Below are 288,358 nucleotides of genomic sequence, written 5' to 3'. Positions count from 1 at the left end.
CTCAAAACACTTTCCACCACTGGCCTTGGCATCCGTTCACTGTTTTGTGAGTTTGTCTTTATTCAATAAAAATATTGCTTACGACAATATGTTGTGCTTCAGCTTCCAGGCAGTGAATAAGCATGCAAGTCCTCTTAAAGGGCAGCAAGTATGTAATCCTCAAACATATTTATCCATGTACTGAACGACATTGCGTGCTCACCAGGAAGTGGAAGAAAAGGTGCAGTCCGATGTAGAGAGAGAATAGATATCCTTCTCACCAATCTTGTGTTCTGTAATCTGAGAAGAAGAGTGGTTATAGAGTACTTTAATAACAAGTTCAAGCATTCATAAAACACATACAACCATCATAACAGGAACATAAACTGAAAGAAACTAACTTGTCAGAGTATAGAAAGTATTACGATTTGAACAATTGTAAATAGTGACATCTACAGGCCAGAGGTATAAATACCTCAAGTATAATCAACGAGATGCAAATACTATAATCAGCACATCACAATGTTTTCAAAGGTTTGTAGCTCTATAATTATATATGTATGCAGGGTCTGAATAATTGGTGTCTTACATATGTAGTCCTTCCTAGTCAGTAGCAGAACTTATTGGAATCAGTCAGTTGGGCTTTACTAGAGGTTTGAAGTGTCACAGAATAAATAAAATCCCTTCTGCTAAAGCCCAACTCTCCCCAAAACTTTCCTATTTGTTTGCAATAGCAAGTATGGAATTGGTAAAACCACTATTGGGTGTTTACTGCAGTCTGTGTTCCTATTGGGTAGATATCCCCTCAGTTTCTTTTGCAGTGACCAGGCTGAGTGACAGGTGAAGATGGCAACAAAATCAAATTTTTTAGTACTGTGTGGAAAGGTCAAAACCCTGGCCAGGTCTTTGTTGCTGTGTGTGCCAGCAACTAGGCAAATGCAGAGCAGAAAAATTTGTTTAGTTTCGTATAGATTCGTTGTTAAAAATTTTGTTTTGTTGATTCGTTTCAGAGTTTGTTCTGTTTTGTTTCATTTTGTTTTGTTTATTCATTTTTGAATGAATTCCAAATTTTCAGAACAATTCCAATCGGTCAAAAAATTATTGACCAAATAAAAATCCTGTGTGAATAATATCCAGCCGCTGCGTTCTTAACCAATTCAGCCCCGGAAGGATTTACCCCCTTCCTGACCAGAACACTTTTTGCGATATGGCACTGCATCGATTTAACTGACAATCCCACGGTCGTGTGACATTGTATCCAAACAAAATTGATGTCCTTTTTTCCCCACGAATACAGCTTTCTTTTGCTGGTATTTGATCACATCCGTGGTTTTTATTTTTTGCGCTATAAACAAAAAAACAGCAACGATTTTAAAAAAAAAAGCAATATTTTTCCTATAATAAATATTCCCCAAAAATATATAAAAAAATAATTTTTTCTTAGTTTAGGCCGATATGTATTCTTCTACATATTTTTGGTAAAAAAAACGCAATAAGCGTATGTTGATTGGTTTGCGCAAAAGTTATAACATCTACAAAATAGGGGATATATTTATAGCATTTTTATTATTATTATTTTTTTATTAGTAATGGCAGTGATCTGACTGCGACATTATAGCAGACACATTGGACACTTTTGACACCATTTTGGGACCATTTTCATTTATACAGCGATCACTGCTATAAAAAATGCACTGATTACTGTGTAAATGACAATGGCAGGGAAGGGGTTAAACACTAGGGGGCGATCAAGGGGTTAAGTGTGTCCTAGGGAGGTGTTCTAACTGTGGGGGGGATGGGCTTCCACTGACATGACAGCGATCACTGCTCCTGATGACAGGGAGCAGTAGATCCCTGTCATGTCACTAGGCAGAACAGGGAAATGCCTTGTTTACATAGGCATCTTAGTGTTCTACCTCTCCACACCACAATCACATGCTGCCGGATGAACATAAACTTCCCGGGATCCGCGGGCATGCTCCCGCAGAATGCGGTGGGTGCATGCCCGATAGGCGGCAAATTTAAAGGGACGTACAGGTACGCCTATTTGCCTGCTTGTTCCATTCTGCCGACGTACATCTGTGTCGGCAAGTGGTTAACAACTGCTGGCTCATTAGCTGTAAAGCCCCATACACACTATCAGTTTTTTCTGCTGAGTTCTTCCTTCAGATTTACCAAAACCATGTAGTGCAAGGGCCTTGTGTCTAATTGCATACAAATTGAAACTCCTAAGGTTTGACCTCATATTATATGGTTTTGGTAAATCTGAAGGAAAAACTCACCAGAAAACCGATAATGTGTATGGGGCTTTAGCTGGCTTTCTCGTTGACAGCTGAAATTGAAACAAAAGAATGGCGACAATGAAAAATGCAGAGAAAAAAACAGTGTTGCCCCCCCCCCCCCCCCAAAATCCATACCAGGTCCTTCCGGTCTGGTATGGATTCTGGTATGGATTATAAGGGAAACCCCACACTCATTTTTTTTTTAAATAGCGTCGGGTCCCCCCAAAATCTGACCCTTATTCGAGCATGCAGCCCAGCAGGCCAGAAAAGGGGAGGTGTTAGCTCACTTTAACAAGGGTGCCCCCGGATCCCAGCCTCCCCCATGTGAATGACTATGAGGTACATTGTACCTCTACTCATTCAACAAAAAAGTAGCACAGAGATAGTTTTTGACAAGTCCTTTATTAAAAAATAAAAATAAATGTGCACTAAGTAGATTCAATGTCAATCATGATGCCCGCTGCTACACCAACCAGAAAAAGAAAAAAGTTTTTTCGCCTGGCGAAGGCTCTGACAGCTCTACCGTCTGACAGTTCTTTGATAGCTAAGGGCATGCTGGGTCATTGATGTCACAGGGGGCAGGGCCTCCTGTGATGCCGCTGGTTGGCCCTTCCCCCTGTGACATCAACGACCCAGCATGCCCCAGTTGATGATCCCAAAAGGGGGGGCAGGGTCACCTGATGGCTGACCCGACTTTGAATTAGAAAACAAATATACAAACTGAAACTAAATTAATTTCATTGTTGAATTTCAATGCATCAGAATCTCAGAATAAGCAAAAACTGTGAATTGCACATGTACCAGCAACCCCATTCAGTGTTATGGAGGTGCATAGTGCTATAGTGATATATTCTAAAAAAACAAAAAATCAAGCTGGATTTCGGCTCTAAAGTAAATCAGTCTCTTATTAGTCCACCTACTAATATATTGATATCTTCCCTGTTGTCACCCACCATCCATGTGTACGCTGGCTGATAGTCTGTGCCGGAGCTTATATAAGCACAATACCTCCTCTCCCTCACATGACAGGGTTTGGGTCCAGTGACTGACCCCTCAGGCCCAAGTACTGCATCCTGAGTGGAAGGAAAAAGGGTTACAGTATCTCACAAAAAAAAAGTGAGTACACATCTCACATGTTTGTAAAAATTGTATTATATCTTTTCACGTGACAACACTTGAGAAATGACCTTTGCTACAATGTAAAGTAATGAGCGTACAGCTTGTATAACAGTGTAAATTTGCTGTCCCCTCAAAATAACTCAACACACAGCCATTAATGTCTAAACCGCTGGCAACAAAAGTGAGTACACCCCTAAGTGAAAATGTCCAATTTGGGCCCAATTAGCCATTTTCTCTCCCAAGTGTCACGTGACTCGTTAGTGTTACAAGGTCTCAGGTGTGAATGGGGAGCAGGTGTGTTAAATTTGGTGTTATCGCTCTCAGTCTCATACTGGCCACTGGAAATTCAACATAGCACCTCATGACAAAGAACTCTCTGAGGATCTGAAAAAAAAAAAGAATTGTTGCTCTACATAAAGATGGCCTAGGCTATAAGAAGTTTGTTGTCTGAGAGATTTCATAGCAATCAATCAAATTCAAACCTACATTGGAGAATAACAAGTAGTGAATCTGTGTTTAGAACTGCCCTGACTTCTCCGAGTTGCTGGAAACAGTTCTTCACCTACATGTTTTTATATAGAAGGCCCTCTTGTTGTCAGCAATTATATGCCACATAAGGGTTATCAGTTACATTTGGAAGCACTCCTCTTTGGAATACTAAACAAGAACTAACTTGGCTGTGTTTTAAGCTACATCAGTCTCCATCATCCCAGTTTTTTTGGGAGTTTTTTTGTATTTACAATACACGATGGTCAATTCCTTTATATGAACCAAGATATACCCTATATTAACTGTCCCTTTAACAAGTTACACCTGTAGCTAGTTGCAATATTCAGTAAGAAATTTAAACACGCAAAGTCCAAAAGACATTGTAACAATGAACCAAAAAAAAAAAAAAGCTGCACCAAGATCCGTCTTCCCCCAAGCCATGGCGTAGCTGGCTGAAGCCAATCAGAAGCTAGAGTGTGGCGTCCACAGACGGGTTGTTCATTTGCAGTGCTGGGCGTGATTTATCTGTGGGATATAGGCAGAGGAGAGAGGATGATGAGGGCCATTAAAATGTAGGGCGATGCTTTTTATGATTGAAGTCTGTATTACAGCGGCCATAAAGCAAGGCAGCGAGCGGCCATTAACATTTCCATCATCAGATCTCGCAGCCTGTCACAAGCGCATAACTCATCTTTACTGCGCCGCTCTATACGCCGGCCTGATACTATGTCTGAAGAGATACGCAGCATTCATGGAAAGGTGGGGGAAGAGCTTTGCTTGGGATGTAATGTCCTTCACGGAATTATTCCCCTATTCTAACCAAACCCTCTTTCCCGCCCCCCCTCCCCTTCTCAGCCACACAATCCTTCACAATCCAGACACATGGGGATGTTCTCTCAGGCAGTGACAGTGCGGTCCTCCATCTAATGCTCCCCTGCTGATCCACATCACCCTGAAAGACAGAGGAGAGGGGACAGCGCCTATCGCAGCAAACACCGCTCACTCGGCTAACAGGGCTATTCTAGAAAAGCTCTAGGTAATATCTATAGCAATTTAGGGTCTTGCTTTCCTTTTTTAAACTTGCTCTAATAAAATGACACTTGCAAGTTGACAGGCTGCTATATGCAACATCTCCACTTTTCCTTCCCTCTTCCATAAAGACACCAAACATATGCGGCTTTACTTAAAAGAGGGACAAGGATTTGGATTCAACAACGGTTCTGTGCTACGTGATTTACTAAACTGACTTACAAATGTTTTATGCCAAGAGGTAAACACTTAATGCCATTTATCTTCTTTGGCATTGAGGCTCAAGTTCTTTCTTTATTTTCTTTCTCTTTTGTTCCTTCTCTCCTGCTTTTTATGTGTCCATCTTCCATTCTCTCTCTCCTTCGTTTGTTCTTTTTTTCTCTCTCTCTTTCACTCTCTTTTTTTCCATCTCTTTCTTTCTTTCTTTCTTTTATATGTCTTTCATTCTTTCTCTCTTTCTTTTTGTCTTTCATTCTTTCTTTATATGGTAAATGTTTTCAATCAAATTCTGAAAGTTTTTGACTAGGGAAAGGCAAAATATCCCCCATAACTCTGATTAAAGTAGACGATTCCACTCAAAGGTGTTTTAAAAAAATCAATATCTTTTGCGAGGCAGCAATATCATCATACAGTCCTTTCAAATTCTAACTCTAGATAGCATTAATCTTAAGAAAACATCCAGTGCCATTCCAAATCCTGTCACTGCAAGAGCGGCAAGGATGTGGAATTTCCTTCCACAGGCGGTGGTCTCAGCGGGGGGCATCAATAGTTTCAAGAAACTATTAGATAAGCACCTGAACGACCACAACATACAGGGATATACAATTTAATACTGACATATAATATCACACACATAGGTTGGACTTGATGAACTTGTGTCTTTTTTCAACCTCACCTACTATGTAACTATGTAACTGCAGAAGTAAACCCTCCTATGCTTTATAGCAAGGGAAGCTGCCATCTTAGCCTCTGTTTGATCTCCAAATGCCATGGTGCTGCACATTTAATTAGCCATGACACCAGCCATTTGATGGCTTGACAGTTCAGTTGAGAGATAAAATAAACACATTAGTAACTGTAACAATTATCAAGGAATTTCAAGGCATTATTAAAATGGTCGAAGGAGCCAAGCCAAACAGTGACTGCATCCGTTCTGATGCAATCACTGTTTAGGTATTTAGGTAGCCCCTTGTGCTGTGCCTGTCAGAATACAATAGCAGGGGAGATTCCTCAAACCACACTGTCTACTTGGATGGTGGAAACAACTGATTTCTACCAATTAGCCCATGGGGCTTAATGAGAGAATTTTAAACAAATATGGTTAGCTTAAATAAGGAGGACTACCAAAGCTTGTCCATTCTGGACTCCTGTGACTTGTTTTCAGCAGACAGAGGGCTGAAGTCTGCTGTCGGCTGACATCACAGAGCTGGTCCAGACTGGGGAAAGTTCTCGACCATATGGTTGGAATCCACCCAGATTTCTGGATTGGCACCCAGCATAGCATGAGCCAGCTGCTCCTGCCTCCTCCACAGCCCGGCGCTCCAGTGAGCATGAGCACAATAAGAGCAGAGCAGAGAGCCAGTGACTGACAGACACTAGCTCTCTGCTCATGGAGCTTTAAGAACTGATGATGCATCCACTTAGGCAAGTATGACTTATAAAAAAAAACAAAAAAAAAAAACGTATCTTTTAAGGCTTCTTAACCCCTTCCTGACGCCGCCTCCCAGGCCTTTAAGAGGTTCTAAATGCTGGGAGGCAGAGGTGGCATTTTGATCATGTGGCTGCTGTGATTTGCGGTTACATGATCGGAAAGATACCAATCACAAATATACATCTGGAGCTTTCTGGAACCTGCCAGTTACCGTGCTGCGAGAGCGCAGGGAGGGCACTCTCGGCAAGGTAATGTGTTATATTTGTGGCTGCTTGGCGTTAAAGCCCATCCGCTGAGTGGCTGAATATATATGTATGGCCAGCGGGAAGTGGATAAAGACAGTGGATCAGACTATGAGATCTTAGGTATGAAACATCATTCCTTAAAGTAGTTCTAAAGCCTAAACATTTTTTACCTTAATGCAAGGAAAATGTTTAGGTATCAGCATACCCCCTCACCCCCCTTTTACTTAACTGAGCCCTCATTCGATCCAGCGCCATGCCCGTCTGCAGCCATTGGCAGCCAGTGCTGTCAATAAAAGCCGGTGACAAGGGAGTGGGGGCAGGGCTGAGTCTGGCCGTCTGTGTCAATAGATGCAGCACCTGGGCTCAGGAGCGAACACACACAAGGGCCCCCATGGGAAGCATTTTCCCAAGGGGGCACTGGTTAGAGAGGAGGGGCCAGGAGTGCCAGTGGGGGACCCGAAAAGAGGTAGCTGCGTACAGAGCAGGTAAGTATAGACATGTTTGTTATTTTTTTTTCACCTTTACAATCACTTTAATCAGTAACAATTTAATTTAGCAAATAATAATAATAATATTGGAAAAACATATGTTATGCTAGCCAATAATATCAAAATCATGCTTCCAATTACAGGAAATGAGCATGGGTATTGTGCACTAGCAATTCTTTTAGCATGGAAAACAGATATGTGAAAAGATTGTCAATGAAAAACATCTAAAACGTTTCCCTTGATTTTTCCAATAACAAACCCTATGAAGTAATTTATTAAGGTAAACTTTAAACTGAAAACTGCATGTTTCTCACAGCAGAACTGGATGCAGTTTGCAGGTCTCTTCTAAACAAAAACAAAAGAGAAAACCTCCTTTCCCTTTTAACTAAAAATTTGTTATTTTTTTTTACTAATACGGTCTGCAGAACATGCACAATTTCAAGTACACTCTAAATGGTAAGATGATGCAGCCCCATCTTGCATGCATGAGAATTGCATCACCACTGGCCAATGGCTGAAGCACAAAGACATCAACAATGGAGGATGCTTTAATGAAGGGGAAAAGTAGCAGCAAAGGGAAACATGGAGCTGTTATTGTCAGAAAAAAAATTATTAAAGTTGCCATCCCTCCTGTATTGATTTGTATTGTAAGTGTACTGTCTGCCCTCATGTTGTAAAGCGCTGCGCAAACTGTTGGCGCTATATAAATCCTGTATAATAATAATATGCAAATATAATATGCAAGTCCTCCAGCAGAACCACTTCCAATCAGTTCCACTTTTAGATTGTTATTGTATGCCTCTGCCTATCATTAACCACATAAAGAAATACTTTCTACGCTGATAGAAAAACCCTCTTGTCATTTGTACCGTCCTTGGGACTATAAATTGATCTGTCCGATATACACGTTGAACTTTGATGTATTATTACATATTAACTGGATTGCCTCTAAATTGCCTTTTTTCCAACCCATCCAATCATTAATACAGATACCTACCAACTCTATTCTTGTTTAGTCTTTTCTTGTCTAGTGTTGTCTCTCTCTTTTCTTTCTTTTCTTCTCATTGATGGTCTAGATTAGAAGTTGACGTGGCCTACCTAAGCATAAGATGATCTAGTTAGGAAGTACAAAGGAAATATCAGTAACAGGCATTCAGAAAATACTTATTACATGCTGGGTAACTTCCGCAGTTAATCCGTGTATTACTAGGGATGGGAACAATAGTTATAATGCCTGTCTGCCATATCGGATGTCACCTGCATCACAGAGAAAAAGTTGTAGCGGGTCCATGATCGAGTCTGGCACCGCTCATCAATTTTATTGAGAGATCTGCCATCTATGGATACCACGTTTCTCTATCTGTGTCAGTTATTTTTCTGCATTCTTTCTCAGTACAATCTGTCTATAGAGTGGTATCCAATAGCTTCTGACATTATACTGCTTATTAAAGGTGTGAAAGGCAGGAAGCCTTTTCACAATGTAAATTTCTCTCTCTATTTATGCGTGTCTCCGTTCTCTTGTTACATATGCACGAACTAGTCAATTTGTTTGAGGCAAAGTGCAGTGTCAGTGCTGGTTAGGAGGAAAGAATTACTGTCCCTGTGAGACCGAGCGTCTCCTGGGTAGCATTAGTAGCTAGAAATGGCATTCCAAGTCCAATTCCTTATTCAATTTCTGTGATATGGTAATATTTATTATATATTTATTAAGGGGATTCTAAGGTGTAAGGCTGCTTCATTACTTTGAAATATTGGCTTAAGCGCTCTTTGAAGAATATCCTTAACGAATACAATGTGATTTGCCCCATAAAAGCCACTCAAGTGTGAACACACAGACCCCCAGACACACAATGTGAAGACACAATGTGCAGCTTGGTAACTTGCACACAACAATTCCCAGTCATTCCTTCACACACACAGATGTGCTTTATGTCTTTGGTCTCACACTTCTATTGCGTGTGTAGAGAGGAGTGGGAATTTCTTGGAGTATAACTGAAGCTACTAGGGGTTTAAGTTTCACTCTATTATGGTGGAGCCTGCTGCAGCTGTACAATAGTCTCTTTTACAGCCACAAGGAAGCTAAACATGGCCACCTGCCAGTACAGTGTGAGTGGTAAGGCAGACACCACCTTATGTCATTTTAGAGAGCGGACTGAAATATTAACAAAAGGCATTTTTTTTAGCACGTCACATCAAAACTGTATTGTCTTCAAAAATGCATCTATACCATATGTATACCTCCCAGCTTTTGAACTTGACAAGGAACGACACCTTTTAAAGGGGCAGAATGTGGCATGCACAGTGCATCGTGGCAAAAAAGTTATTGTGGCCAGTGAAAAGTGAGCGTGGCCATATCAGTGTGGTTTCAGGCTATACCTGCAGCAGCTTCAATAATAACGCACCTGACACTTACAGATTTATAACAGAAGAAACACATTCAAAAAGTTTTGTTCATTAACACACACTGTTTAATTTACATTGCCCCTTCTATCTCTGAATGTGGATGATGGCACTGTAATCAACTGTTGCTGATTTCGAGGGACTGTGCCTGATTTGGAACAAAGTCCCTCTGTCCCTCTTTCCTCCTCATTTGTCTCTCATTTTAGTCTGATCTATATAGCTGTATATAAAATGCACTATTTATCTTTCAAAAGGTGTTTCCCAGTGCTAAACCTTTCATCCAATTTCTAAATGGTTGAATTTGTAAATTTCAATAGCCAATATAAAGGAATAAAATATATAAATATAAATATATAAAGTGGTAAAAAAAGTACTTGTGGGATTCATTTTTTTTAGGGGATGTCCTATGCCTACATACTTTTGCTAATAGGTGTCCATCATTCTCATTTCAAAACGTTGGGAGGTATGCTGTAATTATTTTAATTAAAAAAAAGTACCTTTTTTCTAATCGATATACAGCTGTCACATGGCCCAGATCTTTCCCAGCCTGTCTGTAGGGGAACAGACAGCTTCTAGTCCTCTGCTGCTGGTCACATGTTCAAAAAAACAAGAACAAAAAAACAGCTTTTGCATTACAGAGTACTAATAAATAATTAATATCAATAAACTGTGTTTAAAAAAAAAAAACTGTTTTAAATTGTCATACAAATACATACAGTATCTCACAAAAGTGAGTACACCCCTCACATTTTTGTAAATATTTTATTATATCTTTTCATGTGACAATACAGAAAAAATTAAACTTTGCCACAATGTAAAGTAGTGAGTGTACAGCTTGTATAACAGTGTAAATTTGCTGTCTCCTCAAAATAACTCAACACACAGCCATTAATATCTAAACCGCCATCAACAAAAGCGAGTACACCCCCAAGTCAAAATGTCCAAATTGGGCCCAAAGTGTCAATATTTTGTGTGGCCACCATTATTTGCCAGCGCTGTCTTAACCCTCCTGGGCATGGAGTTCACCAGAGCTTCACAGGTTGCCCCTGGAGTCCTCTTCCACTCCTCCATGACGACATCACAGAGCTGGTGGATGTTAGAGACCTTGCACTCCTCCACCTTCCGTTTGAGGATGCCCCACAGGTGCTCACAGATGCTCAATAGGGTTTAGGTCTGGAGACATTCTTGCCCCCCCCCCTCCATGCTGTTTCTCTCTCCACCTGCTCTGAGACATACAATAAATAGCAGCTAGACTCAAAATCCATTTACTGAATCAGATCAGGCAGCGATTGCAATTGATTGCCAGAGGTTACAGTTTATCATTACTGCTCACTGTCTGGTTGCTAGAGGTTACAGTACACATTGCAGCTCACAGATTAGTTGCTAGAGGTTACAGCACATGGTTTGTGCTTGTTGATTGGTTCCTAGAGATTACTGTACATCAATACTGATGAAAGGATTCTACACCAAGAACCAATGTAATGAGAAGATTTACACTGACAACCAAAGTAACTGAGAGATTTAGCCCGCATTCACATTTGTGTGTGTCAGGAATGCATGCAAAATGAGTTTCCTGACACCACAGAAATGTGCTCCCCTTTAGCAGATACACAGCAGTGCCATTAATTGTTAATGACACCCTCACGTATCTGCTGATGTGTGCCCAGGGCCGGACTGGGAATAAAAACCAGCCCTGGAAAAAATGTCATACCAGCCCCACAGCATTATTATACCAGCCCAACAGCGTCCACAGTCCACACAAGTCTGACTTCTCCCATGACCTCCATCCCAGCGGCGCTCCCACTCTTGATGGTGGTGAAGAGCACTGGGGGGCAGAAAAACAAGGGTGGAGAGCACGGGGGCTGGAGAGTATTGGGGGGTACAAAGAGTAAGGGGGGGAGAGCAATGGGGAGGGAGCTTGAGAGCACCAGTGGGGGCCAGAAAGAACAGGTGTGGAGCACGGGGACTGGAGAGCGCTATGGGGGGTGGAGAGCACTGGCAGGGTTGGAGAGCACATGGGTGGGGGCAAAATGCAGGGGGGAGTGGAGAGTACAGGGGTGGGGAGTAGAGAGTGCTGGGGGAGCCTAAAAGAACAGGGGCGGGGAGCACAGGTGGGGGGCGAGTAGAGAGCAATGGGTGGAGCTTGAGAGCACCAGGGGGCCAAAAATAACAGGGGTGAGGAGAATGGGGGGCTGGAGAGCACTGGGGAGGGGGTTGGAGAGTGATGGGGAGAGCTGGAGAGCACTGGGAGGGGCAAGAAAAGGGGGGAGAGCACTGGGGGGAGTGGAAAGCACTGGGGGAGAGCACTGGGGGGGGGGGAAATAACGGGGGAGAGAGATCTGGAGGGAGTGAAGAGCACTGGGGGGGAGAACAGGGGAGAGAGCACTGGGGGGAGTGGAGAGCACTGGGGGGGAAAGAACAGGGGGGGAGAGCACTGGGGGGAGTGGAGAGCACTGGGGGGAGGGAGAATGGGGAGAGCAATGGGGGGAAAGAACAGGGGGGCGAGCACTGGGGGAGCGGAGAGCACTGGGGGGAAGAATAGGGGTGGAGAGCACTGGGGGGGAAGAACAGGGGGGAGCACTGGGGGGAGTGGAGAGCACTGGGGGGAAAGAATGGGGGGGAGCACTGGGAGGAGTGGAGAGCACTGGGGGGAGAACGGGGGGGAGAACACTGGGGGAGTGTAGAGCACTGGGGGAAGTGGAGAGCACTGGGGGGGGATGGGGGGGAGAGCACTGGGTGAGTGGAGAGCAGTGGGAGGAGTGGAGAGCATGGGGGGGAGAACAGGGTGGAGAGCACTGGGGGGGGGGAGAATGGGGGCAAGAGCATTGGGGGAGTGGAGAGCACTGGGGGGAGTGGAGAGCCCTGGGGGGGAATAACAGGGGGAGAGTACTGGGGGAAAAGAACAGGGGGGGGGAAAGCACTGGGGGAGTGGAGAGCACTGGGAGGGATGGTGGCTAGGGAAGGATGGGGAGAGCTGGAGAGCAGGGGGGGGGGCAGAAAGAACAGGGGAGGAGAGAACATTGGGGGGGTAGGAGAGTGTGGTGGGGGGAGCACTGGGGAACAAGGTGAACTGGGGGGGCAGTAAAATAAGTTGGATAGTAGGATCGGCAGGGGGCTGCATATAGAGGAAATTATCTTTCTATGTTCCTCCATGCAGCCGCTGAATACTTGATTCTCCTCCTCTCAATCCTGCAACCACTCAGCGGCTGCATAGAGGAATATAGAAGGCTAATTTCCTCTATATGCAGCCCCCCCATCGATCCTCCTATCCAGGCTCTGTGGCACACATGGTGGCATCTCCTCCTATAGATCCCAGAGCTGGCTGTGGCTGGCTCTGTGTTCGGCGGCCCCTCTGTAACACAGTCCCGCCCCCCCCATCCGGCTCATGTGATAGACGTAACGTTGATTCTCTCTACTATCACACAAGCCGGTCTGGGGGGGCGGGACTGTGTTACAGAGCGCCGTCGAACACAGAGCCAGCCACAGCCAGCTCCGTGATCTGCAGAAGAGAGTGGAGCAATATATGCAGCCGCAACTAAAAGTGGCCCCAGGGCGGTAGGCCAGTCAAGCCCTGCGTGTGCCTTGGCACCGTTGATTTTGAAAAAGGGTTTGGGACATTCTTCCACATTTGTAGCGCTACCCTACACGTGATCTCCATCTTTATCCACCCTGTCAGTACACCTTTGTATCCTAAAACCCATGCTAACCTCTGCACCCCAACCCCCCCATCCTCTCCACTCCAATCCCCCTCCCCTTTAACTATACCTGCCTCCTCTGCTCATCTTGGTACCCACCTTCCTTACCTCCATACATCCCCTCCTTGCTCACCTGTGCACCCCAAACTGTAATTCCTTCTCTGCCTACCTGTGCACACTACCCCCCTTCCCCCCACCCACACTAATTTGTGCTTGGCCAGTCCATCATCTTTACCCTCAGCTTCTTTAGCAAGGCACTGATTGTCTTGGAGGTGTGTTTGGGGTTGTTATCATGTGGGAATACTGCCCTACGGCCCAGTCTCTGAAGGGAGGGGATCATGCTCTACTTCAGTATGTCACAGTACATGTTGGAATTCATGGTTCCCTCAATGAACTATAGTGGACACGCTTGACGCTGTCTGGACCAAATAAGTTTATCTTTGTCTCATCAGACCACAGGGCATGATTCCAGTAATCCATGCCCTTAGTCTGCTTGTCTTCAGCAAACTGTTTGCGGGCTTTCTTGTGCATCATCTTTAGAATAGGCTTCCTTCTGGGACAACAGCCATGCAGACCAATTTGATGCAGCGAGCGGCGTATGGTCTGAGCACTGGCAGACTGACCCACACCCCTTAAACCTCTGCAGCAATGCTGGCAGCACTCATACATCTATTTCCCAGAGACAACCTCTGGATATGATGCTGAGCATGTGCACTCAACTTCATTGGTCGACCGTGGTGAGGCCTGTTCTGAGAGGAACATGGCCTGTTAAACTGCTGTATGGTCTTGGCCACCATGCTGCAGCTCAGTTTCACGGTCTTGGCAATCTTCTTATAGTCTAGGCCATCTTTATGTAGAGCAAAAATTCTTTTTTTCAGATCCTCAGAGAGTTCTTTGCCATGAGGTGCCATGTTGAACTTCCAGTGACCAATATGAGAGAGCGAGAGTGATAACACCAAATTTAACACACCTGCTCCCTATTCACACCAGAGACCTTGTAACACTAACGAATCACATGACATTGGGGAGGGAAAATGGTTAATTGGACCCAATTTGGACATTTTCACTTAGGAGTGTACTCACTTCTGTTGCCAGCAGTTTAAACATTAATGGCGGTGTGTTGAGTTATTTTGAGGGGACAGCAAATTTACACTGTTATACAAGCTTTACACTCATTACTTTACATTGTAGCAAAGTGTAATTCCTTCAGTGTTGTCACATGAAAAGATATAAAATATTTACAAAAATGTGAGGGGTGTACTGTATACTTTCCTGTTTTATACAGTTCAAATACCTTTTCCTGCAGATCCTTTGACAATTCTTTTGCTTTCCTCATGACTTAGAATCCAGAAACATCAGTGCAGCACTGGATGAAAGATGAAACTGTCTGTCAGGAGTCCAGAAACACATTGACCTTTTATACACACACACGCATTGCATCGTTCGGCATCGTTCTGGGAGTGATCCGTGCTGAGTGGGAGGCCACTGATTCATGGCCACCTCCCTTGTGATCGCTCCCGGCGAATGAGAATCTTCCTCTGCTGATGTAAACATCGGCAGAGGAAGTGATGTCATCTCTCCTCCTGGAGCCTTTTCGTTTCGGCTCCCGAAGAGAGAAGACATCAATGTGAGTTGCACCAACACTACACTAACAGTAGAACACGCAGGCACACTTTTCACCCCCCCCCCCCCAATCACCCCCCTGCACCCCCTGTCACAGTGACACCAACAGCAGTTTTTTTACTGATTACTGCATTGGTGCATTGTGACTGTTATAAGTGGTAGGGCAGTTAGGGTTAGCCCCCTTTAGGTCTAGGGAACTCCACCGATAAAGGTTTAACCCCATGATCACCCCCATCGCCAGTGTCACTAAGCGATCATTTTTCTGATTGCTGTATTAGTGTCACAGGTGAAGCTAATTAGGTAGGTAAGTATTTAGGTTCATTGTCAGCTTTTTATAGCCTCAGGGACCCCCATATACTACCTAATAAAGGTTTTAACCCCCTGATTGCCCCCTAGTTAACCCTTTCACCAGTGATCACCGTATAGCTGTTACGGGTAACGCTGGTTAGTTCGTTAGTTTTTTATAGCGTCAGGGCACCCACCGTTTACTACCTAATAGGTTTAACCCCTTGATCACCCAGCGGGTAATATAAGTTAGGTTTTAGGGTCAGATAGGGTCTGTGTCGCCCCAGGCAGCGTCAGGTTAGTGCCAGTACTGCTAACACCCATGCATGCAGCATACACCTCCCTTAGTGGTATAGTATCTGAACGGATCAATATCTGATCTGATCAGATCTATACTAGCGTCCCCAGCAGTTTAGGGTTAAAAAAAAACCGCAGTGTTAGTGGGATCAGCCCAGATAACTGCTAGCACCTGCGCTTTGCCCCTCCGCCCAGCCCAGCCCAGCCCACCCAAGTGCAGTATCGATCGATCACTGTCACTTACAAAACACTAAACACAAATAACTGCAGTGTTTGCAGAGTCAGACCTGATCCCTGCGATTGCTAACAGTTTTTTGGCAGCGTTTTGATACAGTCGCTAATAGCCGGGAGCTTTTTTACCTGTGAGTCTCACTAGTATGCCAATAAATTTAGAGCCCAAAATGGCAAATCGAAGGTACACTAGTGAAGAGGCCTACACGTTTCTGAGCATGACAGATAGTGAAGAGGAAGTCACTCATCTGTCAGATTCAGGCTCAGAATACGATCCTGTAGAGGACAGTGGCTCCATGATAGATAGCTCTGACGACGGAATTGTGGTCCCTGCCAAGGTCAGGCATACCAGACTCTGATCTGCTTTTTCTGTTGTTGAGGTGCAAGAAACGCAGGTCCCTCATATGGAGCAGAGCAGTACTAGTGCCGCTCATCTTTCTGGTGAACTGGCAAGCACCAGCGGCCTAGTACACCCTGGTCGTAGTCAAACCAGCACTGCAGTATCACATGGTGACGTGGCGAGTCCCATAAGTGCAGTTCAAGCTGGTGAGGTGGCAAGCACAAGTAGTGTCCCGCTGCCACCAAGAAGAAATGAACACAGGCCCGTCGTGCCCATAGTGCCCTTCCTGCTGCATTCGCCAATCCTAATTGGGAACCCAACACTTCTGCAACACCTGTATTTCCCCCATTCACTGGCCAACCTGGCATTTAGGTGGAAACAGTTGATTTTACATCATTTGATTTTTATTTGCTGTTTTTCACTGAAGATCTCTATAGACCTATTGTGGACCAAAGCAATTTGTACGCTGGTCAACACATCGCCACTATTCCCCAGTCCTCCCTTGCCAATTACAGTTTCCGAATTTAAGCTCTTTCTGGGCCTTTCCCTCAACATGGGTATAACCAAAAAGAGTGAGTTGCGGTCATATTGGTCCACTGACCCAATTCACCATATGCCCTTGTTCTCTGCTTCCATGACCAGGACACAATACGAGCAGATCTTGCGGTTCATGCATTTCAATGACAATTAACTTTGTCGTCCTCGTGGAGACCTTGGATACGATTGGCTCTACAAAATTTGGCCCCTCGTAAACCACTTCAACCAACGTTTTGCAGACTTGTTTACTCCCCATCAAGTTGTCTGCGTTGATGAGTCCCTGATTACGTTTTCTGGCCACTTGTCATTCAAACAGTACCTACCCTGCAAGCGTGCCAGATACAGGGTCAAGATGTATAACCTCTGTGACAGGGCCACAGGCTATACATGTAGTTTTATGGTTTACAAGGGCAAAGATAGTCACGTAGAGCCGACAAACTGCCCTGACTACATAGGGAGTGCTGGCAAGATTGTGTGGGACTTGGTGTCATCCTTATTCGGAAAGGGGTACCACTTGTACGTGGACAATTATTACACGAGCATGGCATTTTTTAGTCACTTGTTTGATCAGCAAATTGGAGCATGTGGCACCGTGTGACCTAATCGCCGGGGCTTTCCCCAGCGGCTTGTAGATTTCCGTCTTAGGCTGGGGGAGAGAGCCTGTTTCAAGTGTAATAACTTGCTCGCTATGAAGTGAAGTGAAGTGGAGAAACCCCTCTGTGTCCACGAATATAACCAAAATATGGGAGGGGTGGAACTCAACGACCAGTTGTTGGCGCCCCCATGCTTCAGCTTATATAAATGGTGCATGCATACCCATCATTAGAAGTGGGTGGATGAAGGGAGGTATACCCACCAATCAATCCCTTTTTTTCGTTCAGCCCACAAGCTGCATCAAAAAAAAAAGATTACAATATATGCCCAACAAGGACCAGCAATGTACTGGTATGTTTCTGGACTTTGAGTGGTTATACCAGAATGATGCCTGCAGTTTTAGGTATTATCTTGGTATCATTCTAAATGTTGTGCATAAAATGCCAGGACAGTTTCATGGCATGTTTGAGCAATATATCATTTAGTGACAACTTTGTGCAAAAAAATAAATACATTTGTCTTTTTGCTGCAACTTTGGGGGAAATGACCCCATTTTGGAAAGTAGACACCCCAAGCTATTTGCTGAGAGGCATGTCGAGCCCATGGAATATTTTATATTCTGACAAAAGTTGCAGGAAAAAGACAATTTTTATTTTTGTTTGCTTGTCACTAATGATATATACTAATTTGTTTGTTTGTCACTAAATGATATATTGCTCAAACATGCCATGGGCATATGTGAAATTACACCCAAAAATACATTCTGTTGCTTCTCCTGAGTACACATGTATGAGACTTTTTAGGAGCCTAGCCGTGTACGGGACCCTGAAACCAAGCACTGCCTTAAGGCTTTCTAAGGGTGTAAATTTTGGTTTCACTCTTCACTGCCGATCACAGTTTCGGAGGGCATGAAATGCCCAGATGGCACAACCCCCCCCCCCTCCCAAATGACACCTTTTTGGAAAGTAGAAACCCCAAGCTATTCGCTGAGAGGTATGGTGAGTATTTTGCAGACCTCACGTTTTGTCAAAAAGTTTTGAAAATTGAAAAAAGAAAAAAAAATGTTTTTCTTGTCTTTCTTCATTTTCAAAAACAAATGGGAGCTGCAAAATACTCACCTCTCAGCAAATAGCTTGGGGTGTCTACTTTCCAAAATGGGGTCATTTGGGGGGGGGGGGGGTCTGTGCTATCGTAGCATTTTATGGCCTTCAAAACTGTGATATGTAGCGAGGAGTGAAATCAAAAATTTACGCCCTTAGAAATCCTGGTGATTGGTTTTCGCGGCCCCGTACGCAGCTAGGCTCCCAAAAAAGTCCCACACATGTGATATCCCCGTACTCGGGAAAAGCAGCAGAATGTATTTTGGGGTATAATTCCACATATGCCCATGGCATGTTTGAGCAATATATCATTTAGTGTCAACTTTGTGCAAAAAAAATTAAAATAAAAAAAGTTTGTAATTTTCCCGCAACTTGTGGCAAAATATTCCATGGACTCAACATGCCTCTCAGCAAATAGCTTGGGTGTCTGCTTTCCATTTGGTTTTTTTTGCCATCTGAGCATTTTATGGCCTTCAAAACTGTGATAGGTAGATGTGCAATTCCACATATGCCCATGGCATGTGTGAGCAATATATCATTTAGTGACAACTTTGTGCAAAAAAATAAATACATTTGTCTTTTTGCCGCAACTTTGGGGGAAATGACCCCATTTTGGAAAGTAGACACCCCAAGCTATTTGCTGAGAGGCATGTCGAGCCCATGGAATATTTTATATTGTGACACAAGTTGCGGGAAAAAGACAATTTTTTTCTTTTTTGCCCAAAGTTGTCACTAAATGATATATTGCTCAAACATGCCTTGGGCATATGTGAAATTACACCCAAAAATACATTCTGTTGCTTCTCCTGAGTACACATGTATGAGACTTTTTGGGAGCCTAGCCATGTACGGGACCCTGAAACCAAGCACTGCCTTCAGGCTTTCTAAGGGTGTAAATTTTGGTTTCACTCTTCACTGCCTATCACAGTTTCGGAGGGCATGGAATGCCCAGATGGCACAACCGCCCCCCCCCCCCCCCCAAATTACACCTTTTTGGAAAGTAGAAACCCCAAGCTATTTGCTGAGAGGTATGGTGAGTATTTTGCAGACCTCACGTTTTGTCAAAAAGTTTTGAAAATTGAAAAAAGAAAAAAAAATTTTTTTCTTGTCTTTCTTCATTTTCAAAAACAAATGAGAGCTGCAAAATACTCACCTCTCAGCAAATAGCTTGGGGTGTCTACTTTCCAAAATGGGGTCATTTGGGGGGGGGGGTCTGTGCTATCGTAGCATTTTATGGCCTTCAAAACTGTGATAGGTAGCGAGGAGTGAAATCAAAAATTTACGCCCTTAGAAATCCTGAAGGCGGTGATTGGTTTTCGGGGCCCCGTACGCAGCTAGGCTCCCAAAAAAGTCCCACACATGTGATATTCCCGTACTCAGGAAAAGCAGCAGAATGTATTTTGGGGTATAATTCCACATATGCCCATGGCATGTTTGAGCAATATATCATTTAGTGTCAACTTTGTGCAAAAACATTAAAAATAAAAAAAGTTTGTAATTTTCCTGCAACTTGTGGCAAAATATTCCATGGACTCAACATGCCTCTCAGCAAATAGCTTGGGGTGTCTGCTTTCCATTTGGGGGGTTTTGTGCCATCTGAGCATTTTATGGCCTTCAAAACTGTGATAGGTAGATGTGCAATTCCACATATGCCCATGGCAAGTGTGAGCAATATATCATTTAGTGACAACTTTGTGCAAAAAAAAAAAGTTTGTAATTTTCCCACAACTTGTGGCAAAATATAAAATATTCCATGGACTCAACATGCCTCTCAGCAAATAGCTTGGGGTGTCTAATTTCCAAAATGGGGTATTTTATGGCCCTCAAAACTGTGATAGGTAGTGAGGAGTGAAATCAAAAATTTACACCCTTAGAAATCCTGAAGGCATTGCTTGGTTTTCGGGGCAATATATCATTTAGTGACAACTTTGTGAAAAAAAAAAGTTAGTAATATTCCCGCAACTTGTGGAAAAATATAAAATATTCCATGGACTCAACATGCCTCTCAGCACATAGCTTGGGGTGTCTACTTTCCAAAATGGGGTCATTTGGGGGGATTTTGTGCCAATGTAGCATTTTATGGCCTTCAAAACTGTGACAGGTAGTGAGGAGTGAAATCAAAAATTTACGCCCTTAGAAATCCTGAAGGTGGTGCTTGGTTTTCGGGGCCCCGTAGGCTCCAAAAAAGTCCCAAACATGTGGTATCCTCGTACTCAGGAGAAGCAGCAAAATGTATTTTGGGGTGCAGTTCCACATATAACCATGGCATGTGAGCAATATATCATTTAGTGACAACTTTTTGTCATTATTCAATCACTTGGGAAAAAAAAATGTAATATTCAATGGTCTCAACATGCCTCTCAGCAATTTCCTTAGGGTGTCTACTTTCCAAAATGGGTTCATTTGGGGGGGGGGGGGGGTACTGCCCTGCCGTTTTAGCACCTTAATAAATAAAAAAAAAGCTGTGTAAATTCCAGAAATTGCACCCTAGTTTGTAGACGCTATAATTTTTGCGTAAACCAATAAATATACACCTATTGCCATTTTTTTTTTTTTACCAAAGACATGTGGCTGAATACATTTGGCCTAAATGTATGACAAAAAATTCGTTTATTGGATTTTTTTATAACAAAAAGTAGAAAATATCATTTTTTTTCCAAATTTTTGGTATTTTTGCATTTATATCGCAAAAAATAAAAATCGCAGAGGCAATCAAATACCATCAAAAGAAAGCTCTATTTGTGGGAAAAAAGGACACAAATTTTGTTTGCGTACAGCATTGCATGACCGTGCAATTAGCAGCTAAAGCAACGCAGTGCCAAATTGTAAAAAGTGCTCTTGTCAGGAAGGGGGTAAAACCTTCTGGGGCTGAAGTGGTTAATAGCCATTCAAACCCCTTTGTGTCAACTTGTGTGCATGTTATCAAGCCAAAATTACCAGGGTATGTAAACTTCTGATCAGAGTCATTTGGGTAGTTTCTGTTGCCATTATGATTTAAACACAGTTGACTGATAATAAATGGCTTCAGCCAAACACTAACCATGAGTGAAAGAAATGTATTTGTGTTATCATTCATATTCTCTAAAAAATGGGCAAGAAATCATAATTTCAGCCAGGGTATATAGACTTATGAGCACAACGGTATATGATTATAGTTTTTCAATAGTCATAATAACAATTATCTGTATTGTTATTTGTTCCTTGCTAAGGTAGGCCTCTTTTGTCTTTGGTGATCACAGTCACCAGAACTAAAAGTGAGAGAAAATCCAAAATGTTTAGTAGTCATCAGAAGAAGAATAGAGGGGAACTCTGTAAATAAGTACACTCGTTCACGTGACAACCGTCTAGGAGAGGATTTAATTTACTTTGGAGAGATTTCCCCTCTCTTCTTGTTGTTTCTTTGAGGTAGCAAGAAATAATCTCCTCACAAATAGCAAAAAAAAAAAAAATACACGTCAGGGGTTTTAAATATTCCCTACTATATCCACAATTGAAAAAATATTTGACATTTATATATATTTTAGCCAGTTTTAAGTAGAAGAGTGAGTTTGATAATAAAGTTGTCAGTACCTTCACCCGAGACAGGGCCTCTTTAAATAGAGGGGATGCCCTTCCTGGGAAATTAATCAGTAATACAAACAAAGTACTGTATTTATCGGCGTATAACCCGCGCCGGTGTATAACACGCACCCCAAGTTTAGGAGGGAATGTTAAAGAAAAAAACTTTTAGGAGGGAAGTTTAAGGAAAAAAACTTACATTTAAATGCCCATCAATGCAGCCTTGTCAGTTTCATTTGCAGCCTTGTCAGTCATGTGCAGCCTTCCATTGTAGCCTTGTCAATCATTTGCAGCCTTGTCAGTGTCTTTGCCAGCTTGCTGTTTAAAAATGGCGCCGCCGAGATACAGAGCGGATGTCCTGTGTATCTCGGCGGCGCTCTGTAGCTCTCGGCCGTTCTCAGTGGCTTTCGGCGAGAACGGCCGAGGGTGGCCGAAAATAGCCAAGAATGCCCGAAAATAGCCGAAAGCCGCCGAGAATTGCAGAGAAGCTGAGAAACGGTGGGGGATCGGCGTATAACATGCACTCACGATTTTCCCGATTTTAAGGGGAAAAAAGTGCATGTTATATGCCAATAAATACAGTAACTGGGAGCAGAGGACCTAATACAACCTGCATACCACATTTACCATACATAAATAGATGCACACCAGTATGGAAATAAGATAAACTTTATGTAAGAAGAGATTAATAACAGTACATATATACGATGTACAAACAGGTATTATCAGAAAAGGACTGTACCTGTGTTTACATAGTTATTAATAGTCTCCCCTTAGATGGATGTTACAGCAAAGTCCAGTTGCAAGGGTCCCTGGGTACTATGCAGCATCCATCTTGGTGTCAGAGACCTGATGACAAGATCAGCAATGATGGGGAGAGTCTCCCACTGTTGTCCAACCAGCCTGGAACACAGTTATCTCCAGCAGAAACTATAATGTGGCACTGGAACTTAGCCTATATACTCTCTATCTTAGTCACTAGTAGTTTTTTGCTTGGCTTATGTTTTGTTTTGTCATTTAAGGTAACTTTGAGGTAAACCAAGGAAGAATAAAAACCTCTGTAGTGTATATTAATTTGCTTTACTATACAAAAATGCTGTTAGGAAAAACAATTAACGATATACAAAGCATCACAAAATATACAAGCTATTTATAGTTCCTAGCAAATAAGAATGTATGATGTATTTATAGGCACACACTAAACAGTTACTTAACTTGGTTCTTTCTGCTGATGTCTTCTTTCTCTTAACTAGGATCTCTCCAGACTGTTCCTTCTCCAAAGTCCTCCAGAACTACCAGCTCTTTTGTTCTTCAGCTCATGGTTCAAGTCCTCTGTTCCCTTCCCCTACTTCCTATAGCATAATTTTCTGTCCTAAGCTTCACGAACCAGTCCTACTGGTTCATTAGCACAGCATTAGGGGAATCTTAGTTTCTAAACAATACATGCTCTTAAAATGTTATTCCATATTGATCCTATAAAAATCACTAAAATAGACATAGCAACACACCTTGTAAACTTTGACATTATAAAACAAGGATTTTGCTTTGGCCATGCGTTGGGACAGTGTTGACCAATGTAGGCAAACACATGTGATGTGTACAAAGCCTTAACTGTCTGTTCTTAGTGTTGCTTATTAAAAACATATATACCATGTATCAAATTTAGAACATATTACAACCTGGTCTCAAAACATTGCTGGACCTGAGTTAGGACTGAGGACCAGTGTGTGCCTACATGGACTGGTAAAGTTGTTACAGTATTTCCCACAATGACCACTTAGTAAATACCCTCATTATTTGTTAATTAGCTAAAAATCGATTGACTGCAGAAACCTTTATCTCTCACATGGTGAATTAAAATGACCCAATGTGCTGTTATATTCAGGGTGGCTCATTTATCACGCCGCTGGCAGTGAAATAGGACACGAGCAGCTCAGATCAGTGTTGAGCCTCCCAGGGGTAAGAGACTTAATAGAGACACCTTCAGTCAAAGCAGAAAAACTCTAGAGATTGTCTGGGTAGTTAGGTGCCGTAGCTGCTGGAGCAGTGACAACTTTGACAAATGTTCTTTACAAACATTACTCATTGGCAACATTATGTGAGTATTCTGCAACCTCTGAGAATAATTCAGCTTTGGTTGTTGTCCTGTTGATGTCTCATTATTGACCAATCATATTAGTCACTTTTTTCTCCAGAGAATCACCTGTTTCTGTTTTTCTTATGCTCCTTTTCTATTTTTATTTCTTTTATTTGCTTATATAGCAACTGTGTATTTAACAGATGTGTAGGATTGTTCACACCAGCCCTTGCTGCACTGGAGCCTCTTAGGATTATTGTGTAAGAACTCAAAATGGCAATACTTTCATTTATTAAAGCAGACCTCTAGATAAACTCTCCAAATGCACATGTGAACTTTTTTTACTTATCAAAATATTTGTCCTGCTCTGTTTAGCTGTTGAGTCATAATCCTTGTTGCAGCACATATGCAGAAGGGTGACACTATAGTTCCCATCTGTTCCTCATTTGGAGTAAATGTCCCTCTTTTAAAGTGGTTGTAAGTGATCACCTTGCAAACCAACCCATTCAGTTTGAAATAGAAATAAAAGGCAAATATAAAAAACATTTAAAAAAAACATTATCAATACTTTTTTCCTTTTTTTAGAAGTGATCACATTCCCTCTGTTCCCTCTAATATCTGCTGGATAAGAGCTGGGGGGAGGAGAAGCAGTGGCACACTTCCATTCCCAGTAAATGGCTGTGCAGCGGGGGCGTGTCAGGAGTCAGGACAGGTCTGTTCATAGGAGGAGAACAGGCTAAGTTCCCAGCACAGCTAGGGAACTGACCATGCTGTGCTCCCCTGCTTAGCATGGTCAGTATTAATAGGAAAGCAGAAGGACTAGCAGGAACACCAGGGATTTCACACAAAGGAAGCAATATAAAGAGAACAGGATACTTTTTCATACAAGTACATGGTACAGCAAGCACACATCAGGAATATGAAATGTTGGGGTAACAAACAATTTAAAGTCGAATCCCACTCTTTTTTAGTTATCAGTTATACCTCTTTTTGCTGATGTACACTGCCTTGAAAAAATATTTATACCCCTTGAAATTTTACACATTTTACAACCAAAAACTTAAATGTATTTTATTCAGATTTGTTGTGATAGACCAACACAAAGTGGCACATAAAATTGTGAAGTGGAAGGAAAATGATAAATGTTTTGCAATTCTTTTTACAAATAAGTATGTGAAAAGCATGGCGTAGATTTGTATTCAGCCCCCTTTACTCTGATACCCCTAACTAAAATCTAGTGGAGCAAATTGCCTTTATAAGTCACCTAATTAGTAAATAGAGTCCACCTGTGTGTAATTTAATCTTAGTATAATTACAGCTGTTCTGTGAAGCCCTTAGAGGTTTGTTAGAGAACCTTAGTGAGCAAACAGCATCATGAAGGCCAAGGAACACACCAGACAGGTCAGGGATGAAGTTGTGGAGAAGCTTAAAGCAGGGTTAGGTTATAAAAAATATCCCAAGCTTTGAACATCTCACAGAGCACTGTCCAATCCATCATCTGAAAATGGAATGCGTATGGCACAACTGCAAACCTACCAAGACATGGCTGTCCACCTAAACTGATATGCCGCGCAAGGAGAGCATTAATCAGAGAAGCAGCCAAGAGGCCCATGGAGCTCTGGAGACAGAGATCCACACATCAGGTGGGAGAATCTGTCCACGGGACAACTATTAGCCGTGAACTCCACAAATCTGGCCTTTATGGAAGAGTGGCAAGAAGAAAGCCATTGCTGAAAGAAAGTCATAAGAAGTCCCATTTGCAGTTTGCAAGAAGCCATGTGGGGGACGCAACAAACATGTGGAAGAAGGTGCTCTGGTCAGATGAGACCACAATTGAACTAAAAGCAAAACGCTATGTGTGGGAGAAAACAAACACTGCACATCACCCTGAACACACCATCTCCACTGTGAAACATGGTGATGGAAACATCATGGTGTAGGGATGCTTTTCTTCAGCAGGGAAAGGGAATTTGGTTAGAGTTGATGGGAAAATGGATTAAGCCAAATACAGGGCAATCTTAGAAGATTGTTAGAGTCTGCAAAAGACTTGAGACTGGGGCAAAGATTCGTCTTCCAGCAGGACAACAACCCTAAACATACAGCCAGAGCTACAATGGAATGTTCGGTCCCCGGCATTAACCAGGGGCCCGCATGGGACAGGGCAGAGGGCTCTTTGCCTGTGCATTTTCTCTCCTTTCTCTCAGCAGGGCTATTGGTGCAATATCCCTTAGCAACAAGCCGTCATTGGAGGAATTTGGCGGGCTGTTTCTTCGCGCCTATGACTGCTTATATAAGCCGGACGCTACCTCAGCTTCACAGCCACCTGAAGAGGACCAGTTTGCGCTCAGGTGTACAGTTAGAATGGAGTCTCTCCTTCGTCAGCTTCTGGAAAAAGCAGAAAGCTCGGGCGGTGAGGAGTGGCTAAGGCACTGCTTAGCTGAAGACCCTCCTGCTTTTTCTTCTCTCCCTGCCTGTCTGACGCCCATGCCGAACATTATGGAGGAACACAGGAATTCTCCTTCAGCTGGCAACTCCCGCACACCTGTAGGAAAAGGAAAGAAGCAGAAAAAGTCGGCAGCCCCTGCTGTTCCTTATTCTAAGGAAGATTCTTTCACTTCTACTTCTCGTTCCAGGTATCTTAAAGATGCTGCAACTTTATCCTCCTCATCCTCCATTCCAGAAACCAGCGCTGCAGCTCCTTTGGGACAGAATGCTGTGTCAGATATTCCGCCTGGTGAGAATCCTGTTTCTTCTTTACCTGACTTAATTGTTATCCTTAATTCATTAGCAAATGCTTTTACTAGCCTGTCAGAAGGGGAACAAGGATCTCCCTCTCCCTCTCTCATTGCCAGGGCTCTGTTTGCAAGCGCTGGCAGTTCTTTTCAGAATAGACAGCAATTAAACAATGTTTCAGTTCAAACAACTATCCCTGTACAGGAGGCACTGCCTTCTGGTACCTTACAAGGGGCACATTTATTTGGTGCAGCTCAGGAGACACAGCCTGCTGGTGCTCCTATTAATACTATGTCAGGTGTACAGTCTTCTGGTACTTTTTCCTATAATTTGCAGCCAGGTGCACAGTATTCTGGTGCAGTGTCAGGTGCTCAGTATTCTGGAGCGATATTACAAAATCCTGTTAATCATTTGAATATTGGTACTGCTCCCCCTATTGGTGTAAGGGAAGATGTGCAGCCTTTGCTTGCTTCAGGTGCACAAAATATTGGTGCTTATCAAGATGGTACTGGGTTGCAGCAGTCAGTCACTGCGGATGCTTTAAAGGTTGGCCCTGTCTGGAACGCTATGCGTTCGCAGGGTAATGTTACTATTCCTATGGAGAAACAGTTTAACCCTTTAAGAACTCAGAGCATTTTAGTGAATACTGGTGGTCTTTTACAGCCTAGTTCTTGTAATAATACACCTTGTCAAGTAGCAGAAGCTTGTATGAAAGAGGCGCTTCCGTGCGAAATCTCCCCGTTAGGTTTCCACTTGTCTTCCTCAGTTAAGGAAAAAATTTGGAGAGGAGAATTTGTTGATTTATTATCCCTCCTGCCTTCTTCTAAAGAATTTCTTTCTAAATTAGATAAGAAATCAGAGGAGCGTTCAGAAGAAGATAGAAGGAGAGCAGTACCTAGAACATTCCAGAATTGGCTTCAAGCATTCTGTATTTTCGCTTCAGTTATGGGTGAAAAATTTCCAGAAAAATGTTCTGGGCTATTTCAACATCTAGACATTGTTGCTGAGGCCTTTAGGCATTTCGGGGGTATTTCATGGTTTCATTATGATGAGAATTTCAGGCAGAAGCTGGCGGTACACCCTTCTCTACGTTGGGGTGTGAAAGACGTTGGCCTTTGGTTAAATCTGATGTTGCCTCCAAAACCGCAGGTGCAATTCAAAGCACCCAACGCTACTAATAATTCATTTCGCAAAGGTTTCTGCTTTGCATTCAATGAAGGACAATGCAGATTTCTGGCCAACTGTAGATACAAACACGAGTGCTCATATTGTACAGGGTCACACCCGGCTTGTAGATGTTATCGAAAGGCCTCTGCCATGTCAGGTCAGCCTCAATCCAGGGATGGGTTTTCAAAAGGCACAGACAACGGTGAAATTGTCAAACATGCTTCCTTGGCTAGAAATGTATCCAAACACCAGGATGGCGGAGCTGCTTTATAACGGCTTCAAGCATGGTTTTTTAGTCCCTGGTTTTTCTGGGTCTGGTTGTAAGTTAGTGGACAATTTGCGTTCGGTCTTTTCACACCCAGAGGTTGTTAGGGTTAAAATTGAGAATGAACTAACAGAGGGCAGGATTGCGGGTCCGTTCTTCTCACCCCCTTTCTCCAACTTCAGAATTTCTCCATTAGGCGTAGTTCCCAAAAAAGAGCCAGGCTCTTTTCGCCTAATACATCATTTATCATACCCTGCTGGCGAGTCTCTTAATGATGAGGTTGCTGATTTCGATGCTTCAGTTACGTATGCTTCTTTCGATGAGGCCTTGGTTCTCCTTGAGCATTTTGGAAGGAATTCATTAATGGCCAAGGCGGATATTAAGTCTGCATTTCATTTACTCCCAGTACACCCGCAAGGCTTTAGTTCTCTAGGCTTTAATTTTAACGGATATTTTTATTTTGATAAATGTATGCCAATGGGCTTCTCCTTATCTTGTTTTTACTTTGAGGCTTTTTCTTCTTTTCTTCAATGGGTAGTGTCTGTGGTGCTTCCCGGTGCTGGTTATATTCATTATCTAGATGATTTTCTTTTCATAGGTCCACCTGAATGTTCTGTTTGCTCTGATTCTTTGTCAGCCTTCTTTGATATTTGTGAAAATTTTGGCATTCCCCTTGCCCAGGAGAAGACAGTGTTTCCATCTACTAGTCTGGAATTTTTGGGCATTGTCATAGATTCAAATGCCATGGAATTCAGATTGCCTCCATCAAAGCTTTTCAAGATTAGGTCGCTGATATCCTCTTTTTTATCTAGATGGAGAGTTCTGCTTAAAGATGTCCAATCTCTATTAGGCTTGTTTGCTTTCGCTGCAAGAGTAATTCCGGTAGCTAGGATTTTTTCTCGCCGTTTTGCTAGGGCTACAAAGGATTTAAAAAATCCTTTTTCTCATGTTACCATGTCAAAAGCCATTAAAGATGATTTAAAGGTATGGGATGAGTTCTTGTTAGGTTTTAATGGATCAACGGTATGGCAGAAAGAATTTATAGACGATTTTGAACTAGGCCTTTTTACCGACGCTTCAGGTTCTATAGGCTTTGGTGCCTTCCTGGCAGGTCATTGGTGTGCTTCAAAGTGGCACACATCTTGGAGGATTCCTGACATTGCGCGTAACCTAGTCTTGTTAGAATTATTCCCAGTAGTGGTGGCGGTAGTTATTTGGTGTGATTTGTTTAAAAATCGGAGAGTTTTAATTCACACGGATAATAAAGGTGTCCTATTCGCGATTAATTGTTTATCTTCTAAGTCTGATTTTGTAATCAAATTGCTTCGTTTCTTAGTTCTCCATTGTATGAAATATAATATTTGGCTTAAGGCTAAACATTTACCAGGTGTAAGCAATAGCATTGCAGACTCGTTATCTCGTCTTCAGTTTTCCAGGTTCCACGAATTGGCTCCGGAGGCAGACCCAATTGGCTCCCAATGCCCGGAATTCCTCTGGGGCTTGATTTGGGATTAATCTCCGCCAATTTAAAGAACTCTGTTTCACTGAGAACATGGGAGGACTATCTGCGAGCATGGTCGAGATGGGATAGTTTCTGCTCTACATACAATTTAAGTATTGCCAGTTGTAATGCTTACACAGCTCTGTCTTTTGTTACTTTTTTAATCCATTCTAACCTTAGTGCAGCTTCTATACATAAAATTTTGGCCGGTGTTTCCTTCTTTCTAAAATTTTTTGACCTTCCGGCCTTGTCTTCTTTCTATACAGTACGTCAGGTATTGAAAGGTTTTAGGCGTTCCCATTTGGTTAGAGATGGTAGGAGACCCATTTCTATTGATCTTTTGGTTAAATTAACTCAGACTTTGCCTTCAGTATGCTATTCCCCTTATGAAATTTTATTATTTAACGCAGCTTTTTCTTTGGCATTTTTTGTCGCTTTACGGCTGGGTGAGTTTTCCGCCTCAAATAAGTCTTCATGCGCTATCCTGTTAGATAGTGATGTGTTTGTTTCTTCAGATTCTATCACTATATGCATCAGAAGATCAAAAACCGATCAGGTTGGGAAGGGACGCATGATTATGTTGGGTCGGGCAGGGTATATTCCTATCTGCCCGGTCCAAAATAATTTAAATTTTATCGCCTTTAGACCTTTCTTTCACGGGTCATTCTTTATTCACAATGACCTGTCTCCTCTTACTCGTTATCAATTTTCTTCTGTCCTTTCTTCTTGTCTAAAAACCCTTGGTTTGTCAGGCTTTTATTTCTCATCTCACTCCTTCAGAATAGGGGCTGCCACTGCTGCTAACTCTATGGGTTTTTCTTCTGAGGAGGTTCAGAGGTTGGGTCGTTGGGACAGTGTTAGATATAAGTCTTACATTCGACCTGAATTAGTTACTAATTAAGTTTCTTTTCAGATTTTCCTAGGTTCAAGGTCTGGATTATAGGCCATTCATTTATTCATTGGGCCTACAAAAGAGCCGAAGCACGGAATTTCGAAAAGACTTTGGGTTTTAAGGTTCATGCTTTGCAAATCTTTTGGCATGGTGTTAGGGGGTTACGTTGGAAAGATGTAAGAAATGAATTAATTTATTTAAATAATGTTTGGCCCAGCCCGGATCTATTAATAATCCACGCTGGGGCAAATGATATTGGTAAAGTTAAAACTTGGAATCTTTTATGTGAGATGAAACAGGATCTCTTTTCGTTTAAGGTCCTTTTTCTATCCGCAATTATTGCTTTTTCTGAGATGATTCCTAGGTTACTTTGGTCCCCCTCTAGCAATTTGTTTTATCTAGACAAGATTCGTAGACGCTTAAATAGGACCATTCATAATTTTTTGGTTTCTTCCAATGACTTATTCTATCGCCACGTTGAGTTGGAAGGTTTTATCTCAGGTCTCTATAGATCAGACTTGGTACATTTGTCGGACATAGGTCTGGACATTTTCAATGTAGGTTTGCAGAATATGATAGAGAAAGCCACGGTGTTGGGGGGGCCTCAGCGTTTTGTTTCACAATTGGCTTCGGCCGGTGGGGTTCGTCTTCCAGTATAAGTCTGGAAGGACATGGTGATTGAGATCTGGTATTGGTTCATTTTGTTAATTTTGAAATTTAATTCTATGCTGAAAGCTGATTTTTTAGTTAATGTGAATGTAGCTAATTTGGGTTACCCCTTGAATAAACACCGTGGCCATTTATGACCAAATATACTGTGTGTCAGTTTCATTTATTTATTATTAGCTACTCTGTGCTGTCCCATGTTCGGTCCCCGGCATTAACCGGGGGCCCGCATGGGACAGGGCAGAGGGCTCTTTGCCTGTGCATTTTCTCTCCTTTCTCTCAGCAGGGCTATTGGTGCAATATCCCTTAGCAACAAGCCGTCATTGGAGGAATTTGGCGGGCTGTTTCTTCGTGCCTATGACTGCTTATATAAGCCGGACGCTACCTCAGCTTCACAGCCACCTGAAGAGGACCAGTTTGCGCTCCCACCCCCCCTCCCTGTTTTATGATTGTTTAGTCACGGTGCTATTCAGTGGGGGTTCGTCTTCCAGTATAAGTCTGGAAGGACATGGTGATTGAGATCTGGTATTGGATCATTTTGTTAATTTTGAAATTTAATTCTATGCTGAAAGCTGATTTTTTAGTTAATGTGAATGTAGCTAATTTGGGTTACCCCTTGAATAAACACCGTGGCCATTTATGACCAAATATACTGTGTGTCAGTTTCATTTATTTATTATTAGCTACTCTGTACTGTCCCATGGTTTAGATCAAAGCATATTCATGTGTTAGAATGGCTCAGTCAAAGTCCAGACCTAAATCCATATGTGAATCTGTAGCAAGATTTGAAAATTGCTGTTCACAGACACTCTCCATCCAATCTGACAGAGCTTGAACTATTTTGCAAAGAAGAATGGGCAAAAATGTCACTCTCTAGATGTGCAAAGCTATTAGAGACATCCCCAAAAAGACTTGCAGCTGTAATTGCAGCGAAAAGGGGGTTCTACAAAGTATTGACTCTGGGGGGCTGAATACAAATGCACGTCACACTTTGCAGATATTTATTTATAAAGAACTTTGAAAACCATGTATCATTTTCCTTCCACTTCACAATTATGTGTAACTTTGTATTGGTCTATCACATAAAAATATGAGTTTTTTGTCATACTTACCTGCAAAAACCTTTTCTTTGAGTACATCACGGGACACAGAGTTAGGCTAATATTCATTACCTACTGGGTTATACGCCATCTCTAGGTGAATGGACACTGGTAGACAAAGTTTTAGACAGGAAGTGATCCCCTATATAACCCCTCCCATACAGGAAGCACTTCACTTTTGTAGCAAGCACCAAATCCTCAAAAAGAGGAGAAGGACCTCTATGTCCCGTGATGTACTCAAAGAAAAAGATTTTACAGGTAAGTATCATGAAAAAATCCTATTTTCTTTATCATTCATCACAGAACACAGAGGCTAATATTCATTACCTACTGGGACGTCCCAGAGCAATAGCTTTAAGGGGAGGGAGACACCATGCCAAACAATAGCCATCATACCTTATACGGCAGCCCGCAGTACACAGCTGCTCGAACATCCACTTGATAACATTTTGTGAAAGTACGCACTGAAGACCAGGTAGCAGCCTTACAAATATAAGCCACAGATACCCAATGGCAAAAAGCTCAGGAGGTTCCTACACCCCTGGTAGAATGAGCTCTCACCCTAAAAGAAAGAGACTTATGTTTCAGACCATAAGCCTGAATGACCAACTGACAGACCCAACTGGCAATGGAAGCTACCTGCCCCTTCTGGGATCCATCTGGTAAAACAAAAAAGGAGTCTGATCCTTGGATCTCTGCAGATCTAGACAAATAAACTCTCCCTGCCCGGACAATGTCCAAAGAATGCAGTCACCTCTCTTCCGCCAAACGAGGCTGAGAGAAAAAAGAAGGCAAAACAATGTCCTGATTTAAATGAAAGTCGACACCACTTTAGGCAAGAAGGATGGAATAGGACACAACACCACCTTATTGTGGTGAAGAATTATGCATGGTTTCCTACATGAAAGGGCCAATAACGACATCCTTCTAGCCGAGGTGATGGCTATCAGGAAGGCTAGCTTGCGTGACAGCAAGACTAATGGAATTTCCTTGATAGGCTGAAATGGTTGTTTCTGTAACACAGACAGCACCAAATTTAAGTCCCAATGACACATAGGTGACTTAATGGGGGGAAGCAAACAGGTTGCCCCCTGCATAAAGGTTCGGACCAATAAATGGGAGGCTAAAGGCCTTTGGAAGAATACTGACGGGGCCGAAATCTGACCTCTGATCGTACTCAAAGACACTCTGATTTCCACAGCCGACTGTAGAAAAGAGAGAATTCTCCCAACCACGTATTTCCAAGGATGCCATTTTCTGGCTTCACACCAAGCAAATGATAGATCTTTCTAGTGACTGCTTTCCTAGTATTCACTAGGGTAGACACCACTGGTCCCGAGATGCCACAATTCTTCAGCACCCTGGCTTTAACAGCCATGCCATCAAATTTAGAGATTGTAAATTTGGGTGGAATACAGCACCTTGAGACAGTAGATTGGGGTGGCACAGAAGCGTACATGGCACATCTATTGCCAATCTCCCAATCTCTGGGAATCAGGGCCTTCTGGGCCAGGCTGGTGCCAACAGAATGACTGGAACCCCCTCTCTTCGAAATACTGCACAAAAAATGTGAAAGGAGAGAGATCTGGGGGGGGGGGGGAGCATAAACCAGGGAGTACTGACTCCATGGAACTACCAGAGCATCTGCTTTGAATTTCCGAATTGCCAGGGGATCCCTTGTTTTGGACACAAACTGATATAGCTTATTGTTGAACCTGGATGCCAATAGATGACAATCTGGCCATCCCCAATGCTGGCAAATTTCCTGGAACACCCTTGGGTGTAGGGACCATCCCCCGGGCAGATTTGCTGGCAGCTGAGATAATCTGCCTTCCAGTTCTCTACTCCCAGGACATGGAGTGCTGATAAAACCAGGACATGTCCCTCTGCCCAGGCTAGTATGTTGTTCACCTCCTTCAGAGATGAACGACTCCTGGTAACGCCCTGGTGGTTTATATAGGTCACTGCAGTGGCATTGACAGTCTGAACCGTGATAGGGCAGTCCTGAAGCTCCACCATCCAGGACCGTAGGGCCAGATGTACTGCCCGCAACTCCAGGATGTTGGGGGGCAGGTTCTGTTCTGCCCTTGACCATCTCCCCTGAGCTGTGAGCCCCTCTAGGGTGGCAGGCCCAAAAGGCAGAGCCACAAACTGAAAATTACGTTCCTCTACTGCAAATCGCAGGAACCTCTGATGAGATTGAAAGATAGTTACGTGTAAATACACGTCCTTGATATTGATGGAGGCTAGAAAGTCTCCCATCTGGAGCGCAGCTACTACTTAGTGGACAGACTCCATCCGAAAGGACTGGATTAATAGATATTGGTTCAGGGATCTTAGATCCAAAATGGGCCTTGTGTTGAACCGTAATCAGGTTAGAATAAAACCCTGTGCCCCTTTCAGATACAGGAACCCATACAATCACTCGAGGGACGCCTGGTCTTTCTCTTCACAGAAAGTAGAGAACTCTTCCCTCCGGAAATCTTTTAGATATATTTGTCTAGATCATCACCAAACAAATGTTCCCCATAAAAGGGGAACCCTGGCAATAACTTCTTACAAGGAAGCTCGGCTGACCAGTTCTTAAGCCACAAAAGTCTGCACATGTGTACAGACAGGAGAACCAAACGAGAAACCTGCTGTACTGAATCCTTTAAGGCATCAACAGCAAAACACAGCACTTGAAGTATACAAGTATCTGCTTTTCTTTCAGCAGGATCATCCTCTTGGTTAGGCCTGTCAGGCCATCTGACCTGATCCTTTAAGGACTGGCAGACTCCAATTACTGTGACCGCTGGCTGAATTGCTGAACTGGCCAAAGAAAAGGAAGCCTTTAATAATGACTGCAGTTTCTTGTCAACAGGGTCTGTCAAGCCCTGTGCATTATCCACCAGACAAGTCAAGTTCTTGTTTAAGGAAGAGACTGCTGCATCTGCGGCTGGCATGCTCCACTTCTTAACAAACTTTTCCTACATGGGATGTAAAAGGGAAAACTTCTTAGGAGGAACGAAAATCCTGTCAGGATGTTCCCAATCAGCATACACTGCTTGTTCCAACAGTGGGTACAAGGGGAACGCCTGTGCATCCTGAGGAGGCCTCAGGGATCCCAAAGAGGACCAGGGGGGCTCAGAAACCTCTGTAGGAGGAAACTTAAAGGCAAAGTGAACCATCTCTCGGTAAGAGTCTGGATCAAAAGATTCTGCAACTGAGAGGCAGACACCAACTGCACATCTTCTGGCCCAGATTGCTCAGAAGCAGACTCATCTGCCAGGCTCTCCACAGAATCCTTTTCATTTAGCTCTTCCCCATCCTCAGCACATTCCTGCTCCAAACTAGGAGTCTCAGGGGAGGGGGATCTGTCACGCTTCTTGCCACCCTACGGGATGTAGGCAATCATGCCAGCAATCCTGTGCTCTAACCGGCTAGGGCTGAGGACAGTTCACCCTTGGTGATAAAAGGTGAAGCAGTAGCGTTGACTGTAGGCACAATACCAGAGAGACGCAGCACCTCAATTGCCCAGAAGCCTCTGGTCTCTCAGGGAATACAACACTAGGGATACGACCAGGCTCCTCAGGAGCTACTGACGACATAAGTGTGCCTTTCCCTGTAGTGTTAGCCCTGTTCCTCTTTTTTGAAGACATTGCAATCCACAAAAAGGGAGTACCTGGGTTTAGTATTTACATATCCCCGACGTGAGACCCCTTAATAGGGCTCACCAAGCCAGCAAGCCCATAAGTATCGCCTATCAGTGCCCATCAGTGCCACCTATGAGTGCCAATCAGTGCATCCTATCAATGCTCATCGGTGCATCCTATCAATGCTCACCAGTGCCGCATATCAATGCCACCTATCAGTGCCCATCAGTGCTGCCTATCAGTGCCCATCGGTGCCACCTGATTGGGGTCATCTCATTGGTGACACCTTATCAGTGCCCATCAGTGCAGCTTATTAGTGCCCATCAGTAAAGGAGAAAACTTACTTATTTACAAAATTTCAGAACAAAAACAAAGATTTTTTAAATTTTTATTTTTATTTTTGGTCTTTTTTTATTCGTTTAGCAAAAAATAAATCCAGCTCTCTACAAACTGTTTGACCTGTGAGTGTTCCCAGCTGGGCTGTCTTCCCACCTGGTTATTTGTGAACTGTCTCCATTATTTCATTCGTTCTTTTATTGCACTGGGAGTGAGTGTGTTATTGCCGCTGCACCCCACCTACAATCCACCCTATTATAAACAGGGTGCATAAGACTGCACTATGTACTATAAAAAAAATTAGCAAATATGCTCCAATGTGTCAGTGGTCCATAGCAGACAGATTCCTCTTTTCTATTCCCATCCTGAACTGTGGTTCTTAAAAAAGCGGAGTTCCACCCAAAAGTGTAATTTCTGCTCATCTGATTCCTCCTCCCCTCCAGTGCCACAATTGTCACCTTTCGGGGAGGAGGGGGAACTTCCAGGAATCAAGGATGCATGACATCACCGCAGGGCTTCCTCCTCCTCCCTCCTCCTCTCCCTGTTACCAGGCCAGTGTGAGAGAGGAGTGGGGCCTCACGCAATGGGCAGTAGGGCTCCCGGCGTGAAGCCATAAGGCTACACTGCCAGGTACCCTTACCCGCAATGATGGTGGCAGCACCCAACAGCTGATGGAAACAGCCTTCGGGCTTTCACACTGGAGTGACAGGAGAGGCGCTTTGCAGGCGCTATTTTTAGCGATATAGTGCCTGTAAAGCACCTCAGTGTGAAAGTGGCCTAACAATTAAACTTGATATCTGCCCCAATGCCTGCACTGCTAAACTCTGCTACACAGAATAGATAATATTTCTGAAAGATCTTCAGCACCTGGCACAACTCTGGGTATGTTGAATGCCTGGTCCCCCCCACTGTGTCCTATGGCATCTTCCACTGTCCCCTGAGCTCTGTAGTGGCATAGGGGCCAGCAGAGGAAACCACAGCGTTCAGCAGGGGACCCTGGCACCCAGCATTCCCAGAAGTGTTGAACGCAGTTGAATGAGAATCTACACATGCTTTTGGCACAATAACCTAGAAGTTTGGGCAGCAGCTTCTAGACAGATAGATTAAAACTATTGTTAAATATTAATGGATGAGACTCATTTATGTATAGCTGTGTCTGTGTGAGTGCATTGCTTTATAACACTTATTCTTAACAACATAAAATGGGCTCATAATGTCACAGCATGTTTAATGCTTGGAGAACAGCATGAGACAATGACTGATTTTAATGTTTTCGCAACAGGAATATGTAATTGTTCTGTGCATACTTGGCAAAACAATATCCAAAAGCAGAAGATGTGCGGTATTAATCCTTGTCCCATTATTCTCGCGATTTCACATGTTACAAGGGGTTTGCCTTCTTTTTAGGAAAGCCTTGTCTTTTTTTTCTATAGATCACTTTCAGGACAGGGTAACCCAAACTGTAGTTATTAAACTAACAAATAAAAAAAATATTTGAAAGCTAAACTCCAGGCAGGCACCATTTAATATTGTTCTGTATTTATTAAAACATATATGTAAAAGTACATTCAGCTAGCTGAAAAATGTAAATCTGTCATGATAGCAGCCCTCTGTAATCCCCTCCACAGCAGTTCTCAGACTGGAAGAAGGGGAAACAGGACTATAAACCAGTCATGTTCTAATGCAGGGGTCTCCAAAATGGCTAAACAAAGGGTCAGTTTACTCTCCTTCAGAATTAAAGGAGACCAGACTGTGGCCTGTTGAATAGAAAAGGTCCTGACATCAGTGGGAATAAACAATGCTCCATCTTTGGTGTCAGTGGGACGAATAGCATCCCATCATTGGTGTCAGTGGAAGGAATTGTGCCCCATCATTGGTGTCAGTGGGAGGAATTGTGCCCCATCATTGGTGTCAGTGGGAGGAATTGTGCCCCATCATTGGTGTCAGTGGGAGGAATTGTGCCCCATTATTGGTGTCATTGGGAGGAATTAGGCCCCATCATTTGTGTTAATGAGCCTCATGTTGGTGTCATTGGGAGGTATTGTGCCCAATCGTTAGTGACATTGGGAGGTATTCTGCTGTCAGTGAAGAAATTCTGTACCATTTTTGGTATCAGTGGAGAAAAATCGTGCCAAAAGGGCCCGATAAAAGCAAGCACAGGGAGACAGTTTGGAGACCACTGTTCTAAGGCATTGCACAGTACTGTCAGTCCAACACTAGGAGATTGTTGACAGGAGTAGAGAGCTACATGACAACCTCACTCGTGTATGCTGTCCATTAATTATCCAAAGACTGGAGTGGATTCAGGATCAAGCTGTATTGGTTATATTGCTTAAAGGGTTAGTTCACATTTTTTATTGAAAATGAAAAAGTATACTCACAACTAGGGTTGCACCAATACCGATACTAGTATCGGTATCGATACCGAGCATTTGCATAAATACTTGTACTCGCACAAATGCTCCCGATACCTAATGCGATACCTGGCAATGAAGAGGTGGTGTTGCTCTCAACCAGAAGTCAGTGGGCAGAGATTGCGGAGTGGAGAGTGAGTCCTCCACAGGTTGGCAGCAGCGGAAGGTAAGCTGGCCAGGGCAGGGCACAGCCCCATGTTCCATCAGAATCGGGGCCATCACATTCTGTAGCGGAAGTGACGTTCCTTGTCTCCATCAGAGGTTGAACATCCCGACGCCCATCTTGGTACGCCCTGCGCTCTATAGTTCAGGCTGGGTGTAACAAGATGTCCGATGCTGCTTACTGCAGTATTTTAAAAAAGTACTCTTAAAAAAGTGGTATCAGGACAACCCTACTCACAACACTCTCCCCATGCCTGTGGTCCCCGTTATGTAATCTCCATTTTCTGCCACCCTCTCCAGCTGTTATAATAGTCCAGCATTTTAAAACATCAGTACACAGTGCCAGAGTCTGTGTAACACAGGGGCTGATCCAGAGTCTAGTCTCGGGAGGGGTACTGCCAGAAAATAATTTTTTTTGCGGGCAATTTATCGGGGAAATCGCTGGTGTTGGCGCTTCAATCATCCTGGCAACATGGTTGTTATGGTGTCCGAATGTTTGAAGCGCATTATTTATATTATTACATTGTAATATAAAATGAAATGGTTCAATCAGTGGGAGCCTAAGTGTGTCACTTGCCACGTCACCTGCCACCAGTTGTGGATTGTCACTTGCCACGTCACCTGGCACATGTTGCGGATTTTCACTTGCCTACCACCAGATGCAGATTGTCACTTGCCACATCACCTGCCACATGCTGCAGATTGTCACTTGCCACACGTTGCAGATTGTCACTTGCCACATCGCCTGCCACACCTTGCAGATTGTCACTTGCCTACTAAGGTGGTATTTTGCTTGTCTCTTGCTTTGTTCCACCCAGAGTCAGACAGCAGAGAGATGATGTAATCTCCTGCACAGTGAGGGCGGAAGGGATATAAGCAGGAGTGGGGCTCTCCCGCCTACCGACTTGCTGATTGGCCAGCTGCCCACTCACACACCGAGCTCAACTGACCGCCCGCTCTCTCAACCGCCACCAAGCCGGCCACCCGTTCACACACCGAGCCACTCAGCAGCCCGGCCACCTGATCTCTCACCCACATGCCAGCTCACACACGAGCCACCTGGCCCACCCGTGGAGCCGCCCACTCTCTCACCCAACCAAGCCACCTGCCCGCAACGGATCCACCCCTGGTGTAACAGCATAATACAAGCAACGGTGGGCACCCAATGGTGAGTACTGACCATTTGATGGCACTGACCAACGAGAACCCTTTTGAGGCTCCTTTCATCCAGGAATGTGTCACAAAGAAAAAAAATAGGAAATTCTCATTGCACGTGGCCAGTGCTGACAAATGAATGCTTGCCGTTGCAATCAATATGCTTCTATGCATTGTCCAGTATTGTATACTAGCTGAAGAAGACAGTGGAAGATGGGTATCTCATAAGGTACATGCAGTGGGGACCAAGGAGTGGGGAGGTGTTTTGAGTTATGCCATGTACACACGTCCGTTTTTTCCATCAGAATAAACTCTGACGGTTTTTCAGACGGAGTTCCGCTGAAACTCTCTTGCATACACACGATCACACCAAAGTCCGATCGTCTAGAAAGCAGTGATGTACAACACGTATGACGGGACTAGAAAAAGGAAGTTCAATAGCCAGTAGCCAATAGCTGCCCAATGCGTCATTTTTGGTCCGTCTGAACAGCATACAGACGAACAGTTTTCCCGGTTTTAAAACATTCTACGTTCTAACGTTCTATTTCTAGGTCCGTCAGAATTTTCGGAAAAATTTCAGAATATCTGATGAAAATATTCAGTCAGACTTTTTCTGCCGGAAAGTCCAACCGTGTGTACACGGCATTAGTTTACCTTAATAGTTTTTGTGAAAAACAGTGTTCATTTTTATGTCAAATTTCAATTTAGTTTTGGGCATGGTCTTTTGACTAAAATATCATTTTAGTTTTAGTCATATTTTAGTAATCTGAATTGTTTTAGTTTTAGTCGTATTTTAGTCAACTAAAATTTCCAGTACATTTAAGTTGACTAAAATCTCCAGTATCATAAACAAACAAAAAAAAATGCTTTTTGACATATAGAAGTGCAGTTTTAAAATATAAAAATCCATACAACTGTGAACTCTATTGGCTGTAATGCCATATTACCTGAATATAAAAAAAAAACTGTTAATAATGAAAACAAGTAACATAATTACTTAGTATACTTAAGTATAAGTAAAACCAAGTTTCTTACAACAAACAAGAATTTAGCTTTTTGGCCACTGTTAATTTTTAAATGTCAAATTTCGCTTTGATTTTAGTCATAATCTTTTAACTAAAATGCAATTTAAGTTTTAGTTGTATTTTTGTCATCTGAATTGAAACTTAACTGAAGTTTAGTTTTCTTCACTGAAAACATACAGCTGAAGTAAACTATGCCGAAAATGTTTTCGCCCTTGAAATGAACACTGGCGAAAAGGTGAACTTACCCTTTAACTATGGTGTAGTCTGCAGAGCAGTGCAGTTGGTGAGTAAAGAGAAGTCACTTCTCTGCATCAGCTGGAAAGGAACACTCCTGTCCTGTAATACCCAAGAACTGAGGCAGGTGGCCAACCAGGAGAACTTCTGGGAAGTGGGGACCAATCACATCCTTAGCATTTGCTTTACTCTGTTCATGAAACTGCAGGTGCTGAAAGTGATTGGTCCAGGGTGACTTGGTCAGGAGCAGATTGGTGAAGTGAAGTAGGATTTTATTGCACAGTCACCAAGTTAAGCAAAACTTGGCTCATGTGACACTAACTACACTTGTGAGCTGGGGGACTCAGACATTAGAAAGCCAGGTATGGTAGCTCAGAACTGCTTGCAGCCTCATTTATCTGTATTGCCCATGTGGCTGACTGTCTAATTTGTTGTCTGTGTTACTAAAAAGCACTTTTAAGTATAGTGGAACCTCGGATTGCGAGTAACGCTGTTAACGAGTAGTGATGGACGAACTTCCAATGGGATGTTTCGCGAACGCGGCCGATAGTTCGCGAACCGGAAAGTTTGCGGCGGGCCCCATTGACTTCAATGGGAGGCGAACTTCGCAAACCTACAGGTCAAATTTGCAGCCACAAAATAATTAATAGTTGTGCAAACATAGTCCCACCACATGGCCAATGACATAACACATGTATGAAGTGAATCTGGGATCGACAACTACAAGCATTCTTTTTTTATATGGGAAATTGTTGTGACAATTCAGGACTGTGGAACGCATGAAGGCAATGGAGGAGAGGGAAGGTCAGGGACCAGGGTAGGCAAAGAAGAGGGTGCAGGAGATGATCACCAGCAGCGTGACATACAGCAATGACACCTGCACCATGGTAGAGTCATCTGACAGCAGCACCGTGATAGAGAGCACTGACATCAGCAGCGTGACATACAGCAATGACACCTGCACCGTGATAGAGTGATCTGACAACAGCACCGTGATAGAGAGCACTGACATCAGCAGCGTGACATAAAGCACTCACACCAGCACCGTGATATACAGCACTGACAGCAGCACCGTGATAGAGAGCACTGACATCAGCAGCGTGACATACAGCAATGACACCTGCACCGTGATTGAGTGATCTGACAACAGCACTGTGATAGAGAGCACTGACAGCAGCGTGACATAAAGCACTAACACCAGCACCGTGATAGAGAGCACTGACATCAGCAGCGTGATAGAGAGCACTGACATCAGCAGCGTGACATAAAGCACTAACACCAGCACCATGATATACAGCACTGACAGCAGCACCGTGATAGAGAGCACTGACATCAGCAGCGTGACATACAGCAATGACACCTGCACCGTGATACAGTGATCTGACAGCAGCACCGTGATAGAGAGCACTGACATCAGCAGCGTGACATAAAGCACTCACACCAGCACCGTGATATACAGCCCTGACAGCAGCACCGTGACAAAGAGCACTGACATCAGCACCGTGATATACAGCACTGACACCTGCACCGTAAGCAGCCCCAGGAGGAAGTCAGCATAGCACAGGGATGATGGGAGCCCCTCATAATAAGCAGCCCCAGGAGGATGTCAGCATAGCACAGGGATGGTGGGAGCCCCTCATAATAAGCAGCCCCAGGAGGATGTCAGCATAGCACAGGGATGGTGGGAGCCCCTCATAATAGGCAGCTCTAGGAGTAAGTCAGCACAGCACAGGGATGATGGGAGCCCCTCATAATGAGCATAGCACAGGGATGGTGGGAGCACCTCAAAATATGCACAGCAGAGGTACAGCCCCAGGAGGAAGTCAGCACAGCACAGGGATGTTGGGAGCCGCTCATAATATGCACAGCAGAAGTACAGCCCCAGGAGGATGTCAGCACAGCACAGGGATGGTGGGAGCCCCTCATAATATGCACAGCAGAGGTACAGCCCCAGGAGAAAGTCAGCACAGCACAGGGATGGTGGGAGCCCCTCATAATATGCACAGCAGAGGTACAGCCCCAGGAGGATGTCAGCACAGCACAGGGATGGTGGGAGCCCCTCATAATAAGCAGCCCCAGTAGAAATATGACACCGCTCAACCTCTTCAAAGAGGAGGGTACGGGCATATAGTACGGTGTGCTTTTTTTGGACAAGGAAGTGAGCCAAATGAAGAAAGAAGGTCTCTGTGCTCGATTAAAAAAATTGTTTATAGACATATACATGGTGTACTGGTCACATGTGTTGAATTCCTCCGAGATCCATGCCTCATTCATTTTTAGAAATGTGAGGTAGTTAACACTGTCGTGAGCTAGGCGAGTACGCTTATCGGTCACGATCCCCCCCTGCTGCGCTGAACGTCCTTTCGGACAGGACACTGGATGAGGGGCAAGCCAACAGTTCGATTGCAAATTGGGCAAGCTCTGGCCAGAGGTCAAGCCTGCCCACCCAGTAGTCCAGGGGTTCATCACTCCTCAGAGCGTCCACATCGGCCGTTAACCCGATGTAGTCGGACACCTGACGGTCTAGGCGTTCCCTGATGCTGAATCCGGATGACACCTGTCGATGGGTCGGCTGAAAGAATGACCTCATATCCGAAGTCACCAACACATCTTCAAACCGGCCTCTTCTTGCAGGTGCTGTTGGATTGGTACCCGCAACTCCTTCTCTGGGAGTGGGAATTGCTCCTCTGCCAGCGCACGCAAAAGCAGAATGCAGCATTTCTCGAAGCAAGGCCTGGAAGTGCTGCATTCTGACAGCCCTCTGTGACGGCGGTAACATTTCCGCCATTTTGTGTTTGTACCGGGGGTCTAAGTACGTTGCCACCCAGTACTGGTCCTTGACCCTTATGCTTTTTATACGGGGGTCCCTATTAAAACACTGGAGCATGAAGGCCCCCATTTGCACTAAAGTGGAAGCGGTGTGGTGGCCTGGCTCCTGCTCATCATCCAGGATAATGTCGTCCTCTTCATTCTCCTCTCCCCATCCACGCACAACAGGGATCCCAGAAAGGTTTAAAGCATGCTCTTCTTGCTCCTCCTCATCCGCCCCGGCACCATCCTCCTCTGACTCCTCTTCAGACTCCTGTTGTTCACTTGTCTCAGATAGAGTAGCCCCCCCTGGGAATTCATCCAGCATTGCGACTTCCTCATCTTCCCGCTCCTGCTCCTCCACAGCTTGATCAATGACACGACGCAATGCACGCTCCATAAAGAAGGCATAAGGTACCATGTGACTGATGGCGCCATGGCTGCGACTGACCAGTTTGGTGATCTCCTCAAATGGGCGCAGAAGTCTGCATGCGTCGCGCATGAGCAGCCAATGGCGCAGTGAAAAAAAACCCAGCTCCCCAGAACCGGTTCTGCCGCAGAGTTCATACAGGTAGACGTTAACTGCTCGTTTCTGCTGGAGCAGCCTATCAAGCATATAGAAGGTTGAGTTCCATCGCGTCGGGCAATCGCAAATAAGACGTCTGACGGGCAGATTGTGTCGCCGCTGAATGTCAGCAAGGCGAGCCATGGCCGTGTAAGATCTTCTGAAATGGGCCGAGATTTTCCTTGCCTGCCGCAAGATGTCCTGGACCCCAGGGTATTTGACAAGGAATCGCTGCACGACCAAGTTTAAGACGTGTGCCATGCATGGCACGTGCGTGATTTTGCCCTGTTTCAATGCGCTAAGCAGATTGGCACTGTTGTCACACACCACTTTACCAACTGTCGAATTGAGCAGTGTTAGCCACTGATCTGCCTGTGAACGTAAAGCTGAAAGGAGTGCCGGGCCAGTGTGGCTCTTGGCTTCCAGGCACAACAGACGCAGCACGGCATGGCAACGTCTCACCTGGCATGTCGAATAGGTTCTGGGGAGCTTGGGTGGCGCAGTGGAAGAGACGCTAGCAGCAGAAAAGGAGGAGTCAGCCGAGGAAGAGAGGGAGGAGGATGGAGTAGAAGGAGGAGGAGAAGAAGAGTCAGGCCTGCATGCAATCCGTGGCGGTAAAACCAAATCTACACGGGTGCCACGGGTTACATGCTTGACGGCCGTCAGAAGGTTCACCCAGTGGGCAGCAAAAGTAATATACCTTCCCTGCCCGTGTTTGCTAGACCACGTGTCTGTGGTCAGATGTATCTTGGCACCGACACTGTGTGCCAGAGATACATTCACTTGCCACTGAACATGGCCATATAGCTCTGGGATGCCCTTCTCTGAGAAATACTTGCTTCCTGGGACCTTCCATTGTGGTGTTCCAATGGCCAGAAATTTGCGAAAGGCCTCCGAGTCCACCAGTTTATATGGCAGTAGTTGGCGGGCTATGAGTTCTGACAAGCCAGCCGTCAACCGGTGGGCAAGAGGGTTATCCGGCGTCATCATTTTTTTACGCTCGAACATTAGGCCCGCGAAAGCCTGCCTTTTTGCAGAAAAATGTGAGCTTGGCGTGATGGAAGGTGGAGTGGAGGACAATTGTGAGGAGAGAGGAGAAGGAGAAGTAGAAGATGAGGCTGGACGGTGAGAGCCTGCAGTGTGGCTTTGTGTGTTCCATTGCTCCCACTGGGCTCGGTGATGGCTGCTCATGTGCCTTCTTAAGGCGGTCATCCCTAGGTGAGTGTTGGGCTTACCACGACTAATGCGTTGACTGCAAAGATTGCAGATGGCAATGCTATTGTCAGCAGTGGACACGTTAAAAAAAGCCCACACTGCGGAGCCATGTGCCGGTGTCCTGGGAGCGCCAGATGTTACCGTACATGGTCGATGACTTGCTCCTGATACATTTGCAGTCTGCTTTGTCCCTCCTGTGCAATGTAAGTTATTCCTGCTTCTCCTCCCTATCTGCTGGTCCATATCTCCCTCTGAACTCCCCTCCTCTTCCTCTCTTGTGGGCACCCACGTGACATCACTAGACACGTCATCATCAACGTCACCTTCCCCACCGCTATAAGTAGAGATCTCGGAGTAGGCAGCAACACCGGGACCAACCTCCTCCTTGGGCTGATCTGGGTACTGTCGTCAGACTGCTGAGTAGCGGTTGTTGCTGCCTCCTCTTCCTGATCCAATACCAAGAGTGGCTGCGCATCAGAAATGTCTTTAAAATGGATCGGAAAATAATTCCTGTGACTCAAGCGGAAGGTATGTGGTGGTGTTGGTGGTAGTGTCTTTGGGGGTGCACATAGCAGAGAGTGAAGAAGAGGGTGCAGATCAAGAGGATGAGGAGAGTGCAGAAGAGTAAGGCTGAGCGAGCCACTCAACCAAGTCTGGTGCGTCCTTTAAAGTAATTGAACGCACCTTCTGCAACTTCCCACTTTGTCTCAAGCCTGTTGCTCCTGCCCTACCCCTACCACCCCTGTGGAAGGGCCTGCCTCTTCCTCTGCCTGTCATTTTTTAAATGACCCTGTGACAAAACTCTCAGTCCCTATACCGATGAAGGACATTTGTGCACATAACTAATTGTGCACATAACTAATTCTTACTGGATTCATCAGGAGTCGTGGTCTCGGTGGAGGCTGTATACGCTTACCCCCGAATGGGGAGGTCATATAAATATATTGACCATCCTTAACAGCATAACCGGGTTCCTGGCAAGATTGTCTTTGTATCATAGTCTATGATGTGTGGTGTCCCCTTATATTGTGATTAAAGGTCCATCAGCACCTACCCAGTGTCCTGAGGAAGCTACTAAATTTCGAAACGCATTGACAAGCAAGCATGGAGGAATTGTTGGATCATAATTCCCTATACAGATATAACTACTTATATCCATATATCTCCATATATCCATCGATAATCCATCCATATATCAAATTTTCTACTTGTATATGAAAGGATCCAACCTTCATGTTTGCTGTAGGGTGTTATTTAAATGTTTATGTTTTTTAATCCATTTTCGTAATAAAGAGAATTTTTGAATATTCACTGCCTCATGAAGTGCCCACAAAGTCTGCTTTTTCTTTGAGATTTGTTCTCAATCCTTACATACAGTAAATTATATGAATGGCACAAATATATTTTTAAAGGAAGCAAGGTATGCACTTGAATCTGACTTGGTATCAGCCCCTTGCAGCCCCCTGTAAAGCTGACCTCAGACTGGGGAAGGAAGAAACAATCCTAGGATCCAATCAGTTCTGCTGCGGTGTAAAGGGCACGCTAACAGAAGCAGAGAGCAGGGGGACAGAGAGATGAGCTTATCTTATCAGTCTGCTACTTCTCCTTCCACTGTCCAGTCACAGAGGGATGGATACAACCTGTTTGTGTTACTTACCTGCGGCAGAAAAAAAAAATCTGATCTCCTGCCCTGCCAGACAGGGTTAGGCTATTGTTGCAGCTCTGTGTAAACCTCTGTGTAAAAATGGATAGATTGAACTAGAAATTCTTTGGCAGGTAAACAGATCGCATATAAGTATTTCCTCTGTGTATTTAGCGGTTTGCCTGGAGTTTAGCTTTAATTGCCCAGAAACTGCTTGGATGACTTTTCTTATGTGAGCACAGTCATGGCTACATGCGTATGGCCCATTTTGAAAACAATGAGAATAAATAATACTACGGAATATATAATTATACTCTCTATCATAAAAACTACAGAGCTGTGCATTTTTTCCCAAGTACGAACAAGCTGGAATTAACCTAAACCTTTAATTGATGTAAAGAAAAAAAAACTGCACACTATTTGCTCATCATGCTTGCACATGCACTTTTTCTTTTTTTTGCTGCCAGCATATGAAGATGTACAGCTCAGCATGCAGTAGCACCGAAATAAACAATCACAGACATGTGGCAGAGGTTTGTAGAAGAGCCTGTAATGCCTGGTTTGTATTCAAGCACTATGAATCTTTCAGATGATTAATACGCAGTTTGTGGCCATGCCACCGGAGAAATTTACCTCCCCTCTCTTTCATTAGTCTCCCCCTGATCTCATTATTCTGCTGTGTTACACACAGGCAGGGTGCTGCAGGTAATGGCTGGCATTGTCCTGCATATTAGTCCAGTAGGGGTCCCCAGCACCTCAGGAATCTGGTCTACTGTGCAGCTGCTGACTTGTCTACCTCCCCCTTCCTTCCATTTCATGGCTGAGACTCTCAATGTTCTTTTTCCTTTGTCTTCCAAATGCTTTATATATTTGGCATGTGCCATTCAGGTTTTGGTAACCCGGTTTATCTTCACCTGTATAATCATCCTTCTGGCCTACTTCATCAGATTGCTGTCCTGAACGGACTTGCTCAGATGTAACTGACTAGATAACGGTAATGCCCTGTACACACGATAGGATTTTCCAACAACAAAATCCATGGGATTTTTTCCGACGGATGTTGGCTCAAACGTCTTGCATACACACGGTCACACAAAGTTGGTCGGAAATTCTGAACTTCAAGAACGCAGTGATGTACAAAACGTACGACGAGCCGAGAAGAATTAAGTTCAATAGCCAGTGCAGCCCTTCTGCTTGATTCCGAGCATGCGTGGCACTTGGAATTGGAATTGTGTACACACGATTGGAATTTCCGACAACAGATTTAGTTGCTGTAAAATTTGAGAACCAGATCTCGAATTTTGTGTGACGGAAATTCCTATGGAAAATGTGTGATGGAGCCTACTACACGGTTGAAATTTCCGACAACAAGGTCCTATCACACATTTTCCATCGGAAAATCCTATTGTGTGTACGGGGCATAAGAGTATACAAGTTTCCATTGTCAACATATCTCGCCTTTGTCAACATATTGTCAACATATCTCGCCTCTCGCCATTTTTGTAATATAACAGCCAGGACCAGATACTTTTTTTTTCATGTTCTTGCAAATCAATCCTGTTCCTTACTTCTCTAAACATGCTTATCTTTTTTCAATACCATTGATACTTAAGGGTTGTTACAATTATGGTTTATTCTGTAATTTCATCATAGTGCTGACATACTACACAGCAAAAAAAAAAAAAAAACAGTGTAAACACATTAATTTGAATTAACCACGTGCCTACTAGGAACTTTAACCTCCTTCCTGCCCAGGCTAATTTTCAGCTTTCAGTGCTGTCATTCTTTGAATGACAATTGCACGGTCATGCTACACTGTACCCATATGAAACTTTTATCATTATTTTCCTACAAATAGAGATTTATTTTGGTGATATTTAATCACCACTGGGGGTTTTTTTTTATATGAAAAATGACAGAAAATTTTAAATAATAAAAACAAAATGTTTTTCATAGTTTGTTATAACATTTTGCAAACAGGTAATTTTTCTCCTTCCATGATGTGTTCTGATGAGGTGGCACTGATGGGCACTAATACTAATAGGCTGCACTGATGGGCACTGATGAGGCGGTATTGATGAGTACTGATAGGTGGCACTAAAGAGCACTGATAGGCGGCACTGCTGGGTACTGGTAGGCGGCACTGATAGGTTACGCTGATGAGAAGGCACTGATGGGCACTGATTGGCAGCAGTGATGGGCACTGATTGGCAGCACTGATGGGCACTGTTGGGACTGCACTGATAATCAGTGCCCTGATTATCAGTATAGATGTCCTTTTCAGGCAAGCCAGTTATTGGCTGTCCTCTCTTCATGCTGTCAATGTGAGGAAAGAAATTCCAATAGCCAGCTTGTGTTTACATCATGATCAGCTGTGATTGGACACAGCTGATCACATGGTAAAGAGCCACTGATTGGCTCTTCACTCCATTCTGTGATCAGCTGTGTCCTCTGATCACAGCGGGCGCTATCACAGGAGGATATCATATGACACCCTCCCAGAACTGGCCAGTTATGCAGCAGCCATCATTCGGCTATAGTGCAGTCGGCAAGTAGTTAACCACTTCACCCCGGACCATTTGACTGGCAAAAGACTAGAGCATTTTTTGCGATTCGGCACTTCGTCACTTTAGCTGACAATTGCGTGGTTGTGCGACGTGGCTCCCAAACAAAATCTACTTCAGTTTTTTCCCACAAATAGAGCTTTCTTTTGGTGGTATTTGATCACCTCTGCGGTTTTTATTTTTTGCGATATAAACAAAAAAATAGCATAAATTTTGAAAAAAATGCATTATTTTTTACTTTTTGCTATAATAAATATCCCCAAAAATTATATAAAAAAAACTTTTTTTTTTCCTCAGTTTAGGCCGATATGTATTATTCTACATATTTTTGGTAAAAGAAATAACAATAAGCGTTTATTGATTGGTTTGCACAAAAATTATAGCATCTACAATATAGGGGATAGTTTTATGGCATTTTTATTAATAATCTTTTTTTTTACTAGTAATGATGGCAATCAGCGATTTTTATGATGACTGTGACATTATGGCGGACAGATCGGACACTGTTGGTGCTATTTGGGACCATTCACATTTATACAGCGATCAGTGCGATTAAAAATGCATTCATTACTGTGTAAATGTGACTGGCAGTGAAGGGAATAACCACTAGGTGGTGCTGTGGGGGTTAAGTGTGTCCTAGTGAGTGATTCTAACTGTGTGGGGGAGGGGCTGTGTGTGACACGACACTGATCCCCGCTCCCAATTACAGGGAGCGGTGATCAGTGCCACTAGGCAGAATGGAGAAATGCTTGTTTACATCAGAATTTCCCCATTCTTCCTCTCCGTGAGACAATCGCGGGTATCCCCACAGACTTCACGTCCGCGGGACCCACGATCACACTCACGGAGCTCGCAGCAGGCTCACGCATGCAAACTGCTTCTTAAAGGACAATGTACAGGTATGTTAATATACCTGTATGTGCCCTTCTGCCGATGTAAATCGGTGTAGGCCGGTCGGCAAGCTTTTAAAGCTGTTTGCCCAATTCTGCTAAAGTGTTGCATTTTATTATTATTATACAGGATTTTTATAGCACCAACAGTTTGCACAGTACTTTACAACATGAGGGCAGACAGTACAGTTATAACACAATTCAATACTGGAGGAATCAGAGGGTCCTGTTCATTAGAGCCTACAATCTAAAACAGAGGGCCAGGCAATACAAAAGGTAATAGCTGTGGGGGGGATGAGCTGATGGAGAAAGTAAAAGTTCAGTTGTTAGGTGGAGGCAGGATAGGTTTCTCTAATAAGAAGGGTTTTCAGGGATCAGAAAAAGTAGACAGGGTAGGAGATAGTCAGACAGATTGGGGTAAGGAGTTCCAAAGTTTAGGAGAGGCTTGGGAGAAGTCTCGGAGGTGAGCATGAGCCAAGGAATCTAGAGAACAGAAGGTTTTGGGAGATACAAAGAGAAAGCAAAACTCTGCAACCTCCACGCCTTATTATGTTTAACAAAAGGTATAAACATCAGTACAAAAAAGTACCTAAATCAGCAGTACAAATAGTAACACATAGTGCAGCAAAAATAAAACATTTGCCTCATCAACTATGCATGACATAAGGGTCTTCACTTAAAGGAGAGTAGAGATCAGTGAAGTGCCGCCCTCCGCCATATCGTAGTTTAAAGGATACAAAATATGAGCACCCCAACAGGAAAAAACTAACCCCACTCAAACTAATTCCTAGGTTGGCTTAAAAAAATGATTCTAAATGATTGCCTAATTCCATAGTCATGTGACACACTGGGTCCAGAGCCTTCTATCTTTGTCTGTGCAGTAGAAGAGGGTCCTTCTTCAGGTGTCCAGGTCACCGTCAAAGTGACATGGACAATTCCTAAAGGCTGACAAGTAGCGGGGTCCTCTGAAGTCTGCAGCTGCTAAAGAAGTCAGGAACAAGGGCCTGGACAACAGGGGTACTAGGATTACCAGGTATGGCACCTTCAAGCAACAAGTGACATGGATGGCATACTTAGATTTGCACACACAAGACCTCACAAGGTGTTTTTTTTAACTAACATGGTTGATAATTACACAGAAAGGCATGTATCTTTCAAGTGCATCTATTCTACACTATGTTTATTGTGACTATCTGCATTTACGTTTACAACATGGCTGGCAGTATGGGGTTGTCACCTATTCTGTGGAAGTCTGGTTTATTATAGCCACTGTCTGATTATTGATTGATATATAGAATATTCCGTTTGGACATAGCAAACCAGACATCTTCCTACCATCGCACCCGCTCTGATCAGGGTAATTGTGTGATGGGGCTCAACCCATGTGTAATTGAAGTCTTCAAACCATGTTACCTTCATACATTATTACCATTTTACAGTTATTAAAATAAATTTTTTTAGTGTTTATATTCATACCAAAATCTTTTCCTTTGATCTGCACATAATATCAGTCTCAGCAAACCTAAAAAATAAGTAGTCCCTATCTAAACCCTAATTAACTCCTTCCTTCTCTTTTTCCCTAGGTAATTTTTTTGCTGATTTTATTTATTTTATATTTTTACTACTCATAGGTAAACTTTTTTTGTTTTTGTTCTCTTTGTTCTTTCTTGTAATGTCACTTTAACAACTTTAGGACTTCCTATTGCACTTATACTGAGGCAGGGCGGACCTGCTGTGTCGGATGATGCACATGTACATGATTCTGCATTACCTGGTAGAGGGCGCTCTAACGTGCACCTGTCACCCTGGCTGTGCTGCCATTTGTTACACTACAAGCCGATCAGCAGGTCCCAGACAATGATTTATGCCCAGAACCTGCCAATCGGCTGAGCGAATGACAGAAGAGAGCCCTGTGTAGGTAAACAACACAGGGCTCGCTATTGTCAGCAGCAGTGTTCCGATTTCTTTCTACCCTCTTGATCGCCCTAGATGTTAACCCCTTCCTATCCAGTGACAGTGTATATTATTAGCGCTGTTCACTGTATTAGTGTCACTGGTGATGTCAGTGGCAGTTAGTTGTCCCCCCAGCATCAGTTAGTGTCAGATTACCGGCCTCACAATCACAGTCCCATTATAAGTAGCTGTACACTGCCATTAGTATTAAAAAACAAAAATAAAAATTCCTATATATATATATATATATATATATATATATATATACCCTAGTTTGTAGGCAATATAACACAAACCATTCAATATACACTTATTGGGATTTTTTTTACCAAAGACATGTAACAGAATACATCTTGGCTGAAACTTATGAAGAAATTAGATTTTTTTTTTTTTTTATTGGACATGTGTTATAGCAGGAACTAATATATATGTATATATATATATATATATATATATTTTACATTTTGGTCTTTTTTTTGTTTATATTGCAAAAAATAAAGATCAAATACCACCTAAAGAAATCTCAAATTAGGTGGAAAAATGTATAGAAATTTGTTTGGGTACAGTGCTAAATAGCAAAAAATGTCCTGGTCACGAAGGGGGTAAAATCTTTCAGAGCTGAAGTGGTTAAACAAACACAACATTTTAAAAATATCCTTTATTGCATTTGTAAAACACTTCAGCATGCTTTGTACCAGAAACATAATTCTGTGTTGCTTTAAGCGAGACAAATTGCAGAATAAAATTTCTTTGCAAGAGGAGAAGTATCCCAGATAGTTCCCAGATTTAAGGAAAAAGGACTCCATTTTACCAAGCTCATTATGAATATACCACATTGGTTTAACCACACCCACTAGGCCATGCCCACTTAAAGTCACATCTAATTTTTGCCATACCACCACAACTATTGGTTAGTTTTCCATGAAACAAAAGGTGACTACCCCACATCAGAAAGAAAAATATTATGTAAGTTAGATTGTCTTCTTGAACACCACTAAAGCTTTGAGTTCCAGGGAAAACTAGTATGCAATTACCAACACCTTCTGAAAATGCTGATAGCAGTTTCCACCTCATTCTGCTTTCTCTACATTCCTAATGGCCCACAACTATGCTACCTTTGGATAGCAGCATCGTTAGTTGGGGGAAGGGGGGTAGAATTACTATCAGATCTAAATTCACTAACAAATTGAAACTGAACTCCAGCTAATACTTTATAAATAATTACAACAAAACTGTTTGTTTTTCTCTTTTTTACATATATAAAAGCTGATAATTTTAGGCACCCCTGCCAATGTTAACTTGTCTTTCTCATCCCTGTAACTACAAGAAAGTTTTACTGTTGAAAAATCTGGATTATTAGATTAAAATAGAAGAAAGAAGTCAGTCATCACACTGAAGAATTGGTAAACTACAATAAAATAAATGTTTGCTTTTGGGTTTAATACCACTTTAATATATACATCAATGAATGCAGTGAGGGAAAATCATTCCAAAGGAGGCACAGACAAAAATCAAGGGACTTTTTCTTTTTTTTAAAGTAAAGTGGGTATGGGTTGGAACCTTTGTTAGGGTTCTATTGTTAACTGTAGAGTTTATGAGATTTCCACTCTTTCCCTCTGGTCAATGAGTAGGTGTGAAAGTGGTAAATCTTCCCAATATAGATGCAGATTGCAATATTTCTAACCCTTTTCTACTCTATGTTTAAATAAAAAATGTTGGCTGCTTCAACTTTAAGACACAATTCTGTGTTCTATAAATGCGTGAGAAAATGCATATCATATCAATGAAGTACAAAGGTGTAAAAGGGCCCTAACATACTGTACATACAGTGAGCAATTCATATCAGTCACTGCTCCAGAGTAGCTTAAAGCCCAACTCAAGGCTTAGCCCCCCCTCAGGGATCGGGCCTACGACACCCTGCATTTGCAGTATGTTCTCAATTTTCTGGGTTGAATGATGATGGGCATCGTTCAACCCGGAAGATTGAAGACATCTGGTGGTGAGAAGAAATACTATGGGAAACATTTGTGGATAGGGGGTAATTATTTCTACTAGAGCTGCGTTTAATTTCACTAATTGGGGGCCCATTTTAGTTTAACAAAAATTGGCTAGAGCAGGATTCTCCAAACTGAATCTAGACAAAGGGCCAGATTACTGTCCTTCAGACTTTAGGGGGCCCGGACTGTGACCAGTGGGAGTAGAAAATTCCCTGGCATCAGTGGGATTAAATAATGCCTCAGGCTTGGTTGTCAGTGGTAGTAAGAAAATGAAATATCACCTGTGGTCAGTAGGTGGTGAAGTAGTGCCTCATAATTTATATTGGTGAGAAGAAAAGTGCCCCATACCTGGTGTCAGTGGAAGGAATAGTGCCCAACCATTGGTGACAGTGGGAGGAATAGTGCCCCATTGCTGGTTTCAGCGGGAAAAATAGTGCCCCTTTGTAGGTGTCAGTGAGAGGAATTTAATTTATTCATAAATGATATACGGTAGAGGTTGGTATAAATACAGCAAGATATAGAAACCTTACAAGAAGACCTCAATAAAATCAAGGTGTGGGCAACTACATGGCAAATTAAGTTTAATGCTGATAAATGTAAAGTAATGCTCTTGGGAGCCAAAAATATGAATGCAAATTACTCACTAGGAGGAGAACCATAGGGGGAATCCAGGATGGAAAAAGATCTGGTGGTCGTAGCCCCTGTACACACGGTCGGAGATTTCGACAACCAAATCTGTCGGATTTTGCCCGTCTGATTTTGTCCGTCGGATCTTGTCCGAAACTGTTGCATACACACGGTTGGACAAAGTTGTCGAAAAATCCGATCTTTCAGAACGTGATGACGTAATTTCGTTACGATGGGACTACATTCAGACTAGTAGCCAATAGCTTTGATGTAGGAATTTGATCTGAGCATGCGTGGCACTTGGTCCGATCAAAATTCTCTACACATGATCAGAGTATGTCCGATCGGCCCAGTTGGTCGGGAAATATTTCCAACAAGTTGGAAAATTGGGTCCGACGGATATTCCGATGGAATCAGTCCGATGCATACCACACACAGTCGGATTATCCGACAACACGGTTCCGATAGGACACATTCCGACAGATTCTCCGACCGTGTGTACAAGGGCTTAGTAGATCACAGGCTCAGCAACAGCACGCAATGCCAAGCTGCAGCCAGCAAAGCCAGCAGAATATTAGCATGCATAAAAAAGGGGATTTACTCAAGATAAAACTATAATTCTGCCACTTTACAAATCTCAGGTTCAGCTACATCTTGAGTATACACCATCTAGTTCTGGTCACCAATTCTTAGGTAGGATGTTCTGGAACTGGAGAAAGTCCAGAGAAGGGCAACAAAGCTAATAAGGGGACTAAAGGGCCTTACATGGAACGACTACAATTATTAAACTTAAGCCTCATAACACACTACTAATTTTACTGGGTTAAACAAAAAAAACTGACAGCTCAGGTCGGTGCCACTGTACTAACAATCCGTTGTTAGTACAGCGATATCCCCTGCTGTGCTATTCTGTTCTGACAGCCCCCCCAGCCAGAACACTCCAGTCAGTGCTCTCAGCCATTGCCTGAGAGCGCTGATCAGGAACTGGTCAGCAGACCTTTTTCGGTCATGACTTGAACAGAAGACAGCTCCTGTCGGACCGGCTGCTGTACATATGGGCCGAATGTCGGGCGGTTTCTATTGAACCAGCCCTTGCCGCCCGACATTTGGCCTGTGTGTACTAGGCTTTAGTCTCCCTGAAGAAGAGATGCTTGAGAGGAGATATGATAGCAATATACAATATACAAGTACCTCAACGGTGATCCCAGCATACGAAGAAAACTATTCAGCTTCAGGGAGCCTAAGAAGACATGTGGCCACTTCATGAATTTAGAGGAGAAGCAGTTTAACCTTGAACTGCATAGGGGGTAGAGCAGTAAGGATGTGGAACTCCCTTCCACAATTGGTGGTGTCAGCAAAAAGTATCAATAGTTAAAAAAAAACCTCTTAGATGGGCATCTTAGCGAGTGCAATATATGGGGATATGGAAAATTATATTGACTTAAACACACATCCACACAAGTTGAAGTGGATTGACTGGTGTCTTTGTTCAATGTTACCAACTATAAAAAAAAAGTCCCCATTGCTGGTGTCAGTGGAAAAATAGTGCCCCAATGTTGGGGCCAGTGGAATGAATAGTGCCCCATCACTAGTGTCAGTCAAGGGAGTGGTGCCTCATCATTGGTGTCTGTAGTAAGAATAGTGTCTTGTATTATAGGAGGAATGTTATCTCAAGGGCCAGATAAAGGCAAGCAAATGGCTGCATATGGCCCTCAAGCTATAGTTTGGAGACCACTGGCATAGAGCATGGGCTTTCAACCCTTATGTTTCATATTTAATACCGATACATGTGCACATAGATATCATATAACCATTTTTTTTTGGTATGAAAAGATACCACAAGCAATGGCTGGACTGGAACAACTGGCAACCACCTTCCTAAACCTTAAAATTCTTGTGGTTTTTACATTTTTGACTCATGTGTGCGAATTTGCTGAATAATTTCTCACGATTATATTGCTTTGGATGTCAATCTGCTTTCCTGCTTTTTTTTTTTTTTTTAAATCAACCCAATGCATGATGTTGCTCCCTGCAAGGAGATGATTGTTGCTTAACCTTCATTGGTGGAGATGAGTGTAGGTGCTGGCTATAAAGGTGGAGATGAGTGGAGGTGCTGGCTATAAAGGTAGAGATGAGTGGAGGTGCTGGCTATAAAAGGTGGAGATGAGTGAAGGTGCTGGCTATAAAGGTGGAGATGAGTGGAGGTGCTGGCTATAAAGGTGGAGATGAGTGTAGGCGCTGGCTATAAAGGTGAAGATGAGTGTAGGTTCTGGCTATAAAGGTGGAAATGAGTGTAGGTGCTGGCTATAAAGGTGGAGATGAGTGTAGGTGCTGGCTATAAAGGTGGAGATGAGTGGAGGTGCTGGCTATAAAGGTGGAGATGAGAGGAGGTGCTGGCTATAAAGGTGGAGATGAGTGGAGGTGCTGGCAACAGCAGCTAATCTATTTCCAGCTCTCTTTTTTTTCACGTGCAAGGTATTAAAATACTCAATTAAAAAATATTGACTGATTTATTAAACCACATGCTAAGAATCTCACTGGCTCTCGACCAATCATCTTTAAACTGAAACATGATGTCTTATTGATTTATATGAGTAACAGTTCCAGTTTTCATAAAGCATACCCTCTGTTTTTCCCTAGCATGTAGGTGGCGGCATGATATCAGTACATTCTGCAGGTAGGAGTACCCATCTGTCTAATGGGTTATGTGTTGTGAAAAGGCTGTTTTATACACTTGCTCATTTCTTTACACATTGGTACCAGTTCATATGACCACAATGCCTCTCTGATTTATTGCCTAGTTTCTAAGCCCCCCCCCCCCCCCCCCCCAGAAGCGAGTGTTAATGCGGGAAGCTGTAAAGCGGCAGAGGGATTCCATTAATTAAATCGGTGTTATAATTAACTTTCATTAAAGGGAATCAATAACAGAAAGGCTCAGGTGATGGGAACAAGCCAGATTTATGGCTAGAGGTTGAAGAGGTGTTTAGGCACCTGGGTCGGTTAACCATTTCATTGCACTAAAGATTATTATTCTTTACTGAAAATGGAAAGGCTTTGGACAATGTCTTAACCCTTGCATTGCATGGGGGAAGTAAGTGTGTGATTCCTCCAATTTGAAGTTTCTGTCTCTCTTTGGCTCATTAACTTGATCTGTCTTTAGCATCTTGGGTGGCGGAGACTGCTGCCAAGCATAGCCCAGATAACAGCTTGACATCAAGAAGAAAGTCGTATAGAATTCTGTGTAAACATAATCGATGTGGAATTGAGGCTCTGCAGACTGGATTGTACATGTGATGCAGAACATCACTTCGACACCCTGGAAGGAAAAGCTAATTTATAAACCATCAACTTCTGTCCAGAAAAAGCTGCAGTGTTGCATGTTTAACACTTTAGCTAAAACAGTCACAATGCTCTGTGTAATTTATTCACTTCTAACTTGAGGGCTTTGCAGTCCTTGGAGATGGCAGCCGAGGCTGTAAAACACAGATCCCCTTTGGAGTAATGACATTTGGCAGATTGCAGCTCTTTTCCTCTGGATACAGATCCAGCTTATGAGCTTTAGGGATCCTATTTTTCCTTATCTGGTCTAGAGCTATGCATGCCAGTGGCACCCCTGTAATTCTTTGCATCTTTGTATAAGAGGTGACAGATTAGAAAAAAAAATATTTAATTGATTTGTCTATAAATGGATTGTATAGCTGACGCAAGGTCCCAGGCTGGAAATATGAAGCTGGACGCAAATAAAGTAAATTTATACGGCAGTATAATGGCACCAGCAAACCGTGAATCACAGCAAGGCACAGGCTGCGGGGGGAGACAGGGTGAAGAGAAGGGAAACCTTACACTGAGACAAAATAATCTAATATTCACAGTGGGTCTGTGCTTTGTATGGTTGAGATCTAGTGTCATATTGAACTGTGGATTTGCTTCTTAGCTCTACAAATGGAATGTCTTATATTACTATCAATTCACCTTGATTTCAATTCCCATTTATTTCCACTATATAAAGACAAACTGCTTGGTTAATCGGTTTCCACCTGAACTGATCCTAATGTACGTGTCTAAAAGACTGTGCAATGGTGGAAAAATGTAGGCTTTTCTGGAGATAGAGACTGCTGTGAATGGAATATGTTGGTGCAAGAGATAGATAGATAGATAGATAGATAGATAGATAGATAGATAGATAGATAGATAGATAGATAGATAGATAGATAGATAGATAGATAGTATCCCATCTATCCTAATTACACTTCCCGCCTCCTTTTTTCCTATTTCTCTCCACTTTACTGATGATGAACGAGACAGCGACAGTGGTCAGTCTCTCCCTCCTTTAACTATTAGTCTCTCTTAAGAGCACAGTCTGATGAATAGAAGTCATCTCTGTGCTTTGTGCTCCTTGTGAAGTTAACAGATTACAGCCTAGGGAATATAACGCCCTTCGCTTCATGGCTGACTCTGGAATATGTATTGTTTTAAATGCAGATTACACACCGAATGGGTGGTAGAGAAGCCGTTATATAATGTCAAATGAAATTCTGTGACATTTTTACTACTCAGAGGTGCATGTCATGTTCAAGAATTATTTTTTGTGGACCATTTTATGACATAAAATTCATTCTATAGAATGGTATCTGATAACAGACCTTACAATAGACTTTACCTAGAAAGTACAAACACCTGTTCTTAAACTTCATTTTCTAAACTGCTAGCAGACCTACGACTGCAAAAGTCCGAATTAACCCACACTTGATAATTCAATTTAGGAGCATCAAGTATACTGTATGTACAAATCTAATAATAATCAAAATGGACAACATACATTGATTTGTGATGGTTGCAACCCTTTATTGGGGTTAAATTAAGAAAAGATTTGAATAAGTAAACCACATTGGCTTTACCAAACTATATAGATTTAAAAGCAGAATAGGGATTTTCAGCCACAAGACTCAAGCACCAACAGCTTTAAAAAATGTATAAGAGCCCAGGCATCACCATATTTTCCCACCTTGTAGGTTACATTACCATGAATAAAAAGAAAGGGCCAGCAATAATAACTAGGTAAGGAAGGGCAGGAAGCTCTGATTCCTCCTGGATTGAATTGTATTGTAACTGTACTATCTGCTGTCTGTACTGTCTATGTTGTAAAGTGCTGCACAAACTGTTATGGCTATATAAATCCTATATAATAATAATACTTTAAGACATTTTATGAATGACTGTTCAACAGCAGAAATCTCCTCTAGGCCTGGATTGGAAATTTCGCAGCTCTGGCATATTACAGAAGATATATTGCCTATATAAAGGTTTGTAAAGTTTTTTTGAGCTAATGAGTTGAATGAAATTATGAAGTGCATTGCAACCTGTGCGTAATCTGAATTGCTCATTATTAGATTGTTTGGTATAGAAAATTTTGGTTAAACAAAAGAGGTATGGTTTACCCTAAATTGTTAGGCATCACTAGTTGTACATGGCATATCACCTGGGGTTCTATTTAGAGTTCATATTGCACTAGTACATATTAATGGCAATGATGTTTCTTATAGGCACCACTTCTTTTGTTACCATCCATAAAAAGCGCATGTATGGGCAAAAAAAGAAAAAAAGATTTTTTGTGCTCACTGTAACATCCATTTGGGTATACTTTCTACTACCAGGGAATTTGGACACTGGCAAAAAACAAAACAAAAAAACTAACAAACAGTGACCAGCCTGGTATAACCCCTTCCACTCCTAGCATGGCTCAGATTTATAACAAAACAGTGCAGAGGGCAAAACCATAAACAAAGAGGGGAGGGAACTGAATGTTTCAATGAACTCCAAGAAAAGGAACCTAAAGAATCTAAAGTAGTGTTCCACAGAAAAAAAAAAATCATTAAAATTCCTAAAAATATATAAAAAAAAAACAACTGGATTATTTTTTTTTAACTCACCTCTAAATGCCTGTCACTAGGGGGTCCCTCGTAGTCTGCCTCCTTCAGTGCCTGGGCTGGTGACATCACTTCCCCTCAGCGCAGGAAGGGCTCAGCTCTGCCCCCTCCCTCCTGTTAGTCATCTGGGACAAGTGACCGGGCCCAGATGACTGCGTGGCCAATCATGGGGCTTCGTTCCCCCGCATCGCTGGACCCTGGGACAGGTAAGTGTCCGATTATTAAAAGTCAGCAGCTGCAGTATTTGTAGCTGCTGACTTTAAATTATTATTTTTTTTAAGGGGAACTCCTCTTTAAGATATCCAAAAGCAGAAGAACCGAGATGTTGGCAATACAGCTCTGTGAGTAAGAGAAAGGATAACATCCGATAGGTAGTTTTTGAAATGCCAGAAGAACCAAGTCAGGTCCCACTTACTGGGGAACCACATGAGGGACACCCTGTATAAAAATCTGTGGCCCCAGCAGCCCAGTGTTTCCATTAACTCCCACATTCTTCACTGAGACCCCAGCACCCCAGTACTACAAGAGACTCTCTAGTGTGTGTTCCTGTGATCCCAGCCCTCTAGTGCTCCCAGTGACTCTCACGTGTGTTCCTCTTATTCTGGCACATCAGTGCTGCAAGAGTCTTATTCATACTCCTGTGATGCTAACACCCCACTGCTCCTAGAGACACTTACTCCTGTGTTCTGTGGTTACAACACCCAGGTGCTCCCAAAGACTCTTCTGAGTACTCATGCTTTCGGTACAGTAACTGTCTGTTCAGAACCGGTTGCGTCGGACGTCTTCAAACTTGTAGCTCTTCTCTAGCAAAGCCCACTCTTTCTTGCGGGGTGCTTTGGCGAAGACCAGGTGGCTACTTAGCTCTGCACCTCAAACCTTCTTAGGGTTCTCACCTTCACTGCACCTGCAGGCACTAGTCCTAATTCCTCCGAGTCCTTGGAGTATTCTGTGTCTTCCGTGTCCAGTGTCACGAAGTTCTTCCACAAGACTCAATGCAGCCAGTTCTGCCACCCTGTTCCTGGTCAGTCTGTTCATAGTGGATAGTTTCCTGTCTGTGGCACAGATCTAATCTTAAAAAGGTCAGACTATGCCCACAGAATATTTTTGGGATGAAAGTTTCCTTTCTTGCACCAAGTAAAATAAGTGTCCCATGTGTGATAGCAGACTTCCCGAGAAGTGGACTTCCTCAAGATTGGGCTTTAACAGTTATGTTATTTTGTTCATTTATGCTGTGCAATGGTCTTCCATATGCGCCTTACTTCAAAAGCTAGCTATAATTGGGGTGGTTGCCATTCTTTCTTAGTACTTGCTCGCTTGATTTGGTGTGGGGACACATTGGACACCTTCAGCTGCCATTGTGCTCGTTCTGGGATTCAAATGCCCCTGTGCCTTTAAGGAGGAATAGGCTCCCCCCAGGGATACCTGCCCTTAATTTGCCTATTGCTATATCTGCTGTAATGTGGAGACCCAAATAAAGAGATAGGGCTGCAACATAGGAGTCTTGGGGAGGCAGTGCAGTTCATCTGGGTATCCCACAATCAGCATGCCCGGGGAGTGTAACAAGGCAAGCATGGGGGCTTGGACCATGTAAAAATGCAGGGTGTAGAAGATAGGCCTGAATGGTAGAGAAATAGTGGAGCAATAATGTCCCAAAGTTGTCTTGTGACACAGGAAGGTTGGAATACATGCAGCTGGGAGGACCCTTAGAGTGGAATTATAGTTTTAAGCTCTTGGAAACAACCTCCCTTACTCGGACATCTGATAGACTGTCTTTCCAGATGTCCACAAAGCTAACAGATAACCTCTACTTAGAAAGTGGGCCATTTCTTCATGTTGCAGGTTTGGGAGATTTAGAGGGCCAGGGCTTGTGGTTGATCTTGAGTCTTGGTCTTAGCGGTTGAAACCTGAAAGGAACTCCTCTTGGCCTCAGAAGTGAGTCTTCCAAACTTGAGACCTAGGCTTCTTTTGCTAGGATATAGGAATACCCTTACCCCATGTGAGGGCATTTCAATCAAAGAGTTCTCTCCATTAACACTGATAAGAAGCTAATTTGGGCAGTAAGACAGAAGACATTCACAAACTTATTTGCGCACCAATCTAGGGCAGGCAGCATGAACTCTAAACACACTACAAATAGAGGATTAGTATGAATGGAATCTAGATCCTTTTTTACAAGTTTAATCTGTTTCTCTACTGTTTGACTGACTAACATCGCAGTCATGACAGGTTGCATTGCAAGACCTGTCAGAAAATACAAGGTTTTCAATACAATTGCTGGAGGGGCAGAGCAGAGAGCCGGTGACTGGCAGTCACCACTTTCTGCTCAGAGTGGAGGGTAGAACTGAGCAATCAGCGGTGTTTGATCGCTCAGTTCTCAGTGCAGAGCCAGCAGGTGACAGATCAATGCTGCATCCAGTTAGGTGAGTATACTTCTTTTTTTTTTAAACCACATACTTTTCTTTAAATGTACTGTGGGTCTACTAAAACAGATATTGGGGTGAAAAACATTTGGTGTGAATAGTTTACCAAGTTTCCCAGTCTCTGTACAGGACATTTTTAAGTATGGTGTGCACCAGAAAAGTTTTTGAAGTCCTAGAGCCTCCAAGGGATCCCAGACTAGAAACAGCACTAGTAAAAGTTACAAGCTGTTCATCCATTTTTCAGGTGGCACACATCAATAGGAGACAAAATGCCTCTCTCTTAGCCTGAGATACATGATAGACGCCTGCAACTCCTTTGGGGCAATATTATGCGGAAAGGGTTTTTGAGGCTCTCCGTCAAAAGCTCAGAGGCCACTAAGGCGGCATATGAGATAATGATTCCGGAAAGAAGACGTTAAGGTATGCGTATAGCCTTTGTGGTTAAAGTTGCTCTTTGGCCCATGAAATCCCATATAACTGAACTGAAATCTTCTCAAGAAGATTCCACTGCAGTTATGTAAGAGAGGAGGGGGTTTCACCCAACACAGCTAGGAAGACGCAAAGGAATGTAGAGGCAGGGGACAACATTCTGGGCTGTCAGTGTCATGTTCTTGAGAGTGAGAACTTGTGTATGGGGTCTGACATATTGTACTGCTTGACAGGGACAACTTTGCTGAGGGTATCAGGCAAAATCGTGGGTACCCATGAACCAGCTGCAAAGAGTAGAAGAACAAACAGCCAAAAGTGACCAGGAGAAGAGATGTGGTAGAAAGGTGCTACTTCATTCTGAATGGGGGGAACAGGTTATGGAGTGTGTGCACTACATTCCACCTAGCATTCAATTTTAACCTTTTTTGTGGAATCCAGTGGGAAAAAAAGGGATGTCAACATAATGGCAGACTGGTTCTAATATAAGAAGTAGCTCTCGATGCCCAGCTCACAAGGTCTACTTTTAAATGAGTACTTCAGTGTCACATTCCAGAGAGTCCTTGCAATTGTTCAGTCCATTTGGGGTCTGGGTAAGGCATCTAAAGCTACTGCTGGGGAGTTGCTGATTTGGATAGCTGTATAAAGAGACTAGTTTAAGTAGCATGTAAATAAGTATTAATGAAATAAATAAATAGTAAAAAACCGAGCCATGATGGAAGGTTTTTTTTTTTTTTATGACAGGGTCCAAATCCTCCTGTAGGTGACAGTGTAATCAAAATGTCTTATTACGTGCACATTTTCCCATGATTGTTTTCTTCAAAAAGGCTGCATATACAAAAAATACTTGCTGTTCCTACCAAATATTTTGAGAGCTTGTAAATTCCTGTGCACTTTGCTTATGCTGCAGTAATATTCTAAGTAGGCTTATCAACCCTGCACAGTATAGTGTGTACTTTTCTATACTTTTAAGCAACCTCTCCTACAAGATACTGTACATGATGTATGTACTCATATGTCTATAGGTGGAAAAACAATGGGAAGAAATTGCAAATCTTGTTTAGTACTGCCCCCTCTAGGTCCAAGCTCATTGGTGCCTTATTGTAAATATTGATATGCGTACAACTGTATAACTCTGCTCAGAGAAAAGTTCATGTTCTCTCCTGTCCTGCCTGGGTGGCTGATGTGTTAGTATTATACATATTTGCACAGGAACCAATAATATTGTAAAGTTAATATTTGCATGAGCCAAAAAAACAGCAGATGACCGCATTTTTTCTGTCCTTTTCAAATAGCTATTCTGAAAATTTTCAACACATCTGCTTGCAACCTGGTTCCTGTAATGCATTTCACATGCAAGAACATCAGGGCAAAGGGGTTAATTTCCTTGAAGACTTTAAAGAGTTATGAAAGCCCACTGGTGATAAAAATAGATTTTACGGTTCTGTGGCCAGCATGGTAGAGATATAGAGTAGGCGCTTATACAAAGCCTTCATCAGAAAACAAAGCCTGTCTACTTGACTGCTATACCCCAGTGACACTGTGTGCATGCAGTTGGCCTCTCTACTCCATCACAGCTGCTCTGAGAATGGGACGTCCAGTAAACCGTTTTTAAATTTCACTTTACTTCTACTTGAAGGAAAGAGTTTGCGACTCTGGCATGTGCCCTGTGCACAACAAAATATACACAGAAAATTATGCAACAAACCAAGCTAACATCATATGGAATCATTATGTCAGGGATAATACTGGCCATGTAGTGGTCATTTTTGGACAATACAACTACATTTGAAGTGCAATGCACCCAATTTTGCTTAACAGTGAATTAAACTCATCACCCAATGATCAGGGTCGGATTTACATTTCAGGAGCCCATAGGCAGAGAATTCTTGATAAAATTCTTTCATATAAATATTTTTATATATGTAAAGGGTAAAACTGTGGACCCTGATATAAAGGGGAACTCTGATGTAAGGGGGTCTCTGGTCACCAAAGCCCCCCCTTACATTACAGTCAGAAGCATACCCCTTTACATGAGGGTCTGCAGTGTTCCCTCTTGCATCAGAGTCCTTTCTTCTCAAACAACCTTTTTGCTGCATTATCACTTCCATGGGTGTTTAATCTCACACAAACTGGATTCTGCTTGCCCCGTCACAGTGACAGGGTGACCACACGGCCCCCTGGAGCATGGGCGGGGTGGAAATTGCGACCCTTGATGCTACGCCTATGTAGGGAGCAGTAGCATAACTAAACTGCCTGCAACTGCTTGTGCCCCCGAAACCATGGAGAGAAAGAGAGGTGCAGAATTCTATGAAGGGCCTCTGTAGGCACATGCCTACATTGCCTAATAGGAAACCTGACCCTAGAGTAAGTAAGACAGAACACAGAAGTCAGGAGTTTGTAGGGGTCAGGACTAAGTAATGCAGAGTCAGTAGTAACACAGAAATACAGTTGTATCAAAGAGATTATACATGATGATATATAGCTAACATAACACCTGTGGACTATCATCTCATATAGCAAACAATACTATTACAATGTAAAAGGTAACTTTCAAATATTGCCTTGTAATTGTACAATATTCAGTTCTTCTGAATTACTGGTCATACAGAGAGAGGTTCAAAGCCACACTTAATTTGTGGATCAGATTGTTGAAGGGTTCGGTGGAGTTTTGCAGAGTCCCAGAAGAGCTCAGTTCGGCCTTTATCTAACCTTTCGGACGCGTTTTTTTTTTTTTTTTTTAAAAGCCAGCAGCTACAAATACTGCAGCTGCTGACTTTTAAAATCGTGACACTTACCTGTCCAGCGCGCCCGCGATGTCGGCACCCGAAGCCGATCTCTAGGTCGCCTGTCGGGTCCTGCCGCCGCCATCTTGGGTATGGGAATCGGGAAATGGAGCCTTTCGGCTTCATTTCCCGGTTCCCTACTGCGCATGCGCGAATCGCGCTGCGCAATAAGGACGCTCCCCGCTGCCTCTGGGATCTGTGTGTTTCCCAGCAGGCAGCGGGGCACTTGCGGGAAGGGGCGGGCACTTGCGGAAAGGGGCGTAAGTTACGCCCCTTTCCGCAGAGAGCTATCCCGGAAGTGGGTGCAGTTACCTGGATTATCCAGGTAACTGCACCCCCCTCCCCCCTGAAAGGTGCCGATTGTGGCACCGGAGGGGGGGAGGGTTCCGATGAGTGGAAGGTCCACTTTAGGGTGGACCTCCGCTTTAACTCAGTTAATGTGGTCCCAAGACTGATGCAGAGAGGCAGGGGAGGGGCAACCAAGGACTGGAAATAATGTCCAGTGTTCAATAACTAAGATACTTAAAAGTGTAATCAAATCACATGGGTGAATCCCAGATTACTTAATGGGCATCAACATATTAAAGTGCATATATTATATAAAAACAATACATGACACGATTCAAAATAAATAATCCAAATGGACATGTGCAAAAAAACAATTATTGTGCAAAAAAACAAATAATTGTGACAAAAATCAGATATTAAGTATACATATTTGGACAAGTTTTTAAAGATTGGGGCGGTACAGTGGTGTAGTGGTTAGCACTCTCACCTAGCAGTAAGAAGGGTTACTGATTCAAATCCCAACCACGACACTACCTGCCTGGAGTTTGCATGTTCTCCCTGTGCCTGCGTGGGTTTTCTCTGGGTACTCAGGTTTCCTCCCACAATCAAAAGACATGCAGGTAGGTTAATTGGCTTCTGTCCAAAATTGTCCCTAGTATATGAATGGGGACCTTGGATTGTGGGCTCCTTGAGGGTAGGGACCGATGTGAGTGTGCAATGTACAGGGATAGGGACAATTGTAGACACTCACTCAGGTTGAACTGGAAGGACTGGTGTCTTTATTCAACCTTACTAACTATGCAACTATATATCTGGATCATTTCAGTTCCACAATACAGTGCAGTGTGGTGTTGCCAAACAAAATATACATCATGTCTGGAAGGCCACCAAGGAGAGGCAGACGCTCATAGGCCACTAAAAGAGGTCAAGCAGGCTCTGTGTCTACATTGCTTGTCGCAGGGCTGTTTTTAAGGCAGGGCAAAAAGGGCAGCTGCCCTGGGCCCCATCATTATTGTGGGGCCCAAAGCAGCTGTCTCATACTTGCCAACTATCCCAGTTTAAATTCCCTTGTCCCTCAAAGTTTTAGTCCTGTGCTGTGTCTCGATGTTTCTGTGTGAAGCTCTGTTACTAAAGTCATGTACAGATGGCTCACCTGCAGACCCTGTGTTTACATGTAAATAAACATGCATTGATATGTAAATAGTGGTGTCATTAATATGTAAATAGCGGCGGACTGGCGGCATTGATATGTAAATAGAGGCGGCATCCATATGTATATCATGCCCCCCCCCCCAGGTCATATCCACCATCACTTTTACTGAATGCTGCCCAATGGGGAAGTAAAGAGGCATGCTTGAAAGTCCTGCCTACAACTGTGGTCATTAAGCCTAACATCAGCCTGTTCTGCAAAGGTAAGCAAATTGGAGGTGTAACCCTTTTTCAAAATAACATGGTGCCACAGCACCCTGAATTTTGGTGCATGTGAATATGCTCATTCTAGCAGATGTATGAGGGTGTCATTAACAATGAATGACGTTGATCCCTATGAGATTTCTGTCTATTGATAGGTCCCCTCACCTCCCCAGTCCATGGTGTGCAAGCAGTGAGGGGATGATGTGCTGCAACCTTTAGCAACCAATCAGTGAGCAGTAATGATGTGCACTAACCTCTTGCAACCAATCATTGAGTGGCAAGGGTATGCAGCAACCTCTAGAAAACAATTGAGCAGTAATAACGTGCAGTAACTTTTAGCAACCAATTAATGAGTGGTAAGGATGTCCAGTAATCTCTAGCAACCAATCAGTGAGCAGTATTGATATACAGTAATTTCTAGCAACCAATCAGCAAGTAGAAGTTATGTGCTGTAACCTCCAGCAAATATTCAGCGAGCCATAATGTGTGCTGTAACCTCTAGCAGCCAGTCAGTGAGCGGTAATGATACACTGTAAACTCTGGTAACCAATTGCATTAGCTGGCTGATCTGATTTAGTAAACAGATTTTGAGTCTAGCTGCTATTTATTGTATGTCTCAGAGCAGGTGAAAAGCAAAATTGCACAGGGTACAATCAATATTAAAGACGGCCCTGGCTGGTTGTGGACATGGTGCATCCTCTGCAGGTGGCCGTGGGTCACACTTGTCCTTTTTTTTATGCTGCTGGCCCTGTTATTGAGCCAGAACATGCAGAAGAGTTGGTGGAGTGGATAACAAAGCCATCCTCATCCTCCTCTGTTACCCAGGCTCAGAGTCGTTTTCCTTCCAATGCAGCTGCGAAAGTGTCTCATTCCACTGACTCCTTGGCCACAGTCACTCCTTCCGTAGCCCCATCATCATGCACGGAGGAGTCCCCCGAACTATTCGACCACAGTGTCGGGTATATGCTGATGGAGGATGCGCAGCAATTAGAAGGCTCCGATGTTGGTTCCCAGGTTGAGGAAGGGAGTAACATGAGCCTAGAGAGAGGGGGTGCCCAAGAAGGACAAGAAACTGGCAGTCATGTTCCCCCAGCCACAGCATACTGCCACGTTTTCTCCAGTGATGAGGGAGGGGATGATGAGGTCACTGACTCTACTTGGGTGCCTGATAGAAGAGAGGAGGAAGAGTAGGAGAAGGCACAACTCCAACGATGCATGATGTCCTCTAGGGAGCAGCTTAAGGGAAGCCACCCTACTGCATCACACCACAGAGCTTCACAGGTGCAGGGCGCTGCTGACTCCCTGCTGATTTTGAAAAGTTCCTTGGTGTGGGCCTTTTTTGACATGTGTGCAGCAGATCGTACCGTTGCTGTTTGCAACCTATGTCTGAAGCAGATCAAGAGTGGCCAGAACAGCAGCCATTGGGCAACACAGTAATGAAGGTATAGCAATGGGTGTCCTAAGTACTTGCAGCCAATCTGCTATCAGTACACCTTCATCTGATTTTAGCAGGCAAATTTCCCTACCCCAGTTGCTAAACCGTAAAAAGAAATTCGGTCCCAGCCATCCACATGCATCTGAATGCTAGCTTGGCCAAATTGATAGCACTGCAACTGCTGCCTTTTCAGCTGGTAGACTCTGCCCCCTTTCGTGAATTTGTGGAATGTGCTGTACCTCAGTGGCAGGTTCCAAAATGCCATTTCTTTTCACGGAAGGCCATTCTGGCTCTTTACCGGCATGTGGAAGGCAATGTTTTGGCTTTGTTGGACAGGGTGGTCAGCAGTAAGGTGAATATTTCCACTGACTCATGGTCTAGCAGGCATGGGCAGGGACGTTACCTTTCTTTCATGGCGCACTGGGTAACTCTGTTGGCAGCTGGGAAGGATGCAGGACAGGGTTCAGTATTGTTGGAGCTTTTTCCGCCACCAAGCCTCCAAAATGCTAGTGGTCATTCTGCCACAGCTCTCTCCTAAACCTCCTCCTCTTATTCTTTCTCTATGGCCTCTTCTTCAGATTTCTCCTCTGAACCAGCGGTGCTCTGTAAGCAGCCAAAGGCAAGCACTCAGGCAAAAAGATGCCATGCGGTGCTTGGGTTGGTCTGCTTAGGGGACAGGAGCCACACTGGGGCAGAGATTCTGTCAGCTCTGCAGGAGCAGGCTGAGAGGTGGTTGAAGCCACGCCAGCTTCAGCCAGGAATGCTTGTATGCGACAATGGCACCAGCATTCTCTCCGCCCTCTGACAGGGATACTTGATCCATGTCCCATGTTTGGCACATGTTCTGAATTTGGTGGTGCAGCGGTTCTTGAGCAGGTACCCAGGTTTACAGGATCTCCTGAGGCAGGCCAGAAAAGTCTGTGGTCAATTCCGCTGGTCATACAATGCCAGTGCTTGGCTGGTTGACATTAAAAGGGAATGCAACCTGCCCAACAACCGCCTCATTTGTGACATGCCCACCTGGTGGAACTCAACGTTGGAAATGCTGCAGCGGCTGCACTCGCAGTAGAGAGCCATTAATGAGTACCTGTGTGAGTATGGCACCAGGACAGGGTCAGGGGAGCTTGGCTTTTTTTACGCTACGCCAGTAGATACTGATCAAGGATGCATGCACTGTCCTGTCACCATTTGAGGAGGCCACGAGGATGGCGAGCAGTGACAATACATGCATCAGTGATACTGTCCCTCTTGTCTTCCTGTTGAAGCACACGCTTTGTGGAATAATGGACAGGGCACTTGAGGCAGAACAGCGGGAGGAAGAGGGATGACTTCCTTACCTCTCAAGGCCCCCTTTATCCAGACAGAATTCCTGTGTGCCCACCAAACACACAGGAAGAAGAGGAGGAGGAGGATTGTGTCAGCAAAGATGTAGAGGATAACATTCAGCAGCAGTCTTCAAGGGATGGTTTTCAGTCCCCTGAAACCCAAGGAGTTGTACGTGGTTGGTAAGAGGTAGTTCCTGACAACGTCATCCTCAGTGACCCAGAGGACTCACAATCGAATGCGTCTGCAAACTTACGCTGCATGGCCTCCCTGATTTTGCAAAGCCTGTGAAAGGACCTTAGGATTCGTGGTATCAAGGAGAGGGATCATTACTGGCTGGCAACCATTCTTGATCCACGTTGCAAGGGTAACTCATCCTGCCTTCACAGAGGGAGCGGAGGAGGAAACATCTTCAGGAGGCCATGAAGAAAGGTTTGTGCAATGCGTCTCTAGACCCTGGGAGGTTACAATTTCCTGGTGCTGGACAATGTGTTGCTGAGGCTTCATTCAGAGGAAGAGCGGTGTAGAAGGTGGCCGGCTGACCGATGCCTTTAGACAATTTTTCAGTCCTCAGCGCCAAGGTCTGATCGGTTCAAGCAACCATTGCCAGCATCTGCATTACATGGTGTTGGAAAATCTTGGGGCAAGAGCAGACTTGGAGACCTTTCCAACAGACCCTTCGCTGGGTTACTGGGTCTTGAGGATGGACCACTGGCCAGAACTTGCTCAATATGCAATTGAGCTACTGGCCTGTCCTGCATCCAGCATTCTTTCTGAACGTACATTCAGTGCTGCTGGAGGGTTTCTAATGGATCATAGAGTGTGCCTGTCCACAGACTCCGTTGATAGACTCACATTCATAAAAATGAATCAGTCTTGGATCAGCAGCAGCTATCAAGCACCTGATGCTGATGTAATTGATTACTTTTTCTATGGATGTGGGATCCCTTGAAGACTGAGTATGCTGAATGACTATCCTATTCCTCCTCAATCTTGATGATGATAGCTTCCAACAATATTTTTGGTTTAGGGCACTACCACCACTGCATAAGGCCCATTTTTTCTGCCCCTGTTTAACAAGGGCATGTAATTACAATTTTTGATCAAATATTTCACAGCAGGGCCCATTCCTGCGCCCAACAAGAGTGTCTGTGTGGGGTTACAATGTTGTGACACCACCACTGCCTAAGGCCCAATTTTTCTGCCCCTGTTTAACAGGGGCATGTGATTACAATTTTTGATCAAATATTTCACAGCAGAAATATTTGATCAAAATTTGATGGGCCAGAAGCTCCATATCTGCCTCTCATTCATCCCTGCCAGAAAAGAGTGATTATGTTCATCATAACAGGCTCAGGTTTGCCACTTATGGTTAACTAACATTGACATTTTACAATGGGTGCCCTGACTGAAAAATGGTTGCGAAACATTGGTCTAGATTATAAATCTAGGATATGAACTTGAATTTTGGAAGGCACAGTTGGTAGTAGATGCATGATAGAATAATTATATAATTTCTTTCCACAAGGACCACAACTCTTTACTGTATGAAAATAACTCCCCATACTTTGTATTTTGGATTTTAATGTTGTAGAAGTTGGGTTATAAATAAAATTTGAAACATTGTAACCGTTATATTTCTCTACCTGAATCTAGCATGATTTTCACATTGGAAAACCTCATTGACCGTATTACAGCTATCCTCATCTGTAAGGATAAATACAATGTATTATACCAATTATACCCGGACATGCTTTTTTTTTATATCACTTTAAGGTAACTGATTTTACCTGCTGACAGTGACAATATTATGTTTTCATGATCATATTTTAAATATATATTAGTAATCTCCTTTTCTCTCTGAACATTTTTTGCGATACGGCACTGCGTTGCTTTAACTGAAAATTACAGGGTTGTGCACCTCTGTACCCAAACAAAATTGATGTCCTTTTTTTCCCACAAATAGAGCTTTCTTTTGGTGGTATTTGATCATCTCTGTGGTTTTTATTTTTTGCGCTATAAACAAAAAAAGAGCGACAATTTTGAAGAAAACACAATATTTTTTACTTTTTGCTGTAATAAATAGCCCCGATTTTTTTTTTAAAAAAAAGCAATTTTTTTCCTCAGTATTCTTCTACATATTTTTGGTAGAAAATGGCCAGGGTTGACGGGAAGAGGCCCTTGTCCTCATCAACAATCCATACCAGACCTAAGGGCTTGGTGTACAGCACCCTGTAGCCAGAGCTCAAGTCCTGCGGGAACGGAGTTCCTGTACTTTTTCCACAACAGGAACTCAGTTCCCCTTAGTGCCCATTCACACTACCACGACTTGTCAGGCGACAAGTCGCGCTCCGTTCTGTACTATGGAACCGTTGTAATAGGAGCGACTCAAGTCGCTCCGACTTAGAAAAAGGTTCCTGTACTATTTTTGGGGCGACTTCAGGCGACTTGCATTGACTTCTATACAGAAGTCGTTTTGCAAGTCGCTGCTGAAGTCGTGTGCAGGTCGCGTCTGTGAGTCACGCTGCAAGTCTTGTCGCCCCTGTGTGAACCGGCACTTAGCAGCCGTATCCTGCAAGACTTTGATTAGTATGTGAGCTGTGTGGCAGGTGCTACACCAGCAGCTGCCGACACAGCTCGCAATAGTAAGTACCACACACCTGACCATTCAGGCATTGCCAGTAGGGGGCCCCATGACAGCTTCGGCTTTGATCTACCTGTCAATCACAGCTAGCTGACGGGTAGATCAGGTCCCTGCTGCTAAGAGATTGTATTTAGTCAGACCTCTCGTGATGCGCTCCTCCCCGCCGGCCGCTCCTGATCTGATTTTCTGTCTCCTCATCTCTCCCCCCTCAGTCTCCTGCATACTTGCTCTGTGTGTCCCGCTGAATCCCCCCCTCTTCTATCTCCAGTGCTATATGATGAGAAAACCCAGAGGAGGGGCACAGCTATTCTGCTCACAGGACATGCAGGGGGAGAGGTGAGCTGAGGGAGGAACATCAGTTTGGGGTGGAAAGCTGAGCACAATGCCTGGCAAAGTTTAATGCCAGGAGGGAAGTTTATGTGTAAATATGTGAAGGGTTGGAATAGCAGCGAGTGTGTGTTGGAGCCCTGCAGAGTTTTCAGCCCCCCAAGCTAACATACATCTCCTAAGCAGGAACACATCACTATCTCCCCAAGCATTCTGTCCAGATAATGTGCAGTTAATTTATGACCTTTCCATTTAAACCTGTGTTAGCCAAACTCTGTTCAATGAAAAATGGTGAAACTCCCCACATAAACACTCTATATACAAAATAAAATTCCCCAATAAAGATCAGAACATGATGTTCACATTTGCATGGAAGCACAATTGAATGAATGCTGATTATTCAGAGATAGTGATGGCCGAACGGTTCGCCCAGCGGTCGATTCGCGGCGAATTTCGGCTGTTCGCGGTCCGCCCGTTCGGCGGACTATTGGCGCCGTTCGCCCGGCGGACTTCCGTGTTTACTGTGTAAAAGAACTTTGACCTATGATGACACATCCATCATGGGGTACAGGACAGCCAATTGAGACATTACAGCACATGGACACTTGGACATTCCCCCTAACTTATAAATACACCCGATCCGGCGGCCATTTTACATTCTTTCTTCTGTCACTATAGGGAGAGGTTGCTGTGGGGAGCAGGGAGAGATTACAGTGACTCAAATCGCTAGCTATTTGGTACACAAAAGTTATTTTCAGGACTGGTATAGGTGTTAGGTGTAGTTCAGGATAGGCAGTGCTGTGCTAGTGATTGTTGCAGCAGCCTGAGTGTCTTTTGTCAGTTTAGAGAAAGGGACAGGATGGTGTGTGCTGCAGGGACAGCCAGTTTAGTCATTAGCTGTTACTATCAGGTCCACAAAAGTGCTATTTCAATTATTGTTCCAGTAGCCTCTGTTTTGTCAGTTTATATAGGGACAGGCAGGAAGCAGTGTGTGAGGCAGTGAGGGTCAGTTTAATCAGTAGCTGTTACTATTAGTTCCACAAAGGTTCTTTTCAGGACTGGTATCAGAGGTATGGTAATAGGCTTGCACACGTATAATATTCTTTCTTCCAAATATAGAAAGAATATTATACTTGACTGCTGCCCTTCTGCTGCAGTCTGCTAATCATTCACAACCCACTTGTTCCACAAAAGTCCTTATAAGGACTGGTAACTTGGTCTGTCTAGGGTGCTACAGTACATAGGGTTGAGTGAGGTACAGTCTGCCATTCTATAAGGACTGGTATAGGTCCACAATACATAGGGTTGAGGTGCACTACTGCTGACCGCTGCCCTATACTGCAGCAGTCCTTCATCGGTATAGGGACTGACGTACAGTCTGCTAATCACTCACACACAACCTACTTGGTCCACAAAAGTCCTTATAAGGACTGGTAACTTGGTCTGTCTAGGGTGCTACAGTACATAGGGTTGAGTGAGGTACAGTCTGCCATTCTATAAGGACTGGTATAGGTCCACAATACATAGGGTTGAGGTGCACTACTGCTGACCGCTGCCCTATACTGCAGCAGTCCTTCATCGGTATATGGACTGACATACAGTCTGCTAATCACTCACACACAACCTACTTGGTCCACAAAAGTCCTTATAAGGACTGGTAACTTGGTCTGTCTAGGGTGCTACAGTACATAGGGTTGAGTGATGTACAGTCTGCCATTCTATAAGGACTGGTATAGGTCCACAATACATAGGGTTGAGGTGCACTACTGCTGACCGCTGCCCTATACTGCAGCAGTCCTTCATCGGTATAGGGACTGAGAGTTTTGTCACAGGGTCATTTAAAAAATGACAGGCAGAGGAAGAGGCAGGCACTTCTGCAGGGGTGGTAGGGGTAGGGCAGGAGCAACAGGCTTGAGCCAAAGTTGGAAGTTGCAGAAGGTGCGTTCAATTACTTTAAAGGACGCACCAGACTTGGTTGAGTGGCTCGCTCAGCCTTACTCTTCTGCACCCTCCTCATCCTCTCGATCTGCACCCTCGTCTTCACTCTCTGCTATGTGCACCCCCAAAGACACTACCACCAACAACACCACCACCACCACCACCACATACCTTCCGCTTGAGTCACAGGAATTATTTTCCGATCCATATGAAGACATTTCTGATGCGCAGCCACTCTTGGTATTGGATCAGGAAGAGGAGGCAGCAACAACCGCTACTCAGCAGTCTGACGACAGTACCCAGATCAGCCCAAGGAGGAGGTTGGTCCCCGGTGTTGCTGCCTACTCCGAGATCTCTACTTATAGCAGTGGGGAAGGTGACGTTGATGATGACGTGTCTAGTGATGTCACGTGGGTGCCCACAAGAGAGGAAGAGGAGGGGAGTTCAGAGGGAGATATGGACCAGCAGATAGGGAGGAGAAGCAGGAATAACTTACATTGCACAGGAGGGACAAAGCAGACTGCAAATGTATCAGAAGCGAGTCATCGACCATGTACGATCACATCTAGCACTCCCAGGACACCGGCACATGGCTCCGCAGTGTGGGCTTTTTTTAACGTGTCCGCTGCTGACAATAGGGTTGCCATCTGCAATCTTTGCAGTCAACGCATTAGTCGCGGTAAGCCCAACACTCACCTAGGGACGACCGCCTTAAGAAGGCACATGAGCGGGGCGTGGCCTGGACCGGCATGGCGTGAGGAGCATTGTGTGTGAGCTCCGCTGGATTGATATCCGTTTATTCCTATCCTGAGGCTATTTCTGCTTTCATTTGGGTTGCTACAAACCCCTGAGCATCCCGGACACACAGGGGACATGTCTCCTTCTAAAGCTAAGCTGGAAGCGGCGGCTAAACTGGCTAAATTCCGCCACGCGGAGAAGGGCAACATGGCCGCGGATGGTGCATCTCCCCCCTCCTCCTCCGCCGCGCCTGACCCTGATGCTAGAGTCTTGGAAGCTATCCTGGACTGCAAGAGTGCTCTCATGGGGAAAATAGAAGAGGTAAAGGTGGATGTATCTCTCCTCCGGCAGGATATGCAGAAGCTGCGGGAACGGGTGACCGAGACGGAGACCCGAATTAGCCGCGTGGAAGACGAGCTGCCCCCGCTCCAGACAGTCACCGAGCGATTGCAGCACCAGCTCTCCACGGTCCTGGCGAAACAGGACGATATGGAGAACCGCTTAAGGAGGTGCAACCTGCGCTTTGTCGGCCTACCCGAGGGGGAGGAGGGCAACGATCCTCCCGCGTTTCTTGAACAACTGCTGATCACCTCCTTTGGCCGTGCGGAGTTCTCTTCGTCCTTTGCGGTGGAAAGGGCCCATCGCATGCCCGCGAAGCCTCCCCCGCAAGGGGCTCCCCCTAGGACCTTCATTGCGAAACTTTTGAATTTTCGGGACAGAGATGCGATCCTGAGATTGGTGAGATTGAAGGGCAACATCCCCTACCGTAACACTGAGCTCAAGGTCTTCCCCGATTTCTCGGCTGAGGTTCAAAAGAAGAGGGCACTCTTCACTGAAGCTAAGCGCCAACTGCGCATACATCACTACTCATATGCCATGCTTTTTCCGGCCAGGCTCCGAGTTGCGGGAGAGGACAGGGCCCACTTCTTTGATACCCCGGAGGCGGTGCTCGGGTGGCTGGAGAGCAGGGCGGCACCGGCGCGAGAGGCAGCCTAAACATTCGTGATGCTGTTGGGCATCGTGACAACCAGTTTGATGGGGAAACGGGGGTATGAGGCAGTTTGGATCCTGTTTCACGGACTACACCGGCGGACTGTCCTCTGGCAAGGTACTGTACTTTTTTACCATCCAGTCGGCCGCGGTGGCGAGATGACCTAGTCCGGATGTTTTCCCTGCTGATGGACTGGCGGCCTCCCCCCCTGATCCCATCCTACACCCCTGCTGTGTTTCCCCGGTCCTCCTAATCCTGGGCCTCCTCTCCCCCCGGCCCCCCCCTCCCCACCCTTCCCCTATTCTACGTCGCAAAGGCCGCTGTTTTCCAGACTTGTTCGTGTCATTGCTAAGGATGTTCAACCATTTGCATGCCTACTGAACGATTTGTGTCCTTCCAGCGGACTCCGACCTATCATGGCACCCCGGACGGACACGGGACGTTGGCCTGCATGCTGCATCCCGCTGCCATCTGACCATCCGCGGATGCACCCGGGGGCCATGCTCCTCACGGTGTTGCTCGTTCTTCAGAGTTCAACCGTCACACTAGGTTTATGTTCTAATGGAGCCTCTACAAGGTTCCGTGAGCCGCAGGATTGCGGGCTCGGGTTTCAAGCTTGGTTTCCCCGGGCCGGGCGGTGCCGGCCCCTGACTTTGGCCCTTTGGCCGGGACAGGGCCGCACCGAACGGTCCGGTGTATGTTATACCGTATTTTTTTATGTTCAGTTCTTTAGTTTTTAAATGGTGGTATGTATTGTGCCTGCTTATGACAATTGAATGTTGGTCAGTTTACATGTGCGACAATGGGCTGGGTATTCTGTTGGTTTTTTCTGTGTTGTGGGAGGCGGGAGGGGGTGCTGACTTCTCTCTCCTAGTAAATTTTTTGAGTTCTCTGCAATGAGTAGTTTGAAATGCCTTACTTGGAATGTTAGGGGGATCAGGGCAAAACAGAAACGCAGTGCAGTTCTGACCTATCTTAAAGCTCAGAGGGCAGATATAGTGGTCCTGGTAGAGACCCACCTTACTGGCCACCTGATGCTGACGCTTAAGAAACCCTGGGTGGGTTGGGTGTACCAGGCCCCGTTCTCTGCTAACTCCAGGGGAGTAGCGTTGCTGGTGTCCAAATCTGTGCAATTTTTACTTATCCTGCTTAAATCAGATCCCGAGGGGAGGTTTCTTTTTTTACATGCCCGGATTAATGGTAAAGAACTTCTTCTTCTGGCTATATATATATATACCCCCTCCCTTTCAATTCACTGTCTTAAATGAGGGCTTAGCGTCTATGTCCCAATTCCCCACTGTCCCGGTGGTGTGGCTGGGGGACTTCAACAATGTTGCACACAGGGATCTAGACAGACTTGTGTTGACTCCCCCACCCGCGCTGCCACCGGGACTTACAAGGTTTGGTAGGTTCTTCCAGGAGCTTGCTCTGGTGGATACCTGGCGATATAGTTTCCCCACGGGCAAGCAATACTCCTGTTTTTTGGCGTCGCATTCTACTATGTCTCGGATCGATTTTATTTTTATTTCCCGCTCCCTCCTCCCCTATTTGGGGGAGGTAGGGTTCAATCCACGAGTACTTTCGGACCATGCCCCGTATTGGGTCGTGTTGCGCCTCCCGGGCCCTCCGAAGTCCTATTCTTGGAAGCTGAATCCTTTTTGGTTGGGAGTGACCCCTGGACTGGAGGACGCGGGGTTGGAATGGGAACTATTTTTTAATGCGAATCGCGATACGGCCCCTTTTGCGTTGGTCTGGGAATCGTTTAAAGCTCATGCTCGACTATTCATGGCCCAACAAATTTTGCAATATCGCAGGCCGTCTGCTGGGGCATTGCTTCAGGCGGAGCACCAACTGTCTGTCGCTGAACAGGAGTTTGTTAGGGACCCGTCCCCGAGTAAGGCTGACTTTCTCAGGCTGCAATCCAGGGTGGTGAACGACTTGCATATTGAGAAAGCAGAGCGAAACATATTCCATATCAAGCAAAGGGTGTATGAGTGCGGGGAGCGGGCTGGTCGCTTGTTGGCCTACCTGGCGCATATGGACCAACGGCCCCCCACGGTGGTCTCCTTGCGTGGCTCTGATGGAGTGATGATCTCTGATCCTGACGCGGTAGCTGAGGAGTTCAGGGCATTTTATGCCTCGTTGTACTCCTCGGTAGCCACTGATGCTGGAGACGGGGTTGATGGGCTTCTTGGAACTCTTGATTTACCCTTGCTTACGCCAACTCAGGTAACACTCCTGGAGGCCCCCATTACCACCGACAATATCGCGGAGGCGATGTCCCAACTGAACTGAGCCCCTGGTTCGGATGGGCTCCCCCTCGAATTTTACCTTAAATATGCTGACACCCTGACCCCTAGACTGCAAGAACTGTTTTCTCACATATTTGAGTCGGAATCTCTTCCTCCCTCAATGTGTGAGGCTTACATAGTCCTTATCCCCAAACCCGGGAAAAATCTGGAACTCCCCGAGTCTTATAGGCCTATTTCCCTGCTTCAGTTAGACATCAAGATCCTGGCCAAGGTCCTGGCTATCCGTCTGAATACGGTTATCCTAGACCTTATCCATCCCGACCAGACGGGGTTCATGCCATCCAAAAACACGGCTTACAATTTGCGGAGGCTCCACATGAACCTGCAGGCGCAGCACGACCTGGTGGGGGCTAGAGCGGTGGTGTCTCTGGACGCAGCCAAAGCGCTCGATTCAGTGGAATGGCGGTATTTGTGGAGTTGCCTACGGCGCTTTGGCTTTGGACCCCGCTTTATTAAGTGGATTCCCCTTTTGTATAGCGGCCCTTGTGCCAGGATCTTGGTTAATGGGCGGGTATCGCCCCCTTTCCCTCTCTCTCGGGTTACTAGGCAGGGCTGTCCCTTATCCCCACTGTTGTATGCTATAGCGGTGGAGCCGCTTGCGGCGGCCCTTAGGGGGCACTCCGGTATCAGGGGGCTTGAGTGTGAGAGCCTGGAGGAGAGGATCAGCCTGTATGCGGATGATATGCTGTTGTATTTGGCGGATACAGGCCCCTCCCTCTGGGCAGCTCTTGAGACAATTCAATTATTTGGAGCACACTCAGGGCTTAAAATCAATTGGGAGAAATCCCAAATTTTGCCCGTTGATCTGAGTGCCCCCTCTGAGACTGAGGCCTCTGCTCCCCTCCTACGGGTTAGTAAGATAAAGTACTTGGGCATCTCTGTCACCAGGTCCCCAGAGGACTACATAAGACTAAATATAGATCCCCTGGTAGCTACCATGAAAGCCAAAATTAAGGCGTGGGCTAAGCTCCCATTGGGCGTTATGGGCCGAATAAACCTGGTGAAAATGGTTATTTTACCAGGGTTTTTGTACGCGTTTTGGCACCCCCCTGTTTATTTGCCCCTGAGGTTTAAATCCATAGAAGCCCTGCTAAACTCCTTTATTTGGGGCTTGCAGCGGCACAAACTATCGTGGCAAGCATTGAAATGCCCTGGGAGGGGCGGCCCTGACGGATTTTGCCCTGTACTACCTGGCGGCCCAGGTGTCCCACTTCTACCACTTGGACAAACATGAGAAAGACAGATATTTGACATTTATTTGTCCTAAGCGTGGATACTCGATCACCCATCCCTTCCAACTGCTATTTAGAGACCGTGCTTCATCTGAGTTTCGGGGGAATCGCAAAGGACTACTTTACGCACACTGCAGGATTTGGGAGGTGGTTGGGAAAAGGTTGACGCTTCCTGAGACCCACTCCCACACCCCGCTTTGGGACAATCCCGGCCTAGGCGAATTGCAGCTGCTTCCTGGCTACTCGATATGGCTCACGCATGGGATTAAATATCTCTCTGACTTATATCGAGAACGGGTGCTGAAATCGTTTCAGGAGCTCAGGGAGGAATATGCTCTCCCGAACTCCATGCACTACAGGTACCTCCAACTTCGCCATGCTCTTCAGGCACAATTTGGGCACTTCCCACCCAGGGTACATAGTCTGGCGGTAGTGGATGTGCTCTTGGGGCAGGACCCACGCAAATTGATATCTAGTATATACAACCTTCTGATTAGACCCCCAGCGATTGCATTGACAGAGGACCTTAGAGGGAGGTGGGCGGAGGATGTGGGGGAGCTTGAGGATGATGAATGGGAAGAAGCCCTGGACAATGGCAAAAAAGTCTCACCCAAACTCTCGGATCGTTTCACCCACCTGAATATTCTACATAGAACCTACTTGACACCGAAACGCATTGCCAAATATAAACCTGACTACAGCCCCCTTTGCCCCAGATGCGGCAGCTCACAAAGCACATTTTTTCATATCCTGGGGTCTTGCCCGGTGATCCAGTGTTACTGGTCTCACATTGTCAGATTTATTCACGACCAAATGGGATCGCCTCTGACGCTATGCCCCAAACAATGCCTTCTGGGAGTTTTTCCCGATCCGGATTCGGACAAGTACCACAAGATATTTTTGCACGAATCTCTATTTATGGCTAGGTTACTGGTGGCGAGAAAGTGGCTACAAGTCCAGCCCCCCACGCCTCAGGAGTGGGTGGCTGCGATTAATAATGTACTCCCATATAAGAACGAACTTTATGCCCATAGGGGTTGTCAGTCTAAATACGCTAAAGTTTGGGACGCATGGTTGAATGATGCCGCCCCGTGCAATGAGCTTCCCTCGTAGGAGCAAGGTGACCCAGAATAATTGATCCAGAGGGGGTCGGGACTGCACTGCGAAACGATGGCACTGCAATGTGCATTTTCTTGGTAGAACTGGAGGTCCCCTGATGTAATGCTCCCCTAGTTTAACCTTGTGGACTTGCTTCCCCTGCTATATTTTTTATTAGTTTTTCTGTTTCTTACTCGTGTTGATATATTGGGGACCCGCGCCCCCCCTGCCACACAGCATGTATTCTCCTTAATTTTTTCGCTGTCATAATATCTGTACTAACCATTGTCTGTACATCCTTTTTCGTTGTTTTCAATAAACCACCACGTTATTTGTAAAAAAAAAAGAAGGCACATGAGCAGCCATCACCGAGCCAAGTGGGAGCAACGGAACGCACAAAGCCACACTGCAGGCTCTCACTGTCCAGCCTCGTCTTCTACTTCTCCTTCTCCTCTCTCCTCACGATTGTCCTCCACTCCACCTTCCATCACGTTTTTCTGCAAAAAGCCAGGCTTCCGTGGGCCTAATGTTTGAGCGTAAAAAAATGATGACGCCGGATAACCCTCTTGCCCAACGGTTGACGGCTGGCTTGTCAGAACTCATAGCCCGCCAACTACTGCCATATAAACTGGTGGACTCGGAGGCTTTTTGCAAATTTGTGGCCATTGGAACACCACAATGGAAGGTCCCAGGAAGGAAGTATTTCTCAGAGAAGGGCATCCCAGAGCTATATGGCCATGTTCAGCGGCAAGTGAATGTATCTCTGGCACACAGTGTCGGTGCCAAGATACATCTGACCACAGACACGTGGTCTAGCAAACACGGGCAGAGAAGGTATATCACTTTTACTGCCCACTGGGTGAACCTTCTGATGGCCTTCAAGCATGTAACCCGTGGCACCCGTGTAGATTTGGTTTTACCGCCACGGATTGCATGCAGGGCTGACTCTTCTTCTCCTCCTCCTCCTACTCCATCCTCCTCCCTCTCCTCCTCAGCTGACTCCTCCTTTTCCGCTGCTAGCGTCTCTTCCGCTGCGCCGCCCAAGCTCCCCAGAACCTATTCGACATGCCAGGTGAGACGTTGCCATGCTGTGCTGCGTCTGTTGTGCCTGGAAGCCAAGAGCCACACTGGCCCGGCACTCCTTTCAGCTTTGCGTTCACAGGCAGATCAGTGGCTAACACCGCTCAATTTGACAGTTGGTAAAGTGGTGTGTGACAACGGTGCCAATCTGCTTAGCGCATTGAAACAGGGCAAAATCACGCACGTGCCATGCATGGCACACGTCTTAAACTTGGTCGTGCAGTGATTAGTTGTCAAATACCCTGGGGTCCAGGACATCTTGCGGCAGGCAAGGAAAATCTCGGCCCATTTCAGAAGATCTTACACGGCCATGGCTCGCCTTGCTGACATTCAGCGGCGACACAATCTGCCGGTCAGACGTCTTATTTGCGATTGAACTCAACCTTCTATATGCTTGATAGGCTGCTCCAGCAGAAACGTGCAGTTAACGTCTACCTGTATGAACTCTGCGGCAGAACCGGTTCTGGGGAGCTGGGGTTTTTTTCACCGCGCCAGTGGCTGCTCATGCGCGACGCATGCAGACTTCTGCGCCCATTTGAGGAGATCACCAAACTAGTCAGTCGCAGACATGGCGCCATCAGTGACATGGTACCTTATGCCTTCTTTATGGAGCGTGCATTGCGTCGTGTCATTGATCAAGCTGTGGAGGAGCAGGAGCGGGAAGACGAGGAAGTCGCAATGCTGGATGAATTCCCGGGGGGGCTACTCTATCTGAGACAAGTGAACAACAGGAGTCTGAAGAGGAGTCAGAGGAGGATGGTGCCGGGGCGGATGAGGAGAAGCAAGAAGAGCATGCTTTAAACCTTTCTGGGATCCCTGTTGTGCATGGATGGGGAGAGGAGAATGAAGAGGACGACATTATCCTGGATGATGAGCAGGAGCCAGGCCACCACACTGCTTCCACTTTAGTGCAAATGGGGGCCTTCATGCTCCAGTGTTTTAATAGGGGCCCCCGTATAAAAAGCATAAGGGTCAAGGACCAATACTGGGTGGCAACGTACTTAGACCCCCGGTACAAACACAAAATGGCGGAAATGTTACCGCCGTCACAGAGGGCTGTCAGAATGCAGCACTTCCAGGCCTTGCTTCGAGAAATGCTGCATTCTGCTTTTGCGTGCGCTGGCAGAGGAGCAATTCCCACTCCCAGAGAAGGAGTTGCGGGTACCAATCCAACAGCGCCTGCAAGAAGAGGCCGGTTTGAAGATGTGTTGGTGACTTCGGATATGAGGTCATTCTTTCAGCCGACCCATCGACAGGTGTCATCCGGATTCAGCATCAGGGAACGCCTAGACTGTCAACCCCTGTTGAACCCCTGGACTACTGGGTGGGCAGGCTTGACCTCTGGCCAGAGCTTGCCCAATTTGCAATCGAACTGTTGGCTTGCCCCTCATCCAGTGTCCTGTCCGAAAGGACGTTTAGCACAGCAGGGGGGATCGTGACCGATAAGCGTACTCGCCTAGCTCACGACAGTGTTAACTACCTCACATTTCTAAAAATGAATGAGGCATGGATCTCGGAGGAATTCAACACATGTGACCAGTAGACCATGTATATGTCTATAAACAATTTTTTTAATCGAGCACAGAGACCTTCTTTCTTCATTTGGCTCACTTCCTTGTCCAAAAAAAGCACACCGTACTATATGCCCGTACCCTCCTCTTTGAAGAGGTTGAGCGGTGTCATATTTCTATTGGGGCTGCTTATTCTGAGGGGCTCCCACCATCCCTGTGCTGTGCTGACATTCTCCTGGGGCTGTACCTCTGCTGTGCATATTATGAGGGGCTCCCACCATCCCTGTGCTGTGCTGACTTCCTCCTGGGGCTGTACCTCTGCTGTGCATATTTTGAGGTGCTCCCACCATCCCTGTGCTATGCTCATTATGAGGGGCTCCCACCATCCCTGTGCTGTGCTGACTTACTCCTGGGGCTGCTTATTATGAGGGGCTCCCACCATCCCTGTGCTATGCTGACATCCTCCTGGGGCTGCTTATTATGAGGGGCTCCCACCATCCCTGTGCTATGCTGACATCCTCCTGGGGCTGCTTATTATGAGGGGCTCCCACCATCCCTGTGCTATGCTGACTTCCTCCTGGGGCTGCTTATGGTGCAGGTGTCAGTGCTGTATATCACGGTGCTGATTTCAGTGCTTGTCAGGAAGATCCTTCTCACAGGCGTCCGAGCGGCGTAAGTCACAGGAGATCTTCTGTGCAGTTTCAAGAGCGTTACCGCGATCAGCGGTGCGCGCGGGTGCGCGCGCGGCCGTTTGACGCAATTGGCGCCAATAGCGCTATTTAAAGTGGATCCTTGCTTCACTGCCTTGCTGCCTGATCAACAGCGTTCCCGTGTTTCCTGGTAACCTGTATCTGAACCTGAACCTGCATCCGTATCCTGATCCGTATTGAACCCGGCTTGTTCCCGACTCTGCCGTTTGCTGCCTGCCCCCCGACTTTGGCTTTGTACCCGACTACTCTTCTGGATTCCGTTTCTGTACCTGATCTGCTCGCCTGTGCCTGACCTGGACTGTTACACCATCCGTCATCTGTAAGTTGCCTGTTCACCGCTGCTGTACTACAGGACACCTCCCAGTCTTCCACCATACCCGGCTGTTACTCCCTCTGTGCTTGTTGTCTTCTACCTCTTGCTGCAGACTACAGGAATCCTTCTGCTGTCTGCTGTACCTTCCATTGTCTACATTCCTCTGCTGGACTACAGGACACCTCCACCATCTTCGGTCTGCTGCTCTTACTCCAACTGTCCAGTCAGGCACTTGTGCCCCTCTGCGCTCCCGAGCCCCTGTCATCACTACCAGGGTCTCCCGAGTCAGAGGTCTACGAGAAGCCGCTCCCTGCATTCCGGGCTCTGCTTTAAGGTACGTGACAGTGCTCTCTGTCACGGTGCTGCTGTCAGTGCTGTATATCACGGTGCTGGTGTGAGTGCTTTATGTCATGCTGCTGATGTCAGTGCTCTCTATCATGGTGCTGCTGTCAGTGCTGTATATCACGGTGCTGGTGTGAGTGCTTTATGTCACGCTGCTGATGTCAGTGCTCTCTATCACGGTGCTGCTGTCAGTGCTGTATATCACGGTGCTGGTGTGAGTGCTTTATGTCACGCTGCTGATGTCAGTGCTCTCTATTACGGTGCTGTTGTCAGATCACTCTATCACGGTGCAGGTGTCATTGCTGTATGTCACGCTGCTGATGTCAGTGCTCTCTATCACGGTGCTGCTGTCAGATGACTCTATCACGGTGCAGGTGTCATTGCTGTATGTCACGCTGCTGATGTCAGTGCTCTCTATCACGGTGCTGCTGTCAGATGACTCTATCACGGTGCAGGTGTCATTGCCGTATGTCACGCTGCTGGTAATCATCTCCTGCACCCTCTTCTTTGCCTACCCTGGTCCCTGACCTTCCCTCTCCTCCATTGCCTTCATGCGCTCCACAGTCCTGAATTGTCACAACAATTTCCCATATAAAAAAAGAATGCTTGTAGTTGTCGATCCCAGATTCACCTCATACATGTGTTATGTCATTGGCCATTGGTGGGACTATGTTTGCACAGCTATTAATTATTTTGTGGCTGAAAATTTGACCTGTAGGTTTGCAAAGTTCGCCTCCCATTGAAGTCAATGGGGCCCGCCGCAAACGTTCCGGTTCGCAAACTATCGGCCGCGTTCGTGGTCCGCGTTCGCGAAATGTCCCATCGGAAGTTCGTCCATCACTATTCAGAGAATTACCGTATTTATGTTTATTGAGGATTGGTTTTATTTATGTACTAACAGTTAAGCTTCATACACACAATACGAAAATTGTATGAAAAATACCACTTTTGAAGCGTTCGTGCATATGAGCGTATCATTTTTTTTTTTTGGGTGGGCGAGTGGATCTTGGTTGGGAGTTCCCACACTTTTTTCCCCAGGACTTGACCCTTGCCTGTAGCCGAAAACCAGCGCGATCCTATCGAAACATTCTCACGGGCAGGTGCTGTAGTTGCCGTTGCGTCATAGTTGGTCCGTCGGAGCAGCATACAGATGAGCAGACCTCCCGGCAGGAACTGGGTCCGGCGGACTTTCGGCGGAAAGATTTAAAACATGTTTTATTTCTAGGTCCGCCGGACTTTGGGGAAGAAAAAGTCAGCTGGAGCCCACACACAATCGAATTGTCCGACGGACTCTGGTCTGCCGGAAAGGCAGATCGTGTGTACGTGGCATAAGAATGGGTAAACTGCAATATAATAAACGTTTGCTTTTGGGTTCAATACTGCTTTAAAAGACTTTGTGGAAAACTGCAGAAGTAACCCCCAAATACTGTACAGGTTTTGCAGTACAGTGAAAAACAGATACTTGGTAATACTGCGTATGTAAATATATAAAGGGCAGTTTACATGTAAATGGACATGCTGTGTGAAAGTGAATCTATGCAGAATGACTATGTAAAATTGGAGTCGTCAGTACACGCCAATGACAAGTCAAAGAATTTCAAAAGAAGTCTATTATTATTATTATAAAGATTCTAAATAGAAATCAAAACATTAATCCATAAATTGCCCCAAAGAAATCAGAGGTGTCCAAGCATTGTTATCAGAATTATGTAGCCTGTGGCCCTCTAGCCATCACGCATGTACATAGGCAAACACACAATGGAACTCTTATTTCCACAACAGGAGGAACAATTTTTGCCTAAACTTGGTGCACATCCTTAATATTTAAATACATTTTGCCTTTGACATATAACAATCAACACATGCGTCTCACTTCTGTGAGTAACAAGAGTACAGAAACCAAAGAGGATTAAAATGTATAATCTGCATTCAAAATATGAAGCGGTGTCAAACAAAGGTTTGTGCAATAATGCATGTGTGTGTATTTGGTTACCTTGAATAATGAGAGCGTTTAGTGCTACAGACAGCTATAATGTTCAATAAGCTGTAGGAACCAGTTAGTCTACCCACTTAAGGACCGAGCCTCTTTCTGAGATTTGTTGTTTACAAGTAAACCAATTCAGCCCCGGAAGATTTGGCTGCTGAATGACGGGGCCATTTTTTGCAATTCGGCACTGTGTCGCTTTAACTGACAAGTGTGCAGTTGTGCAACGTTGCACCCAAACAAAATTCACATCCTTTTTTCCCACAAATAGAGCTTTCTTTTGGTGGTATTTGATCCTCTTGCGGTTTTAATTCTTTGCGCTATAAACAAAAAAAGAGTGACAATTTTGAAAAAAAAAACACAATATTTTGTGCTATAACAAATATCCCCATTTTTTTTTTTTTAAAAGCAATTTTTTTCTCAGTTTAGGCCGTTATGTATTCTTCAACATATTTTTGGTAATAAAAATTGCAATAAGCGTATATTGTGATAAAATATGGATTGGACTACCCAAAACATAAATAATTATGCATATATAATGTGCAAACTACTAATAATACCACCTGTGCTATTTAACACAATTAAATACTATTCAGTGCTAAAAACAACTCTCAATCTACAAAAACCACATGGTGGTGACAGTTCATAAATAACATTAATTCCAGCATATGAGTGAGGTGAGACACAATTTTTTCATCACAATGTGAAGAGAAAAGTTAATTTATGGATAGTCAGGTGCTCCTATGGATACGTGCGTGGCTCCACAACAAAATTCCCCCTTCGTGCCACCACCACCTTACGAAATGGCCACTCACCAGATACAAAAATAGAAGCTTGCCTTTGGTTCATTAAATGGATAACCACTCCTTATATACGATCTCTCTGCAGTCAGTGATCCACTGATTATTCAAGCTCATAAGAAAACATGTAGAACCATCATAGTGTAAAACGTCTCAACTTGTTTATTAAAAAACATTAAAAACAGATTGCACTCACATATTGCAGTGTCAGTAAGCCGACACTGAGCTTATCTAGCCATGTATCCAGGGTACGCTTCAGACCAGCATGTGTTTCTCAACAGGTAACCTTTTTCTTGCATGTGCTCCAAGGCTCAGTCCCCTGTTACCGGCGATTGCGTTGTGAACAGTCCCAGCAGCCTCTACGCATTTCGCAATCCCATTTGCGTCATCAGGAAGCTGCTGGAACCTTTTCCCCCATCCTATTTATACCCCCCTTTACCTGGTGTGTGTGTGTGTGTTACAACCATCCTTAAATTTCGTGACACCGGAAGTGGCGCTGCCGCCATCTTGTTTCCAGAAATGTCAAATCCACCAATTTTATTACTGGTGTGTGCCATAAAACAATTTCCCTGCTCCACTCTAAAATCACCACAAATATTAGCTACACCGCTCATTGTCAGAATCAGCGACCCCAGCGCCCCAGTATCCTACAGATACCACAATCATCCTCCTGCTACCTTCATTCACTAACTTCATGTCACCGGAAGTGGCGCGGCCGCCATCTTATTTCCGGAGATGTCAAATCCGCCATTCTTGTTACTGGTGTGCGCCATAAATAAGATAATAATAAAATAAATAATAATAAATAAGATGGCGACCACGCCACTTCTGGTGACATGAAGTTAGTGAATGAAGGTAGCAGGGGGATGGTTGTGGTATCTGTGGGATACTAGGGCGCTGGGGTCGCTGATTCTGACAATGAACGGTGTAGCTAATATTTGTGGTGAGTTTAGAGTGGAGCAGGGAAATTGTTTTATGGCACACACCAGTAATAAAAATGGTGGATTTGATATTTCCGGAAACAAGATGGTGGCCGCGCCATTTTCAGTGTCACAAAATTCAAGAATGGTTGTAACATACACACACCAGGTAAAGAGGGTATAAATAGGATGGGGGAAAGGGTTCCAGCAGCTTCCTTATGATGCAAATGGGATTGTGAAACGCGTAGAGGCTGCTGGGACTGTTCACAACGCGATCGCTGGTAACAGGGGACTGAGGTTTGGAGCACATGCAAGAAAAAGGTTACCTGTTGGAAAACACATGCTGGTCTGAAGCGTACCCTGGATACATGGCTGGATAAGCTTAGTGTCGGCTTACTGACACTGCAATATGTGAGTGCAATCTGTTTTTAATATGTTTTTGATAAACAAGTTAAGACGTTTTACACTATGATGGTTCTACATGTTTTATTATGAGCTTGAATAATCAGTGGATCACTGACTGGAGAGAGATTATATATAAGGAGTGGTTATCCATTTAATGAACCAAATGCGAGCTTCTCTTTTTGTATCTGGTGAGTGACCATTTCGTAAGGTGGTGGTGGCACGAAGGGTGAATTTTGTTGTGGAGCCACGCACGTATACATAGGAGCACCTGACTATCCATAAATGAACTTTTCTCTTCACTTTGAATTGTGATGAAGAAATTGTATCTTACCTCACTCATATACTGGAATTAATGATATATATGAACTGTCACCACCGTGTGGTTTTTGTAGATTGAGAGTTGTTTTGAGCATTGGATAGTATTTAATTGCGTTAAATAGCACAGGTGGTATTATTAGGAGTTTGCACATTATATATGCATAATTATTTATATTTTGGGTAGTTAGTGCAATCCATATTTTGTTACGCTTTTTTTCTCCCCAAATTAGGGGTTTGTTTGATTACAGCACACCTATATGTAATATACTTTGAGCGCCGGTATCTTTTTTTTCTTCTTAATAAGTATATATTGATTGGTTGGCGCAAAAGTTTTAGCATCTACAAAATAGGGGATAGATTTATAGCATTTTTAATATTATTTTTTTTTTTTTTTACTAATAATGGCGGGGATCTGTGATTTTTATCGGGACTGCAACATTATGGCGGACACTTTTGACATATTTTTGGGACCATTGGCATTTATACAGCGATCAGTGTTATAAAAATGTCACTGGAAGGAAAGGGGTTAAACACTAGGGAGCGATCAAGGGGTTAACTGTGTTCTCTCTCTGTGTTCTAACTGAAGGGGGGGATGGGACTGTCTAGGGGAGATGACAGATTGCTGTTCATACTTTGTATGAACACACGATCAGTCTCTTCTCCCCTCAGAGAACCAGGATCTGTGTGCTTACACAGATCCCGGTTCTCGGTGTGTCACGAGCGATTGTGGGAGCCCGGCAGTCATAGCGATTGGGGGGGGGGGGGGCGAGCAGTGACATAATGTCGTTTCAACCAGCTGTGCCATTCTGCCACAAAGTAAAACTTTAAAGTTAGGGGTGGTGGTTCCAGACACTGGTTAGTGTTGGGAAAGCCATAGCAGTAGGAACAGCTAGAAAAGAAAAGTTTGTATAGGGATCACTCACTGGTGGAACGGCAAGAGAAAATCATCAAACAGGAATATTTTTTTCTTAATATGTACTACCAAAGTTTTGCTGGCAGTAAAAGTTCCACAGAGCTTCACTTTACTCATGCTGGTTGCAAACTCTTCATCACTGCCAAATCTTCTCAGATTATCACAGTGCAGATATGCTATCCAGGCACAGATGGTTAGTATTATGCATGTCTTGCGTCACTTATCTTTTCAAAACTGATGAAGTCAGAAGGATGCTAAACTGTCATAACTGGAGGAATCAGCTGATCCACCTGGAGATTCTTATGCACATTTTTGTGTTGAACTCTTACATACTCAGGGCCATCGAATACAACCTCAACTGCTTCACCAGCACCTATGGAAGGCCTACAAGGAACTCAGTAAGCCAGTAGTAAGCACTGCAATCCAAGTATGGCCAACCGATTCAAAGTAGCCAAATGTTACAATCTGATTGTACAATCTTTATAAATTATTCTTCAAATTTGAAACGAGTGCAGAACTTTGTAATTGGAGCAGAGTCTTCCATGTGACTTTTCAGGTCACGTAATGAGGTTCCACTACTTTTCTCTTTACAAATGCAAACATTTATGTTGTCTTCGCTGGCTTTGGACATCCAAAACCACCAGCGTGCAATGCACAGCTGTAAAGCACATCATTGTGCTTTATAAATGTGCATTGCTTTTTTTTTTTTTTTAAACAGTGGTACAGCCATACTGCTGCTTGTTTTAATGTACGCCTTAGTGTTTCGATTCACAAGTGTTTCTTTTAAAGCCTTTACAAACAATCTTTAGAGATGTAAAGCATCTTTATAATTTGCTAAAATGTATTCCATTTGAGAATATCTTGCAGGTAGACTATAGTGATCATAAAGGGCAGATAATCTGCCATTTTGTGTAGATGTCTCCATTAATCCAATTATATGTAAGGGGCATTAATTTATGAATCTTTGCTATGGAGTGCACTTCACTGCAGAACCATCTGTCAGTGAATTGATTACATTAATTATTAAATGTTCATCCTGCAAAGCTGTGCGGTAATATTAGGAATTAAACACTCTTCGACTGTAATTGCTATAAAAAACCAAAGTGTTAAGTGCAGATGAGAAATTAGAAAGTATTTATAATATAGATCTGTGGAACATGTGTAAAGATAATGCAATTTGCTCTGTAATGAGGAGTAAAAAGTGGAAAAAATGCAATTTTTGCCAGTGACATATACATAAAAGTGGTTAATATGCTTTTAGATGAGATGCTGAGTGCAGGCCCAATCTGCAGGTTAGGTGAAGAAAAAAAAAAAAAAAAACTACTGAAATCATTGACAGGCAAACAGACCTAAATCCTAAGGCTGATCATTCATTATACAATTTTCTTTTTCAATTTGAATGCAATCAGGCAGGCCCTTGCACTACATAGTTGAAGGTAAATCTAAAGGAAATTGAATGTCTTTACGTTTGACCTTATATTACATGGTTTTGGTAAATCTAAAGAAAAATTGTACAAGAAAATTGTATAATGTATGGCCAGCCTAACTCCAGTAAAGCTAAAATGCCTTGCTGTGGCACTTATACTCATACCTGACCACCACCCAAAATTGCAATGTACGTTTTGTTTATTCATCGGCATTGCACTGTGGGACAAGTGGGAGAGAATCTCAATTTAACAATGGCCTCTTATATCTGAATTATTTGTCCCACCTATTGGTAATAATAAATTCAAACAAGGTGTGCATGCCCACACACCAAAAAAACCTAGGGATGACACTTAGTAAGGACTTTATTAGGTTGATTTGTTGGATAGGTGTGTTTTCACTTATAGGGAGGGGGTGCATTCAAAAAAATCCTGCCAGTCTGTCTCTATCTGCACTGCAGCAATTAGAGGAAGTATATGAGGAGGTATCAGAATTGTCCTATCATTGCAAAAACCCTCCCTATTCAAAAGGCACTCATGAAAAAGAATCCCTATTGCTCCTACTTTTTCTGGACCCAAAAGACTGTCCAATGATACAGTGTACTAACACTCCTATCCCTGATCTAGGGAGTATAGGAATTCAAATGGACTGGTCAAACCTAACACTTTGCCCTAAATGTGATAAATAGAAGTTTTTCTATGATTATGTTTTGGGAAAGTTGCTATGTAGAGGTATGTTGAGAGGTGGTAAGGTGCTATTATTCCAGAATCCAAAAGTCCCAGAAGGTGAGCCTGTTCTCTGTTTGTGCATTGCTGTATACATCGATCAGCAATAACTTTATGACCACTGACAGGTTAAGTGAATAATACCGATTATCTCCTTATAATGGCATCTGAAAGACAAAGGGATATATTAGGCAGCAAGCAAACATCTTCTCACTGAAGTTGATGTTGTTGAAAGCAGAAAAAAAATGGGCATCGCAGTGTATTGTGTAGCCGCAGACTGGTCAGGGTGCCCATGCTGACAAGTGTCCACAGTCAAAAGCACCTACAATGGGCACATGAGCATCACAACTGGACCATGGAGCAATGGAAGGAGGTGGACTGGTCTTGAGGAATATTTTCTTTTACATCATGTAGATGGCCAGCTGCGTGTACCTGCGTAAGAGATGGCAACAGGATGAAGTATAGGAAGAAGGAAAGCCGCTGAAGGCAGTGCAATGCTTTGGGCAATGTTCTGCTGGGAAACCTTGGGTGCCAGATTCCACAGCATACCTTCAGAGGTCTAGGGGGCATCCATGGCTCAGTGGTTTAGGTCTGATCTGGTGGCCTACTCAGTATTAGGTGGGTGGTAAACTGAGCTAGTTTAAGATTAGAGAAAACACTTATTCATTAAGCCAGTGTTTTTGTGAACTTTGTGTGTTGCTTTTACTAAGGGATGTGATGGATTTTATTCTCTGCTTTGCAGGGAAAGAAAATCCATAATTTCCCTTCTGTCAGGACAAAGCTCTGCCTTGTTTACATAAATAAGCAGAACTCCGTCCAGACTCTCTTCTCAACATCAGTGGGTGCTGGCTGTACACACTGTATAAAAACTTATGCTTGCTAAAAACTGTGAACACTTATGAAGTAATATATGCTTTATGATTTGTAGTTGTTGTAAGACCTGACATTGCAACTTTAAATGAATCAAACACAGAAGTTAAAAAACATAAGTAAGAAGGAGAGACATCAAGGGCCTATTCTCATTTGTAGTAAAACACATGCATCTCTGTAGCCAAAATGAGACAGATTAACTAAAGGAGTAAGCAATTTTTACACAATTACACGATTGAATAACTGAATTGAATATTCACAACTCCTTGGAGTAATTTTTGTAGGTTGGCCAGTCCTGGGAAGGTTCACTGCTGTTCCAAGTTATCTCCATTTGTGGATAATGCCTCTCCTCGTAGTTCACTGGAGTTCCAAGGCCTTAGAAATGGCTTTGAAGCCCTTCCTAGACCGATACATGTACATTACTTTGTTTCTAATCTGTTCTTGAATCTTTTAAGATTGTGGCATGATGTGTGGCTTTTTGTGATATGTTAGCGTGCTTCACTTTGTGATTTCTTGATTAAACAGGTCTGGCACTAATCAGGCCAGGTGTGGCAAGCGAAATTTAACTCAGCTTTCCAAAAAATTGTGGTTAATCAGTTAATTTATGAATTAGCATGGGAGGGGCAATTACTTTTTCACATAGGGCCAGGCAGGTTTGAACAGCTCGTTTCCTTTAATAAATTAAATAATAATTAAAAAAAAATGCATCTTGGATTTACTTGGGTTATCTTTGTGTAATATAAAAATTAGTTTGATGATCTGAATCATTTAAGTGTGATAAATATGCAAAAAAAAAATTAAAAATCTAGAAGGGACAAAAACTTTCATACAACTGTATACATCTAGTTTAATGTCATTTTACCCGCCAGTCTCTAGCACAGGCATTCTAAGATGACTGTAAAGGTAAAACCGCGCTGGTCAACACTGGGTACTGGACAGACAAAAAACAACAAATCCGGAATGAGTACTATATGTGTAAATAATTATAGGTTGCTGCCCCCCACAAAAAGAAAATCCCCGCTAGGGGTTTCTTCCACCAATAAAAAGAATCTAACAACCGGGATAACTGGCGCTACCTATTTAACATAAACAAATATTGACTCTCATTGATGAAACAAATGAAAAAGAGAAAATGAGAAATGCCAAGAAAAAATAGGAGTAATCTATCTCACCAATAATAGTTTTCATATATGCAATCGTACCTAAATAAAGATGAAGCCTCCCTAAGAAAAGCAATAGATCCTTTATAATCCACTTATTTCAATCCAAGCCCAAAGAAAGAAACATACAAAAGACTACTTCCAGAGGTTACATACAATCGCACAGATTCCCTACTGCGACTCCAATGTGACAGTAAGTTATTTATATTTTTTTCCTGTGAGGGCACAAATGGAATCTCCTTTTGGATATGAACGATTATAAATAAGGAGGTCAGAAGGTCAAAGAGCTGGATATCGGCAGATTGGATTTAAAGGCGAACTACCCCTGCAGGGGTGAATTTTTTTGGTGAGTGGGGTACCTTGCGGGGGAGCACGGAAGTCACTTTGAAGATCACACAAGAAGCACAAAAGTCACTTTATGAACATTTAATGTTGAATTTGCACTATTGAAGACTTTTTGGAGAGTTGGACTTTTATTTTTATTTATTTTTTTATTTTTATTTTTTCCTATTTTTATGTGTGTGTTCATTTTTTATTTTTATTTTTTATTTTTCTAAGGGTCACTATAACACATTTTTTTATATTTTTTCATAGATGCTTTGCTAGTACATATGTTTGGAACCCTTTGATTTTGAATTTGAATTGTGTCACCTAATTTGGTATTTTCATATATTTTTATTTTTTTTGTATTGTGATTGCACGTTTCACTTATACATATACTTATTAGAGTTTGTTTTTTATATATTCATATATTTTTTATATTCATATATTTTTTTCACATGTAGTAATTGGAGTAGATTTCTATAATTTTCTTTTTCCCAGCCGATAGATCGGTGGGTTTATCACAATTTGGCACTAATGCGATTTTAAGGAAAAGCCGCACTCAGTACAAGTTTTTCTATATTAATCTGGTGTTTTTTCACAGAATTTATATATGATTTGTTCAGGATTACACTGAGTTCTCAAGATAAGGTCCTAAATTATTACACTGCTTACTGTCACATTGGAGTCGCAACACCACTCTGTCCTCATGAATAATCAAATATGACTTCTTACAAGAAAGAGCAGCCAATTCTGAAATCCTCCTTGCTGAGGATATAGCAAACGAAAATATCAGCTTCCTAGTCAGAAGGACTAGGGAACATGCTGCAATGGTTCGAATGGCTGTTTTTGTAACACTGACAAAACTATATTTAAGTCCCAAGGGCTTAAGCGTGATTTAACTGGCGGATTAATCCGCAGCACTCCTTGCATGAAACCCTGGACTAAAGAATGCATAGCAAGCAGTCTTTGAAATAAAAATTGATAAGGCTGAGACTTGGCCCTTAATAGTACTCAGGGCCAACTTCATCTCTACGCTTAATTGTAGAAAGGTAAGAATTCTGCCTATGATATATCTCCGAGGGTACCAACACATGGACTCACACCAGGAAACATAAGCTTTCCAGGCTCTATAATATATAGCTCTAGAAGCTGGCTTCCTAGCATTAAAATCAAATCAAATTAGAAATCAAAACAAATCAAAGTAGAGATAACTGACCTGGAAAGCCCAAGTTTATTCAGAATGTGGGTCTCAATAGCCAAGCCATTAAATTTAGCGTTCGTAAAGTAGGATGGAATATCGGCCACTGAGATAGCAGGTCTGGCCTTAGTGGGAAGAGCCCTGGACCCTCCACTGCCATCCTTACGATCTCTGCGTACCATGACCTTCTGGGCCATGCTGGTGCTACCAGTATTACAGATTTTCTTTCCCGCTTGATCCTGCAAAGAACTTGAGGTAGCAACTGAATCGGGGAAAAGAACATAGATCAGTAAAAACTGATCCCACGGGGTTGCCAACGCATCTGTTCCGTATGTGAGTGGGTCCCCTGTCCTAGATGCAAAGTTTACTAGCTTAGTGTTGAATCTGGATGCTAGAAGGTCTATGTCCGGAGTCCCCCATCTTTGGCAAACAGCCTGAAACACCTTGGGGTGAAGAGACTATTCTCCTGGTAATAACTGCCGGCGACTAAGATAGTCCCACCTGCCAATTCTCTACTCCTGGAATGAAAACTGCCGATAGGCATGGGACATTCTCTTCTGTCCAAGTTAGAATGTGGTTCACCTCTCTCTGAGCTAAGAGACTTTTGGTGACCCCTTGTGATTGATATATGCCACAGCCGTGGCATTGTCGGACAGGATCCTGGCAGGACAATTCTATAACCTGGAGGTCCAGGTTTCTAGAGCCAGATACACTGCCGGAATCTCTAGGATGTCGATGGGCAAGGCTCCTACTCCCCAGCCTAAAAGGCTGGCATCTGTCGTTACTACCTTCCAGATAATTGATCTGAAGGACTTTCCCTTCAGCAGGTTCCAAAATAGTAACCACCAACTGAGGCTTTGAGACACTCATGGGGACAGCCACATTGGCAAGTCCAGAGCTTGAATCGTTTTATTCCAAGCAGACAGAATACTGCTTTCAGTTTAAAATGGAATTGAGCATAGGGAACTGCTTCGAATGAAGCTACCATCTTCCCTAACAACCTCATGCAAAGGCGAATTGAAGGATTTCTCTTCAACCTGATCATCCTCACCAGCTCCTGTATGGAGCTGATCCTTGCGGGAGGCAAGAACACCCCTTTTCTGGGCTGTGTCTATGATCAGGCCCAGATACTCCAGCCTTCTTAGTGGCTTTAAGGAGGATTTCTTTAGGTTGAGAATCCAACCCAAACTTTCCAGGTAACTGCTTGTGATGGCTACACCTTGCTTCAAGCAAGCCACTGACTGGTCTATTAACAATAGATCGTCTAAGTAAGCCAAGACAGTTATGCCCTGAGCCCTTAACCTGACTAGAGGTGTGGCTAATACCTTAGTGAATACGGGAGGTGCTGCAGCAAGCCCGAAGGGCAAGGCTATTAACTGAAAATGCTTCTGTTCTACTTTGAACCGCAGAAACCTCTGGTGAGGAGGAAATATATGGACAAGCAGCTATGCATCTCTGATGTCGATGGACGCCAGAAAGTTTTTCTCCTTGCAGGATGGAAATGATTAACTTGATTGACTCCATGCAAATGGAGCGGATTTTCAGGAACCGATTTAGATTACGTAGATCTAGACTTGGTCTGATATCCCCATTTGGCTTTGGCCCCCGTAATTAGGTTTAAGTAAAACCTCCAACCTTGCTCTTGTTTGGGAATCTGTCTGATCACCCCTTGAGCCAATAATCGGTCTAATACTTGCAACAGGGATTGCCTTTTCCCTGGATCCTTGGGAACGTTTGATCTCAGAAAACGAGATGGTGAAAACTCTCAAAGCTCTAGCTTGTATCATAGAGACACTGTGGAGAGAGTCCAATTGTCCTGAATCTCCCTTTGCCACACTCCTGAGTACATCAGAAGTCTTCCCCCCCACCTTGGTGAAGGGAGATGCCTCTTCATAAGGAGGTCTTGTATTCTGCTTTGCAGACTTGTAGCCCCAGGTCTTTCTTTATGCCTGGTCTGATGGCAGAGGCCAAACAGTTTAAATGAAAGACGCTTATATTTTCTTTTGACTGGCAAAAGAGTACTATTTCCGCTGGAAATTGTTTGAATGTATTTATCCAAACTATCGTCAAATAATCGTTCTCCCTTAAAGGGGAAACTAGTTAGAAGGTTCTTACAAGGCATATTAGCTGACCAACCCTTTAACCAAAGGGTCCTTCGCATATGTACAAGTACAAACACAAGGCGTGATGCCTGGTTGATAGAATCCTTCATAGCGTCTACAGCAAAGCATAATGCTTTAGGTAGCTCGGCCAGTTCCTGTGCTTGTTGTGAGGGAGCTCATCTGAGAGCATCTGTGAACTGGTCCTTTAAGGACTAACAGATGCCTATAGCTGCAATTGCAGGCTGAGCAACAGTACCTGCTAAGAAAAAAAGGATTATATATTTTATTTTTTTTCACATTGGAAATCGCAGTGTCAACTGCTGGAACTTTCCATCTTTTAGTGAATCTTTCTTCCATAGGATAGAGTTTGCGAGTCTCTTTGGAAGGGAAAAAATGCTTATCCGGATGATCCCATTCGGTATAAATAAGCTTTTTTAGTAATGCGTGGACGGGAAACGCATGCAAAGGCTGTAAAGGCTTCAAAGAACCCAAGGAAGAGACCGGCCCTTCAGCTAACTCTGTTAGGGGTAGCATGCAAGTAGAGCGAACCATCTTTGTAAGCCTCTGTACTTCAGATTGTGAAGTAGGGATCCTTGGGAACTTCAAGTATTGTTTCCTCCGCAGAGAAATAATCGCATGTCTTTTCCTCCCGATCATCTGAGGGCAATACCCAATCCTGTCCCCATAATTCTCTTGGACCCTCCACTGACTGTAAAGAGTCTAAGGTGGGGGAGGGGGATCTAGGACGCTTCCTATACACTGGATGGAGGATGCGGTTAAAGCTGCTAATCTTCCTTCTAAGCCTTGCAAGGCAGAGGAAAATGCATCTTCGGTCACATCTACAGGGGCTGAAGTGTGTGAAGCAGTTGCACCACCGCTAGCTTCCAATGACTCACCCTGGCTTGCCATGTATGATCTCTCCGAAGGGGAAGACAGTATGGAGGCATAACTGGGATTACCAGCGCCTGGGGGGTGACACCTTAGGTACCTTTACGGTAGGTCTGGAAGACATAGTGCAAAGCACAAGCAGAGGTACACACAAAATAGCAGTTCTTTTGCTACTAAGTAACAATAGTTTTTCCTGTCTGGAAATGCCTGTTTACACCCTTACGTGCCCAGCGCTCTGGTGTCTCTTAGTGTGACAGACTGCCTCTCTTCAGTTAAAAAGTCTTTCTGAAATGAGAGTGTCTGTGATATAAAGCCTCAGGTGGAACCTGATTGGCATCCTCAGCGCTTCCCCTCAGCTATGCAACGAGTGCTGTGTGTGTGTGGACATTACATCCATACACAGCGCCACATGACCTTGCGGACATGCCCCTCTGCATTCTCAGGCCCTGCTAGGGAACCGAATGGCCAACACAAAGTAAGGTGAACGTACTATACACCTCTACAAGGGGGAGGGGAAGGGGAGGGGGGGGGCTGTCAGCAGATTTATAGTTTTTTTTAAAACCACAGAAGCATAGGGCGTTTACCAATGTTACTAGGTGGAAGTGCTGGGTTGTAATTAAATCATGCAACTAAAGCAGCTGCGTCAACAAATCAGCCACCGCTCATATAGAAGTTTATACACATCTCTGTATTAGCAACTGCTGTATTTTTTACCAAATCCCACAAGATCTATTTAAGTAAGAACCCCCTCTGCCGCTGGGACCACACATGTTCTGAGACAGAGCTGCACTAAGACACATCATAGGTAGTGTAAGTTACTCCTTATAGGAGGAGACATTTATAAGGCATATAAGGTATATTGAAGGAAAAAGCAAAGCTTCTTCCCTTACCTTGTCCTCGCTGCAGGATACTGCTGATTTAACAGACAGATCCAACTTTCACCCATCACGGCGGGCTGCGTTTAAACACGCTCAAAGACTGGGGCCCTTTTAAAAGGGGTTCCGCTCCTTTGGGCCTTGTATAGCACCCCTCAGGACAACTTTAGGAAATGTAGCAAGACCAAAAAGAGTCCTGGTTCCTAGGGTCCAGCTCTCAAAGAGCACCATTACAGGCAAGACCTCATTCTTGCATCGAGGTCCAGGTACCATCCTATGGCCTCAGTGGCGAGGATGGATCTGATTGTGGAGGTTTCTTTAAATCCAGCATGGATCCCTCCTGGAGCTCCGCAGAGCACATCTTCACTCGTGACCAACACCTTAGACATTGGCGAAAAAACTGAGTGCTACTGGAAGGAGGAGGGGTTATATAGGGGAGTCAACTTCCTGTATTGGTTATACCAGTGTCAACACCTGAAGGTAGGCCTATAACCCACCAAGTAATTACTTGAGACTCCATGTCCTATGACGTACGATAAAGAAAATAGTTTGGATTTTGGACTTCTAGAAAGTTGCTGCTGCATCAGTAGGGTTCAGTAATAATGGAAGTGGTGGGAGTCCCAATGTTTGGTTTACTCTCAGTCCAGAAATGTGCATCTCTTCCTCCTTCCCCCAGGAACACATAAAATGTGAACAGGGCCCCCAAGGGCTGGAGGACTGACTGCCCTTACAGGATGCATTGGGCAGGAAGTGATATCATCAGAGGGAGTAGAGATGGACAAAGCACAGAAACTTGAGGCTCTGCTTATCCTTTTCTCTGCATGTCCCTGCAAAGGTGACAAGCGGGGAGCTGGGACAAGGGAGCAATGGTGGATTATGCAGTGGAAGAGTTGCTAGTTGGCAGAAAGGTGCAGTACCTGGTGTGGTGGGATACACTGACAGGGGTGCTGGGAAGCAGGGAGGTTTAGATTTAGGGCAATGCAAAGTCAGGGGTTCTGAGAGGCTGGATGGTTCAGAGTGAGGGTGCAGGAGGGGTTCAGTGCCATGCATTGTGGTTGCCATGCATTTGTTTTCTGTTGGATTGCATTGGCAGCCCATTCTTGATTTGGCTGTCTTAATGCAACACATGTTAATTTGTATGCAGTAGCACATTGCAAAGGAATGGCACAGTGTGAAAAGGGCCTTAATATTTTGATCTGCGCTATTGGTCATGTGATGTGTGGACCATGAGAACAGAAAAGGGGTCTTCCCAAAATGGCAGGCTATATATGCTTTTTATATGTTCTACGACACATCTAGTTTATTAAATCTCAGATGATATATTATATGCTTGAGATCTTAGCTAAATATGTTTTTTTTTTTTTAAATTTTAATTTTTATTGAGAGAATTTTTTAAACAGAAAATGAAAAGAGACAGAACTGACAATATCCAAAGAAAATCTGGAGCATACCATATCGGAAAAACTGATATAACCTCATGGTGACTACAGACAGACAGTAGCAATGGAAGGATAAAAATAGATAACTAAAAGAAAACAAAGCAAAATAAAATGCAGAAAGGAAATAAACAACAGAAAAGTATTACGTAAGACATTATTAAATTAAAAAGGCTGAGAGAAAACATATGTCGTAATGCAGGGGTAGGGGTCTTGAGCAGGTGCTTCAATAACGTGACCAATACCTGACAAAAGAAGGCTACATACCACTATAAATTTCCTCAGGAGGCAAGGTGAGCTTCAAACGGCCGTTGGGCCAGCAGAAACAGACTTAAAGTACTGACCAGATACAAAACATCAGGGAGCCAGAAGGTCAGGGAACACTAGGGGACGGACACCGACCGGGTGGCTAGGGGTACCAAGGGCGCCTGTGGGAGCCCAAAAATCGAGGCATCCCAGGGGGCCCAAATCACGCCAAACCGGTCAATCCCATCCTCCACCATAGCCGTCAAATGTTCCATCCTGCGTATGTCCCTGACGGTTTGTATCAGCTGAATCTGGGTTGGGGGCTGAGTAGACAGCCAATTAGAGGGGATAGCTCTTTTAGCAGCAAGCAGCACATAGGAAGCTAATTTATTAGCTGCCTTCCCCAACTCCGGGAAGGGAAGGCCTAGGAGAAGGTGGACAGGATCCAATGGAATGGGGGTGTCAAAAATTTGCTGGAGCATGTGAGATACCATGGACCAGAAAGGAGTAATTAGTGCGCATTGCCAAAAGATGTGATAATGCGTTCCCTTGGTTCTCCCACACCTCCAGCATATGGGAGAAAGAGAGGCATCATACCGATGAATAACCTCGGGGGTCCTATACCAGAACAGTAGGACTTTATATGCTGTCTCTCTCTGTGCCACACATCTGGAAATTCTAGAGGTGGAGGACCAAATTCTGGACCATTGCGGGAGAGTGATTTGTTGATTAAGGAGCTGCGTCCATTTGTCCATGTAGGAGTGGGATAGGGCAGTGAGAGAGGACCTCTGCTGGAGTATATGGTAAATACTAGAGATAAGCTTTGCTTGGTAGGGGCCCTGGGAGCAGAGCAACTCAAAAGGCGTCGGTGTGGAGAAGGAGAGAGAGGGGGAAAGAGTTGAAAAGTAGTGAGTTATCTGGAGGTATGAATACCGCAAGTGGTTTGGGAGTTGACTATCAGTTTGGAGGGCCGAAAAGGGCTTAAGTTTACGCGTGACAGGGTGAACGAAGTGGCGGAGTTGGAACAATCCCTCTTTAGCCCAGGGAAACATACGAACATGCGATAGACTGTCAGGAACTAAAGGATTAAACAGCACATTAGAGAGGGGGGGACAGGGTGAAGACAATGCAAATTTGGAAGAGCAGGAACGCCACAGTCTAAGCGTGAACAACATGGGACCCAGGCAGAGGTCCAGAAGCCCAGGGTCCCTCATTGTCCCCGGCGACCATGCCAAGGAGCAAGGATGGGTCGGATATAGGGAACCCATCTCAATCTCCGTCCAGCGATTCGGAGGTCTCAGGCAAGACCAAGACACTATCGGGCGCAAATGAGATGCCAGATAGTATTTGTAGACGTCCGGTGCACCCATGCCCCCCTGATCTTTGGGGGCAAAAACCACCGAACCGGCCACTCTATGGGCCCTGCCATTCCAAATAAATTTCAAGAACCAGCGCTTGAGCAACTTAATCTGTGACATCGGGATGGGGACAGGCAAGGTTTCAAAATAATATAACAGTTTTGGCATGATTGACATTTTTAGCACATTAATTCGGCCTATCCAGGACAGGGGAAGGGAGGTCCATCGAGATAACATACTGTTGATAGACTTAAACAGAGGGATGTAATTGGTCGGGTAAAGGGCGGAGTAGGAAGTCGTCAGCTGAACCCCAAGATATTTGAGGGACGATGTGCACCAACGGTAGGGGAATGTATTTTGTAGACGCAGAAGTTCCTCCGGGGGAACATGGAGGGGGAGGGCCTCCGTCTTCGCCGTGTTGACCTTATAGCCCGATAGGGAACTAAATTGAGTGAGTAGGGCATGCAGGGAGGGGAGGGAAATGTGGGGACTGGTTAGAGTAAGGAGGACGTCATCCGCAAATAAGGATAATTTATACTCCCTTTGCCGCATGGGTACCCCCTTGATATCAGGGTGAGATCTGATAGCCTCTGCCAGGGGCTCTAGGCAGAGTATAAAGAGGAGCGGGGAGAGAGGGCAACCCTGTCTCGTCCCGTTTGTCATAGGGAATGAGTGGGAGGTGAAGGACACTAATCGAACCTGGGAAGAGGGGTTGGAGTATAGGGATTGTAGCGCGGAGAGAAAGGGTCCCCGCAAGCCAAATCTAGTGAGGGTTGCGAACATGTATGGCCAGCTCAACCGGTCAAACGCCTTTTGGGCGTCCAGACTGAGAATCAGGGCGGGGCGACGAACCCTGTTCAGCATGTCAATTAGGTCTATAGTTCGCCGGGTGTTGTCACCCGCATGTCTGGTAGGAACGAAGCCCACCTGGTCTCTGTCTATGAGCTTCGTCAGGAATTGGGACAAACGGTTGGCAAGGATTTTTGTAAATAGTTTGTAGTCTGAATTTAAAAGGGCTATAGGTCTGTAGTTGTCTGGTAGGGTCGGGTCTTTGTCCTGTTTAGGTATAACCGTGATGAAGGAGTGAAGAAAATGTTGGTGGGGGGACTTACCTAGAAGCAGCGAATTATACAGGGTCACTAGATGGGGCGACAGGATTGGGAGGAAGTGTTTGTAATAGGAGTATGGGAGGCCATCCGGACCTGGAGCTTTGTGGGAGGGGAGAGCCTTAACGGTGCTGTCCACCTCCTCCTCTGTAACGGGTGCGTTTAGTATATGCAGATCCGAATCTGACAACTGGGGGAGCTTCAGGTCCGACATGAACTCCTCAAAAGCAGCCATATCAAAAGTAGGATGTTGTGGGGGGGTTAGGCAATTATAGAGTTTGGCATAGAAGTCACCAAACACCTGGGTCATTGTCTGGGGGCAGAAAGTGGGGGACCCGTCAGGAAGTCTGACATGGTCCGGGAAGGCGTGATAAGGCCTAGGGTTAAGTCTAGAAACCAGCATCCTGTGGGGCTTATTCGAGTACTCATAGAACTTGTGTTTAGCCCACAGGATCGATTTGTCTATGAGAGACATGTCTAGGGATTTTATACGGTTCCGCAGGCCAGTGACCGTGCGCAGCCGATCCACCGTAGGGGAGCGCAGCAGAGCCCTTTCTGCTCTGTTAAGCTCTAGGAGCAAGGAAGTTTTCAAGAGAGCCGCATCTTTTTTCCTTCGAGAACCAAGGGCAATACATTGCCCCCGGAAGAAGGCCTTGTGGGCTTCCCAGAGGGTGGACGCGCTGGGCACGGAGCCTTTGTTTAGGAGAAAATATTCGGACAGGGCCGCCTCGAGTTTAGTATTGATTTCAGGGTGCTTGAGCAGAGACTCGTTGAGTCGCCAGTGACATTTCTTGGGGAAAGCAGCAGAGAGGCATAAATCTAGCGTCAAGGGGGCATGGTCCGACCAGGTTATCGCACCCAGGTCAGACGACACTGCGTGAGATATCAAGGGGGCCGTAATAAAAAAATAATCCAGTCGAGAGAACATCTTGTGAGGAGGGGAGTAAAATGAGTATTGCCTACCCAGGGGATGTTTCAGCCGCCAAGCGTCGAACAAGTGGTGTGTACGAATAAGTTTCCTAAAGGAGGTAGCCAGGGTGTGAGAGGCCGGGGGGGGAGTGAGATTAAATAGAGATCGTCTGTCCCGGGCGGGAGAGAGCACAGCATTAAAGTCCCCCCCTAGAACTGTAAAGGGGGAAGATAGCTTATGCAGACGCGCCAAGGCATCTGTGAGAAATTTCACCTGGCCTGAATTGGGGGCGTAGATGTTCATGATCGTCATAGGGTTGGATAGATAGGACCCCTGCAGTATAATATAACGACCATGAGGATCCACGTGAGATGACCTAACCTGGAGAGGACATGAGTTTTTTATTAAAATTGCTACTCCAGCTTTACCCGAGGGGTCCGATGCCACATAAGACACCGGATAATGTTTAGATGCGAATCTAAAGGAGCCCCCGGCCCGGAAGTGCGTCTCCTGGACTAGTATCACATCCGCGCCGGAGGCCCTAAACTCCCTCAAGGCCAGCCATCTTTTCCTGACCGAGTTCAGGCCCTTTACGTTATAGGAGACCAGTTTCAAAGCCATGTCGCGTCAGGGCAGTCAGGCCAGTGAACACGCAGGTCAAAGGGCGGAGGCCCAGACACAACACGGCTCAACAAGGGGCCAGGGAGGGGCCCCAACCTGCCTATCAGCACATTATAATTAAAACAGACATTGCTAACAATAGAGGTGGTTGCAATATGGAAAGAAACACCTAAGGACATATGTAGACATAAAATGCACAAGACAGTTATCGGCAAATGCATTAGAGGAAAAACCCCAATAAAAGCAATAAAATCAAAAATAAAAAAATAAAAATAAAAATAAAAATAAAAAAAAATAAAAAATAAAAAAATAAAAATGAAAAACCAAAACACCAAGAAGACATCATAACAATAGTATGAAAAAGATAAAACACATAACAGTCCCCAAAAAAAGGGGTACGCGTACAGGCCCAAAAAGGGGGCCACTGAAAATAGTGATGCAGAGCAACCATAAGGCCAGGACGGCCTAAAAAAAACAAAAAAGGTCAGCAAAGAAAGACCTGAGAGAGTCAAACCCCTCAGGGGTCCTTGGCCGCAGCCCAAGGACTTGGTGGGGAGCATGGCAGTTCCCAACATGGAAGGGGGTCCGTGACGTCCCGCCCGACGATCCAGAGAGGTCGATGGCGTTGTAGGGGCTCCCCATGTCCTCCGTAACAAAGTCAGTAGCCAAGGGAAGCAAACTTAAACTTAGGTATATGACAGAACCTTAGAAAAAACAGCCCAACTGGGATCTCTGAACTAGCGGTGGGACCGCGTAAGGCCGAGAAACAACTGTAGAGGCACACCTCACTCCACGGGGGGGGGACCATCAAAAAGGGTCGCAACCCTCCGTGTGAGGCAACAAGAAAAAAAAAAGAGAAGGGGGCAAATTCCGAGGGGACCCCGACAGGTCTTCAGGTAGGGGGTCTGGAGCGTTGAGAGCGTTGGGGTGTGGAGTAGGCCCTCGATCCTCTTCCCCTCACCGGGGTCCAGATCCTGGGAGGAAGAGAGTTGTGCCTTGGGGTAGTCGGAGGTGCTTGGTCAAACTCTGCAGGGAGCGGGGGAAGGCCCAGCTTCTTGAGGAAAGCCTCCCCTTCCTGGGGGTCCCGCAGGGTGTGCTGGCCCCCCTCCGTGGTGACACTTAAACGGAAGGGAAAGCCCCAATAATAAGGGACTTTGTGCTCCTGAAGGTGGGATGTGATGGGTCTCAGAGAGCGACGCTTGGCCAATGTGATGGGAGAAAGGTCACTAAACAGTTGAATTTTATCCCCCTTGTACTCAATGCTGGGCCTGTTGCGCGTAGCCTTGGTCAGGGCCTCCTTGCTTTCATAGAAGTGGAAACGCACCACTATATCCCGGGGCCTGGCCCCCGCAGGGGGTTTGGGAGCCAGGGATCTGTGGGCCCTGTCCAGGCGCCAGTCTATGTCCGCTATGTCCGGGGCCAGGGTGTTGAAGAGACCCAGAAGATATGGTCTGATGTTATTGTCAGCTATCTTCTCAGAGACACAGCGAATCCTGAGGTTTTGGCGCCGTTCTCTGTTCTCGAGATCCTCCTGTTGGAGTTGTAGTTGGGAGACAGAGTTTTTAAGAGTAGCGTTTTCCTCTTCAAGGGCCTGCACATAATGCAAAGTCTCGTCAAATTTTGTTTCCAGGGTCGCTGTGCGTTCCCCTAGGGCATCAATTTCCCCCCTAAGCTCTCTGGAGATCCTTCCCATCTCCTGGGCTATGTCCCTGGTAACTTGCTGCGCCAGGGCCTGGAGTTTGAGATCCATCAATTCCGGCGTGAGGGCCTGCGGAGGGGGGGAAGGTGGGGGTAGTCGGGGTGACCGCTGTGAGGAATCCTCCACCATAAGCGCACTTACATAGTCCTTCGGATCCCCCTGTGTAGTCGGGGCCGGGGATGAGGGCCTAGTTAGAAAGCGATCCATATTGGAGGAGGGCTGCGGGGGACGATACGCCGATCGCTGATCCCCGATTTTTCCCATGTAGTGCCTGGGAGGGATGAGGAGAGTCGGAGGTTTGCCCCTGGATCAATCTGTGCTAGTGTTAGCGTTGCAGGGGCCGCGGATCGCGGGACGGGACCGGAACTCACGGATTAAACATCCACCATCTTGGAGAGCCGCGCGTGCGACCTAGTAGAGACGTTCAAAGCATAACTCGGATTGGTAGAAGGGCGAATGAAGGCCTTTGGGTGCAGATGAAGGGTTTGGGTGGTCCAAGATGGCCGCCGGCTAGGCCAAGGCCTCAGTCTTGCAGTGTGGAGGTGACCGTGGGGAGCATAGGAAACCTTCCTGGGGTGCCCAGTCCCCGCTGTGGCGGGATAATATGTCCTTTCCCCAGAGGGCAGTGGTATTGGCGCTGTAGGGGAGCCAGACAGGAGATATTCGGCAGGCCCTGGGTGTAGCAAGATGGCCGCCGGAGCACACTGCACTAACCTGTCATCCGATGGGCTCCCCTGTGTCCTGTGCTCGGCTTCCTTCCTCCAGCGGGAGGGCCCCGGGGACCGAGCGGTGCTGCGTGGTGCTGAGGTGGCCAAAGGGCAGCCCGGATTCCGCCGTCCGGCGACGGTGGGGATGGAGTAGGCCGCAAGATGGCGGCGACCGGCCTGGTGGACACCTCGCGGCCGCGGTCCGGTTCACAGTGCCGAGGCCGGCCAAATACCGCCCCAACCCGGAGCAGGTGCGTCCCGCAAGACAGATGGAGGGTCCAGCGGGCTCCCAAAATGTGTCCCGGGAGTGGATGGACACGGATTACGAGAGGTGCCAGCGGAGCTCCTCTCTGACACGTCCCTCTCCGTCCGCCGCCGGCCACGCCCCCTCAGCCAAATATGTTTTAAAGCAGCTCAGAATTTAATAAGTTGGACACTTATTTTTAAAAGAATTTTCATGTAATATACTGAAAAACACATAAGGATTATCTTTTTTAGCACAATAATGATACAAAGCAGAGACAAACCATCAAGAAATGGTTAAGAAAGAAGAAATGGTTAAGAAAGAAGAAATGGAGGTCTATGAACTGGCCTAGTCAAATCCCCGATTTAATATATATAAATCTTACCTCCCAACTTTCAGATGGTAACAAAGGACACCTATAAGAAAAAGTATGTAGGGATAGGACACACCCCCTGCCACACCCCTTAAAGGAGAATTATACCAAAAAAAATTTGGTAAAGCCACAAGTGATTTTTTTTTTTTACCACTACTATTCCTTTATACTAGCTTGTGAAATTTACAAATGCAGCAGTTTAGAAATTGGATGTCAAATTCAAAAGCACAAAAAGGAATATATTTTTATATCTGTTGTAATGTATTCGTAGACACTTGCTGAGAAAGCTCCTGGGCACTGTGTGAATATAAAGGTGTTTGTAGACTTGTTGACATCATAATAGGCTTCAATTATCATTGACAAATTGCGTAGTAAAGGGCTGTGAAAAATGTTTTAGATCTATGAGAGGGCAAGAGGCCAGAGACTAAGTACCTTTAACACTCACAAAATGTGTCAAAATTGACATCACTGAGTGTGTTAGTATGTGCTTATAAAATGTCCTGAAAGCATGGGATGGAAAATGAGGTAGCACATAATAATAGTACTTTTGATAGGTCAATGGCCGTGTTAAGTATCTCTTACATGATAGTAATCTATGTGAAAATTAAACAGCCTGCTATTGCTTGACATACCAAATGACCTGTTTATATCATTCAGATTCTATGTACAACACTAAAGCTATGCCTCATATGTAAGATTACCACCACATATGAGTCTTACAATGAAAGTGTTACTAAACACACAACAGTATAATCAGTTTGTATATGAAGTAAAGCATGCTTGGTATACTCATTGTGGAACCTAAGGGGTTAATCCTTTGGATTGTGTATAAAGGCTGTTTGATCCTGTCTCTCTGATCCTCGCCTTTTTCCACTGTCTCCAAAAAATAACCTGATATTTACAGAGCCAGGGGACAGGTTGCACATGCTCAATTTGGTGTGTAGTGCTAGAGAGTTTTTTTTGTTTTTGTTTGGGAGGGTGCATGTGATCAGCACTGTCCAGACATGTCCAGAGGATCAGGGGAAAATGTAAACTCCTCCTACAAGGTTTACTAGGAACTGATAGAAGTCACAAGGCTGCTATATACTGCTGATGAGAAAAGGTATTTAACAGTTTATATTTACTAAAATATTTGCATTTCCATGCTCTGTGTAGTGTGGGAGACCAGATATATTGAATGCAGGGTCCTGGGTTTAGTAACTCTTTAAACACAGATCATCAGTGATACTAGGTAATTGAATATTATTTATTTATATGCAAAACATTATGGCCTCATGCTCACTGGGTGTTTGCCCAGCTCTTCCGAATGGGCAGGAGACAAGCAGCATTAAAAGCGCACATACAGTCGTGTTTTTCAAATGAATTTAGGCACAGTGAAGCGCGTCATGCATTTGGGCATTCATTCATTTCATTGGTCAGAATATTAATTTATTTTGGCCATTGAAATAAATGAATGCTCAAGTGCTAAATGTCGTGATTAGGCGCGTTTACACACATCGGGGTTTTTTTCTGCTCAAATGCTGCTCTCCTGAATGCGATTTTGGTGCATTCAGATTTCTGCCCCTAAAAGTCTAGGTTTCCATGGCTAACATAGAGGGGCATTTAGAGTCAGAAAAAAAAAGCCAAACACCGTTTTTTAGCTGCAGTGTGCATAAGGCCTATTTTAAAAAGATTAATTGTGAAAATTCCCTAATTAAAAAAAATCTGTAAAATTGTACAAATACAATCCAACATCCAAACAATTTAGGTTTAGAGTTGGTCTGCGTATTACGCTGCAATTTGCTGGATGAATCGTATTACATACAGTCTTGGAATGTTGAATGTCTGGCACATCTGGATACTGCAGTAGCAGCTATTTTGCCTGTTTGAGGTCATCTTTGGGCAAATTTTTGGGCTTCTACACTGCAACCTCTCCTGCTGGTGAGTCTTCTGTGGATCCAGGTCCTTTTGGAATCAGGGCTGCACAGGCAAGAAACAGGATGGCTACGATTAGGTACAGTGGATAGAAAAAAATGTAACGTACCACTGAGTAGAAGGTGGTGCTGGTGCAGGGGACTGGGTCCCTGCAACCCAGGTTTTTTTGGACACAGGTTTGCTCCACCAGTACAGTGGAGAGGAAACAACTGTGGCAGAACATGGGCAGGGGCGTTAACACTATAGCATGCCAGAATAGAACCTGGACCTCAAGTGGTAAGTACCCTTCATTCTTCTTTATTCATATTGGCATGTGTCAATCTGCCACTATCGTTTGTGGAAATGTTAGTATCACCACTTTTTTTTTTTTTTTATTATTATTATTTAAATAACTAGTGTTTTCTACACCCTCTACTTTTTCCCTGCCCTGCTTCTGATGTTTTATTTGGCTAATTTGCCCCCTAACCTTTTACACACATTTTTGAAAACAATGTCCCATAAAGTCTAATTTGGCTTTTGGGGGGGGAGTATGTGGGGTGTTTTTTCTAGTATTTCTTATGCTTTTCTTGATTGTATGCATTGGTCTTTTGTATCCCCCATGCAGGTCAAGCTGGCCAAATAATTTGAATTTTCATGGGCTTTTACTCACATTTTTACTGACAAACCTGTTTACATGTTCAACTTTTAGTGAAATTTTTGAAATGTTCACAAAAGGGTCATTAGAGTTTTGTTCAGGTGAATGCGTAATCAGCCTTGTATTTTGGGAATATAATAGTAATATATCTCTTTCCTATCATATTTTCCAGTAAAAATACAGAAAGCACCGAATAGTGTACTCTGACAGTTGACCACTAATCTCTCCTATCCCACTGACCTTATAGAAAGAGGCGCCCAGGGCGATCCCACATGGTGTCAGAGGGGGTATTGACACAGAAAGCCGCAATACAAGTCATCCTTGCATGTGAGCAATGTTTCATTTATGCTTTTGCAGATTTTTTTGTTAGAGAAAACTAAAAACTAAAAAAATAAATATTATGCTGTTAACAATAAATAAATATACAGAGGGGATTGCAGGATCTGAGAAAAAAAATCCTATCTATTGGCCCATTCACACCAGACCGTGGTGTAGAAAACCTACATTCTGTGTGCTATTCCTGCACTGCATTCAAAATGTGCTGCATCGGATTCAGTGCACTGATCTGCAGCGGTTGTCAGTGCAATGTTAATGACATCCCAAACACAGGGTGTTTGTCTGCATCAAGTTGCTTGGTACAGAGGTGACAATCTGCTTGCAGTGCGTTTTTTTAGATTAGTGATGCACTATTTCTGGTGCGGTGCAGTGATATCAGCCCATTCAAATGGGCATTTCTGTGCAGTTCCCGGTGTAAACCGGCCCTGTGTGTCCCTACCTGGTGGTCTGCCCATCTGAAGCGTCTACCTCAGGTGTTTTTGTAGCTGCTGTCTCACTATGATTGGCAGTGAGCTTTAACCTTAAAGGGTCTACAGTGCCAACAGAAAAAAATATATCCTTAAAGTGATTGTAAAGCTATTTAACTTCTGAATGATGGCTACAGCGTGGACCTGCATTGCCGGGACTAAGTCTATTGACGTCGCCCCGTGCACGCGGCGTGCTCTGTGATCAGCGAGTCTATGAGACTCACTGGATCACAGATCGAAGTAAGGGATCGATCCCGATGCCTTACCACGTGATCAGCTGTCAGCCAATGACAGCTGATCACGTGATGTCAACAGAGCAGGTAATCGGCTATTTTTTCTGCTTCCGCTGAAAGCGTGAGGAGAAAAAAAAAAAGCTGATCACCGGCGGCAGTGAGCGGGACATTAGTCCCGCTCACTGTAATGTGCCCAGATCCTCAGTGCCCAACTGTGCCCCCTAAAAGTGCTGCCTACCAGTGCCCACCAGCGCTCCCTGTCAGTGCCCACAGTACCACCTATCAGTGCCCACAATCAGTGCCTGGACAGTGCTGCACATCAGTGCCATCTATCAGTGCCCAGTCTGACCTACCAGTGCCCATCAATGCCACCTATGAGTGCCATCTATCAGTGGTACCGATCAGTGCCCATCTTTGCCACCCATCCGTGCCACCCATCAGGGCCCATCAGTGCCATCTTATCAGTGGCCATCAGTGCCACGTTATCTGTGCCCATCAGTGTCACCTTATCTGTGCCTATCAGTGTCGCCTTAACTGTGCCTATTAGTACCCATCAGTGCAGTCTATCAGTGCCCACAGTGCAGCCTATCAGTGCCCACCAGTGTCGTCTCATCAGCGCATATCAATAAAGCAGAAAAATTACCTGTTTGCAAAATTTTATAACAAACTATTAAACATGATTTTTTTTTTTCTAAATTTTGTTTTTTTTTGTTTGTTTAGCAAAAAATAAAAACCCCAGCTGTGATTAACTACCACCAAAAGAAAGCTCTATTTGTGAGAAAAAAATGATAAAAATGTAATTTGGGTACAGTATTGTATGACCTTGCAATTGTCAAATTTCAAAGTACATCAGCGCCGAAAGCTGAAAATTGGTCTGGGCAGGAGGGGGGTTTAAGTGGCCAGTAAGCAAGTGGTTAAAAAACAAAAACAAATAATAAATATGTTATACTTATTTGGTATATGCAATTGTATTGCACAGAATGGCACTGACCTTTATCTTCTCAGGTCCACACCCCAGAGCTCTGGGCTCCTCCTCTTCTCAGTGCAGCACCATAGAAAGCAGTTTCCTATGGGGGGTGCACCTACAGGCTCGCTCCCAAGCCGAGCTGTGTGCATCTATTAACACACACAGTGCAGCTCAGCATTGCCCTCCTCTCTCTGCTCACAGTATTTGATTTACAGCACTACTGCATCTGTGAGCAGAGAGAGAGAGAGAGAGAGAGGAGCGAACTGATGCAGATGGGCACAGCACTAGATCGGGCTCGGGTAAATATAAAGGGTGGGGGTGAGAGGGTCAATACAAACACTGGGACCTTTTTTTGCCTTAATGCAAGGAATACATTAAAGATAAAACTGTCCAGCCGTTAGAACCATTTTAAGATGCTGGGATGCTATAAATCACATAACTTCCTTTCTTTATCTCTTCAGGGAGAAGCTATGACTCATATGCTGGCAACTAATTATTCTGGTGTCAGGCTTGCCAGTAGAGCTAATTTACATGAGGACTTAGGTGGAACTCAGTACACGTATGTTTTACCATAGTATATTTGCACAAATTTACAGCATGATTATACAAATCTATGTTTGCTTTTTCTGTAAATCTGTACAATTCTCCAGCAAAACATCAGTGCACATGGTTAGGCTGTGGTGCCACGACATACCTGTACAGAGCCTAAACCCCTAGACCCCTAAAAAAAAAAAAAAAAAAATAACCTGAAGGGCCAGCCATCAGACCTGAGCAGTCACATGACTGCTCAGCATATTATGGCACCAAAATATGCCTCCTAATCATCTGTACATTTATCTTGGAAGACAATGTTACAGGTTCTTTTTAAGCTAAATCTGGGGGTGTAAATTGTGTCCTACAACAAAAGAATTAAAATTGAGATGAACTTTGCAATTAATACATTAACCACTTTCAGACCGGTTCATTTTGCTGGTAAATGACCAGAGGTCTTTTTACAATTTGGCACTGCGCTGTTTTAACTGGTAATTGCGCGGTCATGCAATGTTGTACCCAAACAAAATTTGCGTCCTTTTCTTCCCACAAATAGAGCTTTCTTTTGATGGTATTTGATTGCCTCTGCGATTTTTATTTTTTGCGATATAAACGTAAAAAGACCGCAAATTTTGAAAAAAAATGATATTTTCTACTTTTTGTTATTAGAAAAATCCAATAAACTCAATTTTAGTCATACATTTAGGCCAAAATGTATTCAGCCACATGTCTTTGGTAAAAAAAAAAGTCAATAACTGTATATTTATTGGTTTGCGCAAAAGTTGTCACATCTACAAACTAAGGTACGTTTTCTGGAATTTACGCAGCTTTTAGTTTACGACTGCCTATCTCATTTCTTGAGGTGCTAAAATGGCAGGGCAGTACAAAACCCCCCCAAATGACCCCATTTTGGAAAGTAGACCCCCTAAGGAAATTGATAAGTGGCATGTTGAGCCCATTGAATATTTTATTTTTTTGCCTCAAGCGATTGAATAATGACAAAAAAAAATTTTTTTTTTTTTTTTTTTTTACACAAAGTTGTCACTAAATGATATATTGCTCACACATGCTATGGGCATATGTGAAATGACACCCCAAAATAAATTCTGCTGCTTCTCCTGAGTACGGGGACACCACATATGTGGGACTTTTTGGGAGCCTAGCCGCGTACGGGGCCCCGAAAGCCAAGAACCGCCTTCAGGTTTTCTAAGGGCGTAAATATTTGACTTCACTCCTCACTACCTATTACAGTTTTGAAGGCTATAAAATGCCAAGATGGCACAAAACCCCCACAAATGACCCCATTTTAGAAAGTAGACACCCCAAGCTATTTGCTGAGAGGCATGTTGAGTCCATGGAATATTTTATATTTTGCCACAAGTTGCGGGAAAATTACAAACTTTTTTTTTTTTTTTTTAACAAAGTTGTCACTAAATGATATATTGCTCACACATGCCATGGGCATATGTGAAATGACACCCCAAAATAAATTCTGCTGCTTCTCCTGAGTATGGGGATACCACATATGTGGGACTTTTTGGGAGCCTAGCCGCGTACGGGGCCCCGAAAACCAAGCACCGCCTTCAGGCTTTCTAAGGGCGTTACAGTTTTGAAGGCCATAAAATGCCAAGATGGCACAAACCCCCCCCAAATGACCCCATTTTGGAAAGTAGACACCCCTAAATTTAGGGGTACACTAGTGAGACTAGGTAATAAATGGCGGGTGCCCTGAAACTATAAAAAAATAACTAACCAACCAGCGTCACCTGTAACAGTTATATGGTGATCACTGGTGAAAGGGTTAACTAGGGGGCAATCAGGGGGCTTTATGCGGTAGTATATGGGGGTCCCTGGCGCTATAAAAAGCTGCGGCGAACCTAAATACCTACCTGCCTAACTAGCGTCACCTGTGACACTAATACAGCGATCAGAAAAACGATCGCTTATTAGGCTGGGTTCACACTGGAGCGATGCGGGAACGCCACAAATCCGTGGCGGGTTCCCGCATCGCATGCCTCCCGGCGGCAGTTCACACTGCCCTATGCGAACTGCTGGGAGTGTCAGTGAAATGTTAATGACACTCCCAGATCAGTTCGCATATCGCAGTGCGATCTGCAAACTCGGATCGCATGGTGTGAACACCCATGCGATCCGATTCTGCTGCGGACCAAAAAAAGGGTCCCGTGCGAATTTGCGGCGGGTGCGGTCGAATTCAGCCATACTGTCTGTATGGCTGAACTCGAATCGCACCGAGATCGGATGTGATTTGCACTGCAGTGCGGTGCGAATCACATTCGTTCTCATAAACCGCTGCAATGTGAACCCAGCCTTAGTGACATTGGCGACGGGGGTTAAACCTTTATTGGGGGGGTTAGGGGGGTACATTAGAACTAAAGGGGGCTAACCCTAACTGCCCTAACAGTTATTACAGTCACAAATGACACCAATGCAAAAAAAAAAAAAAAATGACATTGGTGTCACTGTGACTGGGGGCAGGGGTAATTGGGGGGGTGTGAGTGTGCCTGGCATGTTCTACTGTGTAGTGTCGTGTTGGTGCAACTCACCGATCCTCTCTCCTCGGTGTCGGAACGAAAAATACCGACACGGAGGAGAGATTACATCACTTCCTCTCCTGTGTTTACATTACAGGAGAGGAAGTGATGTCACGGAGCATTTTCATTCGTCGGGAGCGATCGCGAGGGGGTGGCCATGAATGAATGGCCGCCCCCTCATCCCGGATCACTCCCGAACGAATACCGACCGCCGCAGGCACCGGGGGGGGGGGGGCCCAATCGGGCCCCCCACCCGCGGGAAGGCAGGGACGTACAGGTACGCCCATATGCCTGCCCATGCCATTCTGTCGACGTACATCGTCGTGCGGCGGTCGGCAAGTGGTTAATAAAATATCTGTCTATACACCGTTAAAAACAGAGACAGAAAGTTTACTCTTTTTAAATCATAATGGCAACAGAAACTACCCAAATGACCCAGATCAAAAGTTTATATACCCTGGTTATTTTGGCCTGATAACAAGCACACAAGTGGACACAAAGGAGTTTGAATGGCTATTAAAGGTAAACATCCTCACCTGTGATCTGTTTGCTTGTATTTAGTGTGTGTGTATAAAAGGTCAATGAGTTTCTGGACTCCTGACAGACCCTTGCATATTACATCCAATGCTGCACTGGTGTTTCTGGATTCTGAGTCAAAAGAATTGTCAAAGGATCTGCGGGAAAAGGTAGTTGAACTGTATAAAACAGGAAAGGGATATAAAAATATATCCAAGGAATTGAGAATGCCAATCAGCAGTGTTCAAACTCTAATCAAGAAGTGGAAAATGAGGGGTTCTGATGAAACCAAACCATGGTCAGGTAGACCAACTAAAATTTCAACCACAACTGCCAGGAAAATTGTTCGGGATAAAAAAAAACCCCACAAATAACTTCAGGTGAAATACAGGACTCTCTGAAAACATGTGGCGTGGCTGTTTCAAGTTGCACAATAAAGAGGCACTTGAAGAAAGATGGGCTGCATGGTCAAGTCACCATAAGAAAGCCATTACTACGCAAATGCCACAAAGTATCCCACTTACAATATGCCAAACAGCACAGAGACAAGCCTAAAATCTTCTGGCACAAAGTCATTTGGAGTGATGAGACCAAAATTGAGCTTTTTGGCCACAACCATAAACTCTACATTTGGAGAGGAGTCAACAAGGCCTATGGTGAAAGGTACAGAGGTGGATCGCTGATGTTTTGGGGATGTGTCAGCAAAATTGTTGACAAGATGAATGCAGTATGTTATCAAAAAATACAGGAGGAACATTTGCATTCATCAGCCAGAAAGCTGCGCATGGGACGTACTTGGACATTCCAACATGACAATGATCCAAAACACAAGGCCAAGTCGACCAGTCATTGGCTACAGCAGAATAAAGTGAAGGTTCTGGAGTAGCCATCTCAGGCCGCGTACACACGCTCAACTTTGTCCATCAAACAGTTTCAGCAAACAGTCCGCTCAAAATTAGCATGGACGGACTTGCCCACACACGACGAACGAACAGTTTGCTGAAACCGTGCGCGATGACGTGAATGGCACGTACGACGGGACGGAAAATACGACGTCCTATACACTGCATTACAACTTTCGGCGTGTAAATCCTTTCTGAGCATGCGCGGAACTTAGTTTGACGAACAAGCCTACACACGAGGGGACTGTTCGCTGAAACCAAGTTTCAGCGGACAGTTTTTCGGAATTTCCGAAAAACTTTGTTCAGCAGACTGTTCGCTGAAACTGTCCGCTGAAAGCCCACACACGGGCGGACTGTCCGCCGAAACACTGTTCAGCGGACAAAGTTGGGCGAACAGTCCCCGCGTGTGTACGCGGCCTCAGTCTCCTGACCTCAATATTATTGAGCCACTCTGGGAAGATCTCAAACGTGCAGTTCATGCAAAACAGCCCAAGAATTTACAGGAACTGGAGGCTTTTTGCCAAGAGGAATGGGCAGCTTTACCATCTGAGAAGATAAAGAGCTTCATCCACAAATACCACAAAAGACTTCAATCTGTCATTTATATTAAAGGGGGGCAATACACAATATTAAGAACTGGGGTATGTAAACTTTTGATCAGGGTCATTTGAGTAGTTTTTGTTGCCATTAAGATTTAAAAAGAGTAAACACAGTTGACTGATAATAAACGGCTTCAGCCAAACACTAACCATGAGTGAAAGAAACGTTTTTGTGTTATCATTCATATTCTCTGAAACATGGCCAAGAAATCATAAATTCTGCTAGGGTATGTAAACTTATGAGCACGACTGTATATATAATTTGTTTTATATAGCAAAGGTACATTTTAGGGTGCTAGTAACACTTTTTCTATCACTTGAAGAGGTTTTCCAGCATGCTGGAAAACCTGTGTTCGTATTATTTAGGAAAAACGGTATCTTTTCCACGTGCATGCAGCATTTATAGACTGCCCAAATCATCGCAGGCAGTCTGAAGATCTAGGTGACAATTCTTTCAGTAAAAGGTTATGTAAATGTTGGATTTATGCAGACTGCTTATCTCTAGGATCACTTATCTTCACCAGTCCCCAGTTCACAAAATAAATCAGCAGTGAAAGATCTATAAGTGTTTCTGCAGTACAAGTATATTCTATTTGACAATGGGACTCTTCTGTTTTTTTATGGTGTTCCTGTGGTCTTTGTCATCAGGCCATCAGTACACACTGTTCTGCTCATCTGGGAATGAATGGCACAACCCTTAGCTAATTAAAGCACTGAAGGGATTGATGACCCATACTTACAATCTGTATGAATTTTTATGGCATATTTACTGTATCTGTAAATCAAAAAGGAGCTCAATGTTTTCCACCAAAGTGATTAATCATGGCACTGCATACATTATCTTGCAAGTTCTCTTTTTGTTTCCAGGAGTCGCAGAGGAAACTTGTTTAGAGGCAGAAGCATACAATGTATTGTGAGCCAATTGCAAAAACTTTGGATGCAATAATGAAAACTGGCGCTGAATATGATGCAGAGGGTGGACCACAAACAATAACATCCAATCAGGTTCTAGCAATCATTTCCAATGTACCGATTACACAGTTAATACATATATGATTATTTTGCATTTACCCTAATCACACAGATGCAATTTACCCACAGAGCAACTTTCATGTCCATGCTGAGCAGTCTAGTACTCCACTCACTAGATCCTAATGGTTGGTGGTCTGTGAAAAATGCAGACTAAGGTGTGATTTGTCAAAGTCATGCGACTAGCTGTCCTCCAATCATGGACAATGAAAAAAATACACTTGAAGTGGGCCCCCACATTGCAATGGTCCAGAGGGTTGCAAAAGAGGCTATATTACGTACATTCTCCCCCCTCCAGCAGGCTCCCTGGATCCATGTGACCAGTCCACTACAGACGCATCTCTAAAGTTGCTCTCAGGTCATGCCCCTGCCCTCCACTGTCTACAATGCAGGGTTAATAGCCTTGCATTGTACACAATAACGCCAATGCTCAGTCCACAGGCCAAAGCTTAGGGGAAAGGAAAACAGCATCAGAACCTGCTAGAGTGGGTAGTCAGGTAAGTAATATAGCTTCTCATTCTACCCTCGTGGCTTATCAATCATTTAACCCTTGCAGTGCAGAGTGGCTCCAAGGGTCTTTTTTGTGCCTGGAGTTGGGCTTTAGGCTGGCAATAGATGATGCAATTTTCTTTCCTGCAAAAGAAAATTGCAGAATCCTTCCCATGAAGCTATTGTGTTTTCAAGGCGGGGGGAAGGGGTTGCCAAACAAACAGTGATTACTGCTAGAGGCTATAGCTGCTGGCAAAAAGCACATGACAAATCCAAAAGGCTAGTTATATCCAAGTTGCTCGACCAATCAACTTAAAGTGGAAGTAAACCCAAGGATTTAAACAGTTAAAAAAAAAAAAAAGGCATGCCAGGAATGCTAACTGCACATTGGCTGTGCTCTCCGCCAAACTATCAAACCATCCAATGGCTGGTGTCATAACGAATCACATGTGCAGCACCATAACAGTTGAAGATTAAACAGAGGCAAAGATGGCAGCTTCCTTGGCTGAACTTTAAGTACAATCAGCCTGCCCATACATGGTTTGAATCTCAGCCGGTCCCTGGGCCTGCTTTAAACGTAAGGCACCACAGATTCCACATAATGGCTTGCATTTTATGAACGGATCGTAAAATTCAAGTAGTGGTGTGGAGTTATTATGTGGAGAACGGATAGCAATATCCATCTTTTATTTAAATGGGCACCCAATTGCTTCCTTGGCCCAGAACAATCTATGAAGTTTGATGTGAGATTTCACAGCACAGAATGGAGCATAAGACTGCTACCCTGCCCTAAAACACCACAATGGTCACAGCAGAGCAACAGCTCCTTGGTGTAGTAATTCTATCACTGTTTGTTTGCATGGATTGTTACAAAGGTGGCCCCAAGGCAGTAAGGTTTTTGCACTAGTGCAGAGCACCAGGGCTTGTGTAGATGGAGAAATCTAGTATGTGTTCTGAGCTGCATTTACATTCACATTGAACTGTATGGACAGAAAGTTTGTTCTCAAAAAAATGCCTTTGTTCACAAACCCTTAGTTTGCCAGGCAGGTCGTCGGCACCAGTGATTCATTGGGTGTTCCTGCATACTGGTAGGTTTTTACACTGAATTTTTTAACTGCCCCTAGAACAGGTAGTTCCTATTTATTAGAGGAAAAATAGAGATGTGGCCACAACAAATAATCTGGTTTTAGCTTTAATTTTTAGGGCCTTTTCACACCAACGCATAAAAATGCTATATGTGCTTAAAAAATGCATATAGCGTTTTAGTGTATTTTAAGTGTGTTTTTAATGTGCGTTTCTAAATTTCAGCACAGCGCATATAGCATTTTAATATGTTTTCTGAAATATATTACAACACTGACTCCCAGCAAACTCAATGCAGTGTATTTTTTATGCATTTGTAATGTGTTTTCAATGATTTCTATGGAAGGTGCGTTTTTTTGTTCACTTTTTACACAAGGAACAAAAGATGCTACAGGCAGGATAAGCAGCACACATAGGATTTCAAAGGGAAATACTTTTGACGTGCTTTTGTCACACTGGAAAAGTGCCTTCTAGTACAGCAAAAACACACAGGCGTGAAAGGACCCCTAAAGTGGTTGTAAACCCTTACCTATACCCAGGGCCGCTGATAAGCCAGTACAGCTGACCCTGTTGTACCGGGCCCAGCCAGCAGGGGGGGCCCGAGCAATCTTAACAGCATTTAGAATAATAAAAAAAAAAAAAAAAGTCTGACTGCACAGGGCTGACCGAGGGAGGAGAGCATCACCCCAGGAGCCTGGATCTCAGATAACACAGGGGTCTATGGATAAGAGAAGAGGGGACGTGTATTCCTATCAGCACCCGAGCCTCCCTCCCCCCTCCTGGGGGAAGGACAGAACACCGGAGCTCTCCTCAAGGCAAGATAACAGGTGAAAGATAGCATTCTTCTCCTGTGATCCCCATTCTGTACAAATCTGTGCTGTAATCTTGCCCTGCACCTCAGCAGGACAGGTCTGGTGGAAGTGAAAGCTAAATTCATGAATATGTTAGGAAAATAATGGGACTTTTCAGGGACTACACACAGATGCATTTCACAAAATCATTCTTTTAATATATGTGTATGTTGAATATATTTATATAGCACCTGGAAAGTCCCAGTATATTCCTAACATATTCATAAAGTTGAGTATTAACAGCAAAGAAAGTGTATACATATATATAATACAACCCATCTCCAGGAAATGAAATAAAGTCCAACCTTGCAGTGTGTGTGTGTGTGTGTGTGTGTGTGTGTGTGTGTGTGTGTATGTGTGGGGGGGGGGGGATAGACTCTTTCACTTACCTGTTTCCATGCTCCAGCCAGCTGCAGAGCCCTCTTCCTCCACCAAACCTCATCACATCGCAGGGGGCTGAAGTGTGAGCAACTGGGCTTAGGTGTCTGTTTGTGAAGCAGTGATCAGTGGAGATCCAGAGGATCGCTGCTGATCACAGCCCATAAACAGTTTATGAACCAGAGATAATCAGGGGAGAAGTGTTTGAATATGTTCTCCCACCGATTATCTCCACACACTAAGAATACTCATTGAATGACACAGAAATGGCCAGTTTATGAAGCTGCGATCTGAGCGCTTCACTGGCGATCTGTGTCAGAATTCACACTCCCCGATTCACCAACTCAGAGGTGGAGAATCGGGGAGTGAAGACAGAATCTGGGGGATCTGAGGAGGAAAGAGGAAGGTGATTAACTTCCTTATGCCTCGTTCAGACCCCCCAATACTGTAACCATGTCCCCCTGTCATATTTATATATAATGTGTATATATATAATGTTTGTGTATATACATGTATATATAATGTCTGTGTGTGTATACATGTATATATTATGTAGGGGGACTCTTTATTTTACTAACATTAATCACACTGTGTCAGTGTATTGAGCTGTGATAATTTATCACTGCTTAATAAATTGACATCTCTGTGTATTGGTGAATTTCTTGTACTGTAATCTTGTAAAGTCTCACGAGATTGCAGTATTAGGGGCCGTTCTCCAGTGTTGGAAGCGTTTGTAGATCGCTTCACTCCTCCAAGGGTGAAACGATCTACTCCGCTTTATAAACTGACATACAGAGGAGAAAGAAGCCAGCTAAAGCAAGAAATTGGGTAAAGCTGGGTACACACACATCAAAATTAAGTTTAGCAGTAATCGGACAAATTTTGATCTATGTGTAGCCCTCCGTGTTAGAAGCCAATCATTATACCACCTTGGTATATTCATATGCCATCCCACATACTGACTCCTACCACCTTTGATCACTTCAAATCACTGAAGTGGTCATTGTGGTTAGAGTGTTCCTTTAATATCTCTCAGAAAAAGTTAACCTCTGTATACTGATTCCATTTCATTTGATCATCCTCTAGTTGTGTTAAATTGGTGGGGGGTGCTGCCTGTATACCCTAGCCTCTCGGTATAGGGGCGGGGCCAGGGATGTGGCTAAAGGGGGCCCCATCAGGTAGGCTGTACGGGGCCCCATGATTTCTATCAGCAGCCCTGCCTATACCTAGTGAAATGACTGGCCTCAGGTGATGCACACAGATTAAACAAATATTCCTACATCAGTTATGTCCGTTTATCTGCGGTCTAATTTTCTCTACATCTTTTTAAAGTCCAAAATTTATAAAGCTTGCCTGAGCTGTCAGAAAAAAGTGTCGGAGAGCTGAATTTGCACACTGCAGAGTTCAGTGAGGAAAACTCTGAGAGCTGATTGGAGGAAGAGGACACACCCTCCCCCCCTTCTGCACACCGGAACAGGGCTGAGGCTGTCAATCAACTGGAGATACCTCCCCTGTTACCATTTTTCACTTTCACTTTCAAATTTGGCAGAATTGATTCATTCTGATAGCAGAAGAGCAAAGCAGCAGACAGAAATTATCACTATAGAGTGATATGCTTTGTTCATATTTCATGTCTGAGGTTTACAACCACTTTAACCACATGCTGACTGTTGCACGCTGATATATGTCAGCATAATGGCAGCACTGGGCAAATGGGTGTACCTGTGCATCCCCTTTAATTGGCGGGGCTAGCGGGCGTGCCGCGTACAGCGTGACCGTGAGTCCTGCTCGATGTCCGTCGGTGTCCCGCGATCGTGTCATGGAGCCGCAGAACGGGGAGATGTAAACCAGGCATTTCCCCATTCTGCCTAGTGACACGACAGGGATCTACTTCTCCCTGTCATCGGGAGCAGTGATCGCTGTCATGTCAGTGGTAGCCCATCCCCCCCACAGTTAGAATCACTCCCTAGGACACACTTAACCCTTTGATCGCCCCTAGTGTTTAACCCCTTCCCTGCCAGTGTCATTTATACACTAATCAGTGCATTTTTATAGCACTGATCGCTGTATAAATAACAATGGTCCCCAAATAGTGTCAAAAGTGTACGATGTGTCTGCCATAATGTCATAATCACCATTACTAGTAAAAATAAATCAATAATAAAAATTACATAAAACTATCCCCTATTTTGTAGACGCTATAACTTTTGCGCAAACCAATCAATGTATGCTTATTGCATTTTATTTAAAAAAATGTAGAAGAATACATATCGGCCTAAACTGAGGAAATTTTTTTTTTTTTTTTTTTTTTTTTTAGATATTTTTGGGGGGTGTTTATTACAGCGAAAAAGCTTTTTTTTTTTTATTGTCACTTTTTTTGTTTATAGTGCAAAAAATAAGAATTGCAGAGGTGATCAAATGCCACCAAAAGAAAGCTCTATTTGTGGGATAAAAAGGACGTCAATTTTGTTTTGGCATAACTTTGCACATCCGCTGCATTTTCAGTTAAAGCAGAAGGGGGTATAATCTTCCGGGGCTGAAGCGGTTAAACTAATATTGATCTATATAATAGCTCACTTTTATCTGCTCTAATACTTTTTGGCAATGATTTAGTTTAATTTGAATTTGCTTTATTTTGTGTATGCTAATCTTTACAGAGATCCATTACTCTAAAAAAAAAAAAAATCTAAAATCATAGGCAATAAACCTGCACTTTAATGAGGCAAATAAAATGAAAGCAATTTTCTATACTTTCAACTAAAAAGACATAAAAGATCAGGCAGAAATCTTCAGGGTCCAGTCAATCAATCTGGATGTTTGTATTTCACAACAAAGAAATGACATATGTTAGAAAACTCTCAAAATGTGCCTGACCACACTTTGCATAAATATTAGAAACATGCATGGGTTCAGTTGTCAAATTAAAGCAAATGACAAGTGCTGCAAATCTCTACCCTTAGCCACAGCTATTATTACTGTGGATACAAACGTACAAAGGATACTGAGGATACAAAGATAAAGCTCTTCACCCATAACTGTTTCTTCCAAATTGGGTATTAGGTGAAGAAGGTTTTACTCCCCTGCTAGGTGTTTACTACTGTCTACGACTCCAGCGGGATTAGTATTACTTTTTTAGTAATTCTTAGTATTCATTAGTTACTGTATTGCTCCAACTGACATGGCTGTGGTAGGTCAGTAGTACACTGGATTTGCACTTGTGTGTGTGTGTGTGTGTGTAAATGCAAGTTGGTAACATGCATTGTACATGTGTTTTGGTGTATAACATTAATTTTTAATGGACTCTCAAGACATGTCAACACAGTAAATGCCACACCTGACTCTTCAATATACCACATTGAGGTGAGCTGCACGGGACAAAAATGGGTTACTGCACTGAACCTCTTTATTGGCCAATAGGCTATAAATGTGAATATGTGCATTTGCACATGCAAAAACATACAAAGATTGGTGTAAGTTGGCTCTTGGTATCACCAGTAGAATAAGTTCTTTATCATTTTCTATGGAAACTCTGCCAGAGAGGGCGATACAGTGCTGTGTCCAGTGCCTGCTAGTATTTTATCAATGTGAATAAACACAGTGTGAAATCAGCTCAGTTTGAATGCCAAACTTGGGCTGGTCGTAAAGTGCCAGATTTTCAATTGTTAGACCAAAACTTACCAAACAGCTGTATAGTACCATACAGTGTTACAGCCTATTTAAACAATCCATCAAAATATATCAGAGAGACCGTCTGTAAATTGTATTGATCGGAGACATCAGCAGTTGGTGTCCTAGCAATTTTAAGGGCAGAAGTCCTCAGAATCCTGTCCTGTTACCCCCTCTCCTGACAGTTTTCGTTGCAGCGCATCTACAGTGGGTAATTTACTTAAACCCCATTGAAAAATCTGTGGAATGACTTGAAGACTGCAGTTCACAGTCCACCAAATTCACCTAAACTTAAGCAGTTCTGTAAATAAAAGTGGGCAGATAATCCAAAGTCTAGATGTGCAAAGTTAGTGGAGACATATCCCAATAAACTAAAGGCTGTATTAAAGCAAAAGGTGGTTCAACAAAATACTGACAACAAGGGGGTAATCCTTTTTCCAACTCAGTGATTCCGTTTTTTGCATTTTTTCCCGACATGTTGGTGTTATATCATTCACTTGGATGCTATAAGTTGCACTGAGTAAATACAGCTGGATAATACAAAAACTGTGTTTGCCTTCATTTCGGGCTACAAAGCAACAAAATGTGATTATTTTAAAAGGGGGAGGGTGGGGAGAGGCGATTCTTTTGTAAACCCACTTTATTTGTACTGGTGAACATTGTCTTCAACAGAGAAAGAATAAAATACAAAATATTACTGTTGTCACCAGAACAGCAAAGCAGGTGAGATCTTCCAGTGGAGGCACCTAAATTTCTTTCACTTCGCAGGTATTTTCCTCCCAATTTCCATTGCAAATTATAATAAAAATTGGCTAGGGATAAATGTTATAATTTCAACATGAATGTGGGGAGAAAAATGGAGAAACACACAATACCATTCAAAAAAGGGATTGTGTTCAAAACTAACAGGGTCCCATAATAAACCCTAAGTATTTCTAGAAAAAATGTGGATTCAAATATAGGAAACTACCTAGAGATACAAAATTCTTACAATCAAATGTATTATAAAGTAATACTTACTTTAATCCATTTTTCTGGTTCTTTTTGCTGACTGATGGCAGTCTGCAGGGGAGGAGCCTTGCTAACTGGCTTCCCTTTATACATGAACCTCTAAGATCTTTGAAATATGACAGCATGTAAGAGATAAAGGCCTTTAATGTATACATTAAATAGACAAAGACAATAAAGTAGGGAATAACAGTTCATCCATACCATATCTAACTACATTTCTCTCCTGCAGTAGCTAGGGCCGGTCACAATGAAGCTATACTCTGCATTCTGAAATACCACAAATGTGCCTAAAGCTGCCCACTTCCTGATTAACCAGCCACAATTTGCTTCATAGGTGACCCTGTGTGCACCATTACACCTGGAATCCTTTGATGGAAAAATCCAAACCAATCAGATGTAGGCACTGTTTGGCTATTTTGACAGCAGGTGGTGTCAGCTGTCAGAATATCATAGCTGCAGCAGGAAATTTGTCTTGTGTGAGTTCAATAGAAGGTAGGACTCAGCCACATAACAATAGCCCCAGCAGCCTACACAGCTGCTATGGGGCTTGGCAGTGGAAAGGTGCCCCATTAGGGAGGTTGTTGGGGGCCATTTAAATTTAGAAAATCTGTGTGCATGTGAACACATATTCATCGCTTTAATAATTTGGATTATAGAAGTTCCTGTTGATACTGACCCTGTACCCCCATTGACATTTCCATCCAAAAAGAGCTGTTGTCAGATTTACAGAAGGAGACTTCAGAATCACAAGCCACAGTTACTCTTTGCAGGCTGTGCATTATTTAGAATTTGTTTAACTAAATAGTGTAAATTTATTGTCCTCCGAGCTCTTGGTCATCCCAGCCAGCACTGAAACTTATCATGTATGCCTAAAGCTGGTGATATATAAAGCAAACTTCGGCCGGTTCCTGATGGGTCAGTCAAAATTCGCTCCATGAGTGGCCACGTTGGCACTCTTATGCCTGAAATCCTACATATGAAAAATCAAATGAGTCGAGTGGAAATTTGTTGGCCACAGGCTAAGCAAAAAGAATATATATGTGTCGAAACCCCGTTGTGTCTCCTTCACTAAAAACTGAGTTTTCTTTAGTTTTTTTTCTAGTTCTGCAAAAACCACAAAGATTGAAGTAGTTGGTATTAGAGTTACTAACAATCATGTCATAATATAAACTACTCTGTTGGCGAATATTCTTGCTACTACAGCGCTTTATTTTTACTAGCTACTACAGGCACTCTTTCAGGACTTTTGCTGTGGTGGTGGCAGGGGTTGGATGGATTAGAATTTACTCTGAGGCCCTGAAATCTGGGATGATGAAAAGTACTGGTGAGTTACTTTGGACAAAGTGGTGAGCTGGAAAAATAAATATTAGAATTTAAATCTTTTCCCTTCCTTAACAACTTTTGCCCGCAGCACTGGTCCTTATAGTGTACCTACTATGTTAACAGCTCCCTTTCTTCCTGTCCTGGACCAATATGTACTTTATGTTAAGATCACTTACAATAGGGAGGTCGCCAGGGGGCTTAATCAATATTTTATTAAGAAATCCCAAGATCTGCAGTTATGCTGCTGGTAGGAACAACAGCTTTTAAACACGTCCCAGCATATTTTGTATTTTTCATTACAGCACCGTAACATTACTTGGCAGTTTCAAAAACCTAGAAATGCAAAAAAAAAAAAAACAGGTGCAATAAAAAGTATCCTTCACTTGAGGGTTTAGTAGATCCATGTTATGCTAAATGATAATGGAAATTATCTGTGGTAAGGGCAGATATGCCTGGTAGGTGCTTTTTTGTACCCACCTTGTGTTATCATCATTGCAGCAGATCTTTATATTTAAAGCCTTTGATAGTTAGGATCAGAAGTTTGACCAGGAGTCATCTACCTCCCCTGCAATCTTCTGCTTTCTGCTACATACTTTGATACTTCCACTATAAACACACAACAGGAAGCTACTGGGGAAGTTGTATACATTCACTGCCCATCATCTCTTACAATTAACAGTGTCTGTAAAAAGGGAATGGCTGGCAGCTAGAAATGGCTGACCTAAAATGGTCATCCCTTGTTGTGTGTACTGTCCTAACAACTTCCTGAGTTTAGTGCTTTCCTATATACACCAATTTGAAGTCTAATTACATTTTTTGCACTGTGAGAAGTCTTTCGATCTCCCAGACTTTTTACAGCCAAACATAGCTGCTGCTGTGTTTTTTCCTTGAGATTGAGCTATTAAACTGCACATGTGGAAGTGTAAATTAATACATGATTTATGCTATTTGAGCTCTACTAACTAAAAGTTTTCATAAAGCAAAATCAGATACATTTACGAGAATACTGACATTTTTAATGCTTTTTGGGATCCAGCGTGCCATATACTTATCCCTTCTTTTGTATCATGGCAGACAATTAATTAAAGTGGAGTCAGTAACACCCTGGATTGTTTGGGCAAAATGCTGATGTTCCTTAGTGCTGTGCACACAGATTATTCCACAAAACAAATGTATAATAGAGAAACCAACATAAATATAATTAAACAAAAAACAATGGTTAACTATAGGTTATACTAAATATACTAAATATAATCTGCCTTTGTTAAAATGTTATTGCTAAAAGAACATTTTCATATACTGACAAATTATATCTGACCCTTCTTCTCTCACGCCGAGCTTTAGGCACATTTTCTATCGTCAGATATTCAATGTACAGCTACAATCTACAGTTCAGGTGTTTCCTAGCTCCAGAAAGTTTTAATTCTTGGGTCATCCTCATATTTCTGAATAATATTTGTGTATGTAAGCAATGCAACAAATAGAATAGGTATTTTGTGGTGGATGTGGTGAGACTTATAAAGGTTGATAGAAAAGGTGACAATAATATCTTACTCAGTCCACGCATTGCATATCAGAGGGAGACTTGGCATATTACAAATTACAGTGCCATTAATATGCGAAGAAACTGCAAGAGCTTAAGAAGAACTGTTTCTGCTTCATTCTGGTTCCTCATCCTCTTTACAACAGAGAGACACAGCTTTGCCAGTCTAATTCACTTGTTTACCATGACCAAGCTAAAGATGTTACCACTGAAAGAGAAAAAACACAATGAAAATGACAAAATGTTAGATATAAGCCTTCACACAACCTCATACAGCATTTTGTATATATACTTGAGCCAACTGGAATATAAAAAAAATAGGTTACTATTTTAAGCAGAATTTGGTTTTTCATCAAATAGCTCCCCTTCCGGCCTTGATTGTGTTTGCCTTGCAACCTGGCTTGATGCATCAGTGTGGCCCTACTTGGAATTGAAGTTACTGCCCAACAACCACTGTTAGATTCAGTCTTTAAGGGCAGGTTTGTATGTAATTGATGTCTGAAGGGAAGTAACGCTAAGTAAAAGCCCAATAACTCTAATGCCACGTACACATGACCGTTTTTTCCGACAGAATAAACTCCGACGGTCTATCCAACGTAGTTCCGCTGAAACGGACTTGCCTACACACGATCACACCAAAGTCCATTAGTTTAGAATGCGATGACGTACGATGGGACTAGAAAAAGGAAGTTCAATAGCCAGTAGCCAATAGCTGCCCTTGCTCCGTTTTTGGTCCGTCGGAATAGCATACAGATGAATGGTTTTCTTGATAGCAATTGATTCCGACGGAAAGATTTAAAACATGTTCTATTTCTAGGCCCGTGAGAATAAAAAAAAAAAAAAAAAAAAAAAAAAAAAAAGTCAGATGAAGCCCACACACAATCGGAATATCTGATGAAAGGATTCCGTCGGACCTTTTCTGCCGGAAAGTCCGGTCGAGTGTACGCGGCATTAAGACCATCTAGGCTGATTTCAAGCAATGCTTTTGACTGTTGGGCTGTAATTGATCATACTAGACACAAATGTTCCATTTTGATTCTTCAATCTGCTAAGTTTTGATAAAACTCTATAGAAATAAAAAATGATTATTTCATATTGGATCCAATGTGTTAAAAACAACTGACAGAGGTTGTGCAACAGCCATCCGAAAAGCTATAAATAATCTCTTGAATAAGAAAGAGAAATTTTGACTTAACTGTAAATACCATATCTTGGAGTACAGTATAAGATTTGCATTCATAGACCATGGGTTATATGCAGGCTACCTTCAGGTGACTGGACACGGCAAGAAAACTTGCTAGACTTGCCCCTTGAGCGTGCTCATATAACCCTGCCCACTTTGTGAGACTCTAGTTTTTTTGGCAAGCAATAAGTAGCGATCAAGACACAGGGTGGTGGGCCAAGCTTGCATCAGCTGAGGCCTAAACATCCACTTGGCAGAACTTGTAGAATGTGTGAACAGAAGACCAGGTGACACCCTTGCAAATCTGAGAAGCTGATTTTACAGGCTGAAGAACTCAAGAAACACCATCAGCCCTGGAGGAATGGGCTCTATCAAGGAAAGCAGGAATACTGTCCTTATGGGCATAAGCTACATAAATACATACAGTAGTTAGTCAGCTTGGAAAAAGTCCACCTAGTTCAACAAACAGAAAAAACAAATAGAAAACCTCCATATATGAAATTGTATGCCTACAGTTTATCCAGAGGAAGGCAAAAAAATCCCAATAAAGCTAAATCCTCCAGCAGGGGAAAAAAATTACTTCCCGATTCCACAGGAGACAATGGGATATTCTTTGGATCAACTATTCCTGGTGTTATTACCTATAAATAGCAACATTCAGTTATATTTTGGGCATTTAGCTGTTTCTTTGACACAACCTAATGAGCTGGCCAGAACTAGTTCATTAAGTCCATTAAAGTCTATGGGCACAAATCGGTTAGAAGTCACCTTGAAGTAGTAAAGGAACCTATTCTAAAGTTGGAGCGACTTCAGTAGTGATAATTACGACAGCTCTCATTGACTAACATGGGATTTCATTTGTCATGCTACTTGGGGTCTCAAGTCCGATCCCAAGTTGCGGCAGTGTAAACCGAGCTCGGTGCAATGACAATCACCAGAACCCTTTCCTCTATCTTGTCAAGGGAGGATCTTCATTGGAGGGAAGGCATACACCAGCTTGAATGGGGTTCATGGAATCTCCGGAGCATCTATTGCAAAGGCTAGAGAATCCTGTGGTTGTGTCTCTGTAGAAGATGGCAGCATAAGTGCCACAACATGCTATGCACATTTTTGGTGGAAAAAGCAATCGTGAATACCTCATCGGAGAGGTGTAACACAGTTACCTCATCCTCTTGAAACTCGGTCTAAAAAGCATGAGGGAAACTGCTAAATTCAAGTTGCTCACACTGAGAAATGTTACAGGCAAAATGAAAGCATTACCACAATAATGTGAACAACTCCCAAATTCTCTGCCTTCGTAACTGAATATTGTTCTACACACTGCAGACTGCGTTACTAAAATGCAGGAACCGGTGTCAATATACAGGGAAACCCTGTCTTACCTTATCTAGAGGTCTAGGCTTCACCCAGCATGGTGGGAAAACCACCATGGGCTCTTTGGGGTTTGGGAACCACAGAAATGGACCATGACCCCCTGCAGCTAATTACGCATTTTGTACTATGTGCCAAGTTGAGCGTCTAATACATGATCTAGTGCCCAAAGCAAACATTGCAGGCCAGCCCCATATAGTAGGGTCTGGTATGGTCTCCAGGGTACACACTGAGGGTAAGAAATCCGGAAACAGATAGCTCTGGGCAATAAGCAGTCATATCTTGACACAAGCATAACAGAAAAAAACATCTTTACCATGTGATCAGCTGTGTCCAATCACAGCTGATCATGATGTAAACACAAACCGGTTATTGGCATACCTTTCCTCATGCTGACTGGAGAGGAGAGGCGATAACCGGCTTGTGTGAAAGGGACATCTACACTGATCAGGGCACTGATTATAAGGGCAGCCCAAACAGTGCTGCCTATCCGTGCCCACCAGTGCTCCCAATCAGTGCCCATTAGTGCCTGCTCATCAGTATCTCACCTATCAGAGTCCTCCGGTGCTGCCTCATTAGTGCCCACCAGTGCCGCCTCATCAGTGCTCATCGAGGCAGCCTTTCAGTGCCGCCTCATCAGCATGCATAAGTGAAAAATTATCTGTTTGCAAAAAATTTTGGGTCTTTTTTGTTTATTTGGCAAAAAATATAAAACCTAGTGGTGATTAAATACCACCAAAAGAAAGCTTTATTTGTGTGAAAAAATGTCATCTGGGTACAGTGTTTGATGACCACCCAATTGTCATTCAAAGTTTGAGTGCCGAAATCTGAAATTGGCCTGGGCAGAAGGGGGTGAAGGTATCTAGTAAGCAAGTGATAAAAAACGAAAAATTATTTTACAGAGACGAACAGGTCCAAGACACTAGCAAAAAAACTGGGGTCTCATGGAGTGGGCAGGGTTATACAAGAACATGGGACAGTACAGAGTAGCTAATAATAAATAAATGAAACTGACACACAGTATATTTGGTCATAAATGGCCACGGTGTTTATTCAAGGGGTAACCCAAATTAGCTACATTCACATTAACTAAAAAATCAGCTTTCAGCATAGAATTAAATTTCAAAATTAACAAAATGATCCAATACCAGATCTCAATCACCATGTCCTTCCAGACTTATACTGGAAGACGAACCCCCACTGAATATCACCGTGACTAAACAATCATAAAAATAGGGAGGGGGGGGTGGGAGCGCAAACTGGTCCTCTTCAGGTGGCTGTGAAGCTGAGGTAGCGTCCGGCTTATATAAGCAGTCATAGGAGCGAAGAAACAGCCCGCCAAATTCCTCCAATGACGGCTTGTTGCTAAGGGATATTGCACCAATAGCCCTGCTGAGAGAAAGGAGAGAAAATGCACAGGCAAAGAGCCCTCTGCCCTGTCCCATGCGGGCCCCCGGTTAATGCCGGGGACCGAACATGGGACAGTACAGAGTAGCTAATAATAAATAAATGAAACTGACACACAGTATATTTGGTCATAAATGGCCACGGTGTTTATTCAAGGGGTAACCCAAATTAGCTACATTCACATTAACTAAAAAATCAGCTTTCAGCATAGAATTAAATTTCAAAATTAACAAAATGATCCAATACCAGATCTCAATCACCATGTCCTTCCAGACTTATACTGGAAGACGAACCCCACCGGCCGAAGCCAATTGTGAAACAAAACGCTGAGGCCCCCCCAACACCGTGGCTTTCTCTATCATATTCTGCAAACCTACATTGAAAATGTCCAGACCTATGTCCGACAAATGTACCAAGTCTGATCTATAGAGACCTGAGATAAAACCTTCCAACTCAACGTGGCGATAGGATAAGTTATTGGAAGAAACCAAAAAATTATGAATGGTCCTATTTAAGCGTCTACGAATCTTGTCTAGATAAAATAAATTGCTAGAGGGGGACCAAAGTAACCTAGGAATCATCTCAGAAAAAGCGATAATTGCGGATGGAAAAAGGACCTTAAACGAAAAGAGATCCTGTTTCATCTCACATAAAAGATTCCAAGTTTTAACTTTACCAATATCATTTGCCCCAGCGTGGATTATTAATAGATCCGGGCTGGGCCAAACATTATTTAAATAAATTAATTCATTTCTTACATCTTTCCAACGTAACCCCCTAACACCATGCCAAAAGATTTGCAAAGCATGAACCTTAAAACCCAAAGTCTTTTCGAAATTCCGTGCTTCGGCTCTTTTGTAGGCCCAATGAATAAATGAATGGCCTATAATCCAGACCTTGAACCTAGGAAAATCTGAAAAGAAACTTAATTAGTAACTAACTCAGGTCGAATGTAAGACTTATATCTAACACTGTCCCAACGACCCAACCTCTGAACCTCCTCAGAAGAAAAACCCATAGAGTTAGCAGCAGTGGCAGCCCCTATTCTGAAGGAGTGAGATGAGAAATAAAAGCCCGACAAACCAAGGGTTTTTAGACAAGAAGAAAGGACAGAAGAAAATTGATAACGAGTAAGAGGAGACATGTCATTGTGAATAAAGAGTGACCCGTGAAAGAAAGGTCTAAAGGCGATAAAATTTAAATTATTTTGGACCGGGCAGATAGGAATATACCCTGCCCGACCCAACTTAATCATGCGTCCCTTACCAACCTGATCGGTTTTTGATCTTCTGATGCATATAGTGATAGAATCTGAATAAACAAACACATCACTATCTAACAGGATAGCGCATGAAGACTTATTTGAGGCAGAAAACTCACCCACCCGTAAAGCGCCAAAAAATGCCAAAGAAAAAGCTGCGTTAAATAATAAAATTTCATAAGGGGAATAGCATACTGAAGGCAAAGTCTGAATTAATTTAACCAAAAGATCAATAGAAATGGGTCTCCTACCATCTCTAACCAAATGGGAACGCCTAAAACCTTTCAATACCTGACGTACTGTATAGAAAGAAGACAAGGCCGGAAGGTCAAAAAATTTTAGAAAGAAGGAAACCCCGGCCAAAATTTTATGTATAGAAGCTGCACTAAGGTTAGAATGGATTAAAAAAGTAACAAAAGACAGAGCTGTGTAAGCATTACAACTGGCAATACTTAAATTGTATGTAGAGCAGAAACTATCCCATCTCGACCATGCTCGCAGATAGTCCTCCCATGTTCTCAGTGAAACGGAGTTCTTTAAATTGGCGGAGATTAATCCCAAATCAAGCCCCAGAGGAATTCCGGGCATTGGGAGCCAATTGGGTCTGCCTCCGGAGCCAATTCGTGGAACCTGGAAAACTGAAGACGAGATAACGAGTCTGCAATGCTATTGCTTACACCTGGTAAATGTTTAGCCTTAAGCCAAATATTATATTTCATACAATGGAGAACTAAGAAACGAAGCAATTTGATTACAAAATCAGACTTAGAAGATAAACAATTAATCGCGAATAGGACACCTTTATTATCCGTGTGAATTAAAACTCTCCGATTTTTAAACAAATCACACCAAATAACTACCGCCACCACTACTGGGAATAATTCTAACAAGACTAGGTTACGCGCAATCTCAGGAATCCTCCAAGATGTGTGCCACTTTGAAGCACACCAATGACCTGCCAGGAAGGCACCAAAGCCTATAGAACCTGAAGCGTCGGTAAAAAGGCCTAATTCAAAATCGTCTATAAATTCTTTCTGCCATACCGTTGATCCATTAAAACCTAACAAGAACTCATCCCATACCTTTAAATCATCTTTAATGGCCTTTGACATGGTAACATGAGAAAAAGGATTTTTTAAATCCTTTGTAGCCCTAGCAAAACGGCGAGAAAAAATCCTAGCTACCGGAATTACTCTTGCAGCGAAAGCAAACAAGCCTAATAGAGATTGGACATCTTTAAGCAGAACTCTCCGTCTAGATATAAAAGAGGATATTAGCGACCTAATCTTGAAAAGCTTTGATGGAGGCAATCTGAATTCCATGGCATTTGAATCAATGACAATGCCCAAAAATTCCAGACTAGTAGATGGAAACACTGTCTTCTCCTGGGCAAGGGGAATGCCAAAATTTTCACAAATATCAAAGAAGGCTGACAAAGAATCAGAGCAAACAGAACATTCAGGTGGACCTATGAAAAGAAAATCATCTAGATAATGAATATAACCAACACCGGGATGCACCACAGACACTACCCATTGAAGAAAAGAAGAAAAAGCCTCAAAGTAAAAACAAGATAAGGAGAAGCCCATTGGCATACATTTATCAAAATAAAAATATCCGTTAAAATGAAAACCTAGAGAACTAAAGCCTTGCGGGTGTACTGGAAGTAAACGAAATGCAGACTTAATATCCGCCTTGGCCATTAATGAATTCCTTCCAAAATGCTCAAGGAGAACCAAAGCCTCATCGAAAGAAGCATACGTAACTGAAGCATCGAAATCAGCAACCTCATCATTAAGAGACTCGCCAGCAGGGTATGACAAATGATGTATTAGGCGAAAAGAGCCTGGCTCTTTTTTGGGAACTACGCCCAATGGAGAAATTCTGAAGTTGGAGAAAGGGGGTGAGAAGAACGGACCCGCAATCCTGCCCTCTGTTAGTTCTTTCTCAATTTTAACCCTAACAACCTCTGGGTGTGAAAAGACCGAACGCAAATTGTCCACTAACTTACAACCAGACCCAGAAAAACCAGGGACTAAAAAACCATGCTTGAAGCCGTTATAAAGCAGCTCCGCCATCCTGGTGTTTGGATACATTTCTAGCCAAGGAAGCATGTTTGACAATTTCACAGTTGTCTGTGCCTTTTGAAAACCCATCCCTGGATTGAGGCTGACCTGACATGGCAGAGGCCTTTCGATAACATCTACAAGCCGGGTGTGACCCTGTACAATATGAGCACTCGTGCTTGTATCTACAGTTGGCCAGAAATCTGCATTGTCCTTCATTGAATGCAAAGCAGAAACCTTTGCGAAATGAATTATTAGTAGAGTTGGGTGCTTTGAATTGCACCTGCGGTTTTGGAGGCAACATCAGATTTAACCAAAGGCCAACGTCTTTCACACCCCAACGTAGGGAAGGGTGTACCGCCAGCTTCTGCCTGAAATTCTCATCATAATGAAACCATGAAATACCCCCGAAATGCCTAAAGGCCTCAGCAACAATGTCTAGATGTTGAAATAGCCCAGAACATTTTTCTGGAAATTTTTCACCCATAACTGAAGCGAAAATACAGAATGCTTGCAGCCAATTCTGGAATGTTCTAGGTACTGCTCTCCTTCTATCTTCTTCTGAACGCTCCTCTGATTTCTTATCTAATTTAGAAAGAAATTCTTTAGAAGAAGGCAGGAGGGATAATAAATCAACAAATTCTCCTCTCCAAATTTTCTCCTTAACTGAGGAAGACAAGTGGAAACCTAACGGGGAGATTTCGCACGGAAGCGCCTCTTTCATACAAGCTTCTGCTACTTGACAAGGTGTATTATTACAAGAACTAGGCTGTAAAAGACCACCAGTATTCACTAAAATGCTCTGAGTTCTTAAAGGGTTAAACTGTTTCTCCATAGGAATAGTAACATTACCCTGCGAACGCATAGCGTTCCAGACAGGGCCAACCTTTAAAGCATCCGCAGTGACTGACTGCTGCAATCCAGTACCATCTTGATAAGCACCAATATTTTGTGCACCTGAAGCAAGCAAAGGCTGCACATCTTCCCTTACACCAATAGGGGGAGCAGTACTGATATTCAAATGATTAACAGGATTTTGTAATATCGCTCCAGAATACTGAGCACCTGACACTGCACCAGAATACTGTGCACCTGGCTGCAAATTATAGGAAAAAGTACCAGAAGACTGTACACCTGACAAAGTATTAATAGGAGCACCAGCAGGCTGTGTCTCCTGAGCTGCACCAAATAAATGTGCCCCTTGTAAGGTACCAGAAGGCAGTGCCTCCTGTACAGGGATAGTTGTTTGAACTGAAACATTGTTTAATTGCTGTCTATTCTGAAAAGAACTGCCAGCGCTTGCAAACAGAGCCCTGGCAATGAGAGAGGGAGAGGGAGATCCTTGTTCCCCTTCTGACAGGCTAGTAAAAGCATTTGCTAAAGAATTAAGGATAACAATTAAGTCAGGTAAAGAAGAAACAGGATTCTCACCAGGCGGGATATCTGACACAGCATTCTGTCCCAAAGGAGCTGCAGCGCTGGTTTCTGGAATGGAGGATGAGGAGGATAAAGTTGCAGCATCTTTAAGATACCTGGAACGAGAAGTAGAGGTGAAAGAATCTTCCTTAGAATAAGGAACAGCAGGGGCTGCCGACTTTTTCTGCTTCTTTCCTTTTCCTACAGGTGTGCGGGAGTTGCCAGCTGAAGGAGAATTCCTGTGTTCCTCCATAATGTTCGGCATGGGCGTCAAACAGGCAGGGAGAGAAGAAAAAGCAGGAGGGTCTTCAGCTAAGCAGTGCCTCAGCCACTCCTCACCGCCCGAGCTTTCTGCTTTTTCCAGAAGCTGACGAAGGAGAGACTCCATTCTAACTGTACACCTGAGCGCAAACTGGTCCTCTTCAGGTGGCTGTGAAGCTGAGGTAGCGTCCGGCTTATATAAGCAGTCATAGGAGCGAAGAAACAGCCCGCCAAATTCCTCCAATGACGGCTTGTTGCTAAGGGATATTGCACCAATAGCCCTGCTGAGAGAAAGGAGAGAAAATGCACAGGCAAAGAGCCCTCTGCCCTGTCCCATGCGGGCCCCCGGTTAATGCCGGGGACCGAACAATCTAGGGGCAGCTCAGGAAGTTTTTTTTGCCATTGTCCATTCATCTGAAGGTAGCCTGCATTCAACCCGTGGGGGATGATTTACTAAAACTAAAGAGTGCAAAATCTGGAGCAGCTGTGCATGGTAGCCAATCAGCTTCTAAATTCCGCTTGCTCAATTAAGCTTTAACAAAAAATCTGGAAGCCCATTGGTTTATATGCAGAGCTGCACCAGATTTTGCACACTGTACAATTAGGCCCCTTTCACACTGGGCGGTTTTCAGGCGCTACAGCACTAAAAATAGCGCCTGTGTAGCGCCTGAATAAAACAGCCCCTTTCACTCCAGTGTGAAAGCCGGAGGGCTGTCAGTGGAGAAAGTCCAGAATTTATAAGCTTGTATGAGAGTTCAGTAAAATGGGGGTAGAGAGCTGAAATTACACTCTGCAGAACTCAGTGAGGAGAGCTCTGAGGAGCGACTGGAGGGAAGAGAAGGGAAGGGAAGAGAAGGCAAGGGACACCCCCCCCCCCCTTCACACAGCTCACAGGAACATAGCTGCAGCTGTCAATCTGCTGGAGTTCCCTCCCCTGTCACAATTTTTCTCTTGGTGTCAGGAAGAAATTGTCATAATTTATTTATGCTGACAGCAGAGGAATGAAGCAGCAGACAGAAATGACACTTAGTGCTCTTTACTATTAATAGGGTGATCTCTACATAGAATTATTGAACTTCAATGATGAGTAAAGTCCATGTTCTATATACTGTGATTTGCACCTTGTGGCACATAAAATAGCAAACTTATTGGGCCCTGCTTGAGAAGTCAAGGCAAAGAGCAATAATACACAGGAAACATGGCATTCCAATATGTGTTAGTATGTACAGGATAACATTTTCAAGGTGCCTTCTCTCTCCCATTTCACCTGCTCCTCCTCCCCCTTTCCTCGCAACACTCTTGAAAATACTTCCATTTTGATTTTATCCATTACACTTGCAAATTATGCTGCTGCCTCCTCCTCCTTCTCTTCCCCCGGACCCCTATTCTTCTTCTCTCACAGTCTTTCTCCCTATGTCTGACTGCAAAAGAAAAGAATCTAATGATGCTGAAAATTGATTCTGAAGCGTCCTGACAATGCTGTACATCTTTCCCCCTCCTCGCCTGCCATCTTTATGGCCTCTGGCTGTAAAAGTCCCTTTTACTCCCACTGGAGGGAGGCGGATTTATACTGCTGCGCAGGCTGCAACCCTGCTCTGCTCTGCCCTATTCTGAAGAGAGGATGGAACACGGTTTTCTAACATCACCTGTACCTTCTTTCATCAAGTTCTGTCAGGCACAGAGTGTATGCAATGACACAGAAAGTAAAGCTGGTCATAGACATTACATAGTGGTTTGACGTGGAATAAAAACAATGGTTGAATTATTCTTTATTGCAAATGATCACTAAATAAACATGGATGTTTGTGTAATATTAGAGACTTTATAGACACACTTGACAATAGATTTTTTTTTTTGTGTTCGGACGCAGCTTAACAGAATCTGAGATCAGTTGATGAAAATGTCATCTATAGGCTATTGTTTTTTACCTGGTCTGGCTGAAAGTATACAGTCCAGGAAACATTTACTGCATCTTATCTCCATAAATGACATCTGTACTGAGTTGCCAATTACCATTGCTGACCTTTTTATAGTGCAAAATCTACGGCCAAAAAATAATGCAATATATTGTAGATTACCGGTCCTTCAATGTGGTGTCTGCATTTAGTTTTCACCTGATGGTTCTGCCGGTAACACACTTCCTGTCCTGGGGTGGCAGCACTCACTCTGTACTGTATCCATATAGGAGTACTGTCATCATCGCTAACTTTTTCTGATTTAGACTACAACCCCAGCCCCATCACATTATACAGGTAGTGAAGGGCTGAGTAGTTCACAGATGATAACTCAAAAGGCTAATATTTTAGTAAAGTACACAGAAAATTTACAAGGATAATGAATTTCTACCAGGCTTATGAGGTATGTCCATGTGTTTGCAGCCCGAAAAACGAATACAGCCACAACATCTTAGGACTAGTAAAATGCAATATATTACAATTTTGGTCGTGTTAAGATATACTTTTTAATGTATTGTGGATCCCCTGTAATATAGGATATATTTTTAATGCCTCATATATGTACAATAATGAGCCTATACAATGAGAAGCACTTCAAGGTGATAATGTATACAATTCTTCATTTTATAAGGGAAGAATCTAGATCTGGCAAGTGAGATTTTGCTTAGTGTTGATCAGCAAAATTTGCTAATAACTATGCAGTATGAGAGCCTCCTGGATTTGAAATAATCTGGATTGATTTAGTAATTTAATTTACACAAGTTTTTGATAAAGATGGTCATACAAGCTGAAAGTACAACAGGGCCACTGATAAGGCAGTATGACCGGCTGTCCTGTGCTGGGCCCCATCAGCTCAACAGAGGGGCCAGGCAGCTTTATTGTTTATCTATGGTTTGCAAATATATATTTTTTTTTAAATAGACAAAATGTTGAGCCAGGCTCCTAGGCTTGCCAGGACTTAAATTAGATTTACCTGGGGTCCCAGCAGAGGGGCCCAGGAAGTGGAAGCAGACAGAGGGCTTTTTTTTCCCCAGCGCTTAGGCGAATAAAGCTGGCGCTCCAGTACCCGATACTGTAATTAAAGTCTTGGCCGGCAGCCTTTCCCTGGTGGAGCGATGCTTACGACTTCCTTCATTAAGTGCTGAGGAGGGTGAGGCTGTAGACACTGAGTGTGCAAAAACCCCACCACCACCATTAAGGCCTCTTTCTAAGCAAAAGTAAATCTGGCAAGCTGACTGTCCGATGGAAATGACCTGGTGGCTGTGCAGCTGCCCAATCGCTTCCACACACCTCCAAAATTGCGGGTCTTGCCCCCCCCCCCAAATGTTTCTCAAGCTCTGCGCACCCCATGGGTAGACCCAAGACTGGCATGGCAGGTGCTGCCAGGTAAGGGGGAAGGAGATCAACAAATATCTGTTCACTGATCTCCCTTCCTATTAATGAACTGGGAACAACTTGTAAAATGTCACTTCTGAGTCCTGCTGTCACTTTCCCCAGCCAGTAACGCCAGGGAAGAAACCAATGGAGCGCGATCTGCACTATATTAACTTTAATTGGAGGACAAGTTAGACCCCTGATGTCTCATTAAAGAAAACCTGTCACCAAAAAATGCATCACATAGGGGCTTTTTGAGCCCTCACCCTACATACACACATGTACAAATGTAAATGCACAAAAAGGTCAGTTGCAGTACACATGTAATGTATTGCTGTGCAGGCAGGAGTGAGAGCAATAACACTAGGCCAATTATACATGGTTAGCTCTAAACTGATGAGCTGTAGGGACTTTTAAATCTTGACAACGTTACACGGGCTATTTTAAGAATTCACATGCTTGGCATCTACAGTATCTACTCGGCGCAACCTCGTCTTTTATATTTTACCAAACACTGGCTAATATATTGCATTTATGTGATCTCAAATTAAGTTTAGTGTATTTTATACAGAAATGTTGTGTTTCATAAATGTTGTGCTAATGTGCGTAACATATGTGTATGCATACACACAAACCCTGGCACAGATCTATGTACCCCTGTGAAACCTAACAATTTATTGTACATGTAGACCTTCACACTTTTCAAATCTAAAGAAGACAATATATGAATTGTACAATCAGATTGTTACATGCTTGGCCAGGCTTTATGGCTCATGTCGATGAGCGTTGCCTTCCTATGTTTTACGTATGTTTGAAATGCACATCAAAGCAAACACCGCAGGCTTTAATTGAGCAGTACACAAGGCAGAGAGATGTTTGACATGCTTCATTCTACATTTCTTTGGATGCAACATGTTCTTTTAAAGTGCATTTGCATTTCTCATTCCTCAGCAGCATGGCTTAAAATGGAAAAGGCAGCCTTTGACTAGGATGCTCATCAACATGGACCCTCACAAAAGAGACCACATAAGGCTATCATTATCTGTTCCATGCTGAATCGTTCATTAGAATTTTTTGCATTGTAGTATGCATTATCATTTTCCAAATATACAGACAGGAAATTAAAGAAGAACTACAGTGCCTTGAAAAAGTATTCATACCGCTTTACATTTTTCACATTTTGTCACGTTACAACCAAAAATGTAAATGTATTTTATTGGGATTTGTATGTGATAGACCAACACAAAGTGGCACATAATTGTGAAGTGGAAGGAAAATGATGAATGGTTTTCAATTTTTTTTGCAAATAAAAAAATGTGAAAAGTGTGGCGTGCATTTGTATTCAGCCCCCTTTACTCTGATACCCCTAACTAAAATCTAGTGGAACAAATTGCCTTCAGAAGTCACCCAATTAGTAAATTGAATCCACCTGTGTGTAATTTAATCTCAGTATAAATACAGCTGTTCTGTGAAGCCCTTAGAACCTTAGTGAACAAACAGCATCATGAAGACCAGGAAACGCACCAGACAGGCCAGGGATAAAGTTGCTTAAAGCAGGGTTAGGTTATAAAACAATATCCCAAGCTTTGAACATCTCACAGAGCACTGTTCAATCCATCATCCGAAAATGGAAAAAGTATGGCACAACTGTAAACCTACCAAGACATGGCCGTCCACCTAAACTCACAGGCCGGGCAAGGAGAGCATTAATCAGCGAAGCAGCCAAGAGGCCCATGGTAACTCTGGAGAAGCTGCAGAGAGATACCGCTCAGGTGGGAGAATCCGTTCACAGGACAACTTTTAGTCCTTGTACACACGGTCGGACATTCTGACCACAAAATCCGTCGGATTTTGTCCAAAACTGGTGTTGCATACACACGGTCGGACAAAGTTGTTGGAAAATCTGATCGTTTGGAACGTGGTGATGTTTGTTCGTTACGACGGGACTACGTTCAGGCTAGTAGCCAATAGCTTTGGTCTTGTAATTTGATCTGAGCATGCGTGGCACTTTGTCCGATCGGAATTCTCTACAAACGATCGGACAAAGTCTGATCGGATCATGTTGTCGGAAAATTTTATATCCAGCTCTCAAACTTTGTTGGTCAGACATACCGACGGAAAAAGTCAGATGGAGCCCACACACGGTCGGATTATCCAACAACACGGTCCGATCGGACATTTTCCGTCGGAATGTCCGACCGTGTATACAAGGGCTTAGTCGTGTACGCCACAAATCTGGCCATTATGGAAGAGTGGCAAGAAGAAAGCCATTGTTCAAAGAAAGCCATAAGAAGTCCCGTTTCCAGTTTGCGAGAAGCCATGTGGGGGACACAGAAAACAAGTGGAAGAAGGTGCTCTGGTCAGATGAGACCAAAATTGAACTTTTTGGCCTAAAAGCAAATGGCAGGAAACTAAAACTTCACATCACCGTCAACACACCATGTCCGTCGTAAAACATAGTGGGGGCACCATCATGTTGTGGGGATGCTTTTCTTCAGCAGGGACAGGGAAGCTGGTCAGAGTTAATAGGAAGATGGATGGAGTCAAATACAGGGAAATCTTAGAAGATAACTGCAGGAGACTCGAGACCGGGGCAGAGGTTCACCTTCTAGTAAGGACAACGATCCTAAACATACAGCAAGAGATACAATGGAATGGCTTGGATCAAAGCATATTCATGTGTTAGAATGACCCAGTCAAAGTCCAGACCTAAATCCAATTGAAAATCTGTAGCAAGACTTGAAAATTGCAGTTCACTGAAGCTCTCCAGCCAATCTGACAGAGCTTGAGCTATTTTGCAAAGAAGTTTCAGCAAAAATTTCTCTCTCAGATGTGCAAAGCTGGTAGAGACATACCCACAAAGACTTGCAGCTGTAATTGCAGCAAAAGGTGGTTCTACAAAGTATTTACTCAGGGGGGCTGAATATAAATGCATGCCACACGTTACAGATATTTATTTGTAAAAAAAATTAAAAATAATTTATAATTTTCCTCACAGTTCACAATTATGTGCCACTTTGTGCTGGTATATCACTTAAAATCCCAATAAAATACATTTAGTTTATTTTAAGGGATATGAATACTTTTTCAGGGCACTGTACATGCAAAACTTTTTTTTTAAATTTTGGATAGAGCAAGGAAGGGTTATAACCCCTCTCAGATTTTTTTTTTTCACCATCTGTGTCCCATTGAGATTTCCCTTTACTTCCTGCCCCATAGCCAAACAGGAAGTGAGAGGAAATCCCTGTAAATCAAGATAATTCCTTGGGACACACAGGTCACCAGAACTAGTGTCCCCATTGGAAGATTTCCCCTATATTACTTTTCTTGGAACAACCCAAAATGTGGGTAATTTCTCTTACTTTCAATGATAATGGTAATAGGACAAATAAAGAGGGTGAATCTCCTTAAACAGGTGCACAGACCGCAAAAAAAAAAAAAAAAAAAAAATGAATCCCTCTCCACTCTATCCAACACGAAAAAAAAAGTTTTGCCTTTAGTTATACTTTAAAGTATAACAAAAATAGAAAATGGTTATGGAACTAAACCACTCCCTCACAGAAAATGTATTTTCTATATCCATAGACAGTGCACCAGGCCAATAGCTCCTGCTGCTGCCCAAGTCCCTGTGTGAAGAAGAGGTGAAGAGATCCAGCCGTGTACAGTGCTGGATCAATTGAGGACTTAGATAAGTATTTAGGGAGGTGAGGGAAGGTGCGAGCTGTAAAATTTGTTTTACCCTAATGCAGGGAATGCATTAAAGCAGAGTTCCACCCAAAAGGGAAGCTTTGCTAGTTTGCTCCCCCCCCCCACTCCGCTGCCACATTTGGCCTCACAGGTATGCGCTCCCACTCCGAAGTTCGGCCTCCCTCCTCCTTCCCCTACCACCAGGCCATTCGCAAAGCACAGCACACTTTGCGTATGCACAGCAGGGACCTGGCTGTGAAGCTGCAAGGCTTCAATGCTGGTTTCCCTTACAAGAAATGGCAACAGCAGCACCCAAGAGCCAATTGAAAAATCAGCTGCGATGAAGACACTGCTGGATTCCAGGACAGCTAAGTGTCCTAATGTTAAAAATCAACAGCTACAGTATTTGTAGCTGCTGACTTTAATTTTTTTCTAAAGGAGCCTGGAGCTCCACTTTAAAGGGGTTGTAAAGCTTCATTTTTTATTTTCCTTTAAGCTAGTGCATTGTTGGTTCACTTACCTTTTCCTTCGATTTCCCTTCTAAATGTTTTTTTTCTTTGTCTGAATTTCTCACTTCCTGTTTCTCCTCAGTAAACTTCACACCATCATCCGAGTGGTGTTTAGTCAGCCAGAACAGCTTACTGAACAGCTTACTGAAGAGGAACAGGAAGTGAGAAATTCAGACAAAGAAAAAAAAACATTTAGAAGGGAAATCGAAGGAAAAGGTAAGTGAATCAACAATGCACTAGCTTAAAGCGGGAGTCCACCGGGACTCCGCGTTTTTTTTTTTTTTTTTAAAAAGCCAGCAGCTACAAATACTGCAGCTGCTGACTTTTAAAATAGTGACACTTACCTGTCCAGCGCGCCCGCGATGTCGGCACCCGAAGCCGATCGCTAGGTCGTCTGTCGGGTCCTGCCGCCGCCATCTTGGGTATGGGAATCAGGAAATGGAGCCTTTCGGCTTCATTTCCCGGTTCCCTACTGCGCATGCGCGAATTGCGCTGCGCAATAAGGACGCTCCCCGCTGCCTCTGGGAGCTGTGTGTTTCCCAGCAGGCAGCGGGGCACTTGCGGGAAGGGGCATAAGTTACGCCCCTTTCCGCAGAGAGCTGTCCCGGAAGTGGGTGCAGTTACCTGGATTATCCAGGTAACTGCACCCCCCTCCCCCCTCCCCCCTGAAAGGTGCCGATTGTGGCACCGGAGGGGGGGAGGGTTCCGATGAGCGGAAGGTCCACTTTAGGGTGGACCTCCGCTTTAAAGGAACCTATTTAGAAAATAAAAAAAGAACTTTTACAACCCCTTTAAGGTAAAAAACATTTTGGCTTTAGAACCATTGTAAAATTAAGTGCTTAACCTACTTGTATTTATTGTAAAGCAGAAAGTTTGGCAATAGCCAACAAAGTACACAACTCTACTACTGAATTTAATAGAAAAAAAATAAATAAAAAATAAGTCCTCATGAACACGAGCTTATGCAGATAAGCAGCAATCTTTCTGCCAGAAAAAAAAACACCTCTAATATATATGTGCGTTCATACTGCATAAGTGCATTCTACTGCCCAGAATATTTATTTATTCTGGCCATTGGAATATTCTGGCCATTGGAATACATTTATGCATTTACACCATGTTCACATTGAATGCGGCTTTGAAAACGTGACTTTTTCTGAAATCACACGATTGACCTGTCAAATCACGTGACAAGTCGCTCCAATGTGAATGAGGGCTTAGGGTTTTTTCTGCTCAAAAGCTCCTCTCAGAGTGTCTTTGGTGTGTTTTGTTTTCTGGCTGTAAACACCTATGTGTGCATAGACACATAGGTTAACATAGAGGTGCTTTTACAGGCATAAAAAGATGCTGCATGCCTGTATAAGCAGCGTTTAAGCTCTGTGTGTGTGAGGCCTTCGTGATGTATACAGAACACAGAGCTGCATTTACCTGAATTATCTATAACTGCCTGGAGTTAGGCTATCACAGAAAATATTATTTTGATAATTTACAGTCTCTTTCAATATGCCTATTGTACAGTAAAAATTATTTTCCCATAGCTGTCCTGTCTAGGATAGGGTATAAAAAAAAGGTACTCTTTCTAAAAAAATTTTAAATAATTCACTAAGGCCCCTTTCACACTGAGGCGGTTTTCAGGCGCTACAGCGCTAAAAAATAGCGCCTGAAAAAACCGGCCCCTTTCACTCCAGTGTGAAAGCCAGAGGATGGTGAAAAAAGTCCTGCTAGCCGCATCTTTGGAGTGGTGAAGGAGCGGTGTATTCACTGCTCCTAAACCGCTCCTACCCATTGAAATCAATGGGGCAGCGCGGCTATACCGCGGTTTTAACCCTTTTTCGGCTGCTAGCGGGGGTTAAAGCCGCCCCGCTATTGGCCGCATACCGCCGCTAAAACGGTGATAAAGAGCTGCTAAACATAGCTGCGCTTTATAACCGACGCCCTTACCACCCCAGTATGAAAGGGGCCTAAGGAGCTGGACTGCAGGTTGCATATGCTCCCATTACGGCTACATAAGGCAAAGGTAACATTGGGGTTGATTTACTAAAAGTAAAAAGACTGTGCACTGTGCAAGCGCAGTTGTTCCAGAGCTTGGAAAATGAGCAGAAACTCTGCTGACTTCCATTATCCAATCATCAATCAAGAGTATCGCCTCTAATTAGTATAGGTAGCCACTAAGTACCATTATCCAATCATGTGCAAGCAAAAATGCAGTTTTTTTTTCCTTGAATGCGACTGGGTACTCTTTGCAAAGTGCAGCTTTACCTTGCTTACTAATTTCTGGAGAAACAGCACTTGCTGAGGGCAACTGTAAGTGCGCAGTCTATTTGCCTTTAGTAAATCAACCCCAATGTCGCATGGCAATCTCAAAGCAAGCATAAGGAAACCCTGATGCACCACAGCCCTAAGTTACTACGCTTGGGTGGGGAGTAGCAAAGCTTAGAAACTTGAAATGCTGAGATCTCTGAAAATGAAGACTGATCTTTAATACATATGGCCATCAGAGAGGATGTAGATGACTGAGCCATTTGCATTCCATTGGAAATTTTATAGCGGTTGATAAATTTGGACAATCACTATTGTGTTGTCTGAGAGATCCATTATGAAAACTTATATGCCACTCCACAGGTGCTGCACTTTGCCACTTAAGACATGACTGATTCCTTATTATGCAGCAAAACCCCTCTGGTGTGGGCTGTAAAGAGGTTGTCATAAAATCCCGAAGTACTTTAGGAATTCCATATCAGAACAAGGCATTACTACAGAAGACAAGTGATCAATCTGTGACTTAAATGACTTCCACAATCCACAACAAGTAATGAGCAAGACAGACATTTGTTCCCATAGCACTGAATGTAATCCTATAATCAATAAAAGTAATCAAACAAGTAAGCAATTTAAACAGATAATACATGTGTATGAGCCACACTGGCTGCCAAAGACAACACATCAAACAAGTGTCAAAGGGAAGAGAAAGTCTCAGAGTGCCAATACAATGTCTGATAAAAGTACAAAATCAGAAAATATTGAGCACCATTAACATGAACCGGGCCCTACAGGGTTGGCATTGAAGCAATAATGAAAATTTCCATGTGTCTGGAACAGTCATTTGAGTATATAGAGATTTTCTGACATGTTTGAAAAGCTCTACATGACTGATCACTAGATACGTCCTTTTCTACTGACCCATTAACAGTGCATGCACAACTTGGAGCTACCAGGTAAGTCACAAATGAAATGACACTAAGTTCCAGTGATATGCTCTCTGAGATGCAATTGCAAGATAGATCTGTCATTCGATAGATCTGGCCATCTATGCCACCCTCTGCCTCATAGACACAGATCAGATTCTAACTTGTACAGAAAAATGGTCCTTGCAGATTTAACGATTAATCCGAATGGTTTCTATGGCTGTGAGACACTTTGTCCCTCAGGCATTCTGATTAATAAGGCCCAGTAGGGGCTCAGTAAGTCCATTTCTCCACATCTGCCACTTAGACAGACAAGCGAGTGTTACAAAGACATATATTAAGAAATGTGCTGCAGCTACTGTGCTGTATGCGATCATAAATTGCTATAACCTGCTTAATGGTGCTGCAAACTAACAAGGCATGGAGGTACATTTCATTTGACCCTTGACGACTGGTACTTCCAGCACGAACCCCACTCTGCAGATTTATAGTGTCTTTGTTCATGCATATTGGGTGTGTATAGAAGCAGACCGAGCAGACAGCGATTGGAAGAGACTGGGCACCTGCAGTTCGGGAAGGATTCATTTTGTGACAATGCTAGACAGGTATCTACAGTTGTAAAGCCCAGCACTGGAGACATATAAACAACGAAGAACGGATAGTATGATGTGCTGTAAAAATGATGTGCACAAACTACAGCGCAGATGGTTGATAGAAAACATGAACAAAGCCAGTATGAACAGATCAGTGAATCAGCTTCCAGCTGGAGGCTGCCAATAGCATACTTGTGCTAAATATTCCACAATAGTTAAAGGACCATTCTCTCAAAAATAGCATAGTCTAAAAAACATATTTAATATGAATACATATTTAAGAAAGCTATATTCTAATGAATAAATACTTTTCCTATTTCTATTCACTAACATAGGACAAAAAAAAAAAAAAGTTGCTGTAAAATTGCTTAAACTTTAGTCAGAAATGAAGACCTTCTAGATCACTTCAGGCTGACCCCTTTTGAAGGTATAGCTATGTAAGACATGAACCACTTGCCGACCGTCTCACGCCGATATACGTCCGCAGAGTGGCATGTTCCTGCAAAACGATGTATGGGTACGTCTTCCCCTTTAGAAACCATAGTAGGCGTTCTGTTCTGACAGGGGAGAGGAGACAGATCGTTTGTTCCTAGTAAGCAGGAACAGCGATATGTCTTCTTCCCCAGTCAGTCCCATCCCCCTAACACTTGAGGGAACACATTTAACCCCTTGATCGGCCCCTAGTGTTAACCCCTTCCCTGACAGTGACATTTACACAGTAATCAGTGCATTTTTATAGCACTGATTGGTGTATAAATGTCAATGGTCCCAGAAATGTGTCAAAAGTGTCCAATCTGACCGCCCCAATTTGGAGTACTGCTAAAAATCGCAGATCATCAACGTATACATGTGTGATGTTTTACTACTCCAATAAACATTCCTTCTGTTCACAGATCATCGCCATTACTAGTAAATATATGCTTACTGGAATTTTTTTGACCAAACATATGTAGAAGAATCCATATTGGCCTAAACTGATGAAGAAATTTGTTTTTTAAAAACATTTTTGGGGATATTTATTATAGCAAGAGGTAAAAAATATTGTTTTGATTTTAAAATTGTTGCTCTTTTTTTGTTTATAGTGCAAAAAATAAAAACTGCAGAAGTGACCAAATACCACCAAAAGAAAGCTCTATTTGTGGGAAAAAAGGACGTTGATTTTGTTTGGGTACAGCGTTGCACAACCGCGCAACTGTCAGTTAAAGTGACTCAGTGCTGTATCACAAAAAATGACCAGGTCATTAAGGGGGCAAATCTTCTGGTCTGTAAGTGGTTAAAAATAAGTGCCTATGTGGTTTACATCTAGTAATACACTGTTTAACCCTGCTGTGCACATGCTCAGTTGCTCTCCATTCTAGGCATTTCTAGGAACTGCTGCGTTTGTGAAGGCCAATCTGCTGCCATGGAAGCTGCTTCTGTTTGATCTGCAACTGCCATGATGCTGCATATGTGATCAGTTTAACAGTTTGGTTGAGGACAAATTCAAATGTGGCAGTTAGCAATCCTGACATTCCTGGAATGTATCTGTTTTTTTAAACCATTGGGTTTATGATTTACTGCTGTTCAGGGGCTCTGGGCTTCAGCAAAATGGCATGTGAAAAAATAGTGCAGCGCTAGTAATGATTGATCTCAGGAAAAACTGAGACAAATATATAAAACTGTGTACATATAAACATATACAAATAAAACACAGTGCACATATATAGTAGATCATGAAATAAAAATGATAAACCAAATGTAATATACAAAATGTGCTAATAATGAGACATAAGTTATAGGTAAAGTCCAAGGATAATGTCCAAAAATGAATGAATCACTAATGATTAAAGCAAACAGTGAAAGTGAACCAAACGATATAAGAATAAAAATATCAAAAACGTGATTGGAAGTGGTTGAAAAGTGAACTGAGCATCAATGTAGTATATAGCAACAAAACATGCCAGGGGTTGTTGGTATGTGATCCACCACCAGAGAGTCAAAAGGCATACTGGAGAGATTGAACCCAAGTAGGTAAACACCCAATGGGTCAATCAAGCTTGTGGGGCAATACACCCAGAAAAAGCTCTCGGCAGGCACGACCTCCAGCCAGAAGACCAACTCGGACAATGAACCTCAATGGGGTGGGTATTGGACAGGAAACTGAATGGATAGTTTCTCCAATATAATGTATTTGCAGAGAGAAAAGGAAGGTAGGCACATAGCGTAATTCCGTTTTGAAATCGGAAAATATCATTTCTCACAAGACATCATCTGGTGACTCCCAAACGGCGTGCACTAAATCATATACAGGTACATGATTTTGCGCAGCCGGGATGCCCTGCCGCAGTATATGCATGATGGGGGGATCTGGAAGCTGTTAAAAAAAAAAGTTGTCTGAGATGCTATAGTAACTAACTACTCTACCACCCCAGTGATTGTCAGTCAGTTTTTACACTATTATGAAAACTTCTATAAAATTCATGGACCTGCAGGCGCACGCCAACACTCACAACACTGGCTTAACAAGATACAAAACTTTCTCTCACAGTACAGCCATCCAAAACTTTCAAATTCAACTGCCAAGAAATTAGAATCACCCTTTACCCACAAAAAAGTCAAACTAGAGATCTAACAGCTCAAGGTCGGGAATAGGCCAGACCCCAATGGCCTAACCCTATAGAATTACAAGACCTTCGCAGATGTACTCATCCCATAATTTCTTACGGCCTTCAATCCACCTGACCATACCCTCTACCCACCAAAACATCTGTTAGCAGCATACACCTCAGTCTTCCCAATGGAGGGTAAAGACCACGCCCTGTGCTCAAGGTACTGATATTTTTAATAAAAAGTGAATGTCAAACTCCAAAGCCAAGATCTTAGCAAATCGACTACATCTCTTGTTCCAGTACTTAATCTCCCTCAATCAAGCCAGCTTTGTTCTGGGACGTGAGTCAAGGGACAATAAGATCAAGGCAATTAACCTCATCCACTGGGCATCCTCGAATCAAAATTCCCTGTCTTCTTTCCACTGATGTGGAGAAGGCATTCAATAGAGTATCCTGGCACTACACGTGTCGCACTTGAATAAAAATGCTCTTCCCTATCAAAGCCTTGTATACTAATACCACAGCCCATGTTCAGGTCAATGGCCACCTACTGAATGCCTTCTCTATATGCAATGGCACAAGGCAGAGATGTCCACTGTTGCCACCGATATTTGTCATCACACTGGAACCGTTTCTACAGCCGATTCAACATGATCCCGGCATTAAAGTGGAGTTCCACTCGTTTGTAAGTTTATTAAAAGTCAGCAGCTACAAAAAGTGTAGCTGCTGACTTTTAATAAACAGACACCCACCTGTCCCACGTTCCAGCCATGCGGCCACCCAAAGCCTCGCCCCTCTCCATGGAGCCATCATTGCAAGTGTGGGCACACTGCTGTGGCAGCTTGCGGCTTCACAGCCGGGTGTGGGTCACGCTGCGCTCTCTTAGTGGCCAGGCAATCTTCTGGGACCTTGGACGTGTCCCAGAAGATTGCAGAGAGGGAGGGGCCACCTAGGATGAAAGGAGGAATCGCCGAGGCGACTGAAGCAGGAAATGGGACAGAAAGTACCTGTCACAACTAGGTACCTACTGCCCCCCCTCCCCCCCAAAAAATGACATGCCAAATGTGGCATGTAAGGGGGCAAGGAGTGCTTAAAGTGGAAGTTCAACTTTTGGGTGGAACTCCACTTTAAGGGCATTAGGAATGCCAAGAAATACAAAGTACCTGCTTACGAATCTGCAGACGACTTGCTATTCCCCCTGAACAAGCCTTTGACCTCCATATCTAATTTACTCAAAGCCCTCAAAAATTTCCACGATTTTGCCAATTTCAAAATAATCTATTCCAAATCATTCGGACTGAACATTATCTTTCCCTCAGACATAGTGACAAACTGTAAAGCCCCATACACACTATCAGTTTTTCTGCTGAGTTTTTCCTTCAGGTTTACCAAAACCATGTAGTGCAAGGACCTGCCTGATTGCATACAAATTGAAACTCCTAAGGTTTGACCTCATATTATATGGTTTTGGTAAATCTGAAGGAAAAACTCAGCAGAAAAACTGATAGTGTGTATGGGGCTTTAGAATAATTTCCCAAATACCGGGGTCACGAGGTCCATTAAATATCTGGGAATACACCTACCCTCAAACTTAAATTCATTCTAAAGGCTAAAGGTTCCTTACATTCATGCATTCTTTGCAGCTTAACCCCTCCCAGTCCTCCCTAATACCGGAGCTTGAACTTGATCCAGTGATGTACACATGAGCAGCTGCTCTCCTGAATCTCTGCATAAAATGTCTATGGACACTAGGCAGCTGAGGCTTGTTGAAGGCACAAGGTATTGCACCAGTTTTAAAACTTTCTCTGATCACTAACTCCCCCTCCTATGCCCCATTTCTGATATACTGGTGCATAAAAGCCATCAGGATGTCTCTGTCAGCCTATAAACTTAGCTTGCCTAAAACAGTTCTTAAAGCACAACCGAACCTCCTATCCTTCACAGCCAAGGTAGCTGCCATCTTAGCTTCCGTTTCATCCACAGTTACCATGGTGATGCACATGTGCTCAGTTATCACACCAACTATTTGATGGCTTGCCAGTTCGGTCACAAGCAAATATGACAGTTATCATTCATGACATGCCTTAAATGTAACTGTTTTGGGAAACTTAAAATCAATGAATTTAGTTCCACTTTAAGCTGGTCATACCATGCTTTAATTTCAGCTGATTCAAGCTGGCCATGTCTGCACTGAAAACTGCTGGCTTAACAGTGAGTGCATTCCATCAGATGCAGTCACTGTTTGTGTATTCAGCAGCTGCAGGTCCTGCCTCCTGCTGAATACATTAGGCCGGCAGGGGAGATTCCTTCATCCATGGTGTTTAGCGTGGAATTGACTGATTTATTTCACTTAGCTTGTGGGCCTGAATGAGAAAAATGTAAAAGTATATGGCTAGCTTTAGCTTTAAAGAAAAACATTAAATACAATACTAAATATTCAGCTTGTGTGTTTATGAATTGTTTTAAAGTGTCTTGTATTTTGTTTTTATTGATCCTTTTATGTTTGTTCTGCTTGGAGATAATTAGAGAATTATATTGCTGTCAGCAAAGGGGCTAAGGTAACATTCAAGTTGCTCTGGTACACTTTCAATATAGCCTATTAGGAAGCTTGCAGACCATTAAAGACTAATATGTAAGATGTCCACAGAGCTTAGTCTACCATTTCAAACACAGCGTTCTGAACTTTGAGCTGTCATTAACAGCCGAAAAGCTTAATTTGACGCACAGGGACTAGCTGACCGCAGGTTGTGTCCCGTCCTCTGCACAGTCTTGGTCTTTGTTAGTTTTAATGTATCTGAGGCTACATGGGTATACTATCTTTGTGATAATTGTAGGTGGGCGATGGAAGGGAATTTAGACACAATCATGTTTGTGATGGTAAAACTGACAAAGTGCATCGCTAAGCTGTCAAAGTTAACAGGGAAAATGCTTCCTTGGAGAATCCACATATGAAACAAAGGGTGAGATACAATAACTGGACGGCATATGAAACTGTGACTGCCTTCCTTGGAGCTGTACAATTAAAGATTGGTGATATATGAGCTGATTTCTCTTTGAGAACAAAACATTGTCCATCATGTACCCTGATGACAGTTATGTTTGCAAACCTCAGTTTCAATAACAGAATGTGGGAAGATCTCTGTGCCTTCTAATGAGCAATTCAAATATTCTGACATAGATATTATCTCTCAGGATTTAACACAACCATATCCCCATTTGTCAAAAGCAATGCTAAATTTGGTCATGAGGCTTGAAAATCTGACCAGTATACAAGCACCTTACAGCTAAACTCCAGGCAAATATTTGCAAACTGTCTAACCTGCCAAAGAATTTATAATTCTTTATTCTTATTAACATGTCTCTATCAGACAGTATAGCCAGGTCTCTGACTTTTCCCGCCTACAGTTAAGTTATAGAGTTTAGTCAAAAATCCAACTTGAATCTGCTGATTGAACAATAAAGGAACGCTTTCATTTTGCTCATTCTGCATGCTCCTTAAAGCTTAAGCCCATACACACGATCGGAAATCCCTCCAGCAAGTCAGAAGAGAGCTTTTGGTCGGAAGGAAAAAGTTCCAATCGGAAATTCATTGCCTGTAGCAATTCCGACACGCAAAATTCCTATGCATGCTCGGAACAAATTCCACACATGCTCGGAAGCATTGAACTTCATTTTCTTGGCTCGTTGTAGTGTTGTACGTCACCGCGTTCTTGACGGTTGAAAGTTCAGAGAACTTTTGTGTGACCGTACGTATGCAAGCCAAGCTTGAGTGGAATTCTGTCGGAAAAAACATCCAAGATTTTTCCAACGAAAACTCAGACCGTGTGTACGCAGCAAAAGGTTTTAAACTGAAATGCAGTACAGTCCACTTGGTTCACAGTGTTGGCCCTTCCTCTTTCAGTCCGAGTCTCCTGCTGTGCAATTACACAGATTTAGAGCGTTACTGGCTATATTGAAAAATATGCTATAATCTCAGACAAGCTGTATAAATTCTGAATGGCTGTAGAGGAGAGAGAGCCGCAGATAAATAGGTACAACATATGTAGGAGGATTTGTTTCCTCTCTGTGTGCCACCTGAGGCCAGTCACTTCACTGGGTATATGTAAGGGTTTACAGTCACTTTAGTTTGTGATTATATAGTCCTAATGTCTTTACTCTGACCGCTGCACTGTAGTTGTTTTACACAGTCCTGACTGCTGCACTGTATACGGTACATCGTTCTAACCACTGCACTCTATTCACTACATCATATTTCACATAGTTCTGAATTCTGCACACTGAATGCTTCACAGTCCTATGCTATGTCCATAAGCTATGTTAATTATTGCATAACCCTGACTGATACACTTGATATGCTACAGAGTCCTGACCCCTGCACTCTATACTGACCTGATTATTGAACTCTATATGCTATGATGTTAAATATTCCTGACAGTTATACATGACAGTCCTGTATTTATCTTTGGAGTACAGGCATGTGTACAGAAAGTAGCTACAAAGAGGCTTCAGGAAATCACTAGGATTTAAAAAAAAAAAAAAAAAGGATGAAAAAAGGTGAAAACAGTTATTTTAATAAAAACAAAAAAGGTTCTTGCTCATGATCCCCAGTGCTTTAGCATATTAAATGACATTTCTTTATCGTACATCATGGGATACAGAGCCATAGTTATTAACTATATGGGTATATATGGGCACCTTCAGGTGATGGACAATGGCACACCCAAGACAGGAAGTTCACTCCCTATATAAACCCTCCTCCTACCAGGAGTACCTTCATTTTTTTGCCAATGTTTAAGGTGTTGGTCACGAGTGAAGATGTAGTCTGAAGAGCTCCGCTGGCAGGATCCCCATTGGATTTAAACAGCCTCCACTGACCGGACCCATCCAAAGTGCCACTGAGACCAAGGTGGATGGTACCCAAGCCTCTGATAAGAAGAACAAGGTTTTGCCTGTAACGCCTCTCCTTGGAGGGCTGGGCCCCGGGACCCAGTGCTTTTGTCATGCACACATTACCTATAGTTTTTCCTGGATGTGTGCTATACAGGTCCAAGGGAGTGGAACCCCGATAAAAAGGGACCCGGTCCTTGAAGGTTTGCTAAACACAGCCCACCGTGATGGTAGCGATTGGATGTGTCTGATATCAGCAGAAATCCTGCGGCAAGGATAAGGTAAGGGAAGAAGCCTAGGAACTGTAAAAAGTCCACCTATGGTTTTTCTTCCTTGGGAAAAATGTTGCCATGGCTTAAATCTCCACTAGAGGGAGTAAATGCACATACCTTAGTAAGTTGTCTTTCACTTCAGCTCAATGTCACAGCTTATGTGTGGGCTCTGCAGCAGCTTGTCTCAGTGAGTATTCCTCATGTAGGTAAGAGATTTGCCATACCGCACTTCTCCCTCCTGGAGGGAGTAAAAGGATTGGGAAAAATTCAACAATGGTTGTGCTCCCCCTTCAACCTCCCGCGGGGGGTGCAGTGGCTCCCTTTTGCTCGGAAGTTTCCTCCACTCTGCGTGCCATTAGGCCCTGCCTCTCTTCCCCTCCCCTCTTTCCAGGTCTGCTGAGTGACCGCCCACGTGCCCACTAGAATGATAAGTCTGGAGCACGGCAGTACGGAGACTCTCTGGGACAAAGTAGCGGTCACAAGGTTTCTCAGGAGGAGCATGGACCGGAGCAGCAAGAATTTTGTCACCCAAAAGAGAAGTAAGACTGGTGCGAACTGTAGCCAAGATATGATCAGGAGGAATCACAGGAACTGGCACTGACTCCGACTTGGAAGTGGAGGAAAAGTGTCGTGACAAGGCATCAGCCCTTACATTCTTAGTACCAGGTAAGAATGAGACAATGTAATTAAAACTCGACAAGAAAAGAGCCCATTGCGGCCTTCTGGGAGAGAGGTGCTTAGCCTCAGACAAGAATGTAAGATTCTTATGGTCAGTAAGAATAAGAACCAGTACAGTGGTACCTTCAAGGAGATATCTCCATTCTTTCAGGGCTAAAATGATCGCCAACAGCTCTCCGTCACCAATCTCATAATTGCACTCAGCAGGTGGCAATTTCTTGGAATAGTAGCCACACGGATGCATAGCGCTCTCAGAGTTAGGACGTTGAGACAGAAGGGCGCCAACTCAGTCTCAGAAGCATCAACTTCTAGGATAAAAGGTAACATAGGATCAGGATGTGCCAACACAGGAGCAGAAACAAAGGCAGCCTTGAGAGTCTCAAAAGCCTTAATGGACTCCGGAGACCAACTCTGTGGCTTACCGTCCTTTCTGGTCATATCAGTCAGGGGCTTGACCAGAGATGAGAAGTTACGAATAAACTTCCGATAGTAGTTGGCAAAGCCCAGAAAACGCTGCAGAGGACGTAAACCTACGGGTCGAGGCCACTGTAGGACTGACGAAAGTTTCTCTGAGTCCATTGAAAAACCAGCAGTGGAAATTACATAGCCCAGGAATGTAACCCGTTCACAATGGAACTCGCACTTCTCCAGTTTACAATAGAGATTTTTCTCTCTTAGTTTCTGAAGCAAACGACAGACATCTGTGTGGTGGCTATCCAGGGACTTGGAAAATATGAGGATATCATTGAGATAAACCACCACACATAACTGCAACAAATCTCGGAGGACATTGTTAAAAAAATTCCTGGAAAACTGCCGGGGCGTTACAAAGGCCAAAACCAGGTACTCGCTATGGCCTGTTCTGATATTAAACGCAGTTTTCCACTCGTCACCCTCCTTAATGCGCACGAGATTGTATGCCCTTCTCAAGTCCAGCTTTGTGAAAACCGTTGCTCCCTTGAGGTGGTCAAATAACTCTGTAATCAAGGAATCGGGTAGGCATTCTTAATCGTGACACGATTGAGACCCCTAAAATTTATACAAGGTCTCAGTTCACCGCTCTTCTCCTTCACAAAGAAGAAACCAGCACCAGCAGGAGACGGGGATTTGCAGATGAAACTTAGAGAAAGTGTGTGTCTGCAACATACTCCTCCATGGCCTTATCCTCCAATACCGACAAAGGGTAAACTCGGCCACGAGGAGGTATGGCACCAGGTTGAAGGTCAATTGTGCAATCATAAGACCTGTGTGGAAGCAAACTACCGGCTTGAACTTTGTCAAAGACATCTCTGAAATCGTGGTACTCCTCTGGCAGGGAGGAGAGTGAAGAGGTGCACAGGACCTTGGATACCTTCAGGAAGCATGTCTCACTGCATTGTGGTGACCAGGAGAGAACCTCAGCACGGAGCCAATCAAAAGAGGGGTTGTGCCTCTGTAACCAAGGATAACCAATAACCAGCGGAAACCTGGGTGAGGAAATTACTTGGAATTGGATTATCTCATGGTGAAGAGCCCCTACGGCCATGGACAACGGAACCATCTCAGAAGTCACAAGGGTAGGCTGTAAAGGTCTCCCATCAAGAGCCTCAATGGCAAGTGGAGTGTCCCGCATGTGCAGTGGAATTGAGTGCTGTGAAACAAATGCAGCATCAATGAACAGGCCTGCAGCCCCAGAGTCGATTAGAGCCTGTATCTCGATGGACGACTCAGCCCAAGAAAGGATGACCGCAACCAGGGGCTTATCTTTCTGGATAACTGGGGACGAAACAACACCACCTAAGGTTTGTCCATGACAGGACCTCAAGGTTCGGGCATTCCCTGGATGGGTAGGACAAGACTTAAAAAAGTGACCTGCCTGGCCACAATAAAGGCACAATCTCTCCCTCCTCCTAAAGGCTCTCTCATCCGCAGAGACACGTGTGAAGCCCAAGCGCATGGGTTCCTCTTCACTGACCGACTCGGTACCAGGAGGCATGGGAGGTGAGGGAGGCACGGATGGGACTGCAAAGCTCGGAGACAAAAATATAGGAGGCTTCTGCAAGCGCTCCTTCAAAGAAGATCTTTCTCCGAGTCTGGAGTCAATGAGGATGGCAAATGAGATCAAGCTCTCCAGCTCAGTGGGTATATCTCGGGCTGCTATCTCATCCTTGATGGAATCCGAGAGACCATGAGAAAAAAGCAGCTATGAGGGCCTCATTGTTCCAAGCAACCTCTGCTGCCAGAGTATGAAATTCAATGGCGTAGTCGGCAACAGTTCTCGTAATCTGTTTGATGGACATGAGGCACTTGGCAGCAGAAGCGGAGCGTGCGGGAACATCAAATACTCTTTTAAAGGAAGCCACAAAGTCAGGGTAACTCAAGACAACAGGTTTTTGTGTCTCCCATAGAGGGTTTGCCCAGGCCAAGGCTCTCTCAGAAAGCAAAGATATCACGAAACCTACTTTGCTTCTGTCCGTGGGAAACGCCTGGAGCAGCATTTCAAAGTAAATCTCAACCTGGTTGAGAAACCCTCTGCATTGAACTGGATTGCCCCTAAATCGCTGGGGAAGTGGAGCAGAACCAGACATACCTCTTATAGAGGTAATACTCGAGGCGGGTGCCTGCACAGAGATTGGCTCAGAAAAAGGGACGGCCTGCAACTCAGGCTGTATTGGAGCAGCCACATTGGGGGATTTCAGGTGAGCCGTGCAACTCAGGAGCGTTTGTAACAATATGGCAAACTGATCCATGCAGTGGTCTTGCTCATCCAATCTGGAAAAAATATTACCAACAAGTGAATTGACTGTATCTCCTGAATCCATGGCCTTCGCCTACTGTCAGAAACCATGAACCAGACCGAGACAGAAGTACAATTAAATCACACTTGTTTATTAATAAAAAATAAAAAGTTAAAAAGAGTAAGTGTAGTCAAAGCATAGCCAGAGTCCGGTAACCGGATCTAGTAGTCAGCCAGTCTAGAGTTCAATAACCAGATCGGGTAATCAGTCAGGCCAGAAGTCAGGGATCCAAGGGAAGCAACAGCAAGCAGAGTAAGGAGCCAGAAGGGATGTCAGCAAGCCAGTCTTTAAACAGAACCACAGGAGATGGTTTCTTGTGATGTCACCAAGGCGAAGGAAGATGAAGTGAGCTGGAGATCTTTAAGTAGGCAGGTCAGACGAGTAGGATCAGGAACAGCTGGGTGACTGTGGAGAGAGATGAGAACTGGCAATCAGCCGACAGCTGAGCAGCCAGCCCAGAGAAGGAAGGGATCATACAAATCCCAACAGAAGAGCAAGTTTTGGGGTTCTATTCAAACCTCTTTACGGTACCAAAACCGAATAGAGATGTCAGACCCATTCTAGATCTAAAGAATCTGAAGGTCCACTCTTTTTGCATGGAATCGATCAGGTCGGTGGTTTCTATCCCACACGGAGGAGAACTTTTGGCGTCTATCGACATCATGGATGCATATTTGGATGTTCCTATACTTCCCGCTCACCAAAGGTTTCTGCGGTTCGAGGTAGAACAGCATAATTTTCAATTTGTAGCCTTGCCCTTCGGGCTTGCTCCAGCACCCTGGGTATTTACAAAGGTTCTGGCTCCACCTTTAGACAGGCTAAGGGAGCAGGGCATAACAGTCTTGGTGTATCTGGACAATCTATTGCCAATAGACCAGTCGGTGGCCCGTTTGGAGCAAAGTGTGTGCATTACAACCAAATACCTGTAAAATCTAGGTTAAATTCTCAATCTAGAGAAGTCTTTCTTAAAACAGCTAAAAAGGCTGGATTACTTGGATCATAGACACGGCCCAGAAAAAGGTGTTCTTGCCTCAGGCAAAGATCAACGCCATAAGAGAGCTGGTGCAAATGGTCAGGTTGGAAAGAGATCCCTCCATTTGCCTTTGCATGAGGTTGTTAGGGAAGATGGTGGCTTCATTCAAAGCGGTTCCCTATGCCTAGTTCTATTCGAGACTGTTACAAAACAACATCCTGTCTGCTTGGAACAAAACTGTTCAAGGTCTAGATTTACCAATACGGCTGTCCCCAAGGGTGTCCCAGAGCCTCAGTTGGTGGTTGGTAACTAGGAATCTGCTGAACAGAACCAGACCAGTTATCTGGAAAGTGGTAATGACAGGTGCCACTCTTTCAGGTTGGGAAGCAGTACTAGAAAAGACAACTGTCCAAGGACAGTGGTCAAGAACCAAAAGAACCTTGCCCATCAACATCCTAGAGATTCGGGCAGCGCGTCTGGCTCTGAAGACGTGGACATTCAGGTTATGGGGTTGACCTGTCAGGATCCAATCCGACAATGCCACAGCTATGGCTTATATCAATCACCAAGGGGGTACCAAGAGTCTCGCAGCTCAGAGGAAGGTGAACCACATTCTAACTTGGGCAGAAAGCAATGTTCCGTGCCTATCGGCAGTTTTCAGTCCAGGAGTAGAGAATTGGCAGGCAAATTACTTGAGTCGCCAGCAGTTGTTCCAAGGGTCCCTTCACCCCAACATTTTTCTTGCTGTTTGCCAAAGATGGGGGACAACGGACGTAGAACTTCTGGTGTCCAGGTTCAACGTGAAGTTGGTCAACTTTGTGTCCAGGACAAGGGATCCACTCGCATGCAGAACAGATGCGTTGGTGACCCTGTGGGATCAGTTCTCACTAATTTATGCATTTCCTCCTATTCAGTTGCTGCCATGACTTCTTTGCAGAATCAAGCTGGAAAGAAAGCTGGTAATTCTTGTAGCCCCAGCATGGCCAAGAAGGTCCTGTTATGCAGAAATTGTAAAGATGGCGTGGGGGATCCATGTTTCCTTCCACTATGTGCAGGCCTACTCTCACAGGGGCCGATATTCCATCCTACCTTACAAACTCTAAATTTAATGGCTTGGCTATTAAAACCCACATTCTGAAGAAACGTGGGCTATCCGGCTCAGTTATCTCTACCTTGATAAATGCAAGGAGACAGCTTCCAGCATCATATATTTTAGAGTCTGGAGGGCTTATATTTCCCAGTGTGAATTAAAGGGTTAGCACCCTCAGAAGTATAGAATAGGCAGAATTCTTGTGTTTCTACAATTAGGGGTAGAGATGAAGCTGGCCTTGCGTACTATTAAGGGCCAAGTCTCTGCTTTATCAGTCTTATTTCAAAGACCGCTTGCTTTTCATTCTTTGGTCTGGGTTTTTATTCAAGGGGTAATGCAAAAACAGCCCTTTGAACTGATACAGCATACTCCCTTGGTCCTTCTGACAAGGAAGCTAGTGTTTTTGGTTGTTATATCCTCAGCAAGGAGGGTTTCGGAATTGGCTGCTCTTTCTTGTAAAGAGACAAATTTTATTAGTCATGAGGACAGGGTCATGTTGCGTCCTCGTCCAAGTTTTCTGCCTAAAGTGGTCTCAGGGTTCCACCTGAACCAAGATATTGTCCTACCATCGGTTTTTCCAAAACCATGTTCTAGGGAAGAGAGGTCACTACATTGTCTTGATGTGGTGAGAGCGGTAAAGGTCTATTTAGAGACGACTGCTCAGATCCGGAAGACTGATGTCTTATTTGTGCTGCCGGAAGGTCCTAGGAAAGGACAGGCAGCGTTGAAATCCACTATTTCTAAGTGGATTTGGCAATTTATAATTCAGGCTTATGGTTTAAAAGGTAAGATTCCACATTTTCAAGTCAAGGCACACTCTACCAGAGCAGTTAGTGCTTCTTGGGCAGTGCATCACCAGGCCTCCATGGCTCAGATCTGTAAGGCCGTAACTTGGTTTTCAGTACATATATTCACCAGGTTTTATCAGGTGATGTAAAAAGGCATGAGGATAGCGCCTTTGGGTGCAGTGTGCTGCAAGCAGCACTATAGGTCCTCAAGTCTTTGGGCGCGCTGCGGGTTGTGTCTCCCTTCCCTCAAATAGCATTGCTATGGGATGTCCCATATAGTTAATAACTATGGCTCTGTGTCCCGTGATGTACGTTAAAGAAAATAGGATTTTTATAACAGCTTTCCTGTAAAATTCTTTTCTTGGAATACATCACGGGACACGGAGGTCCCCTCCCTCTTTTGGGATTTGTGTATATTGCTTTGCTACAAAACTGAGGTACTCGTGGTAGGAGGAGGGGTTATATAGGGAGTGAACTTCCTGTCTTGGGTGTGCCAGTGTCCGTCAAATGAAGGTGCCAATAAACCCATATAGTTAATAACAATGGCTCTGTGTCCCATGATGTACTCCAAGAAAAGGATTTTACAGGTAATCTGTAAAAATCCTATTTTTGTAAAGTTCTTCGGTCTTGGAGAAAAGTCTTTCTTCTCAGCCTTTCGCTGCTACCACAGTAGTCCCAGGGACACTCACTTAATGCTAATAAGAGAAGGCTACTGGGATAGTGACAGGTTATGTCCTCTGCTGTCACTGCCCATATTGAAGCAAAGGTAACATCACAAATAAAAACCTTAGGGCTTGGTTCATACTGCCGCGACTTGGGATCCGACTTGTGAGACCCCAAGTCGAAAAACATGTGAAATCCCATGTTAGGCAATGAGAGCTGTCTTAATTAGCACTACTGAAGCCGCTCCAACTTTTAGAAAAGGTTTCTGTACTACTTCAAAAGCAACTTCTATCCGACTTGTGCCCACAGAAGTCGGATCCTCATCTATATTGATGTGATTTGGATCCAACATTACAGGAAGATTACCCAGGTATTCCTGAAAGTCGCTTCTTAAGTATCATCAAAGTAGTACTCAAGTAGCCAGGAAGTCACCTGACAGACTTTCAGGTAACATTAGTGTGAATCGAGTCTTACAGCACCAATATATGCACATAGTGGCTTCAGTGTGTTATGACTGGATGAACTTTAACACCAAATAATGACAATTCATGTCTCTGAACACTGACAGGGGGACAGTTATATTGATTTATAGTTATGATTTGCCCAAAGTTTAGCTTTAGGAAATATGATTAACTTGTTATATTAATTAACGGAAACAAAAAAAAAAAAACAACAACTATCCTACTCCTTTGCACTGGAAATACCATTAATTCCTTTAAACATAGGCACAGATAATTTTACCACAATCAGACTTCAGTAAATTGCACTCTTTGTGTTGATTTATTGAATTAGCCCATGTGTATATGCTGTACTAAATATGCAACTTACGGAGTCAGGGTTGTCCTCAGGCAATGGCTGTAGCTGACATGCAATGGGTGCTGGCTGATTGATCACCACCTTCAGAGACTCTCGAGGAAAAGCTGGTAAGATGGAAGAGATCTGCTCACTCACTGTAAAAGGGTCTTCACGCACAGGAAATCTTCTGATTTCAGAGGACTCTTCATCTGACTCTGGCAGACCTACTGCCAAAAGAGGTATAAGGTAAAGAATATTTGGCCCAAAAATGCAAAAGAACCACAACCAAACAAAACATATTCACGCATTCAGCTACCACATATTCGTTTTTATCTGAAAGCTTTTGACTAGTAGCTGTGGGCAACACAACCAGTTAACAGTTAATGCCAATGTAAAAGCAGCACTGTCGTGTTTGCAATAACAATGATAGCAAAGCTAAGAGATGTAGCAGATATAATGCTTTAGCTGTTTTACTCCCTAAAAGCATATTAGTGGGTGTGGATGTTTTATATCCATCAAAATATAAGTGGAATAACTGTTGATATGGAACATCAATTTACTGGATATTATTATAGGATTTATATAGCGCCAACAGTTTGCACAGTGCTTAACAAAATGAAGACAGACATTACAGTTACATTACAATGTGGTACAAGAGGAATCAGAGGGTCCTGCTCGCTAGAGCTTACAATCTAGGATATAGAAGTGATCTATACTCAGACCATGCACTGCCATAAAGAATTATTGATTTTCCCCACTAAACAAGGAACCATCATTCACTTGAACTTGCCAGAACTCATATGTAATAAAAAAAGTGGCCTGAAGGGTAGTTTTCCACTTATGAACACCATGGGCAACAAAGAGTTCCTGTAGGTTTACAAATAATTAATGGTAAGGAATAAGTGTTCCCTTATGTTGGCGTCCAATGTGCCCTTTTATTGTTGGTCAGTTGCACCCTTAAGGCCCATACACACGATCAGACTTTTTGACAACAAACATGTAAATGAGCTGTTTTGGAGCAACATCCGACCGTGTGTACGCTCCATCAGACAAACTTTTTTGGTTTTCATCGGACTTTTGTTGGCTGTGCGAACGGACAAACTTTCTGGCAACAAAAGTCCGATGGAGCAAAGTCTGATCATGTGTACAGAAAACCATAGGACTTTTGTACAAAGTACAAACAGGCATGCTCAGAACCAATGCAAAAGATCAGACAACAATACAGAAGTTGACCAAAGGTGGCAGTAAAGAGCAGAAAAACCACGTGATTTGGTGAAAGTTGGCTGAAAAAGTCCTGCTGTGTGTATGCAATACAAGTTCAGGGCCGACGCCCTTTGTACAAAAATCCAAGGGAAAGTTTGTACAAAGTCCTATCGTGTGTATGAGGCTTTAGATTGGCAGTCAGTGTGCTTGGTGTATCTTAAATTAGTGTGCCCCCCTTACATTTGTTCTCAGTGGTCATTGTCCGATCCCTTTTGTATATATATATATATATATATATATATATATATATATATATATATATATATATATATACATATATACATACACATACACACACACACAAATTTTTAAAAATCAGTCATGTACCGTATATACTCGAGTATAGGCCGACCCGAATATAAGCCGAGGCCCCCAATTTACCCCCAAAAAACTGGAAAACTTATTGACTCGTGTATAAGCCGAGGGTGAGACATGGCTGTCCATCCCTGTGTATCCGTCCATCCCTGTGTGTGTGTCCGTCCATCCATCCCTGTGTGTGTGTCCATCCATCCATCCATCCCTGTGTGTCCGTCCATCCATCCCTGTGTGTGTATCCATCCATCCCTGTGTGTGTGTGTGTGTGTGTGTGTGTGTGTGTATCCATCCATCCATCCATCCATCCCTGTGTGTGTGTGTGTGTGTATCCATCCATCCATCCCTGTGTGTGTGTGTGTGTGTGTGTGTGTGTGTGTGTGTGTGTGTGTGTGTGTGTGTGTGTGTGTGTGTGTGTGTGTGTCCGTGCAGCCTTGTGTGTGTGTCCAGCCTACCTGTGTCCCAAGCCTCCGTCCCGAGCCGCCGTCGTCCCGAGCCTCCTCTGTCCCGTGCCTCCTCTGTCCCGTGCCTTCCGGTGTCCCGTGCCTCCTCTGTCCCGTGCCTCCTCCGTCCCGTGTCGTGCCGATGGATCGCCGCTCTTCTCGGCGGCCATTCTACGATTCAAAAGCTGCGCCTCCGTCCTCCGCCTGTGATAGGCGGAACACTCAATTTCCCAGCAGCCTGTGTTCCGCCTATCACGGACATCCTCTCATACTCGTCCGTAGTATGAGAATGAACGGATGTCCGTGATAGGCGGAACACTGACTGCTGGGAAATTCAGTGTTCCGCCTATCACAGGCGGAGGCGGAGAAGGAGGCGCGGCTTTTGAATTTTAATGTCCGCCGTCTGTCTGCTCGATACGCTGATCGAGCAGTCAGACAGCGGTGACTCGAGTATAAGCCGAGGGGGCACTTTCAGCCTCAAAAAAGAGGCTGAAAATCTCGGCTTATACTCGAGTATATACGGTATACATAATATATATATATATATATATAAATCAGTCATGTTTGGTCAACAAAGATAAAAAGCACTTTTTTTGCAGAAACCATTTTTTTGTTTCCATCTTGATAAGTCATCACTGGGGATGCCTGGCAGAAGCCAAAATTTCCTCAGCGCAATCATGACATAAATAGTCAAGCAAGCAGACCACATAATATTTATCAACCTGCCAGCCAAGAGACAACATGGAAGGCAGTCAGATATGGCCTGCACATACAACTAACTTCTCATACCTATGGCTGACCTATATATAGATTTAAAACTGACTCCATCTGAAACATTACTGTCCTGCCCTGTTCACCGCAACACAGACACTTTTAGCTGAAGGCAAATAGGATAGTCAAAACTTCCTAAAATAGTGGTTCTGATCCACCAGCCTGCTGCAGGGCCACAGCCTCCCTCTTGTTGGACTGCAGCTTCCTGTTTGATTTGGCAGCTACTGCTCTCACACCAAAACTAGTACTAGAGGACTCGTAGGTGCCTTGCGCTTTCACAATAGAAAACAACCCAATCTGAGAAATATTGAGAAGCGAGAGTTTTGCTATCAAAACAACTTTCAGGGAAGAGATTCATAGAGTAAGAGAGATTGAACGTATACCAGAGATGGGGAAGTAAGTGAAGTAGTGGCATGTATCTGCTGGTGACAGCATACTATGAATTGCAGCCAAGGGTATAAGGAGTGGAGACAGGCAGTAAATGATTGCATCTATACTTACTTCCTCCTGCTGTGTATTTAAATAGCTCATATTTCAGAGATAGCAGGGAGTGCTATGTGCAGAGCTGACCATCCACCGTCTCTACTGCCTTCATCAAGAAAGGCTGCTACAATAAGATCTTTTTGTGGGGAGAATGAGGTTTGAAGGTGGGGAATGTCTTTAAGTGTGTGTTATCTTGCTTGTATCTGTGGCGAAGGAACTTAAGGTGGCACAGGAATCAAGAACAGCACTGTCAAGTTCTAAAGCAATATTACTGCCCTCACCAACTCCTGCTAATTCTAAATCCACACGCACAAAAAATCTCCAGGACACTGGAGCATGTCCCTTCATAAAAATCGCACTCCCACATTACCTCACTCACCCTTCTGCTTCTCCTAACCTCTGGAGATATAGCCCCAAACCCTGGGCCTCCACCATTTAACTGTATCGAACACACCCATTACCCTGTACCCTCTGTCTGCAGCAGCAATGCACACAATCTAGTTCCCATTTCTCTTCTTCCCAAGACCAGACTCCCTTTCTCTCACGCCCTCTGGAATGCCTGCTCTGTCTGTAACAAACTCTCCTCTCTCCATGATCTCTTTATCACAAACTCATTTAATCTACTCATCATTTCCGAAACCTGGCTTTGTGAATATGACACTGCGTCTTCTGCTGCCCTATTCTCTTCTCTGGACTCACTCCCCCAGACCCAGTGGACACAAGGGAGGGGGTGTCAGAATTCTTATAGCCCCACATAGCACCTTTCAGGTACTTCACCCACCTCCCTCTCTGTTACTCTCCTCATTTGAGACACACTGCATTCATCTTTTCTCCACAGTTTCTCTAAGGATAGCTGTGATCTACCGGCCCCCCTGGACCGGTATCAACCTTTCTTGATGACTTCTCTGCCTGCCTACCCTACTTTCTTTCTTATGAAATCCCCACAATCAATCATTCTCAAGGACTTCAACATCCCTACTAATACTAACAATCCTGCTACTTCTAAACTTCTCAGTCTAACCTCCTCCTTTGACCTGAAGCAATGGATACATGCTCCTACTCACTCTGAAGGCAATACCCTCCAACTATCCTTTCCCTCTCTCCCTTTCCTCCACCTCCTCTCCAACCAACCACCTAATAGCTACCCGTAGAAACCTACGTCATCTTAACCCTCCTCTTCTCTACTCTGCTACCAACCACCTCTTTGACAAAATTGTACCCCTGTCCTGCACTGATCTAGCCACTATTGTCTACAACGCTTCACTTCCAGCATCCCTGGACACATTGGCCCCTTTCACTACACACAGAATCAGGCCCTGACCCCCTTCAACCTTGGCAAACAGATGACACTAGAAGAAGTCTGAAAAAACATAGCCGTGCTCTTGAGCACCTGTGGCGTAAAAGACTAGGTCTCATAAGTCTGGATTCATTCCTCAACAATTCTACTTCCTCCTATCCTTTTCCTTTCTCTGTTGGGGTCCCCCAAGGTTCTGTTCTTGGGCCTCTCCTATTTTCAATCTACACCTTCCCCCTGGGCCAGCTGATAGCCTCCCATGGCTTCAAATACCATCTTTACACTGACGACACCCAAATCTATTTCTCTACCCCTCAGCTCACTCCCTCAGTCTCCTCCCATATCACTAATTTACTAACAGATATATCAGTCTGGGTGTCATAATACTTCCTCAAACTCAAACTCAATCTATCCAAAACAGAAGTTATATTTTTTCATCCACCATGTGCCCCTTCCCCTGATCCCTCTGTCAAAATCCATGGCACAACTATCAGCCCATCCCCATATGCCAAGGTCCTAGGTGTAATCCTGAGCTCTAAACTTTCCTTTACACCCAATCACTGTCCGAATCTTGCCACCTCAACATCTCCAAAATATGCCCCTTTCTAACCAATGACACAACAAAGCTCTTAATTCACTCCCTGGTCACCTCTCGCCTCAACTACTGCAACTCCCTTCTTATGGGCTTACCTCTACATAGGCTATCCCCCTTCAATCCATCATAAATGCTGCTGCCAGACTCATCCACCTTACCAATCGCTCTGTGTCTACTACTCCTCTCTGTCAATCCCTCCACTGGCTTCCACTCACCCAACAAATTAAATTCAAAATACTAACAAAAACTTACAAAGCCATCCACAATTTAGCCCCTAGCTACATCACTAGCCTAGTCTCAGTATACCAACCTAATTGTTTTCTTCATTCCTCTCAAGACCTCCTGCTCTCTAGCTCCCTTGTCACCTCCTCCTTTGCTCGCCTCCAGGACTTTTCCAGAGCCTCTCCAATCCTATAGAACACCTTACCCCAAACTGTTCGATTATCTCCTACTCTATTAGCTTTTAGACGATCCCTGAAATCCCTCCTCTTCAGAGAAGTCTATCCCACCCCCACCTAATAACTGTATTTTCATTTTCTCCAACACAGTTTTCGCCTTCTATTTCACTTGACCCACCTTTCTAGATTGTAAGCTCTAACAAGCAAGGCCCTCTGATTTCTCCTGTATTGAATTGTAACTGTACTGCCTGCCCTCATGTTGTAAAGTACTGCTCAAACTGTTGGCGCTATATCAATCCTGTATAATAATAATATCATCATAACATTTTATAAAAAACCTGTACTGGTAAGAGAAATAAGGAATACTATGCACCATACAGTTCCTCATTGTACTTGTGCTGTAAAAAAAATCCTCTTCAAGCACCAATAGGGCTTACTGAAGTACCATACTTTAATTGTAGGGGTATAGCCTTTGTTTTTTGTTGTTTTTTTTACTGTTGGGTCTCACTAAGGTTGAGAACCACTGACTTAAATGTATTTATGGTCAACAATCTTAACGCTTGTAAACTTTGTAAAGAATCCCGCAGATTTACTTCCTTGAATTCTGTGACACATAGTCAGTATGCCCTGTGATTAGAATTCACAGAGCCTGTCCTATTACAGGGAGAGGTTTCAAACTCTCCCAAAGGTGAAGGCCTGTCAGTTTTCAGGTGATGGCCAATGGAGATCAAGTCAGAATGCCAACTTTTTGGTAAAAAAAAAACAAAGCATCTGGATGTTGCTCCCAGATGCTTCCTAGCACAGAGGGAGAGGGTGAAAAGAGTCCACACTAGAAGGGCATCTGCTCATCAACCCAGCAAACCCTATAAGAAGAAGACAGGGGAATCTCTTTGGCAGATAAGGGAGGGGTCAAAGGTTCACAGAGAGTTGATTTCTTGAGTTGAACAGCCCCACTCATTGGTGACCCAAGGTTACCAGCCCTAGACACCTGGGAAACCATATCCAGATGAAGCCTGCAGATGATATAACCCTCAGAAGGGATTGGACTGCAAGAGTAGGAATTAGTCCATGTTGACCGTATAGGGCAAGAAGTCCCTCAGAAGGGGGATAAGGATGAGTAGTATCAATTACCGCAAAAGATACAACCACTTCCGAGGGTAAATAACTCCCCTTATGGGGTAAAGTGTGAGTCCCAGTGGTATATCCCTCCCAAAGCCAGAACACCCCCCCACTGGCACCATCAGAGACATCTTAAAACTAGTACTTTATAAGGTATTGTTGAGATAAATGTCTTGGCAGGACATACACCTTATCGGGATGCAGCCAGTTGCTATATAGGATGTCCTCCACTAAGGAGCGTAAAAGAAAATTGTTTGTCAGTTTGCGATTTTTAAGCTAACTCATACTGGTGAACTTGGATCAGGAGGCCTCTGATGGGCCCAGTGCCAAACAGGTCCGCACTTCAACATTAAGCACCAAGATAGTGTCACAGAGCTTTGGCAATAAAACAGCAGATGGGTGCTCCTTCTGAGAGAAGGCAGAAGCCTCCAACCTCCCCCTTGTCTTCTAGGTAAGAGACTCCTTTAGAGATGTATCAGAAACTGACTCTGGCGGGGAGGGAGGCAAAAGGTGTTTGTGACCTTGGTGACCTGCTGTTTGAATAATATTTAAAATCCACTCCATAAAAGCAGATATGGGGGGGTGCAAAATCCTTCTTATAAAGTGGTTGTAAAGTCATAAGTATTTTTATCTTAATGCATTAGGATAAAAAAAGCTTCGGCCTGCAGCAGACCCCCCCAATCGATCCAGCAATGTTGCAGGACTGTCTCTGCTGCCTGGGACTCTCCCTCCTCATTGGCTGAGAGGGCAGTGTTGTGCCATTGGCTCCTGTTGCTGTCAATCTGCAGTCAGCTAGCAAATGAGGAGAGATAAGGGGTGGGGCCAAACTGTGGCTGTCTGAATGGACACATAGTGCAGCGGCTTGGCCCGGCCCAGGTGCCCCTATAACAAACTGCTTTCTGTGGGGGCACTCGGCAGGGGGGAGGGGCCCGAAGCACAGGCAGGGGACCCAAGGAGAGGAGGATCTGCAAAACCATTGTACAGAGCAGGTAAGTATAAAAAAATGTTTTATTGTTGAAGAAAAAAAAAACCTGAGACTTTAGTATCACCATTCAGTGTCCTCCACCCCTCTCTGCCAATCCCTCCACTGGCTTCCACTCACCCAACGAATAAAATTCAAAGTACTAATAATAATTTACAAAGCCATCCATAACCCCAACGAATAAAATTCAAAGTACTAATAATAATTTACAAAGCCATCCATAACTCTGCCCCTAGTTACATCACTAACCTAGTCCCAAAATACCAAGTAAGTTGCTCTCTTCGGTCATCCCAAGACCTCCTGCTCTCTAGCTACCTTGTCACCTCCTCCCATGCTTGCCTCCAGGATTTCTGCAAAGGATGGGAGCTTCTCCCATCCTTTGGAACGCCCTACCCCAATCTGTCTGACTGTCCCCTAATCTATCCATATTTAGATTTTCCCTGAAAACCCTTCTCTTCAAAGAAGCCGATCCTGCTTCTAACACGGTTTTACTTCCTCCATCAGCTCATCCCCCAAGAGCTATTACCTTTTGTATCAATTGACCCTTCCTTTTTAGATTGTAAGCTCTAACAAGCAGGGCCCTCTGATTCCTCTTGTACCAAATTGTAATGTAACTGTAATGTCTGCCCTCATGTTGTAAAGCAGTGTGCAAACTGTTGGCGCTATATCAAACCTGTATAATAATAATAATAATAATATCACTTTAAGTACGAGAAGTGTAGAACACCAGACAGGGCAATGGAAAGGGGAAGGAGTAAGAGGGAGACAACTGACATCCAAGTTATTAGTGGCAGAATCCCCAGGAGAGGCCAGTAAAAAAGTTATCAGGAAACTTTTTTCCCACCCCAGACTTCTTCCTCCTGTGCTCTGCCATGTGTTGCGAGGGGGCTCCTGTAGATGTTACTCACAGTGACCTTAGAAGACAAGGAAGTGGTCCAGTAACCAAAGTGACTTTACAGGCTGGCCCTGCATATTCTTTGGCAGAATCCAGGTATGGTTCCCTGTAGTGTTCACGGTGGGGCACCAATCTTGAAGCTATGTAGGATGCCAACATGCACCAAGGGAAAGTTGATCACAGAATTTGGTAAGCAGACCTAACAAAACATCTACTCAGCAGAAAGGAGACATTTAACACCCAAAGACATAAGCAAAGACCTGAGGCTTGCTGGGAGTGGGATAGGATATATGAGGGTCCGAGCAGTTATCTTTTTTCCAAAACCTGGAGATACCTGCCTATAACCTCATCTCTGAATCTAAATCCGAGTCCTGTACTGTATTAAAAATGGGGCATGCTGGGTAGAGGAGTTGTACGGGAGCTTAAAACTTTTTCTGTTTGCCAGTGTCCCAACCTCCTTAAGGTGGCAGTAAAACCCAGCTGTTTCTAAATTTCTTGCTACTCAAGAAATGAATAAATATTGTATCATATTACAAATAATATGATACAATATTCATTTGAGTCCACATAATAAAGGCTTTATTTATGGGAACCTACATTTTTCTAGAAGCTTGTTTATCTGACAGGGTCACAGGGAAAGCCATACATGGTACTACATTCACCGGCAGACTTTCTATAACATACTGAGCAAGAACCCAATTAGACTTCTTTCTAGATAATACTCTCTTTCTAGATCAGCCTTTCTCAAACTTTTCAACACAGAGGAACCCTTTAAATAGTTCTATGGTCTAAAGGAACCCCTGCAAAAAATTAGAAATCTACAACTCACGATGCGTTAGTGTGGTGGTCAGTGGGAAGAATGGTCCCTACACTTGTGGTCATTGGGAATAATTACCTCCTTACAGATAGCAAAAAAGATCAATGGTGTGAGTGGAAACTTATCTGAGAAGCAGAAATGGCCCAATGCTGAAGGAACCCCTAGCAACCTCTGGAGGAACCCTAGGGTTCCACGGAATCCTGGTTGAGAATCACTGTTCTAGATAATAGAAGCAAATCATCTTCTAACTTCAGCTTGTTCAATTAAGCTTTGGCAATAAAACATGGAAACTGATTGGTTTCTAAGAGTTGTGCCAGATTTTGCACTCTCCAGTTTTAGTAAATAATGCATTATGACATTATAGAAGGCCATAACCAAGCTTTTCAATTTGGTAAGACAAGACATACTTAATCCAGGACTGTTTTCCTCTTTATCCACTTTGTCTTCTCTCCACCTTTCATCAGCAAGCTTGTCCAGCCTTTCCTCCAGTCTCCTCATATACTGCATCATCTCCTGTGGAATAAACTGAAGTAAGCTTTACAGGGTCATTCCACCCAATAATGATATCTTATTTCTGAACAATGGTGAATTTCCAAATAATTTATTTATTTCACAGCGCACGGATAAGATCTTATTATTCCTAACAGGGCTTTCTCTACCTTGGACTCGTTCCCCTCTAGATTGAGTCCTACTTCTCTTTCTCATTCGTTCTATTAAATTTAAAGCTGACAATAAACTCCAGGCAAACCGCTAAATGAACATTATTACAGTGCCTTGAAAAAGTATTCATAACCCTTTACATTATCCACATTTTGTCATGTTACAACCAAAAATGTAAATGTTTTTTATTGGAATTTTATATGATAGACCAACACAAAGTGGCACATAATTGTGAAGTGAAAGGAAAATTATAAATGTTTTTAAATTTTTTTTTACAAATAGATATCTGAAAAGTGTGACATGCATTTGTATTTAGTCCCCTAATTAAAATCTAGTGGAACCAATTGCCTTCAGAAGTCACTTAATTCATAAATAGAGTCCCCCTGTGTGTAATCTAATCTCAGTATAAATGTAGATGTTCTGTGAAGCTCTCAGGTTTGTTAGAGAACCTTAGTGAACAAACAGCATCTTGAAGGCCAAGGAACACACCAGACAGGTCAAGGGTAAAAGTTGTGGAGCAGTTTAAAGCAGGTTTAGGTTATAAAAGAAAAATCCTAAGCCTTGAACATCTCACAGAGCACTGTTCAATCCATCATCCAAAAATGGAAAAGTATGGCACAACTGCAAACCTACCAACACATGGCTGTCCACCTAAACTGACAGGACGGGCAAGGAGAACATTAATCAGAGAAGCAGCCAAGAGGCCCATGGTAACTATGGAGGAGTTGCAGAGATCCACAGCCCAGGTGGGAAAATCTGTCCACAGGGCAACTATTAGTCGTGCCATCTGACATTTATGGAAGTGGCTAAAAAAAAAAAAAAACATTGTTGAAAGAAAGCTATAAGAAGTCCCGTTTTCAGTTAGAAAGAAGCCATGTGGGGGACACAGCAAACATGTGAAAGAAAGTGCTCTGCTCAGATGAGACCAAAATTGAACTTTTTGGCCTAAAAGCAAAATGCTATGTGTGGTGAAAAAATAACACGGCACATCACCCTGAACACACCATCCCCACCTTGAAACATGGTGGTGGCAGCATCATGTTGTGGGGATGCTTTTCTTCAGCAGAGACAGGGAAGCTGGTCAGAGTTGATGAGAAGATTTGATGAGCCAAATACAGAGTAATCTTAGAAGAAAACCTGTTAGAGTCTGCAAAATACGCCAGAGCTACAGTGGAAATAGTTTAGATCAAAGCATATTAATGTGTTAGAATAGACCAGTCAAAGTCCAGACCAAAATCCAAATGGCAAGGCATGAAATGTGCTGTTCACATGAGCTCTCCATGTAATCTGACAGAGCTTGAGCTATTTTGCAAAGAAGAATGGGCAAAAATGTCACTCTCTAGATGTGCAAAGCTGGAAGAGATATCCCAAAAAGACTTGCAGCTGTAATTGCAGCGAAAGGGGGTTCTACAAAGTATTGACTCAGGGGGGCTGAATAGAAATGCACGTCACCTTTTTACCATATTTATTTGTAAAAAATCTTGAAAAACATTTATCATAGTTACATAGTAGGTGAGGTTGAAAAAAGACACAAGTCCAACCTAAATGTGTCGTCATATGTCAGTATTACATTGTATATCCCTGTATGTTGTGGTCGTTCAGGTGCTTATCTAATTGTTTTTTGAAACCATCAACGCTCCCCACTGAAACCACCACCTTTGGAAGGGCATTCCACTTCCTTGCCGCTCTTACAATAAAGAACCCTCTATGCAGTTTAAGGTTAAACCTCTTTTCTTCTAATTTTAATGAGTGGCCACATGTCTTTTTAAACTCCTTTCCACGGAAAAGTTTTATCCCTACTGTGGGGTCACCAGTATGGTATTTGTAAATTTAAATGAAACCCCCTCTCAAGCGTCTCTTCTCCATAGAGAATAAGTTCATTCCTGGTAACCTTACTTCATAACTAATGTCCTCCAGTCCCTTTATTAGTTTTGTTGCTCTTCTCTGTACTCGCTCCACTTCCAGCACATCCTTCCTGAGGACTGGTGCCCAGAACTGGACAGCATACTCCAGGTGAGACCGGACCAGAGTCTTGTAGAGTGTGAGAATTATTGCTTTATCTCTGGAGTTAATCCCCTTTTTAATGCATGCCAATATTCTGTTTGCTTTGTTAGCAGCAGTTGGCATTCCATGCCATTGCTGAGCCTATCATCTACTAGGGCCCTCAGGTTCTTTTCCATCTTTGATTCACCCAGAGGATCTCCCTTCCCAGTGAGTAGATTGCATTCACATTTTTGCCACCCAAATGCATTAGTTTACATTTTTCCACATTAACCCTCATTTGCCATGTAGTTGCCCACCCCATTAATTTGTTTAGATCAACTTACAAGGTTTCCACATTCTGTGGAGAAGGTATTGCCCTGCTTAGCTTAGTATTGTCCGCAAATACAGAGATTGGACTGTTTACCCCATCCTCCAGGTTGTTTATGAACAAATTAAATAGGATTGGTCCCAGAACAGAACCCTGGGGGACCCCACATTCCACCCCTGATCATTCCGAGTACTCCCCATTTATCGGCACCCTCTGAACTCGCCCTTGTAGCCAGTTTTCAATCCATGTACTCACCCTATGGTCCATGCCAATGGACCTTACTTTGTACAGTAAATGTTTATGGGGAACTGTGTGAAATGCTTTTGAAAAATCCAGATACACCACATCTACGGGCCTCCCTTTATCTAGATGGCAGCTCACCTCCAACTAGAAGGTTAATAGACTGGTTTGGTAAGAACGATTCTTCATGAATCCATGCTGATTACAGCTGATACCATTTTCATTACTACAATCTTGTATATAATCCCTTATCATCTCCTCCAAGAGCTAATATTGATGTTAGGCTAACTCTGTGATTCCCAGGGATGTATTTTGGTCCTTTTTTAAATATTGGTGCTACATTGGCTTTTCTCCATTCAGCTGCTACCACTCCAGTCAATAGACTGTCAGTAAAAATTAGGAACAATGGTCTGGCAATTGCTTGACTGAGCTCCTTAACCACTAAAGCCCTGGACCATTTTCCAGCTAAAGGACTAAGCCCCTTTTTGCAATTCAGCACTGCGTCGCTTTAACTGACAATTGGGCGGTCATGCGACAAACAAAATTGGCGTCCTTTTTTCCCCACAAATAGAGCTTTCTTTTGGTGGCATTTTATCACCTCTGCGATTCTGCGAAATCTGCGATTTTTATTTTTTGCGCTATAAACAAAAATAGAGTGACAATTTTGAAAAAAAGCAATAGTTTGCTATAATAAATATCCCACAAAAATATATAAAAAAACATTTTTTTTCCTCAGTTTAGGCCGATACGTATTCTTCTACATATTTTTGGTAAAAAAAAAAAAAAAAATCGCAATAAGCATTTATTGATTGATTTGGGCAAAAGTTATAGCGTCTACAAAATAGGGGATAGTTTTATGGCATTTTTATAAAAATACATTTTTTACTAGTAATGGTGGCGATCAGAGATTTTTATTGTGACTGCGACATTATGGTGGACACGTTGGACAATTTTGACAGATTTTTGGGACCAGTGGCATTAATACCGCAATCAGTGCGATTAAAATGCACTGATTGAGGTAAAAATGTCACTGGCAGTGAAGGGGTTCACCACTAGGGGGCAGTGTAGGGGTTAAGTGTGTGTGGGTTTTTTTAACTGTAGGGGGGCGTGGCTTGGCGTCACTGATCCTTTTTCCCTATAACAGGGAACAGATGATCAGTGACAGCCACACTAGGAAGCATGAGGAGAGGTTTGTTTACACTTACCTCTCCTCGTTCTTCAGCTCTGTGACCCGATAGCGGGACACCGGCAGCGATCGGGTCTGCGGGTCCCGCGTCCACGGAGCACAGGACCGGGTCGCGAGTGCCCCACCGGCAGCGTGTGCGTGACCCATGGCTTGGCACTTAAAGGCAACGTACAGGTATTGTGCCCAGCCGTGCCATTCTGCTGACGTATATTGGCGTGAGGTGGTCCTTAAGCGGTTAAGGACCCTCAGGTGCAAGCCATCTGGTCCCAGTGACCTATTAATGTTAAGTTTTTCAAGTCTATTTCTAATTCTGTCCTCTGTTAGCCATGAGGGTGCTTCCTGTGATGTGTCATGAGGATAAACATTGTCGTTTTGGTTACTGAAGCCCCCCCGATTCCCTCGTAAAGAGGAGAAGAATAAATTATTTTTCCTTTCACTTCACAATTCTGTGCCATTTTGTGGTCTATCACATACAATCCAAATAAAATACATTTACGATTTTGGTTGTAACATGACAAAATGCGGAAAATTTCAAGGAGTATTAATACTTTTTTAAGTTACTGTATGTGTGTGTGTATATATATATATATATATATATATATATATATATATATATATATATATATATATATATATATATATACATACATATACATACATATACACATACACACATTTTTGTAAATATTTTATTATATCTTTTAATGTGACAACACTGAAGAAAAGACACTTTGCTACAATGTAAAGTAGTGAGTGTACAGCTTGTATAAGTGTTCATTTGCTGTCCCCTCAAAATAACTCATTCTGATTATATATGTGTCTTCTTATCCTACAAAGGAGTCCAAGTGTGATCCCAATGCCATGCCTAGATTAGTGATTTTGAAATGATGCCATTAGCTAGCAGGTAGGTAGCAGGTGCACAGTAAGAGACAAAAAAATAAAATAAAATAGCAACAAATAAAACTCCTTAAGGAGAAAAAAAAAAAAAAAAAAAAAGAGGATATCCATCCTCACAGGACAGTAGCAAAAAACTTAGGATAACCGTGAGCAGGAAGAGTTATATCAGGGTTTTAACAGTTCTGTTTGCCAGTTTCCGCTTCACCTAAAGGTAGCAAGGTATAACCTAGTCATCTAAGACTATGCCTGTGTCCTGTACTGAGCAGGTTTTATATTAGGAACCAGCGTTAGTCACTTGTAGAAAAACAATGACCTATTCTTACACTGTACTCTATGGACTGACTTATTTCTTACCTGTTTTTCTTCTCTTAGTTGTTCCTTTTCCATCTGTGAAACTTTCAGAGCTGATTTTAACTCACTTAACTCTCGTCTGCTTTCTGATAACTGAACCTTTACAGATTCAAACACAAGGCAAATATAGAATTAAAAAAATAATACCAAGGAATCATAAAACGGTATTTATAAGGAGCTGGTGTTTCAATGTAAAGTTATAAATTGTTCAAACATACAAACATAGTATCATTTTTGTTGTTATGCTTATATTTTGGTTTCTGATCCTGGTCATTTGGGAGCCTGTGATTTTGTGATGTATTTTATTATTGGGCTGCAAAGCACATAATTATTGTTCCTTCCCAGAAACAGCAGGGAATTTTGTATTTTTAATCACTTTCACCACTCTACCAGGGCAGTTTTTAAAATGTCCACACATATAGTAACACATTTGCTGAAAATTATGTTAAACACCCACAAAAATATATGTTTTTAATTTTCAGTTCTGAACCTGTAATAGACACAATACATGTGTTTTTGGGTTTCATTAATTACTAGTCTTACTCTCAATGTTGGGGGGGTGAGGAGGATGTCAAGCTCCTGGCACTATAATGCCTGGCTCACTTTTACTTAAAAACAAATCGCTGGCTGAAAAAATCAATACCAAGCTCATGGCTGCAGCAGCAGTTGTGAGCTTGTTTAGACCCCTTGAACACCAGGATATTTATAAACTTACTTGGTAGACAAGGGGTTAAAGGAGGTTAGCACTTGCACTCCACATGTATCCCATACCTGCCCTCAATATTGCCACCGTTTCCTGCTAGGACAGAATGTCTTTTACCTGACAAGCATCTGTCTCCTGGTTTAGTTTACATTGAAGTTTCTGTCGTTGGCTCCTCTCTTCTTGCAGGTTGCTTTCCAAAGTCAGCTTTTCTGCTTTCAGATTCACAATCTGGTCTCTCTTGGCCTAAAAGAAAATGAAAACCTTAAAGCAAAACTGTAAAAGTTCTTTGCTGGCAGAAGGGGAGGAATTGTGTCCCTTCTTTGAATTACGTAGGGTTTTTTTGGTATGATTTTACTCAATTCGCCTCACCCATCCCCTCCTAAATCATTTTTTTCCCCACATTTGTTTCCTTCTTTATTGTAAGCTGCTGCAGTACCTGCACATGAGAATGCAAACACAGAAGTTTTGTGCTTTTCCTGGACTTCTCCTTTAGGCTTGAAGCTCCAAAATGCTCAGGGAGAAAATAAATTATTCTCTATGGTGGTGATTCACATCTACACTCCAAGTTGCCTGAAGCCAAACACCCTAAGCTCCAAAATGTTTTGGAGCTACGTTTGAAGCCTGAGTTGTACAGATTGATGTCTTTGTGAACCTTTTTTTTCTCTGCTGAAACATGATAATTTGTGCGTTGTTGAGTGTTTTTCAGCTCAAATGCAATAATTAAAAAAAAATAAGTAAATAATAGTAATGAATAATTAATACATAAAATTAATTAACCCCTAGCCCCAAACCTAATCACAATATTCACAACCCTCACATTCCTAAAGATGGCTATTTAGTATTAGTGGGTTCTGCAGTGATCCCAGGTGTGGAACCGTACATACTCAATGTGAAGAAATGTTACCAGCACACCAAGGATTCCTCAAATCGGTCCAAAGCTTTATTTTAAGGTCACATGGTACATACAAAAGCTAAGATTCAGAGCCATGCAGGCCCCTGTGCTCATTGGGACCTTCAATGCTGCAGAAATGTTTCTGTACCCTTCCCCAGATCTGTGCCTCTATACAATCCTATTTCAGAGGTCTACAGACAATTCCTTGGACTCCATGGCTTGGTTTGTGCTCTGACATGCACTGTTAACTGTGGGACCTTATATAGACAGGTGTGTGTGACTTTCCAAACCATGTCCAATCAACTGAATTTACCACAGGTCGACTCCAGTCAAGTTGTAGAAACATCTCAAGGATGATCAGTGGAAACAGGAGGCACCTGAGCTCAATTTTGACTGTCATGGCAAAGGCTGTGAATACTTATGTACACATGATTACTTCCTTTGTTATTTTTAATAAATTAGCAAAGATTTCAAACAAACTTCTTTCACGTTTTCATTATGGGGTATTGTTTGTAGAATTTTGAGGAAAATAATGGATTTGGTCTGTTTGTTAGGCCTGGTGGGCTCTTTAGCCCACCGTCGAGCAACTAGGACCCTTATTGGACTCCTATTATTCTGTGCTAGGAAGGTGCTGCTCCTGAAATGGAAAACAACCGGAGGTGCCCGAACACCTGGAAAACGCTGATTAATTCAGTAGTACCACTTTACAAAGCTGTCTACCTAGCCAGGTGCTGTCCAGCTAAGTTTGACTAAATTTGGTTTGGTTAGAATTGGACATAACTAATGGCTCACAATAGGTTCCAGAGTCTCATGTTAGTTTTTCTTGATAGACTGTATTCTAGCTAGTGAAGAGTTGTCACTATTGCTTTACGGAGCTGAACCTATAAAATGCATCTTTCTCCATCAGTAGTACTCCTGGAAGTAGCTTATCTAGGTTATATTGCCCCTTAACTTACCTCCTTTCCTCCATTCCAAGACATGAGCAGTTTGTATTATGGTATACATGACCTCTGTTGAGTTGTTCTTGAATGTGTTTGTCTAAGCCGGGGTATGCACAGAGGCTTTATATTGTACACATGAAAACTCAATAAAAAGTATTTAAAATAAAAAAAGATAATGAATTGAATCCATTTTGGAATAAGGCTGTAACATAACAAAATGTTACAAAAGTGAAGCACTGTGAATACTTTCCGGATGCATTTTATTTTCTCAGAGTTATTATTAACCACTTGCGACCCAGAGGCATTTTTTTTACTTGTTGTGCACATATTTAAAAAATAGTTTTAGGCCTGAAGATTTCTTAGAACCCCCAAACATCATAGTTTTTCAGAATGCAGACACTCTAGAGAATACAAGAATGGTAGTTCCATTTTTTCTGCCACACAATTTTAGCGCAAAAATTTATAAAACCCATACTTTTAGTAAAATATATCCTAAAGCTAATTTCAGCGCACATAATCACAATAAATTATCCACCTTTTGGTAAAAAATAAAAGATGAGGATGTACCGAGTGAATAGAGACCCAGCATGTGAAGTTTTGCATGTGCCAGTGAAACGGAAACAAACTTCGGTACCCTATATTTTCTATAACCCCCCTTTTTTTAACACAACTTTATCGCCATCACATAGCCCCTATATGGCAGCATATAGGTGGGAGGTTGTCTTTATGGAGACATCCATCCCTAATGACTCCCCAGTACTCCACTACACGTTGCAGCTATTGTAGAAGTGATCGGGCAGCTCACAACCTTTTCACCTGAAAGCCAATAGACAGCTTTAAACATGTATATACGCTTCCAGCTACTATAGCAGCTGGGACTGTTTAAAAAGCACCAGATCCGAGCACAGGTTTAAAACACTGGGGCTAAAGTGGTTAAGGAACATACACAAAAATATGCAAGTGCCTAAGAGAAAAAAATGCTATACAGCTAAATTATTAGCAGTACATATTTTATCCAACATCTCATAATGTACCATACTTACCTCCATGCTGTGGTTCAGTGCTGTCTTTTCTTGCCACCACTGCCCCATTCCTTCTTTATATCTGAGACTTATGTCAGACACTTTCAGGGCAAGGTCAGCTGTCTCAAGGCGGCTTTTGTGCAGGTCAGATATTGTGCGATCTCGAATAGAAGAGACTGTAGCTAACTCCTCCCCTAACAGCATCACTTTCTGCTGACTGGCTGAGAGAATGTCCTGTGTGCACCGCAGCTTCTCACGCAGAGTATCTATCTGCAACTAAACAAAAAACAGGCAAGCCAGTTACTTCCGACAGCATCAGAACTTTTGGCAATTTTTAATCTCTGAATCTTCAATTACAATTACAAATTAAAAAAAAAAAAAGGTACCTGTCCACTGACATGATCTGTGTTTTATTACAAAGAAAAGACTCTGGCACTAACTGTGCAATATGCCTATTGTAAGAAGGTTGAGGCAAAGAGGACTTTTGACTGTAAATTCCATAACTTGGAGTACAGTATAGGACATAGGTAGCGTATTCATAAACCATGTACCTTCAGGTGACTGAACACTGGCAAAGCTGTAGAGGACATGCCTCCTGGGTCTCTCCCCCTCCTCCCCCCCTTTGGCCATACCCCATGCTGTGAGTTCTCCATTTTGTAGCAAGCAATGCAGAGTACACCAAATAATGGAAGGGAGGATAGCCTGTGTCTTGTACTATATTCCATGATAAGGGATTTCCAGGTAAGTCAAAAATTATTTTATCTAAATCGTACAGAGCAGGAGACAGGCAGAGTATTTATACCAAATGGGACATCCCCAAGCAATGAATAGGAGGGGTGGGCAACAATGAAGCAAACAGAATTGTGTCAATTCACCACATTAATTTCCAATACATATATTTCATACACAACACATACACAGATCCATAGGTGGTCTGTTTCACATAGATTCCTCACATAGATATTTGCATTTATTTCACAGGCCTTGCATCTACCCACCCTGGGAGTGCCTATGTTGGTGGCTACCTTTCCCGTAGGCTGCCTCTGTGCTTGGTGGCTACGCACTGCGGCTCTTTCTGTGAACCCTGATGCTGTTTTACTGGCCCGCTGATGCAGACGTGAGTTAGATGCCCAGCCTTCAAATCAATTATAACAATCAAATTATTTTGTCAATTTTTACTTAAATAATTAAAAAAAAAATCTTTTTATACAATTTGTAGAATTATTCCATGATGTATGCTCCTGATGAGCGGTTGGAATACCGCGAAACGCGTAGAGCCTTTAGGCCTTTATCTTATCTCAATCATGGAAAATCAAGATTCATATGATCCTCTCCGATTCATAATTTATTATTTAGGCATTTTTAAATTTATTATTTAGTTACCATGGTTGGGTTCAACCACAGCAAGAAACGTATATACATGCATACTGTTCTTTGTGTTTTATGTGAATGCTTTTTGGATTGTAAACTATTATGAAATATTAGTCCATGATTTATTGTGTGGAGGCTGTATGCCCAGAGCATTTTAGAGGTTGAAGCCCAAAATGTTTGTATGACATATCATGGACTATACAAAATAAATATTTATTATAGTCACTTGACTTATCCTCTTACTGATGTGTGCTTCATTCAAAGTCCCAATTCTGTTATCTCCTTTCATATAGAATTGTGTCAATAACAACGGCCAGAAGATCCAACCTCAGAGAACTTCTACAAGAACCTTATGGTCAAAAGCTGCATTAGCAGAAGACTAGATGTCCACCTGGTAAAACTTTGAAAAGGTATAAACAGAAGGCCAGGTGGTAGCCTTACACAACTGGGCTACAGAAGTTTGGCGCCACAATGTCCAGGAAACTCCCACCACTCTGGTGAAATGGGCATGTAAAAGCACAGGAGGAGATTTCACTGAGAATGTAAGCTCTCACAATCAGATTTTGTATCCATCATGCAATGGTGGAATTTGATGCAGGGCGTCCCTTGCAAGGGCCAAACAACAGGCTCTGTCTAAGTCCCGGCAATGTACACAGATTTCCCTTGGATGCCGAGAAACTGTGTATTAGGTTGGGAGTGCAATTTCTGCATTGAAGTGGAATGCTGAGACCAACTTCAGGAGAAAGGATGGCAATGGGCATAAGAAAACCTTGCCCTTGTGAAGTATGAGGAAAGGCTCTTTACAGGAAGGGGCTGCGAGTTCAGAAACATGCCTGGCAGATAGCCAAAAAGGCTACTTTGCATGAAATATCCTCTAGGGAAATATCCCTGATAGGTTCAAAGGGTAGTTTCTGTAGGGGCATAAAGATTCCAAGGAAGCAAAGGGTGCTGCAAGGGTGCCTTAATATGAGATACTCCTTAAAGAAAGGTTTTTACAAGGGAGAGTAAACCTAGAGGGCTTTGAAAAATAATTGATAAGGCCGAGACCTGACCTTTAAGAGTTATTTAAGGTAAATTTATGGAAAATACCCGATTGTAGAAAGGCAAGAATGTGAGGTAATCTCTGGTATTAAAGTGGCTTTTTTCACACCAGGCAAAAAATATTTTAAGGTGCGATAATACATTTTCTTAAATATGTTTTTTCCTGCTTTCAGCAAGGTAGGAATCACAGGCTGTGAAACCCCTCTATCCTTTCATACCTGGTTTTTATAGCAATGCTGTTAAAGCCAGAGACTGAGAATGAAGATGGAATAGAAGGCCTTGAGATAGAAACTCTTGTCTATTGAGAAGAGTCCAGGGGTCATCTTCTAGAAGTCTGAGTGCATCTCTGTACCAGGTTTTCAAGCAGATGAGGTAGGATTTGCACTGGAGGGAAGGTGTAAATTAGCCTGAACTGAGACCACGGGATTATCAAAACATCTGAGATTAGAGCTAAAGAATCCCTGTTGCTCTGCTGGTAAAGAATCTGGTGTCTCACCTCATGTAAGTGAAGAAATGTCATAAGCACACCAAGGATTCCATGAAAGAGTCAAAAGCTTTATTATCGTGGACATATAATAAAACACAGCAACGTTTCAGAGCCACGCAGGGCCCCTTTATCAGGCTTTGGACCTCCCTCACCTGATGAAGGGGCCCTGTGTGGCTCCAAAACATTTTTGTATATTTAATATATGACCACGAAAATAAAGCTTTGGACCCTTTCGAGGAATCCTTGGTGTGCTGATGATATTTCTTCTCTTTGATCAACCATGGTTTCCAGCTTATGGTCATTACAGCACCCAGCACTAGTGAATAGCCAGCTTCTTGTACATATACGAGGGGAATATTGCACCCTTACTTCAATGTAAGAATGCAGGCTATCTTGTGTATGATTGAAAAAGCAGTGAAGCATGAGGAGATAAGAGACACCACATACCACAAGCTCAGCGGGTGGAGAGGAAGGTGAACGGTCCTAGCCTCTATGACTAAGCCCTTGCACACGCGGTCGGACATTCCGTCGGAAAATGTCAGATCGGACCGTGTTGTCGGATAATCCGACCGTGTGTGGGCTTCATCTGACGTTTTCCTTTGGAATGTCCGACCAACAAAGTTTGAGAGCTGGATATAAAATTTTCCGACAACATGATCCAATCGGACTTTGTCTGATCGTTTGTAGAGAATTCCGATCGGACAAAGTGCCATGCATGCTCAAATCAAATTCCTAGACCAAAGCTATTGGCTACTAGCCTGAACGTAGTCCCGTCGTAACTAAATAACGTCATCACGTTGCGAACGATCGGATTTTCCAACAAGTTTGTCCGACCATGTGTATGCAACACCAGTTTTGGACAAAATTTATCGGAAAAAAACGGATTTTGTTATCGGAATGTCCGACCGTGTGTACAAGGGCTTAGACCCGGTGGGCAGGGCAAAATGTATCAGAGAGGTATGGCTTAGGAAGAGTTCAAGGTTTAAGCCGTTCACATTTCTTTCCTCCTGTTGAGCTAGTGGTGTGAAAAGACTCTCACCCCCTCAAACTGGCAGTACGACAAACTGGAAATGGTTGTCTGCCAATGTGAAGCACAGAAGGCGCTAATGAAGAGGGTAAATGGGGACATGAAGATGGATATCTCAGCTGTTCATAGATGTCATGTCCCCTTGTATCAGAGAGACAATTACCTTGCAGAGTCCATGTGAAATTTTGGAATTTGAGAGTGATTTTAAATCCAGAATCATACAAATACAATCTTTGGGTTTTGGTGCCCTGATCAGGTTTGAATATAATCCTTTGAACCTGTCTTGTGGTAGTACAATGACTATCTGGGACAAAAGGTGGTTCAGAGCATTCTGCAAATCAAAATGTCCTTGGGCAGTTTTTGGCTGATTTGAAAGAAGAGAGCAGTGAAGAGGTAGAGCTTTGAACTCTATTTTGTACCACTTTGAAACCACCGATTAAACCCACAGGTCTGGGAGGTCTGTGACCCAGAGAGAAGCAAACTGTAACAGACGTCTCCTCACTCTTAGGAGGGAGTATGCCTCTTAGTTGTAAAGAGGGTTTTGTTGAAGGCTTTGGGGTTTATCTACTAAAGCTGGAGAGTGGAAAATCAGGCTCACTTCTGCATAGAAACCAATCAGCTTCTAACCTCAGCTTGTTCAATTAAGGTTCGGCAATAAAACCTGGAAGCTGATTGGTTTCTATACAGAAGTGAGCCTGATTTTGCACTCTCCACCTTTAGTAAATAAACCCCTTTGCGACCTTTGTGGGCCAAGCCTTGAACTGAAAGGAAAGACAATCAGCCCTAAGTTCATTAGGTTTTGAAGTTGAAGCCTGATTAGAGCAGACAGGTGCTCTGCATTTAGAAGAACTAGGGGCTCCTGGGGAGGGTGGTTTATGGAACTTCTGCTGTGGAAATAAAACCTTTACATCATTGACTTCTTTGATGAATTAGTCAAGTGTCTCACCAAACAGATGTCTTTTTTTGAAAAGGCATACACATGTGAGGTGCCTTTTGCAAGCAGCTTCAGCTGCCCAAGCTTCTAGCTATACGAGTCATTCTGGAAGTTTCTAGGGCATCTACACAGAAAATCAGAGCAGAAAGTAATTGTTTTAATTGCTGTGTTACAACACAATACTGAAATACAGGATCATTTTGGTTGTTCATTGTCCTACTCCAGTTAGCTACAGTTTAACATACTGAAATTACAGCAAGGGCTGGGCTTCCACATTAAGAAGAGAGCATCTCAAGAGTTGAGAAATGGGAGTAGGAAAAGAGGCCTGGTGTTTTTTGGCCTTTGATTATAATGGCTGTATTAAGGCCAGAGGAAATTTGACTTACAGCAGGCGCAGACAATTTAGCTTTAGTCAAATAGGCCGATTGATGCATGCCTGAAATACGGCTAGAAGCAGATCCAGAGACTAGTGTTAGGGTCAGTTCTTGCTCTCTTCAAGGGACACATCGCTAGTATGAGGTTGAGCATTGTGTAGGCCTTTGGAAGGGTGTTTGGTAACCCAGGTGTAGCCTGTCCTGTAACTCAGGTGGTTCCTCCTAAAGGTGCTAGAGGAAGCACCCGAGTACCTTATAATAGCTCTAGGCAGAAGTGGCGGTAAAGTGTAGGACCAGTGGTGTAAAATAATACCTCATCATCCACCCGAGACTGCGCTCTAAGTGGTTGAATGTTAGCACCAAGTTTGAAAAGTTTCCACTATGAACACAATCCAAACATAGCCCTGTGTTCAAAGTTCCATAGTGATAGACCACAGCCCTGGACCTGTATAGTACCAAGTGCCAAAGTGAGCGCCCAATGCAGGATCCAGTGCCTGGAGAAGTAATTTTACAGGCTGTCCACAGCATAGGGCCTGGATATGGATGTTTTTACTGAGGTTGCGCTGATCCAGATACACTGCTTCTATGCTGGCATTAGAACACAGTGAGGGCTTGACTGGAAAATCAAAAGATAAAATAATAAAGAAAATAATAAACTAGTTCAGCTAATGGTGATTTTCTCAGTGAAGGAGAAAAGGTCCATCGCCTTCAGACACTAGCACAAAACTGAGGACTCAGAGTGGGGTAGCGTTATAGGGGAAGCACCGATTGGGCATGTCCTCTAAAGCTTTGTCAGTGTCCAGTCACATGAAGGTAAATGCCTATAACCCATGGTGTATGAATATCCTGCTTGTGCTATGTACAGTATTAAGATATACACTTTGAAAGCCTGGTGGTCCGGGTCCCTAGTGGTTCCATATGCTCCCTGCACAATACACCATTCAAAGATGCTCATGGTCCCTGAGTAGCATTGTTGAATGGAGTATTGTGCAGGGGCTATGTCTAAGCATTGGAGACCTGGACTGCTGTGCTCTGTGTGAGAATAGTGGTCCAGCTCCTCAATGTGCTGCCAGGACAGGGCAGCTTCCCATCGTGTTAAGCACAAACAAATAATATTACTAATAATAAAAAATAATGTTTAATTTTTTTTTACTTGTTATAGAACTGGACTGCATAACAAGTAAAGGTGCAAGACTTTAAACTGGGCATTAAAACATTGTGGTTGTAATGTCGGGGGTGATCAGAAAAGTCCACAGACCTTGGAACGTTCCTTTTCTGAAGAGGCCTCTGCAAGTCGCTCTTTCAGCTCCTCCTTTTCTGCCTCTAGTGATTCTTTTCTTGTCTTTAAACTGTTAAGCAATAAAAAATACATTACACACTATCAGCGCAGTCTATCTTATGAGGCCATAAGCAGTTACATTTTTTTCCAACTGAGGCAACAAATTAGAACACTGCCAGAGAAACCAGGTTTATGTAAAAAAAGCAGTCTTTTTTTGGTCAGCACACACTTTAGAAGAGAAAAAAAATTCTATATGGTGCTCAATGTATAGCAGGGTATTAAACACATCTCAGACAACATCCTACTTGTCTAGGCACGAATTAACTTGCAGTTATTATACAAACATGTATCTATCTATTATGTGCAAACATGAGACATGTTAAGAATTTATTCATGTGGACTTGTAAAATCCACCAATGAGCCCATATGAACATGAACAAATGCACATCCTCATACTCTTTCATTAACTGTAGGTTAACTCAACCTTGTTTACCTTGCCGTAAAAGCAGTCAAGTGACAATAGTTCATGACCAATGATTTATGAACACTAATGGTGGTCGTGAAATATTTTATAACATTTTAACCACTTCCAACCAGATTTTTATCTGATAAGGAATCCTACCAGAAATAAATTCAAGTATAACTATAGGCAAAACTTTTTTTTCATTTTGGATAGAGTAAGGAAGTGTTCTAATCCCTGTGAGATTTTTTTTTGCCATCTGGGGAGATTTACCTTCACTTTTTACCTTTAACTTACCTTCACATGCCACAGCCAAACAGGAAGTGAGAGGAAATCCCTGCAAATTAAGGGAATCCCTTTGAGCCTCCCAGGTCACCAGAACTAGTGTGCCCACTGGAAGGTTTCCCCTCTATTACTTTTAGTGGGACAACCCAAAATTAAAAATTTTCTTTTACTTTCACTTTTAATGATAATGGTAAACACGACAAATAGAGGGTGAATCTCCCTAATGGGGACACATCAATAAAAACCTACTAGCTCTTCTAATCCCTCTCAACTCTTAACCAGAACTAAAAGAAAAGTTATTTCTTTAGTTATATTTTAAACCTTTTCATGCCTTTAAACTTTTTTGTGGTCTATTTAAAGCTTTGTTTGAAACTATCACGCATTTCCCATCATTATAGCGCATAATAACAAGCTACTCAGGTAGTTAGAGAGGTTTATCTCAAAGAGAGATTTGCTGAACTTTTTAGGGAAACAAACCTGCAATCAGGTCCCCCATCTTCCACACATATATAAGGGTCCAAAGTACCATGGGGTGTGGCTCTTTAAAGAGACCCTGTCGCCAGACCATTCATATCAATGAAAATATTCCCATAAGGTAATATGTCAATTTACCTTATTATGGGGTTGTGGAAGAAAAATAAATTATACTGACCTAGGTGGATGCAGCATCGCTCTGATGCAGCAGCTGTCCCCCGGCGCTTTTAAGAGCGATCAAAGGCTTCCGTTTGCTTGGTTTTTAGTTTTCAGTCTGCATCGAACCGGTGACTGTTAGTCGTCTCTCTTCTCTGCCCTTACAGCGCTCACTGGCATACAGAACTGAAGAGGGAGCAGGAGCGTCTGGCTCCCGAGAGGCTGAGCCCGCTGCCGGTGCAGGCATCTGAGTGGATCCCAACTTTAAAGTTGGCATCAATCCAGAGTCTGGAATGGCTCTGTGACATCAGTCGACAGTGGACTTTAGCCCACCAATGACTGAACAGGGGTCGAATGAGTGCAGAACAAACTGCACTCCTGTGAGTCATAGGAAAAGTAGGGCCAAAATAGCTTTGGCCCTACTTATGTTATTTACCTGAAAAAGCCTTCTTGGTGCTGACATACAGAAGTCTTGCGACTGCTGCTGGATGTGGTCATCTTGGATGTGATGTCAGCAGCCCCAGCAGACTCGAGTGACACTGTATAGTGTTCAACTAAACTACTCACCTGGCAGCTATCAAATGAGGAGAAGGCTATGATATGCAAGGCGGAGGGGTGTGTGCTAGGGAACTGACTAATTTGATTTTCTAGCGAATTTAAAGCCACACTACAAGTGAATAAAAAAATAATTTATGGAAATAGTAAAACGCTGCAAGTAAGCATTTTGGGTTGATTTTTTTATACTTTTACCTGCAATTTTTTAAGTTGGTGACAGGGTCCCTTTAAGATCTGGAAAATATTTTGATGGGTTTTTATGCTTGTTGGAATTATATGGGGACGGACAGCTCTTAGCCTGCCTTTCATTCTCATTTGATTTATCTGCCTGCCTATAGCCGGTCTAAGACTACAGCATTTTAAGAGAAAAGTGATATATACATGTCTGTCTCTTTCACTTTTTCAAGCAGGTTCCGATTCATGATCTGGATTTCACTCTCAAGTTGCAAAATCCGTTCTTGGTGCTCAGCCTCATTTTTGGTCAGAGCATTAAGTTCTTTCCTTGTTGTCTGCTCTTTTTCAAAAAGTTCCTATAAAAGAGTTCAAGAGGAATTTTAGAAAGTTCACATCTGAAAATCAATGCTAAAATATACACATATATATAGCACCACAATCCAAGATAGATATAAGAACATAAGAATGATAGTGGATGTTTTTCCATAGCAACCGGCTATCATTTCTCAAGAAAGGGTTATCATAACCACATCATACCATGGATAGCATTAAAGGAATCATTAAAAAAATAGGGACAAAAGTCCTGTCTACAGATGCAATGCTAGTGCTTGAAATAATTATGTTTTTAAATATGGTGTAAAATGCAACCAGATTATATATATAGATATATAATATATTTATATATACATTTGATTTATAAAAAATGATTTATAAAAGTAGAGTGAAAAATGAACCTGATGCAATGCAAAACAATCAGGTTATCCCAAAGAGTGAAGTGCATGTGTGTGTTTGTATTCTAGGCCATGTAGATCCTCAACAGGCAGTGAACGAAGTACCCAGAAAGATGAGGATATATGTACCTGATACTGCTGGTGTAGCTTTAAATGTTTATTGTCGGAAGCCTCCAGTGCAGCCTCCAGGTGCTGGACTTTCTTCTTCAGAGTGCTCACCACCTCTTCCAGTGTGAGTCTAACCCTCATAAGGTCATTCCTCTCTTGCTGGGAGAACTCCAGCTGTTGCTATAAGAGCAAATATTTCAATCAGAAGGTTATAGCCAATAGTATGGATATACATAGAAATAGCATACAATCTGTAGAAAGAAAACATATATTATGAACTGATCAATCACTATATACCCTATGTTGTCAAAAGTATTGGGACTACTGGTGCTCACAGTCTCCACTCAAATTTATCCCAAAGGTATTCCATAAAGTTGAGGTCATTCAAGCTGTTATAGCTGCAAAGGATGGGCCAACTCAGTTTTGAACCCTATGGACAAAGGTAGGCGTACCAATACTTTTGACAATAAAGTGTATTTCATACCAGAGATAAAGGGGAGGTACAGTCCCAATTATAGTAACTCTCACTATTTAAAAAAAGATGAACAATACCATTCCCTGCAAAGGCAGAACTTTACACTTACATTTCCAGCTGACCTTCCACTCTTCTGTGATACAAAGATAATGTTGATGTAAGATTTCCTACATTTGGCATAATTGGAAGTGCCAAATACCAGTGCCTCAGCAGCACTCAGTGGCTTCATCCACTGACCCCTATGTCACTGCAAGACACAAGGCCAAGCAGAAGGAACCCCAGAGTGCAGCAGTGGACCCAGTCATCTGAAACACCAGCACACAGTTAGGCAGCACGGGCAGTGAGATACAGTAAGTAAGCATAAGTACTTGCTTTGCAGGGAATGGCACTCTTAATCTTAAAAAAATAGTGCCAGAAAAGGCTTTGAACAGCAGGATTTTTACTTATTGGTTGGTAAGAGACCTCCAAGACCCCCTTGCCTGTTCAGTAAATGCTTCAAGACCCAGCCTCAGGGCATGCACACAAACAATGTTGACGCTCTATTAGGGAAAGTGGCTTCCGATCACAGCCAGAGAAAGGTTTGTTTACACATGCTGAGGCTGTGATGTGGAGCAGTTCTCCTGCACACAGCCTCAGCACTCTCAACTGAATGTCATGCAGGGGCTAGGAGAATGGAGCAGCAGAGGGAAGCCTGAATGAGAAGAATAAACACCTGTATAACCAAATAACCTGTTCCCTGTGACCTATGAGCTATTTTTATCATGTACATGTATATTTAATCTACCATATATACTTGCGTATAAGTTGACTTTTTCAGCACATTTTTTATGCTGAAAAATTCCCCCCTCAGCTTATACTCGAATGAGGGTCTTGAGTGAGGGTGCAGCCTCACTGTGCCCATCTGCAGCTGTACCTTTGATAATCAAAAAAGTGGGCGTCTCCCGCTGTTTCATTCAGCCTGTTCGCTGGCCGTCCACTGTAACAAAGCCACGACTCCTCCTCGTCCGTGATAGACGGAACACTGATACAATGCACGGTGATGGGCACAGGAGGCTGCAGATGGGCATTGTTTCCCCAGTAGCTGCTGCATTTCCCACCCTGGGTTTATACTCGAGTCAATATGTTTTCCCCCATTTTTTTGTGGTAAAATTAGGTGCCTCGGCTTATATTCGGGTCGGCTTATACTCGAGTATATACATAATTTGTTTTACCTCACGTTTAATTATACAGCCTGCAAAAGTCCTATAATGTCTTTTTGACTATTTTTGGGCTGTGGCTATGAATCTATATTTCAAGAATTGGTATAATCTATTTTTTGATAAAGAATCAAGCACCCAAATATGTTAAAGTGTTCTAAACTTCCTTAGCTTGTAACCCTGCAAGTAATAAAACCTTTTCAGAAAAATGGTAATATTAGTTACAAATAAAATACCATCATATTGTAATAAAAATATTGTATTTGTTCTGGTGACAGGGTTACTTTAAGGCATTCTTGCAGCTGCTACAAGTGATAGTTATCACATGTTCTGTGAGAGAAGAATGCTGCACTACTATGAACTGTCATTTTGGTAGTAAGAAAAATGATTTACATCATATTGCTATGTCTGGCAACCCTAAAACTTTACAAGTTACCTGCAGGAAAGAAGATTTCGATACAACCAAAATCATGTCCAGAGAAGCCTCTTCATCCTCCAAGGTGACCAGGTCTTCCATTGGCCGTGGCTCACTGATCACAAAAGGTTCACTAACCCCTTTCACAGTTCCATGCTGATCCACATAGCGAAACTGGTACTGTTCTTCACCGGGGTGTGGCAGATAGTAGGCTATAGGTAAATTAAACATACATTTATTTACTGTATATTTTCAATACTTATGCATGGTCTTTTTGGTTTTGTTCAGATAAACGATTTTTCCATCAATGACAATGTTCCTGTAATGCTGGCAATGCAGAGTGTGATTTAAAAAAAAAATTGTTTCCACTTGTTTGTGTCAGGTTTTTTAATGAAAGGATTGAACACAAAAGCAATCAGGACAAGTACAAATTCTTAATCATTATGATTGTTGTACAAAGGTTACAGAGATTGGAAGAGAAAACATGTAAAATAACCAACCTTTACAGGGCTGTTTGTCATTTATGATTGAATATTCATTCACACTTAAATTATAACAGTTCATTCTACTAAATGTATGTTTTTTCTTATTCACTTGCATTGACTCTTATGCCCCATACACAAGGTTGGACATTTCCGACCACAAAATCCATCGGATTTTTTCTGACGGATTTTGGCCGAAACTTGTGTTTCATACACACGGTCGCACAAAGTTGTCGGAAAATCCAATCGTTCGGAACGAGGTGACATACAAAACGTATGACATGACTATGTAGAGGCCAGTAGCTAATAGTTTTTGTCAATTTTTTTCTGAGCATGCGTGGCACTTTGCGCGTCAGAATTCTCTATACACGATTGGAAAAAGTCCAATCAAATTTTCTTGTCGGGAAAATTTTAGATCCAGCTCTCAAACTTTTTCCGTTGGAAATTCTGACGGAAAAAGTCCAATAGAGCCCACACACGATCAGATTTTCCGACAACATAATCCGATCAGACTTTTTCCGTCAGAATTTCCGACCGTGTGTATGGGGCATTACTCTTCAACTTGAGAGTCTGATAGTTACTGCCTTGTCATCTACTTGACCACCTACACTGCCCAACTCTGAGTGGAAAACTTACAGAGCCATTTAGATATTGACATTCCTCATAACAAAATGGCTCTGTTTTTTTAACATTGCTGAATACTAGGTGATTAAAGTGTGCGCTGAGCCCAAACAATTTTTTCCCCATTTTGGATGGAGTGAGGAATGGTTAGAACCCCTGCAGTTTTTGTCACTGTTATCTGGGCCTCCATTAGAGAGATTTCCCCTTGCTTCCTGGCCTGCTGAGAACATTTACCAGCAATGAAGACAGAATATACTTAAACCCTTTTTTTTTTTTTTGTGTAGGGGGAAGGATAGAACTCGACAGATTTTAAAAATTGTTGACTAGTTTTCATGCCTATGCAAACAATGTCATATATCCCAGGAGTCTTCAGGAGGAGAGGAGGGGTTTTCTCAGCTAAGGCCACAGTGGCAGACGGATTCCAGGAAGTAAATGCTACATGAATCATCTGCCCTTACTCAAGATGGGCACAGTCAGAAATGCTAGGGGGTGTTTTTCAAAGCGATTTCTCAGCGAAATGAAGCATGGAGACATGGATAGATGGGGGAGTTTTCTTTTGAATATTAAAAATAAATTATATAGTGCTTTTGGATTGCGGTGCTCAAAAACAGTGTAGTTCCACTTCAGGGTCCCAAGGCAAGTGATATATGCAAACAGGGAGAGCGATGTGAGCCATCCCCTGAACAAAGACCTTAACCATGGGATGAGGGACCAGTGGACCCTGAAAGAGAATGTCCAATGCCAAGGCTTGACCTTTTAGGATGTTCAAAGCCAAATGTTGCTTCAGCCCAGATTGGTGGAAGGAGAGGATACAATCCAGAGAGTCTAGGATGAAACTGGCACCATGCAAAGAAAGTTTTCCAAGAGTTCTGATAGACCTTTGAGGTAATTTAAGCAGCGTAAGAATAACAGAGTCAGAGAAACTCAATTCTCTCAGTACTTGGGTTTTAACAGCCAAGCCATGAAAGCCAGTGACTTTGAGACAGCAGGTCTGGTCAGTCTGGAAGTCCCTCTGGAGTGTCTCCCAGGAGAACGCCTGAGTATCTAATCCTTCAGGGCCAATTTGGTGCCACAAAGATCACCAAAATGCCCCCCCCCCCCCATCTCAATCCTGTGAAGCAGTCAAGAATTCATAGTGGAGGGAAGCACATATCATTCAGAACTGATTCTATGGGTTTACCAGTGCGTACATTGCAGAGGCCTTTGGATCTCTGAACCTGGCCACCAACCTGTCCATCTGACTGTTGATGAAGGATGCCTAACTAATTAAGTCCACCTACCACCTGTCTACTACGGGAACGTGGACTACAGACAAGGCTGGAATATACCTTTTGGCCCAAGTGTCACTGTAATGATTGATGTAAGCCATGGCTGTGGCGTTGTCTGACTGAACCCTCATCGATCACCCCTAAAGCCATTGGTCCAATGCTGCAAGGATGGCTCTTAGTTTGAGAATGTTGATGGAAAGTCTGGATTCCTTGAAAACCATGTCTCTTGAACAGTTTCCATCCTTGGGACATCTCCCCAGCCTGACAGGCTGGCATCTGTCATGGGAACTATTCAGGTTGACATAAATAAAGACTTCCTTGATTCCAGAGCAGAGCTGATCAGCCACCAGGTCAGAGATTTCTTGGCCCTCGGACATATATGCACAGTCCAGAGTCCCTTGCCATCAGCTCTCTGAACTGCAGAAGTCTGGAATGAAACTGGACAAACATCACTACCACCCAGTACCCTCATGCAAAATTGGACTGTAGGATGCTTTTTGTGGCACGAGGTCCAAACACGAGCTAGGAGGGTTAACACTGGTTCCTGGGCCAGAAATACCCAAGCTTAGGCCATGTCCAAGATTAGGCCCAGGTGCTCCAAGCAGTGTGTTGGATCCAACGCAGACTTCTGTAGGCTGAGAATCCACCCAAAGCGCTGAAGTGTCTGCATTGCTTGACGCATATTGGCTGCCAGGCCAGGACAGAGTGATCCTTCAAAGAGAAGGTCATCCAGAAATCCGTTAATGGGAATTCCTTGAGAGTGCAGCAGTGCCAAAATCACTTGTAAAAGTGTGGGCTCCCCTTCATTGCATGGAGGACTTCGTGCCAGACTTGGCTGGCTTGGACATCCAGGACTTGAAACAGAACTGTGTGGAGGACTTGTTTTTGAAAAAAGCAAAAGGCTGAAAGGAAGTCTTCCGGAACCCGGAAGCAGGAGAGTTTACCTTGGGCATCTTAGCTTTCTTCTTAGTGGGTAAGGGCGTGGTGTTTCTGTCCAAGACCTCCTTAATAAAAGGTGTCTAGTGACTCACCAGAGTCCTTCTCTGTCAAACAATGCTTTCTAATGCCGCGTACACACGATCAGACTATCCGGCGGACTTAGTATGGAGGACAAACTGCCGGAAAGTCCACCGGACTTTCCGAAAGAGCGAACCTGCCCACACAACCGGACTTTTTGAAATGAACGGACTTGCCCGGGACTAACGAAGGAAGTCAATGTCGCCGCTGAAGATTGACACGTCGCTGGCCCCATCCCCTGGTATAGATTTAAAGGGGAAGCCCTACGCCAAAAAAACGGCGTGGGGGTCTCCCCTGAGGTCCAAATAAGACCCTTATCCGAGTATGCAACCCGGCCGGTCAGGAAAGGGGGTGGGGACGAGCGAGCGCCCCCCATCCTGAGCAGTACCAGGCCGCGTGCCCTCAACATGGGGGGGTGCTTTGGGGAAGGGGGGCGCTGCGGCCCCCCCATCCCAAAGCGCCTTGTCCACATGTTGACGAGGACAAGGGTCTCTTCCAAACAACCCTGGCCGTTGGTTGTCGGGGTCTGCGGGCAGGGGGCTTATCGAAATCCGGGAGCCCCCTTTAATAAGGGGGCCCTCAGATACCGGCCCCCCACCCTATGTAAATGAGTATGGGGTACAATGTACCCTTACCCATTCACCTGCTGAACAAAATGTAAAACAAAAAACACCACACAAGGGTTTAAAATAATTTATTGCACAGCTCCGGGGGTCTTCTTCCGTCTTGGGGTCTTCTCACCGGACTCCTCCGCTCGTCCCCACCCCCTTTCCTGACCGGCCGGGTTGCGTGCTCAGATAAGGGTCTTATATGGACCTTGGGGGGGGCCCCCACAACGTTTTTTCGGCGTAGGGCTTCTCCTTTAAGTCCATACCAGGTGACGGGGCCAGCGACGTGTCAATCTCGCTGTCGAAGGCGGCAACATTGACTTCCTTCGCTAGTCCCGGCTACACGGAGCCGCGTTCAAAATGAACAGACTTTTCTCTGTGTGTGGGAAAGTCGGTTCATTTCAAAAGTACGGCGGACTAGCACACAGACGGCCAGATTGTCCACTGGACTCGCAGTCCGACGGACAATTTTTTAGTCAAAACTACTTTCTAAGTCCGCCGGACTTTTGGGGAAAAAAAGTCCGCCGGAGCCCACACACGGGCAGATTGTCTGATCGTGTGTACGCGGCATTAGTGTTTATTACAAATTGTCTCCCCTTCACCATTCTGGACCAATTTGTGGAGTGTTGCGGTATCTATCAGGATCAATCCAGGGTTGTGAGCCATATGCTTGGCTCAGCTGCCAAAGTTTGTCAAATGACCATAGACATCCCAGTCGGCGGTTTTATGGCCAAGCTTGATAAATCAAAAGAGACTTTAACCCTTTCAAGCCTAAGCCTTTTTCTGATATTTGTTACTTACAAGTTAAAATTCGTATTTTTTGCTAGAAAATTCCTTAGAACCCCCAAATATTATATCTATATTTTTTAGCAGAGACCCTAGAGAATAAACTGGGGATCCTTGCAATATTTTATGTCACACTGTACTTGCGCAGCGTTCTTTCAAATGTAATTTTCTGTGAAAAAAGACGCTTTTAAGAATTAAAAAAAAAACAAAAAAAAACAGTAAAGTTAGCCCAATTCTTTTTGTATAATGTGAAAGATGATGTTACACCAAGTAAATGGATACCCAATATGTCATGCTTTGAAATTGCGCACACTTGTGGAATGGTGACAAACTACGGTTCCTTTAAAATCTCCATAGCTGATGCGTTAAAATTTTTTACAGGTTATAAGTTTAGAGTTGCAGAGGAGGTCCTGTGCTAGAATTATTGCTCTCGCTCTAACAATCACTGCGATACCTCACATGTATGGTTTGAACACGGATTACATTTGCAAGCACGACTTGCGTATGCGTTCGCTTCTACGCATGATCACAGAGGGATCGGGCGCTTTACTTTTTTTTTCCCCCCTATTTATTTTTATGGCTGTCACAAGGAATGTGACAGTAATAGTCAGTGATAGGTACTCTTTATGGAGGGATCTCTCCTTTGCACTTAAAAGTATTCAAAGTACCAAAATCTGCATTTTGGAATACTAGGAATTTTTGCAAATCGGCGCCATTGGCAGCTGAGTAAATAGGAAGTGATGTCATGACATATAGATTACTAGGTTGATCTAGATCGGCTTCATTACGGTCTTCGGCCAAGCCAGCGGACGTGCCCGCTTCTTAGGATAACAGTCAAGCAGGTTTTAGCAGCATCGGTTGTTATCAGTGGAAAGCCAACTGCTGGCTCTAAAAAACAGTACCAAGGTGATGCCAGGCATCACCCTGGTATTGCCCCTTGAAGCCATGAAAGCATATTTGCATATGGTTAGTGCGAAGGAGGACTCTTGTCCATCGGAAAACAGTGGGATATTCTCAACCAGAACCAGGGATTTGTTGAGGGAATAGTAGGATACACCACAGGAACTTTCCACTTTTTGTAGTAGGCCTTCTCCACTGCATATTCCTGTGCAAACCTCTTGGGTGGTGTATACATTTTGTAATGCTTTGGCAAGTTCTCATACAACACATCCTGTACTAAAGGGTGAACTAAAAAGGACCAATTAGGTTTTTTAATTTAGAGAAGGAATCCTATACTGGTGACAATGGTTCTAAATTTTAACAAAAGTGCCCCTATCCATCAAAACCTTATTGCTTTTTTTAGGCTTAGTTACTTAGACTGTTGCTGATTAAGGCCCTTTCAGACTTGTATGACCTGAAAGTGACACGACTTGAAGCAATGCCTGTGTAATCTTGAGGTCTATGGACCTCAAGCTGCATCAAAGTCTGACCAAAATTAGTGCAGGGACTACTTTGAAGTCGTACACATATATGAACGCCACTCATTTGAAATCATGGGATATGACTTGTCATGCAACTTTGCTGTACCAAGTCGCAGGACAAGTCGTTTCAAGTGTGAAAGGGGCGTAACAGAAGGGGTTGAGGCTGCTGGATAACCCCGTGAAGGCTAATGTGAAGACGTGAGTCAAAAATTGGAGCAGAGTAGCAGCTGGAGCTGTGGTGTGCCTGTCCTCAGTTTTTGTTCTTTGTGCAATGTGCTCAAGGAGGCTCATGCAGCCCGGGGAGGGGCAGCGTACCTTCTACAGGGTGGGACTATGCATACAGTCAGGCCATTGTGCGCCAAAATGTGTCCCAGGACTGGAAAGTGGCGTTATGTATATGATGGCAACAGACCATTTTTAAATGGTGAATTATAGGGGTATGACCCTACAGGGGAAGGGGCAAAGCCTCAAACTCACTGCACCATAGTGTAGGCACTTCCCCAGGGAAAAAAACCTCTAGGTATAAATTTGGGATTCAGATCACCACTGCTTTGGACATGTAGAGCAGCCTTTTTCAACTAGGATGCCTTGGCAAAATGCCTATAAATGTATCAAAAACTGTGTACAAGTCAGTGGGTGGATGAAGCCTGCCTTTTAGTTACAAAAAGCCACAGGTTTTCATTATGCACAATTATGACTTTTTAGACACTGGCATCCTAACAACCAATGAGATCATCTGTTTATAAGGAGAATGTCTGTTGCCTCCACAGCATCCTTGTTTGACCCTCCGGTGCAGTTCTTCCTCAGCACTGGGGTGACATTAGCTGACTGATGGAGAGAAATTGAGGGAGAAGAGAAACATTGTAATACTAGTCAGTAGCAGTGTGCAAAAGTGTATTTGCTGTGGAAGAAAAAAATCTTCTCCAAGGTTGGGTGTCCCACGTGTGGATGTTGCTGCATTATTTAAAGCTATCAGAATAGTTTTTACATTTTGCAATGGGGTGCCTTGAGACCGTCTGTAATTTTAAAGGGTGCCTTGACTGAAAAAAGGTTGAGAAACACTCCTGTAACGCACCATACCACATTATACTGTTTAATCAAACAGGAATCAAGGAAAATCTCCAACAGCAACACATACAGATAAAAAATATTTTGTTGTCTGGGTCTCTTTTGAAGGCATTTCAACACTTCTTGTCTGGTGATACAGTTGTCACTATGACAATAAGAAACGGGATGTTTCTCAAACAGAGCCCCAGATAGCAGTAGAAACCAAACAGATTATAAACCTTCTCCATTCTACAACACTAGAGAAAGTTTTGGATGGACATACACTTTGTTGTCATGCACTGTAGATTTCAATACAGCATTTCTTATTCTCTTGTATAGTTCCCTGTATGAGAAACTCCAGACATCTTCAGGAAACTAAACAGAAACATCACAGTCTTCCTTAAACTGTGCTACACTAACAAAACGAAATGGAACTTATTAAAGATCCAGTTCATGCATAGACTCATAGCTCCTATATTTCCGTCTCTAAGTTTGGTTACACAAGGTATATTTAGTCAAGTGGTGCACGGAGCAAGAATGTTGTGCAATAGCACACAATAACTAATAATTTTTCCCCTATCATTTAAAGCAACCTAGCTGTAAGAAATGGTCCCTAGCCACTGTAATGGATGTGATCATGAGTGTTATAAGTGAAATGCCTATTTCTGGTACTCTTATAGATATAAGTGCTTATCTTTCACTATCAGCTATCAACCTTAATCATACTCAGTTAAGATGTCTGCCAGCTTCTCCCTTCATGTGGAACAGAACTGCAAGGGTTAAAAAGAGCAAAGTCAAAAAGAAGATTGCGCCTGTTTTCGGCACAACGAGACTACACCCAAGAGGAAGAAGGGGCTGAAAACAAGACCCTAAATAGCTACAATAGTCTGCTTTTCCCTTTTTTTTTTTTTTTTTTTTTTTATAAAATTTTATTGAAAAAGGCATAGAACAAATTGTACAAAATACAAAGACGAAAATGTTTCTCATTAAAATAGAAAGATCGAGTGAAAACAATCATTCAGCTTAGGGTTTGGTAGTAACTAAACATTGTGCACATAGCTTAAGGGAAGACTTACCATTCTCCCCAAAGAAGGGGGAAGGGGAAGCTTCAACTGGATGGATCTGGAGGTCAGAAGGTAACCTGGTATGTTTTATAAAAGCAAACTACAGGGTAAAATAAGGTATATAATGAATATGAAATAAAATAAATATGAAATAGAATAACCGTGGGGGGGGGGGAGCGGGAGGGGGAGGAGGGAATGGTCAGTAGTAGGTGCAGTTCATTGCATAGTGGGGGGGGGGGGGAGAGATGCTGCACAGATCCCGGCTGTCCATGAAAGGTGGTGAGTCCCTGTGTGGGGGGGAGAGAGTCAGGAGCACAGAGACCCGCTTGGTACGGTTTCAGGTTGCAGCGATTATCGCTGTTGGCGCGTGTCCCTTATGGATGAAGGAGTGGTCCTCAAGGTGGGCTCGTTCCTGTGGGGTGAGTCTAGATGCCATATATAAGCCCCATCTGTTGTGAAAACGTAGTTTGGCTTTGGCGTGAAGAAAGCTAGTATTTAATTTGTCCCGAAAGAGGAGATGCATAAGTTTTCTGTCTACTTGTGGAACAGAGGGTTTAGTCGTGGTTGTCCAGTTGGCTAGGATGGTTCTCCTAGCGAGTAACAAGCAGAGCAAGGCCCACTCCTTGCCCAGAGGTGTGGGGGTAGCCGACCAGGGGAGCAGTTTGGGGTCCCAATACCCAAAGATAAGGAGTAGCGGGTCCTTGGGGAGTTTCAGGAGTGTTATCTTGAAGATAAATGCCAAAATTCCGTCCCAGAATGAGGAGATGACCAGGCAAGACCAATAGCGGTGAGTAAGGGAGGGTCTCGGATGCTGGCATAAAGGGCACAAAGAAGCAGCGGATTGACACGAAGGTGAGGAATGTAGAAAAGGTATGTGCGTTTGATGTACAATTTTTAGTTGGGTTTCCCTCCAAGTTTCGTTTGGGACCAAATTGTAGACTGATTTGAGTCCGTGTAGGATCTTGTCCACAATATCGGTACTTGGGAAATCTTTGGCCCAGTTAGAGACCGAGGAAGATTCCAGAGAGGGTGTAGTATTCAGTAGTAGAGGTTTGTAAATATCAGAGATGCCATAAGAGTCTTTGTGGAGAAGTACTTTGATGAAAGAGGATTGGAATCTTGCATGTTCCGCTCTGCAAGTTTTCTGCAAGAAGCTGAGGCATTGACCATGGTGGAAGGCGGATGAATCCGGCAAGGAGAACTTGACAGCTAGCCGGCGGAAGGGAAGTGCTCGACCAGAGTCCGGGTCACATAAGGAGAAGAAGGTGTCGAGGCCCTGTTGACGCCATGTTTCATAGGGTTGGCGATCCAGCCCCGGGGTAAAGTTCGGGTTGCCTTGTATCGGGAGATGTCTAGAAATGAAGGGAGACAGCTTAAGGCTCTTCCGTGTTTCTCTCCAGGCAATAGCCGTGTCTCTCAGTAAAAGGTTGTGTTGCAATGACGGATCTAATTGTTTCCATTTGCAGTGGAGAAGAGCAGCTAGGGAGTAAGGATGGGTCATTGCAGCTTCCAGTGGGTAATTAGAGCAGCAGGATTTTTGGGATATCCAGTCTAGACCTACCCTCAAAAGACATGCTAGGTTATACATTCTAAGATTGGGAAGGTTAATACCCCCTTCGCTCCTGGGAAGGTGAAGTTTAGAGAAGGCTAAGCGGGGTCTCTTGCCTCGCCACAGGAATTTAGTGATTGCTGAGTTTAAAAGTTTTGTATCCTTATGTCTAAGGAGTAAGGGTATCGTCTGAAGGGGATACAGGAGGCGTGCAAAGCTGACCATTTTTACCAGGTGGCACCTTCCCAAGAGCGAAAGAGGCAGATCCATCCAGTTGTCTAATTCCTGTATAAGTTTGGTAAAGAGGGGGGGGTAGTTCAGGTGATAGAGAGATGAGGGGAGCCTCCCTATCTTAATGCCCAAGTATGTGATATGGGTTCTAGCTACTTTGAAAATGGAGTGGTTTGCCCATGTCGGAGGTGGAAGGGATCCCAAGGGGAGTATTTCGCTCTTGGAGTAGTTAATACGCAGTCCCGAGCACTGAAACGGTCAAATAAGGATTTGATCGTGGGCATGTCTGTTGAAGGGTTGGCGGAGAATATCAAGACGTCATCAGCAAAGAGGGAGGTTCTTAATTCGTGCGACCCGATTTCGATCCCGTGTAGCGGAGCTTTATATGTCAGGTATCTGGATAGCGGCTCCAAGGCCAGATTGAAGAGGAGTGGGGACAGGGGGCAGCCTTGTCTGGTTCCCTTATGTAGCCGGAACTCATCCGAGAGGAGGCCAGCGGCCACCAGTCTGGCTGCAGGGGAGGTGTACATGGAGCTGATCAGGTGTAGAAATGGTCCGGCGAAGCCCATATCCCCCAGTACCATGGAAAGCCATTCAAAATTGACATTGTCAAAAGCCTTTTCGGCATCTAGAGTAATAATGGCTAGATTGCTGGTAGGGTGACATCTGGCATGTTCTAATGCCATCATCACCTTCCTGATATTGATAGTTGCCGTTCTGCCCTTGACAAAGCCTGACTGGGCGGAGTGGATCAGGGAGGGGATGATGTCAGCCAGTCTATTAGCTATTATTTTGGAAAGAATTTTGACGTCAAGATTTAGAAGCGAGATGGGTCTATATGACCCAGGCTCTTGTGGGTCTTTACCCTTTTTTTCTAACAACTTAATAATTGCTTGGTTACCGGACGGGAGATAGGGGCCACCAGACCATATATGTTGGTAGACATCGGCCAGGGTCGGGGTTAGAAGTGCGTTTAAAGATTTATAAAACTCGCCTGATAGGCCATCCGGGCCTGGGGCTTTGGAGGAAGCTAGTTTACGAATCGTATCGGATATCTCCGAGGGGGAAATGGGGGCGTTTAACGAATCGAGTTGGGAGGGAGATACTCGGGTCAATTGTACTTCGTCGAGGAAGTCGCGAGCAGTGGGTCGGTCAATAGGGTCCGCCGCATATAGGTAGGAATAAAAGCGGAGCATCGCCGCAATGATGCCCTTCGGAGTGGTCATGACTGTGCCATCGGGGTCGCGTAGCGATGATATGACCGTGGGGCGGTAGGTTCCCTTGCATAGTCTGGCAAGAAGCTTGCCAGCCTTGTTGCCAAATTTGTGTAGAGTGGCGTCGAAGTGGGCTTGTTTAGTGGTTTCCAAGGTTTCGGCCCAAGTGTCAAATGACTGCTTGGCTGTATGCCAGGCCTCGCGATTTTCGGGGGAGTTTAAGGCAGAGAGTGCTCGCTGGGCCTGATGTAATCTGGAACTGGAGGCTTTGTATTGAGACTGGGCGTGTTTCTTGAATGAGGAGGCATAAGAGATAATGCGTCCCCTAAGGAACGCCTTACCTGCGTCCCAAAACAAGTGTGGGTTATCAGCATGTATTGCGTTTGTCTGTGAATATGATGCCCATTCTTTCGCCATGTAAGCTTGAAAATCTGCGTTGTGCTGCAAATAGGAGGGGAAACGCCATATTTTGGGATTGGGGTGTATGTCGGGGGTCTCTAGAGTCACTGATATCGGAGCATGATCTGATATGGCTATGTCATGAATTTCCGCTGTCGGAAGGAAGGGGATTAAGTCATTAGAACTAAAAAAATAGTCAATCCTAGAAAAGACATTGTGGGGATAAGAGTAAAAGGAAAATTCTCGGTCGGTCGGGTGGTGTAGTCGCCAAATGTCATGTAGGTGAAGGGATTCCATAGTCATTGCCAGGCTCGTGGGAATAGTAACAGTTGAACAGAGTATGGGGCGCAATGATGAGGATTTGTCATCTACCGGGTGGGCAACAGAATTGAAGTCGCCCCCCACCAGATGCGGGAGGTGGGGGAAGCGCAGAAGCCAACTAGTCAATGCGCCGAAAAAAGGTTTTGTGGGGCTATTGGGGGCATAGACGTTTGTAATAGCAAGTTCCTTGGTCCCTATGAGGGCCCTGATCGTGAGGAGTCTGCCCTGTTGATCTGTGTCCGTAGATAGGATCTTACATGGAAGATTCTTATTGATAAGAATAAGAACCCCTGCTTTCCGGCCTACAGCCTCAGAACCTACCACCTCACCCACCCAGAGCTTCCTCATCCGAACAAAGTCCGATGAGGAGAGATGGGTTTCTTGTAGCAACGCTACGTCTGTTTTGAGTCTCTTGAGGTGTCGCAGTATCTTCATACGTTTGTTGGGGGAACGAAGCCCTTTAATGTTCCACGAGACTACTTGTAGCATGTGTGGCAGCACGCAGGTAAAATCACCTGGTTGTATTCAGGATGGGAAATATGTGTGTCCTAGATTCAGGCTGTATGCAGACTTTTACAATTAGAGGGGAAGAGTTAATGAGCCCAGCTGTAGTAAGTGGGCTCATTAAGACCTCTACAAAAAACCCCAGCATGCATAGGGAGATGCTCCATCCTGGAACCAGTTTTGTGTGTATAGACTGGGGAGTCTGAGATCTGTTCTGTGCGGTGAGTTAACGCCTGTGTGGCAAACCCCTACAATAGAGACAGGGACTGGGGCAGCACAAGGCTGCACCCAGTTGTTAGACAGGGAGTCTACGTGTGTAGTTAGAGGTCAAGCTGACCAGGATTTATTTTCTTGTTTTATTTTGTTTGGCTGTTTATGTATCACTGCATGTAGCAGAAATAAACCGGATCTTTTGTTTTTTGAACCTACACCGCTGTCTGCTGTGCCTGACTTTGTGTTGTGAACCCATCCAGGGGGTCACACCCACCCGCTACCGAGCTAACCCCTCACACATGGTGGAGCGTTAAGTGCAGTAACAGTGGGGATTAATAGTACCATGTGGTAGGGAGGACCCGGGGCATGTAACGACAGGAGCTTTGCTCCAGATAAGGCCAGGGCGGCCCCTGGTATGGTAGCAGCAAGGGAGAGTAAATTGGGTAAAAGTGCAGCTATGGAAATAAGTAGAAGGAAGGGGCGGGGAAGGGAGCGGCAAATGTGCCAAGCATAATAACAAAGAAAGTGAGAACAACTCACTGTGAACTTCACTTTTTTCCGCATGGGGGGTCACTGTGTAGACCAGCTCCCAGAACCAGGCCTTCGAACTGACATAGAAATGGCTGCCCTAGAAAGAAGGAGCATGGCATGCCGTCAACCCAGGCAAGGATCAGAACGAAGTGAGATGGTCTGCACAGAAGAATCCACAGGGGGAACAAGTGGGTATAACCTGAGAGGAGAGAAAAAAAAAAACACATACATTAAGGAAAAACAGTTATAATAGGACAATAAAAGAACAACCAGAAGCCAAAGGCGTATGGGGCATGGTAAAAGACATAAGTTCAGTCAATGTAGCGCAAGGGGCCAGTCACGGCCCTGGTCAAATATTACCTGAGGAGCGCATGCATAGCGCAAGTGGCCCAGGAGGGGATTGATTCAAGCAGAAGCCACTTCTACCGTGAGAGAACGGGTGGTAGGCAAAGCTTCATCCCTGAAAGGGAGGGAAGACAAAAAGGTAGCAAGGTCCTGGGGTTCATCAATGTGGGTTGAGAGCGTGAGGAGCTGGACCTGAGGCCCTGAAGCGCTTGGGGGAATCCTTCCGTGGGCTCCTCTGGTCAAGGGCCCTATTGACTGGGGCCGCTTTGGGAGCCGGGCTGAGTGGAGGGCCCGAGCGTAGCGATTTCAGAAAACACGATGCATCGTCTGGGTCTTGAAAAGAGAGCTGTTCTCCGTTGGGTGCTTTGATCCGTAGGATTGCCGGAAATGCCAGAGTGAATTTCATCTGCCGTTGGAATAGTTCCGTACAGATATGTTGAAAGGCCTTCCGTTTCTTGGAAACATCCACTGAATAGTCAGCAAAGATCAGGATTTTGACCCCGTCGATCTGAAGTGATCTGGACTGACGATACTGCTGCAGAATGGAGGCTTTGTCTGAGTAATTCAGGTATTTGGCAATTATCGGGCGCGGGGACTTGCGATCCGAGTTAGGCGCCCCCACACGATGTGCTCGTTCCACGACGAAGGGTCCCACCAGGCCCAGAGCCTCCGGGATGCGGCTTGCACACAGGTCTGACAGGGCAGATTGGTGAAGCGACTCGGGGATACCTACAAAACGCAGGTTGCTCCTCCTGGACCTATTCTCGAGGTCATCGAGCTTTTCCAAAATATATTTGTTAGTTCTGTCCTGAGCTTGTTCCAGGGACTGCGTTTGGTATAATTCTTCCTCTAAAGTAGAGATGCGATTTTCAGCCTCATTGAGTCTGGATGCATGTTCCCCGAGTTGGGCTTGAAATTTATGCATGCCTTGGGTGACAGCTTTCTCAACAGAGGCAGCTATCATAGGGGAGAGGAGAGCAGCAAAAGCTTGTGCCAGAAGCTCTGTCTGTGGATCCTGCAGCGGTGGGGATGACAGAGAATGCAGCATGGTCACAGGCGCCACAGGCCCAGGTACATGTGTGGAGGTTGGAGATTGTAGGGCAGAGGGTGCCTCGGAGGTTGTCTGGCCTTGTGCTGGGTCTCCTACCTCCATGGCTGGCGCTGGCTCCTCCGGATAGGCCGCGCAGGCCGGAGCGGTGACCGGAGCGGTGTATGCCGAAGCCGGGGCCTCGATTTGCGGTGCGGCCTGCCGCGCGGTGGCGGCCGTTTTTTCCACGAACTGGTCCATCCTGGAGCTGGTAGCGTGGGGAAGTCAGCTGGCCGGTGGAGCGGGCGAAATCGCCGGATTTGAAGCCGATTTAGAGGCCGGTCTGCGGGAGCTGTGAGAGGGGACAGCTACTCCATGCGGCGCCGGAACCGGAAGCTCTTTTCCCTTTTTAAGACATAATCCAGCTAAAAAGCTTACACTTCGTCACAATAATGAATATGTATAATTTGTGGTTTGTACACGCTGTCTTTCATCTAATTTTTGATTTGATAGTAAGATATCCGGCTCATTGTATATCAGCTGGAGTTCAGGAAATAAAATAGAGAAGTATCTGAATACTGAACTGTGTCTGCGTCAGTGTTTGACTTCAAGTGTGCACACTTTTATATTGAAGATTCATTTGGCCAGGGGGACAGAAACAAAGGTACCGAGCGGTTCTGGTTCGGTCCAAAACACCACTATTGCAGAACTTAGCTTTGCCTGACATATTATTTTAATACACATTTGCTTGGACTAGTGTGGTTCTAAAGTCAAAACGCTTTTTACCATAATACATACCAAAGTGACGCATGAAAAAACAAAAACAGCGCTGTGCACGGTTTCATATGTTCTCCCCTCTCTTCCTCTTCACACAGGGACTCGAGCAGGCATGCAGTGACAAGGAAGCGGGGGGCAGGGCTAAGCTCCATTGTGTGTTTCTATGGAGCACAGCTCGGGAACGAGCACCAACTGTGTGCCCCCATAGCAAATGGCTTGCTATGGGGGAACACGAAGAAGAGGAGGAGCCATGATCACTGACAAGGGACCCCAGAAGAAGAGGGTCGGGGGCCACTCTCTGCGATACTGTTGCATAGAGCAGGTGAGTATAACATGTTTGTTATTTTAATTTGGTAACACTTTGATTTCAAAGCACATTAGATTTATTTTCTTTGTACAACTTTTCTGGATGACACACAGTACTCGGTACAGTTAAAATGCTGCTGAAGTAGAAATGAGTGCTGCATGTTGGACAATGATCCAATAATTCTATGTATGAGCCCTACATCATATGTTTTTGACTGTACAATATGAACTGCCTGTCACTTTTGCGCTGGCCTCTCAAACAAAAATTTGGTTGGTAAAACATATGCCATGCTCATCCACACTAGTAGTGTGTGCTAGCAGTACCAGGAACATTTATGTCCAGCCTCAGTGTCTAGTAACTGATTTGTCTGAAGAAATAACTAACCTTGAAACTGCACACTGCAATGAGATACTGATTGATCCACAGAAGATTCTGGAGAAGCTGCCCAAACAAAGGTGTCATAGTCATGTATAGAAGAGCTGCTTACCTGCCAAGGAACAAAGACATTCAGTACCAACAAACATTTGAAAATACTGACCTAAACAGCATAATCACATTTTTAATTTCAGGATTTGATAGGACAGGGTTGAGGTTTATGAGAACTGGGCTTATCCTGACAACCAATGGCTTGCTATAGGAACAAAATTGTTTTCTGTACACCCTAAAATGACCTTGTATACTTAGGATTCATTCAGAAATGCGGTTGGGGGGGGGGGGGGGTGGCAGAAATGCGCACCAACCGCCCCCCTCCTTAAATCTTAAGAAATGAAAAAGAAATGAAAGTATCAAGACACTTGGCAATATTATATATTGTCATCATTATCAATATTGTTCGAAATGTACGTGTTAAAATGTAGCCATACCCAAATAATAGTTTATAGGGCATTTTTTTATGTATATCATTAAGACCCCTTTCACACCACACCGCCCATAGCGTGGGCGGTAAAACAATGCTATTTTTAGCGGCGTTTTACCGCCGGATTTGCAGCGCATTTACCCCCCGCTAGCGGCCGAGAAAGGGTTAAAACCGCCTGCAATACGCCGCAATAGCAGCGTTTTGCCGGCGGTATTACAGCGCTGCCCCATTGATTTCAATGGGGAGCAGCGGTGGAGGAGCGGTAAACACACCGCTCCTTCACCGCTCCAAAGCAGCTGCTGGCAGGACTTTTCCCTGACGTCCTGCCAGCGCACCGCTGTAGTGTGAAAGCCCTTGGGCTTTCACACTACAGACAATGGTGCAGCTTTTTTTGGGCGGATTGCAGGCGCTATTTCTAACGCTATAGCGCTTGAAAAATGTCCTGGTGTGAAAGGGGTCTAATATTTAATTATGAAAAATAGGATTTTTTTTATAACAGTTTACCTGTAAAATCCATTTCTTGGAGTACAATATGGGACACAGAGCCTTAAGAACCTACTTAATGGGTTATAGTTCACCTTCAGGTGATGGACACTGGTATACCCAATCCAGGAAGTTCACTCCCTATATAATCCCTCCTCCTTCCAGGAGCACATCAGTTTTTGTAGCAAAGCAATATACTTAAATCACCAAAAAAGAGGGGAGGGACCTCTGTGTTTCATGATGTACTCCAAGAAAAGGATTTTTACAGGTAAGCTGTTATAAAAATCCTATTTTCTTCATCGTACAACATGGGACACAGAGCCTTAAGTAATTACTTAATGGGACGTCCCATGGCAGTGCTACTTGAGGGGAGGGAGACACATCGGAGGGTACCCCCAGACTTGAGGACCTATACTGCTGCCTGCAGCACAGGCAGCCTCATACCTCCTTACATCCAGCTGATAACATTTTGTGAAGGTATGCACTGAAGACCAAGTTGCGGCCTTACATATCTGAGCCACGGAGGCCTGATGATGCACTGCCCAAGAAGCACTAACCTCTCCCTGGTAGAATGCGCCTTAACTTGAAAAGGGGTAATCTTACCCCTTAAATTATAAATTTGAATTATAACTTGCCAAATCCACTTAGTGACAGTGGATTTTGATGCTGCCTGTCCTTTCTTAGGACCCTCTGGCAGAATAAATAAGACATCAGTCTAAGGAATCTGAGCAGTTGTCTTTAAATAGATTTTCACTGCTTGGGTCTTTCCCTGGCCTGGGATGGAATTGTTCTCTCCCATGGCTTGCAGGGGTAGATTAGAGACATCCGGCGTACCGGTGTCTCTCCTTCAATCTCCCCTGCGCACTTCCGCTGCAGCGTACGTTCACACTGCACCTGCGCTGTGTGGAGGCGCTGACTGCATGACGTCAGACGCCGCCGACTTCCCACCGGCGGGCGCCTGGCGTGATGTACGTCGGGGAGCCCATATAGCGGCCATCAGTCCGCTGTGTGGGCAGGTTAGGGAGGACTGCTCTACTGACCGGAGGCTATAATCTATACTATCAGGTAAATGTCTCTTGGGAGATCCAGCCTTATATTTATTTACTTATTTTCATACCCTTTCCAATGACATTGATTTATTTACCTATAGATGGATTTACGATTTGCCTTTCTATCTGATCGGTTAGTTTATCTATCCATCTGCAACCTAAAACTTGATTGATTGAAACCTTTGGAGTTACTTATATTGTGACCAGGTATATATCTATACAGTTTTGCTTGGTAAGTTTTGATTAGAGTAATGGCAAAAAAAAAAATGTTTTTTCTCCCTCCCCGCTTCCCATTATTTATTTATTTATTTATTTATTTTTTTGTTGTCACCAATCAAGTATTTTATTTTTTTTTAACTAGAGCTGCCTAACCAATCCCCCATGTCCGCCTTAGGGGGAATATAGGGGTCCGTTTCCTGTGTTTCCTGTTATTTTTCAAAGCTCTGTTTTTTTAATCTTGGGTGAGTTGATCTCCTTATTTCCCTTATGTGATGATGTATACCTACGTTTCAAATGATGTTTAGATTTTTCTATATATTACTTGGTTGATTGTATAATGGTCTTTATATTGTTTATTACAATTTATATAGATATCCTCCTGAAGAAGCGGGTGTTCCGCGAAACTAGTAGAGGAGACCCTGTACGCCACTAGAACTGAACTCTTCTTTGAGTATCTGTAAATGATAAAAACTTTGGGGTGTACCATGATTTTAACAATGATGTTTTGTGTATTGTTTATCTTTTTATGCATTTATTAAACATTAGTAAATTTTAATTATTATTAGTTTACTCTTTTTTGAATTAAAAGTATCGGTATAGTAAAATACAATTTTTTGGTTCGGGTTGGTCCTAGGAGGCTAGCGTGAACGGCTGCCCCAATACCCCCACACCAAATCCCCGAACTAAAGAATGTTTAGCAAGTGATCTTTGAAATAAGACCGATGAAGCTGAGACTTAGCCTTAAATAGTACTCAGGGCCAAATTTCATTTCTACTGCTAATTGTAGAAAGGCAAGAATTCTGCCTATGATACATCTCCGAGGGTGCCAACCCTTGGATTCAAACCAGGAAACACAAGCCCTCCAGACCCTAGAACATATAGTTCTGGAGGCTGGCTTCCTTGCATTAATCAGGGTAGAGATAACTGACCTAGAAAGCCCACGTTTCTTCAGAATGTGGGTTTCAATAGCCAAGCCGTTAAATTTAGAGACTGTAAGGTAGGATGAAATATTGGTCCCTGTGAGAGCACATCTGGCCATGATGGGAGGGATCATGGGTCCTCCACCGCCATCTTTATGATTTCTGCATACCATGACCTTCTGGGCCATGCTGGTGCCACCAGAATTACCGGCTTTCTTTCCATCTAGGTCCTGCAAAGAAGTCCAGGCACCAACCGAATAGGGGGGAATGCATAGATCAGTTAGAACTGATCCCACAGGGTCACCAACGCATCCATTCCGCATGCGGGTGGATCCCTTGTTCTGGCCACAAAGTTAACTAACTGTTGAACCGGGACACTAGAAGATCTATGTCCAGAGTCCCCCATCTTTGGTAAACAGCCCGAAAAATGTCGGGATGAAGAGGCCATTTCCCTTGGAATAACTGCTGGTGACTCAAATAGTTTGCCTGCCAATTCTCTACTCCCGGAAAGAAGACTGCCGAAAGGCACGGAACATTCCTTTCTGCCCAAGTTAGAATATGGTTCACCTCCCTCTGCACTGAGAGACTCTTGGTGCCCCCTTGGTGATTGATATAGGCCACAGCTGTGGCATTGTCGGATTGGATCCTGACAGGACAATCCCGTAACCTGAAAGTCCAGGCCTTTAGAGCCAGACACACTGCCTGAATCTCTAGGATATTGATGGGCAAGGTTCTTTCGGTTCTTGACCACTGTCCCTGGACAGTTGTCTTTTCTAGTACTGCTACTCAGCCTCAAAGACTGGCATCCATCGTTACCACTTTCCAGATGACTGGTCTGAAGGATTTTCCTTTCAGCAGATTCTGGATTAGTAACCACCAAGTGAGGCTTTGGGACAGCCACATTGGCAAGTCTAAAGCTAGAATTGTTTTGTTCCAAGTGGACAGGATACTGTTTTTCAACAGTCTTGAATGGAACTGCTTAGAATGAAGCCACCATGGTTCCTATCAACCTCATGCAGAGCTGAATGGAGGGATTGCCTTTTAACCTGACCATCCCTACCAGCTTTTTATGGAGTTGATCTTTGCCTGAGGCAAGAACACCTTTTCCTGGACTGTGTCTATGATCAGACCCAAGTACTCCAGCCTTTTTAGCGGTATTAAGGAAGATTTCTTTAGGTTGAGAAACTTTCCAGATAACTGGTTGTAGTGCGTACGCTTTGCTCCAAGTGGGCCACTGACTGGTCTATTAGCAATAGGTTGTCTAGGTACGCTACGACTGTTATGCCCTGTGCCCTTAACCTGGCTAGAGGTGGGCAGCAGTTTTGTGAACACCCAGGGTGCTGTGGCTAGCCCGAAGAGCAGGGCTACAAACTAGAAATGCTGCTGTTCTAACACAAACTGCAGAAATTTTTGGTGAGCGGGAAATATAGGAACATGCAGATATGTATCCCTGATGTTTCGATAGATGCCAGAAGTTCATAGAAGGATAGAAACTACTGACCTGATCGTCTCCATTCGAAAGGAGCGGATGTTCAGGAACTGATTTAAATTTTTTAGATCTAGAATGGGTCTGACATCTCCATTTGGTTTTGGTACCATAAAAAGATTTAAATAAAACCCAAAACCTTGCTCTTTTGTGGGGAGCTGTATGATCACCCCTTGAGATATTAATAGGTCTTGTGCCTGAAACAGAGATTGTCTTTTCTCTGGATCTTTGGGAACGTTTGACCTCAGGAAACGAGACCGTGGAAAGTCCCATCTGTCCTGAATTTCCTCTTGCCAGACTTCTGAAAACTGCAGAAGTCTGTCCCCCACTTTGGTGAGGGGGGGGTTGCCTCTTCATGATGAGGCTTTAGGATGCTGCCGTGCAGGTTTCCAACCCCAGGACTTCTTTTGAGCCTGTGTGTGGCCTGAGGTTTTCCTCTAGAGTCTGCCGGCGGAGGCCGTCGCCACTGCCTAGAGGCGAAAACCCCTGGTGCAAAGGAAAGAGCCCGTTTAAATGAAGGGCAGTTATACTTTATTTTGACTGACAAAAGAGTACTTTTCCACTAGAAATTTTTGGATATATTTGTCCAAATCCTCTCCAAATAGCCGCTCCCCATGAAAAGGGAACACAGTTAGGAGGTTATTTCATGGTGCTTCGGCTGACCAATTTTTTAACCACAGGATTATACACATATGCACAAGCATAAGGCGGGATGCCTGCTGAATAGAATCTTTAATGGCATCTATGGCAAAGCATAATGCCTTTGGTAGTTCAGCCAATTCCCGGGCTTGTTGTGCAGGAGCCTCTTTAACCAGTTGCCGACCAGCGCACGACGATGTACGTTGACAGAATGGCACGGGCAGGCAAATGGGTGTACATGTACGTCCCTTTAAATTTGCCGCCCTGCCATCGGGAGCGCGCCGCCGGCGGCGCGCTCCCGCGCTGGTCGGGACCCCCGTGAGTCTGGTCGCGGGACCCGCAGACTCGATCGCCGCGGGCATCCCCGCGATCGTCTCACGGAGCGGCCGAATGGAGAAGTGCCGTTGTAAACAACATTTCTCCATTCTGCCTAGCAACTAGTGACGCTGATCTCTGCTCCATGTGATTGGAGCAGAGATCAGTGTTCACTAAATTAAAGCCCAACCCCCCCACAGTTAGTAACACACCCCTAGGAACACTTAACCCCGACACTGCCACCCACTGGTTAACCCCTTCACTGCCAGTGTCATTTACACAGGAATCACTGCATTTATATAGCAGTGATTACTGAATAAATGACAATGGTCCCAAAAATGTGTCAAAAATGTCCGATGGGTCCCCCGCAATGTCGCAGTCACAATAAAAAAAAAAAAAAACGCTGATCGCCGCCATTACTAGTAAAAAAATAATAATAAAAAACTATTAATAAAAATGCTATAAAACTATCCCCATTTTGTAAACGCTATAACTTTTGCGCAAACCAATCAATAATCGCTAATTGCGATTTTTTTTTACCAAAATATGTAGAAGAATACGTATCGGCCTAAACTGAGGGAAAAAAAAGTTTTTTTATATATTTTTGGGGGATATTTATAACAAAAAGTAAAAAATAATGCGTTTTTTTCAAAATTGTCGCTCTATTTTTGTTTATAGCGCAAAAAATAAAAACCGCAGGGGTGATCAATTACCACCAAAAGAAAGCTCTATTTGTGGGAAAAAAAAGGACGTCAATTTTGTTTGGGAGCCACGTCGCACGACCGCACAATTGTCAGTTAAAGCGACGCAGTGCCGAATCACAAAAAGTGGTCTGGTCTTTGACCAGCAAATTGGTCCGGTCTGAAAGCGGTTAAGGGCCTGTCTAAATTGGTCCTTTAGGGATTGACAGATGTCTACTGCAGCGACTGCAGGCACCTGCCAAGGAAAAAGTAGATTTTAACAGGGATTCCAACTTTTTATCTGTTGGATCCTTAAGCATTTGTGAATTGTCTACAGAACAAGTTAGGCCTTTATTCACACTGGAAATCGCAGCGTCAACTGCTGGTACTTTCCATTTTTGGGGGAATTTCTCCTCCAGGGGATAGAGAATTGAAAATCTCTTAGGAGGGAGAAAATGCTTATCCGGGTGATCCCATTCAGCAAAAACAAGCTGTTCTAGTAATGCATGTGCAGAAAACGCATGCAAAGGCTGAGAAGGTTTTAAGGAACCCAAGGAAGAAGCCATGCTTTCAGGAGACTCCGTTAGCTAGCATGAAAGTAGAACAAACCATCGATGTAAGATTGTATCAGCGATTTCTCAGATTGAGAGGCTGAAAAAGGCTCATCTACCATTGTTTCCTCCACAGAGGTTAATTTTTCCTCCTGATCACCTGAGGGTAACACCAAATCCTGTGCCCACTGTTCCCCTTGCAAAGGTTCTGAAGTGGGGGAGGGGTATCTAGCATGCTTCCTATTCATTTGAATGGATGATGCCATTAAAGCCATTAATCTTCCTTCCAGACCCTACAGGGTGGAGGAAAGGACATCTTCAGTCACCTATACAAGGGCTGAGATGTGCGAAACAGTTGCACCATCAATTTGTTCCAATGGCTCCCCCTGGCTTTCCATAATTGGTAATTCAGGCGAGGATGACAGCGTAGAAATGCGACTCGAGATCTCAGCGCCTGGTGGTGAAACCTTTGGTACCTTTTTGGTCTTTGTGGTGTCTTTTTTAGCAGGCATAGCCCTAAGCACAAAAACAGAAGCAATATACAATTGCACTTAATCTTTAAAAATATTCATGACATTAAAGCCGCTATAAAATTCAGCCTAGTGCTGGGAAAAAAAGTGTCCTTACTGTATCAGTAATGTCAGTTTGCAACCCTCACGCGTCCCACAGGAGCTGTGTGCAGACTGCTCGTTTCCTCCTCGCCAGCTGAGGAGAGACTGTCCCAGCTGTGTGGTTTTGCCTGCGTCACGGCACTGCGCTTAAGCCCCGCCCCCTCCGGAAAAATTCCACCCCTCTTTTTATTTTAAAATGTTCCAGTGCTGTGCTTTTGGGTCAACACGGGGGGGGGGGGCAGAGACCTGTTAGCAGCAGGCAAACAAACAGCAGTAAAAACAGTAACAATAGTAGCAGTATCAGAAACAGCGGGGGGGGGGGATATAAGGGGGTACAGCGCTGATGTCCCCCTAACCCTCCAGCCCCTTCAGGGGGGAGAAAGAAAACATTTGGCAGATTTCTTTTACCTGAGAAAAAATCCCCTTGCACACACTGCTGCGGCCACACAGTGACTGACTAAGCTTTACAGTGAAGAGAACAGAATAAGGTATGTGCATAGACTCCCTCTCATCCCTCGAATTAAGACATGACAAAAAAATTTCCCTAATAGAAGAATACATAGGTGGACTTTTCAGTTCCTAAGTTTCTTCCCTTACCTTATTCCCGCTGCAGGATTTGCTGAATTAACAGACAATCTAACCTTCACCCATCAGACGGGCTGCGTTTAGCAAACCTTCAAGAACCAGGTCCCTAGATATGGGGGTTTCAACTCCCTTGGACCTGTAAAAACACCCCACCAGGAAAGCTTTGGGGAATGTAGCAAGACCTAAGCCCTGGGTTCCCGGGGTCCAGGCCTACAATGAGGCGTTACAGGGAAAACCTTGTGCTTCGGATACGAGGCCCCGTGTACCACCCACTTAGGCCTCAGTGGCACTTTGGATGGGTCTGGTCTATGGAGGCTATTTAAATCCAGCATGGATCCCTCCTGGAGCTCCTAAGAGCACATCTTCACTTGTGACCAACACTTTAGACACTGGTGAAAACTGATGTGCTCCTGGAAGGAGGAGAAGTAATATAGGGAGTGAACTTCCTGGATTGGGTATACCAGTGTCCATCACCTGAAGGTGGCCTATAACCCATTAAGTAATTACTTAAGGCTCTGTGTCCCATGATTTATGATAAAGAAATATGCCATCTCTGTAGCTAAACATTTCAATTTAAATGCTACTACACCAAAAAGGGTAAATACCACTATTGAAAAGGATGCCTATCCATGGGGACATTTTATGCCTCTCAGGTTAAATAACAATCTATAGAAAAAGATTAATTTATTATATTAGGAATAGATTTAGATTTCCCATATAAACTAAAAATAAACATTTCTAGTCTTGGAGTGACACTCAGTGGCCAATGAGCTAATGCTTGTATAAATACATAACTGATCAGTAACTTGATCCGCCAATGAGAAATAAGTAAATGCCAAACAAAGCCTCTAAGGCAGGGTTCCAAGGGCTGTATTATTTGCAATCCATGTATGGCAAGGGCAGATAGACAGGAAAGGAGACCTCATCACCAAGAAGAGGGAACACACATCCATTATCTACAGGAGAGAGTCGCACATCTCACTGAACATCCAAAGACTCATCATCTGACACATGTCATTTAAGCCTGGACACATAGTTCCAGCATAACAACTCTACCCATTGATTGGGTCTGTTCAGCAGCCTTTTCAAAGCCTATCTGGTATACTTGGAGAGTAACTATAGGGTATTATTTTCTTTGTGTTTTTTATTTGCTTAATTAAATAGGCCAACTGCAATAATCCTTGCTGTCGTTTATTAATCCTCCCCCTCTATAGTTTGATCATTTTTAAAGAAAAGTTTTTTCCTTCTTTGGCCATATTAGCACATACTTTTACGTATTTTGACACCTATTCTGTCTGCAGGAGAATAGTTATCAGGCTGATAACAGACAAACAAAGCAGGAAAATGCTAAGGGACAAAGCCAGGGGGCTTTGAAGAGAGATAACAAAACACTGCAGATAGATGTGCCCTGCTCAAATTTCATGAATCGTATTTACATCCACTTTAATTTAATTTATATACCTGTACTTAGGTGGGAAATCTTAAAGTAGTTTTTAAACCACTATATGTGCTGGTGCTATATAAAAAAAGCGCCCATTATACCTTATATCAGAGTGGCTCCTGGTGCTGACGTGACTCCTTGGCTCTATACTCTCTGGGAGGAGAGAGGAGAGAGATCCAGGCGTCATGTGAGCGCCAGGAGACACTCTGATAGAAGGTATAATCAGCATCTTTTTTATACAGCACAGACACAGGGACACATAGTGTTATTTAACAGAGGGGGTGCCATGCTTATTTTATAGATTTTATTGCAACGGGAGGGGGAAGATCGTGGAGTTGACGGAGCTGACAGGTATGGAGGGGAGGAGGGCACGGGAGAGCAGGTGCGGATGACGAAGGCATGTAAGCTGACCACGGTGTCAGGGCTCAGCAGCCATGTCATACCGTGGTGACTTTACAGGTAGAAGGATATAGCCAGGCAGGATCAGCCAGGTGTTTTAGATTATACGGGGGGCCAAGTTACACAGCACAAGCACTGTGCTGTATAACATGCTTTAAGGGAACAAGATCCTTTTTTTTTTTTTTTAGGGCAACAAACACAGTAATTTCAGTGTCTATGTTAACCTCTTACTCCGACTGTTAGTGGCGCTTGTAACATGAATTATTGTAAATACATTTTATTTATTTTTATAATCCATACTTCCACTGACCTTACTGTGTTATTCAAAGAATTTATGCATGGGCAAAGCATCTCGAAAATAAGTAATTAGTCAGCTTAATTATATTTAATAAATAATTTTTGTATTGGAGGCAATGTAGATTAAAGGATTGATATAGCTGACTAAATTGTTCAACGTCCCTGACACAATTGATAGGCACGCTAGTTCTTTTATAAAACAAAGACTCATTCTCTCACTTTGAAAATGCCAATCCAGTCCCTGGTGGAGCCCTTCATGCCAGCTGGCAGGGTGTAGTGACATTCCACATTGGCACTGGGAACATAAGTGTGAGCCACGTTCAGGAAACAGACAGAATGGAAGTTGGCCTCCATGACAGTCAGTTGCTTCAGTCTATAAACAATAAAATAGATAAGGTTATCATTTGCATAGTATTTATACAGTATTTATCATTTACATAGTATTTTCATGAGCATGAAAAACAGAACACCAATAGTATGTTCAGAGAATTTTATGTACAGCAGTGTGAACCTGTTGCCCCTTTAATTACAGCAATAGACATTTCCTTGTGTATTTGCATGTGCTGTACAACTGGACTGTTTTATTAAAATGAGCAGAATCTGTTGCCATTTGACAACTGATCTATAGTTATTGTCTCTGTGTCACAATGCCTTTTATAAATTATTGACAATATGACAGTCAATGACTGTCATATTTTTGTTGACAGGGGCTACGCGTGAGTAACCTGCAGGAAGTTTGCTTCTAATACCTGCAGCAATACCAGGTTAGCAGACAATGGCTGTCAAGCACCCTCTTAAATAAGAGTTTTCATTCTGGTGTAATGGAAGACAGAAAAAGGCATTAATAAAAATAAAAAATAAAGGAGGATACAACAAAGAATATACACTTTATGTATCTCAAGTTGATTTCAAATTGTCATAGTGACTATACCAAAGACCAAAATACTCTATTCTGAAACATATGCACTGTTATAAGGCCTTGTGAATTGTATATATTGTATGCACCTCTATCTTATGCACTGTCTATGCTAAGGACACCTGCAGTAGATTAGCCATGTGATTAGCAAGCTTATTTATTAATGCCACAAACAAATGAGGGTGGTGGAAAATGCATGCAGGATATAACCTTCTTCAGGCCTATGAATTACCCAACTGTTCCGTCAATAGAAACGTTCTGTTCTGCAGAAAGTTCCTGTTTATGGGAATACAAAAGGGGGTAGTGGCAGAGATGACCTATGATGGCAGACACTGCTGGCTCTGGCCATCCCAGGGGATGTACCATAGTAATTAGGGCAGACAGCTTTAGAAGTGACCCAAATTGTTACCCATTTATTTCTTTTTTATACAGCCCCACCAACTTACACAACACTTTACATATTGCACATTGACATCAGTCCCTGCCACCAAGGCGTTTACAATATAAGGTCTCAATCTCACATATATAGGCACATACTAGGGGCATTTAAAACAGGACTTACCTAACCTACCAGCATATTTTTGGAGTGGGGGGGGGGGGGAACTAGTGGACCCAGAGGAAACTCCACACAAGCACAAGGAGAACATGCAAACTCCATCCAGGTAGTGTCCTGGTTGGGTTTTGAACCAAAGTCCCTAATGCTACAAGGCAAAGATGCCAAGATTAGCTAGCTAGGTAGGTTAGGGCCTTTCCATGGACATAAAATAAAAAAAGCTTGTTTGAGTAAGTGATATGCGTTATCTAAGGTCACCTTAAAGTATACCAGCATCACTGCCTGGTATCACAAGATATTTAATCATACCCATTGTATAAGTAATTGCCCTCCGCCAGCGCTGCTGTGGCCACTGGGGGTCCAATGACTGCTGGATCATAAGGAGAGCATGCCCCCTCCTCCATTTTGCAATGCAGCACCTGCCAGAGCAGTGTATCACTAACCTCAAGCCTTGTCAGGTGACATTTGGGGGAGTTGCTAAGCACATGCAAATACTGACTTGCAGATAACACTCAAGTTCACATAGGTTGGACTTGATGGACTTGTGTCTTCTTTCAACCTCACCTACTATGTAACTCAGAAAAAATCAGCATGGGCCAGTGGCACTGGCAAACAAACTTCTGTTGGGCAACAGGAGATATAGGTCATGTCTTTATCCTTAAAGTATGACTAAAGGCAAACCTTTTTTTCAGTTTTGGATGGAGTGGAGATGGATTAGAACACCTGTCAATTATTTTTACAGTTTGTGCCCCCATTAGGGAGAGTCACCCTCTCTATTTGTCCTGTTTACTGTTATCATTGAAAGTGAATGTAAAAGAAACCCCACATTTTGGGTTGTCCCCAGAAAAGTAACAGAGGGGAAATCATCCAATGGGGACACAAGTTTTGGAGACCTAGGGGTCCCCAAGGAATTCCCTTGATAACAGGGATTTCCTTTGACTTCCTGTTTTGGCTATGGGACATGAAATTAAGGGAAACCTCCCCAATGAGACAAAGATTGCAAAAAATAAACTAACATGGGTTATAAATCTCCCTTACTCTATCCAAAATGAAGAAAAAAAAAGTTTTCCCTATAGTTCTTCTTTAATGTGTTTTTTGTGCAAAGTTCAGTTTTCAGTCCATTTTCGATTCTAACTGGAATCTCAATAACTGCTACAGATTTTTGTGCACAGTGTCCAGTAGATGAACTGTCTTGATCCAAACAGTTTTATCTTTTATACTGTCTCTTAGAGCGTGAGAGATAAAATGTTTACAATATGAGTGTCGGAGTATCACTCTCTAGTGCAGTATTATCTTGTAACTAATCCTCACCAACATATGCCTGGTTCTATCATTTATGTTTTATTAGTCTCTATATAAAAATAAGATAATGGAAGCATGCATATTCAATACAGCATTTCTGTTTAGTGCCAGGGGGTGCATGCCACTTGGATAATCTCCAGCTCTCAAAAGGGACATATTAAACATATTCCATTGCTTTATAGCACCAGTGCCCCAAACTCTGACAGCTGTTTTTAGTAGGCGCTTACAATAAGCTTTGTAATCAACTGTATGCATTGCATGCTTGTACCTCCAATTAAATTATAAATGAATAATGGGATTAAAAGGCACATAAACACCTTTTTATTACCTTTTTTTCACTCAAGTTTCATAGACAGGCAGAATTAGATGAGAAATGTTCCTTAAGAAATAGTATAGTGATGAAAACTGAGGGGAAATCCCAAGAATAGTAAACCACTATTCAGATCTGTGCTTTGGAGTAACGGACAGTAAAACATGCATTTTACTGCACATTGCTACAATACATGGCAAAGCATGTTGCATGATATTCATTTTGAAGGACACCCTAGTGCACAACAGTGCAGATACATTTTAGTCCAAAATGTACACCACACTAAACTATTCTAATGCAAAGTGCCATAAAAAGCCTTTTAAAAGAAACAGCTACTATTAGCAATATCAAAGGTTTTTCTCTATGTATAAAAATTTAACAGGCACAAAACAGGTGTAAAAAAATAAAAAGAGGGCAATACATTTTCCTATGAAATCATAGGTGAGGAATTTGAAATAACAACCGATAACCTGTATAATTATATATAATGGTGCGCTCTGTTCAACTTCCTATTACACAATCTAAAAAGGAAATGAGGCTACCGATCCTGAGGCTGCTATAAGGATATATGTTGAACACACTACTGTGCAAAAACGCAATAATATCCTGTGCAAATAGGTAAAAAGAGTTAAAGTGCAAAAGTAATTTGTGTGCAATTGACAAAAGTGTAGAAATGCTATGCACTTATCACAAAAAAGGCAATATTAAGTGTTAATAACAAAAAGACTCCTTCACATCCAGTACAAAGTGCTGCTGTGCCAATTGCTGTTCAACGAAAACGGAAAATTCCTATCAAAATACTTACCGTAATTTTCCTTTCCTGATGGACTCCATGGCAACAACGTGTGGGTTAAGTCCCGCCTCCACTACCCTATAGGACACTACTCCCATAAATCTTTGCTCCCTGCCCATGGCCGTGTTCGGTAACTAGCCTACTCCAGCCATTTTTGGAGGAAACTCCTGCTGCCATGGAGTCCATCAGGAAAGGAAAATTACGGTAAGTATTTTGATAGGAATTTTCAGTTTTCCTGACAGACTCCATGGCAGCAACGTGTGGGAAATAACTCGCCAAACACACTCGAGTGGGCAAAAATGCTGAACAAAAATTTATTTAACACTGTCAACCGACAGTACCTTTAAACCAAAATCAACGGAAGATAAACTGGCAGGTTCAACACAATGAGCCATAAATGTATGAATGGATGACCAAAAAGCAGCTTTGCAGATAACCTCAGGAGCCACATGACGTGAAGCTGCCCAAGAAGTAGAGAGACTTCTCGTGGAATGTGTTGTAACCGCCTCAGGAGGAGCCAAGCCCTTCTCTTTATAAGCCCACTGGATCACCTGAACCACCCACGTGGAGATGGATCTAATCAAAGCCCTAATGCCTTTACTTTTACCGTGAAAAAGAACAAAAAGATAATCCGATTGCTGGAAAGAAGCTGTCGCCTCCAAGTATCGTTTCAGAATAACTCCCATGTCGAGAGGATGAAGATCCTGACTCCTAGCAGAATTAAAGGTAGGAAGAGTAATATCCTGATTTTTGTGGAAGACTGAGGTAACCTTTGGATTCGACCCCAGCATTGGCACTAGGACCACTCTGTCAGGGAAAAATGTGAGGAAAGGTTCCTTTGACCCTAAAGACTGTATCTCAGAGACTCTCTTTGCCGAAGATATGGCTACCAAAAAAGATGTCATTAGGGACAATTCTTTGATTGAAAGTGGTCTGTCCAGTTGTGAGAAGAAGTCAAGAACCAGCGGTAAATCCCACTTGGGAATCTAGGTTTCCTCTGTGGTCTAAGTCTAATTGCTCCCTTAAAGAATTGCTGAACCAAGGGATGTTTTGCCCAAGATACTCCAGAAAAGGCCGAAATTGTCGAGATTTGTACACGAAGAGCGCTGACAGATAGGGAAATGTCTAATCCGGACTGTAAGAAACCCAAAACATCCTGAACCGTCAGATTACCATCAGAGCAAGACCTGGAGGACAAATGACTTGTGAATCTAGACCAAATCCTCTCATACACCTGGTTGGTACTTTTCCTCCTTGCACTCATGAGAGTAGGAATGGCCTCCTTGGGGCAACCCAGAGCCTCTAACCTTCCCCTCTCAAAAACCAGACCCTCAGACATAGATGGGCAGGACAGGGATGTAGTTTCGAGCCCTGGGATAGAAGATCGGGTCTGAGAGGTAAGGGAATCGGATCTCTGACACTGAGGAGCATTAGTAGTGGAAACCATGGCCTGTTGGGCCAATAAGGTATTACAGCTATCACCTCTACTGCTTCTGATTTGAGTCTCCGCAGGAAATGTAGAATAATAGGAGTCGGAGGAAAGGCGTAGGCTTTGTTGAACCACCATCGATCCGTCAGTGCATTCACTCCTTAAGCCTGAGGATCCTGAAACCTGGAATAATACCTTGCCAGTTTCTTGTTGCAAGGGGAGGCAAATAGGTCGACCTCTGGGGAGAACCACAACGTTAGAATCCAACTGAAAACTTCCTTGTGAAGGGACCATTCGTTGTTGTTCAGACTGACTCGAGACAGGAAGTCCGCCTGATCGTTCTGCGTCCCTGGAACATAAGTTGCTGTAATGTTGACCAGGTTCTTCTGAGCCCAAGACATGATTGGCTCTACCTCCTGAAGAAGGGACAGACTCAGAGTACCTCCTTGTCTCCTTGTATATGCCACTGCCGTTGTGTTGTCTAGTCTGAGTAGAACCGAGGTTCCTGAGATCAGATGACGAAAAGCTAGAAGCGCCTGGAAGGCTGCCCTTAATTCTAGAATTTGACACCATCCTCCTGGAAGGGAAGTCCCAGGTGCCTTGTGCTACTTCCGTCAAACAGTGGGCGCCCCAGCCCCTGTTTCTGGCATCCGAAGTTATTGTTATCCATGAGATGGGGAGAATGGAATGACAATTGAACAGATTCTCCTTCTGAAGCCACCAGGGCAGAGAAATTCTCATTGAGGATGTGATCCGGATAAGCTGAGTTTTGTCGCCTAGCCATTGGTGAAGAAACCCTTTTTGGAACGGTCTCATCTTCCATTGGGCCCACTTCACCATTGGAATCGTGGCCACCATAGTGCCGATAATTCTCAGACACTGAAGAGCCTGGAGATGGGAGGTTGAGAGGGCCGGACGAATTCTGTCCCGAATTACCGCTACCTTCTCTTCGGGTAATGAGATGGTACCCTTCACTGTGTTGAAGAGTGCTCCTAGGAATACTAGAGACTGAGAAGGGATTAACTGACTCTTTTCTAGATTCAGGATCCAACCTAATTCTTGAAGAGTGGAGATAACCTGATCCTTGTGTAATAACAGATGGTCTCTGTCCTGGGCTAGCAGCAGAAGATCGTCCAAATAGTGGTGATGACAAATTCCCTTGGTTCTCAATAGAGCCACTATGGCTAACAACACCTTTGAGAAAACTCGGGGGGGGGGGCGTTGAAAGCCCGAACGGGAGACATACGAACTGAAGATGTAGTTTTCCTTCTGAAAATCGCAGAAACTGCTGAAAATCTTCTGCCACAGGGACATGAAAATAAGCGTCCTTTAGATCTATTGAAATCATCCAATCGCCTGACTGGACTGACTGTTGTATTGTTGACAAGGTTTCCATCTTGAACCTTTCCTTTTTGATAAAACGATTCAGATGTGTAAGGTCTATGACTGGCCTCCAAGATCCGTTTTTCTTTTGGACCATAAAAAGAGGAGAATAAATTCCTCTCCCTCGTTGATCGTCTGGCACGGTAACGGCAGCGCCTTGAGCCAATAAAGATTTCACGTAGGCCAACAGGATCTGCCTTTTTTCTTCTGAGGCCGGAAGGGAGGTGGGAACATACTTTAGTCTTGGGGACCTGCTGAAGGTCCAAGAATGGCCTGAAGAGACCGTTCTGACGGTCCAGAAGTCCTGGATTGAGGCTGCCCAGACATGCCGAAAACATAGAAGACGAGCCCCCACCTGGCCTATCTGAGCGGGCCCAATCTCAAAAAGATTTAGCTGGTTCCCTCTCTCCTGTCGCACTGCTCTTGGCGGATTTCTTAAAGGAAGACTGCCTTGACTTCCATGACCTGGAATATTCCCGACCAGGTCTATAGCTACGGGCCTCCCTGGCCTGCTCTTGATATTGCTTTTTTGGAAAAAATCTCCTCTGGCTTTTTAAACGTCTATCCTGAGGAAGAAACCCCGACTTCCCGCCAGTGGCCCGGGTTATGGCATTATCCAATTTATTCCCAAAAAGGGAAGAACCCTCAAAAGGGATACGGCACCACACCTGTTTTGACGCTAGATCAGCCAGCCAGGGACGGAGCCAAAATGCCCGTTTGGCGGTGACAGCTGAAAGCATAACCCGAGACACTAAGCGGATGATGTCAATCGAAGCCTCCCCCAGAAAAGCCGATGAAAGCTGTAACTCCTGGATAGGAGAGTTTTTTGCGACTTCATCCGAAATGTTTCTAAGGGTATCATCCACACCGTCCGTCCAAATTTCCATGGCCTTGGACATTGCCGATAAAGGCAACGCTGGCTTGCATGCCATACCAGCAGTGAGGTAGACTCTCTTTAAATCGGAATCAATCCGCCTATCTAAGGCATCCTTGAATGAAACTGTATCTTCCAATGGAAGGGTCTCATCACCGCTGCATCCACGAGTGGAGCTGATTCCAGATACTTGACCTCATCTTCCTTAAAGGGATATAACTTTAGGACTTTTGAAAGCATACTATTCTTTTTCTCAACTTTACTCCATTCATCCGTGATGACCTCACCAAGTTCAGACAGGAATGGAAAGTTAAGACGCTCCCTTTTAAGTTGCTTAAAATACTTCCTTTGTTTGGAAGGATTAGCCACCTCATCTTCCCAGTTCAAAGCCTCTCTGATAGCCTTCACCAAGGGGGAAAGTAAGGCGAAGTCAAACCCCACACAGGGACTATCTTCCTCAGAATCACTGTCTGATGCAGCAGCTGAAGGGTGGCTTGTTAGAGAGGACTCCCAGATCTCTTGAACATGCGACTCCCTGACTGGTGACTGAGGTGACTCTGACTGAGGCACAGGGGTCTGACTGGCCCCGATCCCTTTTAGGGATTCTTTCACCACCTTTTCCACAAGGGATCTTAGTTGCTGGTCCGTACCCCCTCTCTCACTAGAGGCTTTGGAAAAGCAGAGGTCACACAGGGATTTCCCAGTAGGAACTTGCGACCTGCATCCCCAGCAGGTACTGATAACTGAACGGCTGGAATGAGCCTTGGAGGAGCTAGATCGATCCTCGCTACAGCGCCCAGATCTTGAGGGTGAGCCATGATGTTTAGATTTAGAATATGAATGCCGGTGGTAAGATTTCGAAGAATCGTTTCCTCTATGCATTGAGCTGCATTGCTGTTCTGATCTAGATGGGCTAAGACAGATATAAGATAGATAGAAGAGACATACAGATAAGGAAAGATAACAGACTGACTAGTACCGGACCCCCCCCCCCCCCCCCACAGTACCTATTATGAGAGGGCTGGCCACATACAGGCGGAGGAGAGTCCATATCTCTAGGGGTTTCCATAATTGCTGCAAAGATATATAAGTAAGGCTAAGAGCAGCATACACACACACACACACACGTCCACCCCTCTCTTCCCAGAAGGCCACCTACCTCCACAGAAGAAATCCTGGACAAGGGCAAGTCACGTAATAGCCTGCAAGCATTCCCAAAGCCTGCAGGCTATTTCCCACGTTTAAATAGAGCGCCTTAGTCACCTCATCACCGCGTCGTGAACGTCGCTACTGCGCATGCGCGAATAGCGTAATTTTGCTGCTATCATGCATGCGTGGACCAAGCCTCATTCCTGTGCCGCACTCGCACATGCGCAGAACGAACGCACGAACGAAAAACCAGGAAGTAAGCAGCGGCTGGAACGCAGGCTAACCCGGCCGCCATGCCTGTAACCACATACATAGACATGGAAAAACGAACAGAAAGGAAGGTAAAGTAAGGAACAAACACAAACTGCTGCCATGAAAAAGAGGAACAATCTTACCGCTCCCACACGATCGTCTCCAGGCCGAAGGTAAGAATAATACACACCGGACTTCTCAGGGCAAAATAGGTCACCTGCTATTTAGCTGGGCTATCCGACCAAATTCGCAGCCTGCCTGCCAATGGCTAGGTTCCTGGCTTCCTCCAGCGCTTATATCCAATGCCCACTCCATACCCCGCTAGTAGCTAGGGCTTAGCGGACAATTCCATCCACAGTTGCTATTCGGCCAAACCAACAATGGAACCGAGTGGGAGCAATCTTCAGGTAGAAAGACCGTAATGGGTCCTACGGAGGAGGACAAAAAAAGAACACGGCCATTGGCAGGGAGCAAAGATTTATGTGAGTAGTGTCCTATAGGGTAGTGGAGGCGGGACTTAACCCACATGTTGCTGCCATGGAGTCTGTCAGGAAAAAAGGACTTTGTTTCTGTTATAAAATTTTGCAGATAAATAATTTTTCTTTATAAATTTTGCCTAAAATGTACTCTGCTACATTTCTTTGGTTAAAAGATCCCAAATCAGTGTATATTATTTAGTCTGTAAGAAAGTTAGAGTCCACAAATTATGGTATACGTCTGAAAATGTATCAATTTTGATGTCCCGATGACCTTATTTCTTGAGGCCCAAGAATGCCAGGATTGTACAAATACCCCCAAATGACACCTTTTTGAAAAGTAGACAGTCCAAGGTATTTAGTATTTAGGCATGGCAGATTTTTGAAAGTTATAACACATAATTAGAGATAGATATATATATATATATATATATATATATATATATATATATATATATATATATATATATATATCTATCTATCATAAATTATACTGAAAATGAAGAAATTAAAAAATATATATTTATTCACAATTTCTTTTTTTTTCACACATACTGTCACCAGTGCAGTCAAGTGTCATCATATAACTGGTGTTAGGGAAACTGATTTATTTATTTTTTTATTTTTTTTACATTTTTTTGTGATCTGAGCAATATAATGTTACCATATCTTTTACACATTATGTTTGCTTATAGCAGTGCACTGTACTGCTATAAGCAAGCATTTAACTGAATGAAACTGATTCATTCAGTCTGTGATTGGTCAAAGCTAATCACAGGGTAAAGATGGGCTGTATTTGGCCGTCTGTACCATGTAACCACATTTACCAACCACAGCTAGCAGCACAGTTTTACACATTGGATGGCATTAAAGAAAGCAATTCATTGTGTCCAACTGTCATGTGACTTGCTGTGATTTGTCACGGCGGTCACATGGTACCGGCAACGAGCTGGTACACTGATCAGTCATAAGCTGTGTCCCATGGACATGGCTAGTGAAAAATTGTGCCACGATCCGGAAAAATGTCATATGATGTCCACCCAGACCGACGAGAGGCCGGAGCCGGTGTCATTTGGCCATAGACCAGGCGGGGACAGGTTAAAGTATAACTAAAGGCAAAGCTTTTCTTTTTTTTGGATAGAGTGGAGATAGATTGTTCCTGGTTGCTAGTTTTTCTTTTTCAGCGCCCACTGGATCGATCGCAATGCAGTGCTGGAGGGCTCAGTTTGACAGGTAAGTGTGCCAAAATGGGCTATATGCGGTGCATACTAGTAGGTTATGGCATAACCCACCTGGAGGCCTCTAAAAAGTAGTAATGTCAGTGGAGTTTACTACAGATTTAAAGTGGTATTAAACAAAAAATTTAATATATTACAGCTTACCAACTATTGAATTTGGTGGCTGCATTCGTTTTCTTTTTTAGACTTTTTCCCTCTGTTTTCACCTGGCAATCTGACCTGTAACACACCTTCTATATTAGAGTCCCTCCAGTCTGGATGAAGAAGAACAGGGGGCACCCTTTAGAAAAACATCATTGTCAGTCGGGGGGGGGGGGGGGAATTGTTAGATATACTAGCAGATTTAGATACACTAACAAATCAAAGCCAAACTCCAGCTAATTTAGTTACAGCAACCCTTTTTTTTTTTCTTTTGGGATAAAGGTTTTACATAAATAAATAAAAGCTGGTCATTGTAAGCACCCCTGTCATTGGTAAATGGTTTGCCTCATGCCAGTATAGGATACATGCACAAGAGCTTGTTCTTTTAAAAAAAAGAACATAGCACCAGATGAAAATAGAAGAAAGAAAGCCTACAAAAGAAAACAAATGCAGCTGTCACATAGCTGCAATATAATAAATGTTTGATTTTGGGTTTAACCACTTGCCCTCCATTCCATAGCAGTTTTACTGCTACAGGGTGGCTCTCCTGTACAGAATCATGTATATGTGTGCGATTCTGCACTTCCACCTATAGGGGGCATGTGCATGGCGCCAGCTTCAGCTGTGATTATTTACAGTAGAAGCTGATCTGCAGGTGCCATTCCTGTGCCGAGGACAACACTGGACAGTCCTGTGCCGAGAACAACACTGGAGAGAGATCTGTGCCAAGGACAACACTGGACAGTCCTGTGCCGAGGACAACACTGGAGAGAGATCTGTGCCAAGGACAACACTGGACAGTCCTGTGCCGAGGACAACACTGAGAGAGATCTGTGCAGAGGACAACACTGAGAGAGATCTGTGCAGAGGACAACACTGAGAGAGATCTGTGCAGAGGACAACACTGGAGAGAGATCTGTGCAGAGGACAACACTGGAGAGAGATCTGTGCAGAGGACAACACTGGAGAGAGATCTGTGCAGAGGACAACACTGGAGAGAGATCTGTGCCGAGGACAACACTGGACAGTCCTGTGCCGAGGACAACACTGGAGACAGTCCTGTGCCGAGGACAACACTGGAGACAGTCCTGTGCCGAGGACAACACTGGAGACAGTCCTGTGCCGAGGACAACACTGGAGACAGTCCTGTGCCGAGGACAACACTGGAGACAGTCCTGTGCCGAGGACAACACTGGAGACAGTCCTGTGCCGAGGACAACACTGGAGACAGTCCTGTGCCGAGGACAACACTGGAGACAGTCCTGTGCCGAGGTCCTCGGCACAGGACTGTCTCCAGTGTTGTCCTCGGCACAGGGCTGTCCAGTGTTGTCCTCGGCACAGATCTCTCTCCAGTGTTGTCCTTGGCACAGATCTCTCTCTAGTGTTGTCCTCGGCACAGGACTGTCCAGTGTTGTCCTCGGCACAGATCTCTCTCCAGTGTTGTCCTTGGCACAGATCTCTCTCCAGTGTTGTCCTCGGCACAGGACTGTCCAGTGTTGTCCTCGGCACAGATCTCTCTCCAGTGTTGTCCTTGGCACAGATCTCTCTCCAGTGTTGTCCTTGGCACAGATCTCTCTCCAGTGTTGTCCTCGTCACAGGACTGTCTCCAGTGTTGTCAACACTGGAGAGAGATCTGTGCCAAGGACAACACTGGAGAGAGATCTGTGCCGAGGACAACACTGGACAGTCCTGTGCCGAGGACAACACTAGAGAGAGATCTGTGCCAAGGACAACACTGGAGAGAGATCTGTGCCGAGGACAACACTGGACAGCCCTGTGCCGAGGACAACACTGGACAGCCCTGTGCCGAGGACAACACTGGACAGCCCTGTGCCGAGGACAACACTGGACAGCCCTGTGCCGAGGACAACACTGGACAGCCCTGTGCCGAGGACAACACTGGACAGCCCTGTGCCGAGGACAACACTGGAAAGCCCTGTGCCGAGGACAACACTGGAAAGCCCTGTGCCGAGGACAACACTGGACAGCCCTGTGCCGAGGACAACACTGGACAGCCCTGTGCCGAGGACAACACTGGACAGCCCTGTGCCGAGGACAACACTGGACAGCCCTGTCCCGAGGACAACACTGGACAGCCCTGTCCCGAGGACAACACTGGACAGCCCTGGATGGACAGCCCTGTGCCGAGGACAACACTGGATGGACAGCCCTGTGCCGAGGACAACACTGGATGGACAGCCCTGTGCCGAGGACAACACTGGACAGTCCTGTGCCGAGGACAACACTGGAGAGAGATCTCTACCGAGGACAACACTGGATGGACAGTCCTGTGCCGAGGACAACACTGGATGGACAGTCCTGTGCCGAGGACAACACTGGATGGACAGTCCTGTGCCGAGGACAACACTGGATGGACAGTCCTGTGCCGAGGACAACACTGGATGGACAGTCCTGTGCCGAGGACAACACTGGATGGACAGTCCTGTGCCGAGGACAACACTGGATGGACAGTCCTGTGCCGAGGACAACACTGGATGGACAGTCCTGTGCCGAGGACAACACTGGACAGTCCTGTGCCGAGGACAACACTGGATGGACAGTCCTGTGCCGAGGACAACACTGGACAGTCCTGTGCCGAGGACAACACTGGATGGACAGTCCTGTGCCGAGGACAACACTGGACAGTCCTGTGCCGAGGACAACACTGGATGGACAGTCCTGTGCCGAGGACAACACTGGACAGTCCTGTGCAGAGGACAACACTGGACAGCCCTGTGCCGAGGACAACACTGGACAGCCCTGTGCCGAGGACAACACTGGAGAGAGATCTGTGCCGAGGACAACACTGGAGAGAGATCTGTGCCGAGGACAACACTGGACAGTCCTGTGCCTAGGACAACACTGGAGAGTCCTGTGCCGAGGACAACACTGGAGAGTCCTGTGCCGAGGACAACACTGGAGAGTCCTGTGCCGAGGACAACACTGGAGAGAGATCTGTGCCTAGGACAACACTGGAGAGTCCTGTGCCGAGGACAACACTGGAGAGTCCTGTGCCGAGGACAACACTGGAGAGTCCTGTGCCGAGGACAACACTGGAGAGAGATCTGTGCCGAGGACAACACTGGACAGTCCTGTGCCGAAGACAACACTGGAGAGAGATCTGTGCCGAGGACAACACTGGAGAGTCCTGTGCCGAGGACAACACTGGAGAGTCCTGTGCCGAGGACAACACTGGACAGCCCTGTGCCGAGGACAACACTGGACAGCCCTGTGCCGAGGACAACACTGGACAGCCCTGTGCCGAGGACAACACTGGACAGCCCTGTGCCGAGGACAACACTGGACAGCCCTGTGCCGAGGACAACACTGGACAGCCCTGTGCCGAGGACAACACTGGACAGCCCTGTGCCGAGGACAACACTGGACAGCCCTGTGCCGAGGACAACACTGGACAGCCCTGTGCCGAGGACAACACTGGAAAGCCCTGTCCCGAGGACAACACTGGACAGCCCTGTCCCGAGGACAACACTGGACAGCCCTGTCCCGAGGACAACACTGGACAGCCCTGTCCCGAGGACAACACTGGACAGCCCTGTCCCGAGGACAACACTGGACAGCCCTGTCCCGAGGACAACACTGGATGGACAGTCCTGTGCCGAGGACAACACTGGACAGCCCTGTCCCGAGGACAACACTGGATGGACAGTCCTGTGCCGAGGACAACACTGATGGACAGTCTTGTGCCGAGGACAACACTGGATGGACAGTCCTGTGCCGAGGACAACACTGGATGGACAGTCCTGTGCCGAGGACAACACTGGATGGACAGTCCTGTGCCGAGGACAACACTGGATGGACAGTCCTGTGCCGAGGACAACACTGGATGGACAGTCCTGTGCCGAGGACAACACTGGATGGACAGTCCTGTGCCGAGGACAACACTGGATGGACAGTCCTGTGCCGTGGACAACACTGGATGGACAGAACACTGGATGGACAGAACACTGGATGGACAGCCCTGTGCCGAGGACAACACTGGACAGTGCATTACTTAGGACAACACTGGAGAGATCTGTGCTGAGGACAACACTGGAGAGCCCTGCGCTGAGGGCGGATGGAGAGACCATACACTCACACACACCGAGCCGCCTATTCACCTGCATCATTTCCTGAGCTCTATACAGCCTGGAGCCCTCGGGAACTGTGCAATAGGAGACTGGAATAAGCCAATTGCGCGCTGCTGAACGCAGGCTCTACCGTACACAGCCCTATCCCCCGTCTACAGGCCGACCTATACAACACCCCGCTCCTCATCCCCCACACACCGAGCTCAAACCCCAACAGCCCTCTTACCCCGCATAGAGGAATCAGCTGGCCCACAACAACAGCAGCCTCGCGCGCTGCTCTCTGGGAAGTGTAGTTCCGCTTTCGTTTAGCCGCCTGCAGAACTCGCTCGATCGAACTACGTTACCCAGAGTACCTTGCTCTGGCAGAGGACCGAGAGACTTGGCTGGATTACAGTTGTCATGGGAGACGAGGGCGGAGTTTGGAGCTCCATGATAAGGCCTGTGAGGAATTCTAGGCATAGGTTCCATTTTTTTTTTTTAGTCAGTAGCGGGATGAGGAATTGAAGTGAAATAATACAATGTGTAAAGTAGAAAAAGTGTGAAACATTAAAAATGCTTTAAAATCTATTAAAAGCAGCTTTCCGCACAGTCTTCAAAATGCATTGTTACAGCTTTGAATTTTGAGGCTAGGTTCACATTGTACATGTCAGGAACACACACAAATGCTTTTCTTTAGCACACTCATGAAGGTTCCATTAGTTCTTAGGCTTTTGTGCCCCTTCACACCAGAATGTACTGCTCTTGCTGGATGCACACAGGTGCCATTAATTGTTAATGGCAAACCAAACGCATCTAGCAAACGCAGCACATTTGTGGCCACCAAACTGCTTTGTATCGCAGTACCATGATTCTGGAGGTGCAACATTTAAATGCAGCACCTGCCCTACGTTTTTGCGCTGTCCCATGTCTTTGGCAGTCCATTAAAGTTAATTGGCTTCCAAAAACGTAATGCACATGCCCTAACACAGACGTCTCAACCTGCAAAAACTATTTTCAGGGAGGTGGCAAACAGATTTCAGGGAGCTGACGCTTCGCTTCAGGCACCGACACCCCCCCCCCCCCAATTAAATGCAGCCTTACCAGTGCCCCAATGAAATGCAGCCTGATCAGTGCCAATTAAATGTAGCCTTACCAGTGCCAATTAAATGCAGCCTGATCAGTGCCAATTAAATGCCACCTTATCAATGCCAATTAAATGCAGCTATACCAGTGCCAATTAAATGCAGCCTTACCAGTGCCAATGAAATGCAGCCTGATCAGTACCAATTAAATGCAGCCTTATCAGTGCCAAGCAAATGCAGCTATACCAGTGCCAATAAAATGCAGCTATACCAGTGCCAATTAAATGCAGCTATACCAGTACCAATTATATGCAGCTATACCAGTGCCAATTAAATGCAGCCTCACCAGTGCCAATTAAATGCAGCCTGATCAATGCCAATTAAATGCAGCTATACCACTGCCAATTAAAGAGGGGTTTACTTCCTCTTTGTTTCCCTGCAAAGGTAAAGCATAATGGGCTACTATGCATTGCATAGTAGCCCATTATGTGTCACTTACCTGACACAGGAGCCAGCGATGTCTCCGCTGTCCCCTCTTCCACGGAGCATCCATCTTCTTTCCGGGTATCGTTGCTCCAGCACTGTGATTGGCCGGAGCCGCGATTAAGTCACTCTTGTGCATGCGCACGGGAGCCGCCAACTAGCGGCATATCACCGTTAGCAGTGGCATGCTCAATGCGCCTGCGAGAGCTGTCTGTCCTTTTGCAAATATCTCCTAAACCGTCTAGGTTTAGGAGATATTTATTGAACCTACAGGTAAGCCTTAATCTAGGCTTACCTGTAGGTCAAAGTGGTCTGCATTGTAATTGTACTGTCCCCCCCTCTACATTGTAAAGCGCTGAGCAAACTGTTGGTGCTAAAAAAAAGTTTTCAGGCATGGGAACTGTAACTGCCATTGCAAGTGCGCAGTAAGCAAGTTGCCCCTTCATATTGGTAATGACCCCCCCCCCCCGTTATGCATTCATCACTGGTTGTTGCTTTAAGAGGCACCCCCCCCCCCAAAAAAAAGGGGCTTCCTACTCAAAGCACTGATACTTGTTGCTTATGGGTATTGTGCTCTTCTGCACCGCTAGTGCCCAGAAGATGGTGCTGGCAAGGAAGGAGCTTAGCTGCCCTGTTCTTGCCTCCCATGGGTAGTTCTGCTTTCTCTGGTTAACTGATTTTTGGGTATTTTGAAGCCTTAAATAGTTAACCATGCGTGTTTTTATTAAATGGTTTTAAATGTAATATTGTAATAAATATTACAGTTAAAAACTATAAAAAAAACTACCTATATAAACAGTTATAAATCTAATAACTACTATCCAGATAAACTCTAAACCAGTGGGCTCAAAGTACCGGCCCACGGACTGGTTATAAATGGCCTGCAGCGGCCATCCTGGAGGGGTTTGCCCCGCAAAGGGGAGGCGCCGAAGAGCTTTGTCTCCGTCTCCTGTGTCCTCTCTACTGCAGCCTGCTGCAGCCCAGAGAGAGAACAGAGCGGAGGAAGGAGCAGAGAAAGGATACGCCCATCGCCCCGCCCACCTAGGCACTGGTGATCGATCCTGCTGCCACCTCAGGGTGGGAGATTGTGTTCTTTTCTGGGTGCCCTGTCACTAGGCATGTGTGTAAGCCAGGAGCTGCCAGGAGGAGAGGTGAGTGAGCCATCACACTGAGGAAAGTCCTTAGTGGGGGAGCTGGGGTATTTATGGAGTGAGGGGGGTATTTATGGAGTGTGGGGGTATTTGTACAGTGTGGGGGCTATTTGTGCAGTGTGGGGGGTATTTATGGAGTGTGGGGGTAATGATGGGTTTAATAATGCATTTTGTTGACATCAGTGTTGGGATTAATAATGCGTTTTGCTGACATCAATGCTGGGGGTTAATAGTTCTCAGAAGGGGAACTGTAAGCTCAGCACTCAAATATACACACAATGGGGGTTATTTACTAAAGGCAAATCCACTTTGCACTTCCAGTGCATTTGGATGTGCTGTCGCTGTAGATCTGAGGGGGACATGCAAGGAAAAAGTTTGCATGCGGCCCCCCCGGGATATGAAAACTTGTCATGTGGCCCTCAGGTAATTTGCGTTTGAGACCCCTGCTCTAAACATTTTCCCTGGCAGGTTTTAAAATATCACAATCATAATGGCTCATATAACATGTTTTTTAAAGAGGAAGTAAACCCCTTCAAACCACTTTGACCTACAGGTAAGCCTAGATTAAGGCTTACCTGTAGGTCCAAGCAATATCTCCTAAACCTATATGGTTTAGGAGATATTTGCCCGAAAATGGGCACCGCTGTCTACGGCGCATTCGCCGTAGACAGCGGCACGCAGGCGCACTAAATGCGGCAAGTCCAAGAATGGATTTGCCTAATTTGTCGACTACCGTGCGCATGCGCGGGAGTGACGTCATCGCGGCTTCGCCGAATGGCAGCGGCGGAGCTGCGAGACGCGACTCCCGTGCGCATGCGCGGGAGTGACGTCATCGCGGCTTCGCCGCTGTCATTGGTCGGAGCTGCGAGACGCCACCAGCAAGATGGATGCGGCGGACTACAGGGATCAGCGGCGACTTCGCTGGCTCCTGTGTCAGGTAAGTGACACATAATGAGCTACTATGCGATGCATAGTAGTCCATTATGCTTTACCTTTGCAGGGAAAAAAAGAGGAAGTAAACCCATCAGGGTTTACTTCCTCTTTAATGGGTGGCTTTACAACAGGGAACTTTTTCCTACGGAATAGAGAGATCTTTCAGGGTACCCTTTCTTAGCACCCCACAACAGTAGTAGTTAATGGATACCATATGTTGCAAAATTAAAACCTTCCCTTGGTATGTCCCACACTGAATGCTCACTCTGACAATGGAAAGGACTTATAAAAGGTTGTAAAATTATCAACAGTCAATTAGCACTTCCCCAGGTTTGATTGCAAAAACATTCCATCTTTTTATCTCTCTAAAAGGCCCGTACACACTATCAGACTTTTTGACAACAAACATGCAAATTAGCTGTTTTAAGGCAACATCCAACCATGTGTACGTTCCATCGGACAAACTTTTTCGGTTTTCATCTGACTTTTGTTGGCTGTGCGAATGGACACACTTTTTGGCAACAAAAGTCCAATGGAGCAAAGTCTGATCGTGTGTACAGAAAACCATAGGACAAAGTACAAACACGCATGCTCAGAACCAATGCAAAAGATCAGACAACAATACAGAAGTTGACCAAAGGTGGCAGTAAAGAGCAGAAAAACCACATGATTTGGTGAAAGTTGACTGAAAAAGTCCTGCCCTGTGTATGCAATATAAGTTCTCGGCCGACGCACTTTGTACAAAAATCCACGGAAAAGTTTGTACAAAGTCCAATTGTGTGTATGAGGCTTTAGGCTGGATTCACACCTATGCATTTTTAGTGCTTTTTGCATTAGTCAGATTTGCACTACAGAACGTGTTCCATAGGAAACCATGTTAGTAGTGCAAATCTGCAAAATGCAAAAAGCACTAAAAATGCATAGGTGTGAATCCAGCCTGAGGCCTAATGTGGAGCGACAACTGCTTGCTTCAGCAGGCCTCCAGATCTGTTGATCCCAAGTTCTCATCTCCTTGGTACTTCCCTCCAAACCGCAACCAACCTTCCATCTTTAGTCTCTCTTTAGTGATTGTCAACCCTCCCCCTTGTAGTTGCCTGAACTATGGTGTGAAAGGAGTAAATAGGATTCTTGTTTAACAATATATACTCTCTTTAATGGAATGTTTCTTTCTACTGGCACTAAGCGACATCGCACTAAACATGCTGGCATCCTCTCCCTCGATCAGGCTACTCCACCAATCACAGAGAGAACAGGTCACACAGGGAAATCCTTAGGAAAATTAACAATTTCCCCTTGAAGACCCCCTTAACAGATATAAAAAACTTAAAGACACAAATGTTCTTTAATCAGATCAACCAGTGCTACAATCGTCAATACAGTTTCAACAGCAGACAGCTTTATTAAAAGACGGATACTGTAGTATAAAAATAAAACCGTTGTGAAGGTTACGTGCTCGTACCAGACTCCACCGAGGAATCAACAGCAATTAATTGGTGCCCATCAAAGCATTTATTTTGTGGCCATTAAATTGTGGTTATTTTTAGCATCCTCTGCTGCCTTTTCTTCGTTTCCATGGCTCTTCTGTTACTCCTGAGTGTCTTTCTTTATACACATAGTCAATTACTGCCATGACAATTCATTACAGCTAGTGTGAGTTACTCTGTAGGGGAGTTGAGTTATCGTGTTTGTTGGTCAATTCTTTATGTCCAAACTTAGTTTTTCAGAGCACAATTAAATAGGCATCCTAGAAAATAAATGAATTTATATTTGTGTGTGTGAGCAAAATAAGGGGGCAATAGGACATTGGTTGTAGAGGCGGTTTGGTCTTCGTAAAAAGAAGCATATGCTTTCAGAAAACATTTACGTTTACGTTCAGGTTTTCCTGAATCATAAAATACAAGAAGACATAATGTAGAAGCTTGCCATACTTTAAACAAAAGGAGCTTCTCCCATATGGATCCACATCATTCAACTCTTCGAAAATGAAACATATGACACATGATTTGCCCCAATCATTTAAAATGTCCTATCCTTGTTTGACAAGCACCACTTCTTTTGAATCCTAAACCTTTCTAGGATGTAAAATGTTGTTTTTGTGGTATCTGTTTTTGCTATGTCTCTCTCTTTCCCAAACAATCCCAAACAAATAGCTCATGCTCATTGGGAGCCCGGCACTACATACTCCCTCTGGTGATTTAGACGATGTCCTCATCGTCTGGCAAAAAACTTCTAATACTAGAAAAAATTTGAGTACCTGAACTTTAGGGTTTGGAACGGGAAAAGGAAAGGAATATAAAACACACATAAACATTGCAGTATATAAAACCGTTGACACAAATAAAGTACACATACACCACCCAATTCCTGCCTATCTACACCATCCATTCTCCGGCAGCTTTGATAGACGATCTTGGTGAATCCTGAAAAAAAAATAAACCAAACAAAAACAAAATACACTCTGAACCTGTTAGAAGACAGGATTTCATCCCATTCTCAATGAGACCCTCTCCTCTAAACTTTTTTTTTTCTTTGCAAGCAGGCAATAACACTAACATTGGTGCCGGCCCACGCCACCTAGTGCTCAGAGTCACTGAAGTGCAAGTTCTTTTCCTAAAAGCAGGTACTGTGACCAAGTAAGGCGCTTCTTATGAGCTGACCCTATCTAGCTACCCCACAGTCCTTGTACTTTCAAGAAAAAAAAAAAACTCTTTTGGATCCAAAAAAAAACACACAGTCCAGGTAAATTTTTTTCTTTTTACCAATAAAATCTTGGATCCGGCAGAGTCAGGTCTTTTCCTTGTGCATCCACAGTTGTAATAAAATAAACTGCACTGTCTTTATCTGGTCTGCAAATAACAACCTTGTCCGCATAGATATGCCGGCCATAGCTCCAGTGCTGCAGTCAACCAACAAATCGTTCATACAACTCAGGAGAAAAAGTTTTCTTGCGAAGCGGCTTCGGAACCTTCAGATAGTTGCAGACGTCCTCTGCGTACCATGCTTCATGGTTCTCTTCGATCACATCCATGATCTCTCTGGGCACATAGGGGAATTCCAACCCATATTCAGTTGCTACTCGTTTATTTAAGAGCCGATGAGACCTTGCAAGTCTGGGTAGAGCTCGGGCACTTCCATCCCTGGGGGGGGGGGGGGATTGCATGAATTCGGGGACTTATGCACCAGAGCCTGTGGGCAGGTTTACAGGTTTACAAGTCACACTAACGGTGGTTGGGGTTTCCGCCCATGGCGATACGCTCCCTGAAGTAAGGGCTAGCCAGCCCGAAATGTCTGTACAGGTAGCGGCTACATCATCCCCACCAGCCCATAGCAACTCTTGTGACATCATCCCCTGTATCGGACAAGGAGTCTAGCTCAGAGTCCTGCAATTCTTCCGCTGGCAAATAATTAGTCACAGTCTTACTCACTATTTTGTTAGACTTCTCCGGGGCAATCTTCTTCCACCGATTTGGTCCAGCCAGAGTTGGGGGTGGTCAAGCACAGAAAACAGAAAACATTCTGTGAAAAATGGGTGATCTTTATAGAGTAGTGCTACAAAGGATATATTCCTACAGGAACCAGTGATGGAAATCCTGTCCTGCAGCAGTTTGTATTAGGTTACAGATCTTGCTGTCAACTTGGATACTGGGGGGATTAGCTACACATGATGGAGTACAAATGCATTTCTCCCACCTGTCCCTGTGGGACGCATACCTCAACGCAAGTGGTCAGACACTATAGCTGGCTATTGTGGTCTTCACCTATAGCAGCCCCCTTTTCCATAAGGCAAGCAGGCCTACCGGTACTCAGTTGCCCCTATGTCTTATACACAATGATATAGACCCTGGCCACCATGCCAGGGCAGGTGCAAACTGAGCAAATTAAATGGGTACTTGTGGTTGGCAGATAGGTAGAGTGGTTCTATGACAGTCCTGGTAAAAGGCAGACTGAGTTCATGGAATAGTGCAATATCCTGTCCAATGTCATACATATGGAATCCAAACTAGCAGGGCAGACAGATGGGGGCTTGATCAAGAATTATCACTCTCTATCATAAGCATGAGACTGAAGGTTTGGCTCACTTATAACAGGTTTGTTTTCCACCCAGAGACTGACCACATCAATCACCTTGCAGATGGACAAAAACAAGGAGAATGCCATAGCCAAAACCAGGATCCCAGAATGTGGATCAGGGGGGCTAGACACTCTTGACACCCTAATTTGGAACAAAGTCCCTCTGTCCCTCTTTCCTGCTCATTTGTCCATCATTTTGGTCTGATCTATATTGTTGTATATAAAATGCACTATTTATCTTTAACCACCTCAATACAGTGCACTTACACCCCTTTCCTGACCAGACCAATTTTCAGCTTTCAGCGCTCTCACAGTTTGAATGACAATTACTCAGTCATGCAACACTGTACCCATATGAAACTTGCGTCCTTTTTTCCACACAAATAGAGCTTTCTTTTAGTGGTATTTAATCACTAGTGGTTTTTTTTATTTTTTGTGCTTTAAATAAAATAAAACGTAAATTTTGTTGAAAAAATGCCTTTTTCTTTGTTTCTGTCATAAATTTTTGCTAATTAGTAATTTTTCTTCATACATTTTGGCCAAAATTTATACTGCTACATATCTTTGGTAAAAATAACCCACATTAGTGTATATTATTTGGTCTTTGTGAAAGTTATAGAGTCTACAAACTATGGTGCCAATCACTGAAAATTGATCACATCTGATCAGGCCTTCAGTACATCAGGTGTATCTCTTTCTTGAGACCCTAACAAGTCAGTAAAGTACAAATACCCCCCAAATGACCCCTTTTTACAAAGTAGGCATTCCAAGGTATTAAGTAAGTAGCATGGTGAGTTTTTTTTAAGTTGTCATTTTTTCCCACAATTCTTTGCAAAATGAAGATTTTTTTTGATTTTATTTTTACAAAATTGTCATATTATCAGGTTATTTCTCATACACAGCATATGCATACAACAAATTACACCCTAAAATACATTCTGCTACTCTTCCCGAGTACGGCCATACCATATGTGTGAGACTTTTACACAGCCTGGCCACATACAGAGCACTAACATTGATGTAGTATTTTCAGACGTTCTACGAGCAAAAATGACGCATCTCATTTCTCAACCACCTATTACACTTTTGAAGGCCCTGGAGTACCAGGACAATGGAATTTCCCATAAAATGACCCCATTTTGGAAAGCAAACGAACCAACATATAATCTGTGTGGCATAATGAGTCTTTTGAACGGTTCATTTTTTTCCAGAAGTTTTTGGAATATGTGGAAAAAAATTAAAACGCATTTTTTTTACACAAAGTTGTCAATTTATAAGATATTTCTAACACATAGCATGTATATAGCAAAAATTACACCCCAAAAAACATTCTGCTACTCCTCCCGAGGAGATACCACATGTGTAGGACTTTTACACAGCCTGGTCACATAGAGAGGCCGAACATTGAAGTAGTACGTTCAGGCATTCTAGGAGCATAAATGACATATCTCATTTCATTCGTACCTATCACACTTTTGAAGGTCCTGGGGCACCAAGACAGGGAAATTACCCACAAAATGACCCCATTTTGGAAAGCAAACACCCCAACGTATATTCTATGAGGCATGGGCTGCAAATAGGTACTCGGGTACTCTGATAGGCTGCAGATAGGTACTCTGGTACTCTGATGGCCTGGTGACAGGTACTTAAGTACTCTGATGGCCTGGTGACAGGTACTCGAGTACTGTGATGGCCTGGTGACAGGTACTCGGGTACTCTGATGGCCTGGTGACAGGTACTCGGGTACTCTGATGGCCTGATAACAGGTTCTCTGATGGCTTGGTGACTGGTATTTGGGTAATCTGAAGGGCGGTGACAGGTACTCAGATGGACTGTGACAGGTACTCGGGTACTCAGATGAACTGTGACAGGTACTCAGATGAACTGTGACAGGTACTCGGGTACTCAGATGAACTGTTCAGGTACTCAGATGAACTGTAACAGGTACTCGGGTACTCAGATGGACTGAGACAGGTACTCAGGTACTCAGATGAACTGTGACAGGTACTCGGGTACTCAGATGGACTGGGACAGGTACTCGGGTACTCGGATGAACTGTGACAGGTACTCGGGTACTCTGATGGACCGTGACAGGTACTCGGGTACTCTGATGGACCGTGACAGGTACTCGGATACTCTGATAGACCGTGACAGGTACTCGGGTACTCTGATGGACCATGACAGGTACTCGGGTACTCTGATGTGCCGTGACAGGTACTCGGGTACTCTGATGGACCGTGACAGGTACTCGGGTACTCTGATGGACCGTGACAAGTACTCGGGTACTCTGATGGACCGTGACAAGTACTCGGGTACTCTGATGGACTGTGACAGGTACTTGGGTACTCTGATGGACCATGACAGGTACTCGGGTACTCTGATGGACCGTGACAGGTACTCGGGTACTCTGATGTGCTGTGACAGGTACTCGGGTTCTCTGATGGACCGTGACAGGTACTCGGGTACTCTGATGTGCCGTGACAGGTACTCGGGTACTCTGATGGGCTGTGACAGATACTCGGGTACTCTGATGGGCTGTGACAGATACTCGGGTACTCTGATGGACTGTGACAGGTACTCGGGTCTTCTGATGGACTGTGACAGGTACTCTGGTACTCTGATGGACTGTGACAGGTACTCAAATACTCTGATGGACTGTGACAGGTACTCAAGTACTCTGATGGACTGTGACAGGTACTCTGATGGACTGTGAGTGACAGGTACTAAGAGGGGTGGTGACAGATCCTCTTTATTGGGGGGGGGGCAATCAGATCAGTGTGATTGGTGTACACTGTAGGCGGTAACGAGATGTTACTGCAATCTCCTCCTCACACACGATTGGTGTGTGAGGAGGAGAACCCGGTAACATCTCGTTAACCGTGGTTTGTTTACATTTTAGTGATCGGCTGTGAAAGGATCACAGCCGATCATGTGGGTAAACAGCCGACCAATGGCTGTTTACCAGCATCGGTGACAAGCAGTGTTCCCGGGGAACACGCCACCACCAACGTGCATGCACAGCGCACTTGCGATCGCCCGCATGCGCCGTGCACAGTGGGGGTATGACCATCTGTGATCGGCCGTGACTTCATCACGGCCGATCATGTGGTAAACAGCCATAACCAATGGCTGTTCACCCCCTTTGGTGGCGAGCGGTGTCTTCGGGATGCGCGCGCACGATCGCGCGTATTCCCTGTTTAAACGGGAAGCCGTCATTTGACTTCCGGTGGTCAGAAAGTACTTAAAAAAAGTGTTTCTCAGTGCTAAACTTTTCATCCAATTTCTAAATTGCTGCCTATGTCAATTTCAAAAGTCAATATAAAGGAATAGCAGTGGTAAAAAAAAAAAAGCACTTGTGGGGGGTTAACTAATCTTTATTTTGTATAATTCTCCTTTAGAGGGGTATGGCAGGGGGTGTGTCCTATGCCTGCATACATTTGCTAATACTGTAGGTGTCCCTTGTTGCCATCTCAAAAAGTTGGGAGGTATGCAAATCTCAGGGTGGAGTTTATACTGGGGGGAGCTAAGCATGCTGGAGTACTAATGAAAGGGTTGTAGATGGTCAAGTGATCTCCCCAGTGCCTGGCTTTAGGGGAGAGGAGAGAGTGTTCACAACAGATAGAATGCCTGAGCAATGATGTCACCCATAGGCTTACTATAGGACATCCATTGTCCCCTGAAGCTGCAGTTGGAAGCTGATCACATAACCAGACTGGAGTGCCCTGGAAATAGGTAAGTATATGCATCTTCCTTCTACATGGTAGTTAGTATAGGTGTAGGGGGTGGGAGCAGCTTTACGCTTCTTAAAGCCTGGAATTCCACTTTAACATGCAAAGTTCAGTCCCCTGTATCAATTCTGTCAGTCAAATCAAAAATTTAGCATACACAGATCGCTGCCCAGTATCCAAAATACCAGCTAATCTTCTGCTTCAGCATGCTCAGTTCATTTGCCAGTATCCACATGTAATGGTGACCTCCAGAGTTGGGGACAGCTGACATCCTTCTGTGTAGAGTGGGTTACAAGGCATGGTGGGTGTAATGCAAGATGAAATGGTGGGACCCAGACACTTTTAAGCCTTGTACACATGGTCTGAGAATCCGTCGGAATGTGTCCTATCGGACCGTGTTGTCGGATAATCCAACTGTGTGTGGTATGCATCGGACTGATTCCGTCGGAATATCCATCGGACCTAAGTTTCCAACTTGTTGGAAATATTTCCCGACCAACTGGTTTGATCGGACATACTCCAATCATGTGTAGCGAATTTTGATCGGACCAAGTGCCACGCATGCTCAGATCAAATTCCTACATCAAAGCTATTGGCTACTAGCCTGAATGTAGTCCCATCGGAACGAAATTACGTCATCACGTTCTGAAAGATTGGATTTTTCGACAACTTAGTCCGACTGTGTGTATGCAACAGTTTCGGACAAAATCCGACGGATTTGGTTGTCGAAATCTCCGACCGTGTATACAGGGGCTTAGAGTGCAAAAGAGATTTATTGTCTCTTGAACAGAACTGGGGAGAGCAGATTAGGTAGTAGTATATTTAGGTTTTGTGCTGTCCTAGGCCTAACTAAACTCATGCACCCCCTAATTTAAATATGACCCACCCCTTCCAGTCAAGGCCAGACCCCTTGCTGTTTAAGACCCGTCATTACATTTTCGAGTGGGGACACTAGTTCTGGGGGCTGGGTGTGGGGGGGGGGGGGTGGATTCCCTTAATTTGCATAGATTTCCTCTCACTTCCTGTTCGGCTATGGGGCAGGAAGTGATGGGAAATCTCTGCAATGGGACAGGGATGGTAAAAAATAAACTGACAGGGGTTATAACCCTCCCTTACTCTATCCAAAATGAAAAAAAAGTGTTGCCTATAGTTATATTTTAAGCACAAATTTCTGACAATTTTATGGAGAGGACTAAGAAGGTATAACCATGCCAATGGTGCAGCAGAAAACATATAGCACAGTGAGGAAGGTTTGTTGTCCAGGATGAGAGGACAGTCAAAATTAGAAGCGGCACCCCCCCCCCCCACAGTTGCGGAATGCCAGTTGTCCGCATACCAGAAGCAGTGAGGCCGCTTTATGGGGACGCTAGACTAATTAGCCTCTCAGCCCAGTCCACCTCATAAGACTCGTGCTACACTAACAGTGTAGCGCAAGCTGGCGGGGACTCTTTCTGTGCTGCCCCTCTGCAAAGTGTTGCCCTAGGCTTGGGCCTTGTCGGCCTAGGCCAGGATACAGCGTTGGGATTAGGGCCAGGACACCCTTAAGCAGATGCAATTAGACCTGTGCATAACTGAACATTTTGTTTAGTTTCGGTTCATAGTCATTCGTAAAATACATAATTTCATTCTGTTATATTCCTTATGTTACGTTAATTTGTTTTCGGATAATTCGTTATTTCTGTAGAGTGACGATATTCGTTATATTGAATCTCGAATCATGTCAAATTCATTTGTTATATCCGCTATAATTTCTTTCGTATTATTTGAAATTCGATATTTTTTTATGTATATTGATTTGTGATAATGATTCATAGTTTGGAAAGTCGTTTGTTTATTGATTCTATTAACATACACAATGACAATATCTCTTCTCCTCTGCTCAAATACAATACAACACCCTTCTCACTCAGTTCTCGGGAATGCACTTTGCCAGTAATCCAACCTCCAGCACAAAATGAATCAGCTGATTGGACTGTAAGATTTACTTTGAGGTGAACTTTATTTCATTAGATCTTTAACAAATTACCGAATCATGTTGAATTAATTCCTTATGTTCGCTATAATTTCTTTTGTATTAGTTGAAATTTGTTATTTTTTTATTCGCACATTCGGATGCATCCAAATGTCCGAAAGATGCAAAATTTGGCCGAATTTCAATTTGTTTCGTCTAGATGCAATGATAATTAGCAGACTCTGAGACATCTATAGAAAGACAGCTATACAGATGAAGGCCTTCAGCCAGACATCACTTCTGTATAGGTAGGACCGCTGTCTCCCATGGCAACAGTCTTATAGTTACTAACGGTAGTATATTCAACTATTGGCAACACAAACAGTTTACTCCACAATCACTCACTGTGGATCTTTGCTCAATGAACTCCCAGTCTTTCACTAGACTTCAGATCCGATAGTCACTGGATCCCCTAAACTCTTTCACTGTTAGCACTCAGTAACTTCCCTGCTGGGTTCCTGGCTTGACACTGACAGATACTCTTCAAACGTTACCCCTGTTGACCCCCTAGGTCCCTGGCTTGGCACCCACTGATTCTCTGCAAGCGTCACCTCTGCTGCCCCACTGGGTCCCTGGCTTGGCACTCAATGAAGCTTTCCCAATTCTTCACCATTCATGGTTAATGAGAAAACTGCTCTGGTACTAGCTTTGGATTATTCACAGTGTTTCTGGTAACTAGGTGGATGGACCCTTAGTAGCGACAGCTTCCACTTCTACCTCTGACCACAGCTGGTTCCCCATCTGGCTGAACCACTACTTCTGGTTAGACTGCAGGCCAGCAGTCCCAACCCTATGCTGCTCTCCTGCTTCTGGATAGGCCTCAGACAGCCTAGCAGCCAGATCCCCCTGGGATAGGCATCACGCTTCAAGCCTAGCAGCCTGGAGCAGTACAACACACGTCCACCCAGACAGCCATCCAGGTGGCACAGAACCCCAACCACCTGACTCCACCCAAATAAATAGGCTCTCCCAGCAGGCCGAGGGACTTAAAGAAACCCCTGCTAACTGTCTGAGACACCCCACATTCATTCATAATCTGTCCTTGCTATGCCCTTGTCTTATCCATCCAATGTCACCAGCTACCATGCCACCTAGTGACAGAAGAAAGAAGTGCAGCAATTCCAGAATTAGGGGGAATTCAATTGATCTCCTAACCATTGGCCAAGACAACTATCGCCTGGCAACTAAATTTGATAGCAAACCTGCTTAAACTTCAGGTTGCTACACACATAACCAGTGAGCTCTGCACTCTTAAGCTAGCCTTAGACGCAGGGACATACAGTAACTATAGGGTTCATAGGGTTCACAATTGCAACCCAGTTCCATACTCCAGGGGGCCCATGTGGCTTCCCTGTATACCTGGATAGGAGGGACGGTGGGGGCGCATATAGAGGAACCAATGTCCTCTATTTTCCTGCAGCCGCTAAAAGCCTGCTACTCCTCATCTCCCTCAGGCATTCAGAGGCTGCAGGAAAATTGAGGACATCAGTTCCTCTATAGGCTTCCCCTACCACCCCTTCTTTTCAGGTTAATTGCCACCAAGTTAAAAAAGATAACACAGAGACACAAGAAAGGTATGATATCCAGAAGTTATAGCATCCTTCTTAATGCCCTCCAGGATTCTACTAAACTACCCTGTAGGCAGGACTGGGAAAAAGACATAGGCGCCATTAAAGGTTTGACGTGGGACCTTTGTTTATCTTCTGTTCCATTAGTTTTGGTGTCGGCTTCTCAAAAACTCTATTTTTATTTACTACACAGAGTTTACAGAACACCAGTACAATTACATAGATGGGGGAAACGGAGTACCCCTTTATGCACAAAATGTGAGTATGATCACGGCGACCTTGTCCACATGCTTTGGAGATGCCCTAAACTCTTTCATTACTGGACTGAGGTCCTGGATACGATCTCCAGAGTGTTTTTTGTTTAACATTCCGAGAACTCCGGTTGTGTGTTTGTGGGGTGCCTTGGAAGAAGAGTCCTTAACTCCACAAGCTCATATTGCAGTTTTTCCTTTGTTATATACTGTTCGTAAATTAATTGCATAATACTGGATTGTCTCCAGGGTGCCTACCAGACAACAATGGGTGGAAAAAGTAAATAAACTGCTGATATGAGAAAAGTTGACACATCAACATAGAAATGTTTCTCCTAAATTCTACTCCATGTGGCAAACTTGGCTAGATGTTCCTGGTCTTGCACCCCATCAGTTGATCAGGGACAGACTTCTTCAGGGGTAGACCTCTTTTGGGAATTCAGTAAATTTTGTCATTAAGTTCTGTATAGGTATTGGAGCTCCATAGTATCCTTGACCTGGTAGGTAATACTTGTTCTGGCCTAACCCTTAGGGCTCTGAGGGTTTGGTTCTGTTGAATTTTCTTTTTTTTTCTTTTGTGCTATGTCATTATGAATGTGTCAGTATTCTATAAATTGGTTTACATATCTTTGTACGCATTATCCCAGTCAGCAGGCCGTCACTTTTCTGAGATACCATTTATTTTTGTTATGTTCTAATGTACTTATCATCAAGCATACATCAGCACATATATATTATCTGGTTTGTAAAATAAACTTACTTTTTCTGATAAAAAAAAGATAACACCACAGAAAAACCAGATTAAAATCAGATTATACTTAAAGTATAACTAAACAAGTTTTTTTTTGTTTTGAATATAGTAGAAAGGGACTAGTCAAGATTTTATTATTGTCTCTACCCCCTTTATATGCTTATTTACAGAGTTTTCCTTTTTCATAAACAAGTTTTTATTCACTTGCAATATGACTGTGAACATGCTTACAAACATGACTACTTTATGAATAGTCAATTCCTTAGCACGGCCCCCTACTTTCTTCCACAGCCCTCTCCTCTTCTGGGAAAGTAAATTACATGTCAAAAATATGTTAGAACCCAATTGAATGTTCAGACTAAATCAGCTAAATACATCCAAGGTGGTTGTTTTCTTTCTAAAGCAGCCAGAGTTTGAGGAGAAAAGACTATCCCCTGTCTGAAGCTGTTTTGGGGAAACAGTGGTCTTACTGTAGAGATCGGACACACCCCCACTGAGTCAGATCTATAACTCTGCAATTAGAAAATCTCAATGCTCCCTGTTAATTGGAGAGCATTTTTGACCTCTGCAAAGAAATCACCGCTTCCCAAAGATGGTATGGGTCCCACTTTTCTACATGCTAGGAGGACACAGGCTTTTCTACTGAGGCTGAATCTTAAAGGAAACAAACTTTAGGCTTCGCATACCTTTTGTTTGATGCACCTGCAATGTACTTAACAAATTTAAACTGGGGGTTGATTGGGCTTTAAATGTACCTTTAATCTTATGGGAAGATTGATATTGAAATGAATAGTGTGACAACAAGATCTTTTGATGGTGATTTTAGAACTAACATCTCCTGTTATTTTATTTTGGGCGTATCTAGGTAGCCACATAGTTTTGTACTTTATACTTACTTACAAGAGCTCCTGACTTACTGGATCCTAGAATGTAAGATTTTTTTTTCAAAGCTACAGTAAATATGCAATAACTGTTGCTATAAAACAAGAGCTGTTCTATTGTAGACTTGAACATATTGTATTTCTGCCTCGTCAGTGCATTCAGGTAAGAGGAGGTCAGGGGCGTATCATTAACATGAAGTAATATCTTCCTGGGGAAGGTAAAGTGCTGAGAGGGCAGGATTCAGCAGTATGGCAGTCAGGCACTCCGGAGTGCTAAAATCCACAGCTTGTTTGGTGTAAGCAACTAATTAAAGCAGTGCAGTTCAGACCTGAGGGCCCTTTCACAACCAGTCTTAACCATTAACATCTCTCTTCCTGTGCCTTCTCTGAAGCCAAACATCTTGCCTTATTTGAAAACTAATAACTCAGAATGTGTCTAAAGACAGAACATTTAATTCTGTGATACAGGCAACGAGATGAAAGCACTCGTGCATATTGCTAATGTAATGATATATGCAGATGGAAATTTTAATGAGGGACACTCATTAAAAATAAATACTGCATGGATCATATAGCCATCAACCATGTGTTTGTTTTATTCTTGAATGAAATAGGCACAGTAAGAGGAATTTTGTTCAATCTCAGTATATATTTGGGTGTGTTTTTCATGTACGGTTGTAAAGTGAAAAAAAAAATAAAAGCAAGAAATCACAAAAAATTCTAATGTTTAATAGGATTTTTCAGAATTATCTTTCTATACCAAAACTTGTAATATGCCAAATTGGCAATTATACATGCTCTAGAGGTATTGCTGTGATGCACAGCATTGTAAATAAAAATGTAGGTACTCTGTGCTTGATCTGGGTTTACAGTTGACTGACTAATTGGCATAAATCCTAGCCGTACAGAAAAGAGCACCAGACCGAAATAAGATAAAAGAGTCCAAGATAAATATAATTGTTGGTAAAAAAAAGTCCTATTGAAACAGCCACTGTGTTTCAGGGGACAATACTCCACCTTCATCAGAGCTCAACACAGGATAAAACTTGGATGGGCTCAGAGAAAACTGTGACTTCAGCTGTTGTAAATTTGGTACTATGTGAGTAGAAATCAATACTGGTTCTAATATAGATCTGTAAAGTCACTGTTTTCTTCCATCCAAGTTTTATCCTGTGTTGAGTCCAAATGAAGGTGGAGTGGCGTTGCCCCTAAAATGCATTGATTGGCTATTTTTATATGATTTTTTTGTTATCAACTATTAAAATGATATTGAACTACTTTATCCAAATTTGCTCTGGCACGCCTTTCTGTATTTCTATTATTTGGGCTACTGTTGAGTGTCCGTTGATGGAAGACTTGCAGTGTGGAAGCCACCTCACTAGAGCTATTGAGTTTGCTTGAAGTTTTCTTTTATCTGACTACACTTTTCAGAGTGTTTCCAGTGCCTCTTTGAGTATGTTGTTCCTGGATTACTGCCATGTCTATCACTAATCTACTATGAGACTGCTAATATAAAGGTCTAGCCATTAGAACAGCTTTTCTCAATCAGGGTCCTGTGGAACACTATGGTTCCTCAAGAAGTTGCTCTAGGTTCCTTGATTAGTGAGCAGTGGTATAGGACCCATGGAGCTTACCTCTATTAGATAAGTAAACACTAACACTAATGATATTTGTAACTATCAGTAAGGGGGACATACTTTCCACTGACTGCCAGTTAAACAGTGTACCTTTCCCACTGACCTCCCAATGTATGGAGGCACTTTTCCAATCATCACTTCTTCAAGGCCCCCAGTTTATTAAAGCAGTTTCATACTGCCCACCAATGCCAACCACTTCTACACTGATCTCCAATATATGAGTGCACATCTCATCAATGTAAGGGGATATTTTGCCACTGACCACCAATATAAGGGAGTACTTCTGCACTGACTGCAAATGTAATACTGCATTTCTTCACTGATTGCCAATGTAAAGGGACACTTCTACACTGACTGTCAGTGTAAAGGGCCACTTCTATACTGCCCACCAATGCAAAGGGACACTTTTGCACTGTCCACCAGTTTAAGGAGGCACTTCTATACTGATCAACGATGCAAGGGGCCATTTCTCCACTGACCTCCAATGTTAAGGAATGCTACAATTTTTATTGTTTGCATTTATTTTCTGGCTATTATTATTATTTGTTTCAATTAATGTTTATTACTGAAAATAATTTTGCAGAATACAGAAGGGGAGCTGTTAACAAAGTATTTGTCCTGGGTGTTAAATATGCTAGGTATGCCACATTCTTTATTCTATTTTTATTATTACAAGTACACCTTGCTGATTATGCTAATGTACTGCTAATTTCATGAACTGTTGTAGATATAATAATCTTTAAAAGAGATGCACTGAGGACTGATTTTATTTTTTATTGAACTCTTCCTAGACAAAGGGTTGGGAAAGGCTGCCTTAGTGTGCCTGTAGATAGTCCCATTTTCACAAATAGTGCTCTCATTTAATGCAAATGCAAGCAGTGTAAGCATAACTTGCATAAGCATGGTGACACCAAGATTTGGTATCGGCTTTTTGCAATCCTCTGTTACAGCAGAGCTCAGTCTGGGGGAGGTAGAATTCGCACAAGACGCCAATCAGTTGTGCTGCAGTGCTCATGTGATAACAAGAAATATGCTAATAGAAGATGAGATTAGAGAGACAGAGAGAAGACCTCATCATTCTGCTCCTCCCCCTGTAATAAATCGCTAGCTCATACTGTGTCAAAGTTACTTGTAAAAAAAAGTTAGATTCCTATTTACCTTACCCCTGGCTTATGCATTGCTAGGCATGATGCCACATCCTTCTGAGAAGATTCCTAAGGAACAATGAGTATCTCATATCTTACAAGAAGATACTCATGTTTATTGCAAAAGTGTCTTCTCATAAGATTTGGGCTGCTCTCTATTTTACAGGATATCAACAGAAGGAGCATCATGACATCCTTGCCTAGGCATTGCCCATCAATGTAAGGGGTGGAAACGGGGGGTAAGCTAAGTATAAAATGTAACTCTTTACACTCAAGGTAGCCTTTGGACATAGTATGAGATAGCAATTTGTATAGGGGGAGGAGGCCTATTATAAACTGACCTGCAAGGTTTCCTGTAACTGCACCAGGAGACAATCAGGTCTCCTGCCCTGCCAGACACCACTATGCTGTGTGGCAGAACTGTGTAAATCTCAGAATTGGGTGAAAAGAAATACAAGTACCTTGGTAGGTAAAAAAAAAAAGCTCCAAAATATATATTTTCTCTTCCTATTTAGTTGTTTTCCTAGTTCAGATTTAAATGTGGCAGTGCTCCACCTTTTCCAGCACTTCTCCCAGCATAACAGTGTCCTCAGTATGTCCTGGCTTATCTCTAACCTGTTTATAAAATTGAAGTGGGCAGTGGATGGTATCAGTAACAATCAAACTGATACATTTTGATGATGGTCACTTTGTCCTGATTAGGGAAATGACAAAAGGCCTCAAAAATACAGATTAAGTACAGATTAATCATTAAACAGAAGTTTGTGGTTTAAATAGATAGTATTTAGTTATTGCATACATATATTTCTTGAATTCATCATGTATACAGGAAAGCGTGCATGACATTTTCTAGGCATAAAGGAAATGCTTTTTCAAAAAGGAAATAACTCCATTTGGGTAAATGTTGAATCTGTCTGTTGAGGAAATATATTAGTGACAGCTGTCACTTGTGAAACCAGAGACCACATGTGGAGAAGACATTAGACACATGGGAAAACACACTAATGAAATTCTCACTCCTAGAGCAACTCGTCTCATGTGGCCAGGGTTCACTATTTATCCAACTTTTCACACTTCATCTTTTGCCAAGGTATCTGCTAACTGAAAATAAAAAGTGAGCAGAGCGTACAAATAAAATATTGGGCAGCTTGATGGGTGGTGGTGATTGACGCAGATGGCTTAACGCTGAGGTCCTAGATTCCAATCTACTAGTATTTCTATTTAATTCTGTGTAGATTATCTCTGAGTGCTCATGCCAAAATTCTAAAATATATTGCTTGAGTACTTGGTTTCTGTGTTAATTAGCATTAGAATATACCGTATTTTATACCGTAAATATACCGTATATGATTGTGAACCATAGGCAAAGCCTACCCATACTTGAATTTGGGCATTGCCACTGAAAGAGACTGATGCAGACTAATATTTAATGTGTCTGGCTGCACTGGAACAAGAAAAACATAGCTATATCTGAACAGCTTTATGTACAGTATAATCCTGGCACATTTTAAATTTAGGAAATTAATATATAGACTATCAAGACTGTGCCTGTTCAAGAATAGTAACACTTTTAGCTGATTATGCTCTTACCATTGCCCAGTTGAAATTTCCATTTCATTACTGTAATGTATGAAAATTAAGTGTGGATTTTTTTAAATTTTCAATAGTACTCTTTTTTTTTTAGTAAGGGTTGTATTAGCAACATGCTAAGAAGCTGGACCACTGTTCAACTCAAATGTGCATTGGTGAAGCTTTATGCCCTAAAAATAATACACCCTAAATAGTGCTAGTGCTGTTGATTTGAACATTTGGAAGAGAGCCCAGTGTTAAAAATCAACAGCACTATTCAGGGTGTGTTTTAGGGCATAAAGCTAATCACTACTCTAAGATTTAATTGAAAAAATGTTCTTAACTAAAAATATCAGCCATGTGACAGTCTCAACTCTTTTGGTAGGTAGTGTGCTCCCTATTGCAGTGTCTACATCACTTTTTCAATAACATGGTCACTGACAGAGATGGGTACTCAAGGGTCCTCATGGCTCCTTTATCTTTAAAGTGGTTGTAAACCCTCCCCCACAACTTTGTCCCATGTAAATCAGCATAAAAATCCCTAATGAACACTGCTTGTTTAGTATTGTTATAATCCTTTTTGTTCTTTAGAAAGACGACACTGAGCATGCCCAGATCTCCCCTGATTTACGGCACACTCTCTATGTGCTTAGCTATCTGTTATCAGAACTTCCTATGGCACACCACTGAACTCCCAGGAGGCTGCATAATCACTCAGAGCTTCCTCCTACACCCCATGTGACCATTTGGCATCACATGCAGTGTAAAGCAGGGCATGGGACAACAGTACTGCAGTCTTATCAGCTAAAGCTGATAGGAATCACACAGGCAAACACTAGGTAATCAGCACAAGTAAATACTATGAAATAAAACAAGTCAGCTATGAACAGGGAAGCAGGGTTGCCATAGAAATGTTAGATTGAGAAAGAGGCTTGGTTAACAGTACAGGAAGTGCTCATTGTAAGGGCGGAAATACACCCCACTGTGGACTCAAAAAAGTTTAAAGTTTCTTTAAACAGTAAGTAATATGCAATTTGGGCTGGATTACAGTGGCTATAGTTTGATAATTACTTATTATAATGAACTAAATGAAAAGAAGCATCAGAGTGGGAGAGTTTACTTCCTCTTTAAAGACATATCATAATGCAAGGGGGTGGCAACAAGACTGGTTGGCAGGCCTGGACTGCAGGGGTGGTTCAACAGTCCTGACAGCACTCAGGCTATTAAGTGAGTTTGGAGGGAGCTTACAATCTAATATCAATCATACACACCAGGGTATTGCAATACACTGGTCATGTTCTAATGACTGAGCCAACATGTTATCTTTAGAAATAAAAGATCTTTAGAAATAAAAAGAAGCAAATAGTGTTATCCTATGTGTTCATGCACACTATTGTAAGCTAGAAGTGTTTTTCAAGCTACATCCTTAACAAAGAATGACTCACCAACTGTCAGCAGGATTTCCCCCTCACAGCTGAATGTAAACAAAACAATTGTCGGAATTTTCTTTGAGAAAATAAACAGCGTGGGGGTGCCTCCAATCTATACTAAGTCCTTTCAGGTCTGGTACTGATTTTAGGGGGAATTTCACGGGGAAAAAAAAAAAGCGTGGGGTCCCTTAAAATCCATACCTGACCCCTTGTGAAATCATTGACCCAGCAAACCATTCCCCCATGTTGAGGGCATATGACCTTGTATGGCTCAGGAAGGGGGGCACTCGCTTATCCCCCCTTTCCCGGCCTGCTAGGCTGCATGCTCAGATAAGGATCGGGTAAGGATCAGGGTCCCACAATTTTTTTTTACATTTTGACATGGGGTTCCCCTTAAAATCCATACCAGACCCTGAGGGCCTAGTATGGATTGGGGAGTGGACCCCACACTGTTTTTTTCCCCCACCTTTGTATGGAAGGCAGTTGGTTCGTTTATATTAGCTGTCAGTGGGGAACCCCGTTGACAGCTGATGAGTCATCCATTGTTAAGGATTCGTCAGCTGGCTTTGCGGGCCCGCTCCTTAACAATCAGCTATTCACTGGTTGTTAAGGATGCCGTGGCAGCCCACTCCTTGACAAAAATGCTGCCACGCCTGAACACTTGAAAACGCTCCTAAATAATGCAAAAACACTGGCAAAAATGCTAAATATTACAGTTTTTGTATCCAGTGTTTTTTACCGTTTTTTGAGCGTCTAGTGTACATGGAGCCTTCAACAGTATTCTTTAAATCCTTTCTGGCTTTTCTAATGTGCATGTTTATAGTGAATGTTATAACTCACTAGTGTATTCACTAATAGAGACAACATTTTCAGAAAATATTCAATAGGCAATTATAGATAGTATTTCAATTCATAGATTATTTTTGTTTTCCAAAGTTTTCAAAGTAGCAAACTGTATCTTAGATTTTTTTTTTTTATATATCCCTTATCTAAAACCATACCAATTTTGTTTCTATAATAAAATACTTATTAATGGAGTGTAAGAGTTAACTGATGTGCTGGAATCTTCAGCCCTTCTGTGTAACAAGAGGGATGAAGGGAAACGTAGAGCCAGCATTTGCTGAAAACACATTAAATCCAGAAGCAAATGGTTGTTTCACACTAGGGCCAGATGGAGCTAGGAAGGTTAAGCATGCCCACCCCTTTCTTTGCCAAGTAGAACATTGTGTTTCTAGCCACATGCTTTGTGGTCAGTTCTGCCAGTTCAACATTCTTCAGCTTCGCCAGGCAGTACATGAGAGCAAAGGTCCATCTGCCACTGCAGGAAGACTTAGGGAAATTGGCCTCCCCCCACCTGCCCTGTGCAGCCTTGCTATTCTCAGACAGCAATGCCTTCTGCCCTTGACAGATGCCACCGGCCTCCAGAGCTGTTCGGTATTATGCCAACACACAGGTTTTGCAGAGACCTTAATGCTTTAACCCTGTCATTTCCACAAGCATTAATAACGTTATTGTCTATATAAGAACACCAAATGCAAGACTGTATGATACTTATGTATTTTTTTACACATTAGATAAATACAAATAATATTAATAAATAAAAACTATACTTTTCCATACACTTATTATAGATAAGTACTGTAGATCTAAACTAAATATGCGCATTGGTATACTACATGTTGTCTGCTTTCTCTGCACATCAGTTTCATCTGTACCATCTGTACCCCTTCAAGACAGCTGTAAAACAATAAGATTATGATCCCTTGATGTTTTCTTAAAATTGCACCTATCATTCAGATACAAAAAAAAAAATCCAAGCAGATAAATTAAATAAAGAAAGGATATACTACAGTAAAACCTTGGTTTGAGAGTAACTTGCTTTGACAGCGTTTTGCAAGACAAGCAACATTTTTAAATACATTTTGACTTGATATATAAGCAATGTTTTGATATACAAATAGCGTCATGTCACAACTGAGTATAAAAGAGAAGAGAGGCGCCTCTAAGTGTAGCAATATGGTTACATTTAATGAAGGTACAACATTTAGCAACTTACATGGTTGATGATTAAAACAGGCACATATAAGTATGCAGGCATCCAGGATAAAGCTGTCTACATAGACCGTCCTCCGCACCGCCACCAACGTCACCCCTTCCACGCTGTGCTCCACGACCAGTTCAAGCCTCGCTTTCAGGGTAGTCTTCCTGGTCACGATTGCAGACTGACAGCGGTGAGAGCCAGCGGTGCGGAGGATGGCCTATGTGGACAGCTTTGCCCCAGATACCTGCATACTTAGACGTGCCTGTTTTAATCATCAACCGTGTGAGTTGCTAAATTCTGTACCTTCATTAAATGTAAACATATTGCTACACTTAGAGGCGCCTCTTCTCTTTTATACTCTGTAGCTCCTGCTGGATTTTGCTTCTAATTCCCTTGTGGAGGCTGCCATTTGTGGATGGACTTTTTATGGTTACACAATTTATCACATTGCTATAATATTTTTATATGGACTATAAACTGAAAGACCTCTGAATAAACGGTTGTGGAACCAATCACCTAAATTTCTATTATTTCTTATGGGGAAATTCACTATGATATACAAGTGCTTTGGATTACAAGCATGTTTCCGTAACGAATTATGCTCCCAATCCAAGGTTTTACTGTATTTTCCTCTGCAGGTAGCCATGATGACCTACTGAGTTCTGTTGTAGAGGGCATACCATAAAATAAAACATTGCTTTGATACACTAATATGTAACATGGTTTCACTTAAATCTGTTAATTGTAGAAGCATGGCTGACAACATGACTATATAAATAAATGTAAACCCTTTAATATTATAAATGTTTTAATCACTTTTGGTGGTAAAAGTGTATTTAAATTCTGTACTCTTTTTCATGTTGGATATGTTTTTATTGCTGTTGGTGTGACATGGAGAGAGTGAGAAAAAGATCTCACAAGTAGAGAGTATGCAATTCAAATACGGACACTTATTCCAGAGACAATTGTTTGTGAAGGCGTTTTGCCCACTTTATAGAGCTCTCCTCTCCTTCCTTTTTTGTATGTACAGATTAGGAAGTGAACGAAAATCTCCACAGTGGGGAGTAGATGGCAAAAAATAGTATACTCTATCCAAATTTAGGATAAAAGTTTTGTTTTTGGATATACTTAAATAAAAAAAAATCAATAACTTTTAATTTAGAAAACAATACACTTTTATCTGTGTAGCCTTACTTAAAGAATAATGGTATTAGGTTTTTTTTGCTGGTTTTTCAAAATTCCAGATAAAAGAGAAAGGAATATCTATATTTGCCACTCTAAGATATAAAAGTGTAATTATTATCCAAAAAGCAAAATTGCACCGTATTTTGTAAAGTACAGGAAGCCCGTGTGTTATTGTTTGTTGCTTCCTACTGTGTGACTCAGATATGGACCCCAAAACACAACAGGGGGTAGCAGATGCAAATTAAACAGAGATAGCTCAATGTTCCAGCTCTCAAATGCTTTGATTGAACAGGAGTATAATGGAACTGCAGCACTCTTCGCATATATGCTTTGAAATACAAAGGTTGCTGCAGACAGGGACCTGGAATAATACAAAGCTGCAGATTCCCATTCTCGGATATAGAAAACATTATGTTGAAGCAGCGATGCTTTCTTACGCACCTATAAACATTTTCAATTATTAGCAGACACTCATTTGCGAGAAGGCAGTGTAAGGAGATAGTTTATTAGTCGGAGTGTTATTATAGAAGGATATGAGTATGCTGCAGGGCATGGGGGAGCTATGCGACATGCTCTTACAGAGGTAGTTATACAGCAATACACATCGGAATTGTGATGTTATTTTAATTGTGATTTGCTCATAAAATGAAGGATCTAGATTATATTTTTAAGTTAAGAGATTCTACTTACTTTTTCTATCTTGCCAGTCTAAGTAGAAATTATTATACTTACTACATCATTATTTGGGATACATATATACAGTATCTCACAAAAGAGAGTACACCCCTCACATTTTTGTAAATATTTTATTATATATTATCATGTGACAACACTGAAGAAATAACACTTTGCTACAATGTAAAGTAGTGAGTGTACAGCTTGTATAACAGTGTCAATTTGCTGTACCCTCAAAATAACTCAACACACATCCATTAATGTCTAAACCGCTGGGAACAAAAGTGAGTACACCCCTAACTGAAAATGTCCAAATTGGGCCCAAAGTGTCAATATTTTGTGCAGTCACCATTATTTTCCAGCACTGCCTTAACCCTCTTGGGCATGGAGTTCACCAGAGCTCTACAGGTTGCCACTGGAGTCCTCTTCCACTCCTCCATGATGACATTGCGGAGCTGGCGGATGTTAGAGACCTTGCGCTCCTCCACCTTGCATTTGAGGATGCCCCACAGATGCTCAATAGGGTTTAGGTCATGCTTTGCCAGTCCATCATCTTTACCCTCAGCTTCTTTAACAAGGCAGTGGTCGTCTTGGAGGTATGTTTGGGGGCATTATCACGTTGGAATACTGCCCTGCTGCCCAGTCTCCGAAAGGGAGGGAATCAAGCTCTGCTTCAGTATGTCACAGTACATGTTGGCATTCAATGAACTGTAGCTCCCCAGTGCTGGTGTTCTATCGAATAGTGCCTGCTGTCGTAAAAGTGCACGCGCACTATATAAGGGCACTTCAGCTGATTTCCCGACCAGCTGGTGTGACGTCACTATAGCGCATGCGCACATCATAAGAGGCATTTATTTCGACAGGAGATAGCATTTGACAGGCAGAATTGAAAGCTATGAAAACAGCGGAGGGAGACCATAGTTGTCAGATGTATACTTACTACTTTACATTGTAGCAAAGTGTAATTTCTTCAGTGTTGTCACATGAAAAGATATAATAAAATATTTACAAAAATGTGAGGGGTGTACTCACTTTTGTGAGATACTGTATATACATACAGTATCTGACTTTAAAACAGGATTCTCAGACTTACAGTTTCCCCCAGAATATTGTTTCTGAGTGGAGAAGACTGGATTCCAAGTGTTCTCTGGATTTGGTAAACCCATATCAGGGTCGGGGAGCTTGGAGACTTCAAAGAGATATGGGTGTGAAGATTTCTTCAATCCTATGTCCAGGTCTTACTGGAGACCTGCAGGTTGTGTGAGTGTACACTGTGCAGGTGTGCACACTTGCTATAAGCAAGGCCCTGACCAGAGCTCAGGGCTCCCGCTCCTGGTCCAATGCCGGGAAATGTGACATCCATCATAGGAGCCAGTCCAGGAGGCGGAACTTCATATAACAGCAGTCGCTGGGTAAGCGGGAGATCCCCGCTCTGTGTAATCTGGTGCTCTCCTCTCTCCCCATGCACTGGTAAAGCTACGCTGATGGACACTGGTGAGGCTGAGCTTATGGGCACTGATCAGGCTGCATTGGATGGGCACTGGTAAGGCTGCATGGGATGGGCACAGGCGAGGCTGCATTGATGGGCGCTAGTGACGCTGAATTGATGGGCACTGATCAGGCTGCATTGATGGTGACTGATCAGGCTGCACTGATGGGCACTGATGATGCTCACCTGATGGGCACTGTTGAAGCTGCATTGATGGGCACTAATAAGGCTGAGCTGATGGGCACTAGTGAGACTTAATTTATGGGCACTGGTGAGGCTTCATTGGTGGGCACTGGTGAGGCTGCATTGATGAAGACTCATCAGGCTGTATTGATGGACACTGGTGAGGCTGCACTGATGGGCACTGATCAGGCTACACTAATGGGAACTGGCGAGGCTGCATTGATGGGCACTGATGAGGCTTAGCTGATGGACACTGGTGAGGCTGCATTGATTGGCACTAGTGAGGCTGCATTGATGGGCACTGATCAGGCTGCATTGACAGACACTGGTGAGGCTGAACTAATAGGCACTGATCAGGCTGCAATGATGGGCACTGGTGAGGCTGCATTGATGGGCACTGATCAGGCTGCATTGATGGGCACTGATCAGGCTGCACTGATGGGCACTGGTCGGGCTGCACTGATGGGCACTGATCAGGCTGTATTGATAGGCACTGATTGGGCTGCACTGATGGGCACCGATCAGGTTGCATTGATGGGCACTGATCGGGCTGCATAGATGGACACTGGTGAGGCTGCACTGATGGGCACTGATCAGGCTACACTAATGGGAACTGGCGAGGCTGCATTGATGGGCACTGATGAGGCTTAGCTGATGGACACTGGTGAGGCTGTATTGATTGGCACTAGTGAGGCTGCATTGATGGGCACTGATCAGGCTGCATTGACAGACACTGGTGAGGCTGAACTAATGGGCACTGATCAGGCTGCAATGATGGGCACTGGTGAGGCTGCATTGATGGGCAATGATCAGGCTGCATTGATGGGCACTGGTCGGGCTGCACTGATGGGCACTGATCAGGCTGTATTGATGGGCACTGATTGGGCTGCACTGATGGGCACCGATCAGGTTGCATTGATGGGCACTGATCGGGCTGCATAGATGGACACTGGTGAGGCTGCATTGATGGACATTGATCAGGCTGCATTGATGGGCACCGATGAGGCTGAGCTGATGGGCACTGGTGAGGCTGCATGATGAGCAATGATATGGTTGGATTGATAGGCACTTCAGGCTGCATTGATGGACAGTGGTGAGGTTGTATTGATGGGCACTTTTTATTTTTGAATTTTCGGTCTTTTTTCATTTATTTAGCAAAAAACAAAACAAAAAAACTGTGGTAATTAAAAAGAAAGCTCTGTTGGTGCGAAAAAAAATTCTAACAATTTAATATGGGTACAGTGTTGCATGACTGTACAATTATCATTCGAAGTGCGATAACGCTGCAAGCTGAAAATTGGCTTGGGCAGGAAGGGGCTAAAAATTCCCAGTAGGCAAGCGGATAATGGAAAAAAGCTGTTCAAACTTGCCTGGCCCTATGTGAAAAAGTAATTGGACCATCCTTGCTAAATCATGAATGAACTGTGATTAACCACATTTTATGGAAAGCTGAGTTCAATTTCACTTGCCAAACCCAGGCCTGATTACTGCCAGACCTGTTGAATCAAGAGATCACTTAAATAGAAGCTGTCTGTCACAGATCAGCTGTGGAGCTGATCTGTGTCTCACCTTTACTGCAGTGGGTCGGCTGGCATCTGTTGTCCACTGTCAGGTGTTCAGCTCTGTGCACTCTGCAGCTATGGGCGTCGACGCCCTTCACCTGTTGCCTGATATATGTTTCCTTCCTGCTACTTCCTGTCCAGCCCCTCATGTGCTTCTCTATTTAAATCCCTTCCTAACTAGCTACCATTGCTTGAGCAACGTTTGTTTCTGAAGCTCCCCTGTGTAACCTGTTTTACCTGACTTCTCATGAACTGATCTTCTGTGTACCAACCCGGCTTGTTCTGATTACGTTGTCTGCAGCCCACCCTGACCTTGGCTCACTATCTGGCTTTCCTTGCTTCATCCCTCCAACCATCCTTGTCTACAGTCTCTTCTGGTACTTCCCTAGCGAGCAGGGTGAACCCGGGGGTCGTGACCTGGGGTCAGCACGCAGCTAAGTCCAAACCTTCATGAGAGGGTCCCTGGCGGAACACCGGCTGACTCTTAGTTTCCACGCCCTGGGGGATCCCGTGTCACCTGCTCGCCTGTGGGTTCGCTGTAAGTAGTACCGTGATAGTTTGCTCAAGAGCGTCTCTGAGAATCAGCAATTGACCGAGGATCCTATGCAACATCTAGTTCAGAGACTTAACTCCCAGCAAGCCAATCAAGAGCAAATAATGCTGGTTCTCCAGGATCTGGCCTCTTGTCTGGATCGTCTGCAACTCGCTGCAACTTCAGCTCCTCCCGTTCCTGCTCCTGCTTCAGTTGCTCCGGTCTTACCTGCTGCACCTGGCAATCCCTGCCTACATCTGCCATCACCACCTCGTTTCTCCGGTGATCCTAAGGCTTGTCGGGGCTTCATTAATCAGTGTTCCATCAACTTCGAACTTTCCAGCCACCATTTTCCAACTGATCGCACCAAAGTCGCATATATCATCGCTCTCCTCTCCGATGATGCTTTAGCTTGGGCCTCTGCACTCTGGGAATCACACGCTCCTATCACCTATGACCTCCAGCTCTTTTTGGATGCATTTTGGAATGAGCCTGGCAGAGCGTCTTCGTCTGCTGGGGCCCTCCTTCGTCTTCGTCAGCAAGAAATGACAGTCGGCCAATACGCAGTTCGATTCCGTACGCTGGCCGCTGAACTCAAATGGAATAATGAGGCCCTTACTGCTACCTTCTGGCAAGGCCTATCTGACCGTGTCAAGGATGAACTCGCTGGACGTGCCATTCCCACCACATTGGATGACTTAATCGCATTGAGTATTCAAATTGACATTTGCTTCCAGGAGCAGGCTCTGGAGAAATCCAGATCCAGTCATTCCCCTGCTGGCCGTCCAGCACAGGTAGTCCAAAGATCGGTGCAATCCTCTCCGTCTGCGACCTCTCACGTGTTGGAAGAACCTATGCAGCTTGGGCGAACCCGCCTCACTCCCGAGGAGCGTGGCCGACGCATGGGACTGGGTTTGTGCCTTTATTGTGGCGATAAAAGGCATCTTTTGAACTCCTGTCCACTCCGTCCGGGAAACTCCAGGGTCTAGCTCACTCAGAGGGAGGTGATCTAGACCAATCCGTTAATTTTCCTCGTTTCCCTCGTTTCACCCTTCCCATAGCTATCCGCTGGGCTCAGAATGCCTATCAACTCTCTGCATACGTGGATTCTGGTGCTGCCGGGAATTTCATTGAACAGTCTGTAGCTTCCGAGTTGGGCATCGCCTTTGTTGCCTTGGCTATGCCTCTCTCCGTGACCGCAGTAGACGGCTCCTTCTTGCTTATGAGTCCAATCCGTTTTAAAACCTCTCCTATAGAGTTATGCATTGGGGCTTTACATAGTGAGGAGATCTCTTTCCTAATATTGCCTAAATCCTCCAGTCCCATCATCCTGGGCCTTCCATGGTTGCAGAAACACTCCCCACATCTGGACTGGAATTCTGGACAAGTATTGTCTTGGAGCCCTCCATGCCAACAATGGTGTATTTCCAGGGTGCCACCACTCAGCTCCAGTCTACGCAGCCTCCTCCTGGTAAAACTTTTGTAGCCCCTGCACTTCGTCCCAAACTCCTTGCTTGGGCACATGACTCCAAGTTCTCTGGACATCCTGGCTAGTGATGGCCGAAAAGTTCGCCCGGCGGTCGTTTCGCGGCGAATTTCGGCTTTTCGCGGTCCGCAAGTTCGGCGGACTATTGCCGCCGTTCGCCCGGCGGACTTCCGTGTTTTTACTGTGTAAAAGAACTTTGACCTGATGACACATCCATCATGGGGTACAGGACAGCCAATTGAGACATTACAGCACATGGACACTTGGACATTCCCCCTAACCTATAAATACACCCGATCCGGCGGCCATTTTACATTCTTTCTTCTGTCACTATAGGGAAAGGTTGCTGTGTGGAGCAGGGAGAGATAAATCGCTAGCTATTTGTTACACAAAAGTTCTTTTCAGGACTGGTATAGGTGTTAGGTGTATATAGGTTTGCTGTGCTACTGATTGTTGCAGCAGCCTGAGTGTCTTTTGTCAGTTTAGAGAAAGGGACAGAACTCTGTGTGCTGCTGTAGGGACATCCAGATTAGACATCATCATTAGCTGTTACTATCAGGTCCACAAAAGTGCTATTCCAGTAACCAGTTATTGTTCCAGCAGCCTCTGTTTTGCCAGTTTATATAGGGACAGGCAGGAAGCAGTGTGTCAGGCAGTGAGGGTCAGTTTAAACAGTAGCTGTTACTATTAGTTCCACAAAGGTTCTTTTCAGGACTGGTATCAGTGGTATGGTAATAGGCTTGTACACATATAATATTCTTTCTTCCAAATATAGAAAGAATATTATACTTGACTGCTGCCCTTCTGCTGCAGTCTGCTAATCATTCACAGCTCACTTGTTCCACAAAGCTCTTTATCAGGACTGTTAACTTGGTCTGTCTAGGGTGCTACAGTACATAGGGTTGAGTGAGGTACAGTCTGCTACTCTATAAGGACTGGTATAGGTCCACAATACATAGGGTTGAGGTGCACTACTGCTGACCGCTGCCCTATACTGCAGCAGTCCTTCATTGGTATAGGAACTGACGTACAGTCTGCTAATCACTCACACACAACCTACTTGGTCCACAAAAGTCCTTATAAGGACTGGTAACTTGGTCTAGGGTGCTACAGTACATAGGGTTGAGTGAGGTACAGTCTGCTATTCTATAAGGACTGTTATCGGTCCACAATACATAGGGTTGAGGTGCACTACTGCTGACCGCTGCCCTATACTGTAGAAGTCCTTCATTGGTATAGGGACTGACGTACAGTCTGCTAATCACTCACACACAACCTACTTGATCCACAAAAGTCCTTAAAAGGACTGGTAACTTGGTCTAGGGTGCTACAGTACATAGGGTTGAGTGAGGTACAGTCTGCTATTCTATAAGGACTGTTATCGGTCCACAATACATAGGGTTGAGGTGCACTACTGCTGACCGCTGCCCTATACTGCAGCAGTCCTTCATTGGTATAGGGACTGACGTACAGTCTGCTAATCACTAACACACAACCTGCTTGGTCCACAAAAGTTCTTATAAGGACTGGTAACCTGGTATAGGGTGCTACAGTACATAGGGTTGAGTGAGGTACAGTCTGCTACTCTATAAGGACTGGTATAGGTCCACAATACATAGGGTTGAGGTGCACTACTGCTGACCGCTGCCCTATACTGCAGCAGTCCTTCATCGGTATAGGGACTGATGTACAGTCTGCTAATCACTCACACACAACCTACTTGGTCCACAAAAGTCCTTATAAGGACTGGTAACTTGGTCTAGGGTGCTACAGTACATAGGGTTGAGTGAGGTACAGTCTGCTATTCTATAAGGACTGTTATCGGTCCACAATACATAGGGTTGAGGTGCACTACTGCTGACCGCTGCCCTATACTGCAGCAGTCCTTCATTGGTATAGGGACTGACGTACAGTCTGCTAATCACTCACACACAACCTACTTGGTCCACAAAAGTCCTTATAAGGACTGGTAACTTGGTCTAGGGTGCTACAGTACATAGGGTTGAGTGAGGTACAGTCTGCTATTCTATAAGGACTGTTATCAGTCCACAATACATAGGGTTGAGGTGCACTACTGCTGACCGCTGCCCTATACTGCAGCAGTCCTTCATTGGTATAGGGACTGACGTACAGTCTGCTAATCACTAACACACAACCTACTTGGTCCACAAAGGTCCTTATAAGGACTGGTAACTTGGTCTAGGGTGCTACAGTACATAGGGTTGAGTGAGGTACAGTCTGCTATTCTATAAGGACTGTTATCGGTCCACAATACATAGGGTTGAGGTGCACTACTGCTGACCGCTGCCCTATACTGCAGCAGTCCTTCATCGGTATAGGGACTGACGTACAGTCCGTTAATCACTAACACACAACCTACTTGGTCCACAAAGGTCCTTATAAGGACTGGTAACTTGGTCTAGGGTGCTACAGTACATAGGGTTGAGTGAGGTACAGTCTGCTATTCTATAAGGACTGTTATCGGTCCACAATACATAGGGTTGAGGTGCACTACTGCTGACCGCTGCCCTATACTGCAGCAGTCCTTCATCAGTATAGGGACTGACGTACAGTCTGCTAATCACTAACACACAAACTACTTGGTCCACAAAGATCCTTATAAGGACTGGTAACTTGGTCTAGGGTGCTACAGTACATAGGGTTGAGTGAGGTACAGTCTGCTATTCTATAAGGACTGTTATCGGTCCACAATACATAGGGTTGAGGTGCACTACTGCTGACCGTTGCCCTATACTGCAGCAGTCCTTCATTGGTATAGGGACTGAGAGCTTTGTCACAGGGTCATTTAAAAAATGACAGGCAGAGGAAGAGGCAGGCCCTTCCGCAGGGGTGGTAGGGGTAGGGCAGGAGCAACAGGCTTGAGCCAAAGTGGGAAGTTGCAGAAGGTGCGTTCAATTACTTTAAAGGACGCACCAGACTTGGTTGAATGGCTCGCTCAGCCTTACTCTTCTGCACCCTCCTCATCCTCTCGATCTGCACCCTCTTCTTCACTCTCTGCTATGTTCACCCCCAAAGACACTACCACCAACAACACCACCACCACCACCACCACCACATACCTTCCGCTTGAGTCACAGGAATTATTTTCCGATCCATATCAAGAGGACATTTCTGATGCGCAGCCACTCTTGGTATTGGATCAGGAATAGGAGGTAGCAACAACCGCTACTCAGCAGTCTGACGACAGTACCCACATCAGCCCAAGGAGGAGGTTGGAACACCACAATGGAAGGTCCCAGGAAGGAAGTATTTCTCAGAGAAGGGCATCCCAGAGCTATATGGCCATGTTCAGCGGCAAGTGAATGTATCTCTGGCACACAGTGTCGGTGCCAAGATACATCTGACCATAGACACGTGGTCTAGCAAACACTGGCAGGGACGGTATATCACTTTTACTGCCCACTGGGTGAACCTTCTGACGGCTGTCAAGCATGTAACCTGTGGCACCCGTGTAGATTTGGTTTTACCGCCACGGATTGCATGCAGGCCTGACTTTTCTTCTCCTCCTCCTCCTACTCCATCCTCCTCCCTCTCCTCCTCAGCTGACTCCTCCTTTTCCGCTGCTAGCGTCTCTTCCGCTGCGCCGCCCAAGCTCCCCAGAACCTATTCGACATGCCAGGTGAGACGTTGCCATGCCGTGCTGCGTCTGTTGTGCCTGGAAGCCAAGAGCCACACTGGCACTCCTTTCAGCTTTGCGTTCACAGGCAGATCAGTGGCTAACACTGCTCAATTTGACAGTTGGAAAAGTGGTGTGTGACAACGGTGCCAATCTGCTTAGCGCATTGAAACAGGGCAAAATCACGCACGTGCCATGCATGGCACACGTCTTAAACTTGGTCGTGCAGCGATTCGTTGTCAAATACCCTGGGGTCCAGGACATCTTGCGGCAGGCAAGGAAAATCTCGGGCCATTTCAGAAGATCTTACACGGCCATGGCTCGCCTTGCTGACATTCAGCGGCGACACAATCTGCCGGTCAGACGTCTTATTTGCGATTGCCCGACGCGATGGAACTCAACCTTCTATATGCTTGATAGGCTGCTCCAGCAGAAACATGCAGTTAACGTCTACCTGTATGAACTCTGCGGCAGAACCGGAGCTGGGGTTTTTTCACCGCGCCAGTGGCTGCTCATGGGCGACGCATGCAGACTTCTGCGCCCATTTGAGGAGATCACCAAACTGGTCAGTCGCAGCCATGGCGCCATCAGTGAAATGGTACCTTATGCCTTCTTTATGGAGCGTGCATTGCAGCGTGTCATTGATCAAGCTGTGGAGGAGCAGGAGCGGGAAGATGAGGAAGTCGCAATGCTGGATGAATTCCCAGGGGGGGCTACTCTATCTGAGACAAGTCAACAACAGGAGTATGAAGAGGAGTCAGAGGAGGATGGTGCCAGGGCGGATGAGGAGGAGCAAGAAGAGCATGCTTTAAACCTTTCTGGGATCCCTGTTGTGCGTGGATGGGGAGAGGAGAATGAAGAGGACGACATTATCCTGGATGATGAGCAGGAGCCAGGCCACCACACCGCTTCCACTTTAGTGCAAATGGGGGCCTTCATGCTCCAGTATTTTAATAGGGACCCCTGTATAAAAAGCATAAGGGTCAAGGACCAGTACTGGGTGGCAATGTACTTAGACCCCCCGTACAAACACAAAATGGCGGAAATGTTACCGCCGTCGCAGAGGGCTGTCAGAATGCCTGCACTTCCAGGCCTTGCTTCGAGAAATGCTGCATTCTGCTTTTGCGTGCGCTGGCAGAGGAGCAATTCCCACTCCCAGAGAAGGAGTTGCGGGTACCAATCCAACAGCGCCTGCAAGAAGAGGCCGGTTTGAAGATGTGTTGATGACTTCGGATATGAGGTCATTCTTTCAGCCAACCCATTGACAGGTGTCATCCGGATCCAGCATCAGGGAACGCCTAGACCGTCAGGTGTCCGACTACATCGGGTTAACGGCCGATGTGGACGCTCTGAGGAGTGATGAACCCCTGGACTACTGGGTGGGCAGGCTTGACCTCTGGCCAGAGCTTGCCCAATTTGCAATCGAACTGTTGGCTTGCCCCTCATCCAGTGTCCTGTCCGAAAGGACGTTCAACGCAGCAGGGGGGATCGTGACCGATAAGCGTACTCGCCTAGCTCACGACAGTGTTAACTACCTCACATTTCTAAAAATTAATGAGGCATGGATCTCGGAGGAATTCAACACATGTGACCAGTAGACCATTTGTATGTCTATAAACAATTTTTTTAAACGAGCACAAAGACCTTCTTTCTTCATTTGGCTCACTTCCTTGTCCAAAAAAAGCACACCGTACTATATGCCCGTACCCTCCTGTTTGAAGAGGTTGAGCGGTGTCATATTTCTACTGGGGCTGCTTATTATGAGGGGCTCCCACCATCCCTGTGCTGTGCTGACATCCTCCTGGGGCTGCTTATTATGAGGGGCTCCCACCATCCCTGTGCTGTGCTGACTTACTCCTGGGGCTGTACCTCTGCTGTGCATATTTTGAGGTGCTCCCACCATCCCTGTGCTATGCTCATTATGAGGGGCTCCTACCATCCCTGTGCTATGCTGACTTCCTCCTGGGGCTGCTTACGGTGCAGGTGTCAGTGCTGTATATCACGGTGCTGCTGTCGGTGTTTTATGTCACGCTGCTGATGTCAGTGCTCTCTATCACGGTGCTGCTGTCAGTGCTGTGTATCACGGTGCTGGTGTGAGTGCTTTATGTCACGCTGCTGATGTCAGTGCTCTCTATCACGGTGCTGTTGTCAGATGACTCTATCACGGTGCAGGTGTCTTTGCTGTATGTCACGGTGCTGATGTCAGTGCTCTCTATCACGGTGCTGCTGTCAGTGCTGTATATCACGGTGCTGGTGTGAGTGCTTTATGTCACGCTGCTGATGTCAGTGCTCTCTATCACGATGCTGTTGTCAGATGACTCTATCACGGTGCAGGTGTCTTTGCTGTATGTCACGGTGCTGATGTCAGTGCTCTCTATCACGGTGCTGCTGTCAGTGCTGTATATCACGGTGCTGGTGTGAGTGCTTTATGTCACGTTGCTGATGTCAGTGCTCTCTATCACGGTGCTGTTTTCAGATGACTCTATCACGGTGCAGGTGTCTTTGCTGTATGTCACGCTGCTGATGTCAGTGCTCTCTATCACGGTGCTGCTGTCAGTGCTGTATATCACGGTGCTGGTGTGAGTGCTTTATGTCACGCTGCTGATGTCAGTGCTCTCTATCACGGTGCTGTTGTCAGATGACTCTATCACGGTGCAGGTGTCTTTGCTGTATGTCACGCTGCTGATGTCAGTGCTCTCTATCACGGTGCTGCTGTCAGTGCTGTATATCATGGTGCTGGTGTGAGTGCTTTATGTCACGCTGCTGATGTCAGTGCTCTCTATCACGGTGCTGTTGTCAGATGACTCTATCACGGTGCAGGTGTCTTTGCTGTATGTCACGCTGCTGATGTCAGTGCTCTGTATCACGATGCTGCTGTCAGATGACTCTATCACGGTGCAGGTGTCATTGCTGTATGTGACGCTGCTGGTGATCATCTCCTGCACCCTCTTCTTTGCCTACCCTGGTCCCTGACCTTCCCTCTCCTCCATTGCCTTCATGCGCTCCACAGTCCTGAATTGTCAGAACAATTTCCCATATAAAAAAAGAATGCTTGTAGTTGTCGATCCCAGATTCACCTCATACATGTGTTATGTCATTGGCCATGTGGTGGGACTATGTTTGCACAGCTAAAAATTATTTTGTGGCTGCAAATTTGACCTATAGGTTTGCGAAGTTCGCCTCCCATTGAAGTCAATGGGGCCCGCCGCGAACGTTACGGTTCGCAAACTATCGGCCGCATTCACGGTCCGCGTTCGCGAAACGTCCCGTCGGAAGTTCGTCCATCACTAATCCTGGCATACCTCGTACTTGTGACCTTCAGTGTCATTATTGGTGGCCCTCTCTTCGTAAGGATGTACATTCAAGTTTGTTTGGTTTGTGTACTTTCCAAATCTTCCACGTCTGCCCCTGCTGGGTTGCTTTTTTCCCTTACCAGTGCCCGATGTACCTTGGCGTTGTATTGCCATGGACTTTATCTCAGATCTGCCTCCCTCAACAGGTTCTACAGTCATCTGGGTAGTGGTGGATCGGTTCTCCAAAATGTGTCACTTGATTCCTCTCCCAGGCCTACCTTCTGCTCCCAGTCTTGCCACAACTTTCATAAAGGAGATGTTTCGTCTTTATGGGATGCCTTCCCATATTGTCTCTGACAGAGGAGTTCAATTTACTGCCCGGTTTTGGAGAGCCTTGGCCAGCTCTTTTGGGATTAAATTGGATTTTTCATCTGCCTTTCATCCCCAGTCCAATGGGCAAACGGAACGTGTCAATCAAAATGTAGAACGTTTTCTCCGTGCCTTCATTTCTGCTCACCAAGATGACTGGGTGGACCTTTTGCCCTGGGCAGAGTTTGCCTTAAACCATCACGCCAATGCCAGTTCTGGGAAATCTCCTTTCTTCACAGTTTATGGGCAGCATCCATCTGTTCCCTTTCCTGTTCCCATTTTTCCTGTGGTACCAGCAGCAGCCGAGACCCAAAGGTCCTTCAACTCTATCTGGAAAGAAGTCTCTGGGAATCTTCATCTAGCTGCTTCCAGGCATAAATCGGCGGCAGATCGTCATCGACTCCTAAGTTCCTGCCTGGCGATAGAGTTTGGCTCTCTACCAAGCACATCCGACTCTGGGTACCCTCGATGAAATTTGCCCCTTGCTTCATTGGTCCATTTCCTATTCTCCGCCAGATCAATCCAGTGGCTTTCAAACTCCGTTTACCCTCTCATATCAGGATACCCATCACCTTCCATGTCTCCCTGCTCAGGCCACTGGTTCTCAATCGCTTTTCTCGCCCTTCTTCTCACCCCACTCCTGTGGCTGATACCTCGGATCAGTATGAGATTAAAGTAATATTGGACTCCAAGTACTCCCAGGGGAGATTGTTCTATCTCATTGATTGGAAGGGCTATGGTCCGAAGGAGAGGTCTTGGGCCCCTGCCACTGATGTCTCTGCCCCACGTCTGGTGACCAGATTCCATCAGAAATTTCCCCCCAAGGCAGCCCCCAGACGTGTAGGGAGGCCTCGTAAGAGGGGGGGTACTGTCACAGATCAGCTGCATTGATGGGCACCGATGAGGCTGAGCTGATGGGCACTGGTGAGGCTGCATTGATGAGCAATGATATGGTTGCATTGATAGGCACTTCAGGCTGCATTGATGGACAGTGGGGAGGTTGTATTGATGGGCACTTTTTATTTTTGAATTTTCGGTCTTTTTTCATTTATTTAGCAAAAAACAAAACAAAAAAATTGTGGTAATTAAATACCAACAAAAGAAAGCTCTGTTGGTGCGAAAAAAAATTCTAACAATTTAATATGGGTACAGTGTTGCATGACTGTAGAATTATCATTCGAAGTGCGATAACGCTGCAAGCTGAAAATTGGCTTGGGCAGGAAGGGGCTAAAAATTCCCAGTAGGCAAGCGGATAATGGAAAAAAGCTGTTCAAACTTGCCTGGCCCTATGTGAGAAAGTAATTGGACCATCCTTGCTAAATCATGAATGAACTGTGATTAACCACATTTTATGGAAAGCTGAGTTAAATTTCACTTGCCAAACCCAGGCCTGATTACTGCCAGACCTGTTGAATCAAGAAATCACTTAAATAGAAGCTGTCTGTTACAGATCAGCTGCGGAGCTGATCTGTGTCTCACCTTTACTGCAGTGGGTCGGCTGGCATCTGTTGTCCACTGTCAGGTGTTCAGCTCTGTGCACTCTGCAGCTATGGGCGTCAACGCCCTTTACCTGTTGCCTGATATATGTTTCCTTCCTGCTACTTCCTGTCCAGCCCCTCATGTGCTTCACTATTTAAATCCCTTCCTAACTAGCTACCATTGCTTGAGCAACGTTTGTTTCTGAAGCTCCCCTGTGTAACCTGTTTTACCTGACTTCTCGTGAACTGAACTTCTGTGTACCGACCCGGGTGGTTCTGATTACGTTGTCTGCAGCCTGCCCTGACCTTGGCTCACTATCTGGCTTTCTTGCTTCATCCATCCAACCATCCTTGTCTACAGTCTCTTCTGGTACTTCCCTAGCAAGCAGGGTGGACCCGGGGGTCATGACCTGGGGTCAGCATACAGCTAAGTCCAAACCTTCGTGAGAGGGTCCCTGGCAGAACACCGGCTGACTCTTAGATTCCACGCCCTGGGGGATCCCGTGTCACCTGCTCGCCTGTAGGTTCGCTGTAAGTAGTACCGTGACACTGTCTGATAAAGCTGTCTGAAGCACGCTATAAGACCTCAAATTGCAACACATCATAACGCGATCGGAAGAAATTCAAGAACAGATGAGAAACAAAGTAATTTACATGTATCAGTCTGGAGAGGGTTACAAAGCCATTGTAAAGGCTTTGGGACTCCAGCGAACCATGGTGAGAGCCATTATCCACAAATTGAGAAAACTTGGAACAGTGGTGAACTTCTTAAAAGTGACTGGCCTACCAAAATGACTCCAAGATCACGACAAATCTTGCCTCAGTTAACATCAGTGTTCATGACTCAACAAAAAGTCAGAGCCTGGGCAAAAATGGCATCAATGGGAGAGGTCCAAGGCGAAAACCACTGCTGATCAAAAATAACACAAAGGCTCCAAAATTACATTTTCCAAAATCATATAAATATTTTGTGGACTGACAAAAGTTTAACTTTTTTGGAAGGTGTGAGTCCCATTACATCTGGGGGAAAACTAACACAGCATTATAAAAAGAACATCATACCAACAGTCAAAAATAGTGGTGGTAGTGTAATAGTCTGGGGCTGCTTTGCAGCTTCAGGACCTGGACTAATTGCCATAATTGATGGAACCATGAATTCTGTGCTCTGTCAGAAAATCTTAAAGGAGAATGTCCGGCCATCAGTTTGTGACCTCAAGCTCAAGTGCATTTGGGTTATGCAGCAGGACGATGATCCAAAACACACCAGCAAGTCCACCTCTGAATGACTAAAAACAAAACAAAACAAAAAAACAAATTAGGGTTTTGGAGTGGCCTACATACATATAGTTACATACCGTAGTTATTGGCGTATAACACGCACAGGTGTATAACACGCACATTCATTTTAAGAGGGAAGTTTCAGGGGAAAAAAACTTAATTTTTGTATTGGCGTATAACACGCACACGCTATTTGCACCCGATTTTCATGGTAAAAAAGTGAGTGTTATACGCCAATATATATGACCTTAAACAGGCTGTTCACGCTCGAAAACCCTCCAATGTGGCTGAATTAAAACAATTCTGCAAAAAAGAGTGGGCCAAAATTCCTTAACAGCGATTTGAAAGACCCATTGCCAGTTATCGCAAATGTTTGATTGCAATTGTTGCCGCCAAGGATGACACAACCAGTTATTAAGTTGAGGGGGCAATTACTTTTTCACAAAAGGCCAGTGTGAGGGGTTAGCTCGGCAGCGGGTGTGTGTGACCCCCTGGATGGGTTCACAACACAAAATCAGGCACAGCAGACAGCGTTGTAGGTGGAAAAAACAAAAGGTGTGGTTTATTTATGCTACATGCAGTGAAAAATATAACAGCCAAACAAAAGAAAAACATGAAAATAAATCCTGGTCAGCTTGACCTCTAATTACACACATAGATTCTCTGTCTAACAACTGAGTGCAGCCTTGTGCTGCACCAGTCCCTGTCTCTGTCTCTGTTGTAGAGGTTTGCCACACAGGCGTTAACTCACCGCACAGAACAGGTGTCCCACTCCCCAGTCTATACAAACACAAAACTGGTTCCAGGATGGAGCATCTCCCTAAGCATGCTGGGGTTTTTTGTAGAGGTCTTAACGAGCCCACTTACTTCAGCTGGGCTCATTAACTCTTCCCCTATAGGACTCCCAGCATTCCCCTCTAGTTGTACAAGTCCACATAAAGCCTGAATCTAGGGCATACATATTTTCCATCCTGGATACAACCAGGTGATTGTACCTGCCTGCTGCCACATACCCCCCCCCCCCCCCTCTTGTTTCAACCTTGGCATTGTAACACAAGCCGTCAGACACGCATGTATCCGAGACAAAGCATCCACATTCCCCATTTTAACACCAGGGCGATGCTTAACTGTGAAGTTAAATTCCTGTAGGGCCAGGAACCACCTATTTACCCTTCTATTGGTCTCCTTGTTTTGAGCCATACACTTTGAAGGAGCGTGATCAGTCACCGGGTCAAAGTGCCTACCTAGCAGATAGTACCTGAATCTAGAGCCCACTTCACTGCTAAACATTCCTTCTCAATCGTGGCGTAATTTACCTCATGGGACTTCAACTTCCTGCTGAGGTAAATGACTGGGTGCTCTTCCCTGTTCCAGACCTGGGATAACACTGCTCCTAACCCAACGTCTGATGCATCAGTTTGTACAACGAAGTCCTTAGAGAAGTCTGGTGAGTACAACACTGGCTGGCTACATAAAGCTGTTTTTAAGGACTGAAATGCTTCTTCAGCCTCTGGGGACAATTTAACCATGACAGACTCTTTCTCTTTTGTCAGGTTGGTGAGGGGCACAGCCTGAGAAGCGAAATGGGGAATGAATCGTCGATAATAGCCCGCGATTCCCATAAAGGCTCGTACCTGTTTCTTGCTGTTGGGACGTGGCCAACTCTGTATGGCCTCGACTTTATTGACTTGGGGTTTTATCACCCCCCTCCCAATAGTGTACCCAAGATATTTGGCCTCCTCCTGTACAATGGTACACTTCTTTGGATTGGCCATAAACCCAGCTTCCCGGATAGAGTCTAGGACTGCTTGTACTTTTGGCAAATGTGAGACCCAGTCTGTGCTATGGATAATCACATCATCCAGGTAAGCTGCAGCATATTTCTGATGGGGCCTCAGAATCTTATCCATTTTCCGCTGGAATGTTGCCGGTGCATTCTGTAACCCAAACGGCATTCTCTTATATTGGAATGCCCCATCTGGGGTTACAAACTAGTTTTCTCCTTGGCCGACTCAGCCAGGGGAATTTGCCAATACCCTTTGATGAGATCAAGAGTTGTCATATATCGGGCTGTTCCCAGCCGGTCAATCAACTCATCTATACGCAGCATGGGGTAGGTGTCAAATTTTGTAACTTTATTCAATTGTCGAAAATCGTTAGAAAACTGCCAGCTCCCATCAAGTTTTGGCACTAGTACGATAGGACTGGACCAGTCACTCTGAGACTCTTCTATCACACCCAATTCCAGCATCCTTTGAACCTCCCCACGTATTGCCTCCCGTCGGGCCTCTGGTATTCTATAAGGTTTTAGTTTTACCCTTTCTCCTGGCGGGGTGATAATGTCATGCTCTACGCCAGATGCTTGTCCCGGCAGCTCAGAGAAAATCTCTTTGTTACGAAGTACAAACTCTTTAACCTCCTGTTGTTGGGGTTTCGATAAGGTGACTGCTATTCCAACATCAGGAATTAAGCAATCAGACTGGGCTGGTGACAAAGTCTCTGCGACTAGGGATTCCCTATCCCTCCAGGCTTTCAGCAGATTGACGTGATAGATCTGTTCCGGCTTTCGCCTTCCTGGCTGTCTAACCCTGTAGTTCACCTCACTAATTTTTTTTAATTACTTCGTATGGACCTTGCCATTTGGCCAGAAATTTGCTTTCAACCGTAGGGACTAGCACCAAGACCCTATCCCCCGGGGAAAAAGTACGGGTCTTGGCCCCACGGTTGTACACTCTCTGCTGTGCTAACTGCGCTTGGGTCAAATGTTCCTTTACGATTGGTATTACCTGTGCAATTCTATCTTGCATCAGGGTGACATGCTCAATCACACTCCTGTGAGGAGAACTCTCATTTTCCCAAGTTTCCTTGGCGATATCCAGCAGCCCTCTTGGGTGTCTCCCATAGAGCAACTCGAAGGGTGAGAAACCCATAGAGGATTGGGGTACCTCCCTAATGGCAAACATCAGATAAGGTATTAGACAGTCCCAATTCTTTCCATCTCTATCCACCACCTTCTTTAACATTTGTTTTAGGGTTTTGTTGAATCTTTCAACCAACCCATCTGTTTGGGGGTGATACACCAATGTACGCAATTGTGTCACTTTGAACAACTTGCATAGTTCTTTCATAACCCGGGACATAAAGGGTGTACCTTGGTCCGTAAGCAGTTCCTTACAAATACCCACGCGGCTAAAAACAAGAGATAGCTCTTTGGCTATGGTTTTGGCCGAGGTATTTCGAAGAGGAATTGCTTCCGGATAACGGGTGGCATAGTCCAATATAACCAAAATGTACTGATGCCCCCTAGCGGACTTCATTATCGGACCTACCAAATCCATTGCGATCCTCTCAAAGGGGACCTCAATGATAGGAAGAGGTACCAGCGGGTTACGGAAATGTGGCATAGGTGCCGACTTCTGACACACAGGGCAGGAGGAACAATAATTTTCTGTTTCCTTCATGACCCCAGGCCAATAGAATCTCTGCAATACCCTCTCTCTGGTTTTCTCGGTCCCCAGATGACCTCCCAGAATGTGCCCATGGGCCAATTCTAACACCAACTTCCTGTAAGGTTTGGGCACCACAAGTTGCTCAATGGTTTCTTTTGCCCTTTGAGCCACTCGATACAGCAGGTCCCTTTCCATAGTGAAGTACGGGTAAGTGCAAGTCTTATCTGGGTTCACTAACTCGCCATCTATTTTCACCACATTTTCCCGTGCCTTTATTGGGGTGGGGTCTTTTAACTGTTCTGTGGCAAAATTTTCCCTGTGAACCTCAAGATCCGAAAACTCCACAGACGGCATGTTTTCATCTGAGGATGTTGGCTCCCCCCCAGTTTCTCGAATTTCCCCCGCCAATACCGACAAGGGAAATTCAGGAGAGTCCTCACCACTCCTAAGGAAATTCTGGTCATCTTCCTGGTCTATAGGGGCACCAGTGGGGGGATCAGGACAATCCCAGAGTTCCCAGAACTTTGGAAAATCCCTTCCCACAATAGCATCATGTGGTAAGTGAGACACTAACCCCACCTGATGAGAGAGGTTACCTTTGGGGGTCTCAAAAAAACACTGAAGTTACAGGATACTCTCGGGTGTCCCCATGCACACAAATAACAGCCACCTTGTTCTTCCCAGAGACCTCTGTAGTAACTAATTCAGCTTTTATCAATGTTACCAGGCTACCTGAATCCAGCAACACATCAACATTTCTACCATTAATACACATTTTACATAAATGTTTCTCAGGTCTACGAATGGCAGTGCATGCAACTGTCGCAAACAGCGACTGACGTCTCTCCCTTATAAAGTCACATTGCATAGGCTCATCCACAACTGGGCAATTGGCTGCAATATGTCCCTCTTGCCGGCAGCGGTAGCAAATAATCTTTTTCGCTACCTCTTTCAGCCTGGGCTTCCCGGGCTGCTCCCGCCAGACCTTAGGTAGAACTCCCACCCTCTCACTCTCTCCACCCTCACCCCTTGGAGTCATCTTACCCGCCACTGGGGATGATCTGGTCTTAGGGTGGAAAGTCTGTGAGTCCCTGGAAGAGGTGGTCAGGTTCTCTGTAGCCAAGTACTTCTCAACCAGATCCACAAGTTTATCTGCATTTTCTGGGTCTCCATGGCTTACCCATTTTTGGATGTCAGTAGGAAGAGCTCTCAGGAAACGATCCATAACAAGACGTTCCACAATGTTTGGTGCGGTCAAAGTCTCTAGCTGCAGCCACTTCCTGCTCAGGTGAATGAGATCATACATTTGAGACCTGGGGGGTTTTCCAACTTGAAAAGTCCAATTATGCACACGCTGAGCCTGGACGGCCAGGGTGACACCCAGCCGTGCCAATATTTCTGTTTTTAGCACCACATAGTCTTTTGCTTGGTCAGGCTCTAGGTCATAATAAGCTTTCTGCGATTCCCCAGTTAACAGAGGGGCCACCAGTCCAGCCCATTGCTCCTTAGGCCACTTTTCCCTTTTAGCAGTCCTTTCAAATGTGGTCAAAAACACCTCCGGATCATCCTCTCCAGTCATTTTTGTCAGTAAACGGCTCACACCAAAGGATGCGGTATTAGTGTAACCACTTGCCTCATTGGTCTGCGGACGTTGCTGTATTAATGTCTCTATTTGCTGTTGAAAACTCTGCTCTTGCTTCTGCAACAGGTCTATGAAGTGGGCTTCAGATTGCTGCTGGGCTTGTTGCTGAGCTTCCAGATTCTGCAGGTGAGCTTTCTGCTGAGCTTCCAGACTGTGCTGCAAAGTTGCATTTGTCTGCTGCTGGGCTGCAAGGCTCCTTTGTAAACCCGCATTTGTTTGCTGCTGATTTGCATTTGCTAGAGCCAGCTGTCTCAGTATCTCCTCCATGCTGGCCTTAAAAAAAAAAAAAAACTGCCCGCATTCTCCACCAACTGTGAGGGGTTAGCTCGGCAGCGGGTGTGTGTGACCCCCTGGATGGGTTCACAACACAAAATCAGGCACAGCAGACAGCGTTGTAGGTGGAAAAAACAAAAGGTGCGGTTTTTTTTTATGCTACATGCAGTGAAAAATATAACAGCCAAACAAAAGAAAATCATGAAAATAAATCCTGGTCAGCTTGACCTCTAATTACACACATAGATTCCCTGTCTAACAACTGAGTGCAGCCTTGTGCTGCACCAGTCCCTGTCTCTGTTGTAGAGGTTTGCCACACAGGCGTTAACTCACCGCACAGAACAGGTGTCCCACTCCCCAGTCTATACAAACACAAAACTGGTTCCAGGATGGAGCATCTCCCTAAGCATGCTGGGGTTTTTTGTAGAGGTCTTAATGAGCCCACTTACTTCAGCTGGGCTCATTAACTCTTCCCCTATAGGACTCCCAGCACTCCCCTCTAGTTGTACAAGTCCGCATAAAGCCTGAATCTAGGGCATACATATTTTCCATCCTGGATACAACCAGGTGATTTTACCTGCCTGCTGCCACAGCCAGGCAGGCCAGGAGAGATTTTTTCCCTTGAATGAAATCATTGTTTTAAAACTGCATTTTCTATTTACCCAGGTTACCTTTGTGCAATAGTAAAATTATATATATATATATATATATATATATATATATATATATATATATATATATATATCTGTTGTATATTGTATATACACATAAACAGTGCATGTGTATTATTATTATTCCTACATACACATTATATAGCTACATGCGGCTGAGGGCACATCTATAGAACTGACCACACTGTGCTCTCATGTCTAGTGTGATCAGCTTTTGAAAAGAAAGCAGAGGGACTGGTAGGGACACCAGGGATTTCACACACAGGAAGCAATACAAAGAGTTCAGTATACTTTTCATACAAGTACATAGTACATCAGGCACATATCAGGAATATGAAATGTTGGTTTTATATATTCTTTAGGAAAGCTGCTGAAAACTAGTGAAATGCTTTGAAAATGCTTGTTGAAGTTTAGCTTGCTGAAGCTTAGCTTGGCAAGGATAACTGTTTAAATTATCCTTGCCAAGTTAGGATTAAACAGAACTTGTGTTAGTAGTTCCTAAAAGTACATTCCAGTTAGAATTACAATTAGGCCTGAAGATGCAATAAGGGAGCACAGTCTACTTACGCCAGGCATAAAATGACCCTGCCACCAGATTGAAAAATTAAAGCCATATTAAACCTAAAAGCAAATATTTATTATATTGCAGCTTGCCAATTCTTAGATTTGATGACTGCATTTGTTTTCTATTTTTAGGGTTTATTTTATTTAATTTTCAGTTACAGGGATGACACAAAGCATTTAACACTGGGACCCGCTGATCTTCAGGAGAAAGGCAGAACGGTAGTCTGCCTATGTAAACAAGGCAGACTTGCGTTCTGTGAGAGGGGAATGTGCTGATCCTTTGTTCCTGCTAAGCAGGAACACAGATCTTTACATTCTCCCAGTCAAAGCACTTCCCCCTCACAGTTCATAATCACTCCTAGGGAACACAGTTAACCCTTTGATCGCCCCTGATGTTAACCCCTTCCCTGACAGTCTAATTAGTATAGTGACAGTGCATATTTTTTTAACACTGATCACTGTATTAGTGTCACTGGTCCCCAAAAAGTGTCAGTTATGCCGCGTACACACGTAGCCGACTATCTGGCAGACTTAGTCCGGCGGACTTCCCGAACAGGCTACTTGCCCACACACGGCACTTTTTCAGCGGACTAATATGGCCTACTAAGTCCGTCGTACTTTTGAAATGAACGGACTCGCCCACACACGCGGAGGAAAGTCCGCTCATTTTGAGCGCGTCTCCAGGTAGGCGGGGCCCGCGAAGGAGACTTCGCCCCGCCACCTGGTATGGACTTAAAGGGGAACCCAAACGCCGAAAAAAAATCGGCGCGGGGGTCCCCCCAGGTCCACATCAGACCCTTGTCCGAGCACGCTACCCGGCCGGCCAGGAAAGGGGGGGGGACGAGCGAGCAGCCCCCCTCCTGAGCCATACCAGGCCGCGTGCCCTCAACATGGGGGGGTGCCTTGGGGAAGGGGGGCCACGCGGCCCCCCACCCCCAAAGCACCTTGTCCCCATGTTGATGAGGACAAGGGCCTCTACCCGACAACCCTGGCGGTTGGTTGTCGGGGTCTGCGGGCGGGGGGCTTATCGGAATCTGGGAGCCCCACCCTATGTCAATGAGTATGGGGTACAATGTACCCCTACCCATTCACCTGTAAAATAAAGTAAAAAAAAACCACAACACACAAGGTAAAATAGTTTATTGCACAGCTCTGGGGGTCTTCTGTCCGTCTTCGTGGGTCTTCTCGCCGGACTCCTCCGCTATCTTCTTCTAGCTCTTTTACTAGCAGAGGAGCCCTGGCTTTCTTCCTCGCCGCCGTCCTCTTCTTCCGACTTCGGGGGTTTTGTCCCCCTCTTTGGTTCTTCTGCCGGGCCACCGCGCCTTCTTATAGCTCTTTTACAGGCGGTGGCCCGGTCTTCTGTCGCCG

The 288,358-nt window shown here is 44.0% G+C and overlaps 1 protein-coding gene across 4 annotated transcripts; it reads right to left on the bottom strand.

The window, feature by feature from the left end:
• Window positions 1–128,710: 128,710 nt before the first annotated feature.
• Window positions 128,711–238,863, bottom strand: CALCOCO1 (calcium binding and coiled-coil domain 1). 4 transcript variants are annotated; one of them, XM_077483818.1, is made up of 13 exons: window positions 238,740–238,863; window positions 223,829–223,982; window positions 213,463–213,565; window positions 197,368–197,558; window positions 195,282–195,440; window positions 194,629–194,777; window positions 192,297–192,387; window positions 185,826–186,080; window positions 183,067–183,192; window positions 182,250–182,345; window positions 177,009–177,126; window positions 167,263–167,456; window positions 128,711–131,658 (listed from the first exon to the last, which is right to left on the bottom strand). In XM_077483818.1, exons 2-13 carry the CDS (start codon window positions 223,961–223,963, stop codon window positions 131,653–131,655), a joined length of 1,623 nt encoding a protein of 540 aa, XP_077339944.1. In that variant the 5' UTR covers window positions 223,964–223,982; window positions 238,740–238,863; the 3' UTR covers window positions 128,711–131,652. The 4 variants fall into 4 exon arrangements, with proteins under 4 accessions (XP_077339944.1, XP_077339945.1, XP_077339946.1 ...); XM_077483819.1 differs by having other exon boundaries at window positions 167,263–167,453; XM_077483820.1 differs by having other exon boundaries at window positions 177,009–177,114.
• Window positions 238,864–288,358: the final 49,495 nt, after the last annotated feature.

The sequence above is a fragment of the Lithobates pipiens genome, unplaced genomic scaffold (assembly GCF_037356315.1).
Source record: "Lithobates pipiens isolate NorthernLeopardFrog02 unplaced genomic scaffold, aLitPip1_a1.2 Scaffold_16, whole genome shotgun sequence".
NCBI classification, from domain to species: domain Eukaryota; kingdom Metazoa; phylum Chordata; class Amphibia; order Anura; family Ranidae; genus Lithobates; species Lithobates pipiens.
The sequence above is the reverse complement of the archived record's forward strand: the minus strand, read 5'-3'. Positions and strand labels throughout refer to the sequence as shown.

Excerpts from the sequence above, each read along its gene's own strand:
- CALCOCO1 (XM_077483818.1), bottom strand. The coding sequence starts at position 223,963 with ATGGAGGCCAACTTCCATTCTGTCTGTTTCCTGAACGTGGCTCACACT. Across the intron at positions 213,566-223,828 it reads ACTGGATTGGCATTTTCAAA|GTAAGCAGCTCTTCTATACA; the intron begins GTGAGAGAATGA and ends GTTCCTTGGCAG. Across the intron at positions 195,441-197,367 it reads CGAAATCTTCTTTCCTGCAG|CAACAGCTGGAGTTCTCCCA; the intron begins GTAACTTGTAAA and ends TTGCTCTTATAG.